At 43.6% G+C, this 288358-nt stretch overlaps 4 protein-coding genes across 12 annotated transcripts; 1 reads left to right on the top strand and 3 right to left on the bottom strand.

Moving 5' to 3' along the window:
• Positions 1-15859: 15859 nt before the first annotated feature.
• On the bottom strand, positions 15860-29006 carry LOC147885387 (beta-glucosidase 25-like). 8 transcript variants are annotated; one of them, XM_087396074.1, is made up of 13 exons: positions 28863-29006; positions 28697-28763; positions 19369-19427; positions 19188-19263; positions 19012-19083; positions 18700-18802; positions 18206-18467; positions 17893-18008; positions 17561-17781; positions 17281-17318; positions 17063-17186; positions 16762-16966; positions 15860-16259 (listed from the first exon to the last, which is right to left on the bottom strand). In XM_087396074.1, the coding sequence occupies exons 1-13, from the start codon at positions 28980-28982 to the stop codon at positions 16022-16024; spliced, it is 1701 nt and encodes a 566-aa protein (XP_087252200.1). In that variant the 5' UTR covers positions 28983-29006; the 3' UTR covers positions 15860-16021. The 8 variants fall into 8 exon arrangements, with proteins under 8 accessions (XP_087252200.1, XP_087252204.1, XP_087252202.1 ...); XM_087396078.1 differs by having other exon boundaries at positions 16762-16867; XM_087396076.1 differs by having other exon boundaries at positions 17917-18008.
• A 43346-nt stretch (positions 29007-72352) lies between these two features.
• Positions 72353-255534, bottom strand: LOC147885385 (uncharacterized). Of its 2 annotated transcripts, XM_087396618.1 has the most exons (15): positions 255052-255534; positions 224383-224450; positions 224141-224238; positions 223895-223942; positions 216991-217063; positions 208604-208648; positions 208373-208441; positions 208255-208287; positions 203754-203794; positions 203568-203645; positions 128626-128730; positions 128108-128215; positions 102377-102428; positions 102197-102283; positions 72353-72551 (listed from the first exon to the last, which is right to left on the bottom strand). In XM_087396618.1, the coding sequence occupies exons 1-15, from the start codon at positions 255404-255406 to the stop codon at positions 72450-72452; spliced, it is 1362 nt and encodes a 453-aa protein (XP_087252744.1). In that variant the 5' UTR covers positions 255407-255534; the 3' UTR covers positions 72353-72449. The 2 variants fall into 2 exon arrangements, with proteins under 2 accessions (XP_087252744.1, XP_087252745.1); XM_087396619.1 differs by lacking the exon at positions 102197-102283.
• On the top strand, positions 111409-113073 carry LOC147885386 (uncharacterized). Its single transcript, XM_087396970.1, has 4 exons — positions 111409-111676; positions 111886-111892; positions 112153-112383; positions 112539-113073. The coding sequence occupies exons 1-4, from the start codon at positions 111409-111411 to the stop codon at positions 113071-113073; spliced, it is 1041 nt and encodes a 346-aa protein (XP_087253096.1).
• A 28735-nt stretch (positions 255535-284269) lies between the features above and the next one.
• On the bottom strand, positions 284270-287848 carry LOC147885384 (kinesin-like protein KIN-8A). The gene is made up of 8 exons (XM_087396465.1): positions 286897-287848; positions 286520-286796; positions 286367-286417; positions 286171-286263; positions 285835-286080; positions 285614-285736; positions 284628-285518; positions 284270-284500 (listed from the first exon to the last, which is right to left on the bottom strand). The coding sequence occupies exons 1-8, from the start codon at positions 287793-287795 to the stop codon at positions 284462-284464; spliced, it is 2619 nt and encodes an 872-aa protein (XP_087252591.1). The 5' UTR covers positions 287796-287848; the 3' UTR covers positions 284270-284461.
• Positions 287849-288358: the final 510 nt, after the last annotated feature.

Raw genomic sequence — 288358 nt, 5'->3', positions numbered from 1 at the left:
AGGAACGTTGTAAGAATTTAGATTGAAAACAAATAATTTTGAATGGATGAGTAATTGAAAATATTTGTATGGTAATATATAATATCTAATTATTATAACCACACATAGTGTGGCAAGGAAGGGGCAAGGAAGCGGCGTGCTTCCTTCCCCAAAGAGTTATAATCCGAGGGAACGGACCCTTCCCCGTGCATCGATAAGATAAGCGCCGAGAATATTACAATGGAAGAGTTTCTCTTGACGATGCCAGTTTCAATGAGGGATGTAGACATGTTCGTATATGATATTGGCACTCGTGCCATTTTCCCTTTGCAAAGCCAAGATTCTGAATCGTGACATTGCAATGGGAGAATGGCACTAGTGCCATATAGTCTTTGTGAAGTAGAAATTTTGAATCACGACATTGCATGGGGAGAATGGCACAGCCAAAGTTTTGAATCGGGACATTGCAACAGGAGAATGGCAGTGGTGCAAATTTAAAATTTAAAATTTTTGGCTTTGTAATAGGAAGATGGAGAATGGCACTAGTGCCAGTCTCCCAATGGAATGTCCTGATTCAAAATTTTGGCTTCACCAAGGAAGAAGGGCACTAGTGCAATTCTCCCATTGGAATTAGTGGAATGTCAATCTATAGGTTTAGTTTGTCTAGATTACCACTAGCCGAGAATGGCAGTGATGCCAATCTCATGCTGGCAACTACATAATGAACTGAGATCATCAAACTCACATGTGGAATGGAATCGGACACCACTCTCCTATGATCACAGTCTCCGCTCTGTAGAGTTCATATGGATTTGTGTCAATGTCTGTGGAGAATGGTAGTGGTGCCAATCTCATACCATGACCTGAAAACATGCACAAGGAATCCTAAACTCACATGTGCATTTGCACTTTTTCCATTATCCTACTGTAGCCAATAAAATTAGTGGAATGTCAATCTATAGGTTTAGTTTGTCTAGATTACCACTAGTGGAGAATGGCAGTGATGCCAATCTCATGCTGGCAACTACAGAATGGAATCGAACACTCACTGGTGCCATTCTCCCAATGCAATACCCTGATTCATATTTTCACTGGTGCCATTTTGACTCTGTGAAGCCAAAACTTTGAATCTGGGAGAATGGCACTAGTGCCATTCCCCCTTTGCAAAGCCAAAGTTTTGAATTGGGACATTGCAATGGGAGAATGGAAGTGGAGCAAATTTAAAAATTTTTAGCTTTGCAAAATGGGGAGATTGGAGGATGGCAGTAGTGCCATTCTCCCATTGCAATGCCAAAACTTGAGACCATAGACTTTGTGTGTGTGTGTGTGTGTGTGTGAACGTGGTATTCATTTGAAACCATACACTATTTTACTTCCATTTATTCATATATGTGGTAAAGTTGATCGATATTACTTTATGAAACCTAGCTCGTTATGTGAGTTTATTCACGTTAGTTTGGTTATGCTAGGTTGGTTAAGTTACAAATTTCTATGTTAGAGTATGTTTTTCTTGATCAAGGTCCAAGTAATGTAAAATTTTAAGGTGTAGATTGAATTAGTTGACGAGCATGTGATTTTTCTCCATGTTAAAAAAAATTGTAATCATGCTCATCATTAGATCGCAAGCTATGGATTTTTTTAAAGGAAGATGAGAATAGGTTAAATAAAAGGCATGAGGACAATGTAAAAAAGGAAGAAAATGAGTGTGGACAATGTAAAATAGAAATAAAAGAAATGCATACGCTAGATATGTTAAATGAAAGAAATAAAATAAATGCATAGGGAAAATATGTTAAATAAAAGAAATGCATAGGTTAAGTATGTTAAACAAGATATATGCATAGGCTAAATAAAAGAAATATGTTAAATAAAAGACAAGCATAAGCTAAATACTTGATCGATATTACTTCAGTTGTGTGAGTTCTTTCATGTTAGCTTAGTTATGCTTTGGAAGCTTCCGAAGTAAAGGTCCAATAAAAGTAAAATTTTAAGTTGTAGACTGAATTAGATGATGCGCGTCCGATTTTTCTCTACATTTAACAAAAAATATCGGCTTTGGAAGCACTAGATCGCAAGCGTAGGTTAAAATAAAAGGAGTGCATAGGTGGAAGAAAAGGAGTGGCATAGATTAAATAGGTGGAAGAAAAATAGCGGCATAGATTAAATAGCTGGAAGAAAAGCTTCAGGGGGACCTTTTGTAACCCCAAAATGTCCCTTGATGCTTTTAATTATACTTTTAAAATTGCATTCAAAATCAATTCATGAGATATTATAAAACATTAGTAGCATTAGAAATAGATCCAAAAGACAAACTTGGTGTAGATGAACTACTACTACCCATGGTCTAGAATATGCTAAGATAATGTATAGAAAAGGAGCGGATGAAGGGAAGAAAAGGAGCTTCATAGATTAAATAGCTTCACACACCAAACACTATTTGTGTGTGGGATGGAGATGGCATAGAACTGCTCCAAAAGATTCTCTACAAGAATATACCAAACTCTTGCTTTCTGTGTGGGTTGGGTAGACACTTTATTAAGGAATGTCCCTCCTGGAATAGTCATATAAAGGAAAAAGAAGAGGAATAGTCATATAAAGGAAAAAGAAGAGGAAAAAGAATAGTCAAGACAAATTTTCATTCCTAAGTGTATACATTCAACGACCTAAAACCACAAAATTTTAGAAGATGGTTGTGTGCTAGAGCACTCAATCCTGATTTCTTATCTCTTCATAGAAAGTCGAAGTAGGAGGCCTAAAAATAAGGTGGCAACTTAACTAGATTGATGACAAGAGAGTGTGGGTCTATATAGAACACAAAGAGGATAGAGGGGGTGCAGCTTTGGGCATTGCTAAGCACCTAGTTCAAGAAATAGGGGGGTTCTAACCAGCTTTTATTGCAATGCAGTAGGAATAGAATTCATTAACCCCTACCTAGTGTGCCAAATGTTTTTAGTCTACGCGCCTAACTCCGCAAGAGATAGATCACTCCTTTGGAGTGGTAAGATTCTTCTTGAGACAATACTATTCTTTCGGGAGATTTTAATATGGTCGAAGGTAGAAGGGATAGATGGAACAAAATAGGTAATGTCATAAGGCGGAGTGAGTTCACCACTTGAATAGCCTCAAGGATCAAGATGTCTTGATTGATACCTAAGAGGACACGTCTTCACCTAGACAAAATTTTGATAGAACATTACTTTCACGTCCCTCTTGTTCTCTAATCATAGGAAGGACCTTGGTGTCTAACCAAGTCCTCCTTGATACTGCCTAGTACATAGCCTCATGCTGGTGTTTTCAAGGGGATGCATGGGATAGTTGAGGTGCTTGGTGCACAATTTCCTCTAGGCAGGATCGGATGGCACACGTAACACCCGAGCTAGTGTATCCTGGCAGACAATGAGCTTACCCCACACCCAGGGAGGATTGGGCATCATTGATCTAAAAATGCAAAGCAAAGCCTTGTTGGGCAAGTTGGTAGTGAGGGGCCTCACTACAAGTATAGAGCCTTGGAAGCTTCTTCTATAGCAGGGCCTCCTTTGGAACACCCCCCACACGTCAATGGTAGTAGTCACATAGATGGCTCTTCTCAGAGGCCCCCCTTACAGGGTAGGGCTCTCCCTTAATGCAGAGTCTCTTTAGAGTTTGGCAGCAATTGGCAGGGGGTCTTTAGTCCTTAGTTTTTTGAGGAGTCTGCATGATATCCTGCACCCGGAGGTCCAGGATCAAGATGCTCACATGCTGGGACAGAGGTTACACATTGGTTGGGAACAGTGGGATAGCGGCCCAACTCAATCTTTTAGGACATGGGCGAGACTCCTGATTGACACAGAGGTACGATTAGAGACCCTCTCACATCTTCAGGGGGCATGGGCCCAAGGATGGTAGAGATTGAGACAACTATCCGAGAGTCTTGGTGGGCAGGCCTTCAGAGTTTCACACCAGCATAGTTGTTGTTCTAAGTTTTGTACACTATTGTCTCTATTTTTCCCAAGTACAGGTTCCGAGGGTGTTGGTCACCTACAGTCATGTCGTTGCTCATTATAGCATAGGTGTTCACAAGTGTAGCATAGGTCCTTAGGTCGTGTTTCGGTGAGAGGTGTAGGCTAAAGCATGGAAAGCAGATCTCATGCACGCATGGGTAGAAAGAGGGCTCGATCAAAACGATTGATGGAGGCTCTTGCCTCCACGGGAGTTCAAGGGTTTAGAAGGGGATTTTAGGGTTCAAAAGGGGGACAGGGTTGAGAGAGCTAACTAGGAGTTCCAGGGTTCAGAGGGGGTTGCAGGGTTTAGGAGGAGTCCAAGGTTGAGGAGTGGAGAGCTAGTCTCCTTCGCGGATTCGAGGGGTAAGGGTTGAGGAGGAGGGACAAGGAAGGAGGAGGAAGAGATGGGTGAGTGGAGGAGGGGGGAGGAGGAGAGAGGAGGAGGAGAAGGGAGGAGGAGGAGGAGGGAGGAAGGAGGAGGAAGGAGAAGGAGATGGAAGGAGGAGGAGGAAAGAGGAGGAGGAGGAGGAGGGGGGAGGAGGAGGAGGAGGAGATGGAGGAGGAGAATGAGGGAGGAGGAGGAGGAGGGAGGAAGGAGGAGGAGGAGGGAGTACAAGGGTAAGGGCATGCTAGAACATGATAGTGTAACAGAGCATGGACGCAATGGAGATCAATCGCATGAACACAATAGTGAGCTTGAACACTGAACCTCAAAGAGTGGGAGCTTCATTCCATTGAGAGATATTTAGTCAACAGCATCCATCCATGGCAATGTGTTAGAGTAAGTATAGACTACCTGTGTTGTTAATTCCATGTTATGCATCATATGCAATGCACACATTTACTCTTGTTATATGTTCTGATGGGCAGGTTAACTCAAAAGTTGGTAGGTGCCTAGGCTATCACCAAGCTTCCACCCTCTATTAATCTCCTCCATTGTCAAGTTTGTTGTGGGGATTGGGAAAAAGAGAGTGTTGCCCACCCAAGTGAACTCTCTCATGAAGACAAGCCGATCAAATTGGAACTGCAGTGAAGGCGAAGAAGCGGACGATCTGATAGAGAGCTCTTGCAAGAACCTTGAGCTACCTCTGCGATGGTAGATCAAAACAACAGATCAGCAAACTAGTCCGATCTGTCGGATTGCTGGCTGTGGGCTACACCTCCAGATTGGCGTTGACGGGATTGCTGGTTGTGCTCTTGATCATGATGACCGTGCTTATCTGGGGCTTCACTTCCACCAACGTGCAAACGTCTGTGAAATCCATCATTGCTCAATTCTGTCACGAATTGATGAATTGCTGAGCTATCCATGGAAGAAGAAAGCTACTTCAAAGATTGCTACTATAGGAATTGCTGCCTACGAAAGAAAGGGGACATTTATTGCAAAGAAAGGATGCTGCTGTAAGTTGCTCCTCAACATCCTTGATAGATGGTAGCAACAAATCATCGCTAGGAGCTGTGTCAGAATGAGATTGTCCCTCAACGCTGCTTGCTATGGGATTTGATTTATCCTACACGGCTGAAGGCTTATCATCTACGAGGGTTAGTTACAAATCATCTTCAAGGTGGAGATTGACACTACCATGATCAATTTGTAATTTGTTTTGAGCCTGATGCAGTGCAAGGGTGTCAGGACTAGTAATAGCAAGTGGCTGATCCCTCGACCTGCACCTCAAATAGATTTGAAGTCTGAGGCAAGGGTTGATGGAGCCATGGACATTGGAGGTGGGCTTATCATCTACGAGGGTTAGTTACAAATCGTCTTCAAGGTGGAGATTGACACTACCATGATCAAGGTGGAGTTTGATGGAGCCATGGACATTGGAGGTGCCCTTGAGAGGATGGCAGGAAACAGGCTATGGGTGAGCAAGGTCGTAGAGATTGTAGTTCTATGTGGAGTGCTTGTAGGAGTGGCTTGTAGGGCAGAGCAGTAAGGAGCTGGCCATCAGAGGCTGTAGGTCCAATCAAGACAGATACGACATGTAACATTTTGATTTGCAAGTGTTTCCAGAGTATGCGTATTCTTCCTTCAAGGTGATCCTCTTGCTGGAGGACTGCAACAAGGCCTTGATATAATGTAGTGATGCCTTGTAGCAAAAGACCTTGTGCTAACCCCTCACATCATCATCGACTTGACCTAGTAGTTGAATTTCCAACTTGGAAATTATTGCCTTTTGATTTTGCCACTCCATGCACTTGTCTTTATACTTACCCAATGTGGAGGTGTATGCAAGCTTTAGACTATTGAATTGTTGAGCTGCTTTTGGATGCCCTGGAAATTCATTGAGCATGCGGAGTTGGTTTATCTCTTGCTCTTGAGCGTCCAATTCTAATTTGGTGTGCACAAGTACTTCTCTTGATGCCATGCATTCCTTCTCTAGTGCTTGAATTTGACGTTTATCTTCTTTGAGACTGTTCTGCAACTCATTGTTTGTGTCTAATGTGGCATGGAGCTGATCCTCTTTAAGTAGTAATATTTCATTTAAGTGCACCATTTCCTCTAAAACTCCTATGCTGACAATTGCTAAAAAAAGTGTCGACAAGTTCTAAACAATGACAATAGCTAAAATAAGTGCTAAAAAAAGTGCCAAAATTGATTAAACGTGTTCTTAAAAGTGCTATTGTAGCTCAAAAAGTCTCAAAAGTGCTCTCGTGCTCAAAAGTGAGAGAGAAGATGAAAGGGTGTTGAAAGTCTCAAAAGTGAAAGAATTAAGAACTAAGTGAAAATGTGATTAAATCCCTAAACAGAAGGGCAACCAATGTCGAGGTCCACCCCTGAAATACTGTCGACAGACGCTGGAACAAGAACAACAGAGAGTGCTTATGAAAGAGTACAATCTCACACCCAATCGTTTAAAAATGATCAGAAATTGATATGACAATGCTCTACATTTGGAATACATTTAAAATCCAAGTGACTATACTCAAATATATTGATAGTATGACTATTTCAATGCATCTAATATATGCTTCTACATCTATGCTACTTTCACTTTTTCGATATGAATGTATATGACTCTAACACGGGCTTGCATGATTGTGCCATCAAGACCATCTAATTCACAAGCCTGAGATTAGCATTAAGCCAACGTCAAACTATTGAAATAATAAGAAATCAGACTATTGGAACAATGATTTTGCACTCAGTATCATCTAATTTGTAGGCTTAGATTGTATCAAACTGTTAGAACAATATTTGTGCAGTCAAGACCAACTAATTCGTAGGCTCATATTCACATTCAACTGGTATCAGATTGTTACAAGAATAGGTAAATCAGAGTTAGAATTTTAGAATCTTTTAGTTATAATGCCATTCAATATCTGGTTACAATTTTCAATTAGATTATTGTATCACAGTACGAATGTATACAACTCTATTACTGGCAATTTAGTTAATTTTAAAATTTCAACTTTCAATCCGGTTAAAACTTAATGTATGACCATACAAATGTATATAACTTATCCAATTGTTTGAATACATCTAATATATGTTGCTACATGTATGTTGCTTCCACTGTTTTATCAATGGCTGCAACCAACACGTGGTGGTTATTACTTCAGTTGAACCACTGCATTGGTCTCTATAAAGCATACATTGAAAACTTTTGCATTCAAGAACACTCACTCTGGTTTGCATTTGCAACTAGAACGGTGTAGAAGTGCAAAAATTGCTTAGAAGATGCTCATAATCGAAAGGTGTTTAACATATAGATTGTAAAGACTAACTTGAGGCTCTTCAAGTAGATGAACTCCATGCTGTACAAATGCATTGCTGTGCAAGCATCTTTCTTGTTTGGGGATACTCGAATCTCAGTGGTCCAAAAGCGAATTACAAGGTCTTCTATGATGGGGCTTCTGCATGGTAGTATGTGGCATGTGGATAGGGGCAATAACCTTTCCTGCTCATTCCCAAGGTGAGACTTCTCCAAGTATGAATTTCTCCTATGAATACCTAATATTAGTGAGGTTGTTGCAATTTTCACATCATGGAATTCAATGCCATCAGAATTCAATATCATCATGAGGGTTGATCTCTTCAAGAAGAGGTCATTATCGATCTTGGCATCTTTCCTTGTGTTAGAGTATTGTGGATGGTGCACAACATTGCTACATCAACTTCTTCCCTTGTATTCAACATATCTTTGAAACTGCTATGGAAAAGCTCTCAAAAGATTGCATTCTGAGTGGTTTGAACCATTCCATTTGTCAATTGATCAAAACAATGTGTTACTTCATTACAAATCTTATGCCTTTTATGCTTCTTAACCTTACCATCAGAGCTTGTTGCTTTGTCTTCGACCTTCTCCTTCGCTCTCTTTTTATGAAAGCCTCATATTCCATATTTATGTCATATTTACGAAGGTGACAAGAATTTCCTTGCATATCAGCACGATGTGGTGGTTGCTCCAACCTTACTTAAACTGCCCCACGTGAATCATCCGGCCATGAGATGAAGTAACTAATCAGCCTCTTCTATTTCTTGTGTATAGCATACATGCTTCTTCCTATGTGCTAAAGTCTAATGGAATTAGACCACGGTCTAGCTAAAGAAAACTAAACACAAAGAAAGATAGATTCATATAAAGATAGACTAAACCATGTAATGTATACATCATGAGATAAAAAATACATTTATTGAGACAAATAATGTATACCTATTCAAAATATTGTACTTTATAATGTTAGAATGTTATTCCTCATTAAAAATGTTACGATGAACTCGATTTTCCGAATAACTGTTATAGAATGAGCCAAGCATGACATGTATTAGTACAAAATTGATTTACTAAAATAGAGAGTACTTTTACTATATGAGAATGAACAAAGCACTCTTATCAAAACACAGCATGGTTGTTATGTATGCAGAGCATGACTAATATGACTCCATTACACTCAAATAAATATCTACTATAGCTCATCCCTTCTTAGAAGAATGTTAGAATGAACTGTCCAGCTAGACAATCATAGCAATCTATCTATGAATGTGTAAAGGCTTGTTTATCAACACGTTCCACCCATGTGCAAGCAACAAACACGAGAGAGAGAGAGAGAGAGAGAGAGAGAGAGAGAAAAGAAAGAAAGAAAGTTTATAAAGTCTTTGGAAGACCAATGGGTCTATGAGACTATGAAGAACCTAATACAATGAGCTATGGTAGTGGAGCTATAAATGAGCATCCACACCAATGCAAAATGCAAAAAATGCAAAATGGCAGTACTAAGTCCTAAGTACAACAGTCATGTCGATAGTCAACTATATATCACTCTCAGCATCATCATCCAAGACGTCAGGATGGATGAGGCAGTGGACGCATGAGGCTAGTAATAGAGTGTTGTCGCCCCCTCAAAGGTGCAGTCCTAGCACGTCTCTTGGTTGTAGCTCTGCATCGAACCAAAGCTACTGTGACCCCTGTCGATCGGACTTTGACTCTAAACAAGGAGGGGATGTCCCCCAGTATGATATGTGTGTCAATCCTCTGTCTGAGCTGTCAGGTCATCGACTCTGAGTCACAGTCATGTCAACACCTCATCACGCGGGGGTCTACGTGGTCTGGCTGAAAGAACTCCGTGATAGAGCTCTGAGAGGGATCAACCGAGGAAGAAGTCTAATCCTGGCTCCATGCTTAGAGTATTCTCTCGCAGTGTCAAGTGCCTCATGAATGAAACCTGCCAAACATCGCTGGTTTGGGTAGGAGAGAAAACGGGCCAAGATCCCATAGCTATCTCTGAAGAGACAATAGAAATGCCATCAGATCTCATAGTAAACAGGACACCTAGAGATGAAATGCTCCTCTGTCTCAACCTCCTGCATGTCACACAATGTGCATATGCACCTCTCCCTGGGTAGTCACTCTGCTCTACCGCTCTCGATACGAAGTCTGTGTGAAGAGCCCCGGAACTGCCCAAGAGAGAGAACTACCCAAGAGAGATCCTCAGCGAGTGGGGTAGGTGAATCTGCATGTATCCTGGTGGGTCAATGAAACCCTCCGCTGTGATATGTAAGAAGTAATCTCTGTAGAAGCCCAGCTTCACTGGAAGATCACTCGAGCCCAACCAGGTACAGAATGTATGTAGCTATAATAGATTCTCACGGATAACCTGGTTGACCTCATGTGATAGGAGGGGAGAAAACGGAGCATCCATGTTGTATTGGAATGGAGGTAGTCTGTCCATGTGGAGCCCCAGCCCCTCGAACCATCTCTTTGTGCGTGCATACCAGCACCTCTAGTCTCCCCCTGTTGCAAGTGCCATAGAAGAGAAAAACGCTAGCCATGGTATCCTGCTATGCCCAGAGGTGTAATCCCCATACTCCCTAACTTGATATAGATATGTGATAACTTGAAATGCAGCATCTAGCTATAATGGGGGTGACCCAAACTCCGTCCAAATGATCTGGTGAGGAACTGATGGCTTACCATGGATCATCCGTGATAACATGAGAACCTGTAGCCGCTCCACCCTGGCCCACTCTGTATCCGATAAGTTTGGCCCCTAACATGGATTGCCATACATCCCCACTGGGCGGACCAAGGAGTCAAAAAGCAACCCTTTGGTTCGTGGATCCTAAAAGTGAGAGCGGAAGCACTGCCTGTCTAGTCTAGCCAATGAAGCATATCCTCTGCCCAAGCGTGTCTCCATCGCGGGTCTCATAGTGAAGATGGGTCTAGAAAAGACGACCCCAAGATAAGTATATGATGCAACTACCTCAACAGGTGACCCATCAAATGCGAACTGCTCCTGGTGCATCACAGTTCGAGATGTATTGAAGATCATAAACTTGGTTTTACCTAGGTTGACCTTCAAATCATGAGACTCACAAAAGGACTGTAGTGCATCAATGTGTCTCTGGAGCCCCTCTACTGAGGAAGACAAGAGAGCCACGTCATCTACGTAAAGCAATATCCGGATCAGTGTGCCCACAAGAGAGCAACCTACCCCCCCTGTGTTTGCATCACTGTCTCAAGCTCGTCAATGTCTATAAAGCCCAAACAAGGTAGGTGATAATGGACACCCTTGTTTGACCTCGATAGTGCTTATGCTCTCGTCTATCCACCCAGATCCTACCTGGACCTGCCTGAAACTCGCTCATAAAGTGCCATGACAACCCAAATGATCTCCTAGTCGCAGCCTAGATCCTATAGGTGCCGTATGAGGTGGGCTCTCAGAACCATGTCAAATGCCTTGCGAAAATCCACAAAGCAACAGTAAACCCTCTGCTTCCGTGCCCTCGCCTCCTCGATGATACATTTGGGCTTGAGAATGTGGTCCATGGTCCCATGATCACGCCTAAATCTGGCCTGTCCCACTGCTCTAAGTCCTCGACACTCTGCAAATCTGCTGATGTCAGAATCAAGTACTCATGCATAAATCTTGGCCATGACATGTCCAATCATAATGGTCTTGTAGTTCTCTAGGCTCATGGGATCCCCTGCCTTGTGAATGGGTGAGATAGTTTTGATGGTCCAGATGCGTGGAAACCCCAAACAAACAACTTCATTAAATAGCTTTGCTAAGATCGGGGCTAGAAGGTTAATCCCATATGCAATGAACTCAATGCATAGTCCCTCATGATCCTTCGCTCGGCCATTATGAAGTTTCATTATGGCATCCTTTTACCCCCCCTAGTGAAGAGGGTGCAGGATGTGGGGCGTGGCATATGTGAGAGGTTAGGGACTGGCTGATTTGGGATATCATAGAGTGTGCGTGCATAATCAAACCACACCTGAGTGTCAGTGAGTGGTGAGGGGGACCGTCCCTCTAGAAATCTCCGCCAAAAGTCCTTAGAGTTGTTACTGAACAAAATGTTCAGTAGCTCCTCCTCATTCCGATGAACAAATTCTAGTTTCTTTTTACGTACTAGTCGACGGTACTCGCGTAGCGTCTCTGGTTTGCTTGGAAGTCTGTTTTTGGTTTCGAATCTAAGCTGATGGCGTAAAGCCTTACACTCATCATCGTACCAACTATAACAAGGTACGGTCCCACGGAGTGGTGGGCAGGTGGTGTGGGAAAAAGCGTGGAGAGCAACCTCGTGTAGTGAGCAGCTGACTAGGACAGCACGATCCTCTAAAAGAAGTATAAAGTCAATGTAGGCGAGAAGTAAGTAAAGATGGCTAGAGTAAGTAGGTGAGTGATCGCGATCAAAGCGTATATCATGGTAGGTGGAGTAAGAGCTAAGCGGGGTGGAAAGTACTGCACAACGGGGAGTAGAAATGCTAAAGAAAAGATAGGTGTGGTCAGCCCCTAGAGGGAGAGGTGCTACGGTAAAGTCAGTGATGTGAGATGTGAAGGCAAGGGATCCCATGATGTAGTCCATAACACTGGAGCCTCCCCCATGTGGAAAGCACGTGAAACCACCTGATGCGGACCATTTGTCAAGACCATTATAAATAACGAGATCATGCATCCTGCCGAGGTCTAATAGAGAGAGAGAGGGGGAGGGGAGAAAGAAAGAGAGACGTAGTATAGGTTCCTTGGGCTTTGGAGATACCTATTTGAACCCTACACGACTACTTGCTTTGTTGATGGTTACCACCGTAGCAACATTACAAGGATATAAAATTGCACCTTGTTTGGTTATGTTGCTTGCTCTAGCATTGAGTTGTTCTCTTTTTTCAGCTTTGTCTGTGTAACCTATTCTGACTCTATGTTCTCAATCGATGTAGCTTTGTTAAGCCACGCATTAGCTACTGTAGAGCATCACGCTTATGGTTATTGTAAACACATTGCAGTCAATCATATATGTTGCCTGAGTATTGTCTGTAGTAGACTTGGTGAAGAGTCTCATGGTTGCCATTTGAGAATTCAAAAAGAAAAAGTCTAAGAAAGAGCAAGAGAAACATTAAACCCAACATGCCAACTTCTGCATGTACAATAAAAACCAGTATGTGGAATAAGAGCCCCCACATATGCACTCCAACCTGTTCGCATGCCACATACTTTCTAGACTGAAATCCTGCAACCCCCAAACTGTGCATGTGGACTCAAGAATGTTTTTTGAAATACAAAAGGAGAATCGCTTTTAAATTACCAAAAACCAATGTCCCCATTTGCTTTAGTTCAATGTACTTCTAGCTTTCTTGTAGCTTTGTTGTATACTCCTTTGCTTTGAGTCGTAGATAGAGTAGGACACGAGGAGAATACTCTCTCTCTCTCTCTCTCTCTCTCTCTCTCTCAAGATAGGACTTACATAACAACTACCTCTCTCAAAGAATATAGAGTAAAACGCTCTATAATGCAAGATATAAAGTGGGACTCTGAGAGAAAGGTCTAATCTCTCTCAATATGAAAAACACTCAAGAAACTCTAAAAATAATATCTTAGCAAATGCTTACTTGAACAAATGACATGACCAAGCTCCGCGGAATACCATGTTCATACACAAGCATCTCAAGATCTATGGGTGCCTATACTATTCTAGGATGGATGGATCCTAAGTGCACACATAATGATGAAGAGCAAGACTAATAAAGCACAAGCTTAAGTTTAATTAGGTTCAAACTCATACTCATAACGAGACTTGAAAGCTTGCATATGTTATTGCATGAAAATAACCTCTTTTATAAGAGTGGAATACATACTTGCTTTGCTTGCTCACATGTGATATTTATAAAGCCTCCTTGCCATGTCACAACACACTCTTCCCTTTGTAACTTTACTCATACCTTGCCTCTATTACCACAACTCTCAATACTTCACATCCACATGCATCTTCTACAAATCAACCTCGCACTTTACAATGACTCATAACATATTCAGCTTTGGCATGTTCAACCTTGGCTCAACCATGTCATTCACACAATGATCGAGTACTCTATCAATCTTTAATTCCTCTTCCCTGGGATTTGTTTCCAACCAAGGAGGAGAATGATCTAACAATCATTCTATAAGATCTAAGTTGTACTCATTGTGTTGAATTTGTCTACAAAGTCATTGTGCTCACACATTACTTATTGTGCTCACACATACACATAGTACTCTAATATTTTCAACTCTTTTTTCCAATTTTTATTGCTATCATATGCGCCAAAAAACCAAAAAGATTTTGTACATGCGACCTCTAATTATTCAATGCACTTTAAGAGTGGTTGTTAAGAATTATCATTATCATGTCACATAATAATGCAATTAGTCATCTCTTATATATATCCATTCTCTCCCTCCAATCTTTCAACATAGGGATACACCATGATTGTTTGTTGATGCAACACCTTTGCGACTATGATGACTTGTAAAAGCAGAAAAGCAGATGGTCAGAAAATCATCTTTCCAAATTTGTAACAAGCATCACCAACTACCTTGCCAAAAGAAAGATTTAGATATAGGAAGCAAAGTCATATGTCTAGCATGGGTTCAAAATCATGAAGGATTGCATGAAGTGGCAATAGAAGCACACAGGGTTGGATAGGTATTACCTTGTTGGACTTGATCCAAAGGTCATTAAAGAGTCAAAAGCAACATGCAGTCTCTTGAGAGTTTGAAAGAGCATACAATCAAAATAGTTGACACTTATGGCACTTTTTTTTTTGTTCCATTCCATTAGTATTTGACTACTAGGCAAGGAAGATGTCGATTGGCAATAAATGGACGGAGGGGCAACACCTTCAGAGACATGGGACATACAAATATGAGAGCTTGTAGGGCTCAAGAGCCAAGTGTTTCAATCAAACCACCTCTAATCGAAGAAGAGGTAACTTGTCTCACCCACCCATTCAGTAGTAGGTGCACCCGACGTTCTTTATACTTCCCTTTACTTAAGAGCTAGCTAGTTGGTGACATTTTTTCCATCCAAGAAATACGTCCATGAAAATTGGGAATATTCATTCTCTCCTCACATCCCAGACATGAGCTCATGAATATCTCACATCCATCCATGAGCTAGTGAATATAAATGATCACTGCAGGTAATCCAAAACTAGCATGGTTGCAAGTTTTCTTCATGTAGCAAGCTTGGCTGTACTGCATCAACGCAAATGAGAAAGTGTCAAGCAACTCTCATGTTTGTCATTGCCTTGCTGATGCAAGGGAGGCCTCTCCTACCTCACCTACAATTCTACGCCAGGAAACCTCATCCCCCAGAACATCCTTCAGCCTGTGGGCTTTGTCAGGATGGTGGTATAAGATACGTGTGTGGGAGAGAAACTCCACCTAGTGGCCATTATGTGCATTTTTTGAGTCCCTTATTCAAAAAAATCACTTACAAAGTCATAACAGGATTTGAGCAACGTCGGGGCCTTCAATGAAATCATTATGCAAGAGCATAAGAATCGACAGTGGCATGTTAAGACCAGATCACAAGTGAAATCTGTCTCATTCAATTGTATACTTTCAGAATACCTGCAGCCTTATGACCCTTGGGCATGGTTTATCACTGTAGGTCATAGCAATAGACGGCATCAACCTCATGGTAGCAAGACAATAGTTTCTATTTGCGTCAAATAAGACCACTCAAGCTGTCTAGCTCCCACCTCCAATGACATTTTGGGTATTCGGCACAATTTCATTCTGAGGCCAGATTTTCGTTGGGGAATCCAGTCCTCAGGCAACTAAATGAATCATCTTTCTTCAATAAAGAAATCTGGCTCCACGTAATGAACAGAGGTAGCCATTTCCCAGGACTTAAAAGAGGAAGGTGAAGTGCATCCCACCTGAATCCTGATGTAGCACATCAGTTGTGTACCCAAAACAAAAGACACTAGTCATCTATAAACCATCAATAAGACATTCCACATCCTTCTGCTGGAAGGAGTTTACTTTCAGTCCAACCCACAAAAGTCTGCTAACAATTTTCCTGTTTTGCCATTGTACTATTAAATATTACACTTATCATTGAAATTAAAAGTAACCATTCTGGAACACCATATGCAGACATTATTTATCCTTTCGAAATTAGCACAGAATTCCTCTGGCCAAAAAAAAATAAATTTAATCTTAATATTACAATGCCATGTAATTGTTGTATGCTCTATTGGTTTTGAATGCACAAGATATGCTCAATTGATGACTCCTTCAAAGAAATTGAGAGATCCTATAAGGCCTTTGGTACCAGGTGGAGAGATGAGTCTCTTTTAAAGTGTTCTTTCAAACCTGTGATAAAGTACTTGCATCTGTGAGCCAGGGGAACTCAATGATGAGCTGCCCTTGAGTAAGCGACGATACCACTTTGCTGATTTTTTAGGATATCGTTGCAGATTATTTTTGTGGTCCACATAGTAAAGGCCAAAACGGCAAATGAGCCCGGACTCCCATTCAAAATTGTCCAAAAATGACCAGACGAAGTAGCCTTGGACATTGTAATTGTAATTCCTGAATGAAGTTGTCACATATCGCTTGGTTAATGTGGTCGGATATTTAGAACTCTTAATTGTAGATTAATCATATTGTGCATTCCGCCACAAAACAAGATAATGTACATATACCTTCATAAGACTGGAATACATCCAATCTTAATTTTTTTATAGAACAAGCGAAAGAATAAAGGAAAGTAAGCAACTTCGTACAGTTATGAGTAAACGTGAAAAATAAATAATAATAATAACTTAGTAAGCAAAGCTAAGCTTACGTTGTCATTGGTACCCAAGCATAAGCGGCCATCTGGGATTTGAGAGATAACTCTTCAAAAACTATTATGAAGGACTACTCAATTTAATACTTAAATTAGGATCTTGCCAGAAAATTGCGATATAAAGCATTAGCATTGAAGTCGACGAAGTTGCCACCAGCAAATCGGGGATTTCTAAACTATATTACTGGTTAACTCTTTGTTTTTGTATGGGTACTGTATAATTGAAGTGGAGATGGTACTAACTTGATAGCATCAGCCAAATATTTGAGTGTCCCATTGAGATAGTTGACTCGTCTCCAGTCGTTTATAGCTTTCCTCAAAGGTGCATTTAACTCAAGGTCCATACAGCCTAATAATACATGCAAGGAAATGACTCTCCATTTGTCTATGAGTCGATATTCTCTCATAAAAAGAGAGGAAAAGCAAATAACGCTTAAAATAGGAATTCCTGCTAGGAAGAGAGATGCTTTCAGCAATTTTAACATAATAGTGGAAAAGTTGAGTCCTGGAAACAGAGTCCGTCATCAATATGCAACAAACTCACCATTCTCCGTAATAATGATTGGCTGGTTTTGAAACTGCCCTTTGCTGTAGCGGGTTTCCATCCATGAGAGTAACTTAGGGAGACCCCAAGGGCAATTGTAGATCCAGCCAATATCAGGTGGACCCTGCAACAAGCACAATTGGTTTCAGGCTTCAGCATCTGATATATCTACTCTCTTGAAAAAACATGGGTCTCGGACAGAGAGGTGAAAGACTAACCATTGCTTCTCCAATCAATTTTCCATCTGGCCCTGTATCTGTAGGAAACATATGCAATGCAAAGGATTTGTATGATTGTCACACATTTTGAAAAGAGTAACTTGCATTTTCTATTTCAAATCATAAATCTTCAAGTAATTACAAAGTATCTAGGCTTATTAATCAAAATTCCAGAGACATGTATGTACATATGACAAAAGCAGAAAGAAGACCACACGTATGTGCTGATGGCTTGATCAAAAGGGAAGCATTTGCACATCCAAGGTGATTCTATACATACATTTTACAGAAGCTTTCCGATCTGTTATGTACCACTTCAATTTTGGATCCACTTCTTCATTGGCATTTTCTGCATAATAAGCTGTGTAATAGTTGAGACCAACAAAATCTAAACTCCCTTTGAGCTCTTTTGACTCATCCTCTGTGAAGTAGGGAAGACGATCTTTAACCCCATCTCTCATCGAGTAAGGGTAATCACCAAGGAGTACTGGATCCAGAATCCTACAATGCAGAGTCCCCAAAGCTATGAGCACATAAGAATGGTTTTGCCTCGATAAGAAGAAACTTTATTAAAAATTTTGAAAAGAAAACTGACATCACCAAGTTCTTCACCATGACAGCTCAAACTCGATACACCTTTGAGCAGCACCAAAGTCTTCCTTTTTGTTTGAATATGGTTCATACCACTTTGAATTGACAGTTATCCCAATTCGACCTTTTTGCTCACGCTGCACTTTGTGAAGATAAAAAATATATCAAGTACATAATGATTTTGAAAGTGGCTCTACTTTATTAAAAGAAATAGATGTCCTAGTTCCATGTTTGTGCAACCTGCTGCATAGAAACACTTTAAAACTTGCAATACTATCATCACGGCTAGTTAATTTTTAGTCAGCCAATTGAATTTAAAGTTGGAAGAGCTCACCTGATACCTTTCTTTGTAGACTTTCACCGCAGCTGAATGGGAAAGTAGGGCATTATGTGCTACTATATAGGGTTCAGTACTTGAATCACCGATTAAGAAAAGCTTTTTGGAGCCACTGACAGCAGAACATCTGCCAGGTGCTTCTGTGCCAGTCCCATAGCCATAAAATGCAAGTGTACTTAATTGATTAAATGTTATCCAATTCTTGACTCTGTCTCCAAATAAATTGAAGCAAGCCTCTGCATAGGTTGCAAAACACTCCCTGCCATATAAAACATGTATTTTTGCGAGAATCAATTAAATTTGCAGACAATATGAAGGGCATCCCTTTCTATCAAAATTTGTAGCTCAATTTTGTTAGGAATGAAGGCATTTTCTAAAACGGGGTGGCTAAGTATAAAGTCGACGTTTAGTATATTGAGTCAAATACATATTCAACCAATTGCTTCAACAAGTTTTGTAAATTGCAGACCACTGAGTATAACTATGCTTACACAATATTTTTTGTGCGCCATCCTTTGATTTCAGGATCGTTTTCCAATGCTTGCGGTAGATCCCAGTGGTACAATGTTACATACAGCTCAATACCTGCCACTTCTATGCATATGAGCAGGCTATTATCCATAACAAGACAACTTCTATCAAGAAATAGGAGAGTCTTCACATAACATTCTCAGATGAATTTAAAAAACACAAGGTCATCTGATATCAATGCGCCATCAAAGCAAATTAAGGTAAGGCATGCTTTTTGAAGTTATTTCAAACACTAATGGGTACAGTACAGCATATTGAGGGCACTGAGATACCATTTTGAATAAGGTCATTAATAAGTTTGTTGTAAAAGGCAACTCCCATCTGGTTTATTGCTCCTGTGCCAGCTGCAAAACTACGTTCAACATGTATCATTGTCTTTGCTTTTATTCCATACTACCTGAAAGTGGTTTCAAAATAACAAAGTCAGAAGCTAATGCCCATGCCAAACCTGGAAATATGCGTGACCAGGAAATCGAAAGACGATATGCATCAATGCCTAGCTGCACCATCAGTTCAATATCCTCCTGAAAAAGAACCGCAGTAGAAAGCCAAAATCACAAAAGCAACGATATGTAAATTTCTCAAAAGCGATCAACCTCGACAGCTTACTCGTAGCATTGCTGAAATACCTTATAACGATGATAATGATCACATGTCAAATCTCCAGTGCTTCCATCATAAACATTTCCTGCAGAAGAAAGAATGAAGATGCCAAATGAATAACAGCAAAACCAAGATTGACACACGCAAATCTCTTTCAAGCAACAACAGGTAGAAATTTGCAATAACTGCAATATGGCTCTGGAAAAGGTCAACCTTTCATATTCATTTAAAAAGAAAAATCATGCAATCAAGTGTGATTAATAACTTGCTCAATCCCAAAAGCAGACTCCTGTGTCAGTTTTTGCTCCTTCTTTTGTACCGTGCCCTCTACCTAAAGATTCAATGGACCCTCTCTGAAGTACTTAAGATAAATTTCAGGCCTTGAATCTAGATAAGTATGAAATGATAATTGGGATGGATTGGCTTACCAAATTCCAAGCCGTGATTGATTCTGTAAACCGAGTTGTGAGTGTTAAAGAGATTTTCTACGAAAGGAGCACAGTTGTATCTTGTCTTCTTTTCTTAGTTAGAGGAGACCCCTCCTAAGGCAGAAGAGAAACCAAGATACATGTACCTAGATGAATCCAGGAACATTCCCAAACTCATCCTCTAAAAACACAACATAGCGCAGTTTCAATCTCACGATAGTCACTCGTAAGATTGAAAACCATAAACTCCATCACGCATGGTAGGGACTAGCTACTATGACATCCCCACTGACGTCATCAGCACCCAACAGTGCGTGTAGACCATAGTATAAAAATATGCTCTCACACATACAAATCCACACACCCACACATACTTGAGCATCCTTCTATACAAAGTCTTCGTACTGAGTTTCTATCGGCACTCCTGAGGTGAAGGGCAAACTCAGCCATGACGATGGCTAGCACTAAAGGAGGAGGAGGCTAATCAAAAAGTAGTCCAAAATCTCTTCATTCAAGCTACAACTACTTGTGAAGTCTAAACGATTTCATTTTAGTGTCTCCCAAACGAGCATCTAAATCTAGCTGATAGGGCAACGCACATTTAAGATAGAAAGAATTATCGCAATACCAGCAGGGCACAACTTGGACGAAAACTTCACACGGTGAAATTTGCATGTCCGCTAATATGGCAAAAGCATATACCTAGATGAATCTAGGAACATTCCCAAACTCATTTTCTAAAAGCACAACATAGTGCAGTTTCAATCTCACGATAGTCACTCGTAAGATTGAAAATCATAAACTCTGTCACGCATAGCAAGGACTAGCTACTATGACATCCCCACTGACGTCATCAGCGCCCAACAATGGGTGTAAACCATAGTATAAAAATATGCTCTCACACATACAAATCCACACACCCACACATACTTGAGCATCCTTTTATACAAAGTCTTCTTACTAAGTTTCTGTCTGCACTCCCGAGGTGAATGGCAAACTCAGCCTTGACGAAGGCCAACACTAAAGGAGAAGGCTAATCAAAAAGTAGTCTAAACGATTTCATTTTAGTCTCTCCCAAACGAGCATCCAAATCTAGCTGATAGGGCAATGCACCATTTAACATAGAAAGAATTATCACAATACCAGCAGGCCGCAACTTGGACAAAAACTTCACAAGGTGAAATTTGCATGTCCGCTAATACCTAGATGAATCCAGGAACATTCCCAAACTCACCCTCTAAAAACACAACATAGTGCAGTTTCAATCTCACGATAGTCACTCATAAGATTGAAAACCATAAACTCCATCACGCATAGCAGGGACTAGCTACTATTACATCCCCACTGACCTCATCAACGCCCAACAGTGGGTGTGACTATAGTATAAACATATGCTCTCACACATACAAATCCACACACCCACACACACTTGAGCATCCTTTTATACAAAGCCTTCGTACTGAGTTTCTGTCGGCACTCTGGAGGTGAAGGGCAAACTCAGCCATGACGAAGGCTAGCACTAAAGGAGAAGGCTAATTAAAAAAAGGTCCAAAATCTCTTCATTCAAGCTACAACTGCTTGTGAAGTCTAAACGATTTCATTTTAGTCTCTCCCAAACGAGCATCATCATCTAGCTGATCTACTTGGACGAAAACTTCACAAGGTGAAATTTGCATGTCCACTAATACGGCAGATGAGTGAGTTTGCCGATGTCTTTTCAGTTGACCTTCCTTAAATGCCGCCTCCTAGGCTTCCTTGATCTTGCAATAGAACTCATGCCACAGGCAGTACCTTATGTCAAGGCATCTTATAAGTTTACACAGCAAGAAAACAAAGAATTGATGCTCCAATTAGATTATTTATCAAAGAAAAGCTTTATTAGACCAAGATCCTCTACATGGGGAGCTCCAGTATTATTTCAAAAAAAAGAAAGACAGGACTTATCGTCTATGCATAGATTATACAGGTCTAAATAAGTAAACAATCAAGAATGAATACCCTTTAAATAAGCAAACAATAAAGAATACATATCCTGTACCTAGGATAGAATGATCGTCTGGATCAGCACTCTGGAACAAGATGCTCCTCCAAAATCAATCTGAGATTTGGTTATCACCAAATAAGAATAAAGGAAGAGGATATATTTAAGACAGCATTTAGAACTCTTCTATATTTACTTATTTCGGAGATGCTAGGTGTCACTCAAAGGTTGTGCCACGTGGAGCTCAAAGAGCTGCTCTCTTCTCCTTCCTCTTTCCCTCAGCCACTGCCTCCCCGCCATGGATTTGCTCTCATGAATCTTGCTGGCCTTCCTGCACATCTATACTTCTGTGGCCTTTCCTGGTACGGAAATTCATGAAACCTTGATTTAAGAAACCTTGCCATCAATCCCGGGCTGCACGAAATCGCTGGCTACCTGCTCAACGATCATCCTTGCTCTCATAATCCTCCTCCTTCCTAGATTGTGTGGCTGGTGCAATGTCAATCACAGTCCGAGAACCCAAGAACAAAGCGGTTGTGCTGGTGCAAAAGCAATAGGAGAAGTAAACGATGAGTTGCCTTGAAGGGTCTACAAAGGTGGCAACGTAGTGATCGTGCATGGATCTACCCATCCCTCATCATATGTGCTTACCTTGGTTGTCCATTAGGCCCCATCCTGTTTGTTCTTTTCCCTCAACTGAAAAGGCCTTCATTTAGAATCCCTTCCCCCCTCGCCACTGGTAGATGGACGATGAAGTTTGTTTCTAATGGTAACAGTCTCACAAACCCACACGTGTAGAAGCCACACTGCATCCCATATTGCGTTGAAGGGTCTACAAAGGTGGCAACGTAGTGATCGTGCATGGATCTACCCATCCCTCATCATATGTGCTTACCCTGGTTGTCCATTAGGCCCCACCTGTTTGTTCTTTTCCCTCAACTGAAAAGGCCTTCATTTAGAATCCCTGCCCCCCTCGCCACTGGTAGATGGACGATGAAGTTTGTTTCTAATGGTAACAGTCTCACAAACCCACACGTGTAGAAGCCACAAAGAAATGGAGCCAAGATCTTACTTGCCTGACGTTCGGACACGCAATTTTGTGGTGGCATGGTGTAAGCATTGACATGGTGTAAAGCTTATTGATATTCCATCTAATGCTACTTTAGCATAATAGCAGTTGCATAGAAACATCAAGGGAGCACCGATCGCACTATTTCATGACTTTCAAACCCAACGTTGAAGCTCATTGCCGCAACTTGCACACTTTTCAAAAGCAGAGAAAGAAACATCGATTAAAATGCGTACATTACTAATTCATCCACTTGAGGACCTGAGATCCGTTAGATCTATAAATACTTTTAACACTGGAGAAAATCGTGATATATATTTCAAAAGTGTCAATAAAGGAAAGTTGTTTAGGTGGTGACATCAATGGTTTCCCTTGGGGGGTACTCTATATTAATAGTATAGATAGAGAGGAGGCATAGGACTTTGTTAGGGAGGGTGAAGGTGGAGGGATTGCATGTGAAAGAAGAAAGAGATCGAGCAATCGACCAGAGTTGTGCTTCCATGCAAGCCCATAACAACCATTCTGTTACCTTGGCAAACTAGAGGATTTGTGCAAGGTTTGTGTTACATCTCCTCCTCCTCCACGTGGGCCCTGGCCCTTCCAATTCACTTGCCTCCAAATACACTTCCATCGTATGTTTCACAAATTTGTGAGGTCATTGACAAGTAGCCAAACCCCCACTCAGAATCATATCTTGCTAGCTCTTTAGGTTTTTGGCGGTGGTGACTCTTATTCCCTCTTGCATCGATATTCATTAGCGGATTCCAATGCCACCTTTTGTGCCCTGCCACATCCTACCTTGCCTCCTCTTGAAGCCCTCCTACCACAACTTGAAAGGTAAGATCTGGGTCTCAACTGCCCATGTGACAACTCTTGCCCTAGGTCTCCCTCCTCCATGCTCTCCTCATATGGGAGATTACAGATGGGGAGGTGACCTTTCCAACAACACCCCCCAACCCCACCCAAAAAAAAAAAAAAAACAATCCTCTCCCTTGTTCTTTATCCCTTTACGCAGAGCACCGATTGTCCTCGCCATGGACTACCCTCCCCCTCGCCCTTGATGCCAATCTTTCTTGCCATGGACTTGCCTGCATATACAACTTCTCTCACCTCCTCCTAGCTTTCCCTCCAATCGCTCAATTTTGTTATCCCACATGGCATGGTGGGGGAGCTTTCCATTAACATCCATCTCTACATAAGTTCAAAAATCTATGTAGGTGATCTGCAAAAATAGAGAATGATGAATATAATTAAAAATTATGGCGATGAAGCTTTTTGATCAATCAGTAATTCCATTGAAACGACCGAAGCATTGAGCCATCTAGGAGTATGGATCAGCACCATGGATAAGGCGACTGGCAGAAGCAGGTCAAGGAGCAAATCAGTGGTGATTTGGAGCTCTAGACAAAGGCAAGGAGTGGCTATATGAAGGCGGCACATGGCAGGGTCCTTCACCATCAAAGGCGCACACGTGCGGGGCAGGTTTGGGGCCTGCACAAGGGCCTGTTGATGGCAGGACAGCAGCAGCAAAGGAGATTCAGTACATGACCACTTGACGAAGGTTAAGGTGGTGAGGGATCAACTGGAATCAGTTGGTCGGAAGGTGGACACGTGCCATTTGGCCTTGATGGTATTGAGGAGGCTATCTCGGAGTTTCAAAAGCTTTGTTACGACTGTGACAGCAGGACAGAGGACCAAACCTCTGACTCTTGAGGAGTTGGGTCCACTACTGCTATAGGTAGAAGCTAGGGAGAAGCTCTACAACAACAACAAAGATGGCAAGGCGCTGCTGGCGAAGGATTACGCTGGCAAAGGAAAGGGCAAGCCAATCCAAAAAAGACGGCTCTGATGACGAGGACACTTCCAAGAGGAAGCAGAAGAAGAAGTGCTTCTATTGTGACATGCCATATCATTTTGCGAAGCACTGCAGAAAGAAGAAGGCGGATTAGAAAAACAAGAGGAAGGAGTCCAACTCTAATTCAGAGGGTGACACAAAAGCCAAAGCCCACTGGATTGCTCAAGTTCGAAGGCGGGAACATGACTAAAGGAGATGGTGCTAGGAGGTGCTACTAGAGATGGACCTGTGTACCACGATATTTGGAGATATTCATTTGTTGCAGACATAGCCAAAGGAAGGACGGGTTGAAACAGACCCTTAGAGCATGGTGCCTAGAAGACTCCAGGTTGTTCACTCATTATGAGGGGGACAACTGGAAGATCATGGCGGCTGGATTGCTCGAGTTCGAAGGCGGGAACATGACTAAAGGAGGTGGTGCTACCAGAGATGGACCTGTGTACCACGATGGTGTGCGCAAGTGGAACCACACCCCCTGTGTTCCAGAGGACTACAACCAGGGAGTTAGTGGAACATCGTCATCGACGTGTTGGCATTAGGCCGAGATGTGTCGGTGAGAGGGGGTGTTGGAAGGTTGTTGGAATAGAGGATAGAATCACTCACACCTCATACTCCCGATCTAGCTCAAACAACACTCAAAGAGACAGAGAGAGAGATGGCACAAAACTCAGATATATTCCTCCACAATAGTGGGCAGACAAAAGCTCAAAGATGAGCACAGAGGACAGCGAGGCTGCTGTCAACAAGAGCTGAGTATTCTCCTCTCCTTGTGCGCTTGCCCGGTGCAAGGCAGATCAGTGCTGGTGATGGAGAATCAAGGAGGAATGGAGGCCCTTTTATAGGAAGGCCTGGTGCCCTGAAACTGGCCAACTAGGCCAGTCGGCTGCAGACTACTGCACCTACTCCTAAAGGGGCCAAAATGGCTGCCCCTAGGTCGGTTGCTAGGCCAGCCTCCTAGCCTACATAAAACCCATATGTTGGGCTGTTTTGCTGCTGCTGGCTGGTCCTGGTACTGCTCCTTGTGCCCCGTATGATGCTGGCCACATAGGCTGCTGGCGCAGTCCTCCACACAGCCAGGTAACCTCAGCCCTTTTTCCCCCTACAGTCTCCTGCCCCCTAGCCCCTCCAATGGGGGGCTCACAAGTGGGGCAGTGACATTTCTAACAAAGGTCACCTCCCCATTTGTAAGCCCCCATAAGAGGAGAGCATGGGGGAGGGAGACCTAGGGCAAGATTTGCCACATGGGCATCTGTTTGGATGCCATGTGGGCAGCATGCCCAGAGGAAAGAACATGGAGAGGGGCTGCCGCATGGACAGCATCATGGCTGTCATGTGGACAGCACATCTAGAGAAGGACCTTGAGCCATCTTGAAGTATGGATCAGCACCATGGATAGGGCGACTGGCAGAAGCAGGTCCAGGAGCAGATCAGTGCCGATTTGGAGCTCCAGACAGAGGCAGGAGTGGCTGTATGAAGGCAGCACATGGCAGGGTACTTCACCATCAAAGGCGCACATGTGCGGGGCAGGTTTGGGGCCTGCACAGGCCTGTTGATGGCAGGACAGCAGCAGCAAAGGGCAGCCTAGCAGCAGCCCAAAAGGGCCTGGCTAGGGCCCTTATATAGGGCTGGTTGAGCCAGCCAACCAGGCCGACCAGGAGGTCGGCTGGTTAGGGTTGGGCCAGCCAACCAAGTCGGCCAGAGGGGGTCGGTTCATCCCCCTGCTGGGTCGGCCATTTCTCAGGGCCCTTTGGGCCTATAAAAGGGGGCACTTAGACGTGACGAGATGACCCAGGTCAAGAAGCAACACCGACTCGAGCTGGAAGCCTTATTGCTTCAGCACAAACTTATGCTGGCCACTATGCAGGCTAGCACGAGTGCAACTTCCCCACCAGCTTGACATTAGCAAAGGTTACTTCACTCACCCGATCCACGCCGAACTTTACAAAATATGACAAGAAGTAATTTGTTCAGTTTGTTGCTCACTTTCCGTTAGCACACAATCAGGACAAAAGACAAAGCCCCACCTAGCCGCCCCTCAACTAATAGGTGAGACGGTTACCTGGTGGCAGCATTGGTCCAATAGCTATACTGATCTGACAACGCATGTCACAAGGCCCTATCACTTTGCATAAGCTTAGCAATCCATCCTCGTGACTTTGTGAACTTGACCGCACTTCAAGAGGGGATTCTTGTGTTTTCTTAGATCTTAGACTTTCTCATTTTGCCGTAGGATTAGAGGTTGATGCTCAAACATTTCTGATATGGCAAAATATGGAGTCATTTCTTCCCGATTCCATAAGTTTTCCCGCCTTTGTACAACTAAGGAGGCTTTTATCACTCATTGTAGTAATTTGATCACTTTGCTAATACACAAGAGGTATACTCCAAAAAGATATGCAGTCTTTTATCTACGGTGTATCAACCTTAGGCATATTTAGAATGATTGAACATAAGATGAAAACAAAAAGCGGGGAGTTGAACAGCTTGTTTTTCTTTTAGTTTTAAAAGAGAGTTAAAATGAGTATGAATGTGTTTTTAAAGCAAGGACTTTCAATGCTACTATTTAGACTTCTGCTTGGTCCTTCCATCTAAGAGATTTCTCTATGACTTCTTTCTTTGCTTGTGGTGTCTCTTGGAATGGTCCTTTTGATCTGGTCTCTGCTCTACACCCGATGCTTTTTTTGGTATCATTTTGATCAAGACATCAGCTGTATCACTCCAAAAGGAACACAAGTGCAAGTTTATTTCAGAGAGAGGGTAGGAAGAGTCAAGATTCTCCAACAGACGAATAAGCTGAAGGGTACAAGGTGAGGAGCTCACTCCGTCCTAGCTCAAACAAAGGAATATTCAACTCGCCAAAGTGAAGGATGCACGCAAAGCGGGGAAATGGGCGGTCTACCAAGATGGACTAGCATTAATTAGAGATTTCAAATCTAAGCCTAAAGACTCTCAGTCTTAATAGAACATCAAAGACATAGTAGTTACCAAAGACGTAGTAGTTACTCTTCTTAGTGTGTACTTTGTCTCATAGGCCCCTGAGGCCTTCCGAAGACTATAATCTCTCTCTCTCTCTCTCTCTCTCTCTCTCCAACTCACTAAAGTGAAGGATGCACGCAAAGCGGGGAAATGAGCGGTCTACCAAGATGGACTAGCATTAATTAGAGATTTCAAATCTAAGCCTAAAGACTCTCAGTCTTAATAGAACATCAGAGATGTAGTAGTTACTCTTCTTGGTGTGTACTTTGTCTCATAGGCGCGTGAGGCCTTTTGAAGACAATAATAAATCTCTCTCTCTCTCTCTCTCTCTCTCTCTCTCTCTCTCCCTCCAACTCATTAAAGTGAAGGATGCACGCAAAGTGGGGAAATGAGCGGTCTACCAAGATGGACTAGCATTATTTAGAGATTTCAAATCTAAGCCTAAAGACTCTCAGTCTTAATAGAGCATCAGAGATGTAGTATTTACTCTTCTTGGTGTGTACTTTGTCTCATAGGCCCATGAGGCCTTTTGAAGACTATAATAAATCTCTCTCTCTCTCTCTCTCTCTCTCCAAAAATTTGGATATACTTTAGTTTGTTAACCAGACCCTAAAATTAAGGGCTGCAAGTGCAGGGCTTCCTTGCGCCCTCCAAGAGGGCCCAGGCAAGACACAACTGAAGTAATTTCAGCATCGGGAACCTGCCGATAACAGCCTCAGATATTTGAATTTTGTACAACGGAGAGGACATTCATTTTGTAAGAGCTGAAATAACATTAAAGTAGAAAATAAATATAGCAACTCAGTTCGATTTAAAATACTCAGTTTGACCGGCTCACACGATGTTCACCGCGGAAACCTACAGAATGGGTGAGGCTTCTTCCTCAACCTTATACCAGATCCACACTCAATGGCCAAAGCGGGCACATTGTGCCCGCGCTGTGGTATAGCCCTGTAATTCATCGCGCTGTAGGGTTCATTATCCGCTTATTTATAATCGTCGTTATGCGAAACGTGTCAACACATCCCATCGTGCAGTACATAACCTGGCCAATGCGAAAACGAATCCCAAATACTCATCCCTCTTCCATCGGTCAGAGCCGCTCCCTCGATCTGGAGACATTGAGTGCCAATACGTGACAAGAAGGGATGAGCAAGAGGTCTTGAAACAAGTTGGCACTCACTCGTAAAGGAGCTAAGAAGGACAGTTACTTGATAAGCGGAAGTTGCAACACCGAAAGTGAAGCCAGAAGGAAAGTCTGTGCGCTGAAGGTTGGGAGAGTCTTGGTATGACGAAGGAGGCGGGCAACAAAAGCACGCGAGTTTTGCCATTAACCACAGTCCGTCTTAACGGGACACGTGTGCGGACTTGGTATGCAATGTTCCTATTTGACTATTTATTAGTGCCCACTGCCTATTGTGAATTTCCAAAGGGGTAATGCCCACTACCTATTGTGAAATTCCACATGTATTGATTGAGTATGTCCCCACGACACGCCCTGCCCCGCTCTCCCCCACACACTAAGCTTTTTCAAGTTGTGTGGTACCACTTCAGTATTGACAACTCTCTGTCCTTATCAACTCCGTTGGCCTACCCTGCTGTGGGTAGGGCCTTAGTTAAGTGAACTTTGGAGATGGGTAAAATTCCGATTAATTAGTTGTTGGGATGAGAAGAGGGGTGAAAAGGAAGAGGGAAAGGGCATGATTAAGCTAAGGGATAAAGGGAAGAGGGAGGAGTTTCAATTAAGAGGGACCACTTAAGAAGGGAACATTCAAGAAGAAGGCACGTGCTAAAGGGGGAGGGGGAATGGGGACCATTTGAAGGGGGCTTTAAAGAAGAAGGCACTACTAAAGGGGGAGGGGGAATGGGGACCATATGAAGGGGGTAGAAGGCACTACTGAAGGGGGAGGGGGAAGAGGGACCATTTATAATATTTTAGTTAGCACAAGATATACTCTTCGACTCTATAGCTTAGTGGTAGGGCTCACATGTGGGAAAGACAATACTGTGGGTTCCAATCCTATCCTTTTAAAGAATGTGCACTCTTCTTAGACATAGCTTAAAATAAATTAATTAACCCAAATAAATCAATTAATCCATGGACAAACATAGGTTAATTAACCTTTAGAATAGGAATATAATAAAGTTGAGCAAGTATGTCCCCTCATACATTGATTCATGTGGCCTCCCCCAGATGGTAAGCGAAAAAGGGGGCAAATTGAAAGCTTAGAGAGAGAGAGGAAGAAGGGGGCAAATTGAAAGCTTAGAGAGAGAGAGAAGAAGAACAACAAGCTGAACGATGTTCAAGTGGCCCACCTTGAAATAGAAAGAAGAGGAAAAGGTGGAGATCACATGCCCACAACCAATCACAAAAAACCTACCTACCTTGAAATAAAAAGCAGAAGAAAAGGAGAAAAAAGTGGAGATCACATGTCCACAACCAATCACAAAAAACCTGAAGGAAAAATAAATAAAATCTATATTTAGCTTTCTCAAGACAAATCGATCACTATACCCTACCCCCCTTGGGGTAGGCCAAAAAGAAGAAGAATGAGAGTGAGAGAGAGAGAGGGGGGGGGGGGAGGGTGTTGAGAAAAAGATGGAGGATTTCAAGAGATACAAATAGGATTTCAAGGGGATAGAAATAGCAAATGCAATTTAGCCCAATCATAAATTTTCAATTAAAAATAGAATAATTCCTAATTTTCTCTTTGGCAAAGGAAGAAAAATGTCACTATAGCCTACCCATAGGGTAGGCCAAAAAGTTCATTGTTCAAACTGCCTTTGTCATCCTACAAAGCTCAAGTTGAAATAGCCCAACTTTCTTTAAAAAATGCTTGCTTTCTCCTTTGCATCCAAAAGTGCCAACTATGTTGCCCACATGTAGTTATTGAATCTTTGATATATATATATTTTTATATGTTTATTTGTTTTTTTCCTAGGATCAAAAAGTGAATCATGACAACACAGGGTCCATAATGACCTGGCAAATGTCAGAGGTAGTGTTTTTATTCCAAAGTTAGTGAAGGCCAAAGACAGATGCTTATTAGGAACTTAAATCTAATGATTACATGAATAAGGCAAGAGCTCATAAGTTCTCTTTAAGACCTTGATAACATGGAAGTCAGCATTGAACTTTCTAACTTGGACTATGGCAACATAAAGGATGGTGTTGTCCTTACATCTCACATGCATTGGTTGTATTTTTCACTTCTCACAATGAAGAACATGCATCCAAAGATAGATTTTTTAATGCTTTTTATTCCTATGAATTGCATAATGCAAGAACATGCTTTTCATATATCTAGTTTAATAAGTATGCTCCTCTCCCATGATGCACATGTCTTAGGTATAGAGGCATCATATTGGTTGTTGTTGTTGAGGTCGATAAATGCTGTTTATTTGAACATGATCATATTTTCACTGCCTTGCCCTTTTCACATATCAACAAGTTACTCGATATGATCATCAATTCATTTTTAATATGTAGTTAGCAAATTTAAAAAATCAACACAAATAAAAAACAAAGGTGGTGAGATAAAACAAAGAACAAATATTCAAGCTATACGAAACATTCTTTGGGAAAAGATGTAGCTAGTCCATTTTATTTTTAATGTTTTGGGGCACGTATTATTGTGATGTGCCAGAATGGGTGAGCGACACGTCTGATCAGAATTCCGTTGTATTCATCTTCCTATCCCAAAAAGCCCCCTCTTCCATCTTCTCGATGCCTCTTCACCACCCCCTTGCATGGCATAACTACTAGGATTGTTCAACTACCAGTCCCCACGCGTTAACAAGCATCAAATCAACATGTGTCTAACACATCGTTGACATCTGTCACACCTCCCCCCCCCCAAACTTTGTATGAATGGCTTCATGCACACAATGTGTAAGGAAGTCTTCTTTCCATTTCTTTCTCGTCGAAGTTTGTAGGTGCTTTTCCTTATATTTCTGATCACTTTGTATGAACCGAGCCATCTTTGGAGCAGGGATTCGGTGAGGTTCTTCTTTTTTTGGTAGGCTTAATCTATGCAGCCATTGTTGTAATTATTTGCTTTCCTTTGTTGTGCAATTGCCAAATTCTTTAGGATCGATGACCTGATTATGGGTTGTACTTATTGGAGATGATCGAACCATTGTAAAGCATCTTTGAAGTGGGCTGGAATGTTGATCTGTGGTACTTTGGGTGGAAATTTCGGGTCATGTCCATATAGTGCTTTGAATGGGCTGATTCGAGTTGAACTTTGTACTGATGTTCTGTATGCATGCAGGACATACGGCAATACTTCATCCCAATGTTGGTGTAGAGGATTAACGTACATACACAACATCTTCTTGATTGTTTTGTTTAGGCTTTTGGTTAGTCCGTTGGTTTGTGGATGGTATGGACTGCGAATGTTACGTGTACCCCCAACGATTCTATGAGTATCTACATGACTTTAGCTTTGAAATTTGCTCCTTGATCTGAGAGAATTGTTTCTGGGCAGCCATGCCAAGGGATGATATCATTGAATAGGAACGAGGTGATTGAATTGGCGGATGCGTCTAGAATAGCTTTTGCTTCACACCAACATGTTAGGTAGTCTGTGAAAACTACGACGTACTTACTTCCATTCACTGATTGAGGGAAAGGTCTGATCAAATTCCATGCGACCAATTGAAAAGGTCATGTGGCAGTGATGCTTTGTAATTTCCCTGGTGGCCATCGAATAGGATCTTTGCATTGTTGGCATCTGAGACATTGTCAGAGACAAGCTGTGATGACCCTGCGCATGTTAGGCCAATAAAAACTTTTTCGTAAATAAGCAAGTACTCTATGAAGACTTTGTTGACCAAATAATGGGTGGGCATGGTAATAATATATGTAGTGATCTATGAGTTGCTATGGGATACGCAAACGTCGATCTAATTGTTAACTACAAAAGTATAGAAGATTGTCTTTTAGCATGAATTTGGTATGTTGATGGTTTTTGGTGGGCTGACGAAGTGCTAAAATAATGGCGTTTAGTGTAGGGTCTTGGTTTTGGAGTGCAGGTAAGACTGAAAGGTTAATTGGTTGGGGCCTAGATGGTCCGAGTGATGTTTGTGTATTTTGACATTGTGGTTCACGTGATAAGTCATCGCCTATGAGGTTGTCTTTGCCTGGGTAGTACTTAAGAGAGAATGTGTACTCTTATTGTGCTAATAGCCATCTGAGAAGTCTAGGGTTTGTGTGCCATTTTCTAAGCAAAGCAGTGAGTGGTTTGTGATCGGTTTCTATGGTAACTAATGTGCCGTGCAAATATGGGTGTAATTTTGTGCATGACCAAACAATTGCCAAAAGTTCTCGTTCTGTTGTCGAATAGTTTCTTTTAGCTTTTGAGAGGCTTCTGTTGAGACCAAACAAAGGGGGAACAAGTCATTTGTGTCTGTATCTTGTTGGAGAATCACTATGCCTATTCTGTGTCTTGATGCATCAGTTTAGACCAAAAAAGGTGCTGAAATTAGGGGAAAATAAGGGTGTCGTAGAGTGATCGCGGTTGCTACTAACCTTTTCAATTCATTGTATGGTTGCGGGTAGTTTGTAATTACTTCAACTTTGGTTGGATCGATGTCGATTCCGTCTGCAAACACGATGTATCCTAAAAATTTGAGTTTCAGAGTCGCCCATGTGCACTTTTTGAATTGCAACTTTAGGTTATATTTCTTTAGGATCTCCATGGCGTCTTCGAGTACTTGAATGTGTTCATCCCATTAATTGGTATGAATGAGAATATCATCAATGAGTATTATGTCGCTGCAATTCCTTCTAGTACTGTGCAAATTTTGTGTGCGTTCCGAGGGTCATCCCATTGCTAGTACTCGCTCACATTCATGAAATGATCAATCCATGAAATTATGTCTTCAGTCGGTAGTCCTTGAAATGGTTTTGGATGCACTCATTTGCCTGATGTCTCGTGTGGTCGGTTTTGATGCTATGTTGAGAGCATTGTCATACGTGCTTGATTCATTTGTGACAATTGAGTGTGTACATTGTTCACTGTGTGAAACATTTGCTCCATCGAGTTTTGGTTTATATGCATGTGTTGACTTTCAAAACTTTGTTCCATTGTTTTCTTGACCTAGCATCTCCACCAGTTTTGTGTATGTGATGTGCCAGAATGGGTGAACGACACGTCTGAGAGTGCTCTCAATGGAAGCAGAACGGAGAGAGAGAGAGAGAGAAACAGAGAGCCACACAAGTTTTTGGTGGGTGCTGAACACCCTAATCTTCTTTTTCATTCATTTATATATGTGTTTGAGTATTGTACATAACTGGGGTAAAGCACAGTGACCTTTAACCCCCACAACCTCCCACTTAAAGGACAATGTGCCTTTAAGGAAGAACAACTAGTGAGCATACTATCCAATGCCCATCAATACATGACAATACTCAAACCGCTGACTAGGTAGACTCTTCGTCATCATATGTGCAGGGTTATCATCTGTATGAACCTTGACAAGCTCTATGCGCTTGTCCTCAAGTACCTCCTTGATGAAATGGTACCTGACCTCAATGTGTTTAGTCTTTGCATGAAAGACTGGATTCTGTGCTAGCTGAATATTACTCATGGAATCACTATCAATGTCGGTACACCTGTATGAATCCCCAAATCTCCCACTAGCCGATCAAGCCATATAGCCTCCTTGCAACTATGTGGCTGCAACATACTCAGCCTCTGTGGTAGACAAAGCAACGCACTTCTGTGCGCGAGACATCCATGACACTGCACCACCTGCAAAGGTGAACACATAACCAGAAGTGGATGTCCTACTATCCACATGCCTTCTAAATCTGTGTACCCAAGCACATGCATGTCTCCTCTACCAAAGCAGATGCACATCTCCTTGGTACCCTTCATGTACCTCATGATGCACTTAATTGCTTCCCAATGCCTCTTTCTTGGATTAGCCATATACCGGCTAACAACTCCCACTGCAAATGCAATGTCTGGTCTAGTAGCTATCATAGCATACATAAGACTCCCAACCGTTGATGCATAAGGAACCTTGGCCATCATGGCCCTCCCCTCATCTGATTTGGGACTATTTGTATGGCTCAGTTTCACATATGGAGGCAATGGAGTACTCACTTCCATCCCCCCCTCCATATTGAAATGCTGCAATACTTTTGTAACATACTTCTTCTATGAAAGCCAAAGGAGTTTCCTACTCCCATCACGCGTGATGCGCATACCAAGAATATGACCTGCAAGTCCTAAATCCTTCATATCAAAGGCCTCATGCAACTTGGCCTTTAATGCATCTAGCTCATAAGTATTCTTGCCAGCCAATAGCATATCATCCACATATAGTGCCAAGAGTATCAAGCTATTATCCTTAGCCCTTTTAGTGTAGAGGTAGTGATCAATTTCACTCCTTCTAAAACCCTGGGACCAAATGAACGCATCAAACTTCTGATACCATTCTCTAGGCACTTGCTTAAGACCATAGAGACTCTTCTTCAGCTTGCAAATTTTCTTTGCCCTTTTCTTTAAAGCCTTCCGGTTGCACCATGTAAATTTCCTCATGCAGATCCCCATGCAAGAAAGCTGTCTTGACATCCATCTGCATAAGCTCCATATCCTCTGCTGCCACTAGTCCAAGCATGCATCTAAGTGTGGTCATCTTCACAACCGGAGAGAATATCTCATCAAAGTCCACACCCTTCTCTTGCTTGAACCCTTTAGCGACCAAACGGGCCTTGTACCTAGGCACATCATCACATGTGACCTTCATCTTATAGACTCATTTACATGGCAATGCTTTCTTTCCATGTGGCAAAGAAACCAAGTCCTAAGTCTTATTCATCATAAGTGAACTCATCACTGATTGCATAGCATACTCCCACTTGTGTTGATCCTCGCGCATCATAGCCTCTTTGTAGCAAGAAGGCTCCCCGCAATCAGTAAGCATCACATAGTCTACCGCTAGAACAAACCTATCAGGCGGTCTTGACACTCTAGATGATCTTCTCAAGGGCATTTCAGCTTGTTGTCCCACCTACATATCAGCCACATTCGGCTCATCATTTCCAGCAATAGATGATCCATCATCTACCCTTGATTGTATACCTCTGTGGGAGTACTTGGTGGTACCATTTCTTGCACATTTGGTGCATGGATAGCTTGTTGTCTATCAACATATGCAGGTGGATTCATGTCCTGGAAAGTGACTCTCCTCATTTCCACATCCCTCATGGGTGCCTTATGCATCTTCTTCTCATTGAAGGCTACATCATGGCTGCATATGATCTTCTTTGCTTTTGGATCCTAGATACGATAGCCCATCTCTCCACTTTCACCATAACCCAGAAAGATGCATTTCCTAGACTTAGGATCTAGCTTCTTTCGAAGCTCTTTTGGCACATGTGCATATGCCTCACACCCAAATATACGCAAATGAGAGTAAGAGGGCTTCTTGTCACTCCATGCCTCTTCAGGAATACCACCATCCAAACTCTTACTACGTGATCTATTGATCACGTGCACTGCAGTCTTCATTGCATTGGAAAGCATGCATTGCAACCTTTCTTGAATGGTACGGTTCATCTTTTCTGCCACTGGATTTTGCTCTGGAGTACAAGGGGATGTGAGCTCCCTCTTAATCCCATGTGTATCACAGAAATGCTGAAAGTCATGAGAGAGATACTCTCCACCATTGTCAATCCGTAGGCATTTAAGCGGTCTACTTGACTGATTCTCAACCAAGGCCAGCCATTTCTGAAATACCTGGAACACATCACTCTTCCGAGCTATAGCATAGGCCCACACTTTCCTAGTTGCATCATCAATGAATGTCACATAGTATTCAGCCCCACCTAATGACAGGCATGGGACCACATACGTTTGAATGCATCAAATCAAGCTTTTCAAACTCTTTCTTTCCCCTTCTTTTATGGGCTGATTTAGTCTGCTTTCCATAGAGACAGTGCTCACAAAATTCAAAATCAGAGAAACTCAAATGCGGTATATAACCCAAATGGCATAAGAGTTTCATTCCATTTTGGCTCATATGGCCCAACCGGCAATGCCATAAAGAAATGCTTGGTTGCTCGGTTATTGCAACAACATGATCAAACACCCCTGATACATGTAAGGGATACAAAGTCCCACACTTGGCACCCCTGGCCAAAAGCATAGAGCCCTTCTGAATTTTCCAACTCCCAGAACCAAAGATGGTTTGAAAACCAGCATCATCTAGCTGCCCTGTTGAAATGAGACTCTTGGTCAACTTAGGCACATGTCTCACTTTTTTCAAAATAAATGCATACCCATTTGCAAAAGAAAACTTTATGTCACCTACTCCCACTATGTCACATGCATAGTCATTTCCAAGATGCACACGGCCTGTCTTTCCACTGTCATAAGTAGAGAACCATTCCCTATGGGGAGTAACATGGAATGAAGCACCAAAGTCCAAAATCCAATCCTGGGAATATGCATCATCTGAAGTGGTAAGCAACTCTACAGATAAACTAGACATGAAGAGAATGTTATCGTCACTATCATGTGTGACTGCATTGATTTCCTCGATCTTCACTTTTCCTTTGTCCTCCCTTGGACTCTCTTCCTTTTGATTTGCACCCCAATTTGCATTCTTTTTCTTATCCTTTTGCTCTCTTTTAAGCTTGTAGCAATCCTTTTACATGTGGCCCTTCTTGCCACAATAGTGACACTCAATGTTCCATGCCTGGACTTGCTACGAGACTTCCCTCTTTCTCGAAACTTCCCCCTAGACTGTGATCTGCCCCTTTGCACATTTAAGGCTGCATCCAGCTTGTTGCCTTCCATTGACTTCCATCTAATCTCCTCGGCCAACAAGCTACCAACCACATCATCAAAGTTCAAAACTCCACCAGGTGCAGAGTTACTGATAACAGTACGGAAAGTATCCCATTAGGATGGTAATGAGATAAGAGAAAATTGCCCTCATTTCCGCATTGAAATTCAGCTTTTGAGCTTGAAGCTGACTGAAAATGATATTAAATTCATTCAAGTGCAAAGCTATGGATACTCCCTCCTTCATGTGCAGCTCAAACAATCTTTTCATGCGATAAACTTTGTTTGAGGCAGTCTCTTTCTCATATGTAGCACTCAGCTTTTTCCATAAAGCTTTCGTAGTCTTTTTAGTGACTACTGTGAAATAAACTATCTCCCCAAGATGAAGTCTAATGGTAGACTTTGCCAATGCATCCAACTCATTCCATTCATCTGTGGACATAGCTGCAGGCTTAGCTGCAATCCCTTGCAAGGGTTTTATCTGCTTCTTTTGAATAAGCACATCCCTTATCTACTCTTTCCACAAAGAAAAGTTTGTCCCATCAAACTTTTTAATATTGAAAAACTCATTTTCAGATAGGGGAGAGGATGCCATGATGCAAATAAAGCAAAATCCCAAATGTGCCTGCAAGAGAGAATCACACCAAATACCAAGTGCATCCAAATGTGTATGAAATATCACAAAAAACTCAAAGCAATCCATATGAGCAAATTTGGCCCAAAAGAAAATGCCAACTGCAATGGCAATCCAAAATGCCATAAGTGCCAAATGGCTCAAGCATAAACACCATCCATGGGCATATGCATCAATAATATCTCATCTAAGAGAGCATAACACTATTAGTGCATCACCTGCAATGTGTCAAATGGCTGTCCCTCAGCATAAAATAGCATCCATGTGCAAAGCTTCCATAAAAAATAGCATCCCACAAGAACATGAGATGCCTCAAAACATGGGCACCATTGCATAATCGGACTCAGCAAGACAATCTGCAAATATCTCTTCTCTACTGAAACTCCAAAATCCCAACCGATGAGTGAGAAATGGGAGTCAACATTTATCCACTGCCATGTGGCATAAATCTAAGAGAATGAAAAATGCATAACAGAGAGACGAAATCAAATACACAGAGATCTATAACTCTGAAAATACTCCACCGAATCGTGCAAGAACTAACAAGTAGGGATTTTTAGGCATTCGAAATGCAATGGGATAGACGGTTTTGGAAACCGTGGTCCCAATCACTAGGTTCAGCACACGGATTGAAAAACGTTTTTGGAAACTGAACTATTTGTAAACTCCATCGGAGTGAGAATGATGAGCAACATAGAAGTTTTAGGACCTCCTGAGGCCATCAGAACTGACAAATCTACAAATGGTTGCTCCAAACTTGAGTTCCAACACCTGGGCAGAAAAACATTGAAACTAACATAGTGAGTAAGAAATCCAACGAAATGATCCCAAATTCAAGAATGAAGGTGTTTCCAAGCTCCTGAAGTGAAATGGACACCGAAAGCAGGCAATGGTTGCCTCTACAAGTCAATACGGAGTCTCTGTCGTCGAATGGAACAGGGAAAAGCTTTAAAAAATGACTTTTTCTTTGAAAACAGTGAGAAAATAGACATAGAGATAATATGGAGGATCATATGTAAAATACCCCATGAAGGAATGAAGCTCACATTGTGTTCAACTCACTCATGTGTCGATCTCCCTTTTCCCTATGATTGCAATTCCTTCCCTTTGTTTTAACCTATCATCTCCTTCTCACAAGTTCTCCCCCAAATTCTTTTGCCACTCTCTTCTAATCCTTCTCTCTACTTCAAAAACATCATTTCTCAACCCTAAACTATGAACCCCTATCCATGACCTTATACATAAACTACTCTTTCCAACCTTAAACCCAAAAACCCCTACATTAGAATTCTAAACCCAAAACCCCCTTCACATGGTGAAGGAAACATGTTCTCCATTCTTTCCTTCTCTCAACTCAATCCTTCCTAAATCCTAGACCTTCTATGAACCAAAAACATCCTTCGAAACCCTAAACCGCATAGAGATATAATTTTATGAACCCTTGTTTGTTTTTTAAACCTCTTGTAATTCTCATTTTATGACCTCTGCTTCTCCTCGCAATGAAATATGACCCTTGCAAGGTATGTAAGCCAATAAATGACTGAAATCTCAATATCTTGAAAGAGAATAACATATGATTTTCAAACAAGCCTTCAATTAGATCTCCTTCAAAATTCTTTATGATGGGTTTCCAATGTCAAGCATGAATTCAAATTCTCTTCCCACTCACTCTACTTGATGAGTCTCCTTTCCTTTTTCCCTCTCAATTCCCAAAGTTAAGGGGCCTATTACCTTTCCCCTCAAACAAGACCCTTGCATCATGTACTTCTCCATTCTCTAGAGCACACTTCTCCTTAACCCCTTATTTCTCCTTTCCAATCCCTTTGATGTCCTCCTGATCCTTAACTCTTCTTACATCCTTTTCTCCACCCCTAACCTGCCATCATTTTTAATGAGTATGTAATTCTCTCTCTCTCTCTCTCTCTCTCTTGCATGAGCATAAGTTTAGTGAAACTTAAGATCGGCTTTTGGTTGCTTTATCAACTTCTTTAATTTTTCAAGGTACTGAGGGGTTTGCTCCGTGGCCCCTCTACGGCCCTCTTTATTTAAACCAACTTTTGAATTCCTTAATCTTACTAACCATAAATTGTGCTTGGTTCTGTAATTGGCCTTACTCTGATAGTGGATTTTAACCTTGTCCTTCATTAAAATTTACTAGCATGGCATTGACTAGAGATTCTTGAGTTCCTTGGGATTCACCTAGTTGGATGTGCACTAATTATACTTGACTAATGGTATAGGATTAGATCTTTTATAGGAAAGTCTTATGCTTATTTTGACAAAATATCACAATACTAGGATCCAAAACATACCCCTTATGGTAAGGGGTGATAGAGGTATTCTGGAATGCCTCTTACCAAAAAGAGGTCTCCAAATTTTAATCTTAAAAAATGTACTTACTGGGTGGACATGTATGAGCTCTTGTTATTATGACTATGCCAAGCAATTAGGATTTTTTGAATTCCTATGTAATAATATGCATTTGTATGGTTGAAATGTTCTGGCCCTAGAATCCTTTTCTACCAAATCAGCCATTTGTACCGCTTGCTGAGTTGCATGTTGTGATCTTATTTGGTCATAAAATAAATCATATGCAAAGGATTGTAAGCTTGTTTGGTCCTGCATGCCTTGCTAAAGTATTGGCTTCCCATCATCCCCTAATACTTCCCATTCTTGAGTACTGAGAGACTCGGGATGTCTATGTTTTGGTCCTTGTATGATGTCAGCATGGGTGATGCACTTTGACGACGCCTACAAGCCCACAACAAAAGTAGTCGGAGCTAGAGTATCTTTACTTTCTCCCAACAAAGTGGAATTCCAGTATAGCAGTCTTGTGGCCACCAACACATGTAATCAAGCTGAATATTCAGTCCTTATCTTTCGTTTGTGAAAAGCTAAGGACCATCAAATCACCCAACTTGAAGTGCGGGGGGATTCTCAACTAGAGGGCCGACAAGTCAATGGTGATTAGAAGGTATGAAGTGAGTCCTTGGCCCCGCATCATTAGCACACCATGACGATGAATTGTGACAAGCTTGGACTTGCATACACTATTGTATAGGGGCATGCACTACTGCACAAAGCATCCCATGTCCTCATCATTTAATGTTCCCATGAACTATCATGACATCAACTTGCCCATACACTCAAGCTACCATTATTGCTGCCTCGTTGTATACTCATGCTCATCCTTCCTCACCCTCTCACTGCATCATTGTAGGTAGCATGCTCTCTCTATCTAACCATATGCTCATGTTTCCTTGTATGCTCAAGTCTCATCCTCACGTTATGTTAAGCTAAGCCCTTATCTATTGCAACATATCTTCTATTCTAGCCAATCCTTATCTGTTGTGAAAACCATCTTCTATTGCTCACCCTATCTTCTATTACACCCATCCCTCCTTTGTTGCAAAATCCCTCTTTCACCATGCTAAGAAAAGAGCACCTCTATTGGGTACTCCCCACTATCTTGACATGCCCACATACATTGGGATTAGCTAGCATGAAATGTAAGTGCAAGTACTACCTTGAGGCCTTCAATTGTAACTCTATAGATTTGGTTCCACATATCTCTAATATTTATGGAAAAGAATTGAATCTTTCCCTAGTGTTCCACAAGATATTACAAATCCAATGCTTAGAGAGAAATATTTATTACATTATTTTGAAGGACAATCTTCTACAACTAAATTGGAATGAGCTATATAAGCCTATTCATGTTGAGGTGGAGGATTCCAACTATGGATGGGACTAGCTTTGCATTCGAGAATAGGAGAGTTAATTAACATGTTGATCTCTAGCTTGGCATTCCATCTCCTCTAATCTTAAGTAGGAGTAATAATGCTGATCTTGCTACCTAACATGGGGATTATCTCCTTGCTGAGCCATATTTTGCACCTAGGCCAAACCTCCAAATAAATCTCCTCAATCCTGATTTTGATTCTGAGCCATGTCACATATATGCACAAGTGATTGTCCATAAAATTCGTGTATTGTGAATGGTATTGCACCTAGAAAATCAAATTGGCCCATTAGCCAATGCTTGGCTAAACAATACACAATCTTAATTGAATTTTGACTGCACCTGCAATTGATTGAGAAGATGCACTCATGAAAGAAATTGTAGTGCAATGTGGACTGATTTCTCGGGAATTATATCTTCCACTAATTTAAGCTTAATATCCCTTGCAGAAACAAGGGTTATCCAACATCTATTAGGGTTGGAACAATAAAAATCAGAATTGTTCTTTGTTAGAATACACAACCTTCAATGAAACTCAATTGGAGCTAGTCTAGAAGAATGCACAATGTCTCTAGTATTGAAGTGACTTTGCTTGCAGAGTAGCAGTAGAGAAAAGCCTTCAAAATAAGGTGAAAATGTGCAAAACATCAAAAGGACCATCAATCACATCTAGGGAGCTCCAGACTAAGAAGAACAAGTAAAAACTAGTGGGTAATCTCTTCGAAACCCTGCAATTAGCAACTGATGAATAAAACCCTAAAAATGGGTCTAAAACAGCTACAAACATCAAGCGATCATGCTCAACTCTTGATGTTAATAACCACACCTCCCCCTTCCCATGGCTCATCCATCCGAGTTTGTTCACGCCTGAGTGCTCTTAACAAAGATTTTAAAAAATTAGTCTAGCCATCAAAACACCAAAACCCTAAGGTGATAGATGTCCTCTTGTCTATCTACTTTATGGAAAGGTCTCTCACCAATGCTAGGATTCAAACATGTTAGTTGGTTCTCTCTAGAAGTGTGGATCATATGTCCAACACAGCCCTGAAGCCTCACTTCAATTGAGGTCGTAGCTCCCAAATTCACAACCATGGCCAAATATAAAAATTTGAAAGACCGAAAGATGGAAAGAGTACAAAGGGTTGTCAACATGGCAAAAACCTGAACAACTCACACTAGGACTAAACCCACACATTTTGAAACTCAACCACCACAACCCTAGAAGGAAAGTGCCTCAAACCCTTTTAAATAAGTATTACATTGGCCACTAGTGACAGTAAATATTACAATCTTCTCAACAAGAATTTCTCAGCTTTCTTTCCAAAATGAGTTATGTATGAGATGCTCGGTATATAGATCCCTCCATAGAGCTCATAATTTGGTTTATAGGTGCAACACGCATCATCTTGCTATGACAGAATTGACAGTGCTCACTATATTCTCAAATCGTCTTCATAGAGAGCTTCCAACAATGTCATAACACTCGAGATTTTGGATATGAGTAAGAAGAAACTCTTCATGAATGAAAGCTTTAAAAACCTTGTGACATTGAGCCTCATTGGCAATTTCCAAATCAAAGCATTCTAAAAGAGGGATATCTTAGCAAGTATTGGCCATCTTCATTGATAACTTGGAAGGTACAATTCCTCCATTTGGATGACTAGAACAACCTCTAGGACCTAAGCCAATAATGAAAGTTTGCAAGTGTCGATGATGCACATAATAGCTTGAAGGAGAAGTACTCGTATGAGAATCCAATGATTTTATTTCCATCTTAGAATGGAAATCATTTGGATAGATGGTTACACCAATGGCTCTAATGATGCTCGAGTGTGGACATCTCCCAAGCATGTGGCTTACTGCAAGGCCTTCGCTTGCATATCTTCCAAGGACTTGAATGGCTTTGCAAGTATAAGTTTTCATAGGGTTGAAAGAGCTAATGCGGATGGTGCATTTTCTAACATTCCCACTTGGCACTAGTGTTGTGCCCAAGACTGCATTAGGTGTGAATCGTATATCTTGCTGCTACATAAGCATGAGTTGTGGTCATTCTGGCATTATAGCGCGAGCAAGCTATAAAGCCCTCACACCTTGAATAGGTTCTATTGGTGGTAGTGGTGATGGTGGTGAGGCTATAGGTGTAGGTGTGGAAAAGTGTGAGTAGGGAAAAAGGAGTTTAGATGTGGGACAGAAGGCACATAAGGTGCAAATGGAGTACAATGGGCAGTATTAATCCAACGTATCAAGGATGCAAGTGTTGTGGAGGATGTGCAATGAATGGGGAAACATATGATTCATGCAAATGTGATGGAGGACGTGGATCCTATGGTGGTTAGTATGGGCTCATAGTATGTATTTGAGGACGTGAAATGACTGGGGGAACCAATAGAGGATCTGGAGTTTGGGACCCTGGATGAGATGGAAGGACATAGAAAGAGAGACTCTAGTGCAGAATGGACATGGGTCTCCTTTTCCTTTAAAGGCATGCCATGCATTCTTTATGTAACTCTTGCTTCAACATTCGAACCCTTCCACCTTGTGTCTATTTGACCAAGAAATCATTGATTCTCAAGTGCAAAGTGGTGTAAGTAACAGTCCCCAGATTCACTCTAGGAAAGATAGTGGAAGCCATTCTGTCGCAAGCTTCTCAATCCATGCTCCGCCATGGTCTCAATGAGATGTTGCACGTTGATTTCACCATCGTTGAAATCTTTCCTAATGATGTCTTGGTTGACAGACATGAAGAAATAGACGTTCTTCATTTTCAAAAACTGTCTTCTGAGGTCAGGTGAGCTCTAGATGCTTAGACTGCTAAATGCTAGCATGTGTCAACAACAAAGCTTGAACTATAGAGCTCGAATTGGATTGAGTGTTAGCTATGGCATAATTTCACAAACCCTGATTGCAACACACTACTCTTGCCCAAGTTGATTGTCATTCTAGGTCATAAACAACTCAAACTCTTAACATTTCTAAATTTTAACTCAGACTATGACACACAACTCTTGAGAGATATGAGTGCTAGGCTAGGTCTTTACAAACTAAAAAAGAAACTAGTAGAACACTTTGCAAATTTTAAGTTCAATTGCAACACATAACTCAAGAGAGAGGTGAGTGTAAGGCTTGTTGTTTAAAACATAAAATGAAACCATACAAACAAGTTAAAATTTAAACTCAGACTATAACACACATCTAGAGAGAGAGACCGAGTGCCAACTAGCTCTACAAAAACTTAAAAAGAAAACTATGCAGACACAATTAGAATCTACCTTTGATTGTAGACCAAAACTCTCTACAGAGAGATGAGTGCTTGTCCGATCCATAAAAACTTAAAACAAAAGTTCAACACACACCTCTCAAAAGAATAGTTGAGTTCCACTTTGAGAAGGAAAAAAAAGAAAAAATACTTATGTAAAATCGCACTCGACAATCCGAGAAGCAAAACAAAAGCGAGAAGCAATAGTAGCAGTGCAAAAAGTGAATTTATTTAAATCAATAAAATTGTGTTTTTAGGCTTTTTTTGAATATTTAAAACATCAAGCAAATTAGTGCAACTAGGAAATGATCCCCACTATGTTGTCACATGCTTTGGATACTTAGTAGACACAAATAGGTGGCGTGGAGCTAATGAGCTAGATAAAAAGGCCGATTATAAAGTACCAACTCCATGCTTCAATGGTAAAAGGAAACATCCCAATGCGACCAAAGAGCGAGTGATTTGATTTTGCAATAAATAATTACCCATACATGGAATTTGGATCATTTCATTCAAGTAGTGCTAGGAAAATTGCTTGTCTTGTGGAAGATTGCTAAGGATCAAGGTAGGAATCATCCTTGAGGACACTATGGGGGCTTCTATCATGGGACAATCTATTGTAGTGCCTCAATGCAACACACCAAGACATGCATAAGCATTCCATCATGATGGAAATATAGTAAGGTGGAGATCAAAATTAAGAAATTCAAAGACATGATTGAGAAGTCAATGGCTAAATCTAGGGAGTCTGTCAAAGAGGATATCATTATCCCAGACAAGGTTCATGTATCCCATGTATGGATTTGTGGTTTGATTGCCAAGGGATTACCTTAATAAATATAGAGTCCCTATACATGTGAAGCAAAGAAGTCTACATACGTTCCTTACAAATATATATACTATGTCTTCATTGCCATGCTTGAATTGAGTGCTTCAGTCCATTTGTTCATGTATCAGGCTACTCACACAAAGGTGTAGTAGTTAATTGGGTTGGAAGATCAGAGAAATCTTTCTGAAGCTGAGTAGGTGGGACTAAAATACTACTTTAAATTTTGGTTATGGGTACCAACAATAAGGTTCAAAGGGAAATGTTCGTGATTAATGGTAGATGAGATCAATTTCCAAATACGGTTTTCTTTCTCATAGTGATTAGATGTGTGTAAATTCTATAAGTGTGTGTTTTGGTTGGGTGATTTATAGTATGATGTTTAACTATACATGACAATTAAGTGAAGTGTGCATGTTTACCTATACATGGAAATAAGCATGTATGTAAATGACATGGTTTTGCTTTTACATCTCAGTTAATGAACTCCTTTGGCTTCATATTTCTGTGGATTACTTTGTTTGTGTGGCTTATTGGATTATAGTTATTTAGCAATTACATTGCCATACGATAAGCTAATGTACAAAACAATCTTTGAAAAAGATCCATAATAACCCTTCTCGAGAGCTACAATAACTGTCACACATCAACTAGGGGAATACCATACATCAATCACCCATGATCTTCAAGAGAAGCAACCAACTAAATGCTAATTTAGATATATAAGAGAGCCACATGCTAGCATTAAGAAAAGAAGATCAGAAGAATAATTACCACCGCCAATAATTCAAATTTAGGGATCAATTGGCATGAAGAAATAATATCACAAAACCTCTCCTTAAGGCCTATAGAAACCACTATGTAACTAATAGAGCAGGACCAATCCTCAATCATTCATGATCTCATTGACATTAGAAGGGTATCTACAGGGAATAAGGAACATTGGTCTTAGCTAATACATGCTAGATTGCATATTTTTATCTAGTCTATGATTAGCAAACATATCTCTTTACATGATATATTTGTATAACGTGTCATACATGAATATTTTTGTATGCTCAAGATTATTTATGATCATGTGAGAAGAGCATGCATAGATGATTGATTTGAGTGCCTTATGTAGTCTTGCGATACAACTATATGCTAATGTTGTGTGTTGTTCCTATCTTAGCTTGATTTTGTACTTGACTTCTTGATTTTCAACGCTCAATTTTCAAGCCTTGTTTGGTTTTTGGACTTCTCCCAAAGGTGGTGAAGTTTGTCCTTGTAGATCTTAGAAGGGTCTGCCATTAGGAGTCTCCTCTTTGCTTGATGAAACTCCACATATATAGATTTTTGGTTCTTGAATCTACATACTTCTTTCTTGTGTCCCATCGTCTTGCACTTTTGGTTGTTCTTCAATCTACATTCACTTTGATAGTGGCCCATCCTTCCTTAAAGGTACACATTCTTAGTTATTATGTTTGAAGAATATTTTATCCATAGTTGCTACTTGTTATTGTAGTACCCCCGTGAGTTCCTCTTCTTTTACAACTATAGATGACACACATTCCTCGATTGTATTTTTTTTAAAAAGGCCAATGTTAGAAATTTAGGCGCTTATTTAGGTTTGGAACAAAAGTTGGCTGACCATGTTATTCAAATTTTTATTTTTGAAAAATCTATGTTGATCATAAAAAATAGCCAAATTTAGACAACCCATATCTTTTGATTGACAAAGCCAATTTTAGTCATTTAGTATGTAGAATCAAATGGCATGACATGATTTACAATTAAGTAAAACTACATGCATGAAAATAAGCATTTAATGAAGTTATGACTAATTTTCTCCACTAAGTTTATTGAAAGGTTGCCCATTTTAGACTCACACTTCTAGAAGGTGAGGATGCCCACTTAGACACTCCTTTTTGAAGGGACTTTGTAGAAAAAAAGCATACTCAAATATTGGACTAGGAAGATTCTTTAAGGTGGTTGTAAATGCATTATATTCTTTAGGCAAACTCTTTAGAACAATTGCAAGTGCATTATTTTCTCCGACCTTTGCATCTATCCCTTCTGAATGTGTCATGATACTTTTTATTTTGCTCACAAACTGTGCCAAGGACTCATTGAAGTTCCTTTGAAGGCAATAAAAATCAACTTTGTAATGTATTTCTTGATTTGCTTTAGTTTTGAGCATAATATTCGATTCATCCCGTGCATCTTTAGCATGTTCCTTGGAGTCTATGTGATGGATTTAGATTCGTAACCAAGTTTATTCCAATGAGTAATAATGCTTATTCATATTTCTCTTTCCAAATTTCGCTCGATGCATTACTTACATCTTCCTTAATGGTCTTCTGTAGTCTTTTGTACATTATGATACTTCATTTATGTAGCCTAGGTGTGGAACCCTACCCTGTTAGACTTCTCGATGGATAAGGTGCCTAATGTAATTTACAAAGGCCTTACAATTGAGTTAATTCAATATTGGTAGCCACATGACTAAGAGAGTGGACATGATGGTAAAGCTCAAAATAATAAAGTGCAAGTGTTAGAACTTGCATACGATGTGACAAGCGCATAGAGATCGAGAAACTAATTAGTTTTTCATTTTATTGCATAAGAAGAGGGATCCAAAAGGATAATGTGGAAACCAAGTGCATGTAAGTGTGCCTAGAAGGGGTGTGTTTATGAAGCATAATGTGGATTTGGCAAGTATGTGCACATGCTGAAGTAAAATGTCCTTAGCAAATATGTGATGATGTGCCTGTGTGCGCCATATGGCTATGATGAGGCTATAGTTGACTAGGCCAATGCTGACATGGATGACATGTAGAAGATGTGATGGCATGATAGAGTGCCATATAACACTCTTGCCACACAAATACATGGTCTACCACGTGGTAGAGTTTTTCTAAGGTGAAGTCATTAATGCTGCAGAGCTTTTGTGTTGCCATATGTTTGCCATTGTTGGTTTTCATTTGTTTGTGTCACTGTGTTGGTGTGTTGTGTCTTGTGGTCTTTGAAGGCACCGAAACTTTTTCATGTGTTGCCTTTGTTTGCATCGATGAGTTTGCCTTACATATAGCTTCACTACATTTGTGTTTGTGCTTGATTGAGTCACGTGCCACTCAGTTTATCAAGTCATCTTGACGCATGGATGAGCTTGCTATTAATTGCATTCACATTGCTTTTGCTAGCATTCCTAGTCTCTTTCTCACCTACATGCTCATGAGTTGACTACCTAAAAAATAATATGGTCCAATGGCTTCTCTTTCGTGACTCAGTCATGCCCAAGAAGGCCTAAAAAGAAGCCCGACACCAAATACCGTCTCTCTCTAGTTCCATTGGTTTACCACCAAAGAGGAGGAGAATTGCTAATTGAACAAGTGCCAACTACTATAATCATAATTTAGTAGAGTTCACTGGAATGGAACTCTAGCTCTCTCAATTTCTATTTTCACATTTAACATTTTATCCATTTGATTTTTTTTCCAATCAATTGTGCATCATGTCATCCTTGTTGATTCGAGTGGGGTAGATCTCACTTTGATGTCCTCTCATCATTGCTTGAGCTTTGCAATGCTTCACACATGTTGTCTTGCTGTGATTTAGGATTTGATCTTCAATGGGTTGGGTACATGTTGTTTTTCCATGGTTCACGGTTTACTATGTCATTTCATCTTCATCATGCCTCATTGTATGCCATTTTTCTCAAAGCCTCATATTTGGAACTTATAGCTCTAGTTTCACTTTGTAGCTCAATTCTTAATTCGTCCCCTCTTTTCTCTTTGTCCCCCTTCATATTGATTAACCTATATATACTTTGGTTCCTCATCCTTGGTGTGTCAGGCTTCATCCACTTGGGTGGTGGCAATCATAGGCTAGAACCCAAGGGGCCCTCTAGGAGATTCATTCCCTCCCTGGACTGACAAATCAAGCAATATTTTTTAAAAATTCACTCTAGATACAATAAAGGAGCAAGATAAACATTGTTGTGAGTTAGAAGTTGATAAATTAGCATTTTAATTAGCTGGGAGCATTTGCCTTGCATAATCTTTTTCCCTTTTAAAGCTCAATGGAAAGAGTCCCTCCAAATTGGGGAAGTGATAATGAAAAAAGGCTACTAGATCTAAACGCTTCTTCTTATGCTGATAAACATTGAAGGGCATAATATTTCTTAATCATAGGAGGAAACTTTGGAGAAATTAGAGCACAATCGACCGAATATATCAAAGTGTGTTATTCCACAAACCAGATGTCTCCCAGCACCTCCAAAATCAATTTGAATCCTCATCAAGATATGTTAATTAGGTAGCTAGTAGCTACCCTTGGAACAAATAGAATATCAAAATAGACGAGCGACTTTGCAAGTTCTTTTTTTTTTTTTTTTCAAAAAGAGACTTCTATTAAGTATTAAAGAAAAACCGTTAGAGCAAGCTCCATATGGGATACATCATGCAATGCACGAAAAGCTCAAGAGCCAAAAAGAAAGAATTGAAGCTGATAGTGCCATCTCAATCCGGTAGAAACCTCCGAGAAAAAGGGAGAGCCCCTCTAAACTCGAAGAAATATAGTCCTTCTAGAAGAGGCTGCCCGTGAAGGGCCCTGCATGCTAGTCCATATGGCTATCAAAGTGTGAACCGTGTCAGTCCAAATACCCGTGACCACCTGTGATGGGTGTATCTGGGTGCCATCCAAGGCCTCAGTACATCTGGCTCTCCAAATGTGCCAAGAGGAGATGCTAGCTAAAATCTCCCAAGAGGTGTCCACTGAAGCATGAGAAGCTCTGAAGGGAGTAAGTGGTACATCCTAAAGAGAGCAGGGCTCTATCACCTGCCGGTGGACCGAGAGTGCCCAAGAAGAAGGCTCACCCTCATAAAACACCTAGGGCCCAGTAAGCGATAACCATGTGACCGAGCCCCAAGTCATGAAGAAAGGGGAGCTATGAAAGATGCTGAGTATCCGAGCAACCCCTTTCCAAACAGTCCTCGCCTGACTGCAATCCCAAAGACAATGTCGCACTGACTCCTCTGCAGAATGACATCAAGGACAAGTGGGATCAGCCCCAAATCGTGATCTCCACAGGTTCACTGCAATCCCTTCATGAATAGAAAGCCAAAAGAAAAGATTGATCTTTCTATTTTTGAGGAATTTCCAGAGCCTCCTCCAGAAATTTCTACGCGAGTTTACGGTGATGAAGAAGCTTTCCCAATGTGGGGCTCTGGAGGGAATCCAACCCCTACTGTTCAGCTGAAATCTCCTGGCATTACCAATCGTGAAACGAAACAAGGGAATTCTAAGTACACCACTCCAAGCCCACTCCATGGTCCACAAAACCAGCAATCCTGACAGGCTGAAAGGCAACCTCAAGAAGAAGGCCATCCTTGGATGTAGAGAGTAAACCTCCATCCCCAATGTCAAAGACCAGTGCATCTTCCCCAAGACCTCGAAGAGCGATCACCTGTAAAGGAACTGATGTCCTCGAAAAAGCCCCCATCCAAGTGGTGGAAGTAATAGGCAACTCAACTATCCATTCCATCGAGATGGCTGCACCTATCTGCTGAATCCTGCGTGCTACCCCTCTGAGGTGACTCATGGACTGCAGTCTCTCATCCTTAGGTAGCCTGATAAAAGCTTTCCAAGTGCCTACTGTGTAGGCGAGGCCTCTCCCATTTAGACCACTGCATGTAATGGGAAGTGCCCAGTGGTCTGGCATGCTCGTCAAGAATACTATCATTCCAAATGATTGGCTGCCTATTAATCTCTTCGATGGTAGAAGGTGGAATCCTTCGAAGAGTGTTCCTGAAGCTCCCCCAAGCTTTCAGGATGGCAATCATGAGAGGAGAGGCAGGAGATCTGAGAGGGACGGAAGTGAAAATCCAGCGAGGGCTGTCCACCCAATCATCTCCCAAGGTTGGTGTGCAAGCCTGAATGTGTCCAAAATCGAAATCCTTCCAAGGTTCCTACCCAGGCATGAGTCCCCTCACCACCACCTTACAAAGCAATGCCCTACACTGCAAGTCCGGATCAATGACATTAAGGCCCCCTTCACATATAGGGAGAATAATGGTCTCCCAGGCCACCCTTGCTGCGACATCTGCTGTGCCATCAAGTCCACTCCATAAAAAATTCCTGACTGGTCTGATGAGCTGAGTGATGGAATCCCTAGACCGGCACTAGCAAGAACACACAAACTAGGAGGTGGCCAAGAGAACCTGGTTCATTACCACAACTCTAGATGCAAGGTCGAGTTTGACAGGGCTCCAGAAAAGGAGCTTTTTCCTTGTACTTTCTAGTACTGGGGCAAACTGCTGTGCTAGAGAGATGTCCAATCCTACCTGGCATCCCAAATACCTGATAGGAACACCCCTCTGAATCCAGGAAAAGCCAATGTCAACTCTCCAGCCTGGAGTGTCCTCATCACTAATCCAAAAGCCAAAGGATTTATGCCAGTTAATGTGTGCCCCTGCAGCTGAGCAAAAAATATCTAAGGCCGTTCGGAAAGAATCAAGTGACTGCAAAGAGGCCTCAATAAAAATAGCAGTGTCATCAGCCAACTCACAGTCAAGAAGCTCCAGCTCCTGTCTCAAGGGCAATCTCAGCCCAAAAAGCTCAGCCTGAGATCTAAGGAAGATACTCATAGCTTCTGCCACAAAAAGAAAGAGGAAGGGGGCTAAAGGGCATCCCTGACGAACTCATCTGAAAATTTGAAACTTGTCACCCCTTACCCCTCCAATCAAAACCTGGTTGTGGGCTAATCTGTAAAGGGAGGCACCCCTCTAATCCAAGCATTTGAAAATCCAAACCGTAGAAGAGTGCCCTCAAGAAAACCCCAATCTACTCTGTCATAGGCTTTCTCGAAGTCCAGGAGTAGAACTGCTAGCCTCTACCCACTCTGCATAGCCCACTCTGTGGCTTTCCAAAAGGAAAAGATATTATAAAAAATGCTCCTGCCATGCATAAAGCCTATCTGAGTATCATGGATGAGGTTTGAAAGAAGGGGCTGTAATCGAATGCTGATCGCCTTGGCAAGGATTTTGTAAAGAGTACCCAAAAGAGTGATGGGTCTCCAATGGGATACAAAATTCATGTTGCCACCTTTCGGGATAAGGTGAATGAGTCCCTCGGTTAGTCAGTCAGGCATCTCACCCGAGTCCCAAATGCCCTGCAGGGCTGAAGTAATATGATCACCTATCATATCCGAAAAGGCTATAAAAAAAGGAGGAGTAAGACCATCGGAACCAAGGCATTTGCCCTTATGAAGGAGAGAGAGAGAAGTCTTGAATTCTGTGTTGATAAAGCGTGCATCAAGTGAGCATAACATCTTTGGGGTGACCAACATAGGTAAACTCTGCCAAACTTCATCTCTAGCCACCTCTCTGGCCTGTGAGTTCGGATCTACGAAAAGTAGGGAGGCATAGAAATCTGTCACTAAGTGCACGACGGTCTCCGAATGGGACTGCAAAACGCCGTCAGAGTCAATAAGCTGCCTGACACTCTCTCTACTATGTAGAGAAAAAGTGTTTATTGACTCTCCCTCCCATCTGTATCCAAAAGGACTCCCGTGCATGGAAGGCATACTCTGCTCTCTGATCAAGCGAGGTCTGCAAGTGAGCCCTTGCCGCAGCAAGACGCTCCTGTATCCGAGCATCTGATGGTCGTTTCTGCTCCTCCCTCTATAAGGCTGCCAACTGCCGATGGATACCGATCTCTTGCTTGAGTACCTTACCTCGCCGAGCACTAGCAACGGAGTGATAAAAGTCGCTGATACTGGCAAGTGTTATGGCCACATGTGAAGGACCGGTCACCCCCTGCAAATGAGAAACCCACATCTCCAACACTGCCTCTGTGAGAGTCTCATTTGTGTATAAGGCGTCGGGGATCCTGATACTGTGAGACCGTCCTCTCAGGTGAGACTCTAAGATGAACAAAATTACCGAAAAATGGTCTGAAGTGGAAACACCGGGCGCAATGCAAACTGTCCCCCCTCTATTAAGAGCCTGGTCACCCACATAGAATCTGTCAATCCGAGCATGGATAGGCATCTGCACCCTATGGTTCGACCAGGAAAACAAAAGTGACTGAGACTGAATAAGAAATGCATCATTTGACCAAACATCACTGCTACTGAACCTGAACAAGAAGGCATCCCACGCTGCTCTCTCAAGGGAGTGGATGCCACCTTCTCTGCCCCCTTTCTTATCAGAAGGTGCCTCAACCATGTTGAAGTCACCTCCAATAATCCACGAATCCGCAATGTCAGCCCACGAGAGCAACTCTTTCCAAAACAAAACACGGTCCCTTCCGTTGTTCGGAGCATAGAGGTTGAGGAAACAAACCTTACGTCCGTCAATCAGAAGTAAAACCCACTGGGCCCTGGAGGGGGTTATGGTTTCGTATCCAATGACCACAGGGAGAATAGAATCTGAAACTGAAATGCATGTAACTCCTCTGTTCCCAAGGTAGGAAGCCAAAAAGTTCGGCCTGAGAGCAGCTTACCTGACTTGGAGCAATCTCTGACATCCAATTTGTGTTCCTGAAGAAAAAGAATGTCTAGGGAACCACCTGAAACACCTAGATGGAGCTAATTCCTGATCAGCTGTCTGCGACGGCGATGAGGGATGCCGCTTAATCCCTGTATATTCCAACTGGCTATCCTCATCGGCGGGAGGGAGTGGGTTGGAATACCTTACCCGACCTGGTGGCGGAAAAAGAAACCTCTACCGGAGCAGACCTCCTGCCATACACACGAGGTCCAAGGGGAGGAAAGTCCACAGGTGAGAGAGAGAAGGATCTCTCAAGAGGGATGCCGATAACTGGCTCTCCAAAAGTAGAGGGTACAAAATCATCATCTGGGAGGCTAGAGAGGTCCTCCAAAGCGGAAAATGAGTTCCGCTGAGCCAGTCCTGGGGAAGGGGTACAAAGGATTCCTACCGAAGCAGGAAGAGAATGTAAGACCCCCTTCCCTCTGTCCAAAGAGGGAGGCACCTGTACTAGATCCTGATCAAAAAGTGGTGCGGATGAGGTGCCAACAACCTGGGCTGCTGAGGAAGGTACAGCCTGATCAAAGGGTGGAGTCGAACAAGGCTCCTGAACACTAGTCTCCTCCCGAGGCTCCAAGGGAGTAGCCTCCGAAGAGGTGGAGGTGTGAACTAAAGTAGAGGGCCTACGGAACCCACCGTGGGCCAGAGGTGGTGCGGGGTGCAGAAGGGACTCGAGTCGCCCTAGGAGGGGAGGGAGCCCGTGTTTGAGGCCGTGTCTGTGGAGCGGTAGGTCCTACTCCTGCTCTCTGTCGTAAGCTAGTACGAGCTGGTTGCTTTCTGGGCCTCTTTTTCTTCTTTGGACAATCTCTGGCGAAGTGCCTCGAGGATCTGCAAATCCTGCACTGGTCCTGCCGACCTGCAACCTCAAATCTCTGGCAGAGGAAAGACCCATCGGGTCGCTGTAGCATGATGTGGTCATCAGAAATATTGGGGTCCTGGACAATGACCCTAACCCTGGGTACCCCATCCATCCTGACCGCCTCAACAGCCGAAGAGGGCTCGCCAGGGAGAGGGGGGATCTCTGCTACCACACCAAACCTCTTGCCAATAATTGAAAGAAGCCGGTGATAAACTGAGGGAAGACCAGGGAACCTGATGAAAACAAAAACTCCCCGCTTGTCCTCTTCAACTGGGTCAAATCCCAGTTGAAAAGGAAACAAAAAAATCCTCCTGTAGCCTAGAAGTAGAAAACCGGCCTGTAGCAGGTCTCTCGTGACATCCGGGGAATCTAGGCACACCTGAAAGAAACCCCGTCCCAACAAACGAACATCCTTGAGGTGGGGGGCGAGGTCCTGAGGAAGCGCCGCCATCATCTAATCTCTAGCTTGTGACCTGGAGGGGTGTGAGCCATGAATGCGTGCGAAGAGAGTCGTGGAACACTCATGCTCCAAATCCTTTTGCAACTGCTGCAGCTCGTCTTTTGAAAAAGTGACAGTTCTCGCGGCCGGTGTGAGCGGAGACGGATTGACTGAATGGGAACCCATTCGTCAATCGAGGTGTGTTGGCCGATTCAAACACAAAAAATAAAAAACTCTGTCCGCTTTCCTGAAACCCAGGAGACCCCTATAAGAGAATAGGGGTACTCCAGACGAAGGAGTGAGTGAAGGAAGAAGGGAGAGAGAAGAAGAAGCCAAGGAGTCGTCAGCAAGGGGGCAGCAAGGAGGAGGAGGGAAGAAGAGGGGAGGATAGAGGACAGGAGGAGTGGAGGAGAGGGGGAGGAGAGGAGTAGAGGAGAGGGGAAGGAGGAGAGGAGGAGAGGAAGAGAGAAGAGGGGAGGAGAGGGGGCCTGGAGAGGGGGGGGAGCAAGGAAGAGCAGGGGGGAGAGGAGGGGACGGGGGGGACGTGCAGGCAGCAGCACGGGGGAGTAGGCTGCAGTGGGGGGGGAGCAGCAGCAGGCGCGGGGGGGGGAGCAGACTGCAGCGCGGGGGGGGGAGGCTGCAGCAGGTAGGAGGGAGGGGCAGCGTGCAGGGGAGAGGGCAGCGCAGGGGAAAGGAGGGGGCAGCGAGGAGGGAAGGGAGGGGCAGCAGGAGGAGCGGGGAGAGGAGCAGCAGCAGGGAGGAGGAGCAGCAGGAGGGAAGGGAGGGGGCAGCGAGGAGGGGAGCAGGAGGAGCAGCAGGAGGAGCGGGGAGAGGAGGAGCAGCAGGAGGAGCAGGGAGAGGGGGGGAGCAGGAGGAGCAGCAGGAGGAGCGGGGAGAGGAGGAGCAGCAGGAGGAGCAGGGAGAGGGGGGGAGCAGGAGGAGCGGGGAGCAGCAGCCGTTTTGGACGATTTGGATTATGCAACTTTGCAAGATGATTGATGTCCATAAACCAATTTATCATGAATTCCTTACACAGGTGATTTAGGATCAAACCTCAAGATCAAATGCAAAATAAAGGCTAGAAAAGATTGACATGAGGTTGCAACGATTATCAATAAAATAGACATGTTATTCGAAGCCTAATTTGGGGCTACCAGACTCAGGATGACAATTTGGATAGCTATTGTAGCTATTGTGTGTGTGTGTGTGTGTGTGGTGTGTGTGTACTATGTAGTGTGTGTGTGTGTAAAGTACTCGCATCAAGATGTGCTCATATTGCAGGTAGATATTGCTAAGGCATTTGACACTGTTCAATGGGATTTTATCTCTCAAATCATGACAAAGTTGCGCTTTGGTCCAAAGATAGCAAATGCAGTTTACTGGCTTTATTCTGGCTCTACTTCTCAATGCATTCTTGGGGGTCATCTATCTCGGTCATGGACATTGGGTAGATCAGTTAGACAGGGCTGCCCTCTTAGTGCTCTCTTCTATGCCATTGCGACCCATCCCCTCTTAATGTATCTTGATCATCTTACAAACACAGGACAGATGAATGGTCTCAAAATCCCTGGGGCTGCATCCTTTTTGGCACAAGCATATGCTGATGATTCCTTCTTTATGCCACAGAATTCTCCCCGGGAAGTTCACATGCTTATGACCACTCTATCATTGTATGGATTGGCAGCGGGATTGCATGTCAATTTTGACAAATCTAAATTGATTCCCCTGAAACAATGTGATTGGCATTCCATTCTCTGGCCAGGTCAGGTGGTGCATTCCAAAGATGTAGTCAGGCATTTGGGATATCCTATAGGACGGCATATCACCAGGAAGCAGCAGTTAAAATGGATCTTCCAAAGACTTCAACATAAACTGGAATACTGGAAAATTTCTACTTGGCCACTTCATGTCAGGCTCAGAATAGTACAGTCCATTGTAATGTCCTATGTCCAGTTCTTTTTGCCTTTGCTGCATTGGTCCTCCAGAGATATTTCAGCCTTTATGTCTCAAGCTATGGAGATGTTATGGAGGACAAAAACTGCTGTGAAAGCATTGAGACTGATGAAGATGGAAATGGTGTGCTCTCCTAGGATGCATGGTGGACTTAATATCCTCAATATAAGATATCATGTACTTGCAAGGAAGGCGACTATGCTCCATACTTTTTTCCGCCAACAACAGCCATGGACTTGTATGATAGCATCCATGTGTGTCAACATGAGGACTTCTGCCTACAGTCATTGGACTACTGATCATTGGGAGGTTGTCATTGGGAGATTTGTAGGGAAGATACCTGGCTGTCCTTTCTCTACTGCTCTGATACTTGACTGGAAACAAGTCCTTTCTAAGGTCAAATGGGCTCCTCATAATTGCTCGGGGACAAACTCAATGAGGAAAGAAAGTATTCATTGGAGTGCCTTCTTTGACATTCCACTTGCTTTATAGGAACCTGTTCGGGCATACAATCTCATGAAATTGGGAATTCGATACATACATGATGTGATAGATAATCAGGGCTAAGTCTTCTCTTTCCCTCAGGCCACTGCTTCCTATGCATTGGGAATGCACCATAGGTCGATATGGAAGCAAATTGCTGATTTGTTACATCCTTTTCTACCTATTCCCCCTGTGGCTGACACAGACAACATGCTCTCATCCTGTTCCTCTGCCTACCTTGACCTCCATCAAAGCCTACAGGCTTCTTCAGCCTGCTCCAAATACTCTGTGGCATATCAGGAAGCCTCTCTCATGGTGGCGGAAGAATCTCCGGATATTATGGAAGTGTAAAATGCCTTTGAAACAAAGACTTTTTCTTTGGAGATGCATGACAGGCACATTGTCAGTGGGAGTCACACTTGCCAAACGTCCCATTGCACCATCCACATGTTTACGATGTCAGGCTCCTTCAGAGACTGTCCCTCATTTGCTTTGGCAAAGCCCGTGTTCTAGGAACCTCCTCGGGAGAATTTCAGATCATCTTCGACTCTGTTTCCCGAGTCACAGATTTGGAAAACATTTTTGGCTTTTTGGCAGATTTATGAGGTCTTTGTCTGAATACTCACTGTTTCTCTCTTGGGTGAGCTTTGGACAATCTGGAGTGAGCATAATTCGGCATACTTGGGTCGGCAGATTCACAAGTCATATGAATCTTTCCGAGCCTCATTACGGCAATCCTTATATGATGCCTGCCATGAGGGTGATATAGATGGTTCTTGCATAGAGCTTTTCTTTTTATGTTTCTGATCTTTGGGATACTCTCCATTTTTTGGAGACTTCCAATCTTGTAAATTTATGACCATATAAATACAGCACTGGATATTACTAAAAAAAAAAAGTGTGTGTGTGTGTAGTGTGTGTAAAATCCATGATAATATATCCAATGCCTTGACTGCAATTGAATATGCTAAGTATTCGCATCAAGATGTGCTCATATTGCAGGTAGATATTGCTAAGGCATTTGACACTGTTCAATGGGATTTTATCTCTCAAATCATGACAAAGTTAGGCTTTGGTCCCAAGATAGCAAATGCAGTTTACTGGCTTTATTCTGGCTCTACTTCTCAGTGCATTCTTGGGGGTCATCTATCTCGGTCATGGACATTGGGTAGATCAGTTAGACAGGGCTCCCCTCTTAGTGCTCTATTCTATGCCATTGCGACCCACCCCCTTTTAATGTATCTTGATCATCTTACAACCACAGGATAGATGACTGGTCTTAAAATCCCTGGGGCTGCATCTTTTTTGGCACAAGCATATGCTGATGATTCCTTCTTTATGCCACAGAATTCTCCCCGGGAAGTTCACATGCTTATGACCACTCTTTCATTGTATGGTTTGGCAGCGAGATTGCATGTCAATTTTGACAAATCTAAATTACTTCCCCTGAAACAATGTGACTGGCATTCTATTCTTTGGCCAGGTCAGGTAGTGCATTCCAAAGATGTAGTCAGGCATTTGGGATATCCTATAGGATGGCATATCACCACGAAGCAGCAGCTAAAATGGATCTTCCAAAGACTTCAACATAAACTGGAATACTGGAAAATTTCTACTTGGCCTCTTCATGTCAGGCTCAGAATAGTACAGTCCATTGTAATGTCCTATGTCCAGTTCTATTTGCCTTTGCTGCATTGGTCCTCCAGGGATATTTCAGCCTTTATGTCTCAAGCAATGGAGATGTTATGGAGGACAAAAACTGCTGTGAAAGCATTGAGACTGATGAAGATGCAAATGGTGTGCTCTCCTAGGATGCATGGTGGACATAATGTCCTCAATATAAGATATCATGTACTTGCAAGGAAGGCGACTATGCTCCATACTTTTTTCCGCCAACAGCAGCCATGGGCTTGTATGATAGCATCCATGTGTGTCAACATGAGGACTTGTGCTTATGGTCATTGGACTACTGATCATTGGGAGGTTGTCATTGGGAGATTTGTAGGGAAGATACCTGGCTGTCCTTTCTCTACTGCTCTGATACTTGACTGGAAACAAGTCCTTTCTAAGGTCAAATGGGCTCCTGATAATTGCTCGGGGACAAACTCGATGAGGAAAGAAAGTATTCATTGGAGTGCCATCTTTGACATTCCACTCGCTTTACAGGATCCTGTTCGGGCATACAATCTCATGAAATTGGGAATTCGATACATACATGATGTGGTAGATGATCAGGGCTATGTCTTATCTCGGGCCACTGCTTCCTATGCATTGGGAATGCACCATAGGTCTATATGGAAGAAAATTGCTGATTTGTTACATCCTTTTCTATCTATTCCTCCTGTGGCTGACACAGACAGGCTTATGGATTGGCAATTGCAGCCCTCTGCTACATGCACTCGTCTTGTTCCTCTTCCTGCCTTGACCTCCATCAAAGCCTACAGGCTTCTTCAGCCTGCTCCATGGATTCAGCAATATGCTAATTCTCTGTGGCATACAAGGAAGCCCCTCTCATGGTGGCGGAAAAATCTCCGGATATTATGGAAGTGTCAAATGCCATTGAAACAAAGACTTTTTCTTTGGAGATGTATGACAGGCACATTGTCAGTGGGAGTCACACTTGCCAAACGTCGCATTGCACCATCCACATGTTTAAGATGTTAGGCTCCTTCAGAGACTGTTCCTCATTTGCTTTGGTACTACCCGTGTTCTAGAAACCTCCTTGGGAGAATTTCAGATCATCTTCGGCTCCGTTTCCCGAGTCACAGATTTGGGATACATTTTTGGCTCTTTGGCAGATTTATGAGGTCTTTGTCTCAATACTCACTATTTCTCTCTTGGGTGAGATATTGGGCTCTTTGGACAATCTGGAGTGAGCATAATTTGGCATACTTGGGCCGACAGATTCACAAGTCATATGAATCTTTCCGAGCCTCATTGCGGCAATCCTTATATGATGCCTGCCATGAGGGTGATATGGATGCTTCTTGCATAGAGCTTTTCTTTGTATGTTTCTGATCTTTGGGATACTCTCCATTTCGGGGACCTCCCATCATGTAAATTTATGAGCATATAAATATACTGCATTGGATATTACAAAAAAAAAAGTGTGTGTAGTGTGTGTGATATAGGAATTGTAAAGTCTTTGGTGATCCTACTTTCTCTCTATTTGGCTTTTTTAGGCGTTCTCTGCAGCAATCTTTCTTTGATTGCTTGCAGACCCGCTGTATAGATCATGAGGTCTTTTTGGCATATACTGAAATTTTCAGTTGATGTAATTGTAGAACCTTTCTTTCAGGTTACTACTCATATAATATAATCAATCAATGATTTCACACAAAAAAAAGTGTGTGTAGTGTGTGTGAGAGAGGTGGAAGCGATGGAGAGCTCTGCAGCCCCTGCAGCCCCGGTCGACCCTCGTCCCCATTTGTTTCTATTCCGTCATCCTCTGTTCACCTCCCAGCCCCATCCGTACCGTCCGTACAACTTCTTGCTCCCTTCTCGCGCCCGTTTGTACAGTTCCAACCCTGTTTTGTTCAATCGCGCCCTTCATCTGGTCTCCTCACGCAGTCTATACAGGTTGCTGCCTCTCCTGTACTCTCCGTACAGCCCTCGGGACTACGTCCTACAGCCTCTGGCCTATAGCAGCTTTCCTCTCTGTCTTTTCCTTCTACAAACCCTATCGTACGACTGTTAGTACAGGCTGTACGGTCGTCATCTGTCCCTGCGCCTCTTCTGCCTTCCGTTCCGGTGTTGCAGCCCTCGGTGCCATCTTCCTCCTCCCTTCCTGCTGCTTCAACACCTGTTTACTTTGTTTTTTCTGCCTCAGCCCCTCCTCTTTCTGCCTCTACTCCGACTACTCGTGTTTCTCTTGGACGGAAGCATGGTGGTGTGTTTGCCTCGCCTTCAGTCAAATCGGAAAAGCTAGATGTTTCTGATGGTCCTTCTTCTTCTCTCCAGCAGGATCTTCTTCGCCAATTGTGCTCTGCCTCTGTCACAGAAGCTCCTTTATTGGGTTCCCCGCTTGTTCGTTCTCCGGTCTTTGTCAGGCTCAGCAATTGGGAGTCTGCCTCTATTTTATGGGTAGGGTTTTATCTTCAGCTCATCTTCGTCATTGGGCTGATGTTGCAGTGGGTCCGGATTGTATCTCTTCCTTTGTCTTTCTAGGCAAAGGATTTTACTATACCCACTGCTCTTCGAATGATGTGGTAGAGCGCCTTGTCAGTCGTGTTGGTGTTCCTGGAGCGGGTTTTTTTGCTTATGTGATGCCCTGGGATCTCCTATTTGATCCGTCTACCTCTCTTATGACCCACTGTCCGGTTTGGATTACCCTCAAAGCGTTCCCTGTGCCTCTTCTTCAGCATCTGCCAACTCTTGCAGTGCTTCGGGGGAGGCCTCTCCATATTCCGAGGCCGGAGTTTTTGCAGGCTACCCCTGATGTTCGACTCTGTATCTTATGGGATATGATGCAACTTGTGCCATCTACTCTGGATCTTGATTTGGGCTTTGCTGATCTGATGTGCATCAGGCTACATTTTGCTTTTTTTCCTAGAGCTTGTTATCGGTGTCGTTAGGTTGGTCATTTTGCACGTGCCTGCCCTTCTACTTCCATGACCACTCCTCCTGCTTCTTCTTTAGCTGTGAAGTTTACTCTTCCTTCTCCTCCAGTTTCTGCTAAGGCTTTGCTGGATAAGCCTTCTTTTACTGCTCCGAAGCATTACTGGAGGAAGGTAGAAAAATCACAGGCCACTCTTTCTCTTGCTGAAGAAGTTCAGGATGCGAATCCTGTTGAGCATCTTCAGCCTCCTTTCCCTCAGAATATGGATGTGCCCCTTGCAGAGGGGATTATATAGGATGCTGCCCCTGCTCTTTCTCAAGTTGATCCTTAGAGTGAAGCTGAAATGTTGAGTCTTGCTTTATCAGATGCACCTCTTTCGTCGGAGGATACAAATGTTGATTTAGCCCCTTTGCCTTTGATGCCTCTGCCAGAGTCTTCTTCTGCTCGGGATGCAGAAGTACCTTTTTTACTAGAATCTTTTCATCCCATGTTACAACAAGTTTTTGACCCTGTGATTCAAAAATTTCGGGTACCAGCCTATATCAAGAAGAATCACAAGGGCAAAAAACAGCTTGTTTTTATTGATGGTGTGGTTTCATTACTGCATCAGTTTTTACAGAGCAACAATTTGAAGCTGGAGGATGCTGTGTTTGATCCTCCTCCAGCAGCTTGATATGTAACTTTTTACTTGGCTGCCTCATAACGTTTGCTCTGAGGCTTTACTTGTAAAAATTTTTTCCTTGTACTTATTGGTGGGTTTTTACCTCTTTTTGAGGTTTCCCACATAGAAATATAAGATTTCACTTTAAAAAAATGTGTGTAGGTGGTGTGACGAGCTGAGCGTTGGAGATCCTGTCTCTCGCGCTCCTAGTCCCCATTTTGGACCTGCAAGTCCTCCTTTTGGCTTCAGGGCTGTCCCCGCCTCAAGTTTGGATTCCTCTCGAGGGGTGTTTGGAGTGATTTCCTGCTTGGTTGACCCTCCCTCTCAGTTCGACTTCTTTTCTGTCTTCCTTCATGCATTGTTCTGGCCTTGCTCGCTTTACTGCCCTTCTATCTTCCTTGTTGTGTGTGGGTGTGGGTGTGTGAGTCTGAGTGTACAGGGTGCTATACACTGACGTACAGTTAGCTTGCTATATGGCGCAGCATTCGTTTCTTTCCGTGTGCAAGTCGTTTTGGGTTATCCTTTCTGTCGCGTTTTCTTGTCGTGGCTACAGCTCTCCGTTTTGTCACCAGCCTTTGCTTTTCTCTTGTGATTCCCCTAGGTGTGCAAGTACTTGTAGGTGTGTGGTGGTGGGTCCTCCGGCATCTGCTAGCAGCCCTTCCTTGTGAGCACGTCTACTGTCCGTACTCTTGTACGAGCCCTTCTCTTTCTGCTTTGGTCTGCATGTACGACAAGTGGAGCTTCTACATTTGGTCAAAGTTTTTTGAAGCCTCTCCTTCTACATAAGGGGCTTTTCAGCTTCTCCACTTCTTTTCAAGCACAATGGCAGATTATGCTTTTGAAAAGAATTTCAACAAAAACAAAAGCAGGTTACAAGTCTGGGATGACCGTGTTTATACCTCTCAGGAGGTCCAGCTCGTTTTTGAGGTTATGCATGAAGGCTTTGAAGACACCAGGAAGGATTGGAAAAAACCACCTCTTGCTGTTGGAATTATGGTGGAGGTTGATGAGATAGTGGACCAAGTACGGGAACATGCCAAGCATGCTCTCATCATCTTCATTCCTGGCCGTATGCCTAATGCAACTGATGTTGGTAATTGGTTAACAAGAACATTGGGAGGTTGCTTTGTACGTAAAGTGCATTATGCGGCAAAAGTCTTTTTTGAAGTTATCATGGCAGATGAGCAACACAAATAGATGCTTTTGGAGCATTCGCCTTTGTTTTATGGGCAGCAAATGGTGCATGTCTTGCCTTGGTCCCGGACTCGGGATTTACCAAGCATTGATTAGACATCGTTGCCCAGTTTGGGTTGAGGTGGTTGATTTCCCTCAATGCTTAGCTTCTCTGTTGCCTAAAATTGCTGCATCGTTGGGAAAAGTGGTTTGTCTACCTCGCTTGAATGGCAATTCTAACAGGTTTTGCATTCTTTGGGATACAGATAAGCCTACTCCAGAATCTTGTTCTGTCACAGTTAATAATGTGGCCATGGGCAGTGCCTTCTACAAGCTGAAATGGGGTCTTTTTGCAGATGCATGTTTTGAATGCAAAAATTTTGGACATATGGCGTCCTCTTGTTCTCCATAAAATGCCTATGGATGCCATGCCTTCTCCAGTGCAAAGTAAAGAGGCCCCTAAGACTTCTGGCATTAAAAATAAAGGTAATAAACGTGAAAATGCAACATTGGATAAGAGGAAGGCCCCAGTTCTAATCAATGGGAATGCTTCTCGCTCATTGCCTTCTATGTCCCCACTTAAGGCGAAGGAAAAGAATGTTGCTGAAAATTGGCACCGAGGAAAATTGTCTTAGCAAGGAGACCTTTACCTCCTCGAACATGGAATAGTGGTTCTTCCAATGGTCATACTCCTGCAGAGAATTCCAGCATTGGAATTACCTGGGCTTCTATCACAGCGAGTTGTACTCTGTTTCCAAAAGAAGTAGTGGTTGGTTTATCATCCTCTCATCAAACTTTTTGTTCACTCAGGGTAGAGGTCCTGATCCTGAGGTGGATATGACGACTTGATGCTTTAGATCATTCAGCTGTATATAGCTATATAAAAGTCTGTAAATATGCTTCAACAAATCAAGTGCTTGACTTTCAATGTACAGGGATCGTGTGATGTTCGCAAATGGAAGTTTGTATGGGCTTATATAAATAAGCTGCATCCTGACATTGTGGCAATACAAGAGCATAATCAACATACATATGCGAGCATGACAAGTTATTATGCTGGTTATGACATCTTCTATGCGGGAGAGCACTCCTTTTTGCGTGTTGTTTTTTTTGTCAAACATGCTCTTCAACCAGTGGTGGCATTAAATGATAAGGAAGGCAGGTGGATCATACTTCAGTGTCTCTTTCAAGGTGAAATTCTTGAGTTTGCATCTGTTTATGCTCCTCAATCGTCTCATCAAAGGGCTTCCATTTGGGAGGATATGCGGCAGTATCCTTGGAGGCAACTTGCCTTTTTGTGTGGTGACTTCAATAATGCACCACTTCAAGGGGATAATACTTCTCTTAGCCTTGGAACGAAAACAATGGCCTCAATTGATTTCTCATCTTCATCTTCTGGATATTTGGCTAGAGTTGAAACCCTTGCTTCCAAGCTATACATTTCGGCATAATGCTTTATCTGCATATAGGGCTAGGCTAGACCGTTGGTAAATGATAAATGCGCATCAATATGATGCTCTTACTAGTCAAATATGGTGGACTATGCCTTTCCTCATTCTGATCATGCTCCATTGTGATTGAGACTCTCTTTTCATGCAATGCCGCATGACAAATTGCCAGATAGACGATCTCAAATAGTCAATAGTAGTTACTTGGAGCATAATGAATATAAGCAAATGGATGGTCATGCCATTGCACCACTTTGTGAACAATGTCAAATTGGTCTTGATGCCTGGAATACTTTTTCTTCTCGTATGCAATATGGTATTTGTGACTGTGACAAACATTATTTGCATGACTTGAGAAAAATAGTTGCAGACGCTAAAGCCAAATGTCAGCGACTGACATAACTCAGCCACATCAGGGTTTTCTCTCAGCTTGAGCTTGAATGTTTATGTCATGCTAAGAATTTGTTATTTACAGAAGAATGTTCAAGGGAAAATTACCAAATTGGAAACACGGGCCTGGCAAAAGGCTCTTTTGGATAAAGGCTATTCCTCTAAAGAGTTTTTCAAAAGTTTACATTCTAAAAATCAAGCTCAAACTGGAGTCTTGACTTCTGATGGTGCTTGGACTTCATTGCGGGCACAACTTGCTCGAGCAATTTGGGAATCCGCAGCCCTCTTTGCAAGAGGTTTTTTCCGCTAGACGTCAGTTGCTACATCATGTTTCTCCCATTATTGATTTTGATCAGGCTTTTACTAAAAGGGAGCTTCTTGATGCTTTGAAATCCTGTGGCAAATGGAAGTCTCCCGGTTGGGATGGCCTTACGGGGGAGTTTTTCCTAGCCTATTGGGATGTTTTGAAGCATGTTTTGCTGCATATGATTAATATTGAATGGCAAAATCAACAAATGCCAGATGCTTGGAAGAAAGCGTTGGTTAAGTTAATTCCCAAGAAGCATCTTTGTGAATAGTTTGATGATTGGAGGCCTATCACACTCATGGCGGTTATCTATAAGATCATTGCCAAAATAGTAGTTGACAGAATAAAAGGTTACCTGCATGATGGCTTGCATCCTAATCAATATGTCTTTATTCCTCGCCGACACATAATTGATAACATTGCAAATGCTTAGGGTGGCATTGAATATGCCAAGTATAATCAGCAAGATGTACTTTTGCTCCAAGTGGATATTGCCAAAGCTTTTGATACAGTGCATTGGGATTTCATCTCCCAGACTATGCAAGCTCTCAGATTTGGGCATCGAATGCAGAATCTTATTTATTGGCTATACGGTATAGCAAAAGTGGCATGTATCTTATTGAGAGACGTCCTGATCAATGCACTTTGTATCGGTTTGTGAGACAGGGATGTCCACTTAGTGCTTTGCTTTATGCAATTGCTATACATATGATGCTCTCCTATATTGATAACCTTGTTGACACATATGTTTTGCATGGCTTGCAAATTCATGGCAACAAGTCCATGCTTGGGCAAGCTTACGATGATGACTCTTTCTTTACTCCTAAGAACACAAAAAATGATCTTGCTCAGCTCATGAATGCTTTATCTTTATATGGTTTAGCTGTTGGTTTGCAGGTAACCTTGGAAAAGTCTACGCTTTTGTCTTTGCATGCAACAGATTGGCATAGTTCATTGTGGCTAGGAGAGATTACTCCGCCCAATCAGCTTGTTCGTGATCTTGGATATCCTTCGGGATAAAATATCACTCATCGGCAACAAATAGATTGGGTGCTTGCAAAACTCAGAAAGAAACTGGAGTATTGGAAATTAGCCACATGGCCTCTCCATGTTCGTCTTAGAGTTGTGCAATCGATTTTGGTGGCTTACATTCAATTCTTTTTGCCCTTGATGATGTTTCAAAGAAATATATTTCTAATTTCATATCCATCATTATGGAGACTTTCTGGTGCTCAAAGCGTAGTCATAAGAGTATCAGACTACTCTCTGTGGAGCATTTGTGCTCGTCCAAGATGCATGGTGGCTTGAACATACTTAATATTCACATCCATCTCCTTGCACACATGGGTAAAATGATGCTGTATTTTCTAGAAGGTGATAAGTCTTGGACAACCATGATCTCTCATTCGCTTTTGCAGTTGTCTACTCCTATTTTTGGGCATTGGCATCCCACTTCATGGGACTTTATTTTGGGACACCTTCATGGCAGGATTAAGAACTGTCCTTTGGTTTCTCAAATGCTCTTAGCTTGGAAGGAGATTTTATCTTATCTTAAATGGAATGGGTGTGACTCTTTGCAAGGCAATTCTTTAAGGGCTAAGAACTTGCATTGGTCGAAAGTATTTCATCCGCCGCTTGCTCTACAAGAACCTCGATGTTCCTATTTCCTCTCTTCTAAAGGTACTTCACTTGGTGATGTTCTTCGAGATGATGGTACTTTATTGCCTTTTCCATTGGCTGCCAAACAGTATGGATTGGGGATGCATTACAGATCACTTTGGCATTCCCTCTCTCAGATGCTTTTTTCTTTCCTATCGGCACTCAGATTGGAGCTCATAGATCGGCTTATTGCATCGCAAGGTTCTTCTATGCACCCTTTGCGCCTGGCTGATATTTCAGTGTCTGGTTTATACAGGATTCTGTTGCCACCTCATTGGATCATGTAGCATGCCAACCGACTCTAGTATTTTAATCGTAGTGCCAAATGGTGGCGTAAAAGATTGCATCAAATATGATCTTGCGAACTGCCCCTTCGCTAGCATGATTTTTTATGGAGAGTGGTGCTTGGTGTCATTCCCTTTGACCAACTCATGGCTCGTTGAGATATTGCTCCTGCGTTATGCCATAGATGTTTGACTCCTAGGGAATCTCTGCTTCATCTTTTCTGGACTTGTCCCTTCACTCGAGAATTTTTCTTAATACTTTAGTACATCCCCGGGCACGCTTTCCCTTTGCTACGTTTCTGGCTCTTTGGGATTCATCCGCAACGACCAGATTTTAATTTGTTCTTTCTATGGGTCAGATATTGGGCACTCTGGACTATATGGAAAGATAGGAATCAAACTGTCTTTCATGAATCCACTACTTCCATGTTCTTTTTTCGCATGTCACTCAAGCAATCATTCCATGATTGTTTGCCTGTTCACCAAATAGACTATGCTGTCTACTTGTCTTATACTGAAATTTTTTATTTTGTATTGACTGATCTCCGCTTTGGGGAAGATCTTTTTGTAATATAAGCAAACATGGCTTTCACTTAAAAAAGTGTGTGTGCGTGTGTGTGAGCGTCGCATTGAGTATACACCATCAATCCAAGCAAGCCAAATACCGAGTGAATGCATTATTATGAAATGTCTACCCAAAAATAGTAGGCATAAGATGTTGCCATAATGAAAAGTATGCAAAGTGTCTAACATAAGTGCCCAGGCATCCCTTTCTCTTCGCATCATGTGAGAACGATGAGCACTACTATCTTTAGTGCTAGGAGAATTCTTGAAATCTCCACATCTGAAAACATTACCCCACCAAGGATAATCTACCAGGCGATGCCACATTTGCAGCCTGAACCGCAAGGCATAAATTGATGCGAATTCACAAGTATCCATCTCACAATAAGGTAAGGACAATGCGGATCCTTATATACCATTTGTGGCTGCAAAACATGATGTATCACCATGGCAACCCCTGAAAAGAAAGCATGGCCAACATAAAAGATACGAAAATCTGCAAAGAAACCTTCACGGCCTGCAAAAAAGTATTGATTATGTTATTTCAAACAAACAATATGTAGCTTGTGAGCAATAATGTAATCCCAAAGCAACCTCCATTTATTATATTATAGGGCCCTCAACATTATACGTAAAGCATTTGATTAGTATGTACATATTTATAACAAGTAGATGTAGAATAACATCAAAAGCTATTCCCACATGGCTGTGCCATGCTGTGGCGGGCCAACATATTCCTCATAGGCATTCCCATGCTCATCATTAGAAATAGGACCAAGAGAAGAGACATGATTATCCAAAGGCCACTGGTGGTAAACACAGTGAACCAACACAAACCACTGTGGACCAAAGGCTACCAAACCCAAATCCATCAACCACAAGAGACTCCTTGGAGGAGAATGCATTCTCCGTCCAATTTCTATTACTCATTGTCCTTGGCTTGAATGTTTAGGTGGCTACCAATCCAATGAAGAGGCTCTCTCCAACCAGCATCTTATCCCTTGCCCTAGAAGGTGTTGCTCTTTAGCCTTGTTTGTTTTAGCCACTGGGGGGAGGGGGGGGGCTAGGAGATGCATTCCCTGAACCACGAGTGCGCAGCACCACTGCATGCTTTGCCAAAGAAGCATCATTCGGGCGTATAGCAACAGGGAGGGGATTCAATAAGACTTGTGGACATTCATATTACATATGCCCAAATTCGCCACATTCAAAACAAGGACCAACAAATTGATCCCATTTCAATTTGAAGAAAACATGTTGGGATGGCATTACTAGCATATCAAATTGAAGAGACACATGTAAAGGAGTGGGTCTATCAGTGTCCCACAACAAACAAAAGCGATTGGCATTGCCGACAGAACGTGGGGGACAAACCATTTTCCCCAATGCTTCATCCAAATAAGGCAATGCAAGCCTGCAATAGAAAAGCAAGTCTACCACCTCAACCCATATAGGGCATCTATGATGAATAAGACTTTAATCGTCCTTGGTAGGCATCCATGGATAGACATGCACCAACTGATTTCCAAAAAAAGAGAGGAGATTTTTGCAAAGTCTGTTGGCTATATTGGCCATTCATGAAAATAACATCATAGAATCCTCTATCTGTCTCATAGCAACCCAAAAAAAAACATCCCTTTTATATGATGCCCTCTCTCCTTCACGAACCTTCGACCATTCTAATAGTCAAGGTTGTCCTCTTAGTGCCCTGCTTTTTGCCATCACTACTCATCCATTGTTGATGAATATGGATACCTTAATGTGGTAGCAGTGTTTGCATGGTATTGAGTTCCCTGGAGGCACATCTTTTGAAAGCCAAGCTTATGCATATGATTTTTTCCCTTCCTCCGAAACTCAGAAGCAAATGTTAGACATCTTATGCAGGCACTGAAGTTGTTTAGTCTTGTAGCTGGGTTGAAAGTGAGTTTCAGAAAATCAATACTTTTGCCTTTGTGTTAGTGTGATTGGCATCGTCTTTTGTGGCCTGGCCTCTTGCTCCCTCCTGATCAACCAGTGTGCCATTTGGGTTATTCTATTAGACGGCATACTTTGCCGTAAGAGAGAAATTGTGTGTTACAAAAGCTTTTTCGTAAGCTGGATTATTGAAAATTATAGATGCACGCAAGCGTATCACAGGCCTATTTGACATCCTCACTAGACATAATTCAACTTTTTCATTTGTTCCCACCTGTTTTCTACTCTTCCTCTGTTGGCTTGGAAATTTGATCAAGGGCATCCGGGTTACTCTCCATTTTCATTTACATATCTTTATGCCAAAAAAGCTTACCGTATATTACTTTCCACAGCCATGGATTCAAGAGCATGGGAACCATTACTTGGTGGAAGGTTTCTCTCTCATGCATATGGAGCAGTAAAATTCCCTTCACGCAACAAGTTCTCTTATAGCAGTGTTTGATTGGTGCAATACCAGTGCGTTCTTTGTTGGTTACCTTGGCTTGGCCTAGCCCTTTGCATCCAAGGGAGACTATCCTTCATCTTTCTCTGGACTTGCCCTACTGCTCATGATTTTCTTCCAAGAATGGGGGCTTAACTTCGTGCTCGTTCTCCCAGGATTTGTTTTGGCCGACATTTCTTGTTGAATTTGCTAGAAATGCCTCCACACCAGATTATGTTAAGTTCTTTTACTAGTGTCGCTACTAGACTCTGGTCGTTATATCATGCCTTTAACATTCAACTGTACAGGAACTCTTTAGCAGATGTTTATCATTTCTTTAGTTCTTTCTTGAATCGCTCTCTCCAAGATGCCCATTCTCTTGGAGTCCTTCCTTTGGTCCAGCTGGAAGTTTTTTTCATTATTCCTAGTCTTAGTAGTAGCTGCTCCATTCTGGGGCAGCTATGAATGTGCATTCCTTTTGAATGAGATAAAGGTTTTTACCCAAAAAGATGTGTGTCTGTGTGTGTGTGTGCGTGTGATATATATATATATATATATATATAGAGAGAGAGAGAGAGAGAGAGAGAGAGAGAGAGAGAGAGAACTATGAAACAACAAACGGATAAGATTGGTATTAAGAAGAGATTGTTTATTTTATTTTATTTTAATAAATAAAGAATAATACCATAAGAAAACAAGTTCCACTTCACAATGAACATAAAAACTTGTTATTTTTCCGATAGGGGGGGGAGGGGGGGGTTCCTTCACCATGCTCACGTTGTGACAGATGTTCATATCAGCAGCAAGTGCACATGTTTGGAAACAAAGCCTATTTGTCAAGCCCGCCCTAGAATCTGTCCTAGAGTTTGTGTCCATTTTTGCTCCCGAACCTTCAAAGCTCTTGGATTGGAAATAAGGTTGGCCTTAAAATCTGAATCCTGAAACTCAAGCGCCAAATAGATGACTACATGAGTTCCAAAATAAAAATTTGTTCACTTCCACATTAGAAGTAAATTCATCTTCAAGCCGATAACCAACATTTTGTGCCATTCCTTCATTACCATAATGCCGAAATGTTAAAAAATGTAATGCCGAACAGATGAAGGACGAAATCATCACATTGAAAATAGAGAAGCAGGTACCAGTTTATAGTAAATTGAAAGAACAATTGAGAACCAAATACATGTAAAAATTGGAGTATGAAGGTAAATCAGAAAACTCAACCTTAAACACTTTTACTAATGGCTGTAGGGGTGTCTGTCCATTTAGCAGTCTCTGCCTCCACGACTATGAATCTGCAAATAGCTTGTCTCTTGTACATGGAAATATTATCCTTAAGGTACTGTTGGTCATTGTATGTTAACATGGGGTTGATCTCTTTCTTGTGAAACTCCATTTTCCCCTTACATCCTCTCTACAGTGTCCAACACTTTCTGCTTCAAATGGCCCCTTTCTTCTCAAGTAAAGCTTGGCTGTGACCATCCTTTTTCTCTTGTTGCTCCCAATCACTTTGTAAGGGATTCTATTGCTGTCCATTTGTTGCAGTTTGACCATATAAGAGATCAAGCTTCACCATCAAGAGGTAGTGTTCCAGTTTCTGCCAAAATCATGGGGGGATAGCAAGTCTACACTCTTACCCCTACCTCTTCTATTAGGAACCTTTTCTGAATTCTCTCTATTCTTTTGCACATTCTTTTGCGCCCCATACTTGACATCCATACAAGACCACTGTTTCCTTGAGAACCTCAGAGCGTACTTGGCCCATTTCTTGGCATGTGCTTGGCCACTCCATTTCATTGACTGATCTTTCTATTTCTGTTTCATATATGTCTGTTTTTTTGTAGTCCATGTTAAGCCTGCTCTGTCCCACTAGCTCCTTGAGTGGTTGAGTTGCGAAAGAGCAATTCACTGTGAGAATCAAGGGGCCAGGGGGGGACTCCATTGGTTTCTTGCAAATGAAGTAGTTCTAAATTTGTTTTATTGTTTGGTATGCTTAATTTTCAGATTTTGGGAACAAGGTACTTCCATTTACATTTCTGAGATCAAAACACCCTCCGAATGACATCAGATGTCTGCCCATTTTGTGTGATGTCAGTTTTATCCTTTAAATTGCTTACCCATTTCAACTCTTCTTCATCATTATCATCTTCCAACCATAGGGACTCTTTGCCTATTTTTGTACCTTTGATTTGAAGTGATTGTGTCCTTGCATTATAGTCTCATGTTAAAACAACTCACCTTGGTCCAAGAAATTGTCAATATCCTTGCTTAGGTGAAAGAGGGATCTTCACTTGATATGCGCTAGTTCTTGTAGATAGGTGATTTGGGGAAGGCAGGCTGCCAAGTAAATTGATCCCTTCCTTATGTCTATTTGAAGCAATACATATTGCTTGAAACATTGTTCTTTGACAATGGATATTTGTTCCAAGAGGGCATCTTTTATATAACAAGTTATTCCTCCTCCATATCCTCTTCATCCACTTCATAACCTTGGCGTTCCCAAGTTTCAAGTGCAATAAGAATGTCCATCTCTTTTAGCTCTTCTGAAACTGCAGCAATTTTGTCTATGTTAATGCCATCTATATTCCATATCCATATCCTTAGTGCCTCTTGATTTATGCTTTCCTCCCACATGTGCTTTTCCATTCTTCAAGTATCCTATCATGCCTTTTGTTTCTTGCTTCCTTACTTTTGTCAAGTTACATTTTTCTTGATAGGTATTGTTCTTTTGTTAGATCCTCATTGCTCTGAAGTTTTGCCAAACTTTGTGCAGGGGTCGTCAAAATGATGATGTGACCACAAAATATGGCACTATGTATGCAGATGACGCATGAAAGCGTGTCCTGTGTATAGCACAGTGTCCCATCCCCTTTCAAGTGTCGCTTGTCTTTAAGGACTTTAAGCCTTTGGGCTTGGTCCTTAAGCTTAACAACCACCTGTCTGTGTACCAAAAGGGTAGTTTAGTGACTTTTTGATTAGCCTTGTAAGTAGTACTTTAGGCTGTTAGGATGTTGCCATGTGGCAGTTTTGGGGAATTATCCCATAAGCACTGTTGTAAAACAGCCTGCCCTAATTTCTATAAAAGGTAGTTTTGAGTAGTAGTTGTCTCACTTTGGACAACTATAAATGTACATTTTTTTGAATGAAATCTTGTTTAAAAACCTTTGTGTATGTGTGGAAAGATAGAAACCACAGAGTCTTTGTTGGTGATCCTATGTTTTCTCCTTTTGTTTTCTTTCGTCGTTCTTAGCAGCAATCACTCTTTGATTGTCTGCAAACTCACTACATAGACTATGATGTATACTTGTCCTACATGGAGATTTTCTCTTTATGTACTTTTTCAGCTTCCCAGTTTCGGGATAGCTTTCTTGTAATATACAACATTCAAAGTTTTCCCCAAAAAAAAAGAAGTGTGTGTGGAGGTACGAGAGAGCAGTGAGATATGGCGCCTACATGCTGTCCCGGCCTATTCTAGGGTTCCAACCTTGCACAGGAGGCTCCTCTAGGGTTTGTACAGCATGGCAACGCCTGCCTATGGTTTTCAGCTTCCCATTTGCTCTCCTGATGCATCCTGCTATCCTGTACAAGGCTTTTCGTCGCCGTTTTCTGTCTGTGACTATACAGAATTACACCATACAGTTCCGTACAATATGTATGGAACTCTGCTCAGCCTGTTTGCAGACTTTCTGCGCTCGTCATCTACCTCTGCTCTACCGCCTTCATTGCTCTTTGTCTTCAGCGGCTGTTTTTGTGTTCCTCTTTGCTGTCCTTGATAGTCTCGTACTAATGTGTTTTATCCTCTTGCTTTCTTTCACTTCTAGTCTTTCTTTCTCTTTCACTTTCTACTGTGCATATGTTCCTTTTTCTTCTCTCTTGCCCGGTTGGTGGATTTTGGTTTATCTTCTTTGTTTATATGGGAGATCAATAGCTACCATAAAAATTTATATGCATAAGAAATAGAAGCAGGATTTGGGTCAGGATGACCCTAGGCATGCCTCTCTGGACGCTCAATTGGTCTATGACGTGATGCATGAGGGTTTTGAAGACACTCGCAAGGACTAGAAAGATTCTGCTCCCACTGTTGGGATAATGGTGGAAGTGGATGATATTGTGGATCCTGCGCGTGAATATGCCAAGCATGCAGTCATTATTTTCTTTCCAGTCTGAATGACAATTGTAGCTGATGTGGGTAACCTGGTTGACACACACTTTAGGTGGTTGTTTTGTACACAAAGTGCATTATGTAGCCAAGGGCTTCTTTGAAGTTATTATGGTGGATGAACAACATATGCAGATGCTCTTGGAACATTCTCCTTTTTTTATGGACAACAAACGGTGCACGTTCTCCCATGGTCACCTACCAGGGACTATCAAGCTTTGATCGGACCATCGCTGTCCGGTGTGGGTGGAAGTAGTGGACTTCCCTCAATGCCTGGCTTCTCTGTTGCCGAAAATTGCAGCTTCTTTGGGAAAGGTGGTGTGTCCACCACGGCCAAATGGCAACTCTAATAGATTTTGTATTTTGTGGGATACAGATAACCCCACTCCAGAATCTTATTCTATTACTGTCAACAACGTTGCTATGGGAAGTGCTTTTTATAAGCTCAAATGGGGATTATTTGCAAGAGCTTGCTTTGAATGCAAGAAGTTTGGGCACATGAATTCGCAATGCCCTCTGGTTTTACACAAAATGCCTCTAGATGCTATGCCTGCTCAAATGCATCCTGAGGACTGTCGTGGCCCTTCTCTTGTTAAAAATAAGTCAAACAAGCCTACTACTGCAGCCCAGGATAAGGGGAAAGCTCGGTTGTGTCAAACGGAAATGCCTCTTCTTTGATGCCTTCTACTTCTCAATCGAAAGTAAAGGAAAAAACTATGCAGGAAGCTTGGCAGAGTCCAAGAAAAACTGTGACAGCACAGAGACCTCTCCCTCCTCGTACATGGAATGGTTCATCTTCAAATGGTCATTCTCAACCCCTTTGGTCAACCTTCTTTTCTCCTTTGTTCTCACTCTGATCCAACGAGGGAAACTTCCTCTTTCTGTTTGGGCATTCATGTGCTTGGTGGCCCTCTTCCCTGCATATGAGACATTTCTTGGCATCCTAGAAGGCCTTCTTCTCTGCCTCTGACATCATCTTTTGAGGTGATCCTCACCTTTGTCCTGCAACAAATCTAGACTTGATGGGCTGCTCAAATTTTCTGAAATGTTTATGGCCTCCTTGCTTGCTGCCCTTACACTTTTGTGTTTCCTCGTTGCTGCCCTTGAAGCCCGAAGTCTTCCCCTGCAAGAGGGCATAAGCTGTAGTGGCATTTTCTATCTAAGACATATTGGAGACTTTGGTTCAGGTGCAGTAATCTCGGATTTCCTTTGGCAACCCACAACAATACTTCTCAATCTGTTTGGATAGCTCCACACGCTTGTAAGAACTCATGGGCAGCAAGGCTTCCCAAAACTTTTTGTTGTATTCTTCCAGGTTCTTACAGTTCGCGGCATCCAGCTTGTGCCAAGCTGTCATTATGTCCACTTCAAAAGTGGTGGTGAGCCAAGCAGACGAAAAGACTTGCTTGAACTCAAGTGGTAGGGGCTCTACCCTGCAAAAGCAAATTAGTCCACCATTTAAGTGAATTGCGCTTGAGAAATGTGGCTGCCTTCCTGACCTTTGATGACTCCGTGAAGTTCCCACCAGCATAGGCGGAATCAAATTGTTGCACAAAAGTCAATCCTTTTAGCATAACCTGTGTCCCATTGAATGTCTCAAATTTTACAGCAGCCCCAACCTCTTTATAGTCTATCAATTCGCCATTGGGTGCAAGATTGTCATACACACGTGGCTGCAAATAGGGGATGTCCCCAAGTATGATTTGTGTGTCAACCCTCTGTCTGAGCTGTCGGGTTACAAGCTCCGGGACACGGTCATGTCGAGATCTCGTCTCGTGGGGGTCTATGTGATCTGGCTGAAAGAAATCCGTGATAGAGCTCTGAAAGGTATCAGTCGAGAAAGAAGTCTACTCCTATCTCTGTGCTCGGAGTATCCTCTCGCGGTGTCTAAGCATCTCATGAATAAACCAGCCAAACATTGCTAGTCTGGGTAGGAGAGGAGACAGGGCAAAACCCCATAACTATCTCTGAAGAGGCAGTAGAAACGCCCTCGGATCTCATAGTAAACAGGACACCTGAAGATGAAATGCTCCTCTGTCTCAACCTCCTGCATGTCACACAGTGTGCATATGCGCCTCTCCTTGGGTAACCGCTCTGCTATGCCGCTCTCGATACGAAGTCTGTGTGAAGAGACCCGGAACTGCCCAAGAGAGATCCTCAGCGAGTGGGATAGGTGAATCTGCGTGTATCCGGTGGATCAATGAAACCGCCCGCTGTGATATGTAAAGTGATCCCTGCAGAAGCCCAGCTTCACTGGAAGATCACTCGGGCCCAACCAAGTCCGGAATGTGTGTAGCTGTAGTAGATCCTCACGGATAACCTGGTTGCCCTCGTGTGATAGGAGGGGAGAGAACGGAGCATCCATGCTGTACTGGAATGGAGGTAGTTTGTCCATGTGGAGTCCTAGCCCCTCAAACCATCTCTCTGTGCATGCATATCAACACCTCTGGTCTCCCCCTGTTGCAAGTGCCATAGAAGAGGACAATGCCAGCCATGGTATCTTGCTACGCCCAGAAGTGTAATCCCCATACTCCCTGACTCGGTACAGGTACGTGATGACTTGAAATGCAGCATCTAGCTGTAATGGGGGTGACCCGAACTCCGCACGAATGATCTGGTGAGGAACGGATGGCTTACCACGGATCATCTGTGATAACATGAGAACCTATAGCTGCTCCACCCTGACCCACTCTGTATCCGACAAGTCTGGCCCCCAACATTGACTTCCATACATCCCTGCTCGGCAAACCAAGGAGTCAAAAAGAAACCCTTTGGTCCATGGATCTTGAAAGTGAGAGCGGAAGCACTGCCTCTCTAGTCTAGCCAATGAAGCATATCCTCTGCTCAGACGTGCATGCATCGCGGGTCTCATAGTGAAGATGGGTCTGGAAAAGACGACCCCAAGATAAGTGTATGATGAAACTACCTCAACAGGGGATCCATCAAATGCGAACTCCTCCTAGCGCATGACGGTTCGAGACATATTGAAGATCATAACCTTGGTTTTACCCAGGTTGACCTTCAAATCATGAGACTCACAAAAGGACTGTGGTGCGTCGAGGTCTCTGGAGCCCCTCTGCTGAGGAAGACAAGAGAGCCACATCATCTACGTAAAGTAGTATCTAGATCAACGTCCTCCGAGAGAGCAACCTTCTCCCCCTCGTCTATCCATCCAGATCCTGTCCGGACTCTGCCTGAAACTCGCTCATAAAGTGCCATGACAGCCCAAATGATCTCCTGGTCGTAACCATAATCTTGTGGGCGTCGTATGAGGCGGGCTCTCGGAACCGTGTCAAATGCCTTGCGGGAATCCACAAAGCAACAATAAACCCTCTGCTTCCATGCCCTCGCCTCCTCGATGATACATCTGAGCGCAAGAATGTGGTCCATGGTCCCATGATCCCGCCTAAAAGCGAGCAAATGAGGGCTGGAAATGAGAATTACAGCAAAAGAAGTGCTCCCTGGGACTGTATGTATAGCAGTGGCCTCCTATCGGAGCTGCGAGATCTCATGTCTAAGCCTCTGAATAAGATCAACCTGGTCTCGGATAGCCTGAGACTGCTCCTGTATGAGATGCGCCTGCTCTTGGGTGAAGCGTGCCTGCTCCTGTGCGAAGCGTGATAGCTCCCTCTCATGCTCTCGGATGCTATGAACCTCCATCAACAAGTTCTCCCAAGCCTCTGATGGGTCAGCTCGTCCGTGCTTTAGCGAAAACTGAAAGGACTGTGGCATGAAAGTGTGAGGATGAGACTGGAGGCTAGGTGATGACTAGGTGAGATGGGTGCGGTATGGAGATGATAGTGGCCTAGAGGAGACGATCTCAGCAGGGTGTGGGAATGTGGGCTGACTGAGAGGCAGAGGGGAGAAGAAGGTCGAGTAGTGCGGAACAATGTATGACCCCTCCAAAGTAGGTGTCATGATCGGAGAGAGAACTATAGCGGGAGAGGAAGGGAGAGATGGTGTCACTGACAACCCCTCTATCTTAGGGGAGGGTGGAGCGATCAATGTCATGGGTAGGGAAATATCAGAGCTAGTAGCTGTAACTGTAGAAGCTGTAGACGGAAGTGGAGCTGAAAGTGGAACTGGAGCTGACGTTGAGACTGGCGCTAAAGCTGAGGATGAGGATGTAGCTGAGACCGAAGCTGAAGCTGAGGCAGAGGTGGATCCCGCCTTTGCTTTGCTGTCAACTCTGAGTCCATTGCGGTTGTAGCGTGTGTTCACATCCTCGAGTTTCAGCTGTGTTTGTTTCTTGGCTTTGTTGTCATCTTTCTTGGCGGCTTTACTTGTATCTTTGCCACCTTTCCCCATTTTGTTTGACTAACTCGTGTTCGGTGCAGGTCTTAGTGCAGGAGCGGGAGGTCGGAGCAGGAGCATGAGCCCCCCCCCATGACGGGAGGTACTTCCAGGGGGCTAAAAAAAGGCGGGAAGTGGGAGAGTTCAATGGAGGGGACCGAAGGCGGGGCTGTAGGTTGGGGCAGAGGAGAATGGGTGAATGTGGAGGGGAATGGAGGAGGATTTTCTCTGATTTTTTTGTTGTTTTCTGACAGGTACAGATTGTCTCTGACAGACAGAAAATGACAGGTGACACCTTTTTTTTGTTTTTTTGGAGGTGGAGTAAATGTGTGAGTGACTGTCTGGTGAGTTAGTCTAACTAGAGATAGTCTAACCAGCCTACTAACTAGAGTTAGTATGACCAAGCTGAACGATGGCGTAGGCGTGTAGGGGGAGGGAACCGAAGGCGGGGCTGTAGGTTGGGGCGGAAGAGAATGGGTGAATGTGGAGGGGAATGGAGGAGGATTTTCTATGATTTTTTTGTTGCTTTCTAATAGGTACAGATTGTATCTGACAGACAGAAAATGACAGGTGACACCTTTTCTTTTTTTTTTTGGAGTGGAGTAACTGGGTGAACGACTGTCTGGTGAGTTAGTCTAACTAGAGATAGTCTAACCAGCCTACTAACTAGCCTACTAACTAGAGTTAGTCTAACCAAGCTGAGCGATGGTGTAGGCATAGGCGTGTAGGCTGAGCGTAGGCGTGTAGGGGGAGGCGTAGGCTGCGTGTAGGGAGGCTAGCGGGAGAGAGAGTAGGCTAGCGTGGGCTGAGAGGCTAGCGGGAGAGCGTAGGCTGCGAGGCTAGCGGGAGAGCGTAGGGGCTAGCGGGAGAGCGGGGGCTAGTGGGAGAGCATAGGGAGAGCGATAGGAGAGAGAGATAGTAATTGAATGTTGAACAACGGACGTAGGGCTGAATGATGGACGGAGGGTTGAGCATGAACGACAGACAGACGGAGGGCTGATCGACGGAGAGAACGGAGAGAGATGGCTGATCGACGGAGTGAGATGGAGCAAATTCAAGAGCAAGAAAACGACCAAGAACGGAGGAGAATGGCTGATCGGCAAAGGGAGAGATGGCAAAGGGGCTGGTTGGCGCAAGGATGTAGAGAGAGGGGCAAACCAATGAAGGTATGAGTTGTATCAATGCTTCAATTGTGGAGAATGGGGTCACACTCAGCTTAATTGTGATAAGCTGCTTCGGAGAGGAAAAAATAGCTTGCAGTCTTACCTATCTATTTAGAGGAGCCTGAAGTTATGCCAGTAAAAAGAGCTAGAGAGGAGGAGCCAAAGAACGAGCCTAGTGCACCAAAGACAAGGAAACAACATGCAGACTACACCCCAGGTAAGAAGAGCGTTCAGCTAGCAATGAATCTCGATATGTGTGCCAAGTCAACCGTATAGCCTACAGAATTGCATCGGAATGCGTGTCAAACCAGTCCGTACAGCAAAGGACTTCATCTGTAGAGCTCATAAATGATGTGCACTGCAAAGGGTAGTTCCTCGAGATGCGTGCAATAGTCCGTACGAAACATTAAATACATGCCAATCACATCCATTTGCGTGCCAATCACCTCCGCACAGCAGCTAGCAGATTTCACACGATCTGCACAAAATCATCAAAGCGCCTTGGGATCCGTGCGTGAAATCCGTACGATTTTCCTTGAAATGTGTGCCAATCGCCTCGAGTTTCGTGACAAAAATAATCCCGTATGTCATCATGTAGAGGAAGGTCCAAGGTAGGCTAGTGAGAGAAAAAGCCGCTCAAGAGAGGAAGGTTACACTTGCCAACACATGCACACTTGGGACTGCCACGTGGCTCATTAAAGCCCCTAAGCCAATTACCAATGACACACTTTGGGTTCCCTTGGGCCCAACTTTATGACCCCTCCAAACCTTGCCTTGCCCCTAGCATTTGGGCATAGTGGGTGCACCTAGGAATTCGTGGGTGCACCTCAGGGGTTTCTCAATGTCCACAGTTTTATTTGCACAATAAAAATCACGTCCCCGTGACAGCGTGCCCCATGACAGCGTGCTTGAGAAATTGTGCACGCATTGACTTGACATCCAACTGAAGCATAGTAATAGGATAGCACTACATTCTTGGATGATGGTTTACACCCTATCCACAGACATATTATAGATAATGTGGCCAATGCTTATGTGGGAATTGAATATGAAAAGTACCCTGAGTGAGATGTTCTCTTATTGTAGGTGGACATTGCTAAAGCATTTGACACCACTACAATGGGATTTCATCTCATAGACCAGTTGATCACCAGGATTGGGGATAAAAACGCAGCATATCATTTAAAGGATCTATCAAGATAGTAAAGATGCTGGCATTCTAACTGGTGATCTTGCAAATGAATGGACTCTTTCTTGTTCAGTACGTCAAGACTGCCCTCTTAGTGCGTTGTTATACGTGATAGCTACTGATCTGATGCTTAAATACGTCAACATGAATCATTTAGTAGCTACAGGTACATTGCATGGGTTACAGAAACATAGAAGAAGGTCACTGACTGCGCAAGTTTCTGCTAATGACTCCTCCTTCAGTCCCCCTAGAACACTGAGAGGGATCTTCCCTGCCTCATGCGTGCTCTATCTTAATATGGTTTCGCAGTTGGCCTGTAGGAGAATTTCCACAAGTCTAATCTTCTTCCACTGCATGTGAAAGATTGGCATCATATTAGATGGCCTGGGGAAATTGTCTTGCCTTGTAGCGGGAGATAGACTCTGACTCACTCTGTGAAACTAACAGATGATGTACTCAATACACAAGTGATGCTGTGGATGTGTGTGAAAGAATCAGAGGGAGAGTATAGCGGGCCTCCGAAGATGAATATATAACTAAATGTATGAATGCCCAAAGGACTAAATACAGCTGTATAAAGGGATGAAACCCTCACTATAAAACTGCACTAAATAGACACTGTAGAGAGGAGGTGAATCCTCACTGATGATCCTTGTAGGCCAAGGGCTATGTCACGAGGGCATGATTTCTGGCGCATGCATGTTGGCCTGCATGTGGGCAGGACCCTAGGAAAACAAGGAGTGTGGTCAAGTAGGCATCAGTATCACAAACATTAGCCGTGCCGGGCTCTGCTCTCACACCCGTGTGACCATAGGCATCCATACTCAGTGCAAACACCTGCATTTGAACTCAAGAGCTGTTACTAGCAGCCCTTGCAGGACCACACACTCTCAAGCGAACCACAAGTGTCCACTGTCTCACTAGAATACCATGAGTAATTAATGCAACCGTACGGTTTGCCTACTCCTTCCACTAACTGTACAGAATAGGCTAGCCATTAAATGCAGGCTGTACAGAGGAGTTTCGTGCTCTTGTAAGGCTGGTACGTACAGACCGTACGGGGCATTAATAAGCAGGCTGTACGGATTGGAGCAGCAGACATAGTACAGGCTGTATGGAAGGTTCGGGCTGCTTGATGGCCATTGGTTACAAAATGCTGGCTTTGTGGTTGTATGGGCTGTACGACAGCCACCCACTTGCCCTTTGAATATGGGCTACTAAGTGGCTGAATGGAGGTTCATCTCAGCTTGATAGGGCATGCTTTGAGTCCATGAGGGGTGTGCAAATAGCTCATGAATGAGCTTGGCTGAGCTCTTGGTTGGTGGGAAGGTGCACTCACCCCTTAAAGTGATTGCCCGTGAACATTGGGCTGTGTTTTTGGAAGGTCTTGCTGGGCATGATGGTTTGCAATGAATGCTTGCAGAGGTTGTTCGTGCTTCTGAGCACCGTGGGCAATTCAGTTATGCTTTCACCCATTGTTTGGGTATTCAAGTGAGTCCGTGGACACTTGTGATTGTCTGGGTGGAAGTGGAAAAAGCATTGAATGCAAGTGGGTTCAAATTCATTGTGTATCCTATTTGCTGGCTTGGCAAGTAACATGTTCCGTATGGGAATATGTTTTTGGTTTCTCTATGAGATGGGTCACATGGAGGCAGTGGTTGCTAGGTAGACGCCACATCTTTGGTACAGCCTCATTGCTGCTGAGTAGGCAGGGGTTGGGAATCCATGCTTGGAATGGGAAGTATCCCTGGAACCCCGAGAGGGATGGTACAGGTGTGACTGCCATAGTGTTTGCTGTATTGTGATGCTGGATCTCTTTTGGGAAGCAAGTTATTGTATCAGGATATGTGTGACCCATAGGGTGAGAGACTATTGGTCATGGTAGTCTTGGACAGTGGAGAAAGCTCTTGTTTGCTTTCTTTCTCTACTTTGAGCAGATTTCGATGACTAATTGGGTACTAGTGACAGCTGTGGGGGACTGAGTGGCTGCATGAGCTGCTAGTAACAGTTCCAGGCTGAGTGCAGTAAATCTAGAATAGAGATGGATTCTTATTGCCAGGTTTAGTGAGAGCGGTGAACAGTAAAGGCTATGCAAGGTATGTGGATGCCCAATGGGATGTGGAATGCTCCAGTTGTAAGAAGGAATCTATCCTTTTTGTAGCCTAGAATTCTGGCTCTCTCTCATAATTAAAGAAATACCGAAAGGGGCGCCAAGGTTTGGGGCCAATCTGTGTCTTTGTCTTGGCGCAGGGTCACTCTAGCTCCCAGTCTACTGGTAATGCTTTCGCTGAACTGTTAATGTAACAGTGTTGACTTGTTACTTGTTAGTTTTACTCCCCTATAATTTATTGAAGGCCGGTTTCATGCTACCTTGTTGGTCTCTTGTTAGGGCTCTTGGTTGCCTTTGCTGAGCATTGAAGGCCTAAGGCTGGATGAAGGAGGGCCAAAGGCTGCCCTTTTATAGGCTATTAGGTCAGCCTGGCCGAGCATTGACCTTGCTCGGCTGGTCAACGCCGCGACCATTCACCAAGTCGGTCAAAAAGTCAACATTGACAAAAAAAGTCAGTGCTTTGCCTCTTGACCAAAAAGTCAACTTTGTGTTTTTTCACCTTTGATGATGTGGCATTGACTGTCAGTTGATTGTGTTGTTGACTGCATAAGGCTACTTGTGTGGTTGTACGGATGCCTGTGTGGCAGCCTGTGTTGACTTTAGAATGTCCACGACATCTCCTTCTGGTACTAAAGCTCAAACTAGTGTATGAAAGGGGCCCCCCATCGTGATGACAGAGGTGACTGTCTGTGGTATACCTGGATGATAAATACTTATCTGAATGCCTAGTTCACGAATCTGGAGGTGATCACTAAAGTCATGAAGCCTGATTTGTAGGAACTGAATTCCGGGTCTAGTGCTACCTTCTAGTAAGGATATTGGCTATGGGTTAGTATTCCAGGATGATGCTCCATTTGGTTTTTCTTAGTGCATATATGTGATAGGGACGGAGGAAGATTTGTTTTGAGAGAGAGATCCTAGTCCGGCTGTTGTTGAGTCATGACTCCCTCTGATCATTGAAATCAAAGATTGAGGTGGAACACCTCTAAGCCAAGAAATGAATTGAACCCATGGCCCGGGATCCTGACATCCAAGCCTTGATTCTAATAATCTCGTACCACCTCCTCTAATCCCCCTCTGATTCCAATGCCATAGATGAAGTTAGAGCTACCCATGGAAATCTGTGCCATCCAGAGGTAGTGGTACCCAAGTCCGGACCCTATGGAGATAAGTGACCACCAAGAAGGCTGCATCCAGTTTTTGAGGGGTAGCCCCCAAACTCTTCTAGTATGATCTGCTGAGGCATCGATGGCTTGTTGAGGATCATTCAAGCAAGAAGCAGAACTCGAAGTTCCTCTATGTGGCTTTCTCCGACATGTCTGTCTCCCAAAAGGGACTGTTGTACATCCCAATTGGATGGACAAGCGAATCAAACATAAGAGATTTGTCCTAGAACTGCGAGTGAAAGCACTGACGCTCAAGTCTAGCTAGCATATCCTTTCCTCAAATGAGCCTGCATAGCTGGTTGCATCATGAAGATTGGGCCTGAGAAGAAAAATCCAAAAAATGTATAGGATGCAACAATCTCCACGGGTGCCTAGTCAAAGCTAAATTTGCTCTCAATGTACGGATGCTCGGAATTTGTTGAAGATCATAACCTTGGTTTTACCCAAGTTGACCTTCAAATCACATGTCTCTTTCATTGGGGGAAAAAAATCACACGTTGTACTAAGGCCTTGGTTGAGAAGGAGAATAGGACCACACGTCTGCGTGTAGTAAAATCAGGATCAAGGAGCCAGCTAAGGGAGGGCCAGCACCTCCCACACGCGTGATGAAGGGCTCGAGCTCGTTGATGTATAGACCAAAAAAGGTCAGTGATAACCAAAAAACTTGTTTGATCCCAATCGTGCTCATGGTCGTCTCTGTCCACCTAGCCGATGTCTTGACTCTACCTGATACCCACTTATATAGTGTCTGAACAGCCTAGATGATGTCATGATTGTACCCTAGATCAAGTACTCATCTGAATAGTCAAGATCATGGTACAGAGTCAAACGCTTTGCAAAAATCCACAAAGCAGGTATAAACTCTATGCTTCCATGCTCCTCAATGAAAGCTCTCAATGTGAAGATGTGGTCTAATGTAAGCATGATTTGCCTGAAAGCCTCCCTGTCCTTGTGCTCTGAATCCCTCACAATCCGCCTCTTGACTAACACGTGTGTCAAGTGCTACTGCACAAATCTTGGACATAACATGTCCGATCATGATGGTCCTGTAGTTTTTTCGACTTATACGATCTCATGCCTTGTGGCTTGGGATAATGGTGTCAAGGGTCCACACGTGGGAGGAACCGGTGCAAACCCCTTCATTGAGTAGCTTTGCAAAGATCGGGGCTAGAGTACCAATCATGTGTGCAATATATCTTAATACATACCCCCTCATGAGCTTTGGCTCACAACCATTGTGTAGCTAAGAGTTGCGTGTTTGATATCACCGGTAGTCAAGAGTAATGTGACATAGAAATCCCCTCTTGGATTTGCTAAAATTAAATGCCAAGACAATAGTGTAAGAGGCCCACATTTGTCATGTCAAAAGTCTGACACAAGACGGACTGCACTGCTGCAATTTGCTGCAAATTACTGCCAGTGAGTATGATGTCTTGACATAAAAAACAAGCATGACCAAATCACTGACCAGAGGAATGGGCTGAATTGGAAGTCCGCGTTCTTCCCGTAAGAGCAAGCCGACTAACTCCTCAAAACTGAGTGGAGCAGCCCTGAGCCTAATGGTCAAGGAAGTAACAAACGTATCATATGAGGGTGCCAGACTATTGAGGGTGATAGAGACCGATTTCTTGTCTTCTATATCCTAATAAATAGTTGTGAGCTCATCCGGAATGTCAGTAATCTTTGCAATATGAGCTGAAATAGTCTGACCTTCCTGCATAGACAAGTCATTGAGCTTATTATTCAAAGCAATGCTTCTTGCCTCATTCTTCACATTCCACATACTTTTCAATCTATCCCAAGCTGCCTCTGGAGTCTTGCAAGACTTGATAGTGGATTTAATATGTGTCTTCACAGACAATGCAATCAAAGACAAAGCTTGGGCATCCCTGCGTTCAAACCTCTTATGATCCTCCGTGGGAGCGGTAGTACAAGACTAAGTGGTAGTGCCAGAAGTAGAAGATGCACTTGTGCTAGATCCAGCACGTCTAGCCTCATCACCATTCACAATGTCACATAAGCCCTTTCCAACCAAGATATTCTTGAGTGTAAATGACCACAAAGCATAGTTGGGTCCATCCAACTTATCTGCTTCAGTCATGGTATTCATTGAGAGATATGATTGCAAGCTCAAAAATAAAGGCAAGTGTACCTGCAAAGGAAAAGATAGCAAATGGACAACTGAAAAACCACAGATTGCTATGCAATCACTGCAATGGCATTCACTGATAGTGGCTGCTCTGAAATAGCAATAAATCTGCCCCAAAAATTCTGCCCAAAAATTCTGCTCAAACCTCAATCCCGCCATCCGGGATATAGAATGCAATCAAGCACAATATATCTGCCCCAAACAATTATCCCCAACCACAGCAATGTGCTTCTGCCCCCAAAAATCAGCCTGTATCTCAGCCAAACAATGGCTCACCATGCAATAGCAAACTCTTGCTTAATAGGCATCCAAAAGTGCATCAACTTACAGCCAACACTTGGCTTCAGAAATGCACAACACCTGAGCAATGACTTGCACTCCCAAATGCACTGACACCTATGCAATGCAATCTGCACGACACCTGTGCAATGCTTTCTGCAAGAACCAACTGGGAGAGGCTGAAATGAGCTGAAGCAAGGATCTTGAGCTTGAGTAGGAGCAAAAGTCAAACCACCAAGTCGAATCACATGCCCACAACCAATCACAAAAAACCTCTGATGTTCAGGTGGCTTGCCTTGAAATAGAAAGAGGAAAAAAAGGAGGAGGAAGAGTAGAACTGGGATGGGATGGACCTCCATCTTGCATGCTTTGGTCAGCCTTTGCATCGTGTGTGGTCCTTGTACCTCCTGGAGATGCAAGTGGCGATTTGGAGAGGCAATAGGCAAGTGGGCAAGTCAAATGGCAAGCTGGAGAGGCGAACTCTACGAAAACCAGTAAAAATCACCAAAACGTAAATGATATTGTTGGTATCTTCTGATTTGTTGCTCATAATGAAAATTTGAGAGCACGAACAGCTTTGAAAGGGGAGTAAAACTCCAGCACGACTGATCAAAACTCCTTCGGGTTGCCCGACGTAGCTACAGAATTTCGGATATCCAGAATTGCCTAAAAAAACTGCGCGCATGACGCAAAACGAAGTCGCCTAGCTGAAGAGTGCTTCCTGATGCAAAATCTCGCAACAGAACTGAAGCTTGAGATCACGCAAAGCTTTTGGGAGCTTAGGACAGCCAAAAGAGGAGTCGACCCACAAGAACTAGCTTCTTCTCTGCAACAGAAGTGCAACAGGAGCATGCGGGAGAACACGAAAGCAACTGACAGGGCTGGAAGGACTAGCTCTGATACCACATGTAGGAACAAGAATGGAGAAGAGTTGTGAATACAAGTGAACTCCAACTGAATGTTAAACCAAATGAAGTACAAGTACTTGGTATATATAGTCGAAGTACTAGAGCACACAAAAACTCTAAAATAGACTAAGTACTAGTCTACTACACCACCATATCATTGTATATATCTCTACAAAGCCTAGGTGTCTTTGAACCACAGTTACGCTGAAACACGTTTCAGAGAAGCCCTGTTTCCTGAAACGCGTTTCAGGGTCTGAAACGTTTCAGGACCTTGAAACGGCTGGCTGAAATGTTTCAGCCATTCTGAACGCGTTTCAGAGCCCTGAAATGGGCCATTTCAAACAACACAGGCTGCTAGGTCTCAAAATGACGCGAAATTCACCGCTAGCCACGTTTTTGGTCTTTTTGCTTTTGATTTTGGCCTCCTTCCACTCCTTCAGCCTCATACTCTCTCCATCCTCAAGGTTTTCCAGCCCTCCTTGAGCCCCATTCACTCCTTTCCTCTCCTTTCTCTCCTGCAAGCTGTTTCAGCCCTCCATCATCATCTACTCCCCTCCAGCCCCCTCCTTCAGCCCCCACTTTCAGCCCTCTCTTTCAGCCTTCTGTTCCCTCCTCTTTTAGGCCCCACTTTCAAGTTTCAACCCTCTCTTTCAACCCTTGGCTCTCTTTCAAGCTGTAGGCTGTAGCATTCTAAATGTGTGTGTTCTCATCTCAAAACCCCCTTTTCTAAAACCCCCTTGCTGACGTGGCATTTCCCCGTTTCAGCTCTCCCAGAAATCCCGAAATGTTTCCGTTTCCGTTCCCCGTTTCCCCTAACTGTGTAAGTTTGAACCATACCACCACGCTCTGATAACTCCAAGGTGGAAGTCATAAAGGTCATAGTGTCTGAAATGGCTGAGCTAGTGTGTCTGAAATGGTGGGCCCTTCACGGGCAGCCTCTTCTAGGAGGACTGTATTTCTTCGAGTTTGGAGGGGTTCTCCCTTTTTCTCGGAGGTTTCTACTGGATTGAGATGGCACTATCAGCCCCAATCCTTTCTTTTTGGCTCTTGGGCTTTTCATGCATTGCATGGTGTATCCCGTATGGAGCTTGCTCTAATGGTTTTCTTTAATACTTAATAGAAGTCTCTTTTTTGCAAAAAAAAAAAAGAAATGGCTGAGCTAGTGTGTCTAACCCTAAGGACCCTAATATTGAGAGCCTTACTCTCTCTCTACAGTTGCTGCTCAAAAAGGGTGGCTGAAACGGTTGTCTTTGCAAACCCATATTTCACAACATCCATCTCCTCAATGACTGTCTCCTCATGGCCACCCTTTCCTGTACGATGGGGATGCTCCCAAGGCCTATTTCTATACATCGTTTGAGTTCGTCTACATCCTCCTGGAGATCAACGGTCACTATCTCGGCTGTGAGGGAATCATGTTGTAGGGTCTCTATATGTCCCTATTACTCGACCTCTCTGCCCTCCATGTGATGCATCTCCATGAGAAAAGTTGTTGTATCTGTTGTGTAGCTGTTATAAGGAACCCAACTTAAAATCAAGAATAGTGGCTGTACTGGGCACAGCGGTGGAGCGATGCCAAGAGGGAAGCATCAAGAGGTAGGAATGGGAGGCTGGAGTGAGACAGCAAGAATGGGAGGTTGGAGCGAGAGGGCACCACTGGAGCGATGGAATGATTGCACAACGACCAGCAGCCTGGAATGGTGGATCGATCAACACCAGCGTGAAGCGATGGAGCATGGAGTAGGGAAAGCAGCGAGAAGCAATGCAACATGTGTGGATCAAGGAGCAGCGTAGAGCACAATACTAGTAGCAATGGACCAACAATGTTGAGAAAGAAAGAAAGAAAAGAAAGATGTATTAACGTGTGCAGGAAGCCTCGCGGGTCTATGAGACAAAGTGCAAAACCAAAAGGTAACTCATACAAGCCACTAGGGGCTAAAGCAAAGGGCTCACTAAGGCCCTTGCAGTGTGTTAAAGTGCTAAGCTAGTGAACAAAATAGTAGGCAGGTACTAGGGACGTTAGCTCTGAGCACACCTGATACTCTTCTGAGATATTTTGCTACTCTTGTTTGTCGAGCTGTCTCTCGATGCGGTGGAGGGCGTGGTCTCCTCGATCTCTGATCCGGTTGGCTACGTCAAGGGTGATGCCTCGTCTCTGGTGGTCACCTCTGAGGAGGGCCGAAGTAGACCGACCTTCGATCATGCGTGATTTGGTCCCTCTCCGTGTCGCATGTGAAGTGTGTGTCTCTCGTCTGGCAGCATCGTGGCGGGGACTCCTGCTACTAGTCCATGATGCTCTCATCTCATCAAGCTCCTCTCCCTCAGCCTCACCGGCAACTGACTTAGATGTATAGAAATCTCGATGGCCCGTGGCATCAATCCGTGTTGCTCTCAGGTTTGTCGCATCAATACATCTCTTTGTCGTCGCATCTCAATCAGATAGAGCCCAACACAAACCTGATTAGGAAAATGATCAGCCGCATAAGAGTGCAGTAGTTCTTAGTGTACATGGAATCCCCTGCCTTGTGTATCGGTACTATGAAGGATGTACTCCAAGTAGCTAGGAAGCCATGGTATACGGCATGGTTGAATAGTTGTGCTAGAATCGAGGTCAAGACCTACTGTTCATGTGCAAAGTGCTCAGCGCGTAGTTCCTCATGATCTGGGGGTCTCCGGTTATGAAGCCGAAGAAGAGCAGCCTGTACATTATGTGCAGTAAACAAGTGACAAGAAGTGGATCTGGGCATAGAGGACATATCAGGTGGTGCCTAACCCGGGACATCATAGAGAGACCATGCATATGCATGCCAAACTATTGGATCTGTGATGGGGATGAGTGACATCCCCTCTAACAAGAGCCCTCATCCTGTGGTAGGATCTCCTCCGCGAGAGGATCCGATCACCTCATCCATCCTATGTATGAGGAAAGCTTGCTACTTACGCCGTGTCACTCGGCGTGAGATCCGTTATGCCTCTGGTGAAGTCAAATGCCCCAGTGCTCGCTCACGTGTGAGGTGGGCTCTCATCTCTCTGCACTCATCGTCAAACCAGGGATTCTGGGGCATCTTTCCATGTGGGACACGTGCAAATCGAGTCGCGGGAAAGGATCTAGTGGCAACATTCTATATCACTGAGACAAGGGTATTTGATGCATGTGCGAGGTCCATACCCTCTCCAAGTAGGATTGGGAGATCAGAAGCCAGGTGGCTCACGTACATCGGGTCAAGAGCACAGTCAAAATGGATCTGAACGCGGGTGGGTGGCGGCGGGGCCCTCATGGATGGCATGGCGGCCGATGTATATAAGGCAAGGTATGAGTGGTCTGCCTTGAGTGGAGGAGGAGGCACAATAAAATCGTGTATTCATGGGGCAAAGGCTAGTGGACCCAACAGATAGTCCACTGTACTTCTCCCTCCACCATGTGGGAAACAAGTGAGCCCATCAGATGATGGCCCATCTCCGGAGCTTGCTATATATGATCAAGTCATGGATAGCCCCCAACTCGAGTAGATGCCTCCCATATGCTGTCACTAGTGCATTTGCATCTTCCGATTGCCTCACGATCCCCAGCTCTACTGCATCCATCTCTGGTACTATGAAGGAATCCTCATCAAAATCTAGCTGGCCAACTTGTCTGTTCCCAGTACGTGCATTGAAGTCACCAAGGAGGAGAGTGTCCCCCTATAAAGCTCTATGATGTCATGTCTCATATGGGATGTGCCCATCAGTGGTGACTTCTCATGCATAGGATGATGTGTCTGGGGCAATGTAACACACTGCAATGAAAATCGTGTGTGTCTGGTAGCTGAACTTGCACCCACATGTGTCGTGCGTGCTCCTCTCTCCGGATCACAGATATAAGTGGTCTGAGATGTGCTTTGAAAAGGACAGCCACACCTCCTGAACCCTGTACCCCACTGTCTCCTCTCATCTCCTTCATGTGGTCCGATTCCCAAATATATCCTGTCACTGTCGGCAGCCCTCTTTCCGGGATTTCATGGGTCTTGGTGTAGAAGATCATGTCTCTGCTGGTGTATGTTTCCAAGAAACCCCCAGGGTCTGACCAAAGGGTACCATTGCAGTTCTACACTGCCATTCTCAGCTCCTGGTTTTGACACTGTCATGTGCTGTCCACCTCCCCTTCTTCTCTTTCTTCTCTTTCCTCCCGTTCTGTTCTCTCTCTAATGATCACTTTCCCATCTCTATAGACAGCCCATTTACCTGCACCTCCTGCTGCCATAAGACGCATCATTCCCTCTCTCCGATGCTCTTGCTATAGCAATGTGAGGTCATCATCCAAGTATATTCTTGTCCCTTTCAAGGTTGCCCTCATGCTCATGAGGGTAGACCTGTCCATTGCTGTCCTGAATTTCATTATAAGGGGTCTTGTTGCGGCCTTGGCTTTGCAACTCTCCATGCTATCTCGCATGTGAGGTTGGTGAACAAGGTTGTGGCATCTAACATAGGGGTATCTCAAACTTTTAAGCCTCTGACCAAGACATTCAAACCTTGCTGCTCCTCTTTTCTTCCTCTAGAGCCTCAGAGATAATCTCTTTCTTGGGCGCTACCACACCTTTCTTAACCACATTCTTCCATTCTAACATATCCACTTCCCCTTTGGTGATTTGTTGTGTAAACTCAGCACGCTTTCCTTGTATGGTTGTCTACAAGGCTGCCATCTTCTTCTTGAGCTTGTCATTCTCAGATTTCAGCTCTTCCATTGCCTTGTGTGCCCCTTCCGGTGTTATTTGCATGTCTCTTAGTTGCTGTATTTCTGTCCCCATGGCTTGCATTTTGTCATTAAGGCTGGTCTCTTCAGTTTTTCCATGCTGCCTTCTCCTTCTCCCACTCATCCTTCTTGTTTCTCTCCTTTCTCCATTCATCTTGCATACGCCCTCCTTGCTTCTTGATTTCATTGAGTGTTTTGTCAACATGTGTTTTCTCTATCATCAGTGTCACCTTGGTGGTCTTGAGGTTATCCACTTTCTCAATCAAGGCCTACAGATCTTGCTAAGGTGAGTCAAGACCTCCGAGGTATTTTTGGGTGGTGACCCTGCCATGTGAGCTGTCATTGCACGAGAGAGAGAGAGAGAGAGAGAGAGAGTCTAATAACGTCCATAGAAGACCAACAGGTCTATCAGACAGCACAAAACCCTCTTAGTACATCATCTTGGGGAGGGCAAATGGCAGCTCCCAAAGAGTGCAAAAGCAACTCTATTTACTTGGAGTAACTACATAGTAATTTAAAAAAACATAATCGGCCGTACATCAGTTTAAGGCTTAGAGTCTTTTGGTTTACATTTAAATTCTCTGATAATAACTGCTATGCCTTCACAGTATACTGCCCATTTCCCATCTTTCCTGACAGCCTTTACTTTGGCTATTTCTGTTGCTTTGTTCTTCAATTGAGCTTGTGTGAGCTCCTCAACTATCCATACCTTTGTTCCTTTCAACTTGTTTGATTGGCGGACAAGCTTAAGATTTAAGTTACGTGATTTGAGTGTGATGACAACATGTCCTCTGGAATATTTGATATTCGTTGCTCCATCTTCATCATCATCAACCATCTATTCAATGTTGGGCATGGCTGCTTTGACTTGTGCTAAGGTTTCACTAAAAGAGTCCTCTTTCTACTAATTTTCAGGGAGTCCTCCTATTCGAATCTTCAATGCATTTTCACATCAGGCTTCGTGTTCCTTGATCTCTTCTTGCATATCGGTTTTATTTGCCTTTGTCTCAACCTCCACAGTGACTTCCATTTTAAACGTTTGTACTTCAGTGTGAATGAAATCTTAAATTGGAGAGACTCCTCCCTCAGCCCCAACTTGCCTCCCTATCCCCGCCTTCTCAGCCCCCTTCCCTCGCCCTCTACCCCCGCCCCCTACCTCGCTGCTCAGCCCCCTCTCCCCCGCCCCCTAGCCCCGCCTCTCAGCCCCTCTTCCCTGCTCTCTACCTCTCAGCCCCTCTCCCCCGCCCTCTACCCCCGTCCCCTCCCCCCGCTTCTCAGCTCCTCTCCCCCGCCCTCAACCCCCACCCTCTACTCCCGTCCTCTACCCCTGCTCCTCAGCCCCCCTTCCCCCGCCCCCCTCCCTCGCCCCCTCAGCCCCTACCCCCACCTCCTCCCCTCACCCGTGCAGCCTCTTTCCCCCGCCCCCTCCCCCCGCCTCCCTCACTTCCTCTCCCTCCCTTTCAGCCTACCTCTCCCCTCCCCTCCTCCTCCATCTCCTCTCCCTTCTTCCTCCCTTCATCCTCACCCTCACCTTCTTCACCCTTCATCCCCTCCTTCTGCCTGCACCCTCATCTCAGACTCTCCTCTGCCTTCACCCTCTTCCTTGCAGCATTTTAGTCGGACGGAGTTCAACTGTGTTCGCGTCGGCCTTTCCACCCTGATTGACGATGGCTCAGCCTTTAGCCAATCCCCGCCGCTTCTACCGGCTCAAAAACCATCATTTTCTCAAAAGACGAGTTGCAACAGCTAAAAAAAGATACAAAGCAGGAGAGCTCGACTTCGCTCTTTGCTCACATCCATGGGTCCCACCCTTCTAGGTTACAGGCCAAGGACTAGATGCTCGCCGCTCTACCTGGAGACCTCGTAGGGCACTTCTCAGATGTTTGTCTGCTTGGGTGAGGTTTCTTCCAGATTGTTTTTGACTCCTCCGAGGCAGCACATACAGTGCTTTAGGCTAGTCTGCTAGCACTGGGCTCCAGGAGGATTTTTCTAACCCCTTTTTCACTAGGGTTTGATCTTGTCGAGGAAGACAACCGGACGGCGTCAATCTTCATCAGATTTCGAAGCCTTCCTCAGGTGTACCATCGACTGCTACATTCCATTGGAGCCGCCTTTGGAGTGGTTACTGAGACCCCCCCTCTCCCTGAGATGCCTACTTTAGCAGCAGAGGCAATCAAGTCTGATGGGGTACCGTGTGTTAGGGTCATTGTCTCTGACCCTAACATCTCGGATGACCACATTATGCTTCAGCGTCCAGATGGCTCCTCCTTCAGAGAGAGAGTCGAGATTGCAGGGAGACAAGATCAGTGTAGATTTGCATGACCCTTGGGCACTTTGCCAGAGATTGCCAAGGAAAAAAAAAAGACCAAAAAGATCCACGGGTGCGCCTCATAGCTTCACCCAACCTGGACCTTCTTCACGACCAGTTCCTACCGCCTCACGCCCTGCTAGACCTTCGACTTCACAGCCAAGACCATCAGCCTCTCGTCCTGGTACTTCTACAGCGCGTATAGGACAATCAACACGTCTTGCTTCGGTCATCCCCGTTGGGTGCCTGTCAGAGTTGGTGAGCCAGTACCTCATGCTATCACTGACAGGGCCGCGGACCCGCCTCTTCAGGTAGGAGACATCCCTGTCCTAGTTCCATGTGCAGATGAGACTACTCCTAACCCTATTTAGATGCAAGAGCGCTCATCTAGGGAGAACCTTTCTGTAGAGGCCCGTGCTTTACTTGAGGAGAATGATAGAATTGTGGCTGAGGTCATGCAGATGTTGCCACGTTTGCCTACACCTAACAGAGATAAGGGGGTTATTGGTTCCATTCCGTAGGGCTCCTTCACACTCTTGTGCCAGAGGTACTTCTTCGCAGCGCCAGAGGTACTTCGCAGGAATTCATTTTCAGTTCTGGCAAACTTGGCTGAGTTTGAGACAGAGCACTTCGTTCCCTCCACGCTTGGGGAGCATATCTTCCAAGACAGAGTTTCACCCTCAGCAGGGGGTGTGTGCTTTCCCCAGTTGACTTCCCTCCTCTTGATAGGAGAAATTTTTCGCAAGGGAGGGCTTTCTCCGCTACTAGGTTGGGTAGGATCTTCCATCCGGCCTCGTCCTTTCGCACATGAGGATTGTTAGTTGGAACATTCAGGGCCTCGGGGGTGTACCTCACCGCTGCCGCATGCAGCTGATTCATAACCAACTTCATCCAAGTGTTACTGGGGGTCCCTTGGGCATTCTGATGATTCAAGAACACAAATTGAATGCCAGGGATTGTTCCACGTCGGGTAAGATTCTTTCAGGCCACACTTTTTGGTCACCTGCCTTGGGCACCAGGGGAGGTACTTGCATTTCTATTTCTTCCTCTATACTCCCCTTGGTGATTGGAAACGGGATCATAATCCCTTCCAGAGCTCAGTGGATTATACTTTTGATTGATGGGCATAAGGTTGGTCTCTTAAACCTTTATGCACCCAATTCTAGAGGGGATCGTGTTCTTTTTTGGAAGGAACTGCTCTCTTGGTCACATATTGCAAATGCTTGGATTATAGGGGGCGATTTCAACATGGTTGAAATGCCCTCTGACAAAAGGGGTGGTAGGGAAGGTGGCCTTTACTCCCCAGAGAGAGCAGCGTGGGATGCCTTCCTTTTTCAGTACAGCGGCAGGGATGCTTGGCATGATGATGCTTTTCACATTCAGCCACATTCTCTCCTGTCTTCTTGGTCGAACAGGAGATTGCAGATGCCTATACATGCATGGATTGACAGATTTTATGTGGATGATTGGGCTCTTGACACAGGTGGTATTGTTTACATTGCACCTGGGGTGTCCACATCCGATTATTTTCCAGTGGTTTTGATGGTCTCAGATTCCCATGTGAGGCGCCGCTCTGCCAGTATCAGGATTCCAAATTCTTTCTATGCAAAGGAGGGCCTTACAGAGATAGTGTTGAGAACCTGGGTATCTCATTTGCAGGATGGGCAGCTTTCTCCTTCAGACTTAGCCGTAGCCCTCTTTGATATCAGTAACTTTTATCTTTCAGTTGGTCGTATCAGAAGGGGTGAGATCCTCAGGCATGAGATAGGTATCTGCCAGCAGTTGGCTGCCCTCCAGAGGGAGGAGCAGAAGAGGCCTATAGATGCTTGGATTCAGGAGCGCCTTGCTATAGCAAGGGCTCAGCAGCAGTCACTTTTAGATCAGAGAGCAAAGTATGCCTTTCGCACCAGAGAGTCATTTTGGACACAGAAGGGAGGTAGGGTCAACAAGCAGTTCTTCTCTACTCTTGGCCCCAGACATAGTAGGGAGAGCGTCTCACAGCTTGTTAACTCAGGCAGAGTTCTTCAGAGACATCCAGAGGCCGTCTTGCAGGTTGCCACCGATTTCTATGCCTCCCTTGTTACAGCATATCCAGACACTCAGGCCACAGATGATGCTAGAGTGGTTATTTGGCGACACTTACCTGGGTTGGTGATAGGGGATATGATTGTTTCACTTGATGCACCCTTTACCGATGTAGAGTTCAGCTCTCTACCCTTCAGAAGGGCAAGTGTCCTAGTTCAGATGGACTTACCCTTATTTTTTATTACTTTTTGGGAACACATCGGGGATCATATTACCTCAGCCCTGTAGGGTGTATGGAACTCGGGTGAGATGCCCGACTCACTTATGGAGGGCCTCATTCATTTGATTTCGAAAGGGGGTTGCAGGAATTTAGTGTCTCACTGGTGAAGACCGATTACCTTGCTGGGTACCTTGTACAAAATCCTAGCTAAAGCTATCAGCCTTCGTCTGCAACCCTTTCTACTAGATCTCATCCATGATACACAGACGGGTTTTGTGCATGGCAGGAGCATCTTTGATAACATCCTCTCGTTTTGGGAGGCTTCGTCGTCGGAGTGGGCCATGCATAATGGCCAAAGGCTGGCCATTCTACTCTTGGACTTTGCGAAAGCTTATGACAGGGTAGACTGGGACTTTTTGGAGGGCACACTTACTCACTTTGGCTTCTCAAATGCATGGATCAGAGGGGTGTCAACCCTCTACAGATCAGCCCACAGCCAGGTTCTTATTGGTGGAGTCAGGGGAGACAGGTTTGAGATTACCAAATCAGTCCGTTAGGGTTGCCCCCTAGCCCTCTTTTTATTCCTTTTTGTGGCTGAGGCTATGAGGTATTACATTAAAGCTCAAGCTGGAATCGTAGGGCTCATGCTTCCTCTGAGGCAAGAGGATGAGCTCTTAGACAGTGAGTTGGCAGATGACACGGCTCTATTTTTGGATGCCACTCCACAGATACTGAATTCATTCAGGACAACATTGGATTTGTTTTGCATTGCAGCGGGTTTATTGTTGCTTTGTGGATTTCTGCAAGATGCACACATTAATTGGAACAAATCCAATGGCTTTTGGATCAGTGATGAGGACACTTCAGTCTAGGGGATTGACATAGGGTTCACTTGGATTCAGAGGGGAGTCCCCCTCAGATATCTAGGATGCTAGGTTGGCTTGGGCATCTCTCCGGCACAACAGTTCGCTCCTGTGTTGGAGAGTATTAGGAGGAAACTCATCTTTTGGAGTTCAGCCAAACTTGACCTTGCATCCAGAGTTGTGGTTGTGAACCAGGTATTGTTGGCCACTGCTTCGTTTGTTTGCTCATGTTGGTGCAAATCTAGAGATTGTATCGCTCAGCTCATGAGACCTACCATGAACTTCCTATAGAGCGGTTTAGATAGCACCTCAGACGTTGTAGCCAGGGTGGCTTGGGAGACCCTCATTCTCCCCACAGGAGAAGGGGGTCTCAATATTATTGACCCGAGCTTGCAGTGTATGGCCTTGCTCTACAAGTTTGTAGTACGTGGATTGATGCTTGGACAGGAGCCCTGGAAGAATTTTTTCTCACGTAACATTCAGTCTTGCACCCCTTCTCATGGGGAGATTGGTTGGACAGCAGCAGATGGATCTTTACTTCAGCCCATCTCAAATCCCCCCCTTCCCCTCTCATGGCTACTATTCTGAAAGCTTGGGGCTGCTTCAAAAACACACTTCGCAGAGTTCCACCCACTTCTCGTGAACAGATTCAAAGGCAGCCAGTCATGTGGAATGACTCGATTTTGGATCATCATGGCAAGCCACTTGGAGTGTCACATTATATGCAGTGGTCTAGATGGGAGAGGGGACCTGCCTCTACTGTAGCTGCTTGGCAGGCCTTTATGAGACTTCTAGAGGATCAGAAACTTTTAGCAGTTGGCCACCTCAGATGGAGTGCACTCAGGATACAGTAGATACAGGCAGCCATTCCGCCAGAGTGGATTGACACAGATGACATGCCGCTTACAGAGTCCACTTGGTGGAGAGCGTTCTCAGGGACGGGCATTCCTTTACAGGTCATTGCATTACAGGATGCACATGAGGATACCCTTGTCTTTGATGTTCAGTCGAGAGGCAGACTTATCAGATCTTCTAATGATATTCTTTTGGAGGTTGCATTTCAGCCTATTAGGATTGCACGATTCATGGAGTGGGGCAGGGATTCACAGTGGTATCTTGATCCTGATCCTATTCTCCTTGCGCTAGGGTCTTGGAGACTCTGGCTGTATGGTGGTTCCCCTATTAGGCTCTTGCAGTGGGACCCAGGGGAGTGGGAATGGATTGATGAGGGGCACCGAGAGAAGAGCTTTCCCTTCTTTCGCTATACAGTTAGAAATGCCCGGAGATTTCAGCTCAGCAGTAGAGGTTGGAGGCCCTCCAGAGTGCCACATTGGGATAGTTTTCAGATTTCCGCAGCTGTGCAGAAGAACTTTTGACGTAGGCTCTAGAAATCCCTTAGGAATAGAAAGATCACTCTTTTCTTTTGGCTTTCTATTCATCGAGGGATTGCAGTGAACCTATGGAGATCCAGGTTTGGGGCTAACCCTACTTGCCCTCGTTGTCACATGGCAGTTGAGTCCGTTCATCATTGCCTTTGGGAGTGTAGATAGGCGAGGAGGATCTGGAAAGGTGTTGCTAGGACCTTTCTATATCATATAGCACCTTTCTATATGACCTGGGGTTCAGTGGCTTGGTTATCTGTTACTGGCCCACAGGTGTTTTTCGAGGGACATGATCCAGATCCAACTTTCATTGTACGGCAACATTCAGTGGAGTCTTGTTTCCCTCACTCCTTTCAGAGCTACTCATGCCTCAGTAGACACGTCTTGGGAGATTTTGGCTAGCATTGCAGCTTGGCATATTTGCAGAGCCAGGTGTACAGAGGCGATGGAGGGTATCCAAGTTCACCCTTCCCAGACTATGGCAAGTATTTGGACTGACACAGTACACACTTTGATGGCCATTTGGGCGAGCATGCAGGGATCCTCCAAAGCAGCCACTGCCAGGAGAGTTACTTTTTTCAGAGTTTGGAGGGGATCTCCTTTCTTCTCTGAGTTCCCTTCAGGGTTGAGATGGCATTTTCAGCCTCCGCCTTGGTTCTTTATTAGCTCACTTTGAGCTGTTTTTTCCTCATGCATTGCATGATGTACTCCTGCATTTAAGCTTGCTCTCGCAGTTTTCATTCATACTTAATGAAGTAATTTTCTTGAAAAAATAAAATAAAATTGTAGAGACTAGTTGAGGGGTGGGAGGAGAAGCCTTACATGCTTTCATGACTTCATCTATGATTGCCTTCTTGCCAGGCCCTTCAAAAGCCTAAAGTTTAACTGTCACAGCTCCCAACTGCATCTTTAACTATCAGACATCTGCTGTAAATTAAAAATATGCTCATGGATAGGTCGCTTTAGAACTCCTTTGTGATATACCTGTGCGTATGCAGAGGGTGTTTTAGCTGCAACTGTAGAATATTGTATTCTATGACCTAGAGCCGTTGGAGTAGAGGGGGAAGGGAATTTGGAGGAGAGGCTAGGCCACTTCATATTGGCCATATCTGCAAGACCCCAAGCTTAACTAACCCTCGAGCCAGGCAAGGGGTTTCAGCCCACCTCGAAGTTGAGATAGAACAAAAGGGAAGGTGCTGACGAAGACCTACAGGCTGGAGATGAAGCTTCCCGCGACCTACTGTTGTGTCCTGCTGCTCCGACCTGCTGCTGTGGCCTGGAGCTGCCTGCACCACCTAGAGATCTACTACTGGATGGGCTAGGCCTGTGCGCCTAGACCCTACGCTATTTGCACACCTGAGCCTTGTGCGGGCTGGGTTTCACACCTAAGTGCCTAAGCCCTACGCAGGCTAGGCCTGCGTATGGACGGAGAAGAAGAACTATACCGATGGAGAAGAGCTGTACGGATATATATATATATATATATATATATATATATATAGAGAGAGAGAGAGAGAGAGAGAGAGAGAGAGAGAATGGTGTTTCTTGTCAATGCAATCTCTTAAACCAGTTAGTGATAAGCATCAAATTTGAAATTTTTTGAAAGTTTCCTGAGTGTTTAGTATCTCCGCTATCTTTACCTCAACAAGAAGTTTCTCTAAAGCCTTTGCTAACATGTCTTTTTTTCCAAGAACTAATTCGCAATCCTTATACGCCAAAAATCCAAGCTGCACAAACATCACATATTCATGTACCACACTTTCCCAATTATTATAACTAAAAAAATAAGCTTCTATAGAGACCATATGACAAGGGCATACCATCACAGTGTCCCAAAGGCATACATTGGGGTCCACGTCGTACTTTGAACCCCTGAAGAAATATTTTAAGCGATTAGGATAATGCAAGTGCAGAAACATGTGCTAAAACTTCTTTTGTTCCTTAAATATGTTAATCCATGTAGTAGTTAGAAGAGTCAAAACTAAGATAACTAAGCAAGGTAAAGTATTCGTTTGTAAACCCTAAACCAATCATGTTCTTTAAATATGTTAATCCGTGTAGTACAAAGAGAGATACCTTCAAAAATTTGACACAGCAAAGTCAAATATTCTGTTGTAAGTACTTACAAACAAAAAAACTAATCATGTAGGTACAAAGAGAGATACCTTCAAAACTTTGACTCATCTAAGTAAAGTTTTCTGTTGTAAATACATAAAAACAAAAAGACCAATCATGTAGGTACATCATTGTCCCAGCTCAAAAACTGATCAACCAAAAAGAATTAAGAAGGGAATTGCATCCTAGTGCCATCACTTCAGGACAAGATATCTTTTAAACTTAGTACATCCACGTCTGCTAGAGGCCAACAGGCAAAATAGATCTATTACATTAAATATCCAGTATTTCATAGTCCAGTATTCTAATGCTCTAGACAAAAAGAGGCTCAACCTATTAGCTCTTTCAAGGTATCAATGATTCAAACGTAGATTGCCCCAGCTAGAGCAAGCATCTAAGAATGGAGTTGACTGCAAGACAACGGACAAAATGCAATTTGCATGCAATAATTAATGATAATGTTACAAGAATCTGTTTCACACTGAGCAGCAGTGGCTTTCCTCAAATCTTGTGGGCTTGGTGGGCATCATTTACCACATCCTGCATAATCCGTGTATCTAGCAATTGCTTTCCACAAACCTTGGTCTTTGTAAGCATCATTTACCACACCCTTCAAGCAATGGTAAACTCTACTTGCTTTGCCAAAAACTTCAAGGTAGATCTCTTGCCCTTTGTTGCTTGTGGCTTCTCAGGCCTAACCCATGACTCCTTTGCCTCTACCAGAACCTCTAGAAGAGTCTTTTTCTTCATCGAAAGAAAATCATGTAATAACATAGATTTTTAACTAGATAGCATCCATGATCACATAATCACATTAGTAGCCATGAATTATGGTGTGTTTAGTGATGGCTTCGTAACCCAGGAAATATATCAGTGGTATTAGGCATTTTACCATACCGATATATTATAATGATACTACACACTGGGCAGCATTATACCAGATGCCACCTATAAAGTATTTTGCCATTGGACATTGTAGCACAATTGGCAAAAATCAAAGGTGCTCTCAAACATTGATTGACGTGAAAGAACATCTTGCTAAAGAGGCGTATTTTAAAAATATTATGTGAGCAATGTGCTAGACGTTTTTGAAAGATCTTCCTTACTTTGAAGACAAGTTAACTAATTTGCAAGCCAAACAAATGGCAATCCAACTTTATTGGTTCAAAGAACATTGCACCCTCCACATAGCCAAAAATGGCCGGATTAGGCAAAGCAACGGCCCTTGTATTCAAAAGACCTGGTTCAAGATTATGATGATGCCCTTGAAAAGCTAGAGTATCCCTAGGGATCAAGCTACAAAACTTGCACAAACCTCCAAGACGTGTAATTTATGCCTTCATTCGCAATACTTGATGTCATGAGAGACACATGTAAGTCAAAAGTCCCATAAAACCCAATTCATTGCCCCCATCTTGGAGCACCTTTACCTTCTCAATGCAATTTGCAGATGCTCCCTGCCCATGACGCCAGCCATATCCTAAATTCCCCTAATAGAAACTTTGAACATAAAATGCATTGCATAGCACAATAGAATGGCAACTGCAATCCCTAAAAGAGCATTAACAAAGTGCCTTATCTGAACATTACATGCCTAAAAGAGGAAGGTCGACTAATAACCTTTGCTGTTTAGTTTTAAGATGAAGGAAAGGTTGTAAGAACTCCAAATGCCTAGATGCCAATCTAATGACATGAGATAATATCTCATCCTACCAAGTGAGCCATATAAATGTCTTCCCAATTCAAAACTCCCTGTGGCTATCACACAGTAAATTGACATAATCACATACAGTCATATAAGCACTCATCTATTACAAAGATTGACAAAGTAATATGTCTAAAGAGACCAATGTGAGCATCATACAAAACCTTGATAGTCCGTTGGTGCACTCTAAGATGATAGAAACTGACTCTAGGACTATAGTATTAAACGAAAGAGGGCTGGATCTCCAAACTAGATACTGAATTGTCAATGTACAATGCAAGAGACATCAAAGTTAGATGGGAAGCCACATACTCACAACTGGTGTACAAATAAAGAAGCTAATGAATTGTTGGGATACTTGTGCATCCAAACAAGATTATCACTGATGGGGACGAGCTGCATAGCTTGTATAATTAGGCACATCAATGCCATACAAAAGATTGGAAGATCTACATGGACAACTACATTTATATTTCACATACAACGGAGTCAAAGGGAAATCCAAGGAAAACTGAAACTGGCCTTCAATAAATTAAAGGGCAGTAGACCTAACAAATAGCTAATCCTCCTCCATTCTCCGCCCCTCCGTCCTCTCCCCGCCTCCCCCCCCTCGCGCTGCGCTACCACCCCCCCGCCCCCTCCTCCCCCTCCCCGCTGCTGCGCAACGCTGCCCCCCCCCCTTTCCCCTCCTTCCTCGCCTCTCCTCCCCCACCCCCTCTCGCGCTGCGCTGCCATACCCCCTCCCTTTCCCTCCTCGTCTTCCCCGCCCAGCGCTGCGCTGCCCCCCCCCCTCCCTCCTCCTTCCTTCCCCCTCCGCCACTCGCTCCCTCTCCACCACCTCTCCCCCTCCCACTTCCCCGTACCTCTCCATCCCTCCCTCTTTCCTCCCCCACCTCCATACCACTCCCCCCTCCTTCGTCTCTGCCATTTCCTTTTCATTCCCCCGCCTTTTGGAGCATTCGCAGTTTGTCGGTGCGGTATGGCGGCCATGAGCCCGGAACCGGTGGCCCAGACAGACCCCCCCCCCCCTCCATCAGCCTACCGCATAACACTGACAGAGCATCAGGTTCCCTTGGTGAAACAGGCCGCCACAAACTTCTCCCAGACATCCGTTTATGGGAGAGTCATTGGCTACGCCCCTTCACGAGCAGACATCAGGGATTGGTTGCAGTCCACCCTCTACCTTGAGGACAGCCACATTGAGGAGGTTGCACTCATGGGACATGGTAACTTCTGGCTGTCAGCACAGGCTACGAGCGATATGGTCAGACGGTCCCCTACTTCTGTGGGTGGGAAGATCATCCTTATGGTCCCATGGTATAGGGGTTTCAGTGTAGCGGACTTTGATGCCCGCTTCCGCATTCCTCGCCATCCAGTTACCCTCATTTTCCCAGGCTTCGCAACCGAGCTTCGCTCGATCATCAAGGACCTGGGGGCGCACTTTGGCTAGCTCATGCAAGACACCTTCGTTGATGCGGCGGCAGCCCAAGGGGTGCCACGTGTCAAAGTGGCAGTCCTAGATCCGCAGAGTATCCCCTCGGAGTTCGAGATTGAGACGGACTCAGGTGTGGTGACGCAGCGCATTATGGTCACTGGTCGCCCAGATCAGTGTCTAAGATGCCACGGCTTCGGGCACCAGGTGCGCTCCTGCCCTCGCTTCACGATGACAGAACCTCAGAAGGCCCCCATCCAGGCAACTCAGGATCCCCCCCGCCAGGCATCGACACCCCCCCCGCCTCCCTAAGGGGAAGGCTGGAATGAGGTCAAAAGAAAACGGAAAGGAAACAAAACAGGACCAAAAAAGCCTTCCCATCTACAGCAAGAGCCCCCTGTGGTCACCAATCAACAGCAGCCCGGTAAGGGGAAGGAGAAAGGGAAGGAGAAGATCAGCCAGCCTCCCCCTCATCCTTCACCCCGCCCCCCCTCCTCCTCGGTCCCCCTACCTCCCCCTCCTCCTCGGTCCCCCCCCGCACCGTTGGTTTCAGCCCCCCCCTCTCCCTCGAGCATGATCCCGAGGGAATCCCCCCTCCGCCTGCGCCACCTACGGCCCCGAAGCCAGCACAGACTTCCCCTGCGCCTATCCCTCCTAACCCGGCGGAGGGGAGAGGCCCTTCCCCGCAAATGGCCAATACCACTCCAGCTTGTTCGACAGCCAGCACCTCAGACTCCTCATCCTCGTCCCCACACCCTAGGGCTGCTCCTAGAGCTCTACCGTTGAAGTTTTACCGAGCAGGACCCTGGGATTATTTGGATGCAGCGGGTATTGGCTCCTTCCCTGAATGCCTAGACATCAACATCTTCTTTCTCCGAAAGGGGGCGAAGGGTAAGGTGTCCGTCCTTGCCCCCCACGATGGTCCTAGCTATTCCTTCACTATCACCAGTGACGGGAATGAGCAATGGACGAATGAAAACGTTTGGGAGACGATTTGAGATTAGTCCCAAGAGCAGGTGCAGGACTGGATCGATAGTAGAGCAGCGGAGCTTCTTCAGCAGCAGTGGAAGGAGGGTAACGTTCGTCTGCGATGGCGCCACAGCGCCAAACGTTTCTGCCTTTTGGTCATTATTCGACCGCCTCTGGAATGGGTCTACGCGGAAGGGCTTCGCCCGTGGAGGACCTCAGAGGTAGCCGGTTTCTACAGTATTTCCCTGGCAGAGGCGTCGAGTTGGTTAGAGAGAGCTTACCACCATGGGACGAAGGGCCCCCCTGTTGAAGGTTTTAGAGGATGGGTCCGATGATCCGGCCTCTCCTTCGAAACCCTCACAGAAGCGCCTTCGACTGCACACTAGACATCCTCCGACCACCTCGACACCGACCGCAAGCAAACAGCTGTTTGTGGCCCATCTCCCCTCTTCATGAGTATACGCATTATCTCTTGGAACAGCAACGAGTTCCACTCATCAGGAACCCGTGGCCCCAGGAAGATGGTGCTCAGACAGGAGCTCCAGCCACCCTTGGTGGGAAGGGTAGATGTGCTCCTATTGCAGGAACACAAGCTTTCGGCTTCTCAGACCAGTATTTGTGTGGAAGGTCCTCACGAGACGCTCCCACACCTCCATTGGCGAGCAGGGGAGGAGCGGGGGTGTCTGTACCTCCATCGACGCTTCTCTAGTTCAGCATGTGTGTGGTTTTGGCACCCTAATCCCAGGACGAGCACTTTGGGTGGGCTTGAATATTGAGGGATCCCGCATCCGCATCCTCAATATCTATGCCCCGACCGAACTCAGACAGAGAGCCGCTTTTTGGAGCTCTTTGACAGACTTATTGCCAGAGATGGATTCTTGGATTGTAGGAGGGGACTTCAATAACCTTGAGACCTTAGAGGATCAGCAGGGACGGATCCCAGAGTTCCTCGGTATAGCTCAGGCAGAGCAGGCAGATTGGGACTCCTTCTTGTTCGCTGTGGGAGGTTGGGACAGCTAGAGGGAGCCTTCCTTTTGCAGATGGACAGGGAGTCTGGACTTCTCTTGGGGTTACAGGAGGGAGGGAGGCAGACTTCTGGAGCGGTTGGACCGTTTCTACGTCAGCGATTGGGCACTTGGCAGAGGTGGAGAGTCAGGAGTGGTTCCAAGGACGACCCTCTCTAACCATGCCCCAGTCATCCTAGTCCTGGACTCAGCCTCTCACTCCTTACCTCCACGCTCATGCCGGATCCCAAACTCCATCTACTCCAGAGCAGCGGTTCGCAGCAGGATAGTGGACCTGTGGGAGCAGGATTGGGACCCCATGGGGGATATGGCAGCATAGGTAGCTCAGTCTAGTCTCATCTGTCATCAGAAGGCGATTCAGGTCAGGCAGCAGTGGTGGGCGAAGGAGAGGGGTCTCAGACAAGATCTCGCATCGATACAGCGGATGCAGCCATCTTCTCCAGGCTCTGAGGAGCTCAGACGGCAGGAGGTTAGAGCCCGAGCCATGCTAGAGGAGATCACCCAGCGACGCTCAGAGTTCTCGTTTCATGCTTCCAAGTCCTTCTGGGCTAGGAAAGGCGGCCTGATGTGCAGAGAGTTCTTCAGGACTCATGGCCAGAGGTCAGCAGGGGAACAACTCCGATCTCTTAGAGCGCAGGATGGTAGTGTCAGGACAAATCCAGACGAGGTTCGGGACTTGGCGACAGATTTCTACAGATCCCTGTTTCAGCAGGAGCCCCCAGACCCTCGTGCCCGCCGTTGTAGGGAGGAGGTGTGGAGGTATACACCGTCGCTCGTGCAGCCTAGCATGAGTGATTCCCTTCTCGCCCCTTTCACCGTGGCCGAGATGCAGGATGCGGTGAGCGCTATTGATGGGCACAAATGCCCACGTGAGGATGGGCTCTCCAGAGCTTTCTTCACCACCTTCTAGGAGCAGGTCCACCAGCCCTTGCTCGCAGCCTTCCAGCATATCTTCTCCAGCGAACAGATGCCAGAGAGCCTTGCGACAGGCTTGATTTGCCTCATCCCCAAAGGGGGGGACCGTCAGGAGATCAGACAGTGGCGCCCTATCACCCTCCTCCCGACTGCATACAAAATCCTCGCCAAGATGATCAGTAGCCGCATCGGCCCCCTGCTACATGACTTGATCCATGACACCCAGACTGGTTTTGTCCAAGATCGCAGCATTTTGGACAACATTTTCACATTCTCAGAGGCGACGGAGTGGGCCCAGCACAGTGGCCAGCACCTTGCCATACTCCTTGACTTTGAGAAGGCGTACGACAGGGTAGACTGGTTCTTCTTGGAAGGTACACTCTCTCGGTTCGGTTTCCCGGACGAGTGGATCATAGGTATTGCTAGCCTCTACAGGTCGGCCTCCAGCCGGGTTATCATCAGCGGCAGGATGGGGGAGAGATTCACCCTCAAGCGCTCGGTGTGTCAGGGCTGCCCGCTTGCGCCCTACCTCTTCCTATTTTTTGCGGAGGCCATGACTCACTTCCTACGAGCCCGTACCACTAGTCTTCGAGGGATGCGCCTCCCTATTCGGGACGATGCAGAACTTCTGGACTCCGAGTATGCAGGCGACACAGCCCTGTATGTGCAGGATGATATCGAGTCCCTAGCCGCTGGGGCGAAAATCAACTGGCATAAGTCAGTTGGTTTTCTTACGGATCCGGGAGCCAGCTCACAGTGGGGTATTTTCTTGGGGTTTCGCTGGATCCCTAGAGGACAGACGACACGTTACCTAGGATTCCAGGTAGTCTTGGATATCACGCCGGCTCAGCAGTTCTTACCGGTCCTAGTCTCCATACGACGGAAGCTAGCCTTCTGGAGCACGGCTCGGCTATCCTTGGCAGGCAGGGCCCTTGTGGTCAACCAGGTCCTTCTTGCCACCGCTTGGTACGTGGCCTCTTGCTGGTGTTTCTCGAGATCGTGTGTAGCCCAAGCTGAGGAGACTGGTGCAGAACTTCCTTTGGTCTGGCTCAGATAATTTCGGCACCACCAGAGCCCGGGTCGCCTGGCAGACGGTCATTCTCCCCCAGACAGAGAGCGGCCTTGGCGTCATAGATCCAGAACTACAGAGTCAGGCATTACTTGGCAAGTTAGTCATCCGCAGTCTAACCCCAGGAGGGCAGACGTGGAAGCTCTTGCTTCAGCATGGTCTCAGCGCGTGTACCCCCCAGAGAGGGGGTGATTGGCAGCCGTTTATCCGGTGGATTTTCACTTCTGCCCCACTGACTCAGCCCCGTTCCCCCTTCCTCCGTAGCCTCGTCTCGGTCTGGAGGAAGTTGCGACACAGCCTCTCCTAGGTTCCCCCTAGCTGCCGAGAGGAGATAGACAGACAACCCCTGATCTGGAGCAGCCAAGTGACCGATGATACAGGTCGCCAGCTTGGAGAGAGATCCCATATCCCTTGGGCGCTCCGGGTTTGGAGGGACATCTATAGCCAGCTGAGCCCAAGTGAGCTCGCAGCAGCAGTAGGTACGGCACGTGGGATGCAGGCTCGACGAGCGGAGATCGATGCTGCCATTCCTGCAGGTTGGAGGATTCGCATGGTCACTAGACTGCTCCTCCCGAGAGATGAGAGGTGGCTAGGGCAGTTCACACCCCGTGGCATTCCTTTGGTGGTTGCAGGCCTCTTCTCAGACTCCTCGATTCACTTCTTCTCCGTCGCCGATGATAGCCGTCTCCAGAGCAGAGAGGCCGTGATCGACCCCCAACTTCCCTGGCAGCACCTTCGCATCATAGGGCTGCAAAGGAAAACGTGGCATATAGACCCCCTGATTATGCAGGACTAGGACTGGAGACTCTGGATCTGGGAGGGCCGTTCCTTGACAGAGGTGGAGTGGGACCCAGGGGAGTGGCGCTAGCCACCATTGGAGACCTCAGAGAACCCTACCCCCTTCTTCTCTCACAGTGCGGGTACTGGTAGGCGTGCTCTTGGGGCTCTCCAGCGCGGGCTACCCACACAAGCACACAGTTGGTATGCCCAAGGGATATCTTTGGTCTTTCTTCGCACATTCTGGAAGACTCTTTGGGCAAGCTGGCGGCCGAGGAAGATCTCTTACTTTCTGTGGATGGTGGCCCACAAGGGGCTACCAGTTGGCAGCTGGCTGAGGCAGATGGGGCACGAGGGGCACTGCCAGATGTGTTTTCAGGAGGGAGTATCACTGGGGAATGGATTTATGGACACATTAAAAATGCCATTGAGGAGGTTGGGCCACAAAATGTGGTCCAAATTATTACTGACAATGGCTCCAATTGTGCCAAGATGGGAGAATTGGTTGAGAGAGATTATAAAAGCATTGTTTGGACTCCATGTGCTTCTCACTCGATGGACTTGATGATGGAGGACATTGCCAAGTTGGATTGGGTGCAATCTACTCTTAATAAAGCAAGCCAAATCATCAAGTTCATAACAAGAAAGAGCATTGTATTAGCTCTTTTCAAAGTAGTATGCAAGTATGATCTTGTGAAGCCATCTAAGACAAGATTTGGCTATCTCTTTCTTGTTCTTCAAAGGTAAGTCAACATCCTTTTTTAGCTAGCCAATTGAGAGTTCATTTCAATTCTTAATACTTATGTATTCAAATTTTGATTCTTAACTTGTCCTAAATTTGTAGGATGACACAAACGAAAGATGCGCTTAGGCGTCTCGTTTGTAGTGAAGAGTGGGAAGCTTGGAGAGGAAGCCGCAAAGCGGAGGCATGTACAATCACTTCATACATCTTGGACAGTATGTTTTGGGAAGAAGCTGCAGCCATAAAGGCTGCCATTGCACCTTTGTACTTCATTTTAAGATTATTTGACCATGAGGGAAGTACAATGAGTCATCTTTATCACTACATGCAACAGCTTAAAGAGAGTATGCTCAATTGTAGATCTCTCTCAAGTCATAGATATGCAAACTCTTTAGTGATTCTATCATGACTCATGAGCTGCTACATAGAATTTAGAGAATGTTTATTTATACATAGTATTGAAATTTAATATATTGCAATTTACAGGGTGGATGATCTTCGTGCCATATGGACAAAAAGATGGAACTGGTTTCATAAACCAATCCATATTGTTTCCTACATGGTGCATCCATTGTACAAGCAGGAAAGTCATTGGTCCGATATTGTTCTTATGAATGGATGGACATCCTATGTGGATACAGTTATCCCCTCTGAAGAGCAAGGAATGTGAGTACTAACTTCTAAGTATCTTGATTCTTGATTCTAGACTCTACTATATTGTACGATCAATTAGCTTTTACTTGCAACCTCTTTTGACTCTGGCATGCATGCCTTTAAAGTCTACTTCATGAATCATTATCCTAATTCCTATCTAACACTAAAGCAATGTCCATGACTCATCTTATAGGATTGAAAGAGAGTCTGTCCTCTATGTTCATGACCGTAGCCAATTCAGGCGAGATGTGGCTATGAGTCTAGAGCAAAGGAAATTTGTTGTATCATGGTGGGAGATAAATGGGCGACTTACTCCCACTTTGCAAAGTTTAGCTCTTCGAGTTTTATCACAGGATTGTACTAGTGGATCAGCTGAGCGCATATGGAGCATATGTGCGGACATCCATACTAAGAAAAGAAATAGGTAATCCAACTTATAAGTTATGAATGGTTGGATGCATTTCTTGAGTCTTGAGTCTTCTCCAATTTTACGAATCATGACTAATTAGAATCTAGATGCATTTTCAATCTTGTTTTAGTTCAAAATATTTACGTTTTATGTGATGTATCATGTTACAGATTGAGCACATCACAGCTTGATGGGTTGGTCTATGTAAATGCCAACCTTCGTCTCTTGGAGCGGTTCAAAGACAAAGAAAGTACCAGTAGGGCTGAAGGGGCTGAAGTGTTACATTGGAAGGTGAAAGAGGTTGATCCTGAAGTTCTAAGAAAGCTTGAGCGAGGCTTGGCTCGAGGGGAGAATATTGATATATCATTCATCCAAAGGCGCAGCGATGAGGATATAGCATATGATTTTCTTCGAAAGGATGAGGCACGCTTTCGACGCGTCACACGTTCGCAATCAAGGGTTATTGCACAAGCATTTACTAGTGCACCACCCTTGATTGCAAGCATTGGCACTTCATCTTCACCACGCTATTATAGACGCCAACGAGATCGTGGTCGTACCCTTGCTACTAGTGGTCATAGTAGTGATTCCTTTGAGGAGATGGTAGCAAGGGTTGAGAGGGAAGAGAGTTCCAATGGCACAGAATCCACAGATGAAGATGCAGATAGTGATAGTGAACTTGGTAGAGAAAGTAGTGAGCACTGAGTAGTTTCAAATTATGATTTGTTATCACTCATGCTACTCATTTTTGGAACTTTGAAGTTTGAGCTTACAACTCGTCACTTTGGGAACTTATTATTTCATATGTCTATTTTGGGAACTTATATTTACTTGACATTTTAGAAAGTAATGACTCATATATCTAGATTCAAATTTCAATGAATCAACGATGTTCATATCTCTAGATGCTAGAATCCAATGTCCAATGTCAATATGCTTTTAAGTTTTGACTCCATAAATATTAATTGGTCTAAATTTGAAACTTGAGAAAGGAGACTTGAATTCTGAATGTGTTTGTGTTTTGGATTACCTAGAGGCTAGACACTGGGTGTCTTGACTAAGGACTTGTCACTTCACACTTGTATTTCTCTTTGTTCACTCTAAACTTGAATATAACATGTCTTATCTGCCCCTATCCTTATATTTATCAAGTATCATTTCGAAACCTATCCATTTCGTCCGAAGATTTGAAACGAAACGAAACAAAACCTGTCGAAACAACGAAACGGACGAAACGTTTCTTGTGACTATGCTCAACTCCCCTCACTGTCATGGGTGCCCATGGACTCACTCAAATACCCAAGCAATGGGTAAGCGCATAACTGATCAGCCCAAAATCTCGGAAGCAAGAACCTGAACTGCAAGCATCCAATGTAGACCCCCCTTCCAAGTAGGCTTCTCCAAAACACTCCTCACAAGCTGAGCCAGGATAAAGAGAAGACAACCAGCTTACCTTGGTCAATCAAGGAGCATCCAAACGAGCTCATACACAACCTTGAGCAATCCAGCCCCAATTATGCATTGCCTTGTCTATAAGTCATCTTAGCCTGCTCATACAACAGCAATGACTGAGGAAAAGGAAGAGAAAGAGACAATAAAATGAGACCAGCGATTCTTGGCCTGTGTACTTGGCCTTCTGAGCAGCCAGGCCCTCAAGCAGTGTAGCAGCAAGCGCTGAAGCCTTTCTAGTGCTGGCTGTTCATCGTACCAGCAGCCCACGAAGCTGCAAATGGATGCCCAACCTCCTGTACGGACTCCCAAATAGCCACACAACGACCAAAACTGTTGTGTGCAGTTCCCTAAGGAAGATCTATGCATCAAAGAGCGTCAAAATCAGCCCGTCCGTGCAACCAAAGTTTCTCTCCCAGCTCCTATACGACGCCCATGATATTTCCCACCTTTTCCTCCACCATGAACCTTGCCAAATGCATCCAGGGAAGGGAAAATGCCACGTGGCATTCCCCCCCCCCCCGCATTTGCCCCCAATGCCCCCTCTAGTGGTGTCTTTTAAGACCCAACCAATGAATTTCCCCTTGGCCCCTCTAGTGGGACCTTTTTAAGGCCCAACCAATGAATTTGCCCCTTGGCCCCTCTAGTGGGACCTTTTAAAGCCAAACCAATAGCCAACTTGGGTCCTAAGGGTATTTTGTCCCCTCTTTGGACTTATTCACTACTTCACCCCCAAGGCCTTAATACGTAGGGGAAATACCCACATCTTAAGGCCCTACCCCTTAGCTTTCCAAGGTCGTGCCCACATGTAAGTGCAAAACTCTAGGAAGGAGAAGCTGAAATGGAGCTAAGCGGAGAGGGATGGATTGACTGGGAGACAAGTAGATTGGACTGGGCTGGGCAGAGATGAGTGGAGCTGAGCGGGGAGGAGGAGAGGAGAATAATGCACAGAAGGGTGGGCGGAGTGGATAGGAGCGTAGCTGAGTAGTGGGGAGCGGGCTGGGCTAAGCAGAGAAAGAAGTGGGCTGGTATGGGCTGGGCTGAGCGGAGAGAGCCTATGTAGACCTGCAATAAGGCTTGAAACCTATGGCATGCTTCATAAAATTTGTCCCATTATGTCAATAAGGTGCTCAGTTTGAGCTTAATTGATTTCAAAAATCTGAAAACGAACACAAGTTGGTGTAGAAATGGTATCTCTAGACTAGGAGGAACCCCCCCCCCACCTAGTCCAGGGGGAAGGGCAATTGGGGAGTCAAAGAGAGAAGAGGAAAAACATGGACCCTAGAGTACAAATAGCAACAAGAATAAGGATCTACGAGCAAGAGCTATGCACTGCCAACTCTAAACACTCCTACTCTTTTTCCAAAGACCTACCCCAGGCAATTAACTCAATTCCAAGAAGAGTTGGGCTTACAGTTGCCAAATGCAGGACAAAAAAATCCGTCTACTACAGCTACTGGTACAAGAGCTCAAGCATAAGCTGATAAGAATGGATGAACAAGATGAAGCAAAAAGGAAAGGAGGCAATAGTGAGAGAAGATTCTTGAAACTGTGGTAAGCCGAATTTGGGGAGCTGAAGAAGGAGAAAGGCAATGGACCACTACTCGAACGCAGTACACATCCTACTTCAAGTTGGTTTCTACAATTAGAAATATTACTAGTACATAGATGGAATTCAAAAAAAGAAGAGATGACCATAGAAGTGGACACAAAAGGTAAGAAACATGACATCCAAGTAGATATCACAAAGAATCAAGTGATAGCCAATATTGCTCTAGTTTTTTGGAAGCAGAGTTTGAGACGAGAAACGATGAACTAGCGATTTCACAAGAAGAATACCCAACACTAATAGGGATCATGAAGACATGCAATATGAAGCAAAAGGGAACACATGCTCAGCTTTGTTGTAGGGGCAAAGAATCCAAAGTGAAGATCCTAAGACAAACTAACAAATGAAAGGCACAAAGACCAGTCAAGTAGAAACCCATGAACTTACAAAACTAAGGAAAATGGCCCTCTTGGAAGAAGTTGCTCATGAGGTCCCTTGTATGCTCGTCCAAATAGCCACCATCAGCGTACGAATAGTATCTCTCCAAAATAATGGCCAAAGTGTGAGAAGGGTGGACCTAGGATCCATCCAAGGCATCTGGCTCTCTAGATATGCCACGCTGTAATACTCGCTAGTATCTCCCAAGAAAAGCATGCATGGGCCTGAAGAGTGAAAAGGAAACATCGTCTAGAGAGCATGACCCAGCTAAATGCCGTCGTATTGAGAGAGCCAAGGAAGAGTCACGCTCTCATAGAAGACTTAAGGCACATAAAGAGAGAGCTAGGCCACCGAGCTCAAGGTCATAAAAAGGAGGGAAAAGGAGGAAACATACTGAAAATCCTGGCAATCCCCTTCCATTTGATCCTCGTCTGTCTGCACTCCCCTAGACAATGCCGAATAGTCTCCACGATAGAACAACAACAAGGACAAGTGGAGTTTGCCCCGAACTTAGACCTCCATAAGTTCACTGCACTTCCTCCATGAATAAAAGCCAAAAGATAAGAGTAATTTTTCAATTCCTGAGGAATTTCTAGAATCTCCTCCAAAAACCTTCCTGCAAATCAGCAAACATCTGAACATTCTACCAATAAGAAGCTCGGGAAGGCCTCCAACCTCTACAACTGAGCTGAAATCTCCTAGCATTACTGACTGTGAAACAAAAGGAGGGAATACTCTTCTCTCGATGCCCTCCATCACTCTTCAAGGTCCCACAGTAAAATCTTTATGGGTACTCCTCCATAAAGCCAAATCCTCCACAAGCCCGAAGAGAGGATAAGCGGGTCCGGGTCTAGGTGCCATTGTAAATCCGAACCATGCTCCACATAACCTAAGATCCTGACAAGCTGAAAAGGAATTCCCAACAGAATATCATATGTAGATCTAGACAGCCTACCCCCTGTCTCAACAACGAGAACCAAGGCATCCTCATCTACCTCTCTAGTGCAATGACCCGAATTGGCATAGATATATATGGCTGCATCAATCTGCCGAATTCTCCTTGCCCTTCCTCGGAGGTGACTTAGCAATTGTAATTTACGATCCTCTAGAAGTTTTATGAAAGCTTTCCAAGATCCCATAGAGGACGCAGGGCCTCTCTCCCATCTAGACTAGTGCATATAATTAGAAGTGCCAAGTAGTCTGCCATGCTCATCAAGTATGCTATCATTCCACATGATGGGTTGTCAGTCAATCTCTTCCACAGAGGGGGATTCTCTAGGTCAAAAGGAAAGCTGATTGCAGTGTTGACCACTTCAAAGCTCGTCTTGTTGCAAAGAGTTATGCACAGTAACATGGCATTGATTTTGAAGAGACCTTTGCTCCCACCTCACGCAGCACGACCATACAGTGCATCATTCCTCTTGCATCCCACAGATATGGGGACATTAAGACCGCCTTCCTTCATGGTGATTTACAGGAAGAGCTGCGGAATTTTTTATTCTTTCTTTATATGAATGACATGCTTTTCACTGGGCCAGATATGGAAAAAATTGCAGATTTCAAAGCTGATTTGCAGAAATCATTTGCAATGACAGACATGGGCCGGTTGCACTATTACTTGGGCATCCGGTTTGAAGATTGCAAGCTAGTTTCTACACCATTGGACCCTGGCTTTCGTTTCTCCTCTGAGGATGGGAGTGCACCCTTTATCAACAGGTTGTGGGCTGCCTTATTTATTTATATCATACCCGGCCTGATCTTCTCCCAGTTGAGCAGGTACATGCACATGCCTAGTACACATCATTGGCAAGCAGTGAAGCGGGTCTTCCGTTACTTGAAGGCCACACAAAATTAGGGACTATTCTATGGTGATGAATCTCCACTGGTCTTGCATGCTTTCACGAACAGTGACTGCACAGGTTGTTATGGCACGAGAGTGTCTCACAATGGCAAGCAACTGTTTCATGCTTGGATCTTCATGCATTTCATGGTTCAGCAAGAAGCAGCCTGTAGTTGCTACTTCCAGTTGTGAAGCTGAATACAGGGCAGCCTTCACAGCTATGGTACACTGTGTCTTGCTCCGTAAGCTACTCGCACATCTTGACATAAGCTAACTAGCTTCTACTACCATTTACACTGGTAGCTAGAGTGCATTGGCTATTGCGCGAAACCTAGTGTTTCATGCATGCACAAAGCACATTGATGTTCGTTACCATTATGTTCGAGAGCGACTGTCAGCTAGAGACATACAATTGTCCTATGTTACCACAGAAGGACAACTTAGCAGATCTCTTCCCGAAGGCTCTACCACAGCCCAAGTTTGAGGATTTTTGACATGCCTTACACTTGGCACCATTTGTTACATGATGTTGATCTCCATGTACTGTCATAGGTTGCTATATCCATCTTGGACGAATATGTGCAACCATGATAAAGTTTCCAGGTGTCCCTAAGATGTATCTAGGATACTTCAGCCATACCATGGAGGGGGTTTGTTAGCACTTAGCCCTAGTATGGCCTTGTGTCCCAGTCTACTCTTTCATATGCTTTCTCAAAATCCAAGAGTAAAATGGCCAACCTCTAGCTGCTCTGTATGGCCCAATTTCAAAGCTTCCCAATATCTTATGAAAAATGTTTCTATCATGCACAAAGCCTATCTATGTATCATGAATAAGAATAAGCTGCAGATGTAAGCTGATGGCTTTAGCCTAAATTTTATAGCAGGTGCCCAAGAGAGCGATTGGCGTCCATTATGCAACCAAATCTCTGCAACCCAAGGTGAAGATTTTGAAGAAATTTGCTTTGAAACTAGAACGAGTCAAAACAGGCCAATGCTCCTCCCTGACCTGCTTGCTGCCCCTCCCCTCTCCCAGCCCGCCTCTCTGTTGCCTCCTCTCCCTGCCCCTCACCCCGCCCCTGCCTGCCCTCTCTCCTAGCTCTCTCAGCCCGCCTCTCAGCTCGTACCTCTCCTGCCCCTTCCCCGCATATCTGCCGCCCCTCTCCCCGCCTCTTACAATACCCCTGCCTTCCCCCTCTCCAGGCTCCTTCTCCGCCTCTCAGCCTGACTCCTTCCCCGCCTATTTGCTGCCCTTTCCTTGCCTACCCTCCTGCCCCCTGCTGCCTCCTCTCTACTTCTCTCACCTTGCCCCTTTGCTGCCTCCTCTCCACACCTCTCACCTCGCCCCCTGATGCCCCCTCTTCCGCCCTCTTGCCCTCCTTCCTAGCCTCTCTCCCCCTCCTTCACTCTCAGCCTCCTTCTTCCCCCTCTCTCCCCCCAGCCTTCTCTGTCCCCTCCCCTAATTTTCTTCTTCCTCCTCAGCCCCCCCCTTCTCCCTCCTCCTCTTTCTAGCCTCCTTCCTCCTCATCCTAGCCTTATCCTAGCAGCATTTAGTTGGTCGGATGGAGCTGAATAGTGTCAAGTCGGCCTCACCGCCTTGATCGACGAATGGATCCCCATTCCGTCAATCAACGTCCGCTTCCATCGGCCGCGAAAACTGTTATTTCTTCAAAAGACAAGTTGCATCAGCTCAAGAAAGACACTAAGATTGAGTGTTCCACTTCTCTTTTCGCACGTATCCATGGGTCCCATCCTTCCAAATAACAAGCAAGGGACTGGATGCTGTCAGCGTTACTTGGAGATCTTTCAAGTCGCTTGACATATGTTCGTTGGCTTGGATGAGGTTTCTTCCAAGTGGTCTTTGACTCTTTGGGTTCAACCGCTACAGTCTTCAAGGTCAGTCCCTTGGCACTTAGCTCTCGGAAGATATTCTTGTTGCACTTTTCTTTGGGTTTTGATCCTGTGGAGGAGGATAGTCAAGTCACTTCTCTCTTCATCAGATTCCCTTGCCTCCCACAAGTTTACCATTGACTCCTTGCCTCTATTGGAGCCGTGTTCGGTTTGGTCCAGAGATCCCCCCCTCTCTGGCATGTCCTCTTCGACAACAGAGGCACTCAAATCTGATGGGGTGCCACGAGTTAGGGTCATTGCTTCTGACCCTAACATGACGGATGACCATATCATACTTTAGCGCCCCAATGGCTCATTCTTCAGACAGAGGATAGAGGTAGCAGGGAGACAGGACCAGTGGTAGCAGGATAGAGGTAGCATCATATGCAGGATTCCCACGCATGTTGCCAAAGATTGCCCAAGGAAAAAGAAAATACATAAAAGGTCTTCTAGTGCAGCCCGTTCTCGTACCACTACTTCGACATAGCCTGCATGACATGCACCCTCTACACGTGCTACCAGACCTTTGACAGATCATCTTGGGCCTTTGGCGCCACCCACTCGACCACGACCTTCAGTACCAGCGCCTCCTATTCATGTTGTCCCCCGTTGGGTACCGGTGTGGGTTGTTGCTTCTATTTCTACACAGGAGGACGCCACTGGTGCCACACATCATTCATCTTTACAGGTAGGTGACATCCCTTTCATAGTTTCTGGTGTTGATGTGGTTACCGTTGTTCCCCAGTTGCAGAGCAGGAGGGGTTACCCACTCATGGTTCACCCGTGAGGAGAGTCAGAGCTAATAGTCACACTGATCGTCACTCCCCTGACCTTCCACCTCAACAGCCCCCTTCTTCTTTGCATGGTCATGTTACTTCTCTTGATAGAGGTAAGGGGGTTAACACTTCCATACCACCGTGTGTAGAGATTCTTCGCACTCCGGCTCCAGACCTGCCTCACAGGAACTCTTTTGCAGCTTTGGCAAAGATGGCAGAGTTTGATATGGAGGAGGAGTTTGTTCCCTCCACTTTAGGGGAGGCTGCTGTTATCGAGATTCCTATAGCCAGAGCCTCCCCCTCTGCAGGTGTGGGGATTCTTTGCCCACTTGACAGGAGGGGTTTTTCGCAGGAGAGGATTGTCTCTGTCACCAGGTCGAGTAAGGTCTTTCACCCAACCTCCTCTCGTCGATGAGGATTGTCAGCTAGAACGTTCAGGGCCTAGGTAGAGTGCCACATCGCCGCCGTATGCAGCTGATTCATAACCAGCTTCATCCAGGTGTAACCAGTGGTTCTATATACATACTATTTCTTCAGGAACACAAACTAAATGCCAGAGATTGTGCTAAGTCAGGGAAGTTACTTTCAAGACACGCTTTTGGTCGCCACCAGCTCTCGGTACAAGGGGCGGTACTTGCATTTCTGTTTCTTCTGCTATGTTCCCCTCGGTGGTTGGACACAGGGTTATCCCTCTAGAGCTTAGTGGATTATTTTATAGATTGGGGAACGTAAGGTTGGTTTGCTTAACATGTATGCCCCAAACATTAGAGGGGACTGTGTTCTTCTATGGAAGGAACTGCTCTCTTGGTCCTCTATTACACTTCTTGGATTATTGGAGGAGATTTCAACATGGTTGAGATGCCTTCACATAAAAAAGGGGGCAGAGAAGGTGGGATTCACTCTTTGGAGAGAGCAGCAAGGACTGCCTTCCTATTCAGTTTGGTGGCAAAGATGCTTGGTATGATAATGCTTTTAAAACTCAGCCACAGTCACTCGTGTTTTATTGGTCAAACAGGAGGATGCAGATGTCTATCCATGCACAGATTGACAGATTTTATGTGGATGATTGGACTCTGGATAGAGGTGGATCAGTATGCATTAGCACTGGGGTGTCCACTTCAGACCAATTTCCGGTAATTTTGATGGTTTTGACAGCCTTGGATGAGTGGACACTCTGCCATTATTAGGATTCCAGATGACTTTTATGTAGAGGAGGGCCTCACGGAAGCTGTTTTGCAGATGTGGGATTCTCACATATAGGATGGACAACCTCACCCGTCACATGTGGCTTCATCCCTCACTGATATTAGTGATTTGTATCGTTTGGTTGCTCGCACTAGGAGATGTGAGGTTTTCAAGCAAGAAGTTGGCATTCATCAACAGCTAGCAGCCCTTCGAAGAGAAGAGCAGAAACGGCCTACAGATGCTTGGGTTTGGGAGCGCCTTGCTGTAGCAAGGGCTCAGCATCAGACACTATTAGATCATAGAGCAGAGTATGCACTTCATGCTAGAGAGTCATTCTGGACTCAAATCGGATGTAGAGTCAATAAGCATGTTTTCTCCACTATTGGCCCCAAACATAGTAGAGAAAGTGTGTCTCAGCGTATTGACTCTGATGGCATTCTACAGACAGATGATGATGCTATCAATGCATATTGTTACAGATTTCTATATCTCCCTTCTTACAGCAGATCCAGACATGCAGGTCAGAGATGATGCTCGGGATGCTATTTGGCAGTGTATACCTATGTTGGTGAAACCTGATATGAGAGTCTTAGTTGATGCACATTTCACCAACACAGAATTCAGGACTGCTCTTACTGCCCTTCATAAGGGCAAGTGTCCAAGTTCAGATGGAATGACTCCTTTTTTCATTTCTTTTTGGGATCAGATTGGGGATCAAACTACCTCAGCCCTGCACGGTGTTTGGGAATCTAGCGAGATGCCTGACTCACTTACGGAGGGTCTCATTCATCTTATTCCGAAAGGTGGTTGCAGGAATTTAGTGTCCCAATGGAGACCTATCACTCTATTGGGCACTCTATACAAGATTTTAGAGAAAGCAATCAGCCTTCGTTTGCAGCCCATTCTTCCATACCTCAGGCATGATTCGCAGACGGGCTTTGTACATGGCAGAAGCATATTTGATAACATTTTTTGATTTTGGGAGGCTTCTGTGTGGGCCATGCACTATGGGACAAGGCTCGCCATTCTACTTCTGGACTTTGAGAAAGTTAATGACATGGTAGATTGGAGCTTTCTGGAGGGAACTCTTCTCTGCTTCGGATTTGCAGATGCTTGGATTAGAGGGGTATCTGCTCTCTATAGATCAACCCATAGCCAGGTACTTATTGGAGAAGTCAGGGGAGACCGGTTCCACATCTCTAGATCAGTCTGTCAAGGATGCCATTTAGCCCCCTTTCTTTTTTTGTTTGTGGCTGAAGCTATGAGTATCTACATTAGATCTCAAGCTGATATTGTTGGGCTGAGACTTCCAAGAGATCGGTTGGGTAGACCTATGTCCACAACCTTTCAATATGTTTCTCAGGGGTGTCGTGATGTGTGAATAATCACGCACAGACTTTCGTAAAAATACCGTAAATCCTGGGAAAGAACAAAGTTGTTTCATAGTCTGAGGGATAGGCCATTCTAAAACCTTCTCGATACGATCCACATCAATGCTAATACCTTCAGAAGAAATCTTGTGTCCTAAGTAAATGATCTCCTTCATAAAGAAGTCACATTTACTCATCTTGGCATAGAGCTTATGCTGTCTTAGAATAACTAAGACAATCCGGAGGTGTCCTATGTGATCCTCTAGCATTCGGCTATATACCAAGATGTCATCTAAGAACACTACAACGAATTTGCCCAGAAAATCTCGGAACAAATCGTTCATCATTTGCTGGAAGGTGACAGGAGCATTGGTCAAACCAAAAGGTAAACTCCTAGTGGCCATACCTAGTTCAGAATGCGGTTCTATCTACGTGTTTAGCATAGATACAGATTTGGTGATAACCCGTACACAAATCAATCTTAGTGAAATACTTTGCTCCGGCCAAACGGTCTATCAGATCATCGGAACAAGGTAGAGGGTATCTATTCTTAATTGTCACTTTATTCAATCGTTTATAGTCTATACACATTCTCCATGAAGTATCTTTCTTCTTTCTTAAGAGGACAGGTGCTCCCCAAGGTGATTTACTTGGGCGAATATAGCCCATATTCAAATAATCCTGTAGTTGTGAAGCTAACTCATCCTCCTCAAGCTGGCTCATCCTATAAGGTGGAACACTAATAGATTGAGCCCCAGGTACTAAATCTATGCGATGGTCTATTGCCCGTTCTGGAGGTAAACCTTCCGGCAGTTGAGCAGGGAATATATCCATGAAATCATCTAACAACGTTCTCAATTCACGGTGTTCAAACACACTTAAATCATTCTTGTTATTAACAGAGACAACAAATGAAGACAGCGGAATCAAAACATACTGATACACATCATAATGAGAAGTGTTTAATATATTCCGCAGTTGCATCGCAGATACAATCGGTCCCTGAGAAGAGGAAATATTATCACACTGAATACAAAATTGGGTGTCCTTATCCAAAAAAGAAAGAGTATCTTCCCTCCATCCAATTCGAATATCGTGTGTTTTTAAACCACATTATTCCGATTAACAAGTCCACATGCTCCAACTGCATGACATAGCACATAGCTGTTGTGTAGTCTTGAATCCGGATAGAAAGCGCTTCAATCTTGCGATCCCAAAACTGCTTCCCAGCTGGAAGTTGCACCTCATAGGTGTGATCGCTAGGTATCGTGGACAGCCCCATCTTCTGCACAAGTTTGTAATTGACAAAGTTGTGAGAGCTGCCCGGGTCAAAGAGAATGTGAACTCTTTGGTCCCTAACTTCTCCATAAACTCGAAAAAGATAATGGGAACCAAATAACGAAGTATTAAAAGTGCAATTACAAGAAAGTGGGCAGGTAATGACATTTACAGAAATACATGTCATCAAAACTTGATTAGCTCCTTTAACTTTGGTAGCCGGACCCGCATGGAGCTTCGGTCCCGGAGCTTGCTTCTGGTTCTTGCGCTTAGGACAATCATTCTTAGTGTGGTCCCGGTCCTCGCAGAAGAAGCAACATCCTTCCTTCTTTAGCTTCAAGGTACGAAGGAAACGGGCACGACCATTCTTCGCCCGAGTCAAATGTTTCTTAGAGGCGTGAAAAAGCCAATGCAACAACGGCCTACCCAATGATGTATAGTAGTGACACGCTCTGAAAGCGACCAAATGAGGGCTGCAAATGAGAATTACAGCAAAAGAAGTGCTCACACAAGGAGGAGAGCTTGTAGAAATGGAGAGAAGCTCGCAACCCAAGGCAAAGGGATGCCAAATGAGGAGGGAAGGGCTCAAAGAGAAGTCTCCAGATTAATTCAACAACTCCAAATGGCTCCAAACACCGGCACGCAGCTCGAGGCAGCTCCAAAATGCTGACACGCAACTCGAGGCAACTTCGAAATGCTGGCACATAGCTCGAGGCAACTCCGCTGGCATGCACCCCGAGGCAGCTCCGTACTGCAGGGAATGTACGGAATTTCTGACATTCCGTACAGAATGTACGGAATTTCTGACAGTGTGCGAAATTTCTGGCAGTGTACGGTTGTACGGAATTCTCTCTGACAAGTCCGTACAGTTGTAGGAAATTCTCTGACAGGTCCATACAGTTTTTCGTACAGATGCTGCGAGCAATTAATGTGCAGTAAATGCACCGTTTTTAGCAGAAAAAGCTCCAGAACACCGATTTCCCGCGCCAAAAGTGAAGTTCATGCGACAGAAATGCTCCAGGAGGTCACAGGTCCTCACAGATGTGTAGAAAACCTCGAAAAACTGAGCAAATCAGCAAGAATGAGGGCTCAAAAGGCTGCCAAACAGCTTGAGAAAGCTGTCAATGCCTAAGGGAATGGATTCCCGACCTGCTCTAATACCACTGTTGGGTGTTGGAAGCAATGGAAGCACAATGGAGAAAAACGAGATGTTGTAATAGATTGCTGCAAAACTGAAGTGTGGAGGCTCAAGGGAGAGCCAACATAACAAAATCCTTGGGCTAACTGCCCTAACTAACCTAGATGGTACATAAACTAACTGTACCAATAGTCCTAACTGACTATAACTAGGCCTACAAGGCTCATACCAAGGTATAAGTGGCATCTATGGATAGCCCATGAGATAGCCTACAATTATTCATTGTCCAGGAGCCGTCTAGGCACAATAGACAATGTAGAGAATGCAACTTGCAAGAGGTATGGAGGGTTTTGCAAAAATCCTGGGAAGAACAGCCCATATCCTGCATGGTTTTTTGGCGAGAGCAAAGCTGATATTTCCTTAATTTCCTTTGATCATGTTGTGCCAAACAATTAAGGGCAGCTTGAAAATCAGCTTGCTCACTAGAAGTCAATCGAGTTGCTGCGCAACAGCAGTAAAATGCTGAATCTGAACCTTTGCATCAGCCACTGTCCAGAGTAAATCACCCAGATAGCATTTGCCATATTCTTTAATCAAAATCTGCATACCTGAAGAAAAATAGTTCCATACCCAACCCACATTTAACAAAGAATGCAAGGTGAGCCTGGTAATGAGACCCTTAACCATGACCAAAAGGGGTAGTGCTGCAAATAGGAATTATTCACCAATAAGAACCTTTTGAAGAGCAATGGCACATCAATAAGTGGCAAACCAAAGCACAAGGTCATAAAGACCAGAAAGTGAGCAAATAAACGCAATGTGTAATCTAAACTCATGTCGCAAGTAAAATCATCATATGGGAGGCATAGACTAAAGCAAGTTGAAAAGTATCTCCATTTAGTGCGCATCTAACAGTAATGTGATGTCCATGTAAATAATTATACTCCAACTCAGGCTGCAAATCATGATGAATAAGCATGACAACACCCGAAAAAGAAAAATGTCCAGTATAGAATATATGAAAACCTGCAAAAAAACCTTTGCGGCCCACAAAGGAGTGCTGGTTGTGTTTTTGCTACCTGTCCCAAAAATGGAACAGCGACTACTCAAAACTAAAAACACTAATAAAAAATCTCCAATCGGGCCAGAGGAAGGTCTCCAAGAAAATGTGCATCTTAGAGAGATCGAAGCAAGGATGAACAAAAGAAATGAAAGACATCAACATAACAATGCCCATACAATCGAATGTTACAGGCATGATAGAGAGACCATAGGGCCCAAAAACGACACCAAGAAAATAACTGAGTAAAGTCTAGTCTAGGGGCATAGAGGTAATCCCAAAAAAACGAGTATGAAGATCCATCCACAACCTAAACAGTAAATCTCGCCAGTAGGAGAGGTCTGAAAGAGGTGTAGTACAGTCTCCCCTAGATGTGAACAAGGCATACTGAAGGAGCAATACATTGAGCAGCCAATAGCGGACCCACCGATACAGTCCACACACACAGATGATAGAGAGATATGTATATGTATGCATGTATGTAAATGCACATACATACATCTCGCCTGTGTGTGTGTGTGTGTGTGTCTAATACATCACAACCTAAAAAGAAAATCTCGACAGTAGGAGAGGTCCAAAAGAGATGTAGTACAGTCTCCCCTGGATGTGAACAAGTAAGGCATACTGAAGGAGCAATACATTGAGCAGCCAATAGCGAGGCCCACACACACAGATGATAGAGAGATATGTATATTATATGTACGCATGTATGTGAATGCACATACATACATCTCGCCTGTGTGTGTGTCAAATACATCATCTCAACACACACACAAACACACAAAACAAATAGAGCAACTTCAATCTCATCACAATCTTAACAACTACAACTCCATCTGGTGTAGCAAGGAAGAGCAACTATGACCTCCCCACCATTATTGTCATCAACATGTATGTATGTATGTATGTATGTATGTATGGAGCCTCAGGGATTTTTGTTTACTTCCCATCCCGGTTCAGGACCTACTGCCTTCTCCACCGGCGGGCTCGGCTTGGAAGGTGGTTTCCAGCATTACTTTATGGTGGATATAGTGTTCGAGATATGTTCATGTCATAGGTCTGCATGTATCCACTGCTGCAGGGCTGATCTCATTTTTACTATTCCGAGTCAGTGGGAGAGACACAATAGGATTGATAGAATTCATGAGGACCTCAGATTGTTCCTTGTTTTTAATGTTACTCGACTTGGGATGACATGGCATTAAAGACCACCTGCATGATTGTTTGTTCAAATTTTAGAGGCTAGGGATAGAGTTCTCATCTCCCACCTTTGGTATAACTATTAAAATTAGTAGACTGTGCTACATAATAAATAAGTCTTGTTTAATTTTACATGAGGGACATACCCATCTTATAAGGATTCATGTGACTAAGCTGAAAATAACTCCCTGATAGTTGCCACTGATATACAGTTAAAGAGACTTCTTGTAAGTCTTTAGTAATCTCTTCCTCCAATTGTCTCCAAGTTCATTATTCTAAATTACATAAAAGAATCCTGGGTAAGACGGCTATAAAATCATCATTCGCATAAGAAGAGGAAGGACTAATCCACATAATCAGCATATTTACATAGAGAAGCTCTTTAAATGGTTCAACATGTCTAGCTTTGAATAGTATACAATACAAGCCTACCTTACTGTAAGTTCAGACATCAAGGGAACCACAGGCAACACGTGGAATTCTCATTTGGGAAAAAAAATATTGCTCTCAACAAACTCACAACTAATGGAAATTCATATGAAATATTTGGATAATTACACAAAAAGTACCGTGGCAATCTGAAAACTTGATCTCTGAAAACTTTCACCGATAATGATATGCATCGGTAGAAATCAAGTGACATCTCCTCCATTTCCTTCGAGTCAAGAAACTGATGACTGCAATAGCAATCAACTCATTTATAAAAAATGACCAAACTTTGTGGATAAGCATGCGCAAAACATTTTCCCTCACACTGGAAAGACACCAAACAGATGTGGATAAAAAATGTGTTTCTATTGTGTGATAGTAAAACTGAAGTTTATATAACTCAAATTGAAGTTCCAGACTATCATAATTAAAATATTGTTTCTGCATTTTACTCTTGCAATCTGGAGATTGGAACATACTTACCCCTTTATGTGCAAGGCATGTATGTACAGGTCCATGTATGCAATTAGAAACATATGTGGCTAACTTCACATACATTGCAACCAGAGAAGTTACCAAATTCCTTATTGAGCACTCAGGAACTCTGGATAGCATTGTTCACACTTTTCAAAAGACAATTGGAATGGGAGGTTTTCACCTTCTCATCTCATCGTTTAGCCAGTTTTTAACTGGTAGACGAAAGTTCTTGATGCCTCCACGCCTTAGACATAAAAATCTTAGGATAAACTCCCTATCCCGCATCCTGCAAAACAGCTCTTTCAATACTCTGCCAAAATCTTTCCACATTCCATCTCCAAAGATGTCTTTATTGAGTACAATTTGCTTAACCAACAATGCTTTGTATATCTGTACAATCATGCTTGTGGAAGAAAATCGCATATATTGAAAGTCTAAAAGGTTACAACATTCCTAGTCATCGACAAATGGTACAATCTCAAAGTCTTTAACTCTAAACCATCAAGTACATCTTCTTTTCCTCTAGCAGAATCTCTTCCTTTTATTAAAAAATTGGTCAAGCAACATTAAACATTACATTTTTGGTAAGGTGAATTCATTCTAGATGTCATGACAAGGGAAATCACTAATCCGTGATTAGTAGACATTAAAAAATTATTATATATTATATGTATTTATGATGGACACCGACCGATTTGTTATGGCGGTGGATCATTTGAGTAGATAGGACTAGTCAAGCTGGAGCCGTTGCTTCAGACGGCACCAAATTTGGACATGTGATACTTATTTTATAAATAAAGATATGCACACACGTGTCTAGGTCCTAGGGACAATAGGAAGGGAAGGATGCATTAAGGTGCATTGAATGGTAGATGCATGGGTCATAGAATAAGGGTAGGTGTAAATGGGAAGATGGAACTTGAGTGATCTCAAGGGACATTAATGAAAGGGTATCACCCTTTCATGTGAATCTCAGTAGCATTTTCATTCACCTTCATTCATCCGCCATCTCTCACACACCTTGCATGTGAAATAGAAACAAGTACTCTCACGAGGGCGCTCTTCTCCATTGGAGGGCCAATTGGCATTCAAATTCTGCATGCATTGCACACAGTTGCATTCTTGAGAAGGCTGGTTCTTCACATTTGGTATTAGACCAGCGACTATCCACTACTGGGACGGAAAGGGAAGGAGAAGAAACGCACACGAGGGAGGGCAGAAGCGTGCGGGACAGCAGCCAACATAGCGTGCACAGAAGGAGCTGTACGAGAAGGTGATGCAAAGAGGTGACTAAACGGAAGGCGTAGCGGGAGAGTGCCGCAAAAAGGCACGTAAGCGGAGAGCCGGGCGGAAGGTAGAGCGTGTGAAACCCTCGCATGAAGAAAAGGAACCCCGCAGAACTCCACACGAAACAGGCCCTTGGCCGGAACCTGTGCAAAGGCAGGGGTCTTCTGAATACAAGAAAGCAGGGCTGCCTATGCGAAGGCCAAGGTTTGCTGAATGCAGGAAAACAAGGCTGCCAGACAGCGAAACAACAGGGCTGCTAGACATCGAGATTTCGAGAAAGGCTGGAATTTGGAACCCCTGAGGTAAGGGCTTTTTTTAGTCTTTGGACGGGGAACAGGGTGAACCGCCCGCCCCCGCCCCCCCCCCCCCCCCTTTGCCAAAACAACCTTAAAACCGTTAAACCGTGATGAAAAGAGACACCCCCCCCCCCCCCCCCGTTCTCCCCAACAGAAAGTTGGATTTGAACAAGATTTTAAGGAGGTGACCCACCCATCAAGTACCCCCTATAACGGTATCTAGAGCTCCAATCCACTCAAAACAAGTAGCCCAAACGGAGTGCACCAGTTTAAAGCAGAAATACAAGAAGAAAGCCTAAAAGAGAAGGAAGAAGAGGTCATTTGAAGTGGTTTTTCGACACAAGCAAAGCGGGAGTCGGATAAGTACCTTCAACTCTACAACACTTGACTTTTGCTGTAAAATAAACCCCTTTTTTGAAATTACATCAAGTCATTTTCTCTCTTGTATTACTAAAAGGAAAAAATAGAAGGAGAAGGGATATTTAATAATAATAATCTGATAGGATGAATAGGGCTGAAATAGAAGACTTGGAAAAAGAGATTGAAGGTCTATAGTTTCTATAGGCTGAGTAGTTCTCCATCGCAAAATCAACTATGGCCAAGGTCTACCTAGTTCAATAACACATTTGGGTGAGAGAACATCTTTTGAATAATGACCAGTTTGTTGAGAATATGTTTCAGCTTATTGAGCACGTTACTATAAAGAGATTTCAGCAGCTTCGTATTCAGAAGAGGATTCTGAGCATGAAGAAATATTGAAGAGGCACTGCAGTGGTAATTCTGCATTTTGAATATTCAACATCCAGAGGAACCAGAACTTGAAGATGGGATTTAAGTTCAGATTCAAAAGAGATCGTGTACTACCAAGAGAAGACTATGAGATTGAGATTTTCTCATGCTGTTTTTGGCAAGCATTTCTGGTTGTTTGGGACCTATCCTAAACGGCCGGACTTTGATTTGTTCTTTACCTGGGTTCGCTACTGGGCACTCTGGACTCTCTAGAAAGCTAGGAATCATAGAATCTTTGGTGATCCAGTCTTTTCTACTTTTGTTTTCTTCCGTCAATCTTTGCAGCAATCGCTCTTTAATTGTTTGCAAACTCACTGCATAGATCAGGATGTATATTTGTCCTACATGGACATTTTCGCTTGATGTACTATTTCAGCTTACCAGTTTTTTTCTGGATAACTCTCTTGTAATATAAAGCACTCAAAGTTTTCACTAAAAAGGTGTATGTTCTCCTATGGACTTACCTTGTTGCTCGTGGTCTTCTTTCGTGCCTCTGGAGGTATGTTCAAGCTCGTTTTCCCGGGATCTGTTTTGGCAGAAAATTCTGGCTGCTTGGCAAATATGCTGCTTCGTCTGACTTTGATCCATTTTTCTCCTGTTGTTGATATTGGGCACTATGGTCTTTGTATCATGCATGTAACATTCGACCGTACGATGCATAACGGGCGGGGCCCCTGCATAGAAATAAGGGCAAAAGCCCCGGTTTTAAGGGCCCCAAGGGGGTTGTTTTTGACAGACCAAGTCGGGTTGAGTCAGCTATTTGCCCCTCCCCTAGTCGGTTATTTTGGGCAGGTCTGGGCGCTATAAAAGGAGGGCCTCCAGCCCTCATTCATCATCTTCTGGAGCAGCAGATCTACAGCAGACAGGAGCAGCAGTTAGGGCTTCCTTGGGCCTATTCTCAGGAGGTGAAGGAGACCTAAGAGAACTACAGACTGAGCTAGTAAGTGTTGCCCACCTAGGCTGGTTTCCAGACAGCAAGCTGGAGAAGAACATTATGGACAGAAAGTCTACAGACGCTTGAGGCTAGAGATATTCGGCAAATAGTAGAAGTACCTTGTGGTAACATAAGAGGACCACACAATTGGTGGGACTCTGGATCTATCTCTTTTGTTGTGTCCATAGTTTCGGACGGAAATATATTGTTTTGGTAGCATCTATATTTGGCTAGTTCATTATCTATTGATGAGTTTGCACATTTATGTCATGCACATTAGGTAAAGAAGTTTGTGATTCCACTCCCCACACACTGTGTGAGCTCCTGGGCTAATCTATCAGTCTTCCGCTATGCATACCCTTTGTTGGTCGATTTCTAACATGGTATCAGAGCCCAAGTAGGAGGCTCACAGGTGTGGGAACCTGAAGGCACACACCTTGCTGAAGGACGACTGTGATTCAAAAAGCTCTTGGGAATCCAATTCCACCACTGGAGGACAGTGTCCTTGCGAGAGGGAGGTTGACTCAGGTTCAGTCAAGTGCGTAACGAGTTCTGGTCTACGGAAGGTTGAGTTTGTTCAACTTTGCTGTGTGGTTTAGCAGCAGAGATGTTCAACTCAGAAGCCTCTTCAGCCTCTTTGGCCCCTTCTCTCCCTTTCTCCTCCCCCAGATTTCTTTCTTTCAACTTCCCTAACTTTGGAGAGTCTCGGAAACTGGATGGGACACATTACCTGATCTCGAAGGTGAAGTTAAAAGAGTCTTTTTTTTTTAAAGAGGGGGTTGCATGTGCTTTTTCCTTTGTTGGATGTATGTCCCTTGTGCTTAAGAGTACCCCTATTGCTAGTGTATTAACTTGTCTCGGTTTTGTGAGCTTCCTTTTTTTCTTTGGGAGGGGGGGGGCGGGGGGGAGAGGGGGTTTCATGTTCTTTTTCCTTTGTTGGATTATGTCCCTTGTAGAGTCATTTAGTGGCTCGGAAGCTATGGAAACTGACAACGGCAGTGGAGGAGAAGCTGAAGGATATGGTGGGCAACAAGGGGAAGATACTCATACCAATAAATAGAGAGGAGCTCGAAGCTTGGGAAGATAGAGATGCCCACGCCCTGGCATTGATCATAGGGACTACGGCAGATTCTGTGCTTCCTCACATCCAAATGACCGACATGTCAATAGAGGTGTGGGCCATTCTGAAGGATCTGTACGAGATAGATAACACATCCCGAATCTTGCTTCTTCAGCATCAGCTCTACAACTTGGATATGGATGAAGGAGATTCGGTAAATGACCACTTGACCGGGATCAACTAGCATTGGTTGGTCAGAAGGTGGACTCGTGCCATTTGGCCTTGATGGTACTGAGGAGGCTACCTTGGAGTTTCAAAAGCTTCATTACGACAGTGACAGCAGGACAAAGAACCAAACCTCTGACTTTTGAGGAATTGGGTCCATTACTGCTCCAGAAAGAAGCTCTACAATAATGACAAAGATGACAAGGCGTTGCTGGTGTCACCACAATCTAAATATCCTAAGTCAAAGTATAGTTGATGTACCTACAAGAAAAGGGGGCCAAGATGCAAGAGATAGCCATTCGTGCAAAATTGGAGCAGCAGTTGCAGAATGAAATTGAGGAGCATTCAAAGAGTAAAAAAGAGTTGACAAGAGCAAGAAAGAAGAGAACCATGCTTGGAGACAGATTACGTAGCAGGAAGATTAAAAACATTGCAAATTTGAAGGCTGGGACTGGTGGATGCAAGCGAAGAATTCAGGAAGCAAGGTTAGATCGAAATTTATCATTTTGTATACTCAAAAAGGCTCTCAAATGACTATATCTATTTCGTCCATTATAATTAAATAATTTTCCATCTAGGTTAATTATGGTTAAAAGAGTTATTCTATTGGTCAAAGAATTGACAACACTCAAAGATACTTGACTTCGGTCAAGTAAGCCTGATTTCCGTCAGGAAGACTTGGTTTATACCAACAAGGTTAATTGCAGTCAACCAAGATGTGCCAACTTCAGTTGGAGACACTTGACTATAATTAAGGCGCCTCGACCCTTGGTCAAAGCCCCTTAATTATGATCAAGAGTGTTGACCCCGGTCAACTACAGAATAAATATATTTATACATTTGTTATGTATGAACATGTGTTCAGTGGGGACGCCCACCGTGACTAGGATTAGTCCACAGTTTATTATTTTGCATGCAAAGCGCTAACAATTAATGGCTGCCATGGTGGTGCGCTTCAATTAATTCTTAAAGGTATTATGAGAGACCAAAGCAATTTGGAGCGTAGCACGCATTTCGAAGGCCACCCGCATGACCAAGTGCTATGAAGATCCCATAAATTGCCCTCAGAGGCACGTGATAGGACTCAGTCTAGATTTTAGACAAGTGGCATGTTGCCATTTTGGAATGAGCTTGAAGCTCTTGTAAAATGAATTGACTTTTGAAATTTGTATGATCAGCTCCACGCTGAACTCTTGTAACAAATCCTCTCTTCATGAATAAAGCCTTCGGGGGGGTCCAACTCGACGATTTGTCCTGGGCCCAAGTGTGTTTGTAGAGAGAGGGAGGGAGAGGGAGAGAGTTTATTAATGTCCACTAGAGACCTAAAAAGGTCTATGGGACAAAAGAGACCTGCTTATACATCAATACAGAGAGAGAGAGAGAAAGCGTTTGCAGAAATTTTATCTACGAGATGTTAGCTGAGCATTGCATTGGTATTAGAGATATTGTTTCGTCTCTTTCCTTGGAGATGACGGTCTAAGAGTAGGCGTGGAGAAATTCATAAGGTAGCGCAAGCCTCTGTTTAGAGGATCAAGAGCGTGGAGCGTGAAGAGCGCAAGCGTTTGTGAATATGCAGAGCTTAGACCAACAATGTCGTTCACCAGTGAATAGGGGATATTGACAATCCAAGGAATTGTCTAAGTCAAGGAGAAGCGTGATGATTGTGCATAGCGCTAGAGCCTGCACATGAAAATTTGGTGTTAGGAGAGTACCATCGCGTGTCTCTACAAGCACCTCTAGGAAAGCCCCGACTACATCTGACAACACACGCAGCGTGTAAAAATGCAATTGGGCCTCGCTTAGGCCTTTGTGAGTCTTTGACGAGCCACGACGCCCGCGCCCTATACTAAGCTAAGAGTGGAGAAAAAAATTCCAACGCTGACAAAAAGCCCACGCGGGAGTCCACAATCCTCAAAATGAGAAACGTCGTACAGCGAATTTAGTGGCGCTAGGCTAAGCGTTAGCCATTCGGAAGGGGCTAGCAGAGAAACCACGCAAAGAACGTCGCCATCCGCTTCGCCATCTCCTACATTCATGATTTTGCACAAGGAAGCTGACGCGCCACACAGGTGCTGATGTGTCAAGTTCACGTGGCAGTGATGTGGCAAGTAGCTAGGACAGCAGTGACATGGTGGACACGTGGCACATAGATGACGTGGCATATGCCTGCTCAGGGCTGACGTGGCACTTGACACGTGGATGTTGACGTGGCCCCAAAAAAACGACACGTGGAGATAGCTAGAGCTTGCTGACGTGGCACAGGTGACCTAGTGCTGACCTGGTAACTAACCCTGGTACAGTAAATCTTGGTTAGTTGACCCGTGGTTAGTGTGACCCTGGTCAAGTTAACTGCAGTTAGTTGACAATGGTTAGAGATCTGGTCAGAGGACAGCCTAACCAGACTGTCTAAGTAACTAGACTAGACTGGTCCAGTCAACCAGTTTGGTTCAGTTAGTGGTCAAGTTACACACTAACTACTCTGTCGATCTAACCAGACCAGAAACCAGCTAGTTTGGTTAGTGTAAGCAGCCGGTTACCCATCCAATTACTGTCCAAAAAAACAAAAAAAAAGACAGTTGCAGAGATTGTTTCTGCCAACAGTTTTCACCCACTTGAGAGAGTATTTACTGTCAGAAAAAGCAGAAATCAGAGAAAATCAGGTCATGCAAAAAAAGTGCAAAAAGTCGATTGGAGGAGCTCCCGCCTGCTGCTGCCCACCATCGCCCGTCGCCATCACACAGCCCTTGGCAGCACCCTGCACCTTGGCCGCACCCTGCTCCCTTGGCAGCGCCTTGCTGCCTTGGCCGCGCAGGGTCCCTTGGCAGCGCCCTCAGGTCACCCACCCCTTCAGCTCGCGTTGCGCCCCCCTTCAACCTGCTGCCACGCCTGGTTGCTGCAGGTCGTTCCTGGTGGTCGTGCCCCCCCTTCAGCCCGCTCGCGTTGTGCCCCCCCCCCCTACAGCCCGACTGGCTGCTGCTGGTCGCACCCTGCTGGTCCTGCTGGCTGCTGCTGGTCGTGCCCCTTCAGGCTACCATCTAGGCCGCCCTTTAGGCCGACAGTAGCTGTTGTCTTCCCCTCCCTTGCGCTTCAGGCTGGGCTGCTTCAGGGCCCTCTCCGGGGCTGTTCTGCTCGTGTTCCAGGGAGATGAGTTCCTGGGCTGCTCCCAGACATTGGCGGAGCTTTCTGCTTCAGCATTGAGCGGCCTGTTTTCATTTCACACAGGCTGAAGTTCGGGGCTTTCTTTAACCAGGGGTTTTTTGGGATTCTAGAGGTTGGTTGCGAGTTCTTGGTGGGTATTTTCAGCAGAGGTAGCTCCTCCCCTCATGACAGCGCAAGCTGAGACAATGGAGGACACTAATGCCACTCCCGTCGCCGAACCTGAGGAGATTGAAGTCACAATTTCTTTTCCTCCTGACATTGTGCAGATGATTGAGGCAGCAGAGGAGGGTTTTCGTTTGACGCACATCATTGGCTTTCTACCCGGTAGAGATCAACAGTTACGTGATTGGGTGTACACCAGCATGGCCTCATTGGGTGTCTCAGTTACAGTTTTCCGATTGCTTGGCAGAGGGTACTTTTCTTTTCGCCTTCAGCCTGCAGAGCAGGCTCAAAGAGTACTTATGAGCTCACCGATTCAGTTTCAGAGCAGAGTCATCCATTTGTGGCCTTGGCGGAAGCACTTCAGTACTACTTCCCCGGGACCGCGTCAGGTCTCTTTTTGCATGCTTTTCCCTGGACTTCCTGATGAGGTCAGCTCTTGTCGCAGAGCTGTGGAGCATATGGCTAGCGTGGCAGGTACAGTCATCCCATCAAGTGCTAGACTTTCCTATGCTCAGTCACTTGCTGGTACAGGTGTTACAAGGGTCAGACTCACTTCAGAGTTCCCCCCTCCTCGACCTTTGCCTACTTTGATTTCGTACTCCACGGGAGATGGGGTACAGATGCAGCAGAGAGTTTTGTACGAGGGGATTTCTGATCAGTGTCTTTTCTGTCAAAAGAGAGGTCACTTTATTAGGGATTGCACTAGTCGTCGGCCTCGATCAGAGACTCCGGATCCTTCTCATCCTTTGAGTGACCCAGAGCCTTCAGTTCAGCCTCCAGGGGTGTCTGAGCCTGCTTCGACTCATTCAGTAGAACGAGAGGAACCTCCTCTAGGGGAGCCTCCAGTGAACTCGGAGGAGACGGAGACAGAGAGAGAACCAGCAGTACGAGCAGCCCTAGGTACGAGCTCACAGATGGCAGAGAGTTGAGACACATGTGCAGGAGACCCCGGAAAGGGGAGATGTAGAGGACCATCCACCGGCAGGCCTTGACACTGTGCAGGAGACGGTAGCTCAGGGAGTCGAGACACATGTGCAGGAGACCCCGGAAAGGGGAGATGCAGAGGACCATCCGCAGGCAGGTGCAGGAGACGTTAGCTCAGGGAGTCGAGACAATGTGCAAGAGACCCCAGAAAGGGGAGATGCGGAGGATCATCCACAGGCAGGTCTTCACACTGTGCAGGAGACAGTAGCTCAGGATTTCATGACTCTAGCCACTACTACCCCGGAGGTTCAGATATTGGTTACGGAGACAGTTATTCAGCAGGAGACTGCTCAGGCTGCAGTTACTGTGATGGATGCCTCTCCCCAGCAGTCCATTGAGAGAGTGGTTTTTTACGACACAGGTCAGAGTCAGAGCCCGTCCCAGGATCTCATGCACCTGTACGAGCTTCCCTCGAGACCCCTTTCACAGCCCCATCGCACAGTACCTTTGTTGCTATGCGGAGCGTCCTTTTAGACACCCCTCCCAGCACAGTACCTTCCTTTGTTGCTATGCGGAGCGTCCTTTTAGACGCCCCGCCCAGGAGTGCCGGTTGGTTTGACTTTTAGCTCCTCAGTTCGCGCCAGAGTAATATTCCCTTGGATGGAGCCATTTTACATGAGTTGGGGCAAATTTGGAGTTTGATCAGAGACCGACTTTGGATTGCGCCGTCAGAGAGACAGTTTTGTGCCGTTGACACTGGCACACTCTCACTTCCATCCGATGTCTAGGTTGTCCATCATTTCTTGGAATGTGAGAGGACTGAACGGCCGCAGATTTATCTCAGATGCAGATGAGATTGGGAGTTCCTAGATTGCAGTTGCTTAGGGACTCCCTTCGGTTTATTTCCTCAGGGTCCACAGCTCAGAGAGTCCCTTCCTCAGGCAGACACCTGGATTGTTGGAGGAGATTTCAACATGGTTGAATTCTCTGAAGACAAGTCGGGTCAGACAAGTCGGATCAGGGTCAGACACTCCTGTGGATCAGGGCTGGTTGTCAGAGGACACTCCTGTGGATCAGGGCTGGTTGATGTCGGTAGAAAGGGCTTTGGCTAGAGTCAGCATGGCCTGCCAATTGAGGGCAAAAGAGGAGATGGAAAAGCTCAGAATCAGAGATCGGAACGCAAGAGCGGAGGTATCCAGACTTCAGAGATTGATTCAGAGTTTTCCTCATTCTCTTTTCATCAGAGGGCAGCTTTCGGAGGGGCAAGAGAGACTAGAGGAGATTCAGGGCAGGAGGGCCCAGTTCAGGTTTTACTCCCAGCAATCTTTCTGGATTCAAAAAGGGGATAGATGCTCTAGAGAGTTCTTCAGGGCAGTGGGTCAGAGATACTCTTCAGACAGTCTACGTAGACTTGTGGATGAGGCCGGGTCTCTTCAGACGGACCCTCACCGTCTTGTTGAGATCACTTCTGATTTCTATTCCACTCTTTACACCGCCGATCCAGTCACTGAGGAGATGATCAGAGCCATAGAGGAGATTTGGAGCCATGTTCCCCTGATGGTCTCAGACAGGATGAGTCATGTTTTGGATAGCCCACTATCACTCCCGAAGGTCATGGACGCATTACATGAGCTGCCCAGAGACAGATGCCCGGGGGAGGACGGTCTATCGACACTTCTTTTTAGAGCTCTTTGGAATACGATTGGGCCTCATCTACTCTCTGCCTTTTCAAAGGCTCTCGATACAGGATCTTTGGGCGAGACATTATGCACAGGTATGATTTGTCTCATCCCGAAAGGGGGAGACAAGACAGTCCTACGTAATTGGAGACCCATTACACTTCTAGGGACAGCCTACAAGATCATAGCGAAGACCTTGGCTCTTCGCCTAAAGCCTATGCTGCCAGACATCATCAGAGCTACTCAGACAGGATTTGTCCACGATCAGAGTATCTTGGATAACATCTTTATTTTTTGGGAGGCCACTCACTGGGCGAAGGAGAGTCAGCAAGAGATTGCAGTTCTTCTTCTCGATTTTGAGAAGGCTTATGATAGGGTGGACTAGGGTTTCTTGTAGGGCACTATGAGGAGGCTAGGCTTCAGTGATAGATGGATTTCTTGGGTCTCCTCACTTTACTCCCACTCTTCTAGCAGGATGGTGGTCTGTGGAGGCAGAGGACCGGCTTTTCAGCTATCCAGATCGGTACGACAGGGATGCCCGCTTGCACCTTACCTTTCCTTTTTCGTAGCGGAGGCTATGGGATACTTTATGCACGCTACCAATCATGGCACTTTGGGCCTCCATCTGCCTATCCGGCAGGAGCAGGAGCTTCTCGACACTGAGTTTGCTGACGACACGGCACTGACAGTTAGGAGATGCATATAGTCTCGCTACTGCTGCGGATTCAATTGACAAGTTCTGCCTAGCCTCAAGGGGACTTGTCAATTGGAACAAATCAAAAGGCATTTGGACTGGGGCTCAGCAGGATACCCCAGCATGGGGAGGAGACAGAGGCTTTGTATGGATTCCCAGAGGCACCTCCACGAGATATCTAGGCTTCCAGGTTGGCATTGAGGTGTCCCCGACGCAACAGTTTGCCCCAATTCTTGAGAGCATCCGGAGAAAGCTAGCCTACTGGAGTACGGCTAGACTTTCTTTGGCCAGAAGAGCACTGGTACTCAACCAGGTTCTACTAGCGACTATGTGGTACGTTGCATCATGTTGGTGCTTTCATGCTGATTCGATTCGTCAAGTGAGGAGATTTCTCCGAAACTTTCAATGGAGTGGTGGCGACGGCTCTGAGGACACTAGGGCCAGGGTTTCATGGGATACTAGCACTTTACCCTCCTCGCAGGGAGGACTTGGGGTTCTTGATCCTGAGATGCAGAGCAGAGCCCTTTTAGTCAAACTTCTTGTTAGAGGTTTGACTCCAGGAGATCAGCCGTGGAAACAGTTCCTACTGCATGGGATTCACCAGTGCACCCCTAGAGCAGCAGGCCAGTGGGCAGGTAGAGCCAGTTGGATCTTCCTGACGGACCAGCATTCTCAGCCTCCCTCACCACTTGTGAAAAGGCTTATTCAGATATGGGATCATTTTCGACAGCACCTCATCAGAGCAGTTCCCTCCTCCAGAGAGGAAATTGCCCGTCAGCCACTTTATCATAACCCCCTGGTTCGGTATCAGGGATCTTCCCCTGGTACAGAACTTAGGACTCCCTTGGCCAGATGGCATGCTCAGGGGGTTGTGACAGTTGGAGATTGGTTCAGGGGAGGTGTGGAGATGTCAGAGGAGGAGATCAGAGTTAGACACAGACCCAGCCTATGTTCATCCCATCTCTACTTGGTTAGGTTGTTTTAGTGAGGCTGGGCTATGCATTGGAGTTCGTTTAGGACCGGCACCGTTTACTTATTTTAAGACGGACTCCTCTCACAGATTGTATCCCACTCAGCCCCTGGATCGACAGGAGCTCCTTTGGCAAAGAGTCAGGGTCATTGGTTGCCTGGGTAAGGAATGGGCCACAGATCCTTCCAGGTTGACCATTGCAGAGGATCCTAGATGGAGACTTTGGATTTTTCAGGGTCGACCTCTCGCGGAGCTCGACTAGGACCCAGGTGAGTGGACGTGGCCTGCTCCGGTGGCAAGCGTTCGTCCTCTTCCCTTTTTCCAGTACTCGACGGGGGCAAGTTACAGGCTTCAGCAGAGAGACTCTCATCACCTACCATCTGCCTCACAGCATTGGCACGCACAGGGACTTACTGCAGAGCTCTTACTGAGATACTGGACTCACTTTTGGGGCATCAGTAGAGCCAGAAAAGTCTCCTACTTTCTTTGGCTCACTATACATAGGGGTATACCTGTGGGTACTTGGCTTAAGCAGATGGGTAGACCCTCCTTGTGTATGCGTTGTCAACTTGCAGAGGAATCTAGTAAGCATTGTTTATGGAGCTGCCCCAGCTCTAGAGTGATATGGATAGGTATCTTCAGGTTGTTCTCATATGTTACATCCGAGTCCTTTCTGATGACATGGGGCGCTGCCCTTTGGGGGAGAGGATCTGGAGCCTTTGCTCTCTTTGAGTCAGAGCCAGGAGACCACGGTTTCTTCATGCAACGTCGCCAGAGACGGGGTCCCACAGATGTCAGCATCATGGAGCCGCAGGATTTACTTTTGGTACCTGTACCATCTCAGGATTCCATGCCTACTTCACCTGCAGGGTCAGCCTGGGAGGTGATTTCCAGCATTACTCTATAGCGGATATGGTGTTCGCGATGTTCTTTTGTCCTTGGGGACCATTTATGCACGGAGGTTGACACTCTCGCTTCCATGTGGGCGGAGATTATCTTCACTCTCAGGAGTCAGTGGGAGCGGTGTATAGGCACCTCTTTGGCAGCTCGTCGGAGACTTTTATCCTTCATGAGGACATGGGACTGCTCATTATTTTTTCATTTGACCCCTTTTGGGATGTCGAGGCATTTTAGACCACCACCATGGCTTTTTTGCCACATTGTTGAGGCTAGGGATAGAGTACTTTCTCTCCCACCTCTTGTATGATTTGTTTTCAATGGAATATATCAATTTTCTCTTAAAAAAAAGAAATCAGAGAAAATTGGAGATTTGCTAAAAAAGAATATGCATGCCTTTGAGCAGTGGAAAGAGGGAAAAACATGTGCTTTTTGAAGTCATTTGCAGCAGCCAGAAAAGGGGCACACATCTTTGAGTTTATGCCTTGAGTTGACAGCCCGTTACTGGCATAAGTTGTGAATGCAAAACACCTCTTGTTGAGGTAATTTTCTCTTTGAAAAGCCTGCGTCCATCAATTGCATACACACTGTGTGTGAGAAACTTGGCCCATCAAAGTGGTGGAGAAAGCGGCTGCGTCTCCTTTGGCATCATAAAGTCCCTCTTCGGCAACAGCTTTTCCTTTGGCGAGTCCTACCCATCTGGGCAGTTACTCGCGCATAGACATACTTGTGATTTCCTCGCTCTCATTTGTCAAGGGCTTCGAGCGAGATTTCCTAGTGTTACTTTTGGCAGGTTCTTTTGGTTATTTGGTTTTCATCCCGATAGACAGGGTTTTGATTTATTTTTTGTATGGGTGCGCTACTGGGCACTTTGGACTCTATGGATGGACAGAAATCATAGAGTCTTTGGTGATCCTACTTTTCCATCTTTCGTTTTTTTCAAAAGATCTCTGCCGCAATCGTTTAATGATTGCTTTCAGACTCATTTGATTGATCATGATGTATACATGAGTTATACTGAGATTTTCCGTTGAGTAGTAGTTACTCCGTTTTTAAAGTACCCATGAATGTAATTATTTCACAGCAATAAAATATTTTCTCACAAAAAAAAAAAAAAGTGTGTGAGAAACTTGCAGATCTCAGACAAGTTGTAGGAGAATGGCTCAATCACCTATCCAATGGGATTCACAAGACAGGGATGCACATCCAAGAGAGAGAGTGTGCAGCAAACTCAGCAAGAATTTGAGCAGATGGTACGCATTCGTATGCAGAAGATGGAAAAACTCAAAAGGGATCCAAGAGCTCAACATCTGTTTCGAGCAGAAACTATGCCTGATCTAGCTTATGATGTGCCAATGCCAGAGGCACACTCTCGTGTACAGCCCAAGAGAGAGGGATCTCATAGGGGATGGTCTCATAGCAAGAAGAGATCGAGGCATCATCACCGGTCTCCAAGCCTTTCAGCGTCTACCTCAAGCTCAACTTCTGTATCTTCTTCTTCATCAAATAAACCATCCAGGAAAAGAAGGAAACACAAAAAGTCTAGGAATAGCAAGTCTTTCAAGACCAAGGAATTCAAAGATGGAGGTGAATCTGTCAAGTTTATGACCTATAATGGACAATATGGTCATACAGACAAAGCACTCCAATTCATTAGGCAGTTTGATGCTGCATTCGGTACATAAAACTTTTTAGAATCCTCCGAGTTGAGAATGGTCAGTTTGCACTTGACAGCAACAGCTAATGCATGGTGGACTACACAGACCATACCAGCAATTCATGCCTAAACAGTTCAGAGATCATTTCCTTCAAGATTGGGACAGTTTACATATGGATGCAGGGGATACAGTGGACGTGTACAATCAAAAGTTTTGGGATTTTGCAGGTTGCACCCTTCAAAAAGATCTCCAAAAGAACCCAAATGAGAAAGTACAGAGCAGGTCTCAGTTCAAAAATTCAAGCAGTGGTGAATGCTTTGAGGGAAAAGAACATTCAAGACATTATGCATTCAGCTTCAATAGCTAGTCTCGTGCAAATACAAGATCCAGCCACAGTGCCATCCTTGCATGTAGGAGGTACTGAAAGGAAGAAACCTGATTTTTCAAAATCAGAAAAGAAAGAGTATCCCAAGGTTGAGAAAGGGTTTCAGCCTCAGAAGCCGAGGGGTACTCAGCTTTCAAAGACATATAAAGGCAAATCCCATTCACTCCTGAACAGATAGCTGAATTCTGCAAAGATGGGAAATGCTTTAGATGTGGGAAAGAGGGGCATATGGCTGCCCAGTGCCCTGAGAAGCCTTCGGGTTCTAAGGAGCAGAAAAAGCCACAAGTACCACCGAGACCAATGGTGGGAGCAGTCCCAAATGTTTTGGGTGGTACCTCAGACCCAAAGGAAAAAGAGCTTTTGCTATCAAGGGTAAAGGTAAGAGATCAACAAGCATTAATCCTATTTGATACAGGGTCTACAGACAATTTCATATCCGAAGATTTAGCCCTGAGATTAGGGATTAGAACTGAAGAGCTAGGCAGAGCTCTTGATGCTGATCAAATGTTCCATGGGAGTCCAGTGCAAGTTACTCCTTTAATTGGAAAGCTTTGTGTCCATGTGCAGAGTTATATAGATCAGGAGGACTTCTTAATTTCTCCTCTCAAGCAACATGATGTTGTACTTGGTACACCGTGGTTCCATCGAAAGGAAGTAAAGATAGAATACCCTGAGAGGGTGCTGAGTTTTATCCATAAAGGGAAAAACTAACGTTTAGTTGTCAAGAATAAAGGGGAAACTATCCCCATTGTATCTGATGTTACATGTGGTAAAGCAATAAAGTCTACAATTTCCGCGTACATGGTTTTTGTAAAAGAAAAAGAAAATGATATGCATGATGAAATGAATGATGCAGACAAAGATAAATTTCAGTTTCTTTTAAACTTTAAACATTGTTTTTCATATGCTTTGCCAAGGGAGTTACCCCCACAGAGACCAGAAGATCATCAGATAGAGTTAATGCCTGGTAGTGAGCCACGAAATAGACCACCTTATAGAGTCAGAGCGACTCAGAGAGAGGAGATCATGGCTCAGGTGTAGGACTTGCTGTCCAAAGGGTTGATTCAGCCCAGCTCATCTCCTTTTTGCTCACCAGTACTTTTAGTACAGAAGAAAGGTAGTTCTTTTCGAATGTGCATTGAATAAGATGACCATCAAAAATAGATTTCCGATACCACGCATAGATGATGTCCTTGACCAGCTCAGAGGGACAACAGTTTTCAGCAGGATAGACTTGAAGAGTGGTTATCATCAAGTCATAATACAACCACAAGATGTGCATAAGACAGCTTTTCGCACTACATTTGGGTTGTATGAATACTTAGTGATGCTTTTTGGGTTGACAAATGCTCTAGCCACATTCAATAGAATGATGTATCGCATCTTTCGAAAGTACAGGCACTTCACGAGTACTTTCTTTGATGATATCCTAGTCTTTTCAATGACGGAAGAAGAGCACAGGGAACATCTTGCTTTGGTGTTTCAAGAACTTCGAAATCATCAGCTTTTTGCCAATAGCAAGAAAAGTGATTTCTTTTTCGAAGAGATCCATTATCTGGGGCACATAATATCCAAGAATGGAATACAGATGGATTCTACAAAGATCTGAGCCGGCCAAGAATGGCCTGAGCTGAAAACTGTGCATGAGGTCCGTAGTTTTTTGGGACTTTGCCCCTATTACAGGAGATTCATCAAGCATTTTGCTGATATTGCAGCTCCACTACATGCCCTTACCAAGAAAAATGCAAGCTTCACATGGGGAATGTCACAGAAGAAAGCATTCAATACACTCAGAAGAAGTTGACTACAGAGCCTATTCTTGTAGTCCCGGATCTTTATCAACCTTTTGATGTTGATTGCGATGCCTGTGGAGAGTGTGTTGGGGCTGCATTACATCGAAATGGACATGTAGTAGCATACAAAAGCCGAAGATTGCGTGATGCTGAGAGATATCTAGGAATCTATGAAAAAGAATTGTTGGCTGTAGTTCATGCTGTGAATACATGGAAGCATTATCTTTTGGGTGCAGATTTTACTATTAAAACAGATAACCAAAGTCTCAGATATTTTATAACTCAGACAAAACTCTCCGAGAAGCATATGAAATGGGCAAATATGCTGTCAATGTATCATTTTCAGATTGTCCATACTCCAAGAGTTCAGAACAGAGTGGCAAATGCCTTGTCCCGAAGACCCCAGGTCAACAATGTGACCATTGCTTATCATCAGGACCTGAAAGGCATGAGGGAGCAATATGGATATGCTGAAATACTACGTGGGTGACCAAGGTTCAGACTAGGAAAAGTACCTACCATTGGTAGAGTTCACTTACAATAATACAGTACACAGCTCTACAAGGAAAGCCCCCTTTGAGGTCATCTATGGAAAGGTGATTCTCCCACCTATCCTAAGGACCAAAGACGAAATATTTGCAGCTGATCAGTTTGTGAGAGACCTCCAGACAGCTTACAGCCAAGTCCGGACAGCAATTGAAAGGTCTCAAGAGAAGCATAAAAGAGCTACAGATAAGCATAGGAGATAGTTAGATCTCAAAGAACGAGATTGGGTACTTTTAAAGTTCGAGAAAGCTAGGCTCTGCAAGTTTAAAGGCAAACACAAAGTGTATGCAAAGTTATCTCCCAGGTACTATGGCCCTTTCAGGGTTATAGAAAGAATAAATGAGGTTGCGTACAGGTTAGCATTGCCAGAGCATTGGAGGATTCACAATGCATTCCATGTGAGTCTTCTAAAGAAATTTCAGGGGCCAGACCGTACAGAGGCAATATTAGAGGATCCACCAAAAGTGGATGAGCTGGAGGAGGTCCTTCAGCTAAAGCAAATTGTGTACCATACTGTATGCAAAGGCCCTCAGGCCAAGGAATTTTATAGGTACCTTGTAAAATTCAAGAATTATACGGCATTAGATGCCAAGTGGATGGATAAAGACATGTTGTCCGATCATCCACAGCTTTTGGATGTTTACAAGGAAGCTTTTCAGTTGAGGTCAACTGAACAGAAGCCGAGGGGATGTCACCACAATGTAAATATCCTAAGTCAAAGTACAGTTGACCATTTATTTGATCATAATTAACGAATTTTCCATCTAGGTTAATTATGGTTAAAAGAGTTCTTCTATTGGTCAAAGAATTGACAACAGTCAAAGATACTTGACTTCAGTCAAGTAAGCCTGATTTCCGTCAGGAAGACTTGGTTTATACCAACAAGGTTAACTGCGGTTAATCAAGATGTGCCAACTTCGGTTGGAGACACTTGACTATAATTAAGGCGCCTCGACCCTTGGTCAAAGCCCGTTAATTATGATCAAGAGTGTTGACTCCGGACAACTAGAGAATAAATATATTTATACATTTGTTATGTGTGCACATGTGTTCACTGGGGACGTCCACAGTTATTATTTTGCATGCAAAGCGCTAACAATTTCAAAAGTCACTTTATTTTGGGCATAACTTAGACAACAAGCAACAATCTTTATGAAGAGTAATCTGGATGAAAGACTACGTAAGTAACTAAAAAGAAATCATTATCAAATATTATACTTTTTAAATATTATATTTATATATATATATGAGAACTATTGAGCTTAGTTCACATGTATCTACTTTTTCAAGTTGTTTTAAAAGAACAAAACTTATCACTTTCATTTGTCTAGAGTTTGGTGGTCTATGGCAAAAAATCCAGTTAATTTCTTATTGTAGCATTGGGACCATTATAGACAACTCTAAACCATCTTATATCAAAAATGAAAATCGTAAATCATCTATATCCAACTGCTAAGATATCTTGTATGGACCCATAATAATCTAGTTCTAATGAAACCCTTGAGGAAAGAAGATCAAGGCATCTCATGTGCTCAGTCAACTATCTTACATCTAGGAATTTATCCATGGCCCCACTTCCAAAATCTATATTCCTCTTTGAACCAATGTGTTCTACGTGAAAGTGTTTTCCATATCACTACAATGCACTACACCTTTTATACTACATAAAAGTTTTGAATGGACTACAATGCAGTATATCTTTTAGATTGGTGTAATCACATTAATGTGCTGCGAATTTTGTGCTAATTAGCACTTCAAACACAATCATTTTTGGCACATGATATAAATGGAAATTGTGCAATGGTTAGTTCTTATGGTGCATTTGTGTATACTAGGAGTATACTAGGAGCACAAGTATGTATTGTATACAATTTTTATTGATATGTTGGGTCAACATTTGCTTGGGTGTAGCCAATCACCAAACTTAAGGGGCCATTTTGGGGTCGCGACGCAATGCACTTCTGGGTGAATATTTGAATTTTGCATGGACCGGCACTCTCGCCGCAGAAATTTTTTCGACGTCATGAACGCGCTGGCGTAATAATGAGGCGCAATCTTATCATGGTCAATAGCACAGAGCTCGACACCTGGCAACCGTTGCCGCCAGAGGGAGGGAGAGAGTAGGGAGGGAGGGAGAGAGAGACACAGAGAGAGAGAGAGAGAGAGAGAGAGAGAGAGAGAGAGAGAGAGATGAGAGAGAAGAGAGGTGGAAGACTGAGGGAGAGAGAGAGGGAGAGAGAGAGACACAGATAGATAGATAGATAGATAGAGAGAGAGAGAGAGAGAGAGAGAGAGAGAGAGGGAGGGAGGGAGGGAGGGAGAGAGAGAGAGAGAGAGAGAGAGAGAGAATGACAAATGAGCTTTGTGCTTTGTGACGGTTTTCAGGGAGTGCTTTGTATATTTATTGGTAGTGCTTTGTTCCTGCATTGTCTGTGCATGACTACATGATTACTAAATGTGTTCTTGCATTAGTTTGCACACATTTTTTCCACCGGGATAAAATCTCCGTTTGAAATTTGGCATGTTCTGTGGATGCAGTCTTTGTTGATAATTCACACGCAGGATCATCAGACAAGCTTGGAGTACTTGCACGTGCACAGGCATTTACTAATGAGCCTGCTCCTTTCTTGGGCAACACATCCGATGAGAAGACTCTTGGCCTCAGCCCAAGGCCGAAGCCCCATCTTCTTTTTGGAAAGTTGTTTTTGATAATGAACAAGAGAGGTCGTCAGAAAAGGGTGGAAGAGAACCTGATTGTACGTTTAAAGATAATGAGCACCCATGGTGATGCGCTTTAATTAATTGTTACAGGTATCATGAGAGACTAAAGACCCAAGCAATTTGGAGCGTAGCAAGCATTTCGAAGGCCACCCGCGTGACCAAGTGCTACGAAAATCCCAGAAATTGCCCTCAGAGGCATGTAATAGGACTTAGTCTAGATTTTCGACAAGTGGCATGTTGCCATTTTGGAATGAGCTTGAAGCTCTTGTAAAATGAATTGACGTTTGAAATTTGTATGATCAGCTCCACGCTGAACTCTTGTAACAGATTCTCTCTTCATGAATAAATCCTTCGGGGAGGTCTTGCCCGACGATTTGTCATGGGCCCTAGTGTGTTTGTAGAGAGAGAGAGAGAGAGAGCAAAAGAGATACCATTTGCAGAAAATTTTATCTACGAGATTTTAGCTAAGGATTGGAGCTGGCAAAGGATTACAAAAGGAAGGGCAAGCCTAACAGTGGCAAGTCCAAGAAGGATGACTCTAATGACGAGGATACTTTCAAGAAGAGAAAGAAGAAGTGCTTCTATTGTGACATGCCATGACATTTTGCAAAGGATTGCAGAAAGAAGAAGGTGGATTAGAAAAACAAGGAGGAGTCCGACTTAGATTCAGAGGGTGGCACAAAAGCCAAAGCTAATGTGGTAATCGAAGAACTGTTCTTGGTGACAGAGGTGAGATAAGCTGACCTAGAAGCCACAGTGAAGATGTCTGACATTAAGATGTGGGTCAACGAGGAGTCGGAAACCTTTGTGAAGGTGAAGGACAGCATGGAGTGCTTGGAATCTTCCAGGTGTGTGGCTGTTGATACTGACACGAGGATGGATTCCATGGAGTGCCCTAGGGTTTCATGTTCCGATGGTTACTGTAATTCAGAAGGGGACAGTACAGGATTACACAACTTTTTGGTATGTGCCTCTATGAGGTGCATGGTGTGCTTTCAGAGCAACCACACAGGGAGTACGACGATCTAGTATGTACTTGATGTTCTTAATTTGAGCCTTTATAGCATGATGTGGAGAGAATCTGCTCTTCAACAATCTCAGGTAATGCGAGATTGGAAGAAATTGGCCTTCTTCGAAGTCAGAAGGTAAGTGTGGGTGCTTCTTCAAATCTAGGACACAAATTATTGGAAGGTGATGGGCAAGGTGTAGTATGTACTGAAGCCAAAAGAGTACTTGCTTGAGAGCTCGGTGAGAGTTCGTGGTCCAGGTGATCTGGAGATATTCATTTGTTGCGGAAGGGGACAGTACAGGATTACACAACTTTTTGGTATGTGCCTCTATGAGGTGCATGGTGTGCTTTCAGAGCAACCACACAGGGAGTACGACGATCTAGTATGTACTTGATGTTCTTAATTTGAGCCTTTATAGCATGATGTGGAGAGAATCTGCTCTTCAACAATCTCAGGTAATGCGAGATTGGAAGAAATTGGCCTTCTTCGAAGTCAGAAGGTAAGTGTGGGTGCTTCTTCAAATCTAGGACACAAATTATTGGAAGGTGATGGGCAAGGTGTAGTATGTACTGAAGCCAAAAGAGTACTTGCTTGAGAGCTCGGTGAGAGTTCGTGGTCCAGGTGATCTGGAGATATTCATTTGTTGCGGACCTTGCCAAACGAAGGACAGGTTGAAACAGACCCTCACAGCATGGTGCCTGGAAGACTCCAGGTTATTCACTCATTATGAGGGGGACAACTGGAAGATCGTGGCGGTTGGATTACTCGAGTTCGAAGGCGGGAACGTGACTAAAGGTGGTGGTGCCAGAAGGTGCTACCAGAGATGGACCTGTGTACTAGGATGGTGTGTGCAAGCGGAACTAGACCCGATGGAGCAAGAGCCACTGGATAAAAAGCTAGGAAAAGATTTCGACATCGAAATGTTCCAGAGGACTACAACCAGGGAGTTACTGGAGCATCGTCATCAACGTGTTGGCATTGGGCCAAGATGTGTCGGTGAGAGGGGGTGTTGGAAAGGTCACCTCCCCATCTGTAAGCCCCCATATGAGGAGGGCATGGGGGAGGGAGACCTAGGGCATGTGCCCAAGAGAAAAGGTGAGATAGGGCTGCCACATGGGCAGCACCTCACAAGGACAGGACAGCCAAAGGGCTGCCACATGGGCAGAAAACAGGCTGCCATGTGGGCAGCACACAGCAGCATGGCAGAGGCGCAGCATGGCGTGGATTGCCAGCTGGAACAGGCCCCTAATAGAGGTGCATAGGAGGCAAAAAAGAGCTGGCACATGGCACAGCATGGCAGGGCAAAAGGCGCCTGCAAAAAGCACCACAAAGGCCCTTATATAGGGCAGGCGAGCCAGTCAACCAAGCCGACCAGAAGATCGGATGGTTAGGGCTGGTCAGACTGGCGAAGTTGGCCTGCATAAGGGGCTGGGCCCCTGCATAGAAATAAGGGCAAAAGCCCTGGTTTTAAGGGCCCCAAGGGGGCAGTTTCTGACAGACCAAGTCGGCCATGGAGGGGCTTACTGAGTCGGCTATTTGCCCCTCTCCTGGTGGGTTATTTTGGGCAGGTCTGGGGCTATAAAAGGAGGGCCTCTCATTCATCATCTTCTGGAGCAGCTACAGCAGAAAGGAGCAGCAGTTAGGGCTTCCTTGGGCCTATTCCTAGGAGGTGAAAGAGACCTAAAGAGAACTGCACACTGAGCTAGTAAGTGCTGCGCACCTAGGCTGGTTTCCAGACAGCAAGGTGGAGAAGAACATTCTGGATAGAAAGTCTACAGACGCTCGAGATGGAGCATGCGGGCTGAAGTCTAGAGATATTTGGTAGATAGTAGATGTACCTTGTGGTAAGATCAGAGGACCACACCATTGGTGGGACTCTGGATCTGTCTCTTTTGTTGGGTCCATAGTTCTGGACGGAAATATATTGTTTTGGTAGCTTCTATATCTGGCTGGTTCATTGTCTAGGCAGGTCTGGGCACTATAAAAGGAGGGCCTCCAGGCCCTTATTCATCATCTTCTGGAGCAGCAGATCTACAGCAGACAGGAGCAGCAGTTAGGGCTTCCTTGGGCCTATTCTCAGAAGGTGAAGGAGACCTAAAGAGAACTACAGACTGAGCTAGTAAGTGTTGCCCACCTAGGCTGGTTTCCAGACATCAAGCTGGAGAAGAACATTATGGACAGAAAGTCTACAGACACTCGAGGTGGAGCACGCGAGCTCGAGTCTAGAGATATCCGGCAAATAGTAGAAGTACCTTGTGGTAAGATCAGAGGACCACACCATTGGTGGGACTCTGGATCTATCTCTTTTGTTGTGTCCATAGTTCTGGATGGAAATATATTGTTTTGGTAGCTTCTATATCTGGCTGGTTCATTGTCTATTGATGAGTCTGCACATTAAGTAAAGAAGTTTGTGATTCCACTCCCCACATACACTGTGTGAGCTCCTGGGCTATTCTATCAGTCTTCCGCTGTGCATAACCTCTGTTGGTCGATTTCTAACAAAATTGCCTTTTCGCCAACATGTGTTTCTATGGCGGGTGATGTTAGGGTTATTCCATTTGGTCAATTCCTAGCATGAAGACATATTACTCTTGTTGTTTGTCACAAACGTTTGGCTCCTAGGGAATCCTTGATCCATCTTTTTTTGGACTATCCGTCACTCATGACTTCCTGTTTCTTTTACAGAAGCATCTCCAAGTCAGATTCCCTACTGCTTCCTTTGGTAAGCTCTTTTGGATATTTGGCATTTATCCACCCAAGCTGGAGTTTCATCTTTTCTCTACATGGGTTCCATATTGGGGCCTCTGGACTCTATGGAAGGATAGAAATCATAGTCTTTGGTGATTCCACTTTTTCCAAGTTCTCCTATTTCCTGATGTCACTCAAGCAATCTTTTTATGATTGCCTCAGAGCTCTTTGGATAGATTCCTCTATCTACTTGTCTTATTTTGAAATCTTTTGATGTTTGTAATGGCATGTTCCCTCTTTGGGAACTACTTCTTGTAATATAAACAAATATGGATTTCACCCCCCCCAAAAAAAGTGTGTTCATCATTGTTAATAATAGTTATTTGGAGCATGACGAATACAAGCAAGGCTTTGTGATGCCATACAGCCTCTTTGGGATCAGTGTCAGATTGATGTTAATTATGCACGGAATGCTTTTGCCTCTCGAATGCAGTCTGTAATTTGTTAAGTATGGGAAAAATCATATGCATGACTTGAGGAAGGCAGTTGCTGAGGCCAGATTCAATTGTCCAAACTTGACCGAGCTTAGCCAAGTTAGGGATTTAACTCAGCATGAGATTGCATACCTATGTCAGGCCAAACATCTCTTACAACGCAATGACCATGAGGAGATTGCCAAATGAGAAACTAAACCCAGGCAAAGGGCTTTTTCTAACAAGGATTGCTCATCCAAAGAGTTCTTCAAAAGCCTGCGCTACAAGAGGCAATCTAACAATATTTGCCGGGTTTTGACATCTGATGGTTGTTTGACTACCTCACGGGCATATCTTGCCCAAGCTTGTGTCACTTGTTTTACTTGATAGTTTGGATACACGGATTCTCACTCATTTGAGGAACCTTGGAGCTGACCAATACATTAAAATCATATGGCAAATGGAAATCTCCAAGCTTGGATGGTCTCACTGTAGAGTTCTTTCTTGCCTATTGAGATGCCCTGAAGCCTGTTTTATTATACATTATTAATTATGCTTGGCAAATCAGCAAATGCCGGAAGCTTGGAAGAAAGGTTTGGTTAAAGTTGCTCTTGAAGCAGCATTTGTGTACATGATTTGCTGATTAGAGACCAATTACACTAATGTATGTGATTTATAAGGTGGTGGCTAAATTGGTGGTTAATAGAACCGAAGATTTCCTGCATGATGGTCTACATCCTCCCCAATATGGCTTTGTATTCCGTAGACATAACATGGATAATGTACCGTCAGTCGAGGATTTGGTGCTTACAAAGCTCAAAGAAATTGGAATACTAGAAATTAGTTACATAGCCGATGTTGTTCGACTTTGTATTGTGAAATCAATTTTGGTTACTTACACCCAGTTCTTTTTACCATTGATGATGTTTCGCAACAAAGACATTACATGTTTCACGTCTACTTTTATGGAACATTCTAGCACTCGAAGTAGGGCCATAAAAGTACTAATTACTCTCTATGGAGCACCTCTCGTCGCCAAAGATGCATGGTGGTTTAATATTCTGAATATTCATATACATATTTTGGCACATGAAGGAAAAATGATGTTGGAATTTATGCAGGGTGACTAGCCTTGGGCTACTACTATGCTACGCCAGTTGCTTTTACACTTGACTACTCATGCTTTTGGACACTGGCAGCCCACTCAATGGGGTTTTCTTTTCAGATGTATTGATGGCAGAGTTGAGGGATGCCCTTTGCATCCCGAATGTTAAAGAACTGGAAAGAAATACTCTCCCATATTAAATGGCAAGGGCGCACTTCTTTTGAGGGATATTCCTTACGGGCTGAGAGTCTACATTGGTCCAAAGTGTTCCCTTGTCCACAGGCATTGCAACAACCTAGGTGCTCTTATTTTATTTCTTCTAAAAGAAATCAATTTGTAAGAGATGTGCTTCATGATGATGGTACTCTTCTGTCTTTTCCTTTAGCAGTCGCAATATGGTTTGGGGCTGCATTATCGACCCCTTTGGCATTATCTTTCTCAAATGTTTCAATCTTTCCTCCTAATGCCAAAGCTAGAGGACAGTTCTCGACTTGAGGATTGAGCTCTACATCGGTAAGGCAGTCGTCTGTTATTATTGGCTGACCTCAATGTGGCCAGCTTGTATAAGGGTTTGGATGCCTTCAACTTGCGTTTCAAAGGGCCTAAACAACATTTGGAATATGAATCATAATTTGAAGTGGTGGTGGAAAAGATTACGGCAGCTCTCGATCTACAGACTCCCTCTTCGTTAACAAGTCTTTTTTAGGAGAGTCATGCTTAGAGTTTTTCTTTTCGGTTAACTCCTAGCACAAAGACATATGCTCCTGTTATTTGTCACAGATGTCTAGCTTCCAAGGAATCCTTGACTCATTTTTTTGGCATTGTCCTGAGACTCGTGATTTTTTACAACTTTCCCAATAGCGTCTCGAGCCACGGTTTCCTACTGCTTGCTTTGGCAAGCACTTTTGGCTATTTGGGATCTATCCACAACGACATGGTTTTGACCTTTTCCTCACATGGGTTCATTACTTGGGACTCTGGACTCTATGGAGGGACAAAAATCGTAGTCTTTGGTGATCCCACCTTTTCCAAATTTCATTTCTTCCTGATGTCGCTAGATTCTCCTATTTACTTGTCTTATAATGCTATTTTCTGATGTAATTGCATGTTGCTGAATATGACATGAAAGCTAGGCGCCCTGGATTAATGGCCTGCAAAGGCTCGAGGGGCTGGGTTGTTGAAAACGTGATAGGGGAACGCGTTTGCTTGGAACTGATTCTTGTAATATAAAGATACATGTATTTCACCAAAAATGTGTGTGTATGTGTGTGTGTGTGTGAGATATGTGTGGGTAGCGATGGAGACCTCCTCCTCTGCACTGCCAACCTCGTCTTCCTCCCCGTTTCCGTCCGTGCAGTCACCCTCGACGTCCCTGCTGCCTACCTTGCCTTACGTACAGCTGCCGTCAGTTGTACGGCCTTCCGTACATGTTCCGTGCACCCTACAGTCCCCCGTATAGCTCCCCGTACAGCTCCCGTGCTCCCTGCACATCCCCATACAACCTTCTCTCTGTAACCGTCTACTCCGCCACTTTTTTCTTTAGTGCCTGCCGTACGGCCATCCGTACAGGTTGTACGATCATTTGCGCAGCCTCCTTCCATATCTGTGTTACAGCCCTCGGTGGCTTTTGCTCCAGTCTCATCTTCCTCCTCCTTTCCTACTGCTCCGACACCTGCTTCTTTTGTTTTCTCTACCTCAGCGCCTCCTTCTGCCTCTGCTCCTACTCGTGTTTTTCTTCGGCGGAAGCATGGTGGTTTGTTTGCCTCGCCTTCGATTAAATTGGCAAAGCTGGATGTTTCCGATGGCCCTTCTTCTTCCCTCCAACTAGATCTTCTTCGCCAATTGTGCTCTGCCTCTGTCACAGAAGTTCCTTCATCGCGTTCCCCGCTTGTTTGTTCCTTGGATTCTGCCCTTTTGGTCTCCGGTCTTTGACAAGCTCAACAATTTGGAGTATGCCTCTATTTTATGGGCAGGGTTTTATCTTCAGCTCAGCTTTGTCATTGGGCTGATGTTGCAGTGGGTCTGGATTGTATTTCTTCCTTTGTCTTTCTGGGCAAAGGATTTTACAATGCCCACTGCTCTTCGACTGATGTGGTGGAGCGACTTGTCTGTCGTGCTGGTATTCATGGGGCTGGTTTCTTTGCTTATGTGATGCCCTGGGATCCGCTTTTTGATCCGTCTGCCTCTCTTCTGACTCACTGTCCAGTCTGGATTACCCTCAAAGCACTGCTTGTGCCTCTTCTTCAGCATCTTCCTACTCTTGCAGCTTTTTTGGACAGGCCTCTCCATGTTCCAAGACAAGATTTCTTGCAGGCTACCCATGATGTTAGGCTCTCTATTTTATGGGATATGATGCAGCCCGTGCCATCTTCTCTGGATCTTGATCTAGGATTTGCTCATGCAATGTGCATCAGGCTGCATTTTGCTTCTTTTCCTACAGCTTGTTATCGGTGTCGTCAGGTTGGTCATTTTGCATGTGCTTGCCCTTCTGCTCCTGCTGCTCCTTCAGTGTGAAGGTTACTCCTCCTCCTCCAGTTTCTGCTAAGGCTTTAATGGATAAGCCTTCTTTTACTGCTCCGAAGCATTACTGGAGGAAGGTAGAAAAATCATAGGTTAATCTTTCTCTTGCTGAAGAAGTTCAGGATCTGACTCCTGTTGAGCATCATCAGCCTCCTCCTCCTCAAGATATGGATGTGCCCCTTGCAGAGGGGATCATACAGGATGTTGCACATGCTCCTTCTCAGGTTGATCCTCGGAGTGAAGCTAAAATGCTGCGTCCTGCTTTATCAGATGCAGCTCTTTCGTCGGAGGATATAGATGTTGATCTAGCTCCTTTGCCTCTGATGTCTGTGCCAGAGTCTTCTTCTGTTCGGGATGCAGAGGTGCCATTTTCACTAGATTCTTCTCATCCCATGTTACAACAGGTTTTTGACCTTGTGATTCAGAAATTTCGGGTGCCCGCCTATATTAAGAAGAATCACAAGGGCAAGAAACAGCTTGTTTTTATTGATGGTGTGGTTTCTACACTGCATCAGTTTTTACAAAGCAATAATCTGAAGCTAGTGGATGTTGTGCTTGATCCTCCTCCAGCTTGATATATAACTTTTTACTTGGCTGCCTCATGACTTTGCTTTGAGGCTTTACTTGTAAACTTTTCCTTTATACTTATTGGTGGGTTTTTACCTCTTTTTTGGGGTTTCCCACCCTGAAATATAAGATTTCACCCAAAAAAAAAGGGGTGTGTGTGTGTGTGTGTGTGTATGAAGTTGCCATCTCTTGTGCATCCTTTGAAGAAGCTCTCTCAAACTGCAGTTATCATCTTTTTCCCAGGCAAAATTCCCTCTGCTAATGATGTGGGACAATGGGTGAATTCTCTCCTAGGTGGATGCTATGTAGAAGGAGTCTATTTTGCCTCCCGAGGATTTTATGAAGTTCATCTTTTGGATGCTTTGACAAAACAAAAGATGCTGGAAATGTCTCCCTTATTTTTTGGTCGCCAAATGGTGCATATCATGCCCTGGTCCCCTAATAAGGACTATCAGAACCTCATCAAGCATCATTGCCCTGTATGGGTTGAAGTGGTTGATTTTCCAGATTACATGAGAACAGAGCTTCCAGGTTTAGCTATGACATTGGGACAAGTGATCTCTCCCCCTCGTCCCACAGGTAATAAAAATCGTTTTTGCATCTTATGGGATACTGATAGACCGACCCCCTCCTCTATTTATTGCAGTTGAGATTGAGGGTGTTAATTTGGGAAAGAAATATTTCACTTAATGGGGCATTTTTGCTGGAGCTTGTTTTTCTTGTCACAAGTTTGGGCATCTTGCTTCGGAGTGTCCCTCTATCCTTCATCCACCTCCTCCAGCAGCAATTCCTCTGCTATCTAATAAAGGAGGTCGGAAGACATATGTGGAAAAGATTGAAGCTAAAGGAGCAAAGCCTTCAGTTCATACAGGGAGCCAGGCCAATTCAGCTCAAAATAAGGATAAAGGAAAAAGCAAGTTAGGGGAAAATAACTCATCTTCTCATGAGGGATGGCAGACTGCAAAGAAGACAGTGCCTCTCAAAATAAGACCTCTCCAATCTCGTAATTGGGATGCCTCTGCTCCTTCTCCAGGACAATCTTCTACCTCTTCAAGCAACCCCATCTCAAAGGCATGGGTTAATGCAGTCAAGAAGGGTCTTCCCCTTTGTGAAGAAAATGATATTATCAGGGAATTGGATGCTGAGGGTCAGCAAGACCCTGTGGCAATGGCAGAGGCTTGAGGCCTCCCGTTCTTTTGGAGGACCGATCATCTCTTGTATATATTTTCATGCGTGCTTCTCTTAAATGTTTTTCCTATAATATACAGGGCCTCTGCAACCAGAATAAATGGAGGCTTCTTTGGCATTATATAAATACAACTCATCCGGATGTGTTGTGTCTGCAAGAGCATAATCAGCATTTTTTTGCTGGCCAGCATGGGTTTTTTTCTAAATATGATATATTTTATTCAGGATCTGAACAATTCTCTGGGCTGTGCATTTTAGCCAGACATGATCTGCAACCCTGGATAGCATATAATGATCTTGGTGGACGATGGATGATTATCCAATGTATGATCAATGGAGAGATTTTTGAAATAGGATCTTTGTATGCCTCTCAAAATTCAGCTTCCAGAGCTCAAATGTGGAACTCCATAAAGCAATATCCTTGGTCCTCTAATGCTCTACTTTGTGGTGATTTCAACAATTCTCCTCACTGGAAGGACAATACCACACATAAATCCCATATGCTGCCCTTTGAAATCCAGCAATGGGAACATATGACATCATCACTTCAATTTGCAGATTTATGGACAGCAACTCACCCTTTAGTTATGGGATTTACATATCATCATAATGCTTTTACAGAATATTGGGCCAGGCTTGATAGATATTATCTCATTCATGCTCAGCAATATGATGATATACATGTCAGATGTGGACTGATTATTCACAACAATTATCTGATCACACTCCACTTTCGCTCACCCTTTCTTTTGGTATGCCTCTGGATGACTTGCAGCTCTCTTCAGTCAGAAATTTACAGGTCAATCAACTATATCTTTCTCATGAAAAATTTCAGCATATGATCAGACTGGCTTGCAGGCCATTGCTATCCCATGCTCAGGAGGATCTGGACTTTGCTTGGACCTCTTTCATACATCGTATTCAAAATGTCATTAAGGAATATGGAAGATGGTACATGGAAGAAACGAGACAGCATATCCAGTGGGCAAAATCATACAAGCAGTATTTGGTACAGATTAGTCATCAAAGATCTCCATCTGCTTCTGAGCAGCATTTATTGTCTTGTGCTTCCTCCATAATTGATGCCAATGATAAACGCAAGCTGTCCAAATGGCAGATCAGGGCCAGAGTTAAACCTATGCTAGATAAGGGCTGTTCCTCTAAATCTTTTTTTCGGAACTTACATGCACATAGACAAAGTCAATCTATCATGAGGGTCAGGAAATCAGATGGTCTTTGGACCCAGACTCTCTCTCAGCTAGAAAAACAATGTTTGGATCATTTTCAGCTTCTTTTTTCCCAGCCATCTTCTTCTACACCTCACGTTGCATTGGCTCGTAACAGATTTACTGAGCTTGTTTCTCCTATTGTCTCCTTGCAAAAAGCCTCAATGCTGGAAATGTCTTTTTCAGATGTTGAATTGGATGAAGCCCTTAAGCATTTGGGTAAACATAAATCCCCTGGCTGGGATGGTCTGACGGTTGAATTTTTTAAAGCCTTTTGGCCTAAATTGAAGGGTCCAATTCTGCAGTTTATTAATGTAGCCTGGCAGCATCAACATCTTCCCTCAGCTTGGAAGCATGGTCTGGTTAAGCTTGTGCCCAAAAAACCTCTATGTGAGACTATGGATGACTGGAGGCCCATCACTTTGATGCCAGTCATATACAAACTGATTGCCAAAATGTTGGTACATTGGATAAAGGATATCCTTCATGATGGACTTCATCCCAGGCAATATGGTTTTGTTCCAAGACGGCACATACATGACAATATCTCTAACACTCTCATCGCAATGGAATATGCAAAATATTCAGATCAAGATGTGTTGGTCATGCAGGTGGATGTGGCGAAGGCATTTGATACAGTACAGTGGGATTATGCCTCTCAAATCATGTTAAAACTTGGTTTTGGGCCAAAGCTAGTTAATGTCATATATTGGCTTTAGTCAAATTCCACTGCACAATGCTTTATAGGGAATCATTTGTCTGAGTCTTCGACTCTCGAACGTTCAGTTCGACAGGGATGCCCTCTCAGTGCTTTGCTTTATGCCATCGCTTCACATCCTTTGCTTCTTTATATGGATCACATGGTTGATACTGGACAGCTAGAGGGGCTTCAGATTTCTGGTTCACGACCCTTCATTGCACAGGCCTATGCAGATGATTCATTCTTCATGCCAAAGAACAGTCCATTGGAGATTCACCTCTTGATGGATACCCTTTCAGATTTTGGGTTAGCAGCTGGTCTTAAAATTAATTTTCAAAAATCAAAACTCTTGCCTCTCAAGCATTGTGACTGGCATGCTATCCTGTGGCCAGGCCAGATTATTTATCCGGAAAACATAGTAAGAAATTTGGGCTATCCTATTGGCTGGAAAATCAGCAATAAGCAACAAATGTCATGGGTGTCAAACAAAATTCAGGACAAATTAGAATATTGGAAGATCTCCACTTGGCCTCTGCATGTACGGCTTCGAATTGTCCAGTCTATTGTTCTAGCTTATGTCCAATTCTACCTTCCTCTATTACATTGGTCATCTCGAGATCTCACATCTTTTATGTCTCAAGCCATGGAGATTTTTTGGAAAACTAAACTTCATAAAAAAGCTTTACGGTTGCTCAAAATGGACTTGCTTTGCTCACCAAGAATGCATGGTGGTTTGAATATAATAAACATCAAATATCATGTGTTGGCAAGAAAGATCACTATGCTCAAGACATTTTTTCAACAAGAGCAGCCTTGGTCTATCATGCTGGCAATTTTGTGTGGTCAGATGAGCACAAATGCTTATGGACATTGGCTAGTTGATCCATCGGAAGTAGTACTTGGAAAATTTCAAGGTAAAATCCCTGGTTGTCCATTTTCTAATTCCTTGATTCAGGACTGGAAGCAAGTACTCTCTCACATCAAATGGTCTCCTCATCCTACTTCTATAGCTTCTTCACTCAGAATGGAAAGTATTCATTGGAATGCTATGTTTTCCTCTCCCCTTGCTGTTCAACAACCCATCAGAGCTTACAATCTTATGAAATTGGGTATCCGGTTCATTGATGACGTGGTAGATATGCAAGGAAATATTCTCACTTTTCCAGTAGCATGTCGACAATACAATCTGGGGATGCATCATAGACCTATTTGGAAAGCTATTGCTGATCTCCTACTCCCTCTGGTTCCGATTCCGACATTGAATGTCAGAGACAGGCTTCAAGATTGGCACCTTCAGTCTTCAAGTCCAAGCATATCCTCTAGGCCTTTGCAGTTATTGACTTCTATACACGCTTATCAATTGATATTACCTCCTCCCTGGATTGCCCATCATGCTAATTCTCTATGGCATCTGAACAAATCATTAGCCTGGTGGAAAGGAAAATTGCAATTGATATGGAAGTTGAAAATGCCATTGAAGCAACGACTCTTTCTATGGAGATGTATTGTTGGTATTCTTCCAGTGGGAGTGAAATTGGCTCAAAGACGGATAGCTTCACCTCTTTGTCCAAGATGTCACCTTACATCTGAGTATTCCGCATTTATTGTGGTTTTGTTCACATTCCAGAGACCTTCTAGACAGAATCTCCTGATTCTTATCTCTTAGATTTCCAGCACACAGGTTCTACAGGTTTTTCTGGATGTATGGCAAACTATCAGCTTCTTTGTCACAGTATTCTCTCTTCTTCCACTGGATCAGATACTGGGCCTTATGGACCCTCTGGCTGCAGCACAATCAAGCATATCTGAATTCTCCCCTTCAGCATCCTTATGAGTTCTTCAGAGCCTCATTGCGGCAGTCTTTATATGATGCCTTACATGAGGAAGATTTGGATGTTTCTTGTATTCAACTTTTCTTTTACTGCTTCTGATGGATAGGGCTTTGGCTCTCTTTTGAGCACTGCCCGGATGTAATGAATGTTTCATAATATAAGTATCTTGGTTTCACAAAAAAAAAGTGTGTGTGTGTGAGGAAGTGTATCCTGCCTTAACCTCCATCAAAGCCTACAGGCTTCTTCAGCCTGCTCCATGGATTCAGCAATATGCTAATTCTCTGTGGCATATAAGGAAGCCCCTCTCATGGTGGCGGAAGAATCTCGGGATGTTATGGAAGTGTAAAATGCCATTGAAACAAAGACTTTTTCTTTGGAGATGTATGACAAGCACATTGTCAATGGGGGTCACACTTGCTAAACATCGCATTGCACCATCCACATGTTTAAGATGTCAGGCTCCTTCAGAGACTGTTCTTCATTTGCTTTGGCACTGCCTGTGTTCTAGGATCCTCCTCAGAAGAATTTCAGATCATCTTCGGCTCCGTTTCCCGAGTCACAGATTTGGGAAACATTTATGGCTCTTTGGCAGATTTATGAGGTCTTTGTCTCAATACTCACTATTTCTCTCTTGGGTGACATATTGGGCTCTTTGGACAATCTGGAGTGAGCATAATTTGGCATACTTGGGTCGGCAGATTCACAAGTCATATGAATCTTTTCGAGCCTCATTGCGGAAATCCTTATATGATGCCTGCCATGAGGGTGATATCAATGCTTCTTGCATAGAGCTTTTCTTTTTATGTTTCTGATCTTTGGGATACTCTCCATTTCGGAGACCTCCCATCATGTAAATTTATGAGCATATAAATATACTGCACTAGATATTACCCAAAAAAAAGTGTGTGAGGAAGTGGTGTGTGTGTGTGTGTGTGTGTGTGTGTGAGAGAGAGACAGTTCTAGTCTCAAGGTGTGAGGGAGAGATCCCGTGCTAGCCCTCGTGCTCCCACGCTGCAGCTGCTTGTTTCTCCCTCAGTTTGACGCCCTTGAGGTTCCATTTGACGCCTGTTTTGTGTCTGTACGCTTTATCAGTATTTAGAAATTAATAAATTAATTTAAAAAATCATATACTGTCAAAAATCCGTACGATTTTGTCCGTACGGAAACGAAAAATCCGTACAGTTTTGTCCTTGTAAAGCGTTGCTGCTTCCAAGCCTTTTCCTTAACTCGAATGGTAGATTATTCCTATGAGAAAACATTTTAAAAAGACAAGTCGGTTTCCAACAAGAAACAAAAACAGGTGATGGATTTAGATGATTCCCTTTATGACTCTGCTGAGGCTCAGCTTGTTTATGGGGTTATGCATGAAGGGTTTGAAGACACCCGCAAAGGTTGGAAAGATCCACTTCCCACCACTGGCATTATGGTGGAAGTGGATGATATATTTGATCAAGTTAAGGAGTATGCAAAGCATGCCATTATAATTTTCTTCCCAGGACAGATGCCTATTGCAGCAGATGTTGGGAATTGGTTGACTTGAACCCTGGGTGGTTCTTATGTCAAAAAAGTTCATTATGCAGCGAGGGGCTTTTTTGAGATCATCATGGCTGATGAGGAGCACCGTCAAGTTTTGCTGGAGCACTCTTCTCTCTTCTATGGCTAGCAGATGGTCCATGTCCTGCCCTGGTCTCCCACCCGGAATTATCAGGCATTGATTCGGCATCGTTGCCCTGTTTGGGTAGAAGTTGTGGATTTTCCTCAATGCTTGTCTTCTCTTCTACCTAAAATTGCAGCTTCCCTTGGTAAGGTGGTATGTCCACCGCGACCCAATGGTAATTCAAATCGCTTCTGTATTTTGTGGGATACGGATCATCCCACTCCAGCTTCATATTCACTTACTGTGAATAATGTTTCCATGAAGAGTGCCTTTTACAAGCTCAAGTGGGGGCTGTTTGCAAGTGCTTGCTTTGAATGCAAGCAATTTGGGCACATGGCTTCACAATGCCCTTCCCGAGCTCCACGGATGCCAATGCAAGCTGAAATGATTCAAGCTTTGAATAAGAATGCAAATGCCTCTTCTGTGGTCAAAAACAAAGGGGTCAAACAGTTTTTCTCTGTTCAAGACAAAGGCAAAGCCCCGGCTGTCTCAAATGGTAATGCTTCTTTTCCTGTGCCTTTGTCCTCTCCACCTTAGGGTAAGGGAGAAAAAATTTTGACTGATGGATGACAAACTCCTCGCAAAGTGATCTCCCCCAGGCGACCTTTGCCTTCTCGGACTTGGAGTGGTGCATCCTCTCATGGGAAAACACCTGCTGAAAACTCTGGTGTTGGCTTGACCTGGTAATTGGTTCGCTGTCATAATGCACTGCAAATCGGACCTTGTTTCCCGAAGAAAAAGTTGCTGCACTTTTGTCCTCTCCTCAGGCTGATGCTTCATCCCAAGGCAGAGGCCCGGACATTGAGGTGGAAATGCAGACGTACACAACCCGTTAGTTGCTGTACATACTTATCCCATAATTGTAAATATGCTTGATCATCTGAAGTGTGTTACTCTCAATGTACAGGGAATGTGTCATGGTCGCAAATGCAAACTAGTCTGGATGTATATCAGGCAATTGCAGCCTAATATATGTATGCTGGTTATGATACCTTCTATGCTAGAGAGCAGTCCTTTTCTGGTGTGGCTTTTTTGGTAAAGCACAACCTTCAACCTGTTGTGGCTCTCAATGATCGCCATGGTAGATGGATTATTGTTCAATGCCTTGTTCAAGGGGAAATTTTTGAATTTACATCGGTTTATGCCCCCCAATCTTCTCGTGATAGAGCTTTAATTTGGGCTGCCATGCTGTCACGAGGACATGAAAAAAGGACATGAAAAAAGATGTAAAGTATCTTTGTAACTCAACCTATGCTTAACCCGGGGTTAACCATGGTTAAGTGTTGTAATGGTTTGGCCGTGAGGGACTGGCTAGAGGAAGTGCACACTTCCTAGAAGTTCCTAAGGGCAAAGTCTAGGTGCACCACTAGGTCCTAGGGGCAAGGCAAAGGCTTTAAAAGAGGGATCTAAAAGTTGGGCCCAAGGACAACCAACGTTGTCCTTGGTATGGGGGTTAGGACTTTAATGAAGAGGCAAATGGCAAGGAGGAGGTGCCATTTGTCCACCTTCCATCTCTCTCCCCTCACTCTCCCAGAGGTGTAGGACGTTTTCAGTTGTTCTTGTACAATTTTTGAGCTGTTTGAGCCGTTTCAAGCCTGTTTTCAGCCGTTTTGACACTGTTTTGACTGTTCGAAGGCTAGTACGCACTTCTAGGAAGTGCCAGAACTCATTTTTGGACTTTCGAAAAATTTTCGTACGACTATACGGAATCCGTACAGACATGTTCAGCTGCCTCCAACAGGTGCCCGGGGTTGTCTTTTGCTGTGCTGGACCTTTGTGCACATGTTTTTGGATGCGTGGTGGCTTCTGGAGCTGTTCTGGAGCTGTTTTGGACCAATGCAGGCTGCAGGTGGAACTTTCCCTATTGCTTTTGGCACCTTCTCTTAGGAGGACTCAGACACAGATCCCGAGGCAATCATTTCGGTGCAGATCTATGAACCATCTTTCCTCTACAGCTCGTTCTTGTTCACCCTCCGCTCTCTACCTTCATTTCTCTCTCTTCTCCTGATTGCTGGAAGACACTTGCACCCTACAGGGAGCTTGGACAGAGGATAGGTGCGAGGAAGGAGCTCGCCCCTCTACCACAGACAGCGGGAGTTGGTTCCAGGTTCGGTTTTTTCCTTGTTCTTTCTTACTTTGCAGCTTTTTGCAGTGCATGCGTGTTGTGTGCAGTCCTTTCAGGACTCCAACAGGTTCTAGTAAGCACCCAAAGGCCAGGGTGATCCTGTGGAAGGCCTAAGGACAGTGTGGATGCATGTGATAGCCTTGAGGCTGCCTTGAGCTCAGTTTGCCAGTGGTTTGGATGCATGAATGCCTCTAAGTTATGTCAGATCAGAAGTGAATGCTTGAGTATGCCTTGCCAGTGGAAATTCTAGTGGTGCACTGGAATTAGATGCCTTGAAGACAAGTAGAGGATTTGCAGAGAGGAACAGTGCAAGGTTGAACCCTTGTTGTAAAGCATTTCCATTCAGAAGCATTAAATAAATACCGTAAGAGGTGCCAAGGCATTTGGGGCCAGTGGGTGCACTGTGTACTATTTTAAGCAGGGGCATTCTAGCCTCACCTTTGTTGTTGTTGAAGCTTGTTTCTAAGTTGTGCTAAGTGATTTAAGTGACTGAAGCTTGCATTGTGGCTATTTATGAAGTTTATGACTGAGTAGAAGAAGATCACTGCCCTTTTGTTTATCGAAGGCCAGTTTCACATGCATACTTATCCATGGCAACAACATGCCTTCATTTGTGGTGACTTTAATAATGTCCCTCAATCGGGTGACAACACCTCAGGCCACACTCATATGTTGGCTTCTGAAACACAGGCATGGTCTGATTTTTTGCTTCAGTTGCGCCTAGTTGATCTCTAGAAGGAATTACAGGCCATGCTTCCGGGCTATACCTTTTAGCATAATGCTCAATCTTCTTATCGGGCACGCTTGGACAGATGGTATCAGATTGATCCACAGCATTGTGATGCCTTTACTTGTCAAATTTGGGTTGATCATGCTTTCACACATTCGGATCATGCTCCTCTTTGGTTGAGGCTTTCCTTACATGAATTTCCCACTGACAAATTGCCTTGCCGAAGGCTTTTGCTGATTAACAATAGTTATGTAGAGCATGCTGACTTTAAAGCCTTGGTCTCTGATGCTATTCAGCCTCTCTCTCGTCAGTTACACATTGGTTTGGATTATGCCTAGCAAGCTTTTGTTGCTCAGATGCAAGCAGTTATTCGACATTATAGCAAATCCTATATGCAAGCCACAAGGGAGACTGTAGCACATGCCAAATTTACTTGTCAGAGTTTGATTGAGCTTGCTCATCTTCGCCCTTTGTCTTCAGAGGAAAGCATGCTCTTATGTCAGGCTCAATTCTCTCTTCAATCCAATGATTGCAGAAAGCTTGCTAAATGGGAAACTCGATCCAGACAACGGGCATTTTGGATAAAGGCTGCTTTTCCAAGCAATTTTTTAAGAGTTTATACTACAAAAGAGAGGCTGCCAATATCTGTCGAATCTGGATGCCTGATGGTTCTTGGTCAACATCTCGTTCACAACTTGCTGATTTATGTGTGCAGCACTTCTCCACTCATTTTGGGCATGTGGATACTCTTTCTCCTCGGGTCGTGTCTGCACGTCAGCTTCTTTTGCAGCATATTCATCCAATTCTGTCTGATGCTCAAGCTTTGGAACTTAAACATCCCTTCACTGAAAGGGAGTTGTCTGATGCACTGAGATCCTGTGGCAGATGGAAACCTCCAGGATGGGATGGTCTCAATGTTGAATTTTTTCTTGCATTCTGGGATCTTCTTAAATTCACCTTGCTGCAAATGAAAAATACACCATGGCAAAATCAGCAGATGCCTGTGTCATGGAAAAAGGGTCTTTTCAAGCTGATTCCAAAAAAGCAGCTATGTGATTCACTTGGTGATTGGAGGCCAATCACGCTCATGCTAGTCATTTACAAGATCATTGCCAAAATGGTGGTTGATCGGATTAAAGGTTATTTGCATGATGGGTTGCATCCCTCCCAATATGGCTTTGTTCCACATCGCCATATCACAGATAGCATTGCCAATGCTTATATTGGGATTGAATATGCCAAATACATGCAACACGATGTTCTACTCTTGCAGGTAGATATTGCAAAAGCCTTTGACACAGTTCTTGACTTCTCCAGGGTCCTCTTCTCGTCCTTTGCGGCTATCTCAGATTACTGTACCTGCATTGTATAAAATCCTTTTGCCTCAACCTTGTCTTTCAGAGAGAGGTGATTCTGTTTGGCGAATGCATCGCCCAGCCAAGTGGTGGAGGAAAAGATTACAGCAACTTTGGGCCGATAAAGTACCGCTTCGGCAACAGGTTTTCTTTTGGCGAGTTCTTTTGGGAGTGTTTGTATCTGGACAACTATTAGCTCATCGACACATTGCTCCTGCACTTTGCCACACATGTTCTACTTCTTTGGAGACTGTGCCTCACTTGTTTTGGCATTGTCCGTACTCTCATGAGTTTTTTTATCTGCTTCGACAGCGCCTGCGAGCAACATTCCCATCTGTTCCGTTTGGGATTCTTCTGGCTATTTGGGTTTCATCCATCCACACCGGAGTTTCATCTTGGATTCGCTACTGGGCACTATGGACTTTATGGACATATAGGAATTGTAAAGTCTTTGGTGATCCTACTTTCTCTTTGTTTGCTTTTTTAGGCGTTCTCTGCAGCAATCTTTCTTTGATTGCTTGCAGACCCGCTGCATAGATCATGAGGTCTTTTTGGCATATAATGAAATTTTCAGTTGATGTAATTGTAGCACCTTATTTTGAGGTTGCTACTCATATAATATAATCAATCAAAGATTTCACCCAAAAAAAAAAGAGTGTGTGTGTGTGTGTGACTGCGATGGCGAGCACAGCCCCTCCCTCACCCGTCCCTGTACCTTGCCCGCAGCCTGCTACTGCTGCTGCGCCTACGTCCATACCCCATTTGTCAGCCCCTGTACATCTTCCATTTGCACTTGCCCCTTCCTTTGCCCCTGCGCAGGCCGTACAGGCTGTACGGTCGTCCGTACAGGCTCCCCCCTCCGTACAGGTTCCTTTACCCGTTCTTTTTCCTTCTTCTGTACCTGCTCCCATGTCGGTACAGCGAGATTCCATACCAAATTCGTCTTCCCCTCTGTCTCTGCAACCTTTTGCTCTTCTAACGCCGGGTCTTGTACAGTCTTTTCCTGATGTCTCTTCCTTCCCTCTTCCTACTGCTCCGACAGATGGCTCTTTCGTTTTCTCTGCTTCAGCCCCCCCTTCTGCCTCTGCTCCTCCTGCACGTGTCTTCTTTCGACGAAGCATGGTGGTTTGCCTCCTTCCACCTTGGTTAAATCGGCAAAGTTGGATATCGCGGATGGTCCTTCGTCTTCCCTTCAACTGGACCTTCTTCGCCATATGTGTTTTGCTTCTGTCACAAATGTTCCTTCATCGGGTTCATAGCTTGTTTGTTCTTTGAACTCTGCCCTTCTGGTTTTCGATCTTCGACAGGCTCTCCAGTTTGGGGTCTGTCTCTACTTTATGGGCGGGGTTTTATCTGCAGCTCAACTACACCGTTGGGCTGAAGTTGCAGTGGGTCAGGATTGCCTTTCCTCCTTTGTCTTTCTGGGCAAAGGTTTTTATTATGCCCACTGCTCTTCGACTGATGTGGTAGAGCGACTTGTCAGTTGTGCCGGTATTCATGGGGCTGGTTTCTTTGCTTATGTGATGCCCTGGGATCCACTATTTAATCCGTCTACCTCTCTTCTGACTCACTGTTCGGTCTCGATTACCCTCAAAGCGTTGCCTCTTCCTCTTCTTCAGCATCTTCCTACTCTTGCAGCTTTTTTGGGGAGGCCTCTACATGTTCTGAGACAAGAGTTTTTGAAGGCTACTCGGGATGTTCACCTTTGTATTTTATGGGATATGATGCAGCCCATGCCCTTTTCTCTAAATCTTGATTTGGGATTTACTCATTCGATGCGCATCAGGCTGCATTTTGCCTCTTTTCCTACAGCATGTTATCGGTGCCGGCAGGTTGGTCATTCTGCACGTGCTTGCCCTTCTACTTCCATGACCACTCCTCCTGCTCCTTCTTCCGCTATGAAGGTTACTCCTCCTCCTCCTCCGGTTTCTGCTAAGGCTTTACTGGATAAGCCTTCTTTTACTGCTCCGAATCATTACTGGAGGAAGGTGGAAAAATCACAGGTTAATCTTTCTCTTACTGAAGAAGTTCAGGATCCGACTTCCGTTGAGCATCATCAGCCTCCTTCTCCTCCGGTTTCTGCTAAGGCTTTACTGGATAAGCCTTCTTTTACTGCTCCGAATCATTACTGGAGGAAGGTAGAAAAATCACAGGTTAATCTTTCTCTTGCTGAAGAAGTTCAGGATCCGACTTCCATTGAGCATCATCAGCCTCCTTCTTCTCTCCTTGTGTGTGATTTCTGCAAGATTTGCCTCTTTCCTTCAGCCCCCCTTTCTCCTAGCTTTTCCGTACAGATCCATCGCCCACTTCTTGTTCTTTTTTCTGTTTTTTCATCAGTCCGTACAGCCTGTTTGATTCTGTACTTCTGTTCCGTACAGTTTCGTCTGTCTTTTCAGGGTTTTCTGTCCATATAGGGTTTTCGTACGTCCATACACCTGCCCACAGTACATCCGTACTGTTCTGTACCGTTCCGTACTGCTTCTGCGATCTCTACCTCTGTTCCGTACGCGTGTACTTTTCCGTACTGCTTCTGCAGTCTCTACCTCTGCTCCGTACGCTTCTGCCTGTCTGTACAAGCCCTGTCAGTCCGTACAGCCTCGACTTCTCTCTTTGCTTCTGTCAGTACAACTTCTGTCAGTCGTACAGCTTCTGTCAGCCCGTACTTGCTGCTGTTCTCAGCCTCTTTCTCTGTTTTCCTTTTGTCTTTCCCTTACAGCATCTCCCTCCTATTTTCTCTTTTCATTCTCCCATGGAAACTATCAAGACCTACATGCACAAGAAGCTTAAACAGAACTCGAGTCAAGATAACTCAATGCATGCCTCTCTTGAGGCTCAACTAGTTTTTAATATTATGCATGAGGGCCTTGAAGACACACGCCGGGATTGGAAGGAATCTCCTCCCACTGTTGGGCTCATGGTGGAGGTGGATGACATCGTTCATCCCGTGCGTGAATACGCCAAGCATGCTATTATTATTTTTTCCGCGGGATGCATGCCTGTTGCAGCAGATGTTGGAAATCGGCTCACCAGGACTTTGGGTGGTTGCTTTGTTTGGAAAGTGCATTATGCTGCGCGGGGTTTTTTTCAGGTTATTATGACATATGAATTGCACAAACAGATGCTCCTTGAAAACTCCCCTTTGTTTTATGGGCAGCAAATGGTGCATGTTTTGCTCTAGTCGCCCACCAAGGACTATTAGGCTTTAATTCGCAATCGCTCTCCGGTATGGGTGGAAGTGGTTGACTTCCCTCAGTGCTTGGCTTCTCTCTTACCCAAAATTGCAGCATCATTGGGTAAGGTGGTGTGCCCACCGCGGCTAAATGGGAACTCCAACCGATTTTTCATTTTGTGGGATACTGATCGTCGCACTCCTGACTCCTATTCTGTTACGGTGAATCATGTGGATATGGGCAGTGCGTTTTAAAAGCTCAAGTGGGGCCTATTTGCAGGTGCATGTTTTGAATGTAAGAAGTTTGACAACATGGCTTGTCAGTGTCCTCTTGTCATGCATAAAATGCCTTTGGAAAATATGCCTTCTCATATGCCTACTAAAGAAATGATGGGTCAGCCCGTTCTCAAACAGAAGGGTGTCAAGCCTCTTGCTTCAGCTCAGGAAAAAGGCAAGACACCTGTTTTGTCCAATGGGAATGCCTCTCCCTCTATGACTTCCACCTCTCAGCCCAAAGGGAAAGACAAAACTTTGCAGGAGGTTTGGTAGACTCCCAGGAAAACTGTCGCAGCTAGACGACCATTGCCTTTTCGCACTTGGAATGTTGCATCCTCGACTGTTCCTACTCCTGAAGAAAATTCAGGAGTGGGTATTACATGGGCAGCTGTGACAACCAGTCAAACTCTCTTTCCCGAAGAAGATATTGTTGGTTTGCTGTCCACTTCTCAACCAATTGTGATACCTCAAGGCCGGGGTCCGGATCTTGAGGTTGAGATGCAGGCCTGATTTCAGTTCTTCCTCTGCTATGCATAATCTGTAAATATGCTGTCAAAACTTATATGTTTGACACTGAATGTACAGGGTTTGTGTGATGCTTCTAAATGGAAGACAGTCTGGGGGTATCTCAATTACTTACAGCAAGATGTGGTAGCTTTGCAGGAACATAATCAGCATGTGTATGCTGGACAGCATGGTCATTTTCACGGTTATGAGATTTTCAATTCAGGACAGCATTCCTTTTCCGGAGTGGTGTTTCTGATCAAACATGATCATCAGCCCTCTGTGGCCTTCAATGATTCACGAGGCAGATGGATGGTTATGCAATGCATTGTACAGGGTGACATCTTTGAATTTGCATCTGTCTATGCTCCTCAATCCTCCCGTCATCAAGGACAGATTTGGGTAGATACACAGAGGTATCCATGGAGGCAATATGCTTTTCTTTGTGGTGACTTCAACAATGCTCCTCAGCCAGGGGATATACATCTGGCCATACACATATGTTGGCCTCTGAGAGGCAGAGCTGGTCTAAATTGTTGCTTGATTTCAATTTTGCTGATCTTTGGACAGCATCTTATCCTTTGCTGCCTGGGTTTACTTTCCAGCACAATGCTCAATCTACAAACAAAGCTAGACTGGACAGGTGGTACAGAGTTGATCCTCAGCACTCTGATACTTTTACTACTACCTTGTCAGTTGATTATGCATTTGTGCATTCTGATCATGCACCTTTACGTTTGAGGATTTCTCTGCATGACATGCCGAATGATCGATCGGCTTCCACACAAAAGGCTCCTCTTGATACCATGTTGGTAAACTGAAAGGAAAGCATGGAGTGAACACAAACTCAGAATTCTTGCTTATGGAATGAAGAAAGGTGAGGTCCTTAAGTAGGCACCTCTTACATGATCACTGACATCACAAATGACCTCTGAGCTCCACAATCATCTCCTCAATCTGCTCCTAGATTCTCTCAATCATCCTATGTGGCTTCTACCACCACCTAACAGTGCTTATGGGCACCTAACTGTGCCTCTAGCACACACACATAGAAACCAAGGTGTGCCTAGGGCATACACCTTGAGATATCCCAACATGTACAACTATATCACCCAGCACTCTAGGTAGGAAATTTAGTACAGCCTCTTTCTCCTCCGTCCACTCCACCTCTCTGCGCCTCATCCAACTATAGTCAAATTGATCAAGTATGCGCTAATTAATTTCATCCAGCTTAGACTTGGTATGCGTAATCTCTCTTATTTTCTCCTCACTCAATGTAATAATATGCCAAACACACACAATAGTTATTTGGATCATGATCATTTTAAGGCCATGGTGTATGATGCATGTCAACCTCTTTCACCTCAGAGTTTTATTGATACTCATTATGCCTGGGATACATTTGTTGCTCGTATGCAATCAGTTATACGGGATTATGCCAAATATCATCTCAAAACATTGAGGGATACGTTTGCTGGGGCAAAATCTATCTGTCAGTCTTTGACTGAACTTAGTCATTTTCGGTCTTTGTCTCTTGAAGAAAGCACATCTTTATGCCAAGCAAGACATTGTACTTGTCTTGCAATGAAATTTTCTGATCTTGTATTTTGTTGCTCTCCACTTTCAGAACAGCCTCTTGTAATATAAAAATACATGGATTTTCACTTTTTTTTTTATGTGTGTGTGTGTGTGTGTGTGTGTGTGTGTGTGTCTTTTCGATGCTAAGCGTCGCCTTTCACAGCCTGCATCGCAAGATGATCAATTTACTGTGGAAGCTCAGTACGTGTTTGACACCCTTAAGGATGACTTTCAGCAGTCACGACAGCAATGGGGCAAACCGGTTCCAGAGGTCACGTACAAATTGAAATTGCCGTCCCTTGTCAATCCTCTCCGGAAGTTGTCTCAAACTGCTGTCATAATTTTCTTTCCAGGAAGAATCCCAGCAGCTAGTGATGTTGCACAGTGGATTAAGTCCATCCTTGGAGGATGCTTTGTAGAGGGAGTGTATTTTGCTTCCAGAGGTTTCTATGAAGTGCATTTATCTGATGCTTCGTGCAAGCAGAGGCTACTTGAGTTCTCTCCCCTGTTTTATGGGAAGCAGACCGTACATGCTATGCCCTGGTCCCCAAACAAGGATTACCAGAGTCTTATACGACATCATTGTCCTGTATGGGTTGAGGTTGTTAACTTCCCGGATTATATGCGTGAAGAGTTGCCTGGCCTGACTGCTTCTTTGGGACAGGTCATTTGCCCTCCACGCCCCATGGGAAACCGTAACAGATTCTGCATTCTCTGGGACACTGACACACCTACCCCTCCTTCTATTGAGGTTGAAGTTGAGGGAGTACAATTGGGCAAATTTTATTTTGAATTAAAGTGGGGTGTGTTTGCAGGAGCTTGTTTTGCCTGCCACAAGTTTGGGCTTCTAGCCTCTGAATTCCCGATGGTTCTGCATCTCTTCATATCAGGCTCAGAATAGTACAGTCCATTGTAATGTCCTATGTCCAGTTCTTTGTGCCTTTACTGCATTGGTCCTCTAGAGATATTTCAGCTTTTATGTCTCAAGCAATGGAGACGTTATGGAGGACAAAAACTGCTGTAAAAGCATTGAGACTGATGAAGATGGAAATGGTGTGCTGTCCTAGGATGCATGGTGGACTCAATGTCCTCAATATAAGATAACATGTACTTGCCAGGAAGGCGACTATGCTCCATACTTTTTTCCGCCAACAACAGCCATGGACTTGTATGATAGCATCCATGTGTGTCAACATGAGGACTTGTGCTTATGGTCATTGGACTACTGATCATTGGGAGGTTGTCATTGGGAGATTTGTAGGGAAGATACCTGGCTGTCCTTTCTCTACTGCTCTGATACTTGACTGGAAGCAAGTACTTTCTAAGGTCAAATGGGCTCCTGATAATTGCTCGGGGACAAATTCAATGAGGAAAGAAAGTATTCATTGGAGTGCCATCTTTGACATTCCACTCACTTTACAGGAACCTGTTCGGGCATACAATCTCATGAAATTGGGAATTAGATACATAAATGATGTGGTAGATAATCAGGGCTATGTCTTATCTTTTCCCCAGGCCACTGCTTCCTATGCATTGGGAATGAAACATAGGTCCATATGGAAGAAAATTGCTGATCTCTTACTTCCTTTTCTACCTGTTCCTCCTGTGGCTAACACAAACAGGCTTATGGATTGGCAATTGCAACCCTCTGCTACATGCACGCATCCTGTTCCTCTTTCTGCCTTGACCTCCATCAAAGTCTACAGGCTTCTTCAGCCTGCTCCATGGATTCAACAATATGCTAATACTCTGTGGCATATAAGGAAGCCCCTCTCATGCTGGCGGAAGAATCTCCGGATATTATGAAATGTCATTGAAACAAAGACTTTTTCTTTGGAGATGCATGACAGGCACATTGTCAGTGGGAGTCACGCTTGCCAAACATCGCATTGCACCATCCACATGTTTAAGATGTCAGGCTCCTTCAGAGATTGTCCCTCATTTGCTTTGGCACTGCCCGTGTTCTAGGAACCTCCTCGGGAAAATTTCAGATCATCTTCCGCTCCGTTTCCCGAGTCACATTTTTGGGAAACATTTCTGGCTCTTTGGCATTTATGAGGTCTTTGTCTCCATACTCACTATTTCTCTCTTGGGTGAGATATTAGGCTCTTTGGACAATCTGGAGTGAGCATAATTTGGCATACTTAGGTCGGCAGATTCACAAGTCATATGAATCTTTCCGAGCCTCATTGCGGCAATCCTTATATGATGCATGCCATGAGGGTGATATGGATACTTCTTGCATAGAGCTTTTCTTTTTATGTTTCTGATCTTCGGGATCCTCTCCATTTCGGAGACTTCCCATCTAGTAAATATACTGCACTGGATATTACAAAAAAAGTGTGTGTGTGTGTGTGTGTGTAAGTTTTAAGGTGTATGTGTGTGTGTGAAAACCTGAGGCTGACACAGACAGGCTAACGGATTGGCAATTGCAACCCTGTGCTACATGCACTCATCCTGTTCCTCTTCCTGCCTTAACCTCCATCAAAGCCTATAGGCTTCTTCAGCCTACTCCATGGATTCAACAATATGCTAATTCTTTATGGCATATAAGGAAGCCCCTCTCATGGTGGCGGAAGAATCTCAGGATGTTATGGAAAAGTAAAATGCCATTGAAACAACAACTTTTTCTTTGGAGATGTATGACTAGTACATTGTCACTGGGGGTCACACTTGCGAAACGTCGCATTGCACCATCCACATGTCTAAGATGTCAGGCTCCTTCAGAGACTGTTATTCATTTGTTTTGGCACTGCCTGTGTACTAAGATCCTCCTCAGCAGAATTTCAGATTATCTTTAGATCCGTTTCCCAAGTCACACATTTGGGAAACATTTCTGGCTCTTTGGCAGATTTATGAAGTCTTTGTCTCCATACTCACTATTTCTCTCTTGGATGCGATATTGGGCTCTTTGGACAATCTGGAGTGAGCATAATTTGGCATACCTGGGTCGGCAAATTCACAAGTCATATGAATCTTCCCGAGCATCATTGCGACAATCCTTGTATGATGCCTGCCATGGGGGTGATATGGATGCTTCTTGCATAGAGCTTTTCTTTTTATGTTTATGATCTTTGGGATACTCTCCATTTTGGAGACCTCCCATCATGTAAATTTATGATCATATAAATATATGCACTGGATATTACCCAAAAAAAAGTATATGTGTGTGTGTGTGTGAGTGTGAGCACTATGTTTTCGACATGCTCAAGGATGAATTCCACCACAGCCAGAAGGAGTGAGCCAAACCTCCCCCGGCCCTTAAGTATAAGCTGAAGCTGCCCTCATTGGTTACTCCTCTCCGGAAGTTGTCTCAACAAGCAGTTATCATTTTCTTCCCTGGGAAGTTACCTTCTGCAAATGATGTGGCTCAGTGGGTTCAGGCTTTGTTGGGAGGTTGCTTTGTTGAAGGAGTATACTTTGCTTCTCGAGATTTTTATGAAGTGCACTTTTTGGATGCCTCATATCGTCAGCAGATATTGGAGATGTCTCCTCTATTCTATGGCAGACAAATGGTGCATGTCATGCCATGGTCGCCAAATAAGGATTATCACGGTCTCATTCGACATCACTGCCCTGTATGGGTTGAGGTAGTGGATTTTCCGGATTATATGAGGGCTGAGCTACCAAGTCTGGAAGCTACTTTGGGGCAAGTTGTATGCCCACCCTGTCCTTCGGGTAATCGAAATCGGTTTTGTGTTCTTTGGGATACAGATCACCCAACCCCTCCTTCCATTGCGGTAGAGGTGGAAGATGTTCCCTTGGGCGAAAAATATTTTGACTTGAAATGGGGAGTATTTGCATGTGCTTGTTTTACTTGTCATAAATTTGGCCATCTAGCTTCACAGTGTCCTGCGATACTGCATCAGCTCCCACCTACAGCTATTGCTCCAGAAAATACTACCCCTCCAACTTATGGTCCAGGGCCTAAGCCTACGCCTAACAAGTTGGGTGATGTGGCATCTAAATCTGTTCTTCCCAAAGAAAGTGTGGTCCAGGTTTCAGCCAAGAAAAAGGATAAGGGAAAGGGCAAAATTTCAGAATCTAATGCCTCTCCCCAGGGTGCCTGGCAGCAACCCAAAAAGGTATTTGCGCTTAAGCCACGACCGCTGCAATCTCGGCATTGGGATGCCTCTACTTCCACCCCTGGTCAGGCCTCTACCCCTGCTGATAGCCTGACTTCTCGACTGTGGGTTGATGTGCTCAAGAAGGGCATTCCTGTATGTGACAATGATGAGGACGATAGAGCTATTGATCCAGGAGGCCAGGTGGACGTTGATGTCATGGTTCAGGCCTGACAGCTTATACCTTTACTATGTTTCTTGGTTCGACTGTACATATCTTCTATGTCTGCTTCAATTACTTGCATTACATACAATGTTCAAGGTCTTGGCAATGTCAATAAGTGGAGACTTTTTTGGCACTATGTACATAGAATGCACCCCGATGTAATTTCCTTACAGGAACACAACCAACACTTCTTGGCTGGCCAGCAAGGCCACTTTGCTGGTTATGACATCTTTTATGCTGGTACAATGCACTTTTCCGGGGTATGCATGCTGGTGAAACATCATATGCAGCCCACGGTTGCTCACAACGACCCCCAGGGTCGATGGATGGTAATCAGATGCATCTATCATGCCGATCTTTATGAAATAGCATTGGTTTATGCCTATCAAACTTCTGCGACAAGAGCTCAAATGTGGGCCTCCCTCAAGCAATATCCATGGCTGTCTAATGCTTTTTTGTGTGGAGACTTTAATAACTCGCCTGCTATGCAAGACAACACCACTCATCGTTCTCACATGATCCCCACTGAGCTTCGACATTGGGAGGATATGCTTTCTTTCTTGCATGCAGTAGATTTATGGCTCTTAACAAGGGATAGAGATATGGGTTATACATACCGTCACAATGCTTTTACTCATTACTGGGCTCGACTTGACAGATGGTATTTGTTGCATGCTCAGCAGTATGCTAGTTTCACATGTGCATTATGTTCGAACACTGAAAGGAAAGAGTACAGTGGACACAAAATCAGAATACTTGCTTATAGAATGAAGAAAAGAGAGGTCCTTAAGTAGGCACCTCATACAAGGTAGATTGGAATTCTACTGATACTGGGCAGAAGTCAAGCTTGATCAATGGCGCTTCTAATGGAATTGCACAGACACCCTTGGGAAATGGTATTGACAAAAGGTTTAAATCTTTGCCCCCAGCCGAGTCTTTGCCTCGAAATGAAACGTTAGGTGGCTACATTTTTGTCTGCAATAATGATACGATGCAAGAAGATTTGAAGCGACAACTGTTCGGCTTACCCCAGAGGTATCGGGACTCTGTTCGTGCCATACAGCCTGGCCTTCCCTTGTTCTTGTATAACTACACAACTCATCAGCTTCATGGGATTTTTGAGGCTGCAAGTTTTGGAGGATCAAATATTGATCCGACTGCTTGGGAGGATAAGAAATGTAAAGGAGAATCAAGATTTCCAGCACAGCATAATGTCTCAAGGAAGGTGCAATATTGCTATGCCAAAAACAAGGAGACAGGAAAGGACAAAGAAAAGACCGTTTCTGCAAATCCACTTACAGTTAATGAGCCTCCACAAGATGAGGCATCCTTTGAAGATTATGCATTTTAAACACATCTCTATGTATGCTCCAGATCTCTCTTTTTATGCCAAGGTACTCAGCCTGGATAGTCCTCCAAAATGAATGAAAATAAACTATTGTGTTTTGTGTGTTTTGTAAACACCTCTGGTCACCTTATGATGTAGGCCATGTGTATGTTTTGTTCCATGGTACCTCCTGCAGACATTGTGTGCATGTACATGCAGGGGAGATAACCATTGGAAGGTCTTTTTGTATCCCTTTTGTTTACCTTACACCCAAGGGAACCCTTGCTAGCATGAGAACCTAGCCATAGATTTATCCTTGACCACCATGAGATGGCATGAGAAACTATGAGACTAGACGTATCCTTGACATAGCCTGAGGCATTCCCTTACACTCAATGTCCAGGGGATGTGTGACAGTAGGAAATGGAAAACAGTGTGGCTGTACATCAATAGATTTCAGCCTGACATAGTGGCATTACAAGAACACAACCAACATGTCTATGCAGGAAAGACAGGACACTACTGTGGCTATGACATTTTCTATGCCGGGGAGAACTCTTTCTTACGGGTGGTCCTTTTGATCAAACATGAGTTTCAACCATTTATTGCTCTAAATGACAACAAAGGCAGATGGCTTGTTCTTCAATGCATTATTCGAGGAGAGGTGTTTGCATTTGCCTCTGTTTATGCACCTGAATCCTCTAGAGAAAGAACTGCGATTTGGGATGCCATGCAACAATATCCATGGAGATATCATGCCTTTATATGTGGAGATTTCAATAATGCTCCTCAACAGGGTGACAATAAGTCCAGACATACTCATATGTTAACCCCTGAAAGGCATGCATGGTCTCAATTACTGATGCATCTGGATTTGGTTGACCTTTGGAAGGAATTGCAGCCTTTGGCACCTGGATACACCTTCCAACATAATGCTCTTTCTTCTTATCAGGCACGTCTGGATCGATGGTATAGTGTAGCTCCGCAACAAAATGGGGATATTACACGCAAAATGTGGATTGACCATGCCTTTGTGCATTCAGATCATGCATCTCTATGGTTGCGGTTATCCTTTCATGATATGCCAGATGATAGATTGCCACAAAGGCGACATCTAATCGTGAACAATAGCTACTTGCAACATGCTGCTTTCAAGGCCATGGTTACTGAAGCATCTCATTCTCTGTCTTCTTGCAACCATATTCATATTGATGATGCCTGGGATTCTTTTGTTTCTAAAATGCAAGTTGTGATTAGAGGTTATGGCAAGTCTTACATGAAGACTCTGAGGGAAACTATTGCTCAGGCTAAACTCACTTGTCAAGATCTCACTGAACTCAGCCATCTTCGTTCGTTGTCCCTGCATGAGCAAACAACACCATGCCAGGCCAACCATTGTTTTAAACTAAATGATCACAGAAAACTGGCTAAATGGGAGACTAGAGCCAGACAAAGAGCCTTTACAGATAAAGGCTGCTCTTCCAAAGAATTTTTCAAAAGCTTGCATCAGAGGAGATTAAAAACAGAAATTTCCAGGGTGCTTATGCCTGATGGATCATGGACCACCTCGCGGTCACAGCTTGCTTCGGTTTGTGTGCATCATTTCTCTCAGCAAATTGGTTCTGCAATTCCTCCCTCACAGCAGGTTTTGGTTGCACGAAATTTACTGTTGCAGCATGTTTCTCCTATTATTTCCACTACTCAAGCTTTGGAATTGGAGGAACCTTTTACTGAGAGGTAACTGTCAGATGCAATCAAATCTTGCGGCAGATGGAAATCTCCAGGATGGGATGGTCTTACAGTCGAGTTTTTTCTAGAATATTGGCCTCTTTTGAAGCATACATTGCTACATGTGGTGAATGCTGCATGGCAAAATCAGAAAATGCCTGACACATGGAAGAGAGGTCTTGTTAAACTCCTTCCAAAAAAACAAAATTGTGAATCTTTGGCAGACTAGAGACCTATCACCCTTATGCCAGTCATTTACAAAGTCACTACAAAAATGATTGTCGATCGGCTAAAAGGGTTTTTACATGATGGGTTGAATCCTGCCCAATTGGTTTTGTCCCGCGTAGGCATATCACAGATAACATTGCTAATGCCTATGTTGGAATTGAATATGCAAATACACGCAGCAGGATGTTTTATTGTTGCAAGTTGATATTGCCAAAGCCTTTGATACTGTTAAGTGGGATTTTATTTCATCGACTATGCAGGCATTCGGATTTGGCACAAAAATGCAGCAAGTTATCACTTGGCTATATCAAGATAGTAAAGCTGCCTGCATACTTTCAGGGGATATATCTACATCCTGAACTCTTGGTTGTTCTGTTAGGCAAGGATGTCCCCTAAGTGCTTTACTTTTTGCCATAGCCACTCATCCAATACTTCAATATCTGGACCACCTTTTGGACACTGACCAGTTGCACGGTTTGGAGATTGCTGGCAGTCGTAGCATGATCGCTCAAACATATGCTGATGATTCATTCTTTACCCCAAAAAATACTCGGAGTGATCTGTCCATGATTATGAAGGCTCTTTCTCCATATGGATTGGCTGCTGGTCTTCGGGTAAATTTTCAGAAATCAAAATTGTTGCCATTACATGAACAGGAATGGCACAGACTTCTGTGGCCTAGGGAAATTGTCCCCGCTTCTCAATTTATTCGACATCTTGGCTATCCTCTAGGTTGGGAACTCACCCATTCCCAACAAACTGATTGGGTGTTAACAAAGTTGAGGGCAAAACTTGAATATTGGAAGCTTGCAACTTGGCCAATACATGTTCGTTTGCGAATCGCACAATCCATTTTGATAGCATACATACAATTTTATCTGCCTCTCATTATGTTCACTAAGGCAGAGCTGAATTCCTTTATGTCACCTATCATGGAAACTTTCTGGTGTGCAAAAAATGGCAAGAAAAGTCTCAGATTACTCTCTATGCATCGTCTCTGTTCTCCAAAGATGCACGGGGGTCTGAACATTCTCAATATTCAAATGCATTTACTTGCTCACAGAGGAAAAATGATGCTGCAGTTTATGCAAGGAGATCAGCCTTGGGCTTTCATGATCCGGCTTTGGGCATTGGCAGCCTACTCAGTGGGATTTCCTATTTGGCTCTATCCAAGGCAAGATTAGAGGCTGTACTTTTGTTTCTCGCCTGCTTCTCGATTGGAAACATATCTTATCCCACTTGGAATGGCATGGCCGAGATTCTTTGTCGGGAAACTCTTTGAGGGCTGAGAATATTTATTGGTCTAAAGTATTCCACCCTTCTTTGGCCATTCGAGAACCCGGACATTCTTATTTTCTCTCCTTTAAAGGCATTTCATCTGTGGCGGAAGTACTTCAGGATGATGGCACACTTTTATCTTTTTCTATGGCTGTCAGCAAGTAGGGTTTGGGATCTCATTATCGTCCTTTATGGCATAGGATTTCAGCAATGCTTCAACCATTTTTGCCGGTACCTCGCTTGGAACTTCAGAATAGGCTTGAGGATTGGATTTTACACTCTTCCTCCTCTTCAGCCCGTCCCTAGAAGCTCTCACATATCACAGTGTCCTATGTCTAGTTCTATTTGCCTTTGATACATTGGTCCTCCAGGGATAATTCAGCCTTTATGTCTCAAGCTATGGAGATGTTATGGAGGACAAAAACTGCTGTGAAAGCATTGAGACTGATGAAGATGGAAATGGTGTGCTCTCCTAGGATGCATGGTGGACTTAATGTCCTCAATATAAGATATCATGTGCTTGCAAGGAAGGCGACTATGCTGCATACTTTTTTCCGCCCACAACAGCCATGGACTTGTATGCTAGCATCCATGTGTGTCAACATGAGGACTTGTGCTTATGGTCATTGGACTACTGATCATTGGAAGGTTGTCATTGGCAGATTTGTAGGAAAGATACCTGGCTGTCCTTTCTCTACTACTCTGATACTAGACTGGAAACAAGTACTTTCTAAGGTCAAATGGGCTCCTGATAGTTGCTCGGGGACAAACTCAATAATGAAAGAAAGTATTCATTGGAGTGCCATTTTTGCAATTCCGCTAGCTTTACAGGAACTTGTTCGGGCATACAATCTCATGAAATTGGGAATTAGGTACATACATGATGTGGTAGATGCTCAGGGATATGTCTTATGTTTTCCTCAGGCCACTGCTTCCTATGCATTGGGAATGCATCATAGGTCTATATGGAAGAAAATTGCTGATTTATTACATCCTTTTCTACCTGTTCCTCCTGTGGCTGACACCGACAGGCTTACGGATTGGCAATTGCAATCCTCTGCTACATGCACTCATCCTGTTCCTCTTCCTGCCTTAACCTCCATCAAAACCTATAGGCTTCTTTAGCCTGCTGCTCCATGGATTCAGCAATATGCTAATTCTCTGTGGCATATAAGGAAGCCCCTCTCATGGTGGCGGAAGAATCTCAGGATGTTATGGAAGTGTAAAATGCCATTGAAACAAAGACTTTTTCTTTGGAGATGTATGACAGGTACATTCTCAGTGGGGGTCACACTTGCTAAACGTCGCATTGCACCATCCACATGTTTAAGATGTCAGGCTCCTTCAGAGACTGTTATTCATTTGCTTTGGCACTGCCCGTGTACTAAGATCCTCCTCTGAACAATTTCACATTATCTTCGGAAACGTTTCCCGAGTCACAGATTTGGAAAACATTTCTGGCTCTTTGGCAGATTTATGAAGTCTTTGTCTCAATACTCACTATTTCTCTCTTGGGTGCGATATTGGGCTCTTTAGACAATCTGGAGTGAGCATAATTTGGCATACTTGGGTCGGCAGATTCACAAGTCATATGAATCTTTCCGAGCCTCATTGCGGCAATCCTTATATGATGCCTGCCATGAGGGTGATATGGATGCTTCTTGCATACAGCTTTTCTTTTTATGCTTCTAAACTTTGGGATACTCTCCATTTTGGAGACCTCCCATCATGTAATTTTATGATCATATAAATATATGCACTGGATATTACCAAAAAAAAAAGTGTGTGTATGTGTGTGTCTGTGTATGTGTGTGGCGTACAATGCACTGGATTTTACCCAAAAAAAAAGTGTGTGTGTGTGGCATATAAGGAAGCCCCTCTCATGGTGGCGAAAGAATCTCGGGATGTTATGGAAGTATAAAATGCCATTGAAGCAAAGACTTTTTCTTTGGAGATGTATGACAGGTACATTGTCAGTGGGGGTCACACTTGCTAAACGTCGCATTGCACCATCCACATGTTTAAGATGTCAGGCTCCTTCAGAGACTGTTCTTCATTTGCTTTGGCACTGCCCGTGTACTAGGATCCTCCTCAGAAGAATTTCAGATTATCTTCGGATCTGTTTCCCGAGTCACAGATTTGGGAAACATTTCTGGCTCTTTGGCAGATTTATGAAGTCTTTGTCTCAATACTCACTATTTCTCTCTTGGGTGCGATATTGGGCTCTTTGGACAATCTGGAGTGAGCATAATTTGGCATACTTGGGTCGGCAGATCCACAAGTCATATGAATCTTTCCGAGCCTCATTGCGGCAATCCTTATATGATGCCTGCCATGAGGGTGATATGGATGCTTCTTGCATAGAGCTTTTCTTTTTATGTTTCTGATCTTTGGGATACTCTCCATTTCGGAGACCTCCCATCATGTAAATTTATGAGCATATAAATATACTGCACTGGACATTACCAAAAAAAAGAAGTGTGTGTGTGTGTGTGAGAGAGAAGTCTGTGTGTGCATGTGTCGTATTTCAATCATGGCTTCAGGTTTGGATGTTTGTACATATGCTCGAAAAGAAGGACCCGCAGATGCTAAGCGCCACCTATCAGAGCCTGCATCACAAGATGATGAACTTACTATGGAAGCTCAGTACGTGTTTGACACCCTTAAGGATGACTTTCAGCAGTCACGACAGGAATGGGGCAAACCCGTTCCAGAGGTCACGTACAAATTGAAATTGCCATCCCTCGTGAACCCTCTCAGGAAGTTGTCTCAAACTACGGTTATAATTTTCTTTCCAGGAAGAATCCCAGCGGCCACTGATGTCGCAGAGTGGATTAAGTCCATCCTTGAAGGATGCTTTGTAGAGGGAGTATATTTTGCTTCCAGAGGCTTTTATGAGGTGCATTTATCAGATGCTTCGTGCAAGCAGAGGCTTCTTGAGTTCTCTCCCCTGTTTTACGGGAAGCAGATGGTACATGCTATGCCCTGGCCCCCAAACAAGGATTATCAAAGTCTTATACGACATCATTGTCCTGTATGGGTTGAGGTTGTTAACTTCTCGGACTATATGCGTGAAGAGTTGCTCGGCCTGGCTGCTTCTTTGGGACAGGTCATTTGTCCTCCAGGCCCCATGGGAAACCGTAACAGGTTCTGCATTCTCTGGGACACTGATACACCTACCCCTCCTTCTATTGCAGTGGAAGTTGAGGGAGTGCAATTGGGAAAAAAGTATTTTGAATTGAAGTGGGGCGTGTTTGCAAGAGCTTGTTTTGCCTGCCACAAGTTTGGGCATCTAGCCTCTGAATGCCCAATGGTTCTGCATCAGCCCCCTCCCAATGCCTTGCCGGCCCAGACACGGGAAAAGAATGAGAATTTGCAAGCTAAGACAGCAAATAGAAATGGAGCAAAGAATGCCAAACCAATCAATCAGGTGCAGTCACTTGCTGGAAAAGGAAAAGATAAAGGAAAAGAGAAGATGAAGGAATCTGCGGGGATTGATCAAGATGGTTTTCAACAACCTAAGAAGGTGGTTGTATTGAAGCAATTCCCCCTTCAATCTCGTCAATGGGATGCTTCTTCTCCCTCACCAGGACAGGCTTCTACTTCAGCTCCTGTCCTTCAAAATTGGGTGGGGGTATTGAAGAAGGGCATCCCCATATGTGATTCAGAAGAAGGGGAGAATGCTATGTCTTTCATGGGTCATGAAGGAATGCAGCCCATGCAGGCAGAGGCTTTGCCTCTCTGATGTCTTGTTTTATTCTGATACTTTGCTGTATATTCCTCTTTCATGCCTCAAACACTTAAGTGCTTTACATACAATGTACAGAGCCTCTGCAATGTCTCAAAGTGGAGGCTTTTATGGAATTATGTACATAAAATGCAGCCAGATATTGTTTGTTTGCAAGAGCATAATCAACACTCCATGGTTGGTCATCATGGTTATTTAGGCGGTTATGATATTTATTATGCTGGTACCACTACCTACTCAGGTGTATGCATACTGGTTAGACATGAGCTGGAGCCTCAGTTAGCCTTCAATGACAGCAGTGGCAGATGGATGGTCATACAATGTAATGTCAATGGTGATATTCTTGAGTTTGCATCAGTCTATGCTTCCCAGACCTCTGCCATGAGGGCTTCATTATGGGATTCTTTATGCAGATATCCATGGAGATCCAATGCATTCATCTGTGGAGATTTTAATAATTCCCCTCTGCCAAGAGATAACACCACTTCAAGATCTCATATGCTATCTGGAAAGGCAGAAATGGGATAGCATGCTTCTTTCTGTGCAGGCTGAAGATTTATGGCTGCTTCTCCAAGGGTCAGTGCCTTGATATACTTTTCATCGTAATGCACTTACTACATACTGGGCAAGGCTTGACAGATGGTATTTGTTTTACCCACAACAATTTGCAGATTTTAGCCCTCATCTCCTTATAGATTTCTCATTGGGCTTGTCAGATCATGCCCCATTGTGGATGAATTTGCAGCTTGGCATGCCTCTGGATGATTTGCCACCCCTTTCCAGTAGATTATTGCATGTTAATCAGGCTTATTTCCGACATCACTATTTCCAGCAAATGATCAGACTTGCAATTCATCCCTTGCCTTTGAATGCCCAGGAGGACATGAATTATGCTTGGGACAGTTTTGTCTCTCGTATGCAGAATGTCATTAGGGAGTATGGCAACTGGCATATGACTGAATGGAGGAATGAGGTTAAATGGGCAAAAAGGACAGCACAACAATTGACTGAATTTTCTCAGTTAAGGCCTCTCTCTGATTCAGAAAAGGATTCCCTTTCACATGCTCAGTTTAAATTGACTGTTAATGATCAGAGGAAATTGCACAAATGGCAGATTAGGGCAAGAATGAAGCCCCTCATGGATAAGGGCTGCTCCTCAAAAGCCTTTTTCCAGGGCTTGCATGCTACTCGAAAGAAAAACTCATGTATAAGGGTAAGGAAGCTAGATGGCTCTTGGACGCACTCTTTCTCTGATCTCCAAGATGAATGCCAAAATTATTTCCCGAAATTGTTCTCCGCTCCTGGTTCCCCATCAAATCAAATGACTAATGCTAGGACTGAATTTCTCCAATATGTTTCTGGAATAGTGGAAATGGATGATGCTCTTACCTTGGAGAGACCTTTTACTGACACAGAACTTGATAATGCATTGTTCCACCTCAGCAAATACAAGTCCCCTGGCTGGGATGGCCTTACGGTGGAATTTTATATTTCTTTTTGGGATGATTTGAAAGAAGTCCTCTTGCAAATGATCAATGTTGCCTGACAAGAAAATCAGTTGCCGCACTCTTGGAAGCATGGCATAGTCAAACTTGTGCCCAAAAAACATCTATGTGACCATATGTCAGATTGGAGGCCTATTACTTTGATGCCTGTAGTTTACAAACTCATTGCCAAAATGATTGTGCATAGGCTTCACAGGATACTGGATGCAGGACTTCAGCCTCATCAGTATGGGTTTGTGCCTTGACTGCAATTGAATATGCTAAGTATTCGCATCAAGATGTGCTTATATTGCAGGTGGATATTGCTAAGGCATTTGACACTGTTCAATGGGATTTTATCTCTCAAATCATGACAAAGTTGGGCTTTGGTCCCAAGATGGCAAATGCAGTTTACTGGCTTTATTCAGGCTCTACTTCTCAGTGCATTCTTGGGGGTCATCTCTCTTGGTCATGGACATTAGGTCGATCAGTTAGATAGGGCTGCCCTCTTAGTGCTCTCTTCTAAGCCATTGCGATCCATCCCCTTTTAATGTATCTTGATCATCTTACAAACACAAGACAAATGACTCGTCTTAAAATCCCTGGGGCTGCATCCTTTTTGGCACAAGCATATGCTGATGATTCCTTCTTTATGCCACAGAATTCTCCCCGGGAAGTTCACATGCTTATGACCACTCTTTCATTGTATGGTTTGGCAGCGGGATTGCATGTCAATTTTGACAAATCTAAATTACTTCCCCTGAAACAATGTGACTGGCATTCTATTCTTTGGCCAGGTCAGGTGGTGCATTCCAAAGATGTAGTCAAGCATTTGGGATATCCCATAGGATGGCATATCACCAGGAAGCAGCAGCTAAAATGGATCTTCCAAAGACTTCAACATAAACTAGAATACTGGAAGATTTCTACTTGGCCTCTTCATGTCAGGCTCAGAATAGTACAGTCCATTGTAATGTCCTATGTTCAGTTCTATTTGCCTTTGCTGCATTGGTCCTCCAGGGATATTTCAGCCTTTATGTCTCAAGCCATGGAGATGTTATGGAGGACAAAAACTGCTGTCAAAGCATTAAGACTGATGATGATGGAAATGGTGTGCTCTCCTAGGACGCATGGTAGACTTAATGTCCTCAATATAAAATATCATGTACTTGCAAGGAAGGCGACTATGCTGCATACTTTTTTCCGCCAACAACAGCCATGGACTTGTATGCTAGCATCCATGTGTGTCAACATGAGGACTTGTGCTTATGGTCATTGGATTACTGATCATTCAAAGGTTGTCATTGGGAGATTTGTAGGGAAGATACATGGCTGTGCTTTCTCTACTGCTCTGATACTTGACTGGAAACAAGTACTTTCTGAGGTCAAATGGGCTCCTGATAATTGCTCGGGGACAAACTCAATGAGGAAAGAAAGTATTCATTGGAGTGCCATCTTTGACATTCCACTCGCTTTACATGAACCTGTTCGGGCATACAATCTCATGAAATTGGGAATTAGATACATACATGATGTGCTAGATGATCAGGGCTATGTCTTATCTTTTCCTCAGGCCACTGCTTCCTATGCATTGGGAATGCATCATAGGTCTATATGGAAGAAAATTGCTGATTTATTACATCCTTTTCTACGTGTTCCTCTTGTGGCTGACACAGACAGGCTTACGGATTGGCAATTGCAACCCTCTGCTACATGCACTCATCCTGTTTCTCTTCCTGCCTTAACCTCCATCAAAGCCTATAGGCTTCTTCAGGATGCTCCATGGATTCAGCAATATGCTAATTCTCTGTGGCATATAAGGAAACCCCTCTCATGGTGGCGAAAGAATCTCGGGATGTTATGGAAGTGTAAAATGCCATTGAAACAAAGACTTTTTCTTTGGAGATGTATGACAAGCACATTGTCAGTGGGGGTCACACTTGCTAAACGTCGCATTGCACCATCCACATGTTTAAGATGTCAGGCTCCTTCAGAGACTCTTCTTCATTTGCTTTGGCACTGCCCGTGTTCTAGGATCCTCCTCAGGAGAATTTCAGATCATCTTCGCCTCCGTTTCCCGAGTCACAAATTTGGGAAACCTTTCTGGCTCTTTGGCAGATTTATGAGGTCTTTGTCTCAATACTCACTATTTCTCTCTTGGGTGAGATATTGGGCTCTTTGGACAATCTGGAGTAAGCATAATTTCGCATACTTGGGTCAGCAGATTCACAAGTCATATGAATCTTTCCGAGCCTCATTGTGGCAATCCTTATATGATGCCTGCCATGAGGGTGATATGGATGCTTCTTGCATAGAGCTTTTCTTTTTATGTTTCTGATCTTTGGGATACTCTTGTTGGGGTAAGTATGATCAAGGGCTTGCTCTATGGTGCATGTGTGCATCTAGGGGAGTCACATGTGTGTTTGTGTGTGTTGTAAAGGCACATCAAGTGCTATGATGTGTCTAGTGTGTGACCTAAGTGACGATGTAAGACAAAGGCAATCCCACTGATGTAGGGAATGATTCCCACTAATGTAGGGGCTGATTGCCACTTTGTAGGGAAGGTATTACCTTCTCCCCCTTTCTATAAGAGAGAGTCCTCTCTCTCACAATCATAATAGAGATCTACCATATTGCTTTCATTGTGTTCTCACACCTCTTGCAAGATGCATCTATTCTATCCTACGGGATCCTACAAAGGTATCAGAGCTTTAGGTTCTAGATCTAGCCTAGCCTAGCATTAGATGCTATCTTTAGCATAAACTACTAGTTTCTCATCTTCTCCATTTTCCTCCTCCTTTCCCAAATCTTTGAGAGTTGAGTTAGCAACCATTCCCAAGGTCCTTCTGGCTGGAGAGACCCTTCATATGGGCGAACTTCCACGTCAAAGGAATTAGAGAATGCTGCCCACGAAACTGCGCAACAGTCGTTTTCATCCTAACACCTTTTCTTGCAATGCGACTTGCTGGAGCAGCCATTCCAAAATCCCTCTGAGCCAAGCTTGCACAACAGTATGAGCTAGCTCCTGTCCAGATTTGAAGGGAAATGGTTCACCAGGGAGGGAGAAACAGCAAAAAAACCAGTCGACTTTCAAGCTGCTGGCTATGGTGACGTGACGCGGCATTTCGCCTCTCCTCCTCAGTGGCTCTTCTCTGGTATAAGGCCCTTCTTCCTGCATAAAAATCCCCTTGAATAGAGCTATGAGGTGTGAGAATTGCACCCTCCAATTTCTGGCCTCTGTTTTGGACAGTTTTGACAAGGTTGTGAGTTTGATGTTACATTAGATGCTACTTTAGCATTTCTGATGTTTTAAAGTGTTGAATAGCATCAATACAACTGTGGCTACAGCTTTGCTTTAAGTTGCTATACCTGGATTTTCTTGGAATACTTTCATTTAGCCACCTCTATGAAGCATGCAAGATGAAGCATCATTTCCATTATGATTTGTAGAATGAAATTTGGTTACAAGTCTTTGCTACTCTAAATGCTTGTATTTTGAAGCTCTTCAACTCTTTCTAGCCTTGTAAGAGAGTAGACACTGCCCATTTTGGGTTAGACCCTCTCATGGCTACCTTCTTGAATATGGATAAGTTCAATGGTAAAGGCTTTCACACATGGCAAATGAGGGTTAAGTTTGCATTGATGCAGGAAAACCTCTGGGGGCTTGTCAAACATGCTTCAACTTCTTCTTCAATAGCCTCTAATGCTGGAGAATCCTCAGCTCCGACACTCCCGGCACGAGATCCTGCTAGAGAGGAGAAAGCCTATGGCATCATTGCTCTTGCCTTAGGAGATGACTATATTCATCACATTTCTGATTTGGAGTCTCCTTCTAAAGCTTGGCAGAAGCTTGATATTATTTTTGGTGCTAGCTCTCACATCTCAAAATTGTCACTTAAAATTGCTTTCTTTGAATTAAAGATGGCTAGTGGCACTCCCTTGGCTGCCCATGTCAATTACATGCGGAGTCTCATGACTCAAACTTGCTTCTATCAACTCTCCAATCACTATAGATGATGCAATGGCAGTATTGCTCAAAAGTATGCCTGAAGATTATGATCATGTTGTTACCACTCTGAAAAATCTTCCTAATCCTACTCTTGAAGGTCTTATTATTGCTCTTCAAGAAGAAGAAAGGCACATGGAACTCCGGAGAGGCAATGACACAGCCTATGCCATAAAAATTCAGAAGGGCAAGTTTTCACCTTGCAAACATTGTGGGAAGACTAATCACCGCTCAAAAGATTGCTTCAAGATCAATCCATGCAAACATTGTGGCAAAAACAATCACCATGAAAAGTATTGTAAAGCCAAAAAGGAAGAAACTACAAAGTCAGAAAGTGCCAATCTACTTTCATTTGATGAGTCTCCACATGATGAAGACTATGCTTTTTAGGCACTTTGTCTTTTTTGTTTATCATCACTTGGTCAAATTTTGAGGTTCTCTGCCTGGAGTAGTACTCCAAAAAGAATATGTTATGTAAATCACCTCTGGTCACCATATGATGTAGGCCATGTGATATGTGTTTTGACTATCCCATTTCTGTGACCCTCACACCCTTGGGAACCCTTGCTAGCATGAGATCCTAGCCACAGATTAATCCTTGACCACCATGAGATGGCATGAGAAACTATGAGACTAGATGTATCCTTGACACTGCAAGAGGCAATCCCTTGAAGGGGGGTTTGTTGGGGTAAGTATGATCAAGAGCTTGCTCTATGGTGCATGTGTGCATCTAGGGGAGTAACATGTGTGTTTGTGTGTGTTGTAAAGGCACATCAAGTGCTATGATGTGTCTACTGTGTGACCTAAGTGATGATGTAAGACAAAGGCAATCCCATTGATGTAGGGATTGATTCCCACTGATGTAGGGGCTGATTGCCACTATGTAGGGAAGGTATTACCTTCTCCCCCTTTCTATAAGAGAGAGTCCTCTCTCTCACAATCATAATAGAGATCTACCATATTGCTTTCATTGTGCTCTCACACCTCTTGCAAGATGCATCTATTCTATCCTACGGGATCCTACAACTCTCCATTTCGGAGACCTCCCATCATGTAAATTTATGAGCATATAAAATATACTGCACTAGATATTACCCAAAAAAAAAAAAGTGTGTGTAAGTTTTTGTGTGTGTGTGTGAGAGAACTCTGAGAGTGGAGAAGCCTTACAGAAGAGCTCTAGAGCCTCCCGCAACCAGCCCGTGAGCCTCAGCAGATGGATGGTTATGCAATGCATTGTACAAGGTGATATCTTTGAATTTGCATCTGTCTATGCTCCTTAATACTCCCGTCATCGAGGACAGATTTGGGAAGATATGCAGAGGTATCCATGGAGGCAGTATGCTTTTCTTTGTGGTGACTTCAACAATGCTCCTCAGCCTGGGGATAATACATCTGGCCATACACATATGTTGGCCTCTGAGAGGCAGAGCTGATCTAAATTGTTGCTTGATTTCAATTTTGCTGTCTTTGGACAGCATCTTATCCATTGCTGCCTGGGTTTACTTTCCAGCACAATGCTCAATCTACATATAAAGCTAGACTGGGCAGGTGGTACAGAGTTGATCCTCAGCACTTTGATACTTTAACTACCAACTTGTCAATTGATTATGCATTTGTGCATTCTGATCATGCACCTCTATGTTTGATGATTTCTCTGCATGACATGCGGATGATCGGCTTCCACACAGAAGGCTCCTCATGGTTAACAATAGTTATTTGGATCATGATAATTTTAAGGCCATCGTTTATGATGCATGTCAACCTCTTTCACCTCAGAGTTTTATTGATACTGATTATGCCTGGGATGCATTTGTTGCTCATATGCAATCAGTTATTCGGGATTATGGCAAAAATTATCTCAAAACATTGCGGGATATGGTTGCTCGGGCAAAATCTACCTGTCAGTCTTTGACTGAACTTAGTCATTTTCGGTCTTTGTCTCTTGAAGAAAGCACATCTTTATGCCAAGCTAGACATTATTTGCAAAGCAATGATCATAGAAAAATTGCCAAATGGGAAACAAGAGCTCGTCAACGAGCTTTCTTGGATAAAGGTTGCTCGTCGAACGGTTTTTTTAAAAGCTTACATCATAAGTGACAAGGTACAAATATTTGTCGTACTCTGCTTTCTGATGGATATTCGACTTCCTTTCGAGCTGAACTTGCTGCAGCTTGTGTTTATCATTTTTACAGGCAGTTTGGATAGGATGGTCCTCTCTCTCCGGCAGTATTGGCACCCCATACTCAATTACTGCAGCATGTTTTCCCTATTGTTTCTCATACACACTTGAACTTGAATGCCCTTTCACTGAAACAGAATTGACCACTGCTGTCCGCTCATGTGGTCAATGGAAGTCTCCGGGATGGGATGGCCTTACAGTGGAATTTCTTCTTGCATACTGGGATCTTCACAAGCCCATTTTGCTGCGTATGATCAACCATGCTTGGGAACAGCAACATATGCCAGTTCCTTGGAAAGAAGGGCTAGTAAAGCTTCTTCCCAAAAAGCAGATTTGTGAATCCTTGGCTGATTGGAGACCCATTACTCTTATGCCTGTCATTTAAAAAATCATCACCAAAATGGTGGTTGATCACATTAAGGGATACTTGCATGATGGTTTACATCTTGCACAATATGGTTTTGTTCCTCGCAGGCATATCACTGATAATATCGCAAATGCTTATGTACAGAGCAGGATGTTCTTTTACTGCAAGTTGATATTGCCAAGGCTTTTGACACTGTTCAATGGGACTTCATATCTTAGACAATGCATGCTTTGGGATTTGGGCAAAAATTGTAGCATATCATATACTAGCATTATAGTGACAGTCCTGCTGCTTGTATTCTTTCTGGGGATATCTCTAAAGCATGGACTCTTCGTTGCTCGGTGCATCAAGGCTGTCCACTTAGTGCGCTCCTGTATGCTATAGCCACGCACCCCATGCTTCAGTATATGGATCATCTCATAGCTACTAAACCATTGCTTGCTCAAGCTTATGCAGATGATTCTTTTTTCACTCCCTGCAATACAGAGCAGAATCTTTTTGAGCTGATGCAAGATCTTTCTTTATATGGTTTAGCTGTTGGGCTTCATGTAAATTTTCAGAAATCAAAATTGTTGCCGTTGCATTCCAAGGAATGGCACTCTCTTTTATGGCCTGGAGAAATCATCCCACCAACTCAATTGGTTCGTCATCTTGGCTATCCTTTGAGTTGGACACTTTCTCGTGGTCAACAATCTGATTGGATTCTCGTAGCTCTCAAGAAAAAGCTGGAGTACTAGAAATTAGCAACTTGGCCTCTGCATGTTCGTCTTCGAATTGTGCAATCTATTCTGATGGCGTATATTCAATTCTACTTGCCTCTTATTATGTTCAGCAAGGCTGATCTTGCCTCTTTTATGTCTAAGGTGATGGAAATCTTCTGGTGTTCTCGCCATGGCAAAAAAAGCTTGCGTTTGCTTCCGGTACAGCAGCTTTGTTCTCCAAAGATGCATGGAGGTCTTAATATTCTTAATATCCATCTGCACATTCTTGCCCATAAGGGGAAACTCATGCTGCAGTTTTTGCAAGGTTCTCAACCATGGGCTGCCATGATTCGTCATTTACTCTTGAATGTTGAATCTCCAGCTTTTGGTCATTGGCAGCTTTCCAGTGGGAGTTTCTTTTTGGTTCTGTGACACGCAAAATCCCGGCTGTCTTTTGGTTTCCCATTTGTTGATGGATTGAAAATATATCATTTCTCACTTGGATTGGCATAGCAGTGATTCCTTGCAGGGCAACTCTTTCAGAGCTGAAAGTATACATTGGTCTAGAGTGTTCACCCTTCCTTTGGCTTTGCACGAGCCTCCACGTTCGTATTTTCTGAGTCTCAAGGGGATTCGTTTGGTTAAGGATGTTGTTGATGATGCTGGAATTCCCCTTACTTTTCCTTTGGCCGCTGCCAAATTTGGCCTTGGAATGCATTATCGTCCACTTTGGCATAAGATTACTTTGATGCTCCAGCCTTTTCAGCCGGTTCCTCCATTGCATCTACGGCCTACAAGATCTTCTTCAAGACTGGACACTTTCTTCTATGGGCTTGTCATACCGTCCTCTGCAGTTTGCACATATTATTGTCTCTTCTCTTTATAAAGCTCTACTTCCTCCGCCATTTATCTCACAAAAGGCAAATCAGCTTTGGCATCTTCATCGTCCTGTGAATGGTGGCGGAAATGTTTGAGACAGATTTGGCATTCTAAGATTCCTCTCCGTCAACAGGTTTTCTTGTGGAGCTTTGTTGGGTGTTCTTCCTCATGGACATCTCTTGGCACGATGACATATTGCTTCCTTCTGTCGCAGATGTCAGGCTCCGAGAGAAACTGTGCCTCATCTCTTTTGGCATTGTCGTTCCTCTCGTGCTTTCTTGGACTTCCTTGGGCAGATTTTGAGAGCTCAGTTTCCTCAAATTGCTTTTTGCAAGTTCTTCTGGCTTTTTGGTGTACATCCACCCAAATAAGAGTTTGATTTCTTTTTAGTTTGGGTTCGGTACTGGGCACTCTGGACTCTCTGGAAGGATCGTAATTGGTGATCCTATTTTTTTCACTTTCTCTTTCTTCAGACACTCTTTGCAGTAATTGCTTTTTGATTGCTTGCAATCTTGTGTCTTTGATCATGATGTATATTTGTCCAACAGTGAGATTTTCTCTTGATGTATTATAGCTCCCCCTTTCTAGGATAGCTTCTTTGTAATATAATGACTCAAAGATTCCACCCAAAAAAAAAGAAAAGTGTGTGAAGTAAGGAAAAAAACTTTGCAGGAAGCTTGGCAAAGTCCAAGAAAGATTATGACAGCAAGGAGACTTCTTCCATCACGTACTTGGAATGGTTCGTCATCAAGTGGGAACACGCCTTCAGAAAAATCAGGAATTGGACTTACATGGCCTGCAGTAACAGCCAGCCGTATCCTCTTTCCTGAAGAGGAAGTGGCTGCTCTTTTATCTTCTCCACAGACTTTAGTTTCATCTCAGGGTCGGGGGCCAGATCCTGAGGTTGAAATGCAAACTTGAGCTTTTGGGTTCTCAAATGTAAATACTTTGTAAATATGCTATCATACATAAAGTGTCTTACTCTCAATGTACAAGGTCTCTGTGATCCCAGGAAATGGAAGTTGGTTTGGGGTTATTTGCATCAAATGCAGCCTGATATAGTTGCATTGTAGGAGCATAATCAGCATATGTATGCTAGTCATTATGGGCATTTTTCTGGCTATGATATCTTCTATGCAGGAGAACATACTTTTTCGGGAGTGGTTTTCCTGCTGAAACATGAATTACAGCCAGTGGTTCCTCTAAATGATAGTCAAGGTAGATGGTGGATTATCCAATGTCTTATACAGGGGGAAGTTTTTGAGTTTGCTTCAGCTTATGCGCCACAATCCTCTCCTAGCAGAGGTTTGATTTGGGCTGATATGCAAAGTTATCCCTGGAAACAACATGCATTTATTTGTGGAGATTTTAATAATGCTCCTCAACCACGTGATAACACATCAGGTCATACTCATATGTTAGCATATGAGTGTTTGCATTGGTCTACTTTATTGACTCAGCTCCCTCTTATTGATTTGTGGAAAGAATCATAGCCTATGCTCTGCCAGGTTTTACCTTTCAACATAATGCTCAGTTTCTTTATCGGGCTCGGTTGGATAGACAGTATAGAGTTGATCCTCAGCATTATGATTCTCTCATTGTCAATTTATGGGTAGATTACACGTTCACACATTCTGATCATGCCCCTTTGTGGTTGAGGATTGCTCTCCATGAGATACCTGATGATAGGCTTGTCTCCTTGTCAACAATAATTATTTGCAGCATGAAACATACAAGAATCTGGTTAAAGATGTGGTTCAGCCACTATCTAGACAGACTACCATTGGTATTGACTTTGCCTGGGAAGCCTTTGTTACACGAATGCAAGCTGTCATTAAAAGTTATGGCAAAAGATATGAAGACCTTGAGGGATAATGTTGCTCACGCAAAATCTCAGTGTCAGTCTTTGACAGAGTTGAGTCACCTCAGGAATCTTTCTTGTCAGGAAAATCAGATTTTATGTCAGGCAAAATATTATCTGCAATGCAATGACAATAGGAAAATAGCTAAATGGGAAATACGTGCAAGACAGAGAGCCTTTTTGGATAAAGGCTGCTCCTCTAAAGCTTTCTTTAAAGGTTTGCATTACAGAAGGTCTTCTCAAAATATTTGCAAGGCTTTGTTATCAGTCGTGGAATAAAGCCATACTGTGCTGAGTGCAGGCCATCATGTAAGTATTCCTTTATCCGATCAATGACCATTTTGGTGATGATCTTGTATATTATTGGCATCAAAGTAATGGGTCTCCAATCAGCTAAAGACTCACAAATCTTGGGAAGAAGTTGCAGCTGGCATACATTGATTGTGCCAAGCAGTATTAATCATTTGCAGCAGATCCCAAAATGCCAAGAAAAAATTCCACCGTGACACCGTCCCAGCCAGGAGATTTCCATCTACCACAGGATTTAACAGCAATATTTAGCTCTTGTTCAGTGAAAGGAGCTTCCAAATCCAAGACCTGTGCCGGGGAGACAATTGGAATGACATGCTGTAATAATTTTCCCCTTGCTGTAATAAACTCTTGTGAGGATAAATCTGCTTTTCCAAACTGAAAAGAAAAATGTCGAACACAAGCTGCAGCAACCTCTGCCCTAGAAGAAGTCGTAGATATTGCAAAGGCATTTGACACCATTCGATGGGACTTTATAGTATGCATGCTTTGGGATTTGGTCAAAAATTACAGCACGTTATCTTTTGGCTTTATCAGGATAGCAAAGTTACATGCATATTTTCTGGAGATTTATCAGAGCCCTAGACACTTAAATGTTCAGTTCGGCAAGGTTGCCCTCTCACTGCTATTTTGTATGCTATAGCCACGCATCCAATGCTTCAATATATTGATCATTTGGTGGCGACAAATATATTACATGGGCTGGAAATTCCTGCAAATCGCTCATTGGTTGCTCAGGCTTATGCAGCTGATTTTTCTTCGTGACAAAAAACACTCCAAGGGATCTTTCTTCACTAATGCAGGCTCTTTCTTTGTATGGACTGGCTGCTGGCCTACACATTAATTTTCAGAAATCCCGTTTGTTGCCATTGCATACCCAGGATTGGCAAAGGTTGCTATGGACGGGGGAAATTGTTCCGCCAACTCAATTAATTCATCATCTTGGATATCCTTTCGGTTGGAGCATTACTCACCGTCAACAAATTTACTGGGTTCTTGCTAAATTGAAGAAAACACTGGGATATTGGAAATTGACTACTTGGCCGCTGCATGTCCGACTTCGCATTGTTCAGTCTATTTTGGTGGCTTATATTCAGTTTTATCTGCCATTGATTTTTTCCACTAAGAAGGATTTGTCTTCCTTCACATCCACCATTATGGAAATTTTCTAGCAGTCAAAGCATGGGAAGAAAATCTTGCAGATTCTTCCAGTACAGAGATTGTGCTCGCCCAAACTGCATGGAGGGTTGAATATTCTTAATATACATGTGCACATTTTAGCTCACAAAGGCAAAATGATGCTTCAATTTCTTCAAAATGATCAGCCTTGGGCTGCTATGATGCGTTCCTTACTGGTTCACATCACCACTCCTGCATTTGGTTTTTGGCAACCCACGCACTGGGATTTTTCTTTTGAGCTGCATTGAAGGCAAAATCAAAGGTTGCCCTATGGTTTCTCATATGTTTTTTTATTGGAAGCATATTCTTTCACACTTGGCATGGAATGTGGAACCTCCCTTTTAAAAAAAGACAACGGAAACACTCTCATTTCTCTCTCTCTCTCCCTCTCTCAACAAAGACACTAGGGCCCAGGACAATCGTCGGGCTGGACCCCCCCCCAAGGTATTTTATTACTTGAGAGAAAACTGAATACACAGTTCAACATAAAGCTGCTCTTCCAAAAATCCAAACGTGAATTACATACATGAGCTCTCAAGCTCCCCTTCTTGGCAACAAGCCACTTGTCAATTTCTACATTACTTTCCTAATAACATGCCACTAAGGTCAACTCTGGAGTCTTCAAAGCACTTGGTCACGCGAACCGCCTCCTAGACTCTTGTCAGGCTCCCGTAGCGCTTAGGAAAATAACTCTTCCTACCTACAACAATTAATTAAAGCGCACCACCATGGTACCCATTAATTGTTAGCACTTTGCATGCAAATAACACACTGTGGACTAATTCTAGTCACGGTGGGCGTCCCCACTGAACACATGTGCACACACAACAAATATATTTATTTATTTATTTATTTATTTATTCTTTGGTTGACCGGAGTCAACACTCTTGATTATAATTAAGAGGCTTTGACCAAGGGTCGAGGCCTTACTTATAGTCAAGTCTCTCCAACCGAAGTTGGCACATCTTGGTTAACCGTACATAGCCAGGGCACACCATGTATGCTATATTGCACATATATAGTGGAAATCAACATATCATACTGTAACGCAGAGTAGGCACTACCAATCATGCACTTTAGTAGAGCAGGGATTGAGGCTCCTCGAGAAGGTGCACGGAGTGCTTGATGTAAATATTTCTACCAACTCTTTCTCGGCACACGTCCTTCTTGTTGGGGAAAACACGCGTCTTGGCCTCCCGAAATGATTGCACAAGTTCTTTTCTTTCATATCACTGATTGGGCTAGTGAAGTGTTGCTTTCAACCAATGAGAATAGTCCATTACCATGACCGGGCTACCACACATAGACTCTAGATCTTTCCTCATAGAAGCTAGGCCTAGGAAGTTGAAGTACTCTTGAGACTTTGCCAGGGGAGTGCACTGATTGGAGATCATCAGCATAATCAATGCACTTTTCTTGGAAACTGGTTGCTTTACAATGGCCAGTGTACCCCCTTGACGCATGCCAAGTCTCGTTGACCGAAGTCAACACTCTCTGACCGTAGTTAGCTCTGTGATTCTCTGGTTAACCGCAGTTGACCCTCTTGGTAATAAACCAAGTCTCCTCGACCGAAGTTAGGTTTACTTGACCAGAGTCAAGTATCTTTGACCGTAGTCAATTCTTTGACCATTAAAAGAACTCTTTGACCATAATTAACACATATGAAAACTCTTTAATTATGATCAGATAAATGGTCAACTGAACTTTGACTTAGGATATTTACATTGTGGTGACAGAATGGAAGAGACTCTTTACAGGGTAACTCTTTGCGAGTTGAGACCATCCATTGGTCACGGGCTTTCTCTACTCCCTTGACTTTGTAGGAGCCTCAACGCTCTTATTTTCTTAATTTAAAAGAGATTTCAATTGTTGCACATGTTATCAATGATGATGGCATTATTTTATCTTTCCCTTTGGCTACTGAAAAATATGGTTTTGGCTCCAGTATAGCAGGTCCTTTCTCGAATGGTTCAGCCATTTCAGCCAGTAGCACCATTAGAGCTTCGAGATAGGCTTCAGGATTGGACTCTTCTTCCTTTATATTCATCTATTCGTCCTTTGAAGCTGTCTCATATCACAGTCCCTTCTTTATATAAAGTTTTGTTATCACCACCTTGGGTGTCAGACAGAGCGAAATAGATTTGGGCATTGCACCGTCCACTCAAATGGTGGAGAAAGAGATTAAAGCAAATTTGGCACTCTAAGCTTCCTTTACACAAACAGTTTTTTTATGGCGTGTTCTACTGGGGGTTATACCGTCATGACAGCTTTTATCTTGCAAACGTATTGCTCCTGCTATCTGTCACCTGTGTTTAGTTCCCTGGGAATCTGTATCTCATATCTTTTGGAACTGCTCTGAGACACATAATTTCTTGGTTATCCTTCGCGACACATTGAGATTGAGATTCTCTCAGGCTGTTTTTGGCAAGCATTTCTGGTTGTTTGGGATATATCCCGAACGGCCAAGTTTTGATTTGTTCTTTACCTCCCTTCGCTGTTGGGCACTCTAGAGTCTCTAGAAAGCTAGGAGTCTTTGGTGATCAAGTGTTTTCTACTTTTGTCTTTTTTCATTCTTCCTTGCAGCAATCGCTCTTCGATTGTTTGCAAAGTCACTGCATAGATCAAGATGTATATTTGTCCTACATGGACATTTTCGCTTGATGTACTATTTCTGCTTCCCAATATTTTTTTGGCTAGCTATCTTGTAATATAAAGCACTCAAAGATTTCACTATTACAAAAAACTGTGCGCGCACGCTGCTCCCAAGACTGGCATAGCCTTTTGTGGCCCGGGGAAATCATTCCACCCACTCAAATTGTTCGTCATCTTGGTTAGCCGTTGGGGTGGGGTCTCACTCGTCGTCAACAAACTAATTGGGTAATGGTCAAGCTTCGGAAAAAGCTAGAGTATTGGAAATTGGCAACCTGGCCTTTGCATGTTCGACTTCGGATAGTACAGTTCATTCTTGTGGCTTATATTCAATTTTATTTGCCATTGATCCTGTTCACCAAGGCAGATCTTGCTTCTTTCATGTCTGCCATTATGAAAATCTTTTGGCGTTCCAAACATGGCAGAAAGAGTCTCAAGCTGCTTTCAGTGCATCACTTTGTTCTCCTAAGATGCATGGTGGTTTGAACATCAAGAATATCCAGGTGCACATCCTTGCTCACAGTAGAAAATGTTGCTGCAATTTTTGCAAGGTGATCATCCTTGGGCTCTTATGATTAGATCTCTGGTCACACATATCAGTATTTATGCCTTTGGTCACTGGCAAATCAATTACTGGGATTTCATATTTGGTCGCATCGATGGCACTTTGCCTGGCTGCACTTTGGTCTCCAGATTGCTTCTTGATTGGAAGCGCGTCCTCTCTCGTCTGGAATGGCATGGTCGACAGTCTTTGCTGGGTAATTCTTTGCGAGCTGAAAGCATTCACTACTCGATTGTCTTTCGGTCTCCACTAGCTTTACATGAACCTCGCCGTTCTTACTTTGTTTCTTTTAAGGGCATCAAATCTGTTGCTGATGTTATTCATGATGATGGCTCTATGCTACCTTTTTCTCTGGCAGCTACACGGTATGGCTTGGGCTCTCATTATCGTGCTTTGTGGCAAAAAATATCTCATATGCTTTTGCCTTTTGTTCCGATTCCTCCTTTGGAACTTCACGACATGTTGGAGGATTGGACTTTGACTTCCCCTAGGTCCTCTTCTCGCCCTTTGAGGCTATCTCTAATTACAGTGCCTGCATTGCATAAAATCCTTTTGCCTCAACCCTGGGTTTCAGAAAAAGGCAATTCTATTTGGCGAATGCATCGCCCAGCCAAGTGGTGGAGAAAGAGATTACATCAACTTTGGGCCTACAAAACTCCTCTTCGGCAACAGGTTTTCTTCTAGCAAGTGCTTCTGGGCATTTTTCCATCTAGACAGATGTTGGCTCGTAGACACATTGCTCCTACTCATTGCCATAGATGTTTGAGTTCTCAAGAGACTGTGCCTCATTTATTCTGGTTTTGTCCATGTTCTTGTCAGTTCATTGATCTTCTTCGGCAGTGCCTGCGACGAGATTCCCGACTGTTCCTTTTGGGAAGTCTTTCTCGCTCTTTGGTTTTCATCCACCCAAACCGGAGTTTCATCTTTTCTTTGTTTGGGTTCGCTATTGGGCACTCTCGACTTTATGGACAGACAGGAGCTTTAAAGTCCTTAGTGATCCTATATTTTCCTTGTTTGGCTTTTTTAAGCGTTCTCTGCAACAATCCTTGTTTGATTGCTTACAGACGCACTGCATAGATCATGATGTATATCTAGCATACACTGAGATTTTCAGCTGATGTAATTTTGGCTGCCTCGTTTTGAGGTCGCTACTCTTGTAATATAATCAATCAAAAGTTTTCACTAAAAAAAGTGTGTGTATTTGACTGCTTGCAGACTTACTACATCGATCATGATGTATATTCAGCATATACAGAGATTTTCAGCTGATGTAATTTCTCTTTTATTGTAATATAAACAATCGCAGCTTTCACTATTTTTAAAAAAAGGGTGTGTGTGTGTGTGTGTGTGTAGAAAGAGAGAGAGACAGAGAGAGAGAGAGAGAGATGTATACATATAAAACGTGTATTTCGCCCAGGCAGCCAGAAATGATGCCTTATGAATACAATGTGTTGTCACATATTTACCGTTTGTGTGGAGTCTCAAGGCGAAAGGCCTTGAGCATATCAGGATGCCAAACAAGCTCCTCCAAGAGACTATTGTAGCTGAAAGACCAACACCTCAAATTTCAAGAGCTATAGCATGATTAATACAACAAGAGCACACTTCTTTGCATTTGCTTCATCCATTTTACATCAAATTAGCTTTAATACCTGCCTTGAAAGACACAATTGCGAAGCTCTTGCTCATTAAGCTGGAGGAATAGACCGGCCTCATTCAAAAACATTTTAAATCAGAGTTAATTTCTTTGAAAAATGAACAAAGCACTCATTATAAATAGAGTGTAACTCAAGAAAAACTACAAAAAACGATGCATTACTTGAAACATAAAAAGTAATTCCAGCAAAATTCCATATCTTGGTACAAACTTAGATGTCTTTCCCAAACGACCCTCGAGAGCATTTCAATAACAAGAACAAATGCCCCCTTTGCCTACCATCAACTTGGTAATCATGATAAAAATAAGCATTCGATATCAGGCTTACAAGTGAGCCCTACGTAATGTAGCTTAAGGTTTGTAATGCCACACGAAATGGGCACACAATTCACTGACATTAGACATGCCTCATGATACATTACTGCAAGAAACTCTCAACTGGCTTCCAAATGAACCTAGCCGGAGGCACCAATGGTTCCTAGTAAGCCTTGCTCTACTCTTTTCTCTCTACGGTTCAAGCCTCCTTCCTTCAACTAAATTCCTTAATAGTACACTATATACTACTAACAAACTACCTCGTCTACTCTAGCTTCTATGTTATTGTTTCAAATATCATCAACACAAAAAGTCAGTGTCCCCATGCAGCTGCCTCTGCAGCCCTCAAACCTAGACTTTTAAACAGCCAGTAGACTGTGCATTTATGCTGCAACTTAATCCTCCATCAAGCATCATAAGCATGAAAACACGATCTTTTTGGTTATGAAACAACATGATAGACGTCTAAATATTGAAGATCAAAACATTCAACCAAAGATGGGAAAGCAAGCGAAGTACAACTAGGGCCCCCTTTTAGAGGTATAGGCCAGGAAAAAGGACACCTATGCTTATAGGATAGCCAACCTAGGATGCCACGTGGCAACTTTAGGCTTCCCCTACTTAAAGTACTATTTATTTACAAGCTATTTAAAGGCTGGCTATAATAGGAATTTACCAAGTCAATTTCACCTTTGTTATATAGTCCACCTTGCCCAAAAGAAAATTTTCCCTCAAATTTGCAAGGGCTGTAAAAAGTGATTTATCTCTCCAAAGTACAGCCTGGTAGTTCAGATTTTAAGTCAACTCTCCCCTTGAGGAAAAGTCACTACATTGTTTGTTCATGCCTTTCAGATTAAGCAATGCCCTGGCCAACTTCATGATACCTATCCACAACATTTTCTAGCCTTGCTTGGACAAGTTGGTCATGGATGACATTTTTTCTAACTTTCAGCTGATCCTTGATCCTTGATCAGACATGAAAAGCATCTCTATCATGAATTTCTTGTTCTTCAAGAAAGCTTATTCTACGTCAATGTCCAAAAGAGTGAGTTCTTTCTGCGAATCTTCAGCATTTGGGACATGTTAACTTGATGGATTTCATTTCAGTAGATCCCCGGCAGCCAGCCTCCTTGCCATTTGGCAAGACATTATCTACACCCCGTGCCAGCCCACTCCAAGACATGTTCATGATGTGCGCTCTCTTCTTAGTTTGGTGAACATCTATCACACCAAGATATATAAGTTCTTCAAGCTTGCAGCCACCATGTTTGATCTTCATAAAGCATTGCTGCTTTTGATGACTACTGAAACAAAGTATATTTTCAGAGCAACTGAAGCAGTACTCAATATAACACCTTTATGGATATTGCTGACTCAAATCTTCCATTTAGTCATTACTTTCGCTTCGGACATAGCTACTAGAGCAGTTCTGATGCAACAAGGCAAAGTTATAGCATTTGACAAGTGTAAACACCGACATATCTGGTCAATGATAGAGGGTTCCTTTCCAGTTACAGTACCTGGAAACATTACCATATGGCAGCCAACTCTGTGGTGAAGACAGATCACAACTCACTCAAATATATTGTCACTCAGCAGGTCATAAATGCTCGACAAGCACGCTACGTAGAATATCTAGCTAACTTCCACATTACCATTGAGTTAGATACCAGGATCACGAAACGTAATTGCGGATGCTCTTAGTAAATCAGCTCCAGCCTCTGCTATGGTAATCACCACACTTGCAGTTGATATCTCTGACTCCGCAAAAAGCAAGTAACACTCAAGATAAGGGCTTGAGAACAACCAGACAAGTTCTTTGCAGCAAAAGACAAGATTGTATCATCCTACTCCTACATAGCTTTGTACATGTTCCCTGATCCTGGGTGTAGTTCCTAGGCCTAGCAACCTCATCAAGAGGTGTCGTCACTGCCACGTTATTATAGGTGATGTAACTTTGCATTCAATTAAGTTTTCTTAATGTCCTCAAAAACATTGTCTAGAACCTTTTCTTGAATTTTCCTACGCTTTCCCTTGGAGCATTTCCTTCTAACCCATCCTTCCACTCGATCTTAAATTGTGGTATGAGTACATATACATCCTTGTTACCTTGCTATGTGTGCAAGCTTTGTACATGTTCCCTGCTCCTGGGCATAGTTCCTAGGGCTATCAACCTCATCAAGAGGTGTCGTCACTGCCACATTATTATAGGTGATGTAACTTTGCCTTCAATAAAGTTTTCTTAATGTCCTCAGAAACATTGTCTAGAACCTTTTTTTGAATTTTCCTACGCTCTCCGTTGGCGCATTTCCTTCTAACCCATCATTCACTTGATCTTATGGTATGCATATACATATACCTAGATGAATCCACGAACATTCCCAAACTCGTCCTCTAAAACCACAACATAGTGTAGTTTCAATCTCATGATAGTCACTCACAAGGTTGAAAACTATAAACTCCATCATGCATAGCAGGGACTAGCTACTATGACATCCCCACTGACGTCATCAGCGCCTAACAGTGGGTGTAGACCATAGTATAAAAATATCCTCTCACACATCAAATCCACACACCCACACATACTTGAGCATCCATTTATACAAAGTCTTCGTACTGAGTTTCTGTCGGCACTCCGGAGGTGAAGGGCAGAGTCAGCCATGACAAAGGCTAGCACTAAAGGAGAAGGCTAATCAAAAGGTAGTCCAAAATCTTTTCATTCAAGCTACAACTGCTTGTGAAGTCTATTAACGTTTTCATTTTAGTCTCTCCCCAACGAGCATCTAAATCTAAATCTAGCTGATCGGGGCACCATTTAAGATAGAAAGAATTATCACAATACCAGTAGGCCGCAACTTGGACGAAAACTTCACAAGGTGAAATTTGCATGTCCCCTAATACGGCAGAAGCATATACCTAGATGAATCCAGGAACATTCCCAAACTCATCCTCTAAAAACACAACATAGTGCAGTTTCAATCTCATAATAGTCACTCACAAGGTTGAAAACCATAAACTCCATCATGCATAGCAGGGACTAGCTACTATGACATCCCCACTAACGTCATCAGCGCCCAACAGTGGGTGTAGACCATAGTATAAAAATATGCTCTCACACATACAAATCCACACAAGTATGAGTACATTTTTCTTCCACTGAAAGATTTTTTTTGGCTCATATGGGAGAACCAATGGTTAGAATCATATAAGGGAGAATTTTGGAAAGACAAACTTAATTGTGTTGTAGCGGTAGCGAGCTACAAATAATAGAACAATGTCGCCTTCATTGAATTCAAGTTGATGTCTGTGCTTGTGGGCAGAAATACCAAGCTTGGGCTTTGCCGACGTGTAGAGAATGTCTTGCATTTTTTGTATAATTCAATTAGCAAGGGCAGCTCTGTGTTGCATCGAAGTATGCTTGAAAGGAGTCATGGTAATAGCAGTATGGAGAGAGCTGTGGTATGCAAACTCAACAATCGTCTATAGTAAGAATTGGTGGAATGTAGTGACGTAGCATTTCTTCCAAGATTTGATTAATACTTTCAGTCTGACCATTCAGGATGACAAGCTGAACTGAAGAGTAATTCTGTACCCAAAGATTATCCAAATTGATTGGTGAACTTAGGATCTTCTGAGATGATGTGAAAGATGTGACATACGAATAATTGTGCGATCTTTGGAGCTTGAGCACTCTTTTTGTAAGCTATGAAGTGTGCCATTTTGGACAACTATTATTTGTGCATTGCTGTTAGAGGAATGAGGCAATGTTGTAATGAAGTCCAAGACATCCTGGAAATGCTTTCCCATTTTTCAGTTGGATAGGAAGCGGCTAATAAAGTCTTGGTGGTAATGTTTTTCTTGGCTTCATTTGTTAGCAAGGCAAACAGGACCCAACCATTTTGATAACATCTTATTTATCTTTAGGCAGAAGTATGTTGCACTGAGTAACTTATAGGTTTTGTTGATATCTCAATGTGCTGCATACGGAATTGCATGATACTCTTGTAAGGGAAGAGGTCACAGTTTCCTTGTCATATGAAGCACATATATGTTCCTGGTGATATAGAAGGTCATTTGGCACACAGAGCAAGGTAACAAGGATGTATATGCCCGCCCCCCCCCCCCCCCCCCCGGGGCCAAGAAAAGAAAAAAATCAATCCATTCAAGTCTTGAAAAAACACCTGAGTGGATCCCATGTTCAGACGCTCAAATACCTGTACAAACCATATACACCAGGCATAAGGAAACGGGCTTTAAAAAGTAAAGGCAATAGAAGATCGCAAATGGTTTTTTAATTACCTCAAAAACTACTTCATCATCAGAATTCCTGGAGATAGTATGCACATTCAAAGCAAAATCCCTCATGACCTGCAAAATAGTTAAATAGTGGTATTCATCTTACTGATGTTTTTGTTATAAGTTCCAATTTCTGCAAAAGCTCTAGGGCTGTTGCAAGCAAAGAATTATACAAAATTTGCCAGCGCAACATTTTCACCAGTTCAATATCGAACTGTCAAAACGCCATATTACCTCTCGTAACGAGTCATCAAGATCAGAATATCTTTTTCCATTCAACTGCACAAACAATGCAGAGGGGTGAGAAATTGCAACTGCCATGAATCGGTTAAGTTTTTCTGTTTGAACAGGGCCTTCATGCTAAAAGTGACACATTTGCATACACAAGGGTATCATGCGTTCAAAAGGGAGCTACAAGGAGTACCCTCAACTACAATATAGGTGAAATTTGATAGCCAAATGAATGCTGGAAAAACACACTATGTCTAGTACACGGAAAGGGACCATTTAAAAGACTAGGACAACACCATACATGCCATGAACCTTTCGCGTTCTTGAAAATACATCTTCACGTATGAACAATCCGCAATGTTACAGCCCACTGTAGTTTTCCCCTATGAATAGCCAGGGTGGACGAGCCATTTCTATCAGTCAAAGGCTTATTGATTAGGTGACATCAAGATGGCCACTGTACCCTCCACCAAGGAAAGAAGATGCTGGTTCGTGAGACTGCACTCGTTTATGCTCTTGGTCTTCTTGTTGATTCTAAATGTTCAAGCTTGCTTGTATAGTGTAATAGCGGCTTGTGGCACAGCATTTAATTTCCATGTCATCTCTGCCCCTTACCTATCTATGGAGTCTTCATGTGCATCAGTTTCCCTAGTATTTGCACATAGTAGCCTATCACATGTTTTATCTCAGTATAGTTTTTGCAGTTTGATGGAGCAATTTATCATCTTGAGCTATAGGCACTAGACAGACAAACATCCCCAGAGCTGCCAGTTACTGCACAAGTGATTTTAAATGATTCGCATGTGCTAGGATGTTCTCTGATGCACACACTCATAGTGTAAACATGTTCTTCCTAAAGCCTCTCCTCTCAATCATCTTTTGCTGTAATAAGAAATTGACATGGTGCGTACTGCTCCTTTACAATGCAATTATGTTCATTCCTCAACTATCATTTGTTCTTTTCTTGGGCCCTGATCAATAAAACACACCTACAATCCTCTCCATGACAAATACTTGGCCTTTTATCTGCCAACTATTGAACCATCCCAGCAAAGATGCACACACTCAGACTGCAAACATGTTCTCTGATGCACACACTCAGAGTGCAAACATGTTCTTCCTAAAGCCTCTGCTCTCAATTATCATTTGCTAGGATGTTCTTTGATGCACACACTTAGAGTGCAAACATGTTCTTCCTAAAGCCTCTCCTCTGAATTTTCTTTTGCTGTAAAAAGAAATCGACAGATCCTTACAATGCAATTATGTTCATTCCTCACCTATCATTGTGCTGATAAGTTTCTTGGCCCTATCCTTGTTAAGGGCCTTGTCTTGGGGGAATCCATTGGCTAAGAAGTGTCCGATCTCCTAAGCCCATTCTGAAACTAAGTCAACTAGGAATAATGGGGCATCTGGAAGATCAACCTCCAATCCTGCTCTCCATTAGGAATACGGGACATGTGATCAGCCATAAAATGCATACATCCCTTACAACGATGGTGAAATCAAACTCTAAAAGAATTAGCATCCACTGCATGATGCGTCCAATCATACATGGCTTATTAACCAGATAGAGGAGGGCAGAAAGAGAAGTACGAGATGCAGGAGAAGGGGAGGGTTCTTGGAGACATACAGTAACAGAGATATGGTCTTCTACACCGAGACGTATGAAAGCCTGGAGAGAGGGCTACCCACAAAGACAGGATACACATGGGAGTCTACTCATAGGAGGGACCTGAGCAGGGATGGTGGGGTACGAGGTTCTGGAGGTGTGGCTGTTCTCTTCAGATCACAGCTGAGGCCACTCCTCTCTGTGATACGAAGGTAGGAACACGCACAGCACATGTGGATTCATTTTCAGTTACCAGACACATGACCGATCTTCATTGCAGTATGTTACTTTCCCCCAAACACATCATCCTATGCGCGAGAGGTCACCACACTGACAGGCACAGCCCATCTGAGACTATCCATGATGACATCACAGAGTTCTCCAGACAAGGGGACACTATCCTCCTTGGTGACTCCAATGCACATACTGGGAACAAACAGGCGGGCCTGTTAGATTTCGATCAGGGTTCCCTCATTGTACCGGAGATGGATGCAGCAGATCTGGGAATCATGAGGCAGTTGGCATATGCAGATGCAACAGTGACATCATATGGTAGGCATCTACTCGAGTTGGGAGCTATACATGACCTGATCATATATAGCGGTCTCCGAAGATGGCCATCATCTGGAGGGCTCACTTGTTTCCCACATGGAGGGGGGAGTAGGACTACCTGCTCGGTCCACTAGCCTTTGCTCCACGGATACATGATTTTGTTGTACCTCGTCTTCCACTCGGAGCCGACCACTCATATCTTACCTTGGGCATATCGATCGCTACGCCAGCCATGAGGAGGTCCCCCCTGCCACCCACCCGCATTCAGATTTATTTTGACCATGCTCTTGACCCGATGTACGTGAGCCACCTGGCTTCTAAGCTTCCAGTACTACTTCGAGAGGGGATGGACCTCGCACATGCATCAGTTCTCCTATGTTCACTGCACAGAATGTACGAGCTGCCCTTCTTCGGCTTCATAACCGGAGATCACCAGATCATGAGGGACTACACATTTAGCATTTTGCACATGGGCAAAAGATCTTGACCCTGCTGCTAGCACAGTTGTTCAAACATGCCGTATGCCGTGGCTTCCCACCTACCTAGAGCACCACCACCATAGTACCGACACACAAGGAAGGGGATCCCATGGACACTGAGAACTACTGCACTCTTATGATTGGCCACACTTTGGCTAAGATATACGGGACGGTACTAGAGAGGGAGATCAGTAGCCACACATAGGGTCACAGACATCGTGCACTTGGGCAGACGGGCTTTTGGAGACAGCACTCCGCCCTGGACCACATTTTCACCCAAAGGGCCATTATTGAGGAGGCGAAGTCGAGGCATCAGAAAGTCTACACTTGTTTCGTAGACTTTTGTAAGGCATTTGATACTGTCCCACACTCTCGCCTGATCAGGAGGTTACAAGAGTTGCAGCTCCCAAAGATCATGATTTGGGGAGTCATGACTCTGTATCAGTCCCTCAAAGGGAGGGTACATGCCCCAGGAGCCATGTCACACTGGGTTGAGAGCACTATCGGAGTAAAACAAGGCTGCCCCTATCGCCTACCCTTTTCGAACTCTATATATTGATCGCCTTGATGGAGAGGGCTCGCTTCTGGCTGTGTGGAGAGGCCTCGCCTGGGTGGAGAGGGCTCGCTTCTTTTGTCAATCGTCTGGGTGGAGAGGGCTCGCTTCTGGCTGACCTGATGGTGTAGAGGAGGGACTGCAGAACCATCTAGAGGCTTTGGAGATGTTCTGCAAAGACAGAGATTTGACTGTTAAGCGTGGGAAGACCAAGGTTATGATCTTCAACACCTCGAGAGCAGTGTCCCATCAACATAGCTTCACATACCATGACGAGCCTGTAGAGATAGTGCAATCTTACACATATTTGGGGGTAGTGTTCACCGGGCCAGGTTTCACCATGATCCAAGCAGGTACGGCACGACTCACACGAGGACGGGGCGCTCTGGCCCAATTGGATATGCGATGCTTCAAGGCACACTTCTAGGACCCTCCGACGAAGGGTTGGCTTTTTGACACACTGGTGAGACCGGTTGCCATGTATGCAGCACCCTTCTGGGAGAGTGATATTTCAGCGACAGAGTGGAGGAGATTTAAGAGGCTATAGGTGACTATTGGATCCAGAATGATTCGAAGTAAACCCTCAGTCCCCCATCAGATTATACAGGCGGAGTTCACCATGACCCCTCTCTAAGTTGATGCCATCTTTCAAACAGTGACGTTCCTCCACAGAGTCTAGGCCTTACCCAGTGGAGATTACCGAGGCTAGCATTAGAGTCCTCAAGGCCACTAGCAGAGAGCGGTGTTGATACAGCATGGTATCCACGGATATCCACGTGGTTTGGTAGCCACGGCATTCAGATGGACAGACTTCCCCCTTTTCAGTACAGTCTGGATGCACCACCCGAGATGATCCCACGAGATGAGATCAACCGTATCATACAGTTGGACCTCCTCCAGCTCCATACATATAGGGCTTGGGGGGGAGAGGAGTTTCCCACCAAGATCCAGTTCTACCATGACCACTTCCTGAGGGTCTCAGAGCACGGTCTTGTCATTAAACCTCAGGAGAGTCTCACATGCACTAAGGGTCGCCATCGGTCAGTTGCGAGTTCCATCACATCAACTACGGATTGAGGCAGGGAGAGCTGCAAGGATACCCAGAGAGCAGCATACTATGCTAGATGGAGGAGATCGAGATGGAGGAGCATTTTCTATGTGTCTGCCTAGTCTACTATGAGATACGAGGACGATACCACTGCCTCTTTCAAGAGGGGCATGGCTTTGGTCCACTTACACAGCTGATTCATTTTCACGATCAAGCCTGTGTTGGGCTCTACCTGATTGAGATGCGTCGACCGAGAGACACATTGATGCAACAGACCACAGAGCTTCTCAGAGCTCGATCACGGAGTTCCTTCAACCAGAGCAGGATGACCCCTATACTACGAAGCCCCGACATGATCGGGATCCGGAGCCAGCGACACGACAGATCAAACAGAGGATTGACACACAGATTACGCTTGGGGATGGATATCTCCTCTCTGTTTAGAGTCGGAGCTCGACTGACAAGGGTCGCACCTTGTTAGACGCAGAGCTATGACCAGGAGACAAAATAGGACCACGCCCTTGAGTAGCTGACAGCACTCTATCGCCGACTTCATGCCCCACCGTCTCATCCACCTCGATGAACTGCTGATGATGATCATCATCATCATCACCATCATCATGATGATCATGATGATACTGATGTGTAGTCGATCACTCTTGCATGACTATGTAGTACTTAGCACTAGCTTTTTGCATTCTGCATTGGTGTGGATGCTCGTTTAGTAGCTCCACGCTCACAATTTGTTTGTATCAGGATTCTCAAAGTTTAATAAACTCTCTCTCTCTCTCTCTCTCTCTCTCTCTCTCTCTCTCTCTCTCTCTTGTCCCATAGGCCATGTATGGCCTTCCGTGGACCTTTAATAAAATTTCTTTCTTTCTTTCTCTCTCTTGTCAAGAGGCTAGAAACGATGTATGGAAGGCTGTTTGTTACGCTCGAAGGTCGTTTGGAGTCCGTGACCTCCAGCATGCAGCGACCTCACATATCCCATCCTTGATGCACATCGGTTCTGTCTCGTCAAATCAATTCCGCATCAGTTCCATCCCGTCAACTCGATTCTCAGGATCGCGCATCATGTCAGGCTATCCACATCGCGTCAGACTCACACACAACTCTCTCGCCTCAAGCTCACACACATGCAGACCGCAGTATCAGCTCTCTCTCATCATCACGTCAAGGTCGAGGGAGTTTATTTATTTAGCCAGAGGAGCCCTGCATATAATCGGGAGATTGAAAACATCACGGCTATTTCCCTGTTCCAACCAGAGGAGTGCCTGCATATAATCGGGAGATTCTCTCTCTCTCGTCAATATCCTCACCTCAACATTTTACTGCACGAAGCATTCTCGAATCTGATACATTGCAGGTGACCATGGGAACCCCAAGACCCCGTTCAGGCTGAACATAAAACAAGATTCTACCACACCTTTCTCAAAGGTATCTGGCACGAAAAACAGCAAGAGAATTGACGAGTTAATGGACATGTTTATCGAGCTACAGGCTGAGAATTTCCAACTGAGATCATCAGTTATGCAGCTTCAGAGCAAGGGGTCAGTCTTGGAGCAAACAGTGGAGAGTGGATGTAAACAGGTTCAAGAATTGATACAAGCCAGAGATCAAGAAAAGAAAGACAAAGCCAGCAAAACACCCAACCAATGGGTAGAGATTGCCAAACTACAGCCAAATGGACATGGAAATGTCAATGAACAGCCCAGAAAAGAACAAGTCCCAGAAGTCAAAGCTCAAGCCCCGCCACGTGATAATATGCCTACCAATGGGGACATGCAGGAACAAAAAGAAAGAGACAAGAGAGCTCAGAATCTTGTCATTCGCGGTATGCCTAAAACAGATAAGGAGAGCCCTCTTGGATTGGCCAAGGAGGTGACAGCATTCTTTGCGCAGCATTTCGCAATGCCAGATGTAGCAGTATATGGAGCCCACAGAGTGGGAAGAGTCCAAGAGGGAATGCCTAAAAAAAGAGCCATAGTATGCATGGTGATGGATGAAAGAAAGCGTGGCATTATCCTAGACAGTAGCAGGGTGTACCTTTGAGGTTCCCCCTTTTATGTCATTGAGGACCGCACCCCAAAACAGCAAGAAGCAAGAAGAAAACAATATGCAGAACGGTTGGCAAGACAAGGCAAAACACCTCCCTCTCAGGAGAACACTAAATACGGATGTCAGACCCATGGAACATACACGTCTTTGCAAGTAATGTTTTGGAACTGTAGAGGTTTCCCTTGGAATAAGGGAGTCAGTATTAATGCTTTCATACAGGGAGCAGATATAGTTTTTTGGGAGAAACATGGGAAAGAAAGATATGCCGAATCCCAAAAGGGTTGTGCACACAGTGTACCAAAAACAAATCGGAAAGAGAGGCCAAGGAGGAGTAGCATGCATGATCCAAGATCACTTAGCAGAAAAAATCAGCATGTACAGAGCCGATATATACAAGAGGTTTATATGGCTGAAACTTGAATTTGGTGAATGCCCCGATGCTATATACCTCAACCATGAATCCCCTTTCTATGCCCGGAATGGAATAGATTCAAGTGAGGCATTTGAATCACTATGCCTAGACATTGCGGAACTCAAAGAACTAGGCAAGGTAATAGTCATGGGAGACCTCAATGCTAGAATTGGACAGTTGCAATTTCAACCTATCATGCACAATGAATTGGACAAAGAAGATGCAATTGAAATAGATGCCTTATAGCACAGGACTTCAGAAGATGATACTATCAATGCACGAGGAAGTGCATTCCGGTGTATGATGAATGGATTGCACATGCCAATTTTGAATGGGATGCGACTCTTTCTAAGGACTAACAAGATGACATGTGTCTCCACCAGCGGGGGACACAGTGTCCTAGACTATGCCTTGGCACACGTCAATGCTCTTCATGACATAGAAACTTTCAGGATACGAGAAAAATATCCTGAGTCAGACCATCTCCCAATATGGATGACTCTTGGTATCCACATTGAAACAGAAGTGCAGAAATTTGCAGCCAATTCAAGAGGCTTCCAAATAGATCAAGACAAGCAGAAAGAGTATGCCATCACATTAGATGCAAAGCTGAATGCAATGGCAATCACACCTACATGGGAATTACCATTTATGTGTTGAAATTACAAGTAAACAGGTGATATAATTGCATATAAATTATAAGTACATATGTATGTGTATATTTATGTATGTAGACACAAACATGCCCACACGCACATCCAATATTTACCTTCGTGTGTGTGTGCATGCATGTATGCTCTATGTCTGTGTCTATGCTTCTGCCTCCTCGGTGTGTTGTGCACAAGTGTGAACATATATATACATACACAAATTTATATAAACATATATGGATGTATGGATGTATGCATATATATAATACAAGCATTTTTGCCTAGTTCCCATGAGAATGGCTGAATTTGGCGAGTTTGAATGTATGCAAGCTATCTCCATTTTATACAAGTAACCAATAATATTTAAAAGGGACGAGTAGAACCATGCACAACTAAGGGACATCAATAAGGTGAGTGTTTTCTTACGGTCATTTATGCACTAAAATCCTTGCAACATTGCTTTTCACAAGACTGAACATAGGGCACAGCATGAGAGGGGTTATTCTACTTTCTTGCTTTCCTTCTTTCTTTCTTTTGGTGGTTCTAGTATTTGAAGGGAAGGTGGGGGATGGGGAGGTGGGGAAGGAGGGGGGAGAGGTGGTTAGGGGGGTTCAAAGGGAAGGGGGTTGCAGCAGGCGCTGTATATTATTCCAAGCTAAGTAACTCTCTACCTAACCATCTTGAATTCTCAGGGTTTTGTCACCGTGGCATCTAAAGTAATCAAAATGAAATGTGGGTTGCAGTATAAGTATAGAAATAACATGTTGAATGGTGACAAAAATGTGCAACATCATGATCATGCCATGTTATTTTAAGAACTAGAGCATGAAAGGGTTTCCAGCTTGGTTTGGAATATTTATAACACACTTCAGGGCTTGAACCTGTAGTTGGTGTCCTTGAAAATGTGTTAACATTTCTGAGTCTAGTAGGATTAGCTAAACTAGGGCAAATCTGTGTGATAATCTCAACTAGGACAGTCAAACCACATTTCAGGATAAAGGAATAAAACACTGATTAAACATATCCCACCTTTGCCAGGACTTCAAGCCCTATCAAAGTAAAAGTTGTGCCATCTGGGAATTTTTCCTCTTCCATGTAGCACCTAAATCACCATAACCACCAGACATTTTAGCAATTCTGGACAACATCCCTGATGTTGCAGATCAAATCATTGATAATTGCAAGTCTTAACAGAACAAAAACTTCGTCCAATATTAGTCATGCTGTCTTCTTTTGAATTTTCTTGGTCTGAAAAAGGACCTAGAGGACTAGCGAAGCTAATGTTCAACCTTTGAGCAAAAGAAGATGTGAAGGCAGCCACTCAAAGAAGACACAAAGCACAGGAGCTCCCCTTAGACCCTAACCAGCCCTTTCATCTTAGAAACACTTAGCTTGAATAGGGCAATGAGCCAAAATATAATTTTCCAACAGTCTTCTACACAAGCCCAAGCTGACATGGGTATACACTTATTGCACAGAAGCCCCAGTTTACTACCCCTCCCTTTGAATCCACCATAAATAACAATATAGATGCAACCGAAAAAAGAACAATTGAAGCAGAAAAGAATGGCAGAGTTTAATGCTTGAAATTATTGTTTGCTTTTGCTTATTCCGATTCCTTGCAAAAAAACCATGATCCTTCCTCTATCAATTAAATAGCTTGCCTTCATGCCAGTAAACCAGGGGAACAGGCTCCCGATTAAATAACACATTCCCATCAACCAATTGCAATTAGCTCTCTTTTAACTAATGACTATTCCAACGAAAAGATTAACAAGAAGCAAATCCACTTATGTAGAACTACATGCTAGAGTAGGTCCACTCTTTTCACATGCAATCATCAAGACCTCTTAAACCTAGCATGGTAGCATTACGTGGCGAGCTATAGGTCACTGATTCTCTTCAATACTGGCTTAAGAATCCTGACAAGTAGCACATCTCCAAACAGGAAAGGAGCCAACCATTTTCAAACAGCCTGAGCAAGCTTCCAAGCAAGCCATGTCTTTTCCAAATTATCCCTTAACACACTTTTTGTTTGGTTGAAATCCAGTCTAAGTCACGTGCATGTAGACAATCATAAAATGGTTGTCGACCTACAAATTTCTGAAACCCCAAGTTTTGTGATTTTTTTTCGAAAATTGTTTCCTCAGGCCCACTACCTAACATCTATTCACTACGCAGAATGTGCGGGCTGTACTTCGCCGACTCCACAACCGGAAAGCACACGATCACGAAGGCCTTCGGTCAAAGCACTTCGCACATGGGCAAGAGGTCCTAGCACCGATCCTTGCACATTGTTTAACCTTGCAGTTTGTCACGGCTTCCCACCAGCACGGAGCACCACTACTATCGTACCAATACACAAGGCAGGAGACCTCATGGACACCGGGAACTATCGCACCCTCATGATTGGCCACACACTGACCAAAATCTATGGATCGGTACTAGAGAGAGAGATCAGCAGTCATACAGAGGCACGGGGGCAGCGAGCACTAGGGCAGGCAGGATTTAAGAGGCAGCACTCTACTCTAGACCACATTTTCACTCATTGAGGAGGCAAGATCCAGACATCAGAGAGTCTACACATGCTTCGTAGACTTTCGAAAGGCCTTCGACACTGTTCCACGATCCCGCATGATCAAGAGAATACACAAGATGCAGATCTCAGAGATGCTAATTTGGGGTGTGATGAGCTTATATGAGTCAGTCAGAGGCAGAATCCGTGCCCTAGGCGGTCTATCAGATTGGGTCGAGCGCACCATTGGGGTAAAGCATGGCTGCCCTCTCTCACCGACTCTCTTTGGACTCTACATTGATGAGATCACATCTTTCATAGATCGTCTAGGTGGCGAGGGCTCATTACTAGGGGATCTCCTCATACAGATGCTGATGATATAGTCCTTATATCCTCTTCAGCGGAGGGGCTGCAGAGAGACCTGGAGGCATTAGAGGTGTTTTGCAGAGAGAGAGATCTGACGGTCAACCTTGGGAAAACTAAGGTTATGATCTTCAACACCTCACGAGCAGTGACTCACCAACTTGGTTTCACCTATCTTGGTGAGCCGGTGGAGACAGTGCAATCATACACATATTTGGGAGCAGTATTCATAGGACCCATCTTCACGATGAAACATGCAGCCCAAGCACGGCTCACACGAGGCCGTAGTGTTTCCAGGCGCACTTCCAAGATCCACCGACGAAGGGTTGGCTTTTCGACACAATGGTGCAGCCGACTGTCATCTATGCAGCACCTTTATGGGGGTGCAATCTTCCGAGGACAAATTGGAGGAGCTTTGAGCAGCTACAGGTGACGATGGGATCCAGGATAATCCGATGTAAACCCTCAATTCCACATGAGATAGTACAGGCAGAGTTCACCATGACACCGATGCCATCTTTCAGATAGTGACCTTCATCCACAAAGTCTGGGACTTACCCCATTGGAGACCTGCGAGGTTGGCCCTAGAGTCATCCAGACGACTCGCAAAGAGCGGGGCAGACACATGGTATGCACGCGTATCTACATGGCTTGCCAAGCACGGTATCCAGATGGACAGGCTCCCCCCCTTTCAGTATAGCATGGATGCACCTCCTGAGTCGATCCCGTGAGATGAGATCAACAGTATCATACGGCTAGACCTCCTCCAGCGTCACACATCCCGGACTTGGGGGGGGAGGGGCTAGGAGCTCCCCACCAAGACCCAGTTTTATCGCGACCACTTCTTGAGAGTATCAGAGGAGGGATTCATTATCAAACGCCGGTATCTCAAGGATATAGGAGTCTCTCATGCACTGAGGATTGCCTTTGGTCAGATGCGGGTTTCATCCCATCAGCTGAGGATCGAGGCAGGGAGAGCAGCAGGTATACCTAGAGAGCAACGGATCTGCACACTATGTACGCTGGGGGCAGTTGAGACAGAGGAGCATTTTCTTTGTGTTTGCCCAGCCTACTACGAGATTCGAGGACGTTACCACTGTCTCTACCTAGAGGGGAGTGGTTTCGGTCCTTTGTCACGACTGATCCATTTCCATGACCAGGTCTGTATCGGGCTTTATCTGATGGAGATGCGACGACATAGGGAGACGCTTCTACGGCACATCAGAGAGTAGCAGGGGATGGTCAGACCACTACAGGACATAGAGGGTGACCGGGCACAGCGGCACGTCACAGACTTACTATACATTTGAGTCAGCCCCTGAACACAGTGGAGTGGAGGAAGAGGAGCTAGCTGATATGAGAGCAATTTGGATGAGCAGTCGGCACAGTACCACCGGGAGAGGGGCGCAGAGGCCACATGTGCGACAGAGAGTCCCCAGAGTACACTCTATTGAGGTCCGTCCTATCACAACTTTCCTCAAGGGAGACCGACAGAGACGAGGGGTCACTCTATTGAGGTCCAGGGGAGACTGACAAAGACGAGGGGTTACTCTAGACATAGCCCAGAGAGTCTAGAGAGCGAGGAGACCGCATCCCCCACGGCAGCACGAGACAACTCGACAGACGCAGATACGAGACATCTTCGCAGCCCACCAGAGAGCCATCCTGTACTAGGCTTCGGTTTCGTCCCAGCACCTGGATAGATTGATTGATGTGGCCCACTTTACAGCCGTAGTTGACCTTTTTTGTCTATGATTATAATGATGATTATGATTCTGTTATCATAGACTAGTACTCAGCAAGGGTCCTAGCGTACCCTTTGCTTCAGCCCACTGAGGCTTGTATGAGTTCACTTTTCTGTGCACTTTGTCCCATAGGCCCATGAGGTCTCCCGTGGACCTCTCTCGCTTCAGGTCATCCCCCGATGAAGGGATGTCTATCTGATACATTGGTGAGGCCAACTGCCATGTATGCAGCACCCTTCTGGGGGGGTGACCTAACAACGACCGAGTGGCGACATTTCGAGAGGTTGCAAGTGACTATGGTTCCAGGATGATTCGGAGTAAGCCTTTAGTCCCCCCCCCAAATCATACAGGCAAAGTTTGCCATGACACCGCTCGAGATCGATGCCATCTTCCATACGGTTACTTATCTTCACAGGACTCGCTGAGAGTGGGGCATGGCTTGGTATGCACGCATTTCCAAATGGTTTGACAGCCATGGTATTCAAATGGATCATCTCCCCCCCTTTCAGTGCAGCTTGGATGCCCATGATCCCTTGGTCCCACGGGATGAGATCAAAAGTATTATACGGTTGGACCTACTCCAGCTTTACATGTCACGGACCCCCAAGAGCAGCCTCCATGGTTCCACAAATAATCCACTGATCATTGGGGGGGGGGGGGGGGGCAGGAGTTCCTACCAAGACCTAGTTCTACCGCGACCACTTTTTTAGAATGTCAAAAGGATGGAGTGATCATCAGACCCCCAGTATCTGGAGGGCAAGCGAGTCTCAAATGCCCTCAGAATTGCCATTGGACAAAGGCGGGTCTCCTCCCATCAACTACGGATCGAGGCAGGAAGAGACACAGGTACATCTAGAAGGCAGCATATTTGCAAATTATGCACCTTGGGAGAGAGAGAGACGAAGAAGCATTTCCTATGTACTTGTCTAGCTTATGATGAGATCCGAGGACGATATCAATGCCTCCTTCAAGAGGGACATGGATTGCCCCTTTCACGAGGGACATGGATTCGGGCCTCTCTCCCAGCTAACTCACTTTTAGGACCAGGTTTGTGTTGGCCTATATCTAATGGAGATGCGATGACATGAGAGACCCTATTGCGTCAGAACAAAGTGCAAGTGGGACAGCACCGCAGGAAACATGGGTAGATCGAGCTCAGCGACACTTCACAAATTGCTACGCATTCGAGTCCACCCCTAGGCACGTCGTAGTAGAGGAGGAGGTAGATGACATGAGGGCAGCATGGGTCGATGGGATGGGATGAGACGACTATGAGGAGGGACGCAAGAGCCACACACGATGCAGCGATGGACCAAATTATGTACAATGGAGGTTCGACCCACCATAGCCTTCCTCGGTGGAGGCTGTCTGACTAGAGGTGTCACTCTCGATATGGCCCACCGGATAAAGAGATCACAACGACCACGCCCCCCACCACAACGCGAGATGACAAGGCAAACATAGATACAATATATTTTTCAAGCGCACAAGAGAGTCACCATGGCATTTGGCTATGCGCTCTGACTCTTACCTAGATATTGAGTATTAGTTGTTGGCTTCTAGCTTTTAGCTTTGAGTTTGAGTTTGAGCTTTTGAGCTTAGTTTAGTCTAGTACTCAGCAAAGGGTCTTAGTGAGCCCTTTGCCCATAGTGGCTTGTATGAGCATGAGTTACTCTGATATTGGCCTATAAGACGTGAGCCCTTTGCCTCAGCCCATAGTGGCTTGTATGAGCATGAGTTACTCTGACATTGTACTTTGTCTCATTGGCCAGCGAAACCTCTCGAAGACGGTAATACATCTCTCTCTCTCTCTCTCTCTCTCTCTCTCTCTCTCTCTCAGCTTTTACAGAGAATCTTGCTTGCAGATCTCAAAGAAGGGGTTCATCGGACCGCTCGGCTATACCCAAATTCATCTCCCACATGTGTTGAGGATCTCGAAGGGCCAGCTTCGGGTATCTTCCAAAAGCTATGGTTTGAGATAGGACGAGCAGAGGGCATCCCCACGAGAGATAGATGTGCGGTTTCGTGATATGCCAGAGACCAAGATGTAGGATCACTATGCTTTCAAATGCCCTGTATACTATGAGAACCATGGATGGCACCACTATCTTTTGAATACCGGTTTTGACCCATTCAGAGAGTTCCTAGCATATCCAAAATCAGCAGAGGATGGCTATTTTCCTACTTGAGGCCCAAAGACATAGGGATCAGCTCATACAAGCACATAGGAGAGCACACGAGGGACCAGCCGACCCCAGTCAGAACACAATCATGGATTTTTTCTCTAGTGACCCAAGCCAACAAGAGAGAGCTAGAGGACACAACTCACCAAATCTGACCCCGAGTGGACACTCACATAAGGGCTGCAGACATATCCTCTCTCTTCGACGTGGGGAGACATACCACTGGAGTGACAATAGCACTTGTCAAACAGCAGGCCACACCACAGAGACTACAGCGGAGGAGGAATGGACCCAAACAATTTAAGTGACAACAGCGTTCTATCATTAACGGACCTTAGCCTCTCAATCACTTTGCATTATTTGGCAAGACATCATTCACATTTCATGGCCACTGAGGGCAAGATTCAGGGCCGCTCACGTGCCATTGTGGCCAAAGACAGCATTGAGGGAGGGGAACAATGGTGTATTCTTTACGTACACAACCACAATGCCTTTGTGGCATTCCATCTCCGGATTGGTTGCAACAACCTAATTCTCCCCTACATGATTTTGTAAGAGTTTCTCATAGCATTTCATCCTAGATGTTTCTAGTTTTGTCATCTTTAATAGAAGTATCTCTTTTGAGGAGGGAGGTCAGGAACCTCATGTAAAGTGCACATGCCATCACATGGATAGTGCTCAAAACCTCTTCCATATCCCAAAGCTTACAAGTGCTTAAATTGCATGTTCAGCTTCAATCGTAAAATTGCCTTCACTATTAGAGAGAAAACCCTTAAGATGTTGCACACCTTGTAAGATTAACCAACCAAAACATTACAGCTTCAAATAAGTGGCTCAAAGCTACTTGCACACATGGTAGGTTTATTTTACTGAAATCAGAAATTGCATGCAATGCAATGCAAACTCCAATGTATCTCCATACAAACGGGTGTGCATTTGCTAGTAATACTATGGGTTCTGAAGCTTTCAAATTCATTACCTCTCGTATGAATTCCTACAACATATCAAAGGATCTTACATGTGTTTTAAGCTTGTTTTCAATCTAACCCACTCCTTCCCCGCTCTTATAGGAAAGATACTCCAAACTCTGTTTTCATTACAGCAAAAAAGGTAACATTGTTACTCACCAAATACTTGTGAGACGTTGCTTGCCATCAACCACCTCCAAATGGCCTCTAAAGGAAAAAACAAAGAACAAAGGAGAAAGCATAAGACAACAGCTACTCCACAATGTTACTACTTCACATGGATCAAAGAAATCAACAAGAAGAAGCCATTCAAATTGCCACAAGATACCAATCGCAATCCCACTTTATCTCCACACATGGCAGTATAGCAATAAGAGAATCCTAACAGTCCTAAAGCCATCTTACGGGCTTTTCTCATGGAAGAACATCGTTGGTAAAGGTATATTCAGCAACAGCGATTCAATCAGTTTGCTTGCAGTCCTCTTGTCCCAAACATAGTCCCGCTACAAACAGGCTAATCGAATTAGTTAAGCTGATAAAACAAGTATTTAAATGATTACTTACGTTTTGGAAAAACTAGAGAGAAGTAGGTTACACCAAGGAAATTTGCTTTCAATGATGCAATGGAAAGCTAGCTTTATAACAACCTGGTAAGCTGGCCGCAAGTCCAACTTTCCACGTCTAATTTTGTCTAGAACAGAGCTCACTGTGAAATCTGAACATGGCATTCCAAAGTACCATTATTAGATGAAACAAGCGATCACCACTACAATTAAAGAAATTATCAGTCCAGAGCAGAAGTCTAATAAAGCAAACAAAAAAGGGAAAATTTTTCTGATACATAGATTCCTCTCCCACTAAGTAGACATGTTTGTAGAGCGCAATTCTTGGAACAACATCAAACATCACCTCAATATACAATTAAACATTTCCCAATAAAATTTCCAGTTATTTGGTATCAGTGTTTGACTAACCAATCGTCAATTTTGAAATCAATTAAGCTCAGCTAGGGCAAATTATGGACAAGATGAGTCAATAAAAAAATTTGTCTTGCCACTTGGCATAGCCATGTAATGAGGCGTTGTTAAAACCCTAATTTCACAACAGATGTTAAAATATTATAATGTTTAAAGTAATGGCCAATTATTAAGTAGTTAGGAGGGCCGCGCATACTGTTTCCTTCTAAGTTTTTCCCCTAGCCATAGTTAGGGGTTGAGTTTAGGTTTGTGTGAGTTTTAGCCCTAGTGTAGGTTAACCTAGGGTTTTAGGATTTTCTAATGTTGATAGCCCAATGTACTCTCATTCTCGCATCTTCATTTTCATAAACGCTCCACTTTTTGCTCTCTCCACTTTCTCCACTTCCCACATTTGGTATTGGAGCCTCCGAGTGTCCCTGCCCCTACACTCCCCACTCCATTCCCAGCTTGAGAGAGGAGTTCTGTTGCAGGAAACCTCTCTTCAGCCTGTTGTACAAACTTGTACGCATGTTCTAGTGCACATCTTGTAGGCCATCTTCTCCCGATCGTATTGATACCCTCTGGGCCCTGGTATGTGCCATGTAGCTTTAGTTATTGGCACTTAGGTCACCTAGTACTTTTAGTGTCTTATGACACCTAGTACTAGTGGTACCACTAGGACACTAGGTCCTAGGGTTCTCTTTTATAGTACTTTGTACTTTCATTTTCATTACTACTAGTTGATGTGACGACTTCCACTTCTTGCTCCACTCTTGTGCATCCTTTTGCTTCCGTGAGCCTACAGTGGTATCAGAGCACTTCCTTCCAAGACCTCCTCCCTACTCCTAGCTTCCTGCTTCCAGCTCCAGCTCCCGCACAGCTCTGATGCGACCCCCCGACCTGCTGTCCGTACAGCACGTCAATTGTCCGGAAAAAAATTTTCTCTGTCCATACAATTCCGTACGGCCCTCCATACAGCGCATCAGAACCTGTCCGTACATTGTACGGATTTCCGTATAGTTTTCGATTTCGTACAGTTTTCGATTTCCGTACATTTTTCGTACTTGGGGGTCCGTAAAGTTTCGTACCGGCCTTACTATTTCGTACATTCCGTATCGTCCAAAACAAACATTGCAGCAAATCTGCAATTTTTTGCTGACATTTGGGGCTTAAAATTGCTGACATTTGGGGCTTTTGCATTCGGGCTTCGATTTTGCAGTTTTGGGGCTTTTGCAGGACATTGGCAATTTGGGATTTTTCAGTTCATTTCCCTTCTTTTGGTTGCAATTTCTTGCAAGACATTGGAGCTTTGGGATTTGGATTGCAATTTCCTCTTCAGATTGCAGGACATTGGGTCACATTTGCAGGACATTGGGTCGGATTGCAAGACATTGGGTCACATTTGCAAAATCTCTGCAAAATTTGGGGCTTTTCTGTATTTTCCCTCTTTTTGGCTTTTTTGCCCTCATTACATTTGGGGCTTTTGCCAGATTTGCTGATTTTTGCAATGGTCATTGCCTCACACAGTCACATTCGGGTCAAATTTGCATTTGCCCTTTGATTTGGGCTGGAAATTTGTAGGACATTCACTTGCAGACATTTGCTATCATTTTTGGACAGCCAGCTCTTTGCAGTGATAGCCTTGAGGCTTTTGTGTTTTCAGGTCTTTTCTTTTCAGGGTATCCCATTTGCAATGGCTGGCAACAATCATGATTTATTTGGCATTCTTCATGAAGATGATAAGTTGGATGGCACCAACTACCCGATGTGATCTTATCTCGTGAAACATATTCTTGTTGCAAGGCAATTTTGGAACATTGTTTCTGGAGTTGATCTGAGGCCAGCCAATGCTACAGTGCCTACTCCTACTGCTGGTCCCTCTGCAGAGGGTACTCCTCCTGATGCTTTATCCTCTAGCACCCTTGTTTTGCTGCTCCTCCAACTCAGGAACAAACAAGATGGGATGCAAGAGATACAATTGCACATTCCTGTATTGCTTTATCATGCAAGAGAATCATTATTCCACACATCCGGTGATGCAGGACAGCAAAGGATGCTTGGGACAAATTGGCTTCTCTTTATCAGATTCGCAATGAGGCACGTGTTGCATATTTAAGAAGGCAATTGCAGGAAGTCAGCATGAATGAAGGTGACTCTATCGATGCATACTTGACAAAGGTCAAGGACCTCATGGAACAACTTGCCAATATTGGCCAATATTGATAAGGTGGTGCCAAATTCTCAGCTTGTCAGTGCCACATTGAATGGGCTGCCAGATACATATCAAGGGTTTGCTACAACCCTTCGACTAGTGGCCATGGGTAATCCAGACCACTACTCCTTTGATCAGTTAGTCACTTTGCTTTTGCAGGAAGAGCAAAGTCGTGCTAATAGGCAAGCTACTATTCCTGATCATGCATTTGCTTCACAGCAGACAGGAAAAGGCAAGGCTTCCAAGCCTATGGGCAAGCCTAAATATGTGCCTAACAATAGCAATTCCTCCAATGCATCTCAAAATACAGCAGATAAGTCAAAGAAGAAAAGATGCAACTATTGTTGCAAGCCAGGGCATGAAATTTCAGAATGCAGGAAGCGCATTGCTTCGGAGAAAAAGAAAGCAGGATTGACAGTAAATGCCTCACATGCAATTGAATCCCACAAGCCAGCAGATGCCTCACATGCACATGCTCTCCAGGATGATTGGACATGGGCAGTCCATTGCTCCTTTGATCCCTCCAAAGTTGATACATTCTTTATTGCTAATGATGCTCAGTCTTGGTATTTTGATAGTGGTGCTTCCAAGCACATCACATCTTGCAGACAGTTGTTTCATTCCTTAGCTAATGCACCTGGAGGGGGGACTGTCACATATGCTAATAATGCTTCCTATGCTGTAAAAGGAATTGGAGATGTGCAGCTCACATCCATTTCAAGCCATCCTGTCACTTTGACAAATGTCCTTTTTGTGCCTGGAATTGAAGCTAACTTGATTTCAATTTCAGCAATTGCCACTTCAGGTTTCAGAGTGATTTTTGATGGATACAGATGCCTAGTATATGATCTTCGTGATGACAATGCCATAGTTCTCACTAGCACTTTGCAAAAGGGGCTTTATCACCTTGATCATCACTCAGCTGCACTCTCTATTGAAGCATTTGCTATTTCAGATTCACGGCTTGCTGAAACTCATCTTTGGCATGAGAGAATGGGTCATCTCAATTATAGAGCTCTTGCCAAGTTACATTCACAGGGCATGGCAAATGATGTACCTCAAACTCACACAGTTCCAAACATGTGTGTGAGGGTTGTCTTTTGGGTAAGATGCATCGGTTTCCTTTTCAAAAGAATTGTCCAAAATTCTCACAAAGGAAATTCCAGCTAGTGCACAGTGATGTCTGTGGCCCAATGAGGACAAATTCCACTGGAGGGTACAAATATTTCATGACTCTAATTGATGACTTTACAAGATATTGCTGGGTATATGTTTTAAAAGCCAAATCTGAAGTGTTCTCATGCTTTCAGAGGTGGCTGAATATGGTTGAGAATGAATCAGGATGCAAGCTTGTCACCCTCAACACGGATAGGGGGGAGAGTATATGTCAAAGGATTTTGATGCATTTTTGGCTTCACGGGGCATTGTTCACTCATGCACTACTCCTTACACTCCTCAGCATAATCCTGTTCCTGAAAGAAAGAACAGGTCCACTATGGAGATGGCCAAATGCATGCTTAAGGCCAAGTCCTTGCCCAATAAATTTTGGCTTGATGTAGTGATGTAAGCCAACTATGTACTGAATAGATCACCTACAAGGGCATTGAGGACTATTACACCTTATGAAGCATGGAAAGGCAGAAAGCCTTCACTTTCACACATAAGAGTTTTTGGATCTCTTGCATATGTTCATGTACCATCTTAGCTGAGACATAAGCTTGATGACAAGGCAATCAAATGCATATTTATTGGTTACAGCCAGGAGAGCAGAGGGTATCGGTTATACCAACCAAATACTGGGAAGATTATTGCCAGTAGAGATGTAATCTTTGCTGAACATTCGGCTTCTCCTCTTGTGGACTGCAAAGCTAAGCCAGAAGTCGACATGTTTGATGCCTTTGACTCTTGGTTACCTCTACTTCCCTCAGAGGGGGACTTTGACCAGCAACATGAGCCTCATGCAGGCCCTCCAACAAGCAATGATGAGCCAGCATCCCATGCTGATTTGCAGGTTCCTCTTCCAGCACAAAGTGTTCCCACTATTCATGATGGAGTGATTGAAGAAAGAGCTGTCAATAGAGAGCAAAGGCAAGTTCCCAGATGGCTTCTTGACACATTGAGGGACAGCAAACAAGATCAACCTCTTGCTGCCCGGACAAGATCAGGGAATAGACAGATGCATGCTCACTTTCTTGAGTTAGCACTCCTTAATACAGTTTGCAATGAAGAGCCTTTGTGCCATAAAGATGCTTTTGACAGCAAAGAGTGGATGGATGCAATGAGAGCTAAGCTACAATCTATTGCCAAAAATGACACATGGGAATTAGTAGATCTCCCTCCCGGCAAGCATGCCATTGGTACCCGGTGGGTCTACAAATTAAAAAAGAAATCTGATGGCAGCATAGATCGACACAAAGCCCGTCTTGTTGCAAAAGGGTATGCCCAACAACAAGTCATTGACTTTAAGGAGACCTTTGCTCCCACTTCCACGATTACTACTATTAGATGTGTCATTGCCATTGCAGCCCATCACCATTGGCAAGTGCACCAGCTTGACATCAAGACTGCCTTTCTTCATGGGGATCTGCAGGAAGAAGTTTATGTGACACAACCTCCTGGCTTTGAGGTTGTTGGCTCTGAAAACAAGGTATGCCGGCTGAGAAAAGCCTTTTATGGTTTGAAGCAGGCACCCAGGGCATGGTATGCTAAAATTCATGCACACTTACTGTCCCGATGACATGCTGATCACGGGCCCTGATACTCAACATATTGCAGCTTTCAAGGCTGATTTGCAGCAAGCTTTTGAAATGTTAGATATGGGACAGCTGCACTATTATTTGGGCATTCAGTTTGGTCATGTTGAGGGGGGTATCATGATGCCACAGTCCAAGTATATTGGACAGCTCCTTGATTGTTTTCAGTTTGAGGATGGCAAGCCAATCTCTACTCCAGTGGACCCTGGCTTCAAATTTCAGCTCATGATGGGAGCCCACCATGTGATATCACTCTTTACCAGCAGACTGTTGGATGTCTCATTTACTTATGCCACACCAGACCTGACTTACAGTATGCAGTATCCCAGCTCAGCAGGTTCATGCACATGCCCGGTTCACAACATTGGCAGGCAGTGAAGAGAGTCTTCAGATATCTCAGAGGCACTCAGGATTTAGCCCTCTTCTATGGTGATCACGGTTCAATTACCATGCATGCTTACATGGATAGTGACTGGGCAGGTTGTTCCGACACCAGAGTGTCACATACCGGCAATTGTTTTTTGCTTGGCAGTTCATGTATCTCTTGGCTCAGCAAGAAGCAACCAACAGTTGCCACATCCAATTGTGAGGCTGAGTACAGGGCAGCCTTCACCGCTACAGTAGAGTGTGTCTGGCTTCGATAGTTACTTACAGATCTTGGTATTCGCCAGACATCCTCCACTATGGTCCACACTGACAGCCAGAGTGCTTTGGCCATTGCACGTAATCCAGTGTTTCATGCGCGTACCAAGCACATTGAAGTTCACTATCATTATGTTCGAGAGCGGTTGTCAGCATGAGACATAGAGTTGTCCTACCTTCCCACAGAGGACAACATAGCAGATATGTTTACAAAGCACTTCCTCGTCCCAAGTTCAAAGTCTTTCGACAAGCTTTACACTTGGTTCCCTTTGTTACATGATCTGGCATACCTTGTACATTCATAGGTGGCTATATCCTTTTGGATGAACATGTGCCACCATGACCAGAAAATACCAGGTATTCTGGGACATTTCTAGAATACTTCAGCCCACACCATGGAGGGGGGTTTGTAGGCCATCTTCTCCCGGTCGTATTGATGCCCTCTGGGCCCTGGTATGTGCCATGTAGCTTTAATTATTGGCACTTAGGTCACCTAGTACTTTTAGTGTCTTATGACACCTAGTACTAGTGGTACCACTAGGACACTAGGTCCTAGGGTTCTCTTTTATAGTACTTTGTATTTTCATTTTCATTACTACTAGTTGATGTGACGGCTTCCAATTCTTGCTCCACTCTTGTGCATCCTTTTGCTTCCGTGAGCCTACACATCTGGACCACTTTTGCAGCCCTGCAACCACTTCTACTGCTGTTTTTAAGGTCCTGTGGCCATCTAATTCTGTTCAGGCACTGAAATCACTGCAAAAGCTGCTCTCCAGCCTCTTTTATAACTTCAACCTATTTGTGGAGGTGCTTACACAGTTTTCAAGCTATTTTTGACCCGTTTTTAGGGTTTCAGGGCTGCTGCAGCTATTGACAGTGTGTTCTACATCTTCTGGAAAACTTGCACAAATGAGGGACAGCAGCTGGAAGCATTTTCTGCATTTTTTTGGAGTGCATGAAGCTGTACGAAGCTGTTCATACAGTCGCACCTGTCAGACGCTGCTGTTGGAGGGCATCGAGATATGTGCAAACATTTGGAGCTGCACAGTGCAGCTGTGACCTGTTGCAAGTTCATCTTGAAGCAAGTTGTACTCTTGTTGAGGCCCTGCTAGCTCTGGGACAGCTCTTACAATCTGCTGCAGGCATTTGTATGCCTTTGGAACTGCTTCTGTTCAAGAAACATAATGCGAACAGTATATTTTTGGGTTCTGAAGCTGCCTTAACAGATGTCATAACTCTTTTTTAGTTCAGGCTTTCAAGCTTCATTTGGAGCAGACTTTTTTGATATTTTTCCTGTCCAGTTCAAAGAAGCACAATAGTGTTCTTGGATTGCTGTCCATTTTTCAGTTCCTAGCCGCTATACTCAGGCTGCATTTGCCAAGCTAAGCATTGGCTTGTGGACAGTCTTCTTTTGTTGGTGCAATATGATTCACAGCACGTGAATTTTTTAGACTGTTTGTGAATCCATCTTTGAAGATGTCTCAAAATCAAAATCAAAATCCAGGAGATGTTTTTAGAATTTTGGCCCACGAGGATAAATTGGATGGCACCAATTAATCCCAATGGATTTTTATGGTAAAGGATCTGTTGGTTGCAAAGAGTCTATGGGGTATTGATACATGTGAAGATGCCCGTCCAAGAGATGCAGTCATTGCTCCTCATACACCTCAGTAAGGAGGTAATCCCCGTGATAGGCAGCAAGCCCAGCTACACCTGCTTCCCCTACTCACAATTAGAGGAGATGGGATGTCAGAGATTTCCAGCTTTGTCACTCATTGTCTGTTAAGAGGTTTATCATACCTCATATCATTTCCTCCACCACTCCTAGCAAACTTGGGATACCTTGGAGAATATATATCAGGCAAGGAATGAGGTCAAGGTCTCTTATTTGAAAAGACGATTTGACAATGTCAGGATGCCGAAGAATGATTCCATGTCATATTATTTGACTAAGATCCAAAATCTTAGAGAATAGTTACTTAACATTGACAAAGTTATATCAAATAGTCAACTACCTCCGAATTCTTTGCCGGAGTCTTATTTGTCTTTTCATACTTCTCTGGATTTGTCTGTCATTCAGATTCAAATGCGTCACACGCAAATCAAGGTAGTGCTTCATCAAACTTTGTTATTGAAGATTGGCCTTTTTGTGTTATGCAATTATGATGTCAGGTCTGATGCCGACCAGGAGGTTGCCTCACTCAATGTGAGTGATGTCAACCATGAGGTTGCCTCACTCAGTGTGAGTAATGCTTCAGATGCAGTTTTGTACTTTGCTAATGGACTTCTAGGCACATTGCTTCGAGGAAGAATTCATTGCAGGTTTGCAGCCTGCCCCAGTTTGGCAAAAGAGTGTCTTGTGCCAACAATTCTTCATACCCTGTAAAGGAGTTGGGAGGATTTTAATGTCATCAGCTGGTGGCACTTGTATGTGCCAAGGATTAAGAAGAATTTGTTGTCCCTGTCCCCTTTTGGGAAAAGAGGCTTTAGTACCATTTTTTAGGATGATCAGTGCATTGTCAAGGAAAAGGACTATCAAATAGTCACTATAGGCACTTTGAATCAGAGTTTATACCAGCTGGACAAACATGACAGCAGTATGTCTACTGCAGGTGTGGCAACAGTTATTTCAGAAATGAAAAATGCAGAATGATGGTATGCAAGATATGGCCATGTGGTAGTTTGCACTTATTGCAGAGACATAGATGGTACAGAACGTGCTTTCTTGGGAGACGACTCCTAGACATGTCTATGAAGGGTGCACATTGGGAAAGATGCATAGAAATGCCTTTCCTAGAGATGGTCCGTCAGAACTGGAAGGAAATTGCAGCTCATACAGTGACGTCTGTAGTCCTATGAAGACGCCATCTTTGGAACAGCATCTGTATTTAGACATGTCTGTAGTCCTTTGAATACACAGTGATGTCTGTATTCCTATGATTCATCCAGATTCTCATGGGTATATCACTTAACAGAAAAATCTTATGTCTTTGAGTGCTTCAAGCAATTTAAGGCTATGGCTGGGAATGAGTCTAGGTGCAAAGTACAGACTTTGAGAACAGATAGACAAGAGGAATATATGTCAAAAACTTGTGGATGGAACGAGGATTTATGCATCGATGTGCAGCCCATACACATTTAAAAAATGGTGTTGCTCAGAGGAAAGATAGATCTCTCATGGAAATGGCTAGATGGATGATCAATGGAAAAGGTTGCCACAAAGGTTTTTAATGTAGGCCATGAGTGCAGCAATTTTCAAGACTGCAAGCCTATTTCAACTCACATGGAGCTAGGGTCAAGGCTGTCCATGCATGACACAAGTGAACCTTTAGATGATGTTATATACAGTCCAGCTGTTGGATAAGTTATTTATCTCTGCAATACCTGTCTAGATATTCAGTTGAGTGTATCCTAGATTGAGCAAGTATATGCACAATCCAAAGACACCCATTGGTATGTTGTAAAGTGTGTATTCAAATACTTGCAGGCTACTCAGTCTCTTGGTCTATTCTATACCGAAGGGGGGGGAAGGGAGAGAGGGACTCAGACTTGCATGGTTTCAATGATTCAGATTGGGCTGGGCATTATGATACCAGACATTCCACCAGCAGTTCTTGCATTTTTTGGTTGAGCAAGAAACAATCCACTGTGGCAATATCATCTGTAAAGCTGAGTATAAGCCAGCCTTCACAACTGCAGTTGAATGTGTATGGCTCAAGAGATTGTTGGCAAATCTTCATGGTCGTTTGCAGCCATCTACTCCCATACTCATTGACAATCAACATACTATTGCGGTGACACGGAATCCTGCGTGCACAAAACACATTGACAATACATTATCATTATGTCAAAGAGAGATCGCATGCAAGAGAGATCAGTTTGATCTATTGTTCTACACATGAGAATGTTGCAGATCTTTTCACCGAGGCTTAATCCAGAGAAAAGATTGAAGCTTTCCACAAAGCTTTGGGTTTACTTCCATTTGGTGATTGAGATCCTTGTACGCCAAGACAGTGTCACTGCAGAGTGAGTTGGAAATATTGTAATATTTAAGGTGTTGCCAACGTAATTAAATTGTTAGGAGGATTAGAGGAACTTCTTCCTTCTAAGGTTTTCCCCTAACCCAGTTAGGTTGAGTTTAAGTTTGGGTGAGCTTTAACCCTCGTGTGGGTTAACCTAGAGTTTTAGGGTTTTGTCATGTTGACAGCCCCATGTACTCTCATCCTTACAACCTCATTTTCAACAAAGCTCCACGTCTTTATTCTCTTCTGGAGATTACTCCTTTGGATTACTCTTCTGGACGCAGCAGGCTGCCATGGCTAGCATTGTCCTCCTCTATGACACTCTCAGTAGGAGGTGACCAAAGATGTTGGTATGCACGCACAGAGAGATGGTTTGAGCGACTGGGGCTCCACATGGATACACTCCCTCCCTTCCAGTACAGTATGGATGCTCCGTTTTCTCCCCTCCGATCACACGAGGTCAACTAGGTAATCTGTGAGGATCTCTTACAGCTACACACATTCCAGACCTGGTTGGGACCAAGCAAACTCCCAGTGAAGCTTAGCTTCTATAGAGATCCCTGCTTACATATCACAGAGGAGGCTTTCATTGACCCACCAGGATACACGCAGATCCACTTACCCCCCTCACTCAGGGTCTCTATTGGGCAGTTCTGTGTCTCTTCACATAGACTTCGTATCGAGAGTGGCAGAGCAGAGCACCTACCCAAGGAGAGGCGCTTATGCACATTATGTGACATGCAGGAGGTTGAGACAAAGGAGTACTTCATCTTCGGGTGCCCTGTTTACTATGAGATCCAAGGGCGTTTCTGCTGCCTCTTCAGAGATAGCTATGGGGTTTTGTCCCGATTCCTCTCCTATCCAGATCAGAGATGCTTGGCAAGCTTCATTCATGAGGTAGTCAGGTACCGCGAGAGGATACTCCGATCACGGAGATAGGAGCGGACCTCTTCTTCCTTGGCAAACCCCTCTCAGAGTTCGGAGTTCTTTCAGCCATATCACTTGGACCTGATCCGATGGCAATCAAACATTGTACACGCTGATCGGGGATAAGACGATGGAGGACAGTCATGGAGACGGAGATGGTGACCTGCGTCCCTCGCAATCTAGGCTCCCTCCACTCCCTCTTAGACTTGCGTACGGCTCCCTCCCTGCGTCATTCTTGTCCCACTCAACTCACACTTCGCCAAATACAACACTCATTGAGAATCCTTCGTTCTGCATGCAAGATGTGACAGTGGCTGCGCCCCTTATACCCTCTTTTGAAAGAGAATACTTCGACCCTCACTTCACAGACCTCGCCGCCTTCCCTCCGCTAGTCAACAACTCGTTTGCGCAAACCTCCGACAGATGTCGGAGATGGAAACAGAGCAACCTGGACCTCACCTGCTGGTTCCCAAGAAGGAACCCAAAGAGGAACCGGTGATTGAGGAAACTCCTTTGCCCTCGCAACCACTATATCTTGATAAGTGGCTCCCTTCTTCAGCCCAGATAACCCACGCTCAACTATTCTCCCAGTTTGGACGTAGAGCAACAGATTTGCCGTTCTCGCTGTGCAACCAAGCTGCATCAATATGCAACAGTCTAGGAGAGGTAGTTAGTGTAGAAAGGGAACAGCTCATTAATCCCAGAGGTAATCCCCAGGTCTGTGTTCAACTCGATTTAGCGAAGGAGTTTCTTGAGACAATCATAATCCTTAACTGGAGGGGAGGAGTGTTAAGAGAACAAAAGATTCTGTATAAGAACCTTCCCAATTCATGCTTTCTGTGCGGTCTATCTGACCACACAGTTAAGAGCTGTCCTCTAAAACGATCCAAGGCCAAAAATAATACTGATCCTCCTCAAGGTCCTAATGAAAAATGGACTCCCAAACAGCCTGATGTTCCCAAACTCCATTGCGCCTAGCCAGTCCGACTAAACCAAAGCAAGTTGTCTCTCCGCTACCTGAAGCCAGTACTACTCCCCACATTCCAATGAAAAACGCTTTCGAGACGTTAGCAGAAACAGTTCCTGAACCCAACCTCTAGCTCATTCCCAAATTGGAACAGGGGGGTGATTGGGACAAGGACTTTGAGGATGAAGTCATCAAGAGTGATGATATGCTTACAGAGGATCTTGATGATTCGGAAGAAGATCTTCCTCTCCCTCCCCAACCAGATAAAGACATTAGTAGTTAAAGGCAAACCTCCAGCAATTGCTCACAGCAAGAGGAGACTGTCTACAGCCAAAGGCCCTTCAGCACATGCAAGAAGCCCAAACCCGAAGGCCAAAAAGGGACAGAAAAAGAATGGTAAGTAAACCCATTTCTTTCCTATCCCTGAATGTTCGTGGTCTCACAGACCCCAGCAGGGCAGGTATGCTGAGAGACAATAGGTGAAGCTCTAGACGCTCGACTAAGGAGTGTTGATAAGAGTAGAACTTGGTTTTCCACCGCCCATGAGGAAGGTAGAGGGGGATGTGCAATTGGAATTTTGTCTCATTTTTCTCAAAGCGTCCTAGATGTTGCTGTTGAGACTGACAACCGATGGATTTTGTTGAAATGCCTACTCAAGGGCATTACGTTCTCGTTAGTTTCAATTTATGCACCTACTAGCTGTCGTGAGAGGTGCACTACTTGGCAATCCTTATCCAATCTCGAGGACGATGTTGTGTTGATAGGAGACTTTAACATGGTTGAAAAAAGTGTTGACAGATGGCTGGGCAAAGGTAACACCTTAAGAGGATCCGAACTGCGCTCTTGGAGCGACCTCAAAGATTCTCTTCAGTTGGTTGACACGATCGATGCATGAGATTTCACTTGGTCCAACAGGCAGATTGGGGACTCAAGGAGAGAAGCACGTTTAGACAGAGCCTATCGTTCTCAAACTCTCCTCCAAAATACTTCTAATCTAAAAAGTACAGTCTATTCCCCTTTTGCATTCTCTGATCGCAAACCACTTTTCCTTCAGTGTGACTATGGGTCAGGTACAAGAGCCCCATCCTGGTTTAAGGCTGATCCCAGCCTTTTCCAGCTAGGGACTGTACAAGATAAAGTGAAGGAGATTTGGATTACTCCTAGACTCATTGACGAGTCAACGGCTGACTTTTGGATTAGGAATGTCCTTAAAACACAATAAGTTCTCAAGCAGGCCAGAAAGCTCAAAGATAAAGTCCGTCGACCGAGAATAGTCACTGTCCAGAAGAGGTTGAAGCCCAGGCACGTAACGGTGATACTCAAGCGCAGGTCGAGCTTCGCCTCGCTAAGAGCGAACTAGCCAAACTAGAAAGCATAAGATATTCATCAGCCAAACTATACACCAGAAGATGGTGGGCTGGTAAGCTTGATAGGCCCACCAAAGAAACTTTCAAGATTATACGCAAGAAGAGAACGTTAGAAGAAATTCCACTCCTTGAAGTCAGCACAATCGGACACTGAAAATAGAGAGTACATTTGTGAACACTTTAAGAACCTTTTGTCAAGAACGATGCAGACAGATGATAGAGTAGCTCGTGCAAGACTTAGATGCCGGGCTGCAAGACAAAGGGTTGTCATAGGGCTTGATCATCAGAGCTTGGGAACTCCTCTTACCCTAAATGAACTTAAGGAAGCAATGTTGGCCATGAAAGATGGTAAAACCCCTGGAGTAGACAGCTTACCCGTTGAATTCTACAAGGTCTTTTGGGAGTGGATAGGTCCCAGACTTCTAGAGGTATGGCAGGAAAGTATCTCCACCTCTTCTCTCCCTGATCACCTAAACAGTGGAATAGTTAAACTTATTCCAAAGGACGGAAAAGATTTAATAAAAAACTAGAGACCTCTACCATGCTTAAGTGCAATTTCAAAATCTTTGCCAAGGCACTAGCACTAAGAATCCAGCACAAGATGGACAGATTGATTTTACAGGAACAAAAGGGATTCATAAAAGGAAGACACCTCCTAGAGGCTACTGTGAATATCTGGGAAGGTTGTGAGCACGCTAGGGAGTCTAGGCAAGACATTTGCTTCATCAAAATAGACTTTGATAAAGCCTATGATAGGCTTGATTAGGAGTTTCTTATGCAATCTGAAAGGCATGGGTCTAGGACCGAATTTCATCGCCGCGATCAAATTGCTGCTTTCCAACGCCTCCGCCAAGGTGTGCATCAATGGTGAGATGTCTTCACCTTTCCAGTTGAAAAGATCCATTAGGCAAGGCTGCCCCATCGCCCCTCTCCTATATGCTATAGCTGTGGACGCGTTGGGCTGGTTGCTCATAGAAAAAACGTCTGAGGGTTCAGTAAAAGAAATTGAGCTGCCTAATTACAAGCAGATGGTGATGCAGCAATTCGTGGACGACAGAGTGAAGTTATGAAATGCCAGGAAACATATTGTCTAGCTTCTGGCTCACTCATCAATCATAACAAAACATGTTATTACACACTCAATGGAAAAGCTCAAGCTGAGCTGGATCATCTGGGCTGTCAACTGATCCAAAAAGGCACTGTTTTCAAACTGCTTGGCATACCCATGGGCTTTGAGGTGTCTATGAAGGATCGATGGGACTAGGTACTTGACAAGTTCAGCACAAAGCTGGAAAAGTGGAGAGGATTTCAATCAAACCTGGCGGAAAGAAGGATGGTACTAAATCATTGCCTTTATCCCATAACTATCTTTTACTTGTCCTACTGGCATCCAAGTCAAGCAGAACTGGATAAACTTATGGCCAAACGCAGATCCTTTCTGTGGGGGGGATATGACAGAATTGCCAAGGTGAGATGGGACTTCTGCACTCGACCCAAGAATGAAGGAGGGCTGGGAGTGGTTGACATAAAACAGGCGGCAGCGAAATTGGCTGCAACATGGATCTTCAAAGTTCTTCTTAACCCAGAACTGGTTTGGGCTACACTCCTTGCCCAAAACTTCAAGCTCATTCGGCCTATTAGGACAAAGAGATGGAAGAATTACCCAATACTGTCTGCGGAATTCTATCCAGAACCCTGCGCAACCAAGGGCAGTAATTTATGGAAATCCTTGTGGAGAGCACTAGAATCAATTAAAACGCAACTGCGCTTCTCCGGCAAAGGTTCTTTTATGAAACTGGACTCTATTTGGGCGTCCGTAATACACAAAAATGCTTTACTTAGCAATATTGATTTTATTAGAGCCTGCTTCATGTTCAGCAAGGGCATCCAATCTTGGGGTCAGCTATGTGAAGAAACAACCTTCTCAAGAATGCAAATGTGTGCAATGCATGCAGAATTTGAATGCCAATTGGCCCTCCAATGGGGAAGAGCGCCCTCGTGAGAGTATATACCTAGATGAATCCAGGAACATTCCCAAACTCATCCTCTAAAAACACAACATAGTGCATGTTCAATCTCATGATAGTCACTCACAAGGTTGAAAACCATAAAATCCATCATGCATAGCAGGGACTAGCTACTATGACATCCCCACTGACGTCATCAGCGCTTAACAATGGGTGTAGACCATAGTATAAAAATATGCTCTCACACATACAAATCCACACACCCACACATACTTGAGCATCCATTTATACAAAGCCATTTATACATACGTACTGAGTTTCTGTCGGCACTCCGGAGGTGAAGGGCAGACTCAACCATGACGAAGGCTCGCACTAAAGGAGAAGGCTAATCAAAAGGTAGTCCAAAATCTCTTCATTCAAGCTACAACTGATTGTGAAGTCTAAACGTTTTCATTTTAGTCTCTCCCCAACGAGCATCTAAGTCTAAATCTAGCTGATAGGGCAACGCACCATTTGAGATAGAAAGAATTATCACAATACCAGCAGGCCGCAACTTGGACGAAAACTTCACAAGGTGAAATTTGCATGTCTGCTAATACGGCAAAAGCATATACCTAGATGAATCCAGGAACATTCCCAAACTCATCCTCTAAAAACACAACATAGTGCAGTTTCAATCTCATGATAGTCACTCACAAGGTTGAAAACCATAAACTCCATCATGCATAGCAGGGACTAGCTACTATGACATCCCTCGTGAGAGTACTTGGTTCTATTTCGACCTACATGCAAGGTGGGAGAGAGATGGCGGATGAATGCAATGTGAATGAAAAATGCTACGTGAGATTCACAATGAAAGGGTGATACCCTTTCATTAATCTCCCTTGAGATCACTACCCTTTCATTAATCTCCCTTGAGATCACTCAAGTTCCATCTTCCCATTTACACCTACCCTTAGCCTATGACCCATGCATCTACCATTCAATGCACCTTAATGCACCCTTCCCTTCCTATTGCGCCTAGGACCTAGACACGGGTGTGCACATTTTTATTAATAGAATAAGTATCACATGTCCAAATTCAATGGCGTCTAAAGCAGTGGCTCCAGCTCGACTACTCCTATCTACTCGGATGATCCACCGCCATAACAAATCGGTCGGTGTCCATCATAAATACAAATACATGTTACACCATTGGCGTATAATATATAATAATGTTTTCAATGTCTACTAATCATGGATTAGTGATTTCTCGTCATGATACTCCCTCCTGCTTGAATGGGCAGAAGTCCTCTTCTGGATCCTCTCTTGTCTCTTTCTTGCATACGCTTCTCTTTTACTTCTGCATTTGCATCTCCTCTTCATAATCTGCAAATATTCTTTTCTTGGCAGTACACGATCTCTTCTAAATCAAAACTTAAATCCCATCTTCAAGTTCTAATTCCTCTTGATGCTGAATATTCAAAATGCAGAAGTACCACTGCCGTGCTTCTTCAATATCTCTTCATACTCAGAATTCTCTTCTGAATACCAAGCCGCTGAAATCTCTTTATAGTAACCTGCTCAATAAGCTAAAACATATTCTCAACAAACCGGTCAGTATTAAAACGATTCTCTCACCCAAATGTGTTATTGAACTAGATAGACTTTGGTTATCGATGATTTTGCGATGGAGAACTACTTAGTCTATAGAAACTATAGACCTTCAATCTCTTTTTCCAACTCTTCTATTTCAGCCTATTCATCTTATCAGACGCTCTACATGGATTTTTCTCCATCTATACTCCACGATGAATATGTCTACTCTCTATTCAGTTCAAGCACTTGGGGGTTTGCTCAACCTACCAAGCTACTTGTAAACTCTCCTGATCATATGGCTCCTCAGTAGGCATAGACTCGGGTTCAATTAGGTTACAAGATTGAGACTTGTACTCATTAAGAGACTTGAGATCCAGAGCTTGCACTATATTTTTGCATTAAAATGACCTCCCTTTTATAGGAGTGGATACATACGTGCATTGCTTGCTCACATGTTGGGTAATGCATCCTTGCCATGTGGCAGCACGCTCTTGTTTCATATCTTTTATCATACCTTGCCTTTATTGTTCTGCTCATGGTACCACAACTCTTAATACCTTCCCTTGGTGCCATAATGTATTGGCTACTGCAACGTGGCAAGATGTGAGTTACAAAAGAAAAAAATCCATTTCCTCGTGTTAGTGCATACATTGCTACTTAAGATGGTAAAGTGTGGTGTTACAACATGTGAATACCTTCCTAGATCCTTAAATAGCTACTCTTAGGTGAAGTAAAAATAGGTCTACTCATGTGGTGACATTTTACAAGCGTGGGCTAGGGTGGTAAGGTTGCCTTTGTCGCTCTTAGTACATTTTGTCGTTGCTATTCTCCTATTTGCTTGATGAAGACTTTGCGTAGTTGGCTTTTTTCTTCAGTCTGCAATCTTTTTCCTTGTGTCCCAGCTTCTAGCAATGGTTACGCTTTGGCCTGGTCTTCAATCTGTGATCACCCTGATAGTGACACATTCTTCTGTACTTCTTAGTTGCTTCGTTGAAGAGTTTTGGTTCTTTATAGTTGTTGCTGCTGTGAAGTAGTTTCCTTCAACTCCCTCTCTTTTTCAAGAAAGACGACACACATCCCTCAAGCGTTGGATCTAGAAGATTCTTTAAGGTTGTTGTCAATGCAATGTATTCCTAAGCATACTTTTAGGAGAATGGCATGTGCATCCTTTTCTGCTACTTGTTTGCATCTATGCCTTTCAATTGAGTCATGATACTTTTTATCTTGTTCACAAATTTTGTGCCAAGGATTCTTTGAAGTCCCTTTTGAAGCAATCTTAAGATGAATTACTTGATTCTTTGCTTTAGCTTGAAACACAAAGTTCAACTTATTCCATGCATCTCTTAGCATGTTCCTTGGAATCAAGGCTAAAACAGCATGTAGATAAACCAATGTCCTTGCAAGCACCAACTAAGAATGCAAGACATGTAGTGTGGAAGATATGCCACGCTCCAACACCCTTTGTATCTTACATCTCAATACACAAGAAGATAGATCTGGGAGAGAGAGGACTTAGATGTACAGCCCAATAGATCTCATAAATAGATATAGAAATCTGCACAAAAAAGTAGCTCGAAAATTGTATCAGCCTCTTGTCAGGCTCCAGTAGCTAGCTCTAGAGTGAGCTCTCAGGCTCCTTTCTCTTGCAGACTTGTGCTCTCCTTCTTGCTGAAGGTATGCACCAAGGACTTCCCTAGATGGATGAGGGACTGCTCCCTGACTCAACTGATTTGTGTCCCTAGACTCCTGATATCACATGCATCCCTATACTTGTGTGCATTGTGACACACTGGACTTGACAACAAGTGCATTATGTACAGCAGTAGTTTCTAAGATAGGCCATTTTTGTCGTATGCCATGCCCCACTGTGAGCCTAGTTCAGAGACAATCAGGCACGAGCTACATAGGTCAGTCCATGTTACTTGTACCCATTGGAGAACTCAGTAGGTTAGGTTGATCTTTCTTTAGTTTAGGTTTCAGCCGAGGATAGGAGCCCCAAAGGCAAGCCAAAATGGTTTAGAAAGAGGCTGGACTAGGCATTTCTTATAGGCATACCTGGTCACCTCTAAGTTGGCCAGTAGGGCTGGCTCAAGCTGGCCTACCAGCCAGACAACCAACCTGCCTGGTCGGCAAATCTGGCTGGCCAGGTTGGCTGGTTGCTTGCCTATTTAAGGGGCCCTTTGCCCTCCTTTTCCCTCAATGCAGTCTGCCAGCCTTTGCCTCAGCTCCAGCCCCTTGTGCTGCGCCAATCCAGTCCAGGAACAGCTGTACAACAGCCGTACAGCAGTGCCTGCCAATCGTGATTGGAGGGATCATATCCACGCAGCAGTTCAGCAGGGTTTTGGAGAGCATCAACATCAAGGTTTGGGTATTCTGTTTTAGCAGTCTTTTCCAGTTTACAATTCAGCACTTTATCTCTCAGCTTTCACTTAGTTTTCTCTTAGTTTCTTAGCCATCTCGCTCAGATCTCTTTGTCCAGATTCCTCTCAGTTGATCTCTCTCTCACGTAGTAACCATGCATCCCTGTGGACAACAGTAGCATCATCACTAGCCTCACAGAGTGTTCTACATCTACAGTGTGGACAGCATTGAGGTCTTAGTTATTGGTTGAAGCTGCCTCTCAGGTCTTTGGATTTGTCTAGTGTTCACAACGTTCTCTTTAGAGGTGCATTCCCTGCTCTCTAGAAGATTGTTTTCCATTATATTCCGATTCTCCAAGGTTAAAGCAAATTTCTCCCCTCTATTAGGGAGGGGGCCCTCAAAGGGTACAAGGACCCAATTGGTTGTCGACTCTCTATCTTATCTCTCTTTCATCTCTCTATGGTGCATAAGTGAAGACAGTTTGGAAGAAGAACTTGCTAAGATTACACGATCATTAACCATTGCATGGTACATTGGTATCAGAGCTTCGGTTTGTGATCCAGCTTGACTGCCGCGAGTGCTTGGTCGTGTTGAGATCTGGAAAGATCACACATCTGAGCGCCATGGATCAGGATAGAAGAGAAGAGTTCAATGAGACAGACTTCCAAGAAGACAAAGAAGCCAGAAAAGCATGCTTCCACAAAGCACTCAAGAAATGATGAAGAAGCCTATGGAGTAGAATTGACCTTAGCCCAAGTTGAAGAAAACTCATGGCAACTAGGAGAAAGTAGAAGACAACTGGACTTGACAAAGAAACTACTTGAGAAAAAGGAGGTAGGGGAGTCTCAAGAATCAAGAGGAGCCTTGGATTTCAAACAACTGTTCTTGTTGATGTGAGAGGAGCACAAAAACAAGGAGGCACTTCGACACACAGAGCTCGCCTAGACCGAGAGACAGCATAGACTTGATCAAGAGGCCATACTGCTTCAACACCAACAGGTGTTGGCCACTATGTACTCTAGCTTGAGTGAGTGAGGCTCCACATCGGCACTAGCCTCTGCACCATCGAAGGTAACTCTTCATGGTCCACCCTAAACTTCACGAAGTATGACAGTAAGTGTAACCACTCAGCCATCTTGCAATTAATTCAACAATTCGTCGCTTATTTCCTTTAGCACGATTTTAGGACGAGTAGGACAAAGTCCATCTCGCAGCCCCTCATCTTGTATCAAATCTTAAGTCATGTTTTTTGCCTCCGCAGTACATGCTTAATCTGGAGGATGAGTTCTCGTCTATCCCAGAATGGCTTGCGTGTGTTGTCCTACAATAGCAAGGTCATCATGCTAGCGTAGCATTGGGAGTGTCTGAAGACAATAAATTAAAGTAGTTCATCAGAGGTCTAGACCCAATGTATGCTTTTCAGTATGAAACTTTGACCCGCTTACCTACGAGCGGGCGTTGAACCTTGCTCAAAATTAGGAGATAATGTTGAATGGGGTAAAGCGCAAGCAATCGCCAAGACCCTGCAGCAGCCCTCTACACCCACGGACAAAGGCATGCAGCAGAAGAACACGCAGAATCAGAAGAAAGACCAGCAATTGTTTGGGGGGGAGAAAGAGAACAAGCCTAAGAAGACCCTAGATGAGAAAGCAAAGGAGCCCATTACGGGATGCTACCTACAACTCGACTAATAGAAACGGAACCAATCTGAAAACCGTTGTTTCTTTTGTCATCAGACCGTAGGACATGAGAAGAAGGATTGTCCCAAGTGTTTGGCCTAAAAGGTTGCCAAGGCACCAGCTTCGACTGTCGCTTTTGTGGTGGTTGTTCCAGCTGCTTTGACTTCAGCTACCAATTCAGTTTTGCATTCACTGAAGAGTTTGGGCAGATGGAGACCTAGTATTCGGAATATATTATAAGTGCAGACGACATTCGCTTGACCCAACAAATGTTGAGGCCATCACAATTGGGCTTTCCCTAACGGCTTAGGAGATCCGCTTTTTCGTGGGCCTTTGCCAGGCCTATAGTGCTTACACGGACGGATTTTCGACAGACGCAGCACCTCTCACAAACTTATTGAAAGGGGTGAAGACATGCTGGTAGAAGATTTCAATTACCGGACCAGCCTTACAAGCCTTCCATGACTTACTGCTGTTGGCTACCATAGCACCAATCTTAAAGCTAGCATCGTGGGATGATCCTTTCTTTGTCATCACAGATGCCAGTAACGTAGCCATTGGGGTAGTACTACAACAGATTGAGAGACTCGTGGCTTACTATAGTCAGAAGTTGAACCGCTCGTCGAGAAGAATTATTCAGTGTACAACAGAGAGTTACTCAGGGTAATTCATATGAATGGACTTTCACCGTTAAGGCATATCACCAAGCACTTACATGGCTTCAGGCAATGCCAACTTCATAGTGGATTGATTGGCAAGAATGATGGAGTCAGATATTTCAGCAGTTCGGGGGTATGGTAGACTATGTTTCTGGCAACAACCACCCCATTGTCCACGCTCTTAGTTGGAAGACCTCTGTCCAGACACTTCAAGCGTCCACGATGCTAGAGATACAAGGCAAGGACCTCGACAGTATGAAGGCACACATGGACTCAATAGAGTTCAGCACCCAATTTCATTTCACCATAAGTTTAGATCCATTCCACTATGCAGTAGAGGATGGGTGGTTTTTATACAAAAATAGGATTCGTGTGCTTAAAGACAAAAGACATGCACTTCTCCATGATGCCCACGACTTTCTTGTAGGTGGCCATTACGGCATCAATAGTACCTTGGAGAAGTTAGAGCGATTCTTTTATTGGCCAAGGATGTGGAAGGATCTTTATAGCTATGCTTAGCAAAAGTAAAGGTTTCCCACACTAAGGCGGCTGGTTTGCTCAAGCCATTGCCTATTCCCGGAGGTCCTTTGCAGGACAGCATGGATTTTGCGAGGCCACTTCCAGCATCAGCCGGTACGCGCAATACATAGTGCTTACCCATTATTAATCATTTGAGTAAATTTTGCATGGTTGTGCCTTGTAAACAGATGGCTAGTGTAGAGGATGTAGCATGCATGTTCATTCAATTTGGTATCCCATTGGTGGGTTGCCTCATACCATAACATGAGATAGGGACTCGAAGTTTACCTCTCATTTATGGAGGGCCTTGTTTGACAATTTTGGCACCAAACTACAGTTGTCCAACGCCTTTCATCAACACACACATGGACAAACAGAGATCTACAATCAGCTTGCGTTCGATGTGCTCAAGGCGACCGGCGTATTGTCATGATACTCAGTCAAACTGGGAGCATTATCTTCCTTTAGTGTAGGTCATTCTCAATGATACTCATTCATGGAGTGTTGGTCACACGCCTTAGGAAGTGGCCTTCGGCAAGCGGTTCGCATCACTTCTCACCAATGTGATTTCTCCATCTCTTGAAGCCAATAAGACGACAGAGACTATGGCGGAGATTATGGAGTGAGTCAAGGACTAGCTAGCTAAGGCACATGAGAAGAGATGTCACATTCATGGGTTTACTTAGGCATTATCAAACAGAAGTTGAAGCAGGGGACAAGTGATGCCCCGGGATTTCCTTTAATAGTTTTTGACCCTTCCCTATCATTAAGAAGATGAACGATGTCTCCATGAAGTTGCGGTTACCTAAAAGTTGGACTTCGCATAATGTCTTTCACGTTTCGTGTTAAAGCCATACATCGGACCAGCACTCAACCTTGTCTCAGACGAGCCACAACTTGAAATGATTGACGATGCAGAAAATTTCGAGCCCGCAAAAATTCTTCCCCACAAGTGGAAGCATGGGTTAGAACAACGTATCTGGGAGTTCTACACAAAGTTTCAAGATCGAGGAATCCATGAGGTGGTATGGTTACATGAAGGGTTCTTCCAAGAGTTCCCATAGATGTTGGTGGACTATTTGTAGGCGCTGCATCTACCGCCAAGCTAAGGAGGGAATGTCACATGCACCCTTGCTCTTGGGTGCATTGTGACACGCTGGATTTGACATCAAGTGCAATATGTACAGCAGTAGTTCCTAAGATATGCTATTTTTGTCAAGTCTATGGACAGTTAGGCATGAGCTACGTAGGTCAGTCTCCTTGCCTTAGGTTAGTCAGCCTAGGATAGGAGTCCCAAAAGGGCCCCCAAAGGCAAGCCAAAATGGCTTAGAAAGAGGCTGGATCATAGGTAGACGTGGCCACCTCTAAGTTGGCCAATAGGACTGGCTAAAGCTGGCCCTACTTGCCAGCCAACTAGGTTGGCCAATCTGGCTGGCTAAGTCACATGGTTGCTGGCCTATTTAAGGGCCCCTTTTCCCTTATCCAGTTTGCCAACCTTTGCTTCAGCTTCGACACCACACCCTATGCCGTGCCAATCCAGTTCGAGAACAGCCACAATCAGCCGTACAACAGCGCCTTCCAATTGCGATTGGAGCGATCGTATCCACACAGCATTTCAGCAAGGCTTTAGACAGCACCAAAGTCATTCGGTTTCACTATTCTTTTCCAGTTAATAGTTCAGCACTTCATCTCTTAGCTTTCTCTCAGTTTTCTCTCAGTTTCTCAGCCATCTCTCAGCTCTCTCCGTCCACATTCCTCTCAGTTCATCTCTATCACTCACGCAGTAACATTGCATGCCTGTGGACAGCACTAGCCTCATAGAGTGTTCTACATCTACAGTGTGAACAACATTGAGGTCCTGGTTATTGGTTGTATTCCAGTTCTCCAACTTTAAAGCAAATTATCCCATATATTGAGGGAGGGGCCCCTAGTGGGTACAGGGACCCAATCAATTGTGGGCTCTCTATCTCTAAACCCTTATCTCCTCTGTGTGTGTGTAAGCGAAGGCGACTCGCTAAAGGTTTGGAGAAGGTCTTTCTATGATACATGATCATTAACCCTTGCATGTTGTTGGAGATATCATAGCCAAAGAGTGTGTGTGAGATGTGTAGTACGAGGAGATCTAGTACTAGCTCATGTGTGGGAGTCATGTGTGAATGCCACGTGTCACTATGGGACTTATCCCATATGCATTTGGTGCTAGTGTGTGTGTGCAGCCCATATAAGGCTTGTACTTCACTTGTCATGTCATACTTGATGAATGAATGAAAGTCTAATTACGTCTTCATTTGAGTATCACTTGTTCACTCCCTAGCCTACGTCTCTCTCCCCCTCACACCATGTTTCGAACATGGTATTAGAGCAAGTTCACCCTGCCATACTTGCCACGTCGTCTCTGACCTAACCCTATGAAACCAAGCCTTCAATAAATTAAAGGGCAGTAAAAACTTACAAGTAACTAGTCAACACTATTACATCAACAACTCAGCAAAAGTATTGCCAGTAGATTGGGAGCTAGAGTGCCCCTTCACCAAGACAAAGACACAGTATGTGTTGAAAAATAGGAGGGAATGAATCACTCAAACCTCCACCCAAGATCTCTCCCACTCTTCTTGACACTCAACTCAGATAGATGCAATAAACACTCACTCAGAGATAACTTAAACGGAGAGAGAGAAAGAGTATATTCATCCACCGGATGGTGGGCAGAAACTGGCTCCAAGGGAGCAATACAAAACTCAGCCAAGTGCTGAGGAGAACTGATGGAACTCTCTCTGTCAGACTGAACCAGCTCTACGATGCTGTAGACATTGGACCACAAATGTCGGCGTGAACCAACTCAAGTGGTTTGCTGGCCCGAAACGAGGCCTCTTGTGGGAACTTATCCCTATGCTGCTGCAGGCAGCAACCAGCCCGTGTGCTGGTTGCCTATGATGTCAGCCTGGGTCTCTCTTTCCCAGCCCTCCTACCTCTCACTGCCCCTTGTCCCCTCAAAACGGGGGCTCACAGGTGGGCACAGTGAGTCTCTAACAGTATGTATATATGTACATGTGCATATACATATATATGTATGCATATAGATATAGATGTGCGTGTGTGGATATATATAGATATATGTATATACATATATAGAATGTAGATAGATGTATAGACATATACATATCTATATATGTATATACATATATCATACATACATAGGTATGTGTGTGTGTGTACATATGTACATATACGTACGTATACATACATACGTCCATACACACATACATTTATATGTGTATATATAGCTGTACAAAACATCTGTAAATATGTTTGAACAAATCAAGGGCTTGACATTAATGTACAAGGTTTGTGTGACACTCGGAAATGGAAGCTTGTATGGGCATATGTTAATGAGTTACAGCCTGATATAGTGGCTCTAAAAGCACAATCAGCATATGTATGCAGGCATGACTAGTCATTATGCTGGTTATGATATCTTTTATGCAGGAGAGCATTCTTTTTCAGGTGTTGCTTTTCTTGTCAAGCATGCGATGCCCTTAAGCATGCTTTATTGCAAATGATTAATAGTGCCTGGCAAAACCAGCAAATGCCAGATTCTTGGAAGAAAGGGCTGGTTAAGCTCATTCCCAAGAAACATCTTTGTGAATCATTTGCTTATTGGAGGCCCATTACACTCGTGCTAGTGATTTATAAGATGATTGCTAAGATGGTGGTTGATAGAATAAAAAGTTTCTTGCATGATGGTCAACATCCTTCCCAATATGGCTCTATTCCTCACAGGCACGTCACTGATAATATTGGAAATGCCTATGTTGGGATAGAATATGCAAAGTATACCCAGCAGGATGTACTCTTGCTGCAAGTGGCCATTGCCAAAGCTTTTGATACTGTGCAGTGAGATTTCATCTCGCTGACTATGCAATCCTTGGGATTTGGGAATAAAATGCAACATGTTATCTATTGGCTCCACAGTGACAGTAAAGCCATGTGCATTTTATCGAGAGATGTTTCTGATCATTGGACTTTATATCGTTCAGTGAGACTGGGATGCGCTCTTAAAGCTTTGCTCTATGCAATAGCTACTCATCCGATGCTTTGCTATATTGATCATCTTGTGGCTACAAATGTCTTGCATGGTCTACAGATACATAGAAGAAAGCCCATGATTGCCCAAGCTTATGCCGATGATTCATTCTTTACTCCCATGAACACAGAAACTGATGTCTCGCAACTCATAAAGGCTTTATCCTTGTAAGGATTAGCTGCTGGTTAGCAAGTAAACTTTCAAAAGTCCAAGCTTCTACCTTTGCATGCTAAGGATTGGCATAGCTCTTTGTGGCTGGGGGAAATTGTTTTGCCCAATCAGCTTGTTCGTCATCTTGGCTATCCTTTGGGATGGACCATCACTAGCCTTCAGAAAACAGATTGGGTACTTGTAAAGCTTAGGAAGAAACTAGAGTATTGGAAGTTAGCCACTTGGCCTCTTCATGTTCGACTCCGAATTGTGCAATCAATCTTGGTGGCTTATATTCAATTTCTCTTGCCTTTTATGATGTTTGATATTTCTTCTTTCATGTCCACTCTTATGGAGACTTTCTCGTGCTTGAAGCATGGCCATATGAGTATCAAATTATGGTCATAAAAGTATCAAATTATTATGTGTTCCCCAAAGATACACGGTGGCTTGAACATATCGAATATTCATATCCATATTTTGGCACACAAGGGCAAAAATGATGCTGCAATTTTTGCAGGGTGACCAGCCTTGGGCTGCCATGTGTCTCATTTACTTTTGCGGTTGACCACTCCTGCCTTTGGGCACTAGCATCCCACTCCATGGCATGGTTGTTAAGACACTCGTGTCTTATCGTAAGACACTTAAGACACCTTTAGACACTCTTTTTTTTTTTTTTTTTGGGTGGGTGCGGGGTAACAACAACATTGAGTTTGACTTAGCCATGCTATCATCGATGGTGACTTTGGATCTAGCAGTGGCAGTGACCTCGTAGATTCGGATTAGGATGAATCTTCAGAGATTTGAGTCTTGAGAGTCGAAAGTTTCCTTTCAATTATATGTATCGAGATGCAGATTTCATTCATATCACATGTGACAAGATTCAATTGTCCATTTAAACCTTTAAGTACTCAATACTTGCGATCTCTTGAGTCACAAGTCTTAACTATAAGTTTTAAGTCTTGAGTGACAAGTCTTAACTATAAGTTTTAAGTCTTGAGTGACGAGTCTTGACTCTTAACTACATTGTACAAGTGCCTTCTTGCATTGTTTAAGTGTAGCTTATTGTACTTCTAGAATCTAGCAGCGAGCTATGCTAGCAAGTTGTACATTTGTATACTTATACATATATTAATTAAATATTTATTATTATAATCACAATGGCGTGTCTTACGTGTCTTATCTTTAAGACACTTTAGACACTCGTGTCTAAAGCGTGTCTAACGTGTCGTGTTTTAATGTCTTACAACCATGCTCCATGGGATTTCATTACAATTAAGGATGTCATTTTGATTCTAAAATGTTCTTGGCCTGAAAGAAGATTCTTTTCATCTCAAATGGCATGCTCGTCTGAGCTTGCACTGGTCAAAGGCGTTTGATCGTCCCCTTTCTCTACACGAACCCAAGCCCTCATATTTCATTTCATCCAAAGGAATTACACTTGGTTGTGATATACTTCATGATGACGATACTTTATTGTCTTTTCCTTTGGCAGTCAACCAGTATGACTTGAGAGGATGCACTATCCACCCCTTTGGCACTATCTTTCTCAAATGCTTCATTCCTTTTTCACAATACCCAGGTTGGAGCTTATGTATCACCTTATTGATTGGTCCTTGCATCGCCAGGGTTCTTCTACCCGCCCTTTACGCCTAGCTGATATCTCATTGGCTCGTTTATACAACGTTTGATGGCTCCTCCTTGGATATCGCATCATGTGAATCTTTAAATCATAATGCCAAATGGTGGCGTAAAAGATTGCAACAACTCTGGTCCTGCAAACTTCCACTTCGCCAACAAGTTTTTCTATGGCACTTTTGGCCAACTCTTGGCACGTAGACATATTGCTTTGGCCCGTAGACATATTGCTCCTGCTCTATGCCACATATGTTTGGCTCCCACGAATCCTTGCTCCATCTTTTTCGGAATTGTCCTGTCACCCATGATTTCTTGCTATTTCTTCAACAGCGCCTTCAAGCTCGCTTTCCAACTATTTCCTTTGGCAAGCTTTTCTGGATCTTTGGCATTCACCCACGGTGAGCTGAGTTTGATCTATTCCTCATATGGGTTCGATATTGGGCACGAGCACTCTAAACTCTGTGGAAAGAAAGGAACCACAGAGTCTTTCGAGAGCCTACTTCTTCCATGTTCTACTATTTCTAGATGTCACTCAGACAATCATTTTATGATTGCTTGTCTATTCGTTAGATAGATTACGCTGTCTACTTGTCCTATAATGAAATTTTTTGATCTGATCTCCAATTTGGAGACAACCTCTTCTTAATATAAAGATACATGGATTTCAACACACACACAAAATGGTGTGTGTATGATTACTCTGTTTACTTGTCTTATATTGAAATTTTCCGACACATTCCTGGTTGTACCAATGGTCCCCTATTTGGGGACTACTGCTTGTAATATAAGCATAATGGACTTCACCAAAAAAAAAAAGTAAAAAGTGTGTGTTTTGTGTGTGTGTGTGTGTGTGTGTGTGTGTATTCGTATGTTATGGAGGACAAAAACTGCTATGAAAGCATTGAGACTTATGAAGATGGAAATGGTGTGCTCTCCTAGGATGCATGGGGGACTTAATGTTCTCAATATCAGATATCATGTACTTGCAAGGAAGGCGACTATGCTCCATACTTTTTTCCGTCAACAACAGCCATGGACTTGTATGATAGCATCGTAGGGAAGATTCATGGCTGCCCTTTCTCTACTGCTCTGATACTTGACTGGAAACAAGTACTTTCCAAGGTCAAATGGGCTCCTGATAATCGCTCGGGGACAAACTCAATGAGGAAAGAAAGTATTCATTAGAGTGTCATCTTTGACATTCCACTTGCTTTACAGGAACCTGTTCGGGCATATAATCTCATGAAATTGGGAATTAGATACATCAATGATGTTGTAGATGATCAGGGCTATGTCTTATCTTTTCCTCAGGCCACTGCCTCCTATGCATTGGGAATGCATCATAGGTCGATATGGAAGAAAATTGCTGATCTCTTACATCCTTTTCTACCTATTCCTCCTGTGGCTGACACAGACAGGCTTATGGATTGGCAATTGCACCCTTCTGCTACATGCTCTCATCCTGTTCCTCTGCCTGCTTTGACCTCCATCAAAGCCTACAAGCTTCTTCAGCCTGCTCCATGGATTCAGCAATATGCTAATACTCTGTGGCATATCAGGCAGCCCCTCTCATGGTGGCGGAAGAATCTCCAGATATTATGGAGGTGTAAAATGCCTTTGAAACAAAGACTTTTTCCTTGGAGATGCATGACCGGCACATTGTCAGTGGGAATCACACTTGCCAAACGTCACATTGCACCATCCACATGTCTACGGTGTCAGGCTCCTTCCGAGACTGTCCCTCATTTGCTTTGGCACTGCCAGTCTTCTCGGAATCTCCTTGGGAGAATTTCAGATCTTCGGCTCCGTTTCCCGAGTCACAGATTTGGGAAACATTTTTGGTTATTTGGCAGATTTATGAGGTCTTTGTCTCAATATTCCCTATTTCTCTCATGGGTGAGATATTGGGCTCTTTGAACACTCTGGAATGAGCATAATTTGGCATACTTGGGCCGCCAGATTCACAAGTCATATGAATCTTTCAGAGCCTCATTGCGGCAATCCTTATATGATGCCTGCCATGAGGGTGATATACATGCTTCTTGCATAGAGCTTTTCTTTCTATGCTTCTGATCTTTGGGATACTCTCCATTTTGGAGACTTCCCATCTTGTAAATTTATGAGAATATAAATACAATGCACTGGATTTTACCAAAAAAAAAGTGTGTGTATTCGTATACATATACATGTACTATCATGTATGTATATGTATGTGTGTATACACATATGTACAAAGAGACAGACGTATGTATGTATATGGATACATGCCTATGTATCTATGTATGTGCCCTTTCAAATTGATCATCAATACACTAGCAAGAAGTGCCACCTCCTTTTGCAACCCTTCGTAGGCCACTCCTATGAAGTGTGTCATGACAATGACGTGTAAATTCTAAAGGTATGTTGTAAAACAGTACCACCTCCTTTTTAGAGCCTTCGTAGGTAATCTCCAATGTACCCTTTTCATATGTTTTTTATAGGTTTCCTTGCTAGTTTTGTTAATAGACCTTCTGCTCTCAGTTGTTAACTTCAATGACAAGCTTCAAATGAGTTGGATTCGTACCTATTTTACCAAGGCTTGAATTAAATGACTAACGTATCCCAACGTGAAGATACGCTCTCTAATCTTATGGTTTAGATCGTATGTGATAGCTTACGTCTGAACTTGGTGTTACAATTTTGGCAGCCAGGACGACTGAAAAAATAAAATGCACCGAGTTTTCATTGAATTAATCAAAAAAAGAATACAAACCGAGCCAAAACGGTCTTCTGCGAAGTGGCTAAATAACACGGACAGGACAAGCACTTACGTATGTGTTTGCTTTCCAAACTTACCTGCCTTTGTAATTTGCAATACCCGCTCCCCCGATACAAGACGCCTTTCTACATTATTGGTGATCTCAGCTTCATTATCTTCGTCTGCTGCATCGACATCCCATGAAGCCAAGGCAAGCCGTCTACGCTCAAGTTGCCTCAACTCGACCGATCGCCACTTATCATACCCTGATGAACCGCCGAAAGAGGTTTCGAAAGCTCTGTAAAAAGAAGCGGGCAGATCACCCGAGCTGAAATTTGCGGTGCAGGAAGAAGAGGATGTAATTAATAGACTTTGAAAGACTTGCTGGATAGGAAGGAAGCAAAAGCTCATGGTGCCAAACTTCTCAGCAGCGACGTTAGGGCAAACAAGCATAATCGGGCAGCCTTCTACTTGCTGATAATAAATGTGGAAGGTAAGAATGTAAGAAGGCAGCGAGCCATTCTCACGTGCAGGTTTCACAAGAGTGCGTCTTTGTTTTACATGCTGGGAGAAAGAGACTGAGCTTAAGGTTCATTAGCACCTTCTTTTTGTGAATTTTTTAAAAATTTAATCTACTTAGAATCTCAAACTACCTTTTATGGAGATCTCTTTTACCTTCAAGGCTAGCAGGCATGGCAAGGTCTAATTGGAGATGAGAAAAAGACTTGTTTTCGAAATTAGCATTTGGATTTTTATCATTAGGCCAAGTTGCACTTGCTATCCCACCTTCTCCCCCGTCCCTCTTCCCCCCCCCCTCTCTCTCTCTCCCCCCCGTCTAATTGGAGATGAGAAAAAGACTTGTTTTCGAAATCAGCATTTGGATTTTTATCATTAGGCCAAGTTGCACTTGCTATCCCACCTTCTCCCCCGTCCCTCTCCCCCCCCCCCCCTCTCTCTCTCTCTCTCAACAAAAGAGTCAACAGGAGTGGTTTGGCAGCAGCCTCCACTCCAATGACGAAGAGCTCTGCAGGAAGTACAAGTATGAAAAACTCTTTTTCTCTAACACCAACTAAAACAGGTACTCTGCAAATGACAGTCGGAGATGAGCCACCCCCCACCATTTTAGATGGACAAGCAGTCCCTTTTATTCCTGTTCAAGGAAACATTTTAGCAGCCCCGCTCATGTCAGTGCAAGGAGCTACAATAGACAATTTTCCTAATGAATCTGGAATTTGGGCGTTTCTAACAGCTCTGCAAAGCACATTGGATCGCCAACAGCAAGAGATACATGCACTCTCTTTGAAGTGCCAACACTTACAGTACAGAAATAAAGATTTGGAGCAAAAGGTGGCCATACAAGAGAGCTCCATAAACAGTTTGGAGGAAAAAAATATCAGTCAAGAGGAAAAATTATGTGAGCTGGAACAGACTTTGGAAAAGATGAAAGAAAATACGGCACCACAGCCTCAAATAGAATGCAAGCCACAGACAAACACCTCAGTGACATGGGCAAATATAGTAAATGGACATGCCTCGCCAGATGCACATCTAGACAAGGGGGAAAAATCAGAAGATAAGATAGATGTTGATGAGTATAGAGAGAGAGAAAAAAGATCACAGAACATTGTCATACGAGGTCTAGTAGAAAAAGAAAAGGAAACACCCCTCTCACTTGCAAAGGATGTAGGGGACTTTTTTGTGGAGCACTTTGCCATGCAAGAGGTTGTGGTCTTTGGGGCACACAGAGTAGGGAGAAAGAGAGATGAAAATTCGAGTTAGCGAGCAATTGTTTGCACCATGCTTGACCCGCACAAGAGAGAAATCATTTTGGACAGCAGCAAGATTTACTTAAAGGGAACATCTTTCTACGTGACAGAAGACCGCACCCCCAAGCAGCAAGAAGAAAGGAGACGTATGTATGAGGCCCGAATTAAAAAAAAAGAGCAAGGAGCTGAACAGGCCCTCTAGGAACACGCGGCCTATGGAACCCAAAAGAAGTTGAAGATCATGTTTTGGAATTGTAGAGGTTTCCCTTGGCATAAAGGGGCTGGATTGAATGAAGTTATGCATGATGCAGACATTATTTTTCTCGCAGAGACTTGGGAAAGGGACATATGCAGAATTCCTAATGGATACGTGGTGCACTCCATCTGGCAAAAGCAAGTTGGCCTACGAGGGCAAGGAGGGGTAGCATGCATATACAAGGAGCATATACAAGACATGATTTCCATAGCCAAAGATGACATCCACAAACGCTTCATATGGATCATGGTAAAAGGAATGCACTCACCACTTTACATTGCAGGGTGCTACATTCCTCATAGAGAATCTCCCTTCTACCAAAGACATGAGGTTGACCCAACCCAGCCACTTGGAGACATGTGCTTGGATATAGCTATGTTCAACAAAAAAGGAAATGTTTTGCTCATTGGTGATTTCAATGCACGGATAGGAGATCTACAGTTTCACTATCCCACTCAGCAAGAATACATCAAGGAACATGAGATAGACATTGATCCCATTTGGTGTAGATGCTCGAAGGATAAGGAAGTGAATGCACATGGTAGGGCATTGGAGCAATTGATGAATGGAATGCACATGTTGGTGGTGAATGGCACAGCCCTTTTCCCAAAATCAAATACCCCTACTTGTTTCCCTGCCAGTGGAGGGGCTAGTGTGATCGACTATGCATTGATTGGTTTGGAAGCTTGCCATCTCATTCACAATTTCTCACTTGGCTCAAAGTCCCCTGATTCAGATCACACACCACTATATGTGGAGCTTAATATATTACTTGCCAAGGCAACTTTAGAAGAGCGCAAAACAGTTGAAGGCAACTATCATATAAATGAGGCAAAGAAGGTGGAGTACGCTGAAACTCTAGAGACGTGTCTGCTGGGAAAACAGAAAATTGGGTGGACAGAATTGAAAAATGCTATTCTCACTACAGCCAAGTCAGTTTTGGGGTACAAAAAGAGCAATAAAGAATGCAAGAAAGGGCTACCATACAATGTTTGGTTTGATGCTGAGTGCAAGGCAGCTAGGAATGCACTAAAGGGGATCCCAATGGGGGATGAGAAAAGAGCAGCTGAGAAACAGCTCCATGCACTTACACGTAAAAAAAGACGTGCACATATTGTGAACAAGGAATGGACTGATGCAATTGATTTTATCAAGCATCCTAGAAGAGCATGGAAAGGAATTAAACAAAGGTCAAATGACATTATGGGAGATTTTACAGAAACACAGATGCTGGAATATGCTCAACAGCTCTACACACATCCCAAGGCTCGGCCCATGGTGAGCATACCTCTCAGCAGTAATACTCAGGGTCTTTTCTCATTGAAAGATGTACAAGATGGCCTCAAGAAAATGGTAAATGGAAAGGCAGCAGACACTCTACACCTAGTGGCTGAACTCATTAAGTGGACCAATGAGCACACGCAAAGGCACATAGCAATGGCACTAAATCAGGCTTTGATGAATGGTTTCCCAATAGAATGGCAAGAGAATTGGATCAAACCAATCTACAAAGGGGGTGACCGCAATCAATTAACAAATTACAGAACAATTATGGTATGTTCCACTCTAGCCAAACTATATAGCACAATAGTAGAGGCAAAATTGAGTGCTTGGGCAGAGAAAGAAAATAAAAGAGCAATGGGACAAGCTGGTTTCAGACCAAAACACTGTACAGTGGATCACCTAGTCACTCTTCGAGTTTTGATGGAGGAAAGCCGCCTCAAGGGGAAGCCACTCTTCTGTTGTTTCATTGACTTTAAGAAGGCATTTGATACAGTGCCTAGGGATGTGCTATGGGAGAGAATGGAATGCATAGGGGTGCCCGAGGAAATAAGGTTTGCTATCTTTAGACTTTATGAGAAAGTAAAATGTCAACTAAAATGTAAGGATGGGATGTCACAAGAGTTCTATAGTAATATGGGGGTAAAACAAGGATGTCCGCTCTCACCCACTTTGTTCGGCCTATGCATTGATAGACTTGAGGAGTTGGTGAATGAAGAAGCATGTAAAGATGAGTTATATAGCCCTCATCTAGCAGGTCTCGTGATTTGGTTGGTTGCTTCTTTACGCAGATGATGTGGTTGTTTTCACTGATAGTGAAAGTAAGATGCAAAAAATGATGGATATCTTCAGCATATTTTGTGCAGAGAGTGGGATGGCTATTAATGTCAACAAAACTAAACTCATGATAGTCAAGACTATACAGCCAAGCAGCCCCCTCCAAATCTTATATAAAGGACAACCCATTGAGACAGTGCACTCATTCAAATACTTGGGTATTGAAATCCCCGCCAATAATAGATGGAACAGTTGTGTGCAACGGAGACTTGATGCAGGATGGGCAAAATACTTCCAATTTGAAAATGAGTGCAACAATAGCAATACGAGAAGGTGGCAAGTACGAAATATGATCTTTGGGGCATATGTGATACAGACAGTACTCTACGGAGTAGAGGTATGGGGTGGGAGTATATCTCCATCAACGTGGAATGAGATAGAGAAAATGCAAAAGTCTTTCATTAGGAGGCACTTGGGCATCAAGGCTACTACACCATACTCTTTGTTACTCCTAGAGACAGGATGTATACCCATAGAGCTACATGCTCTGAAGAGAGTACTCAGATACATCACAAAGGTCAAGTGCATGGATAATGAAAGGCTACCAAAGAGAGCATGGAATGAAAGTCAGAAGCTTCAAAAGACAAACAAGGGCAAGATTTTGACATCCGGATGGGCACAGGACCTAAAAAAATGGTTCAAGAAGTGGGAAGTAGAAGAGTATTTAAACTACTCTTCAGAGGAGATTGATGAAGAGGCTTTTCATTATGACCTGCTGAATGCACTACACAGGAAATGGCAAACAGCAGAAAACAAAGATAAATTTGAGTACTATCGCACATATATCAACCCCGAATATTGGTCAATTTATACAGGAAGGGAGACAACAACGCAGAAGTACATATGTACACCTATAGCAGTGCATAAACGGAGGGCTTTAGCCTCACTTCGCACCCGATCACACCAGCTGCAAATAGAAACAGGGGGATGGAAAAAGATGCCAAGGGAGAGTAGAATATGCCAACTATGTGATCAAGGTATGGTTGAAACAGAAGAACACATGGTAATGATATGCCCTCACTATGCACACATTAGGGAAGAGTTCAATCACCTCCTTGAGGGACATAACAAACTGGCTGATTTGCTGCATAAAGGGTCACCTTCAGCTTTAGGAACATTTGTGTATAAGCTCTTCAAGCATAGGAATCCACCTGAATCCTAGAAGGTGGTTTCTCTTTCCACCCTCCCATCTTCGGGAGGAGCTTTCATGTACTTGTGATATTGTATTGCTCAGGTCCCATAGGCCGGTTTTGGTCTTCAGAGGACGATAATATATTCTTCTTCTTCTTCTTCTTCTCTCTCTCTCTCTCGGCAAGCCACATGAATGAAATTCATCTTTTTATTGCCTAGGTGGGTAGGCATGCTATGGTTTTTACCCCTAATCTTGAAATGCATCTAGCTCTATCGAAATGACTCATTGTTGTATCTACCTTATAGATTCACATTTTGTTGCTTCATCTATTAATCTAGTTCATAGCTTTTTTTTGTCTTAATGCACGTAATGTTCAACTCAAAGCTCAACCTGAACCCTACTGTTTTATCTTTTTTTACTCTTTAGAGTAAAATCATGGACATGTGATGTAATACACGTTCTATCACTACACGATGTCAAGTGTAGCTCTTTTATTATTAAGTTTGAGATGGCTAACGGTTGGCACTTTTGGGGAGATAAAGTCATCGATAAGGCAACTCGCATGAGCTCGTAAGATTTCGTTTCGATAACACAAAAGTCAATATCACTACAACATATAAGGTATTGTGACTTAAGCTATGAACACAACAATCTTGGTGTTGTCATCCTTCTATATTGCATCCAACATGGTCATCACCATGCATCAAAAGAGAGGTCTAGCTAGTTCCTCATAACGTTAATATCTCAAATATAACAAAATAGTTTTTAACCCCCCAAATTTGATAATGCAAGTAAATGCAAATATTTACGCGCGTGTGTGTGTGTGTATTTTCTTTTACTGTTTCTGATGGATAGGGCATTGGCTCTTTTTTAGAGCACTGCTGCCCTATTATAAAATGGGTGTTTCATAATATAATGTTCTTAGTTTCACCCCAAAAAAAAAAAAATGTGTGTGTGTGTGTGTGAGATATATAGATAGATACATATACAAATGTGTGTGTGTGTGTGTGTGTGTGTGTGTGTGTGTGTGTGGTGTCAGAGTGTGTGTGTGGTGTGTGTGTGGTGTGTGTGAGCGAGAGGAGGAGCTCCTTCGACGAGCTATGGTTTCCTAAAGGTTCTCGTGCCCTTCTGTCCAGGTCCCGCGGCTGCCCGCAGTATTCCTACAATTAAGTTCGTTGCTCCAGGTTCCCGTGCCCTTCTGCCCAACTCTCCTCGCTGCTCTATTAAAACTGTTTTGACCCAACCGCTCCAACGTCGCCATCCCTAGTTTGGTTTCTACCCAGTCTGTCTCATACTGGTTCCTCTTGTCTAGTTCACATCCTGTCTGTTTATTCCATCTCTCGCTTGGTTCATGGCCAGACTGTCTATTCCATTTCTACTCACTATTTGCCCCGACTGTGATTTTACTGCCCCGTTTGTTTATTTCGTCTCGACCCTCATCTCCCTCTATTTCATAGTTTCTTAACCGACTGCAATTTCAGTGCTGAATCTTTTCTATTGTACTGACTATCTTCAACATGACAGAAACAAATAAGCATTATGCAAAGAGGGCGTTCTCTCCAGAACCCAAAAGACAGTCAAGGGAGACTCTGCCCCCCCTAGCCCCTTCATCTGAAGATGCTTCCTATGTGTTTGACATGCTGAATGAGGAATTTCAACAAAGTAGAAGAGAATGGATGCTGCTTGCTCCTCCGTAACTCACTTACAAAATGAAGTTGCCTTCTCTTGTGCATCCTCTGAAGAAGTTCTCCCAGACTGCAGCAGTCATCATCTTTTTCTTTAGAAACTACCTTTGGCTAATGATGTGGGACATTGGGTTAATTCCCTATTAGGTGGCTGCTATGTGGAAGGAGTTTATTTTGCCTCTCGAGGATTTTATGAAGTTCATCTCTTGGATGCCTTGACAAAACAAAAGATGCTTAAAATGTCCCCTTTGTTTTTTGGCCGTCAGATGGTGCATATCATGCCTTGGTCTCCTAATAACTATCAGAATCTCATCAAGCACCATTGCCCTGTATGGGTTGAAGTGGTTGATTTCCTAGATTATATGAGGACGGAGCTTCCTAGCTTAGCTATGACATTGGGACAAGTGATCTGTCCCCCTCGTCCCACAGGTAATAAAAATCGCTTTTGCATCTTATGGGATACTGATAGACCAACCCCTCCTTCTATTGCTATTGAGATTGAGGGTGTTAATCTGGGAAAGAAATATTTCACTTTGAAATGGGGGATTTTTGCTGGAGCTTGTTTTTCTTGTCTCACAAGTTTGGACACCTAGCTTCTAAGTGTCCCTCTATCCTTCATCCTCCTCCTCCAGCTGTGCCATTCCCCAGCCATCTAATAAAGGAGGTCAAAAGACTTATGTGGAAAAGACAGAAGCCAAAGGGGCAAAGCCTTCAGTTCATACAGGGAGTCAAGTCATTTCAACTCAAAGTAAGGATAAAGGAAAGGGCAAGCAAGTGGAAAATAATTCATCTTCTCATGAGGGATGCCTGCAAAGAAGACAGTGCCTCTCAAACAAAGACCTCTTCAATCCCGTAATTGGGATGCTTTTGCTCCTTCTTTGGTCAACCATCTACCTCTTATGATAGCCCAATCTCAAAGGCATGGATCAATGTAGTCAAGAAGGGTATTCCGCTTTGTGAAGCAGATGATCTTGTCAGGAAATGGATTCTGAGGGTCAGCAAGACCCTGAGGCAATGGCAGAGGCCTGATGACTCCTTTTCTTTATGAGATTTACTTATTCCTTGTACATATTTTCATGCGTGCTTCTCTTAAATGTGTTTCTTATAATATACAAGGCCTCTACAACCCGAATAAATGGAGGCTCCTTCGGCACTATGTAAATACAACTCATCCAAATGTTGTGTGTCAGCAAGAGCATAATCAGCATTCTTTTGCTGGCCAGCATGGGTTCTTTTCACGATATGATATATTCTATGCATGCTCTGATCAATTCTCTGGGGTGTGCATTCTAGCCAGACATGATTTGCAACCCTGTGTAGCATATAATGGTCTTTGTGGCCGATGGATGATTATCCAATGCATGATCAATGGATAGATTTTTGAAATTGGCTCCTTGTATGCCTCTCAAACTTCAGCTTGTAGAGCTCGGATGTGGGATACCATAAAGCAATATCCTTGGTCCACTAATGCTATACTTTGTGGTGATTTCAATAATTCTCCTCACTGGAAGGACAATACGACTCATAAATCCCAATGCTGCCCTCTGAAATTCAGCAATGGGAAGATATGATTTCATCACTTCATACTGCAGATTTATGGACAGCAACTCACCCTTCAATTTTGGGCTTTACATATCATCATAATGCTTTTACAAAGTATTGGGCCAGGCTTGACAGATGGTATCTTATTCATGCTCAGCAATATGATGATTATGCATGTCAAATGTGGACTGACAATTGTCTCGAACCTTGGAGATTTTTTGGAAAACTAAGCTTCATAAAAAAGCTTTGAGGTTGCTCAAAATGGACCTGCTTTACTCTCCAAAGATGCATGGAGGTTTGAATATTCTAAACATCATATTTCATGTGTTGGCAAGAAAGGTCACTATGCTCATGACTTTTTTTCAGCAAGAGCAGTCATGGTCTATTATGTTGGCGTTTTTGTGTGGCCAGATGTGCACAAATGCTTATGGGCATTGCTCGTTGATCCATGGGAAGTAGTACTTGGCAAGTTTCAAGGTAAAATACTTGGCTGTCCATTTTCTACTGCCTTGATTCAGAATTGGAAGCAGGTGCTCTCTCACATTAAATGGTCTCCCCGTCATGCTTCTATAGCTTCATCTCTTCGACTGGAAAGCCTTCATTGGAGTGCTTTTTTTTACTCTCCTCTTGTTGTACAACAACCAATCAGGGCTTATAATCTCATGAAGTTGGGCATTCGGCTCATTGATGATGTGGTTGATATTCAGAGGCATATTCTCTCTTTTTCGATAGCTTGTCAACAATACAATCTTGGGATGCATCATAGACCCATATGGAAAGTTATTGCAAATCTCTTACTCCCTTTTGTTCCGATTCCACCATTGGAAGTAAGAGATAGGCTTCAAGATTGGCATCTTCAGTCTTCAAGTCCAGGCTTATCCTCTCAACCCTTGCATTTACTGGTAGATTGATTTTACCTCCTCCATGGATTGCTCATCATGCCAATTCTCTTTGGCATCTGAATAAGTCTTTATCTTGGTGGAAAGCAAAATTGAAATTAATATGGAAGTTGAAAATGCCATTAAAGCAAAGACTCTTTTGGAGATGCATTGTTGGTATTTTTCTAGTGGGAGTGAAATTGGCTCAAAGAAGGATTGCCTCTCTCTTTGTCCAAGATGTCATCATGCTCCTGAGAGTATTCAGCACTTATTGTGGTTTTGTTCATATTCTAGAGACCTTCTGGACAAGATCTCCTATTTTTTATCTCTCAAATTTCCAGCACACAGGTTCTTGAGGTTTTTCTGGATGTTTGGCAGATTGCCAGCTTCTTTGTCCCAGTACTCTCTTTTCTTCCATTGGATCAGATACTAGGCATTGTGGACCCTCTGGCTTCAGTGAAAGCATGCATTTCTGAATTCATCTCTTTAGCACCCTTATGAGTTCTTCCGAGCCTCATTGCGGCAGTCCATATATGATGCCTTGCATGAGGAGGATCTTGCATTGAGCTTTTCTTTTACTATTTTTGACGGATAGGGCATTGGCTCTTTCCTGGAGCACTACTACCATGTTGTAAAATGAGTGTTTCATAATATAATGTTCTTAGTTTCACCAAAAAAAAAAAAAGTGTGTGTGTGTGTGACCGTAATCATAGGGTCTTTGGTGATCCTGTTTTTTCCACTTTCTCTTTCTTCAGACACTCTTTGCAACAATTGCTTTTTGATTGCTTGCAATCTCGTATCTTTGATCATGATGTATATTTGTCCTACAGTGAGATTTTCTCTTGATGTATTATAGCTCTCCCTTTCTAGGATAGCTTCTTTGTAATATAATGACTCAAAGATTCCACCCCAAAAAAAAAAAGTGTGTGTGTGTGTGAGTAGAGAGAGATAGATAGATAGATAGATAGAGAGAGAGAGATTACCACATAAGGTGTGGGTGGAGAGGCATGATGCTTCCTTCTTTCGATATTTATAAGTCGAGGGAATGGAGCATGCCTCAGGAGTCGTGATTGATAATGTTATGGTAATAATGTTGTGGAAAATGTCTTGAAGCAATAGGATCATCACATAGGGGTATGGACTTTTGCCTTGAGATTGAACCTATAGACATATCTTTTTACAAAGAATGTTCCATTTTGTGTTGGCATGGTCTTTAACAGAGCGAAAGGTCAAGACCATGAAAAATAATGGGAACCAAGATTTACGTGTTTAGCTTGTTTCCAAGGTAAAACATACTCAATACCTTATGAAATCATATCACCAAATAGAGCTCATGTTAGTCACTTTCAAGATGTACTAATAGATATAGATGTTTTGTGTCACCAATGTCATTGTCTTGTACATGGTGAAAGGTCTAAATCCAATAGCCAAATAGCCCTAGCAATTGCCTCTATGATGTGATGATTGTGAGTGTGTTGATGGCCTAATGATTCTCATACTATCCCAAAAGCAATATAGAAAATAATGTGTCAAAATTGCAAGGGTCAAGTTGTAATGCAAACATCAAAGGGATTCAATCAAGGACTCTACCCTTATTCTATATCTCTAGAGGACTATATATGGGGAGGGAAATTTCTACAGTATGGTCTCTTAAATTGTTATAGGTCTATTGCAAGACTAGTCCATCGATCACCAAATATCCAAAACCAAACATTGCTTCAACAGATGAATGCAAGCACAAAACAAATTCTTTACAAAAAGTGGTGGCTCCTTCGAGCAAAGCATCGACCTCAACTAGGTGCTCCATGTGGGCAAGCTTCTTGATTTACAACACGGCATCATACAATTTTTTGCCAAAAAAGGTGGAACTTCCCATGGACTTCGGTACTTTCCATGACTACTTCTCTATCGTTGGGACTGCAGCTAGGGAAGTTCAAACTAAGGTACGATGGTCCTTTCAAAATCACTTAAGTGATGCCTAGGCAAACTAGTAAACAATTTCCGATTGAAACCATACGCTGGACCTGATCCAACCACAATTCCTATCAATATAGTGTAATCTCACATCTTTCAAATAGTGGAGATCAACATGTTGGAAGTATATTGCCATCCTCAAATCAAGCTCACCCTGCAGAAGCTTGATGGGGCAGTCCGTCGACTAGGTCACGCAGTCCGTAGACCAATCCAATGAAGTTCCTTCAAGGAACACCAGCAACAATACCTAATCAATCTCAACAATGACACGGGGTCACCCAAGCACAACATTAGGACCTCTTTCGATTGCCCCTTTCAACAGTTCGACCAGCTAATGTGATGAGTCAACAACCCGCTGTGAACACACACTAGGTATTAACATTTTATAGTCAACGTAGATGGAGTATTATAGCTCCAACAGCCTCAAGCTCGACAAGAGTGAACAAGGGAGATCCTACAACAAATAGAATGAAAGGTTTGCCACAGTTCTCATTGCAACATAGTTGTACAACGAGGTTCTTGTAGAAAGACCGCTGTTTGACATGGACCCAATTACTCTGCAGTCCAACCAACTACATAACAACGACCAGTGGTCCAACCATCTTTGCCTACCTAAACTCAAGTTCGACCATCTTCACCAATCCAAACTCTAGTCCAACTAGTTCCATACCCGAACATGATTTGACTAGCTTCGACCACTTGATGGGCTAACCTCGTCATCTGACTTCCTTTGCCCGCAACCGATGCCCAACCACCTTCTACCATGCCAAAGCTCATCATTACCGCTACAAGTGCCCTATCCGACCATACTCTAGATCTCACGAGATCTCCTCAACAATGCTCTACCGTCATTCACATACACATGTCAAGCCTCCTACTGGCCAACGAAAGAATTTGCAAGATTACACTGATCACACCGCCATAGAATAGCCAGTTCCCTTGTGCCAAATTCAACATCACACAAGAAGCCGATGCATAATAGGGAGATATCGTCTGCTTCCACGCATGGACAATACCTTCATCCATAGCCTGAGCTATCACAAGCCTACTCCCACAACTCCTCTCCTCACCACCGGCAATGAAGACAGCAACATGGGATGCAAGCGCACAGCAAGAAGAGTTCCAAAACCATCCCAACTCGAGCCAGTGCATGTAAGAAGGCGGAGGTGGCAACCATTTTGGTTGTTGACAATTCGATGTACAGTGAAATAGAGGACGATATACCACCAGTCACCAAGAAGCAATTCGTGCAAAGCCCATGAAAAACTTCCATGCCATTGTCACTGAAAATGTTCAGCATTAGCCTTGATATAAAAAGACATGGTGAATGGCTCACAACTGTCAAGTTGATGGGCTATGCCACACTCCCCTGGCAGGTATGGAAGAGCTATCCCGGTACCCTGGAATAGTATGAAAAATTCCAACAAACAGGTGGGATGCTTGCATCCGGTGTCATGGTTAATCTAGGTATCATCTCTCAGGTTTTCAAGTTACCTCTGGTTGATGAGGAAGATATGGTAGAAAAAAAAGTCGAGGCACATATACTGCAAGAATTTGGGGAACCCGAATCTGCAAAGAAATACTTCTTATTGTACAAGGTGGAGGACCCAATTCGTCAACAATAGCTAGAATGGTATCTCGAGCGGATGCAGCTACTCATGAAGATGAATACGATGTCTTGGGAGAGCTATGCCATTACCTGAGCCGCAGAGAAGGGCGCTCAGATTTCATGGGCCAATGTCCTCTACAAACGGTTGATGGTTGAGGTGACCAAGAAGGAGTTATCTACCTCCAACCAACACTCTAAGATTGGGCCGTATATTTCAGCTCTCTTCGAATTGCATCGGTAGTCCTCGGTGCGAATCAAGGAAATTCCCAACGTAGAGGTGTGCTCCAAGACCAAACAAGATACCGACGAAGAGGCCAAGAAATGGTAGACAATGAAAGACCTCACGGACGCCACTTAGAGCACCGAACAAGCGCATCAAGTGGTCTTCAATAGACCTTTGGTAGAGTCTTGGGAGGAAAGAGACATCTTGACAGAAATGCCAAGCACCAAGAAAGACAAACGCATCAAAGTTCATCTAAAGAAATTTGCAACAACCAGTCTTCATGCCAGATTTTCCAATGCCCAGACGCTTGGTGAAACCCCAATAGCCCCAGCCTAGATTTCAGCCTTGACACCGACAGTTGATACTGGCTTACTCGATGCGGTGTCTAGAGAAGAGCTTGAATAGCTATGGTAATCGTCCACAAATTCCACGAGCAACAGAACAACATTCAAGGAAAAATCCTTATGTAGACGCAAACCGACAAAGAAGAGAAACAACAATTATTATCTTGCATTTCAGAATTAGAAAAGCAGGGTGATCAGCTGGCCAAGCTACAAGAGTAGATAACCACACAGACAAAAGCCCATGAAGAGGCAATGGCAGCCAAGCAGGCCCAAGTGCAGCTATTCAAAAGTCAAGTGACAGTGCAGCAATAGTGCCTTCCAATAGTCACAAGTTGGCTTGCCGAAATGAAATCTGAGTTTTTTCTGCAATTTAAAAGGCTCACAAGTGACTACATGCACATCCAATTGGAGAACACTACTGAAGGACAAAGTCAAGGCCTTGGAAGCTGTGGAGGAATAGCTTAAAGCAATGACTGAGGAAGATGCGGAGATTGATGGTGTCTTTATGTCACCAATGGAGCTAAATGATATGAGGATCCAACTGTTGGAGACTTCATAGGAATTGTGGGCTACCATCAAAAGCAAAATGATGCTTATTTGCTAAGAGGCCCTATGAGGAGTTCTCCTCGGCTGCCTACAGACATGACATCATGGCCTCACAGAGTATTGAATTGAAAGCAACAATCCAACATCTTACTAATTGCCTTACACACTTAGAAACACTACAACGGACTTAGAGAAACTACAACAGATTGATCCTACTGATTTAGACAAGCTAGAACTGCTTATGTCGGAGCCAATGAGGATAACACATTGGGAGGCCAAACGATTTCTCCGATGGCTACCCTAGTAGCCATTTAGTAGGATATCATCTTCACCTTGCATGCCATCGGGGAACATGATACTCCAGGCTCGAGAGCGACTGTCGAGAGGTGGGAGTGCTTCTGCCAGATATGGCCTACAAGAGTATTTTACACCCTTTCCACTAGGGGTAGTCACTGGGTATATAGACCACATCATGGTTGTTAACTCTTATTTTGAAATCTCTATAGGCGATGAGCCATGAGATTCGAAACCGGGTGTCTGTTCTAGTGGCTGGAAACCTGTGTCTTTTCTTTTTTTTCATTGATAGCTCCTTTTGGAAGCTAGTTGTATGGTTTTTCAAGCATAAATTCTACCTTAAAAACAAAAAAAGAGGAAAATATGCATGCTCAACTATGCAAATGATATACAAATATTATCAAAATTTGTGAGAACATGGGATATTAATCACATTAAGGCCTCTGTAAAGTATCATACCCATCCAACATATATGCATATGGTAGATCACCAAGCATAAAATTTGAGTAATATCAATGTGCTCACAAATCTTTATGTGGGTTAGATATATTTTGCATGTGACACAACATTTATGCAATGCTACAATTTGTGTATTAGTGGGCTTCTACCATATGTGTATGTGTCCGATAGGCATTATATTCACAAAGGCCTTAATGTGAGTAAGATCCAAGTGCTTGAAAAAATTCATGTGGGTTGAATATCATTTGCATGGTTAGGTATGAATATTTTCTTTTTTTACCATGCATTATTCATGCATTAAAATCATTGATGCATAGTTTTTAACAATCATGCATGATGTGAGGTAAAAGACAAGGAAATACTCATGCCCAACCATGAAAATGATATTTGACCCACATACAGCTCTGCAAGCACATAGATATTAACAATTAAGGCCTTTGTAAACTTTCCAACTCATCAGACACATACATGTATGGCTAGAAGCTCACCGATTCATAATTTTTAATGCTTATGCATGGTGCTCCATAAAAGACAAATAAATACTCATGCCCAACCATGCAAACGATATCCTAATCGCTAAAAAATTTGACTGAACATGGATTTACTCACAATAAGGCATCTAAAAGGTATATGCCCATAATATGCTACTCTTATGGTGGAAGCCTATTGATGCACATTTAATGCTTAGGCAGGATATGGATTAAAGAGTGTTGACATCGACTAAAATTGTGCACACTTTGTAGACATAAATGGGACCAAACCTTGCAGGATGGTTGCTTGCACTATCTTCTATATTCTTATTAAAAATTTTCCATTTCAATTAATGTATCCCACCTTTCCCTTGATGCAGTGCAATTTAGTGCTTAGGTAGGATATGACATCTATTGAAATGTGGGGCCTTGTAGGACTAAATGGGCCAAACTTGAGAGTATGCTTGGTTGTACTAGCTTCTAGATTATTACCAAGTTTTCCATTTGGATCAATGTAGCCTATCTTTCCCTTGATGAATCCCAATGTAGCCTAACTTTCCCTTGTTGCATCCCAATTTAATGCCTAGGCAAGGTATACATAAAAAGAAATGACATGTATTAAAAGATGAGGCTTTATAGGTCTAAATGGGACCAAACCTATTAGGATGCTCAATTGCACCATCGTACAAACCCTTAGCAATTTTTGTTGGTTAATTGTAGCCAAATTTTCCCTTGATGCCCCCCAATTTAGGCCTTGGATTAAAAAGCAATAACATCTATTAGATATAGCCCAACTTGCCCTTAATGCACCCAATTTATTGCTTAAGGAGGATATGGATTAAAAATCAATGACATCTATTAAACTATGACGTTTTGTAGCTCTTAATGGAACCAATACTTGTTTCATTCTTATTTACATTATCTTCCATATCCTCACCAAGTTATGTTCCATTTGGATCAATGTAGCCCCTTGATGCATCCCAAGGTAGGGTATGGATTAAAAAGCAATAACAACTTTTAAAATGTAAGGCATTGTAGCTCTAGAGGGGACTGAAGTGGGTAGGATTCTTTTTCCATGATATTATATATGATTACCAGGTTTTCTCGATTTGGTTTAATGTATCCCAACTTGCCCTTTATGCATGCTAATCTAGGACCTAGGTGGTATATGAAATCTATTTAAATATGAGGCCTCTTAAGTACAAATGGGACCACACTTAGTAAGATTATTATCTGCATTATTTTATAGATCCTTACCAAGTTTTGTTCTTTTGGATCCAGGTTTCCCAAATTACCATTGATGTAAGACAATTAAATGCACAGGTGAGATATGGCATAGGAAGCAATGACAACTATTAAAATGTAAGGCTTTGTAAGTCAAAATGGGACCCAACTTAATAGAATGCTTGGTTGCACTATCTCCTAGATATTTATCGATTTATATTCCATTTGGTTCAATGTAGCTCGGCATGCCATTGATGCACCTCAGTCTAAAGCCAATGGAAATCCTACTAAAAACCAAAAACATTTATCCAAATATGAGACTTTATAGTCAAAATGGGATCAAACTTGGTAGGATGCCTAGGTAACTATATTCTATATTCTTACCAAGCTTTGTTCCATTTGGGTCAATGTAGCCCACCTTGCCAAAGGTGCACCCTAATTAATGCCTAAGGTTAGGACATGTATTAGAATTTAAGTCTCTATTGACCAAAATAAAACCAAGATTGGAAGCATACTAGAGGTGGACACGCCCTTAAGTGCCACTAGGTTTGGACTTCCAAAGTAGAATGCAAGTGCATATATAAATTACTTTTATTTAAAAGCATCCATATAAGTGTTGGTAAAAGTTTTGACACAACACAAAAAAAAGCATGTATATCATCTTAAATGTCAACTTTAAAACTATTTTGATGTCTCTATTTGGCACTTTTTCCAATGTTTTTCTAAAGTACGTTTCAAAGCTGTATCGATGCTTTAGTAAGAAAAACCTAAGCCTTGCTATATCGCTCATCATTTTCAAGCTATTAAGTTTGCTATTTTCTCCCCATTACCCCAAGCTATCATCACAAACGCTAAGTTTTCAAGTTTTTAAGTTTTTTTTCTAAGTTTTTGGTTTGTAAGCACATTCACATATCTGATACTATTCAAGAGTATTTTAGATAAAAATTAAGACAGATAGAGATAAATTTCTTTGAATTTCCATGCTTTTCATGTTTTTGAGGCATTTTCCAAAGTTTTAATGAAGGAAACATGGCTATAACAAAAAATGCAAATGATTTCCAATATTAATGCTTCTGATAATTAAATATTTTAAAGGATCCAAGTCGCCTCATGAGAGGCTAGAAAGTAATTTTTTTTGGATAGTGGCCTATCATAAAAATTTATAGCTTACATGTTTAAAATGTTGTAAACCAATATTCCACAAGATCTAAAAATACTACCTCTATATATCTATATATATATAAATATAAGTAGATTGTGGCAAACATTGGGCAGTTGTTTGCACTACCTCTGAACTGTAGTCTTAGTCAAATTTGAGGGAAGAAAGTATTGGTTCAGATCTCCAAATATGAGAGATAAAGTGGACTAAGAGGTGTTGGGAAGGGGGAAAATGTGAGTTCCAATAAGTCAAACTTAACCAAGTAGATATCAGGTTGTCTCCATTTATGTTCTCCTATCACTATTTGTGCATAGAAATTAATGTTCCTTTGGTTAAATATAATTTAGATGTTTCAACTACTTAAAGAATGAAGTCAAGGTAGATGATCACCCATGCCATTGCAAAGGTTGGACAAAAATTGCCACTCTTGCTACATCAATGTATCCTATGTCCATGCATGGCTGCTCACAATGGGAGTTAGCCAATCATCCTTGGTGGTTAGATTTTTGGGGTGGTACTGTTTTAACAACAAGAGCTTGATCTATATATGTGATATTCCACCACCAAAAAGAACCATGAACCACCCAACGGCCAAGACACTCCAGGGAGGTCAAGATCACGAAACAAGAGAATAAAGATTATAAAGAAGGTTGGATTTGGTTCTATGTTTTAAGCATGCTACATGAGTACAATACATTAAAAGAAGTATAATCATATGGAGTTTAGCCTTTTGCTTTTTTCCCTATTGATAGTGGTGGATGTGGAACACACACTATTTCCATCGCTTAGGGATTTTCAAAGTCTCTGGGATCTGCATCTCCTGTAGTCTCATGATCATGTGGGATTAAAAACAGTGTCAAAAGCCTTTTGAAAGTCTACAAAGCAAGCGCAGAGAGAGAGAGAGAGAGAGAGAGAGAGAGAGAGAGAGAGAGAGAGAGAGAGACTTTGAGAGAGAGAGAGAGAAACTTTCTCTCTGTCTCTCTCTCTCTCTCTCTCTCAATTTACAATTTATTCCCTTTCTATTATGTTGCAAGAAGTTGATATGGTGTTGGTCTATACTTTTGAATTTATTTAAAATTTAGTTAATGGATTCATTTCATGATAATTTCGATGTCTATGTAGATGATGACCACATGTAAGGTGTTTAAAAAGATTGGTGTAACACAAGTTGTTGAGCAAGGGTATACAACTTTAGAAAATTGTAAGACAAATAATAATTATGGGCTTCATCTAATCATCTTGATATCAAAAAAATGAGATGCTTGCTATTGCACCATTAGAAAGATAGGGACTATTTTCATCGAAACAACAGTGCAATAAATACTTTATAAATCAAGCAAAGAGGTTAAAATGAAAGCTTTATTTTTTAAAATTGATGATGACAACATTTAAGGTGTTGAAAAAGATTGGTTTATATAAGTAGATATATCTTTTGCGAATCATAAGAAAAATGAGGAAATATTATTAAAGTGAGATGCTTCCAATGATAGGGAATATGCTTCCCATTGAATGAAGAAAAGCTTTTAAAATAAAATCTTTGGTTTTCAAAGTCGATGGTGACCACATACATGGTGTTTGAATAGATAGGTTAGTATCTAGCAAGAAGTTATTTCTTTTGCAAATTATAAGATAATAAGATAGAATAATTGTGTGCTCCAACTAATCATCATCAAGAAAATGAAATGCTTACACTCCCATTACAAAGGTAAGGAGTATCCTTCCCATTGAATAAATTTGTGATAAATATGAAGCAAAACCTTTAAGCTAAATCTTTTGTTTCCATGTAAGTATAAAGAAGTTGTGCACAAAGGACTTAAAAAATTCTAGCATTATATGCACAAATTCCTTATAACAGAAAGATGGAAATATGTCAAGTTCATAACTCTTTTATGCAGAGTGGAATACATGAATGAATGCTCGAAAATGTTCATAATAAGTAATAAACAAACCAAGGTGACACATACTTGAAGAGAAAATCTCATTCATGTTTATCTTTAGAACTTCAAATAAGAAAATACTTTCTTCTAGAACCATATGTTTTGCATATTTTAAGTGAGCATTAGTGTCTACTTAGTCAAGAAAGTGTCTACTTATCTCCCTTATGAATAAAATGTATCGAATTGCTTCCATTTATATCACATAAAATTAACAATAGAGTTTACAAAATGTAAAAAAATCACTTAATATTTAAGAAAATTGTTGTTTTTTGTTATTTGCCAAATTTGATACATAGGCATGTTACTTCAAAGATTTGACATAAAACCACAATAGATCTCACAAACAAAGGTCAATGGAAACACAATTGTGGAATTGTCCTAGTTCTATGTGTTAAAGAATCTAAACAAACCTCACACAAAAATGTAGCATGTTGATTCAAGTTCAATTTTATCTAAAAACAATGTAGCTGAAAGAATGCATGAGAGCTCTCGTTCATATTCGTCTAAATTATCCATGCCATGAGAAAGCAATGCATTTTTTTTCATATTTTCTATGGAGCTTTGCAAATGCACAAAGGCACATGCAAGCATTGACAACCATGAAGTGAAAGCAACAGGGCAAATCTGATGGACAGAAAAAGGCAGTCGATTGTCTCATGCTTTCTTTCAGCTACATTGAAACTATGACTAAAACCGTTATGTCATGGTGCATGGGAAATGAAAGGCAAACACATTACTTTCCTTGTGAAACATGCCAAGAATAACCAACACATTTCTGAACCATGACATATGCTTGTAAGCTCGGATTAAATTGCCAAAAATTTATCCTACCAATCCTTTAGATTGTGGATAGTTGCTTTCCTTACATATACGTGTAATGGTTTTAAAAGGAACCATGCTTAGATCCCCCAATAAGTATGCGATTATTGATCATGGTAAATCATGCATTCTTTTAGCTACATTGTTTTTAGATAAAATTGAACTTGAATCAACATGCTACATTTTTGTGTGATTAGTTGCTTTCCTTACGTGTATGTGTAATGGTTTTAAAACAAAAGATGCTTAGATCCCCCAATAAGTATGCGATTATTGATTGTGGTAAATCTTCCTTAGCATTGATAGTATCGATTGTCGTGAATCTTTCTCTTCATCAATCCCATGGGAACCAAATTGAGGAGGAATCAAGTTCATGCGGAGGGGAAGCATGGTCTTGACGAAGAGGAAGCATGAGAGAAAGCACATCAAAGTTTGAGGGGGGGGACTTGCCTAGAATATAACAAAGTCAAATGCAATGATGTCCTTGCATTGTCAAGTGCATGTTAGACAAACTTCATGCATGCACCTTTCATTGCATATAAAAAATGTGCATTTCTCAACCATGACATAAGACTCTTAAGTGCCCACTCCTTGACACATTTGACATGGTGTTATTGGTGCTAGACTGGATTCACACATTGATCTTACCCTCTTTTATGTAGTTGAACAATGTAGTTGAACAAGAGAGTTTTTAATTTGATTTGTCATTTACAAATTCACTTCCTCAATTACAGGTGGAATAAGATAGTTTCCATGATTGCATGTGGGTCTTAGTTCCTTGATTTGAAATTTTATATGTGATTGTTTGCTCTAGTATCTACATAAATAGTCCACATTTAGGAGATATGGAACCCAAACTTTCATCAATTTCTACATAAATACATTTGGCAAAATCTCATTAGTTTCCACATGGATGTTCAAAACTTTCATACTCTTGAACATGGATGTTCAAAACTTCCATGACATGGAACTCCTCCAAATCCATGCCATTGAACATCCATATTGTTGAAAATGGAACATTCAATGTGTTGTACAACAAGACTTCCATGTATAAATAGGGAATAGCTTCATAACCTGAATCAGCTAAACATACACAATGAAATTTTTGAATAGCTCAATCATCAACTCATAAAATAAAAAAGAATGGCTAAGGTACCGGTAAAAAGGAAAATAAATAAGTTTAAATTTTCATTTTCAACCACTACCCTTTGATGATCCAGAAGGAAGGTGATGATCCAACCCCTTGTTGCTGAGGGAAGGTGATGATACAAACTATACCTAAGAAAAAGCTAGAGCCAAATTAAGCCCTCCATTGACTAATTTTAAAATACAATGTCTTAAATTGGGGTACTTAACTCATACAAATTAGTAGCTAACGAGTAATGATGGCTTCTAATGGCAAATGGATTGCAACCAAATGGACCACACCCCCTACACACCTCACTGTGAGGTCACACATATCTAACCTAACTACTTCTAGCCTAAACTAAACTAACTTGACACTAGCTAGGCCAATCCTAACACTACATGTTTGTAGTCAGCCTTGCCCCCTCCTTAATATCCAAGCTCCACACAGAAAACTAAGAGTGCCAAGGAAAACAAGTTTAGTACTAAACCGAGTGTATAACACTAGAATAGTTGTAAAAGAGAAACAGATAGTACATTAGTATTCCACTATATATAAAACTAGAATAGAAACAAATAGTACTATATTAGTGCACTACTATATTAGTATTGTTTAGAAATAGATAGTAGTATTAGTATTCTACTATAGAAACTATATTAGTACTATTATTGCTCTGGTATATTAGTATTGTACAGACAAAGATAGTACTATATTAGTACTATTAGTGCTCTACTATATTAATATTGTATAGAAATAGATAGTATTATATTAGTAAAACATTAGTACTCTACTATAGAAACTATATTAGTATTGTTAGTGCTCTACTACATTAGATTTGTATAGAAACAAATTCACATTCTCCAAGATGGTTACCAGATTGTCCATGTCGACTAGCCCTATGTAATACAAGACAACTCTTTGAAAAGAGTAGCACTAGATCCTCCCACCATTCCTCGCATATATTCATCTACCTTGGCCGCTAGCTCACGTGTCGTCCTCCAATCTACTTCGTCACGCCCTTGGTAGCCTCTCGAAGTAGGTGAACTTTTGGACTCGATTGAAGCCTGCTTAGTGAACTGCTAAGTGATCCGACTAGAAGTGCTAGACTCTCTACGGTCGCTATACAGAAGAGATGGAGATCTTTAAGGGGTAGAGAAGCAACTAAGCGACATCAGGGAGGATACAGAGAAGGGAAAGTCTTCGGTAAAGTCACGGCATTTATTGCAACAAAGCTTCAAATTGACAGGGCCATGTCACTTAAAGGTCCTTCAACCTTTAAAAAAAGCCACCTCACCCCTCCCTTTTTACCTCACTTCCCCAAGGTTTAAAAAAATCATTTTTCACCCCCTCTTTCTCCCAAGCTTCTAAGATCGTCTTCACCCCATTTTCCCAATATCTTGAGCCTTTCCATAATTAAAAGAAGAGTGTCCGACTTCGAGATAGAAGAAAGGGGGATTTCGGAGTTTGAGATCAAGGGAATTGGAAGAAGCGGGATCAAAAGGATCATGAATCAAAGAAAGCGAGAAGACAAATCCAAGGCATCAAACAAATCCAAGGCCATCGAGCAAATCCTAGCGAAGTTGCCATCATATTTTTCTCTCGATAAAGCTTTTTGCTATATAAAATCTAGAAAGTTCTCATTTTAAAAATGGCAACTCCAAAAAGAGATGAAATGGTTAGGGAGAGCGAGGAAAGGGCTAGAAGTTGCCATCATATTTTTCTCTCGATAAAGCCTTTGGCTTTATAAAATCTAGAAAGTTCTTATTTTAAAAATGGCAACTCCAAAAAGAGATAAAATGGTTAGGGAGAGCGAGGAAAGGGCTAGAAAAGGAAAAGCTATCGCTCGAAAGGGCTAGAAAAGGAAAAGCTATCGCTGGAAAGGAAATACATGAGGATGTACAAAATGAAACTCAAGAGGAACGTGGAAATGGAAGACATAGATTGTGGTGATTATGGAATTTTGTATACGAAATTTATTAAACTTGAAACTCGAACACAAAACATGGAGACACAGTTAGGAACTATTAGTGATACATTGAAAACCCTAACTCAAGCCATAACATAATTATCCGATTCTCAATCGGTACCTCCTATGGAAAAATCACTGACTCCTCCTAATCAAGTTGAGAGGTCCACCTCTCGACTTAGAGAAACCTCTAGCATTCTTAAGGACTTGAAACCGCCAATTTTTAATGGGGAAGAAAAGGAGCATAATAAAGATGCGATTAATATGTTCTTGCAAAAATGGTAAGACTTCCATCGACTCAAAAATAGCCCTCTTCAAAATCAAGTCATGGAAGCAAGTATTACCCTTGGAAACAAGGCCTATGAATGGTGGATGAGCCTCAGAGAAATTAATGGAATTCCTAGGTATGGGGCTAAGTTTGAACAAGAATTCTTAAAAGAGTTTTTACTAGAAAACGAGTTTGAAAGAGCATGGGAGGCTTGGGACAATAACACTACGGTTAAATCACTCTAGTTCAGTATATAGCAGATTATAGGGAGGTAGTCCTTAAGTTGAAAGGAATTGATGAATTCAAGAAGATAAGGGGTTTTGTGAGAGGTCTCAAAGATACTTATAAGGTCTAGGTGAGAAGATATTCTCCCAAAACCTTTGAAGAAGCCATTAAGTATGCCCAAATATATGATGATACAATGGGGAAATCCAAAGTTAGAGCTTCGAAACAAACAGATTTTGTTCCTAAGTTCAAAAAATTTCCCAATTTGGGCACTTTAAGAAGGATGCTTCTCAGGCACCACCTAAGAAACCTTAAACACAAAAATATCCTCTTCAAATGTTTGGGCAAAGAACATGCTGCTTGGAAATGCCCTAAAAATAAACAAGTGGGAGCTAAAGCCCCAAATAGACCTCCACAAAAACAAGTACATGCGGTGTAGGTATTGTCAGTTAATGGTACTAAAAAGTACACTAAAGTAGAGGTCTATCATGAGGATAGCACCCACATGAGTTGTTTGTTTATCATCGACAATGTGGTAGCCCACCTTTGGTCCTCATGATTAATGAGGATGCATGGAAAAATAAAGGGGAAAAGGGTAAGAGTGATAGTCGATGATAGTGCAACACATAATTTCTTAAACTACTCGTTCTTGTTGAGAAATTGAAATTGTCGGACAGTCCAAGTGCCCATAAATATGTAGTCTCTTTGGCAAAGGGAAGTGATAAAAAGGTTTGGGACACCATGATACATGGTGTAGAGGTGGATATTCAAGGCTATCAGGATGCCTTGGATTTCCAAATCATGCATCTCGATGGTCGAGAATGGTCCTTCCTGATCAGTTCTCCTCCGATTTGCCATCGACAGTAGTTCACTACCATCATATCATTTTATCAACGTTTGTTCATTGCAGAGTTTCATGAATCTATCCTTGTCGCATTTTTTGCCTTTAATTATAATAAGAAAAGTACAGTGCTTGAGCTAGATGATGGTGGCCCTTTGTTAATTATAACAGGAAAAGTACAGCACTTGTGCCAGATGATGGTGGCCCTTCGGATCAACAGTAGCAACAGATCCGGTCCTAGTACTTTTATTGCTCTACTATACTAGTATTGCATAGAAATAGATAGTACCATATTAGTATAGAAATAGATAGTACTATATCGGTACTATATTATTGCTCTACTACATTAGTATTGAATGGAAACAAATAGTACTATATTAGTACTATATGAGTACTAGATGAGTCTTATGGTGGTACTATATCAATACTATATTGGTGATTTAATATATTACTACTAGAATAGGAAACAAATAGTACTATTTTAGTAGTATATCAATATGGCATTAGTAGTCTATTATATTAATACTAAAATTGTGTTATATTAGTATTATATCAGTGCCAAATTTGATCAAACACATCACCATTAGTATACATAGTACTAAATCACATGTTGGAAAGTAGACTTGCCAATTTTTTTGAATCCCATAGCAGGGACGATGCAAACACAAAATCAATGGAGTCTGTACATAATCCTAAAATAGATTTCTTGCAAGGCAGATAGACGCATTGGGTATGCTAAAAAAAATGTATTGATGAACAGACCATGTGGTATGTGTGCAGGCACAGTGCAAACACAGAATCAATAGAGTCTGTACAAAATCCTTGGGCACACAATACACACCTACCACCTGCATATGTAAGAAAGGGCTGGTACATACTACACGTGAGGACTTAGGTCTAAGATAAAACATAGATTATGTTAACGAAAAGTTTATCTTAGTTTTCAATGTACACCGAAATATGTCTAGAGCATGTTGGATGCTGTATTGGTGTGGGGATCACAACCCACAACCCAAGCTATGTTAGTTCTCCTTCAAGTCTTGTATACGATTCTTGAACTGGCTCCTGCCTCCAGCTACTTTGTGATCTGGGCACGATGCATTCTCATCGATTCCAAACTTTTTAAGGAGGATTCTAGCCCTATGTCCAACTTTATCAAATCTACTAAGAGCTCATGTTCCCTTATCCCACTAGTGTTGCTAATGGCATTGTTGAGTTTGCATCACTAGTCTGTGGTATGCTTAATAAAGTCCACCTCTTTAGAGGCTTTAGACTCACTGGCAGCAACTACCTCTAATTTCAAAATCAATTTCTCCTCCACCATCCTCTTTCAATCAAATTTTACTTTTTGTTGTTCAACAATAAAGGTCTTATATAATGTATTATTGAGGTCTGTCTTGAACTGGCTCCTGCCTCCAGCTACTTTGTGATCTGGGCACGATGCATTCTCATCGATTCCAAACTTTTTAAGGAGGATTCTAGCCCTATGTCCAACTTTATCAAATCTACTAAGAGCTCATGTTCCCTTATCCCACTAGTGTTGCTAATGGCATTGTTGAGTTTGCATCACTAGTCCGTGGTATGCTTAATAAAGTCCACCTCTTTAGAGGCTTTAGACTCACTGGCAGCAACTACCTCTAATTTCAAAATCAATTTCTCCTCCACCATCCTCTTTCAATCAAATGTCACATTTTGTTGTTCAACAATAAAGGTCTAATATAATGTATTATTGAGGTCTGTCTTGATAGGGTGTTCCTTTTTAGTGGCTTCCAAGAGGGTTCCTGCTGCATGTTCTTATTTGATGCACACGCCATCTTGACTACCACTCCTTAGGTTTTGTTTCTCGGTGGTGGGCAAAAATCTTCCCAATCCACCGCAATGCCGTGAGTAGCTGCAACATAAGCTCAAGCCAAAACCATGCCTACCTCATTATTCATAACTGTAGTCAACAGATATATCATTCTGTATATAGATAGATATAAAGCCTTCACAAAACTCTTTCTTTAGACTACCAATGTGGGAGCCTCAACAGCTTGTCTTGCCTGCCCCATGTCTCATGCATCCAGTCCTCCATGTTGTGGTATAGTTCTGGCTTTGCTTTGAGGAAGAATTTTCAGCCTACTGGCTGGAATGGAAAGGGTATAAAGAGCTTGCCCTTCCCCTTTTCCTTCATTGCAGCTTTCTCTATTGGAGAGAGGGCTATTAGGCCTTTTTTTGTTTTTTGGTGACGACAAGTTTCTTTTTGGGGAAATCTCTCAATATATTTTCAAACAGAGTTACGACTCAGTCATGAGTAACATCAAAAGTTATATGAAACAGGATTTTAGTTCAATCATAAGTAGCATCAAAAGTTTTAAAAAAAAGGATTATAGATTAGTCTTATGAAACCACAAAAGTTGTATGCTGAGGCAAAGGTTGGAAAAGAGGAAGACTCCACTAGCTCAAAATCTACAAAAAACTCTTGCAACTTAAGGGGGGTACAATACTATTCTATTGGAAAGCAAATTTTCTAATACACCCCATTCTACTAGGAAACCCAAGCCTTGTTCTTAGGTGGCTTAGGAATATAAGAAAGGTGATTGTTTCACCTCTTCTTCTTTTGAGTACTCTAGCGTGCGTGTGCGCACACACACGCACACACACACAAAGAGAGAGAGAGAGAGAGAGAGAGAGAGAGAGTTACAACTCAGTCATGACTAACATCAAAAGTTATATGAAACAGGATTATAGTTCAATCATAAGTAGCATCAAAAGTTTTTAAAAAAAGGATTATAGATTAGTCTTATGAAACCACAAAAGTTGTATGCTGAGGCAAAGGTTGGAAAAGAGGAAGACTCCACTAGCTCAAAATCTACAAAAAACTCTTGCAACTTAAGGGGAGTACAATACTATTCTATTGGAAAGCAAATTTTCTAATACACCCCATTCTACTAGGAAACCCAAGCCTTGTTCTTAGGTGGCTTAGGAATATAAGAAAGGTGATTGTTTCACCTCTTCTTCTTTTGAGTACTCTAGCGTGCGTGTGCGCACACACACGCACACACACACAAAGAGAGAGAGGAGAGAGAGAGAGAGAGAGAGAGAGAGAGAGAGAGAGAGAGAGAGAGAGAGAGAGAGAAGTGTGGTGGTGATGGATAATACAATATCCACCTATAACTTTAATCTTTAGAGTCTCCTATCAAATCTAGAGATGTCAATTCCATTTGTGCGATCCACAAGTTCATCCATAAATTCTTGAGCTCTATGGGCATTTTTTCTGAGCAAAATTCCTCCTTCTTTGCCTTGTCCATTAAATAGCTAGCTCTCTCTATCCCTGCACTTGCCTTGTCTATGCCACTAGCATATTCTAATAGTTAACTAAGGCAAACTATAGCCCATCAACAGTGACCCATGTACCAACATATTCTAATAGTTAACTAGGGCAAACTATAGCCCATCAACAGTGACCCATGTGTATGGGGAAACTAAATGGAGGAAGACCCCAAAGCCCAAAGATTAAAGAGTTGGCAAATAGATTGTTCCTTTTAGCCATGTTTTGAACTTCTGATCTAGCTTCCCCCATTGTTCCATAGCACACACCACTCCAAACTCTTGAAAAGTGTTGCTAGCACAAGCTATTTCACACAAAAGTATATCGAGAAAACATGCATACATCCTCAATAACCCTCTTTGTGTTATGGACAACTTAAGCTTCTCATAGTCCCTCAAGTTGTAGTAATATTGCCAATGCCTTAACACATGTGTAACTTTAGATTATCCCTATGCTAGCCATGATTATATGCTAACCCACTCATACATTGCTATACTATCCTCAACACTCACAATTATTTTCAATGTATAACAACATATGCTTAAATGAGAGTCGAGGGTACAATAGATATAGCAATTGCTTACATGCTAGTTTCGACTTGTGGAATAGATGGCTACAATTCAAGACCTTCAAATAGTGCAATGTGGAGAAGGTACGCTTTGAATGTGATTGAACTACCACGATAGCTTGTTAGAATTGTCAACATTTTTGGGATTTAAAGCATAATAGAATCAAGGGAAATCTTGGTCATAAGCATGAAAGAAGAGTCAAATCATGTGGGACTTCTAGTTGGTAACTTCGATTTGCTTTCCAAGTAAAATCTAGATGAACTTAAGAGTTCTCAAGAGTTACATGCAATAGAAAAACTTGTCATGCATTGCCTAAGTTGAAAAGATGGGGTTGATTAATTAAACAAAGCGAAAATTTCAATAGGTATGCCAAAGGAGATGTGACAACCTCACCCTTAGATTATGATAACCCATAAATCCTTGTGTCATTTAAGGTCCTTGCCCTATTCCCATACTAATAGAACCCAAAACAAAAGCTTTGGCTTTTGCCTTTGGCATGAAAGACTAACATTTTATTTTAACCTTACACTAGTTGAATTAATGTGTGAATCTTCAAATGTGTGACATTTGCTAAGAGAAACCTTAAAATCTATGGGAAGGAAAGGGAGGAAGGAAGCGAGGAGCGGGGGAGAGCAAAGCAGCTTCAAGAATAACCTCTTGTTTTGTTTTGAAAACGAATTGTCTTCGCGAGTTTACAAAGAAACGCACCAACAGAGCATCCTGTTTTGGGAAGCTGGTGAAGCTCCCCAATTTGATGTGTGTGTGTGTGTGTCATTGGAGAAGGGGACGACGTCCGCGCAAGAACCCAGGCTGAACTCCCATCCATCATCATATGCAACAACATGCAAACACCAAACAAGTAAGTCGTGTGTCAACAACCAGCTGCAGAACAGCACGAATACAAGACACAGTGCGATTGAGATTGATTGGGTCTCACTTGGAGAAGCATGGAAGGTGTGGCGGCGGTGTTGCTTCGGGTGCACCTGCCCACTGTTGCACTAGGGCTATTGGCGTTGGTGATATCCCAGAAGGTCCTCTTTCGAGAGCTAGGTGAGAAGGGGGTGTGGGAGTGCGGCTTGGGCTTTGGTGTTGTCTTGGAAGGAGGAGGCGGTGGCGGTGGAGGAATGCCCGATCTCCTGCGCGACGCTGCTGCTGTTGCTGGTGGAGCGGGAGGGGGAGGAGGACGGAGACGCTCAACAGCAGCAGCAGCAGCAGCAGCAATCCGGTTCCGGCTGCTGCTGGGTGTGGATGTTGGGTGCGACGGCTTCACCACCACACCAGCGCCACCGGAAATGGTCATCCTTCTGCTTGATGCAGCTCCACCTATGACATTCCTAGGGACTGCTGCTCTCAGAGATTCAGCATCGCTCTTCTTTGTCTCTTCGCTCGTCTTCTGTTGACACAGCGTGCGTATGAAATTGTCTTTGTGTCGGAGCTGTACGCTGTGCTCGCGGCGGATGGACTCGATCAATGCTGTTAGCTTCTCCTCTCGTTGAGTCGATTCTCGCCGATTTTGATCCCTCTCCTCCTCTAACGCCTGCACAGTTCTTTGCAGATCCTCGATCCTGCGCTCTTGACCTGTAAAGTGTCTACCTGCTGTGGGGATCGTCTCGGGAGTCCGGCAAGAGGTGGATAAACCACGCGTGAAAGATACGGGTGCTGGAGAGTGCCGTTCGATAATTGCATTGCTTTGGACAGTCAAAAGCTTCTGTTGCAAGCGGGCAAGCTGCATACGGAGTTGTTGATTCTCTTTTTGCACTTCTAATACTAGCCTCGCTTGCTCCGACCCGGATTCCGGCAATTGAATCTCCTCGTTCGCCTCGCAAGCCTAAATATATTATTGCGTATTAGCATCCAAACACAGAAAACCGGGTTGCTTCCCTCTTTTTCCATAACACCGGAACATGGTAGCTTCTAGCAAACCTTGGTCCGAATCTGTTTGGCTCGATCGGCCCAGTGTAAGGTATTTTGAGTCTCTCCGAAAGACAAATTACTCGGGCTGATGTTTGCGATCATAGAAGTTTGACAGGCACCACCTAACGAATCCTGTAAGTCCCACACCCAAAACGGCCTCGTACTTATCTCAGCAGCATTGCCAAAAAATTGAAATTGAAAGTCAGATGCTGCAGCGTGCTGATAAATACCTTTAAGAGCTGAGTGAGCTTGGAATTTCTGAAAGGAATGTGCCTTTTGCCCTCTACCAGAGCATTGATACAGCTGCTGAGGGCTAGCAAGGATCTGTTGATGTTGGCACCCTCTAGTGACCTAATAGTGCGCTGATCCGTTGCTAAAGCTCTCTCTGAACCAGCCAAGTCAATCAGCGATAGCTTTCCAACGCGAGATGCCAAAAGGGAGTCTTCTTGGCGTAGCACTTTGTACTCTACACTAACCTGTGCCAGCCATGTTCAAGCAGAGTCCTTACCCCCAAATCCGAATTCAAAATTGACATCATGAGAACTCGTTTTGTGAGGCAAGTATACCTGCAAGATCGCATGGGAACGGGAAGAAGTCTCGTTCACTCTTGTTGGTTCTGTGGTTCTATTTTGATTGCCCTGCTGAAGCAATGCCATTACCTGTGTACATCCATCCCCTATGAGATCTTCTCTCTCTCTCTCTCTCTCTCTCTCTCTCTCCACATATGTAATGGTAGCAGTCTTGTGCTACCAGAGCACCAACCTCATCGGCGGAATAGGCTTGATATTGCGTGAGCCCTGCCGCAATAATGCCCTGCATAGCCTAAACAGTATAAGCGGCCATTTGAAAAGAAAAGGACTTCTTACTCGACCGATGATGGAAACAGAGGCACATCACAGAAGGAAGATACAATACCTGTTTGCTGTCTTCTCTTAGAACAAGCGGCCTTCCAGGTGAGAGCAAGTCTCTCACGGACTCATTATAAACTTCAAGATACGAAAGGCGTACCACATAGTCCTCTTCCTTACTGCGCTGCCTCAGCTTGGAAAACAAATCCTTTAGTGCAAGGACCATCACCCCGGGGCTCTGCGTTGTCCCAAGCATGGTGTGAGTTTTCCCTGCACCCGTTGCTCCGTAACAGAAGACAGATCCATTCCTTCCTTGTAACACACTCTCAACCAGATCCGCTGCACTGTTGTGACCAAAAAGTAACGAAAATTTCAGAGACCTCGACAAAGACAAGGCGCATATCAAAAAATTCACGAAAAGCTCACGGTCTTGACAAGGATCACCTAGTGTTGTAAACTTCTTGCTGCCCTGTAACGTCAGGGAACGCAGCGTCAAAAACGAAGTGTCTCCCCTTTAGCCTTTTCAACCTTAGATAATCGGTCTCTAAAGCGAATTCTGTGAGAAATACGTCTTTCTTGTTCACAACCCTGACGCAGCTGCGCGCCCCTGCATCTTTCTCGTGCTTCGACATAGGCCTTAACCGCACATAAACCATAATGCGAGTGCTTGGGGCTTGCCCGGCTTCTTCGTTTAGGGTCTCTAACTCTTCATTGAAAGGCCTCTTTCTGACCCTTAGTTCAGTTTTCCCTCCATAGCCAGAAACATCTCCGAGCCTACTCCTTGGGGTGCAATCTGTGGTTTTTGTCAGCTTTGGACAGGAGAAAGCGATCTTACCCTGCGGTTGTGGCCTTGAGCCAGAATTGAATGCAGATTCACTACACTCAACGGCCTGGAGGCTGAATGTCTGGCGCTTGTATGGATTGGGTGTCTGCAAGCTGGTTTCCGGCATTTTCTCATTTGCCAAGACGTTTTGAGTGCTTGAACAATTTTCGAGAGTTAAATCATCTTCCTCCACCAGCGAGGTATTTTTTCTCCTGGATTGAGAAGCGAGCGACCTTCGCCTCTCTGTATACCCTGGGCGTGTGATCGCTTGCCTCGCTCCGGTAAGCTTGCCAGCAAGCCCCGAATCTTCCTCACCAAAATTCTTTGGCCCGGCCGAAGGAACCAGCAGCTGTCCTACTCTTCTGGACACCTGCGGGAGATCATTTGCTCTGCTTGGGGTCGACAGTCGATCCATTACAGAAGCTCCATTTCTCTTGTCTGATTGATAGAAGTCTGCTTCTACATACTCTCTGGTGGTTCTTGGGGTGCTCAACCACTGGGAACGGGTCGCCACAGGCATTTCCAGATGCAGAGTAGTGCCAACGGACAAGGCAGACGCCTACTGTGAGCGAAGTTGTGGTTATGCCCCCCTCGCCCCCCCCCTCCCAAACACGAATAGCCGTTGCCACCGTCAATTTTGAACTCTCAACGGCACTGGGCCTCTTCTCCCTTGTTATTCTTATTCTCTCTCCGTCGTTAACGGGGTCGGGGGACGATTAATCCTGATCGTCCGATGACATCACTAATAGTAAAATCGCGACCTGCTAAATTACCCGCCTCAGAATAAACATTAATTAAAAAGAATCCCCAAAAAAAAAAACATTATATTCACACAAGAAATTCACACATTCAACTGACATTTTATTAGCGGAGGCTATAGCAACGGGAATCCTTCCCCATTTGATAAAAGAAAATTATAATTCTCCCTAGATAAGCACGTCACCTTCTTCATCGTTCTTTTCCATTTTCTAAGTTCCTTTTCCCGAGAAGACCAACGAAAAGTCTGTTTTCGCAGTGACATCAATGCTCGTTCCTTTCCATTCCCGCACTTGTACAATATGGACCTACACCAACGGCTTCTCT

Source organism: Dipteris shenzhenensis, chromosome 25 (genome assembly GCF_047967505.1).
Source record: "Dipteris shenzhenensis isolate YYH24624 ecotype China chromosome 25, Dip_SZ_1.0, whole genome shotgun sequence".
NCBI lineage: Eukaryota > Viridiplantae > Streptophyta > Polypodiopsida > Gleicheniales > Dipteridaceae > Dipteris > Dipteris shenzhenensis.
This window is presented reverse-complemented; position numbering and strand designations above follow the sequence as displayed.

Bases quoted from the DNA above. Each gene is read 5' to 3' on its own strand.
- LOC147885387 (XM_087396074.1), bottom strand. From the start codon at position 28,982: ATGGCAAAACTCGCGTGCTTTTGTTGCCCGCCTCCTTCGTCATACCAA. The intron at 17,319-17,560 runs GTATGTATAGAA...TGTTTCCTACAG, and splicing joins TCGGAAAGCTTCTGTAAAAT to ATACAGGGCCAGATGGAAAA. The intron at 16,260-16,761 runs GTTAGTACCATC...AACTTCATTCAG, and splicing joins TATTTGGCTGATGCTATCAA to GAATTACAATTACAATGTCC.
- LOC147885386 (XM_087396970.1), top strand. From the start codon at position 111,409: ATGACACAAACGAAAGATGCGCTTAGGCGTCTCGTTTGTAGTGAAGAG. The intron at 112,384-112,538 runs GTAATCCAACTT...ATCATGTTACAG, and splicing joins CATACTAAGAAAAGAAATAG to ATTGAGCACATCACAGCTTG.
- LOC147885385 (XM_087396618.1), bottom strand. From the start codon at position 255,406: ATGCTTGTTTGCCCTAACGTCGCTGCTGAGAAGTTTGGCACCATGAGC. The intron at 208,288-208,372 runs GTAATTAAAAAA...TGGTTTGTACAG, and splicing joins ATGATGAAGTAGTTTTTGAG to GTATTTGAGCGTCTGAACAT. The intron at 128,216-128,625 runs GTGAAAACCTCC...TTGCTATTGCAG, and splicing joins CTAAACGATGAGATGAGAAG to TCATCAGTTTCTTGACTCGA.
- LOC147885384 (XM_087396465.1), bottom strand. From the start codon at position 287,795: ATGCCTGTGGCGACCCGTTCCCAGTGGTTGAGCACCCCAAGAACCACC. The intron at 286,797-286,896 runs GTGATCCTTGTC...TGGTCACAACAG, and splicing joins CAAGAAGTTTACAACACTAG to TGCAGCGGATCTGGTTGAGA. The intron at 286,264-286,366 runs GTTGGTGCTCTG...GGATGTACACAG, and splicing joins AAGCCTATTCCGCCGATGAG to GTAATGGCATTGCTTCAGCA.